This window comes from Vombatus ursinus, unplaced genomic scaffold (assembly GCF_900497805.2).
Source record: "Vombatus ursinus unplaced genomic scaffold, bare-nosed wombat genome assembly UNPS02000582.1, whole genome shotgun sequence".
Classification (NCBI taxonomy): Eukaryota; Metazoa; Chordata; class Mammalia; order Diprotodontia; family Vombatidae; genus Vombatus; species Vombatus ursinus.
Genome location: NW_020940360.1, coordinates 33526353 through 33814710, shown reverse-complemented (window position 1 = coordinate 33814710; position 288358 = coordinate 33526353). Strand labels below are relative to the sequence as shown.

The 288358-nt window shown below is 37.3% G+C and overlaps 2 protein-coding genes, 1 non-coding gene and 1 pseudogene across 5 annotated transcripts in view; 2 read left to right on the top strand and 2 right to left on the bottom strand.

Annotated features, from left to right (window-relative positions):
• CRYBG1 (crystallin beta-gamma domain containing 1) overlaps positions 1–110896 on the bottom strand; it is a 266595-nt gene extending 155699 nt beyond the window's left edge. Inside the window, exons 1-2 of the mRNA XM_027855375.1 lie at positions 110630–110896; positions 10184–10325 (exon numbers count right to left, since the gene is read on the bottom strand). Of these exons, the coding sequence (XP_027711176.1) occupies positions 10184–10325; positions 110630–110805 (318 nt within the window). The 5' untranslated portion in view covers positions 110806–110896. The remainder of the gene's footprint in view (positions 1–10183; positions 10326–110629) is intronic.
• LOC114037135 lies at positions 38864–40422 on the bottom strand (annotated as a pseudogene).
• Positions 110897–136242: 25346 nt separating the features above from the next.
• ATG5 (autophagy related 5) lies at positions 136243–274652 on the top strand. 3 transcript variants are annotated; one of them, XM_027855355.1, is made up of 9 exons: positions 136243–136451; positions 142344–142509; positions 147439–147566; positions 176177–176255; positions 184560–184722; positions 214286–214380; positions 257981–258098; positions 272893–272935; positions 273452–273540. In XM_027855355.1, coding segments are annotated over exons 2-9 (735 nt in total). In that variant the 5' UTR covers positions 136243–136451; positions 142344–142401; the 3' UTR covers positions 273453–273540. The 3 variants fall into 3 exon arrangements, with proteins under 3 accessions (XP_027711156.1, XP_027711147.1, XP_027711164.1); XM_027855346.1 differs by lacking the exon at positions 272893–272935 and having other exon boundaries at positions 136245–136451; positions 273452–274652; XM_027855363.1 differs by lacking the exons at positions 136243–136451; positions 142344–142509; positions 272893–272935 and adding an exon at positions 172339–172494 and having other exon boundaries at positions 147484–147566; positions 273452–274652.
• Positions 274653–283412: 8760 nt separating this feature from the next.
• On the top strand, positions 283413–283519 carry LOC114039283. The gene has a single exon (XR_003568659.1). It is a non-coding gene; the product is annotated as a U6 spliceosomal RNA (small nuclear RNA).
• Positions 283520–288358: the final 4839 nt, after the last annotated feature.

The window sequence follows — 288358 nt, the reverse complement described above, 5'->3', positions numbered from 1 at the left end:
CTGGCACATGAGCTGAAAGGCTAAGGTAAGGAAGGAGTGCCTTTTGGGCACGAGACATACCTACATGAAAGCAGAGAAAGGAGATGGAGTGCCAAATGTGAAGAACAATTAATAGGCCAGTCTGAAACGTTCAATATTGAAGGGGAGCAAGAGAAAATGAGGCTAGAAAGACAGACTGAAGTACACTTTTATATTATTGGGTACTATATGTATATGTCCTATCCTTCTATTAAACTGTAACAAGAGCAGGGACCGTGTCTTACTTAAACTTATAGTATCGGACATGGAATCCAGAAGAACTGAGCTCAAATCCTAGCTCAGATCACATACTTACTAGCTGTGTTACCCTGGGCAAGTAACCTCTCTCAGCCTCAGTTTCTTCATCTGTTAAATGGGAATAATAATAGACCTTACCTCATAGAGTTGTTGTGAGGACAAAATAAGGTAAAATATGTAAAACACTTTAAAATCCTTAAAGTGCTATTTAAATATTAGCTACTATTATTCTGATTATTACTGCCTGGCACATGATAGACATTCAAGAAATCTTTGCTAAATAGTTGAATTAAACAATGTCTCAATCTACCTAAGATGTGTGTTGGGGGTGGAGAGGGTTGTGAGAGAGACAGAAAAACAGAGACAGAGAGATAGAGAGAGGGAGGAGAAGAAGAGAGAGAAGAGAGAGAGAGAGAAGAGGAGAAAAAAATAAGAGACTTTAAATAATTAGATATAAGAACCTGGGTGACACTTCATTAATGAATTAAGACACAGTTGGACAGAAATATTAACTAAGCATATCTAGGACACCAACTTTTCATTTTACAACTTAAGGAACAAGAGATATAAATGACATACACAGTGCAAAGTGGGAAGAAATGAATAAAACTACAAGCCAATATGAACTTGGTAAACTAGGTAAAAAAAATTAGAAAATAAAAACAAAGTAAAAACCTTCCAAGAAAGGAATGATTCACTGAAACAAGTCCTCCAAAATCTGGGAAATTCCTTGAATTGATTGATCAATATCATTAGGACAAAAGAACAAAGGAAAATAGTTCTGTTTTCTGGAACTTTCGACCTATTTTCATCTTGTAGTATTAATTTTAATAACTATCTTCATTTCTGCTTCAACTATTCCCAGGCCACTATCAGATATTACACAGATCGCCATGATGAGGGAAAAAAATGAACATAGTCATACACACTCTTACTTAGTAGAACAACAGGAGTTAGGAATAGTTATCAATTATGTGCTTTAAATTTTAAACTTGAACTTATATCACTATTCCTTTAATAAATTATCCTGGCATTTCAATAATAATATTATAGGTTAGTGGGAGATTCTTAGCTTTTTGTTGTTATTGCTGGTTTTTTGAAGGCAATCTGAATTAAGTGACTTTACAGGGTGATACAGCTAGTGAGTATCTGAGGTACAACTTGAACTCAGGTCCTCCTGATTCCAGGGCTGGTGCTCTATCCAATGGGCCAGCTAGCTGTCCCTTGTTTTTTTGTTTTCGTTTTTGTTTTTTTGTTTATATTCACATCTTACGTCTTAAAAAAGAAAAGAGGATTTCAGAAAAGGAGATGAGTTGGTCATGTTGTGAGAGTGAGGGATAATAGATGAACAGTTTGCCGCTCCATTGTTATCCACTTCCTATCAAGAGCTCCAGAAAAAGGTCTCCACCCGAACTTATTGAAGAATAAAGGATCATAGATTTAGAGGTGTAAATGATCTTAGAAGTCATCTTCAGTTTTACCTCCTTATTTTTCAAATGAGGAAGCTGAGACCCAGCAAGGTGAAGTGACTTTCCTAAGGTTACAGGAAGTTAAGGAATGAAACTGAGATTTGAACCAAGGCATGCTGACTCCAAAAATTCATTATTCTTTCCATTGCACCATATTATAGGGATGGGAGTATGGTGGGGTGAGGAAACTGGGACCAAGGATCTTTATATTAGGAAGTAATGTAATTCCTGTGCTGCTGCTGTTGTCCTCCAGGGAGACCCCATCTCCCATTGCTAAGATCCCTGGAGGAGGAGGAAGCAGCTTGGGACCCAGGATGCTATTTACAAATACTTTGTCATTTACAAAATTCCCCAAGCCTCAAATTCAAGGAAAATAAAATCCTTTCTAGCTCGGGTTAAGTACAGGCCAATGGAGGAATTTCTTTTGGGGTACAGCCCATTATTCCAGGTCTTCACTATCTCAGATCATAGCATAATGGTTTTTCAAAATCATATGAACATGAGTTGCACAGGATGTTTATCACTCATGTCAACAATGGGGAAGGGAATAAATATTTATTAAGCACCATTCTATGTGCCATGGGCAGCTAGGTAATGTAGTGGATAGACTGCCAGGCTTGGAGTCAGGAAGACTTATCTTCCCGAGTTCAAATCTGGCCTCAGATGCTTACTAGGTGTGTGACCCTGGGCAAGTCACTTAACACTGTTTTGCCTCAGTTTCCTCTTCTGTAAAATGAGCTAGAGAAGGAAATGGCAAACCACTCTAGTATTTTTGCCAAGAACACCCCAAATCAGATTTCAAGAGTCAGACATGACTGAAACGACTAAACAACAAGTATGTACCAAGCACAGTGCTAAGTGCTTTATAAATATCACCTCATTTGAACCTCAGAACAACCTGGGAGGGAGGTACTGTTATTATCTTCATTTTACCATTGAAGAAATTGAGACAGACAAACTTAGTTACTTGCCCAAGGTCACACAACTAGGAGTGTCTGAGTTTTGAACTCAGGTCTTCCTGACTCCAGGTCCAGCATTCTATCTACTGTACCATACAGTTGCCTTATAGATCCATTAAAGTAGGAAACCACTAAAATATTTTTATATAAATAGATAATAGAATGACTAAACAATGTAATTACATAAATAACTGATATAGAATGAAAGGCTGGAATATATCATGGAAAATCCATGAACAATGGATGAACTATGAAACTATGAATGAAACACTATGGTTATTCATAGTTGATGATTATCAACTAACATGAGTGAAACGATGAAACTAACATGGTAAAAATGATGAGATTTATATATATTTATTCTGTTGCTTTTTTTTTTAAATTTTGGAGGCAATGGGAGTTAAGTAACTTGGTCAGGGTCACACAGCTAGCCCATAAGTGTCTTGAGTCTGGATTTGAACTCAGGTCCTCTTGATTCTGGGGCCAGTACTCTATCCACCATACCACCTATCTGCCCCTATATATTTTTATTCTGAAAAAAATTAGATGTGGGTTAATGGGGCATAAGATCAAAATGTGTAAAAAAACATTGGCTATGTCACACATTTACTATACTGACTCATGTTATCCTCTGTTTTATGCGTTTAGGTCTTATTTCCATAATGAGATTTTAAACACATTTAGAAAAAGGTCTATATCTTATGCTTCTTTAAATCACAGGTAGGATTAACAATCTAGGCCCACAGTATGTGCTCAATCAAATACCTGTTGAGTTGAATTACACTTGTTGAAATACCCAGGTCATCTGGGAACTGGGAAAGCTCCACCTTGATGATTAAAAAGGAATTGGGCAATGAAAAGCTGTCAAAGGAAATTGTGTTTTAGCAATCACTGAAGATATTCAAGATGAAAGAAGAAACCAGTTTCTTATGTGTGATTTAGGAGATTAGTGACTCACTGAAGATCATTCTGAAATGGTGCCATTAAGAAGCATTTATGAGACACTCAGGACCTTAAAACATAACTTTCTGAAATGAAAACTATATATACACATTTGACAACATGTCATCTCTTATGTTGATGAAGGTGAGTTTTATCTATAATATGCATTATATATTCTTCTATTTTTGTACTGTCATTCCTTCCAGATCAGGAATATAATAACAATGTGAAGCAGAGTTACCCAAACAAGAGGGAAAAAATTCAGAAGCAAAATTATGTTTTGCTTAAGTTATTCAGATAATAACTCAACAATCCACTTCACTTTGCTAGAGTAAACTGGGGTTTAAGACCATCTGAAAATACGATAAACTGTTATGATCTAGAAAGTCACATAAGATCTCTTTCGACAAAAATAACTGATTCACATTTGCGAGGGATATTAAGAAGTAATAAGAAAGGCATTTTACTAGTAATAGTTACTGTTAGTAGCCCTTTTTGGAAAAAAAAATTCTAATTAAAATACAATGTTTAGAATCCATGTTCTAATTTTCTGAAAAGAAATGTTTCATTGAAATTAGGGTATTTCTTCATGTGCTGAAAGCATTTGCATAATAGTATCTTGGAGAAATTCTCTTTCTCTAAGTAGATTAAGCAACAGCAATTTCTTGTGTAGACCATAATAAAATCTATTACAATCAATACTGTTATCCACCCTTTCTTGTACAAGGAAGAGAAATTTACCCAAACTCTCTTTATCATATATGACACCCAGTCTGAACATAATTCATTTCATGTTTCTACTTCCTCATGCATTTCTCACACATTAGATCTTTCTAGGAAAAAAAAATTATGAACTAAATCCTAAATCTCTTAGATAAATAACTTCTTTACTTATTAAAGTTGTGCTATAATTAAATGCAAATATTCAAAAGAAGGAATGCAACTCTAAATGAAATGCAAGGTCAGGTATATTTGTTCCTTTAAGAATTAAATTGTAGTAATTTTCTGTTGTGATTTGTGGTTACAGGCACATTTTTTTCCCTAGTAGATTTAAATATGTGTTTGGGAGTCAATATTAGGCTTGTAATTATAAATCTATGTTTCAGTTTATACAGACAAGTGAAGTAGATGTTTTCTCATTTTAATTGAAGGGTTAAATACATATTGATAGCTTAAGGAATGGTCCCATAGCCTGTTTCATGTACAGTGTGAAGTGAAAAATAAATAAGTAGGCACAAAGAGTAGAATACAAATACTTAATATAGCCAGATTTTTGTTGTTTGGGGAACTAAGAAATCAAATAACCTAGTTTTAACAGACTGAAATTCTTAAACCTAAGATTGAATAAGGCTTACTGGATTTCTATAACCATTAGAGACCTTCATTTGAATTTTTAAGTTTTGTTCTTAATACCTCACTTGTATCCCCAAATTGATTAAAAATTTTGAGAGCTGTGGAATTAATTTTTCTAAAGAGGAAAAACCACAATTTGATATCCAGCCCGGAGCAATGACTGACTGGTCTATCAGGTTTTGTTTCCAGTTGCAAACTTTTTTTTTTTGCAGAGGGGAATGAAATGTGATCATAATTCAAGAGTGCATATAATTAAATTAAACTTTTAATTACTTAATTCTGAAAATCCAAATTTAACACTTGATTTCAGCATATCTGGGAGTGTGCTGTATGTAGTTAACTTTTTGAATTGTTCAGTTTTCAGCACAGGCATTTACACTTTGGAAAATAGCAAATGCTATAAATCAGGTCTTTATTTATTGTTTTGTTCATGGTATAGATTTAAGAAAGTGATGGGGAAAATGTTAATGATGCAGATTAACCTTTAAAAATGTGTTGTGTGGGGGCAACTAGGTGGCACAGCGGATAAAGCACTGGCCCTGAAGTCAGGAGGACCTGAGTTCACACCCAGCCTCAGACCAAACACTTGACACTTACTAGCTGTGTGACCCTGGGCAAGTCACTTAACTTCAATTGCCTAATATATAGATAGATAGATAGATAGATATACATATATATATATAGATAGATAGATATAGATATATCTATACCTATCTATATCTATATTTATATCTATATCTATATATCTCAACTAGCTGCCAATTCCCAAGGAATCTCCCCACCACCCCGCTAGCATGAATCAGTATCTAGATTCAGATTTCTTGTTCTTTCCCTCCAATCCTGATTTCGCTAGATGAAAAAAAAAACACACTGTAAAAATCTACCAGACTTGATTGGTTAGGGTGCCCATTCTCTCTAAGACCCTAGCAGGATGCACACAATTCTAACTGGGCCCCAATCCCAACCAGGGCCAGTAGCTCTGACCTGTTTCCACCATCCTCCCTGGCTGTCTTTCATGTTGTAAATTGTTGTTGTTGTTGTTCAGTCGTTCAGGTGTGTTCCACTCTGTGCCCCTGTGGACCATGGCATGTCAATACTGTCCATGGGGTTTTCTTGGCAGGGATGCTGGAGTGGCTGGCCATTTCCTTGTCCAGTGGATTAAGGCAACCAGAGGTTGGGTGACTTGCCCAGGGTCACATGGCTGGTGGATGTCTGAGGCCAAATTTAAACTGAGGTCTTCCTGACTCTAGGCCAGGTGCTCTGTCCACTGAGTCACCTAGCTGCTTCCAATATATTGTGAATATGTACCCTCAGTGGGCAACTGGATGGCACAGTGGGTGGAGAACTGAACCTGGAATTAGGAAAAATCATCTTCCTGAGTTTGAATCTGACCTCAGATACTTGCTGTCTGAGTGGCTCTGGGCAAGTTCCTTAACCCTGTTTGCCTCAGTTTCCTCATCCATAAAATGAGTTGGAAAAGGAAATGGCAAACTACAACAGAGTCTTTGCCAAGAAAACCCCAAATGGGGTCAGAGAGTCTGAAAAATAAAATGTCCCTTCAATAAAGTTGGCTTCCCTTACTAAAAAAAAAAAATTAATTTGTGTCTACATTATTTTTTGCAGGAGAGGAGAGCCAGCTGTTAAACATTTTCTGGAATGCCCTTAAGTATATCTCATAGGCTTAATTTAATGATTTTTACAGAGAAAGTTAAAGGCATGGGTTAATTTCCAGCATTTGGTTGATCTCATTTAGAAGGTTCACGAAACAGGATCTTAGAATCATATGCTTCAAGTTAGAAAAGATCTTCAACATCGAGTCCAATCAACTTATTTTACAGATGAAGAAACTGAGGCCCATCTCTTCCAAAGCATTACTTTTGTCCTGATGGACATTATTTTAAGTGTTCTAAAGCTTTTTGGGTTTGCTGTAATTTTCTTGGTGACTTTGTACTCTTTTAAATGAAGAAGTAATACAGCTCATTTATCATCTAACCTCCTCAACCAGATAGTTCTTCAGTTATAAATATGCTGCTAAATTCAGGCACAATGAGATTCGACACATTTATTTTTATTGCGAAGTTTCTTCTTTAAACCATTGGATCTTAAAACAAATTGTAACAAAGAAATTATTCTAAGCTCTGCTCGGATTTGGGCAGCTAAACCAGTTGTCACACCAACCAAAAACAAAAGAGTCAGATTCCTTTTCTAGCCTGCAGATAAGTAAACCTCTCTATTCCCCTACATTATCATATACTGAGCTGAGAGTGATATTTCTGCATAATGAAAAATTAATGCAATTAAAACTAATCACTGCTTCTTATCCCATCCCCCATTTGAGGGGAGAGATTTTTTTTTTGTTATGCAACATAATTTCCATGCAACTTATCTGTGCCGCCACATAGATATTACAAATGATAGTAACTACAACATCCAGGAGAATAGAAAACAGTGTATGTGTTTTCCCAGATAATTGGTACATGAATACCAACTATGGGTGTCATGTTACCTACTGTATATTGCTTCCCTGTTAATGCACATTTAATGAAAATATGCATGTAAAAGGAAATTCAGGCAGATGGTACATGCGACTTAATGAGAAAGAGTACCTGAAGGCAAAAAAGATGACAAAACCACCCACTTAGATATATTACTTATTACCCTGAAGCGTTTTGGTATAAATTACCACATTTGTTGCCTAGCACTACTCTAAAATGTTTTTTCAGTAAAGGTGGTGGGGTGGAGAGACTGCATAGCTGTTTGTCTTTCTTTGTACCTTAATAACTCAAATGTACAACTTTACCAACAATGTAAAAATGCAAATTAATATACAATGACTACAAAATATAAGAGGAAATAACTTTTTGAAAGAACTCTGACCAATGTGTGACCAATCGTGACGTCCTGGACTGATACTTCCTGACTCTTGGCAGTTGATGGACTAGAGGTGCAGAATGAGACATAGATTTTCAGACTCTGCCAATGGGCAGATTTGTTTTCTGTGATTGTGCTTATTTGTAAGAAGGCAAGGGCTTCTATAAAAAAGGGGTAGGGGTAGGGATAGGGGCAAGTTAGTAGGTAGTAACAAAGAGGTTCTTTTTTAAAGGAAAGAAAATAGTATCACTAAAACATTTTAAATAAACAGAAAAAACAAGTCAATGTTCAGAAGATACAAATAAACAAGACAATTTTGTTATTGTCAGAAATAAATTCAACATACCACCAGGCCTTATTCTCTATCCTGCCACTGCCTTCTTCTAATGTCTTTTGGGATTTACCACCTATGTACCATATGGGATCTACCATCTATCTACCATTCCTCTATGCCTATCACACCCCTGACACTCATCTGACCACTCAGCATCTGTTGCTCAGCCTGATATCAATAGCAGGAAAAAGATATCCCTCCCAGGTTAAGCTCATCACCTCCAAACTTATCACAGTGCAGCTGTTATTGTTGTTGTTCATCCTTTATTCTGGAAGAGAACCAACGCAGCTACCTCAAGTCTTGACTCAGACCACCTCCCTCAGCCTGCTCTCCCCTCTGATTGGAGGACTGGAGAGTAGAATAACAAACTCCTCCAAATGCCTTCCTTTTTCAAGGGCAGAACTGGACTTTTCAGCTCGTTTCACTCTGCATCTGCAGCTCTGCTTGGTTTTAACTACATAGAACAAGATGCCTCCATGCCAGTACCCTCTTGTCTTCCTCCCCCAATTTCCTGCTTCCTTTCATGTGTGGTCTCCTGCATTGGACCGTAAGCTCCTTGAGATTAAGTATTATCTTTCTTTTTATTAAGTGTATTCCCAATGCTTAGCACTGTGCCTGGCACATAGTACTCATTTAATAAATGTTGACTGGATTAGATTAATGTAACTGAAAACTCTTGCACCTTGGATCTGCCTCTCAACCAAACAGTTTGGAATTCTAGGTCTTTCCATGGGCTCTGCAGAAGAACTTTATTTTACATGTTGCCTCCTTAAGAGCTGGAACCGTATCAATTTTTCTATTTGTATCCCCAGAGCTTAATGCACTCCCTGGTATACAGTAATTATTTAATAAAGCACTTTTCATTTACTTATTCATTTTCTTTTCAAAAAATGTATGTAGCAGTTATTTACAATTCCACATAAATCCTCTTTTGTTTTTGTTTGTATACCAAAATGGTCACATTTGTTGATAATTACATTCATAACAAAAAAGAAAATTCAAAAAAGGCAAATTAAAACAAAGCTGCGGTCATGGTGCTGAGAAGCAATATTTTTGCTCATGCACTGCTTATAGTATGTTCATCTGATTTACTCTTTCTGAAGAGTAATCCAATAACACATAAACAAGAATTACAAATCTGAATATACATTTTGACCTAGTAGCAACACTCTAGGAAACAAACTGTGCAGAAGTAGGTTAGAAGGGGGAAGAAGGGGTATGTGTTCAAAGACAATCATTGCAGCACTAATAGGCTAAAATTGATAATGATGCAAATACCCTACAATAGGAGACTTGTTTAAGTCTTTTTTTAGTCATTTCTGAAACTTCTTTACTCCTTTTGGGGTTTTCTTGGCAAAAATACTGGAGTGGTTTGCCATTTCTTTCTCCAGCTTATTTTGCAGATGAGGAACTGAGGCAAATAGGATTAAGTGACTTGCCCAGGGTCACACAGTTAATAAGTATCTGAGGCCAGATTTGAACTCATGAAGATGGGTCTTTCTGGGCCCAATGCTCTATCCACTGCTCCACCTAACTGCCCATATAATGGGAGAAGAGCTAAGCAAACTTGGTGCATTTTTTACAAGTAATACTATATAGTTATTAAGATGGCAGATATCATGGAATGTTAATATATAGATTTTTTTCATAAAATATTATTAAGTAAAAATTTAAAAAGAACATAAAGTATGTACTGATGGAATATGGGAATATCAAAATGCATACAATAAGAAAGATCAAAAAAAAAAAAAAGAAAGATCAGAAGAGCATTTGGAATGACCTATATCAGGCCTGCACAACATACCACCTGTGGGCTGCTTTGGCGGGCTACAAGTGGCTCACAGGCCATATGTTGTGCAGGCCTGAGCTACACAGTCTAATGTTTACATGGTTCTTTAATTTTCTATAAAATTAAGCTCCTAATAAAAAACAAACAAACAAAATGTTCAGTGCCTCAGCCCAACCACTACATTCTTTACCTTTTTGAGGATTCCAGTCTCTGTGGGTAAAGGGGCCTGTACTTCAGGAGAGATCTGACTGGGATGGAGCTCCCTGCAATGTCTTGTATATTCTGGTATTTCCTGAGAAGCTTCATGGTTTCCAACAGATAGCTCCAAAACACTACAGGGATTAAAAATGGAGTCATTAATAAGATGTGAATCCTTCTATGAGTCAGCTATAGTCTTGAAGCTTACCCTAAGGAGAGTCGAAACAGAGAAGGAAAACTATAGACCAATGTCCCTAAAGAATACTGACAAAAGTTTTTTAAATAAAATTTTAGCAAGGAGACCACCACAACAAAGATTAAATGCTATGATCAGGAATGCAAGGCAGAGTCAATATTAGGAAAATTATAATCTACCATATTAACAAGAAAAACAAAAATTATATGACTATACCAATAGATGCAGAAAAAGCTTTTGACAAGATACAACATCCAATCATATTGGGTTAAAAATACTAGACAGCATTGGAAAAATGGATTTTTCCTCAATATGATAAGCAGTACTATCTAATGGGCAGCTAGGTGGCACTGTGGATAAAGTGCCACGCCTGGACTCAGGAAGACCTGAGTTTAAATTGAGCCTCACACCAAATAAACAAGAAAGAAGTTAAGGAGGTGAGTAGAATTTTAGAAAAGTTAGATATGGTTGGCCTCTAGAGATAACTAAATATGGATAGAAAGGAATATGCCTTTTTTCTCGGTGGTACATGGCACCTACACAAAAACTGACTATGTACTAGGGCATAAAATCCTCACAATCCAATGCAGGAAGGTAGAAATATTAAATGTATCCTTTTCAGATCATGAAGCAACAAAAATTACATGTAATAAAGGGCCATAGAAATATAGACTAAAAATGAATTGGAAACTAAATAATCTAATCCTAAAGAATGAGTGGGTCAAACAACAAATCATTGAAACAATCAATAACTTCATCTAAGAGAATGACAATAATAAGACAACATACCAAAACTTATGGGATGCAGCAAAAGTGGATCTTAGGGGAAGTTTTATATCTCTAAATGCTTATATAAATAAAATAGAGAAAGAAGACATCAATGAATTGGGCATGCCACTAAAAAATTGAGAAAAAGAACAAATTAAAAATCCCCAATTAAACACCAAATTAGAAATTCTGAAAACCAAAGGAGAGATTAATAAAATTGAAACTAAGAAAACTATTGAGCTAATAAAACTAAGAGCTGTTTTTATTTAAAAAAAAATAAAATAGATAAACTTTTGGTTAGCTTAATTAAAAAGAAGAAAACCAAATTACCAGCATCAAAAATGAAAAGGGTGAATTCACTACCAATCAAGAGGAAATCAAAACAATAATTAGGAATTATTTTGCCCAACTGTATGCCAATAAATTTGACAATCTTAGTGAAATGGATGAATATTTACAAAAATATAAATTGCTCAGATTAACAGAAGAGGAAGTAAAATACTTAAATAACCCCATGTCAGAAAAAGAAATTGAACAAGTCATTGATGTACTTCCTAGGGAAAAATCTCCAGGGCCAAATGGATTTACAAGTGAATTCTATCAAACATTTAAAGTACAATTAATTCCAATACTATATAGACTATTTGGGAAAATAGATGAAGAAGGAGTCCTATCAAATTCTTTTTATGATACAAATATGGTGCTGATACCTAAACCAGAAAGAACCAAAACAAAGAAAGAAAATTATAGACCAATTTTCCTAATAAGTATAGATGCAAAAATTTTAAATAAAATATTAGCTAAGAGATTATAGCAACTTATTTTGAGGATAACACACTATGACCAGGTAGGATTTACACCAGGAATGCAGGGCTAGAATATTAGGAAAAGTATCAGCATAATTGACCATATCAACAACAAAACTAACAGAAATAATATGATTATCTCAATAGATGCAAATTGAGCCTCAGATCCTTACCAGATGTGTGACCCTGGGCAAGTCACTTACCCCCTGTTTGCCTCTATTTCTTCATCTATAAAATGAGTTGGAGAAGAAGACTCCAGTATCTTTGCCAAGAAAACTCCAAATAGGGTCATGAAGAGTCAGACACAACTAAAATGACTAAATAACAAAAAGTATCTAATTAAAACCAAGAACCAGCATTATATATAATAAAGAAAAACCAGAGATGTTTCTAATTACATTAGGGGAAAGCAGGGACATCCCTTAACACCATTACTAGGTGGTACTAACTACAGTGATAAGATGAGAAAAATAAATTGAGGGAATAAGTATTGGCAAAGAGGAAATAAAGTTATTTTTGATAGCTAGCAAGTAGCATTTATATAGCACTTTAAGGTTTACAAAGCACATTATAGATGTTAACTTATTTAATTCTCATAAAAATGAAATAGGTGCTATTGTTATTTCCATTTTACAGATGACAAAAGTGAGGTATAAATAGCTTAAATGACTTGCCAAGGGTCAAACTCAGGTCTTCCTTCCTTTAAAGTTCTGTACCTATCCACTGCACCACCTGGCTGCCTATGATATGGTTTACTTAAAAAATTCTAGAGAGTCGATTAAAAAATTAATTGAAACAGTTTAGTTCAGCAAAGTTACAGGATATTAAAAAAAACACAAATCATAAGCAATTCTATATATTAACAAAACTGAGCAAGATCTTTTCAATAGTTAAAATAACCTTAAAAATATAAAATATTTGGAAGTCTACTTGTCAAGACATTTATAGGAGGTATATGAATACAATGCAAACCACTCTTTACACAAATACAGAGCAAAATATTTGGATACATATTAGTTGCTCATGGGTAGGCTGAGCCAATATGACAAAAATAACAATTCTACCTAAATCAATTTATTTATTCAATGCCACATCAATCAAACTACTAAAGGATTACTTTATATTGCTGGAAAAAAATAAAATTTATCTGGGCCTTCAGAGGATATCCAGGACAACAGTCACATTTTACAGGTGATGAAACAGAGGTCCAGAGAGTTTAAACGACCTGCCTAGTTAACGAGTGGGAACCAAGAATGGCAGCATGGTGGAGAGAATGTTGGACTTGGAGTTCGGAAGTCCTGGGTGCACATACCATATCAGACACACCAGCTTGAGAACTCTTGAGTGAGTTTATTGACTTCTTATAGCCTCAGTTTCCTCAATTATAAAGTGAGGATAATAATAGTACTTACTTACTTCATAAGGTCACAGGTGATAATAGCTAACATTTCTATAGTGCTTACTATGTACCAATCACTGTGCTAAGTGCTTCACAATTATTACTCATTTGAGCCTCACAATAACCTTGGGAAGTAGGTGCTATTATTATGCCTATTTTATAGATGAGGAAACTGAGGTAAATAAAGATTAAGTGACTTGCTCAGGATTACAAAGCCTCAAACACTTAGATGCTGGATTTGAATTTAGGTCTTCCTGACTCCAGGCATAGCACTCTATCTACTGTGTAATGTGTAATGGTGATCAAATAAAAGAATGTACGTAAGCACACTGCAAATAATACAATACTATGTAACGTCTGTTATTTGTCTAAAAATATAATTGAATTTCCCCTTGTGCCATGAAATAGAAGGAACAGGAATTTTGTTATTCCCTCTTTCTCAATAGTCGAAGTGGAAGAAGAGAGAGATTATTTGTCTTTACAATATTGTTATATAAATTGTTCTCCTAGTTCTGTTCATCTTACTCTGCATCAGTTCATAGAAATCTTCCCAAGCTTTTCTGAAATTGTCCCCTTCATCATTTCTTGTAAAACAATAGTGTTCCTTTTCATTCTTATACCATAACTCATTTAGCCATTCTCTAATTGATAGACAACCTCTCAGGTTCCAATTCTTTACTACCACAAAAAAAGCTGCTATAAATTGTAGCCCTCTTCTTTTTACTTTTATCATTGGAGTGTATAACCAAAATTGGTATTGCTGGGTCAAAGTGTATGTACTGTTTGGTCATAGCTCCAAATTGCTTTCCACATTGTTTCTGGATCAGTTCTACCAAATGCATTAATGTACCTGTTTTCCCACAGCTTCTACAACATTCGCCATCTTTCTTTTTTGTCAAAATAAGTATTTTCTGTACTTCATAAGATTTTTATGGAGGGAGGCATCTGTGAAAAGGAGGTGTCACTTCTTATTAGATGATTTAAAAGGGTCTGGGGGTGGCGGGAACTTTTCTGAAATTTTTATTGGGGGCTCTGAATTAAAACTGAGTGCACGAGCATATACTTCTATAAAACCAAGACTGCACCAAACTAGAGTATTATAATGGCTAGGAACCATAATGAATTAAGGAGAAAGAACTCTTGTCTCATGGAAATACAAATCTTTTTTAAAAAAAAAGTAATGAAGTTATGCTAGCCAATTAATTATATTTAATTAAAGGTGTTACTACTCTGATTAGCAACATATGCCACTAATTATTTTCCCTACTGTGAGATTAGCAAGCATTACAATCTTTAGAAATAAGATACATTAAGGATAAAGAAAGTGTTTTCCAAGGATCTAGTGCCTAGATTGAGTTGTTTGGGGATATAAATAGTACAGCTAACAACTTAAGGTCAAATCATTACTTGAGAAAGGAAGATCTGAGCTCAGGTAAGTTAGCCAAACAAACCAATTTTCACTAGAGAAAGAATAATTTTGTGGAGCTCAGATCCATTGATTCTCTTTCCTGTCTATTCTAAATTTTCACTCTTTGATTCATGGTCTTTATACTTCTTTATTCCTTTTTTAGTCTCTTTGTGTTCCTCATGAGATTGAACCTTCTAAAGTATCAAGTTGGAATTCCCTCTTCACTTAATTTCCATGTTATTGCCTTGCAGATTCCTGCAGGAGGTAGTGAGGACAGAAATATTGCCCCATGGTAGAAATTTCCCTTTGTTCCTGATTGTAGAATCAAATTCTATCCTCTGTTCTCTTCATGATCATCTTCTTTCCCATTTTACATGGAGGTTCCTCTCTGAGTTCATGCCCTTCCACCCTTCTGGATAGCAGGAACCCCCCCTCCTTCCCCCTCAACCCAAGAAGTTCTAATTCTCCTCATGAGGCAGAACATAGATACATAGGACTCTGTCAGGGGAAGTGGTTTCCTTTGCAAACATTCCTGAAGATAACCATTATAAGGTTTTCATCTCCCACTGTAGAATTTCTCTCTCCCCCAGGAGAGTGTTCTTCAGTGGAACTCCCTCCCACCACTGAGCCAACATCTTCCTTTCTTTCCTCTTGCTTCAATCCTTCCCTTTGCCACCTCACCCATTTTCCTCAAGTCCCTCTTCTTGCTAAGACACCACAGCAGTTATTAACCCTTCATTGTTTACCACTGACTTGATTTGGCACATCAGACATCCCCCTCCATCTTCCACCTGTCCTCTCCCCATTTAGGTCTTCCCATTCTGAAGTTTAGTCCCACAAAATACACTGATTCACAAGTAGGGAGGGGTTTTGAGGTTTAATCCATCATGTTTCAGGACTTCTCCTCCACGGGCACTTCTCTTATTTAAGTTTCACTTTCATATGGTTTAGGAAGAAATCTCTTAATAGTCTCTGTTATTTCTCCCCTCCCCCTTTTTAACCCCATAGGTGCCTTTCCTTTTATAGCTTTTTTACCCTCCTTTTAATAGTCTCTAGAGATGGGGTAATTTATTTCCGTACTTGTGCTTTACTTGGTAGTTGTATTTCATTACCGTTCTTGTTTTTCAGTTGTCTGGGTTGTTTGCAAATCAAATTATCTGCTCACATTTTTTAAAAATAAGAATGCTTCAAATGCCTCTCATATTGAAATCCATCTTTATTTTTTCATTGACGATGAGGCTCTGATTTTTATATTGTTTTTGGGTTGCATCTTGACCTCTTTTGCTTTTCTAAATATATTATTCCATTTTCTTCTTTAAGTTTCTGGGGAGTGTAGAATAATCTTGTATTATTTAAATTTCCTTTCTTTTATATTTGAAGGGCTTGCTCCTGGTTGCTTGCAGAACTTGTTTGTTATTGGAATTATTCAATTTAATTACTATGTTTCTTACACTTTGAAGTTTTAGGTTTTTTTTTTTTTTGGAAGTCAACATCAGAATTCTTTCTATTAGTGCTTCATTTTCTGCATTCAGAAGTTCTGGTATGAATTATTTCTTGCATTATGAGGTTCAGGCTTTTTGATTTATCATGTTCTTCTGGGAGTCATATGATCCTTAAATTATCTCTATGCATCTTGTCTTTAAGATCAATCAGTTTTGTTTAGAGTTTATAGATATTTGTTGAGTACAGAGATCATGTGTTCTTTTAAACTTCATTCTTTTTTGCTTCTCTTCTTCCAGATTGCCCTTTGCTTTGGTGTATTTGTATTCTCTTTTTCATTTCTTTGGAGAGACTTGGCATCATGAATTTTTTTTTCTATTCTATTAATTGTTTCTGCTATGCCATATATTCTGTCATTTGTTCTCTTTTAATTTCTTCTTTCCAAAATTATGGTTTTTATCCTGAGCTATTTAGGAACATCCTGCTGTAGTTCCATACTCTTGTGAGAATCCACAAGATTCTGTTTCAGCAGTGGTTGGTTTGATTTCCTTTGTTTTGCCATAATGTATTTAGAGATGTTCCTGGTAATTTAGATGTTTGGGTAGCCATCTTTTCTTCTGTTTTAAAGTCTTCCCTGATGATTTATCTGCTTAAGTGCTAGGATTTTAATGGAGTGTTTTAGTCTTTTCTCCTTATATTCCCCTATTGCTCCTGTTATGACTCCCTTCCCTTCGATAACATGTTTACCCTGAGGGTTAGCCCTCAAAGATGTCTCAGCTTTCTCTTACAGGGGTGAAATAAATTTTAACCAGTCTCAGTTTTTGTCCCAAGTGACTTCTCTGGGAACAAGACTGACCTCAGATGGATGCCAGTCTCTTATCCTTTGAGCCTGGTATGGCCCTTCACACATCGTGGTTGCCTGCCTTTGTTCCATCATTTCTTTAGTTTCCTGGTTGAACATGGCAGCCCCCGGTCAGTGTGAGGTCCTGGTTTCCTTCTTCTACCTCCCACTCTTCTATAAGTGAGTAGGTAGAGTTGAGGTTTGTTGCTTATTGCCGCAAAATGGGTGATGGCAAGGGCAGGGTATGCTGGCAGAGATTATAGCAGCACCAAGGAAATTGCTGTGTAAATCTCAGAGCAGAGGCCGGTGAGTAGAGTTACATACCCTGTCAGAGCATGACGGATGGGGAGTTGTAGGTGGTACTGAGTGAGCAACATTAGAGATTAATGTTCTTTAATGTTTATTCATGAGGCATAACCTGGATAGTATTCTTGGTGTCCTGGCCTGTGGAGAGAGCTATAATTCTTCTACATCTGGAACATAATTCCTTGAGTACTTAGTAGAAACTGGGAAAATATTTAAGCCTACATCTTATTTCATCACTAATTTTCTCATTCCCCCAGATTGAATGGTCAGCCAGACTCAACTCTTCTAGTACCAGTCTATTAGGATCCCAGAAGGAGGAGACAGCTGCCAACAAAGCCTGTTGTATCAAAAACTAATTGCTAATCCCCAATCCATCCTCCATTCCCTCTCTCTTGTTCAACTTCATTCAAATCCTGTACTGCCACATGTGTTCTCTCAAAACAAAAGCAACAAGTTTCAATGTCACAGTGGCTTTCTGCCCAGAACTTGAAATAATATCAGTATCTTCCACAGTAGGGAGAAGTAAAGCCATTTATATAGACTATAGCTTTCAGAGACTCACAAAACTCGGTCTTTGGAAACGTCTTGCTTCTTACAGAGATATGTTTCCAAAAATCTAATAAAATAACTAGAGGGGAAGGCAAGTTCAAGGTAAGGGTTAAAATCAAAGCATGTTTGTAGGTAACAAGGAAGGAACTAGTAGAAATTGCAGATGAAAGAAAGAAAATAATGGCAGTTAGGTGGCACAATGACTTAAGAGTTAGACAGGGGACTCAGGAAGACCTAAGAGCAAATCCAACCTCAGATACTTACTAGCTGGGAGATCTTGAATAAATCCCTTAACCTCTGTCTGCCTCAGTTTCCTTATCATTAAGCTAGGAATAATAATAGCACCTACCTCCCAGGGTTGTTATAAGGATAAAATCCTAATATTTGTAATGTACTTTGCAAACTTTAAATGGCTATAGATAGCAGAGCAGAGAGAGTGCTGGGCCTGGAGTCAGGAAAACATCTTCCTGAATTCGATATCTGGCCACAGGGGCAACTAGGTGGCACATTAGATAGAGTGCCGGCCCTGGAGTCAGGAGGACCTGAGTTCAAATCCTGAGTTCAAATCTCAGACACATAACACTAGTTGTACGACTCTGGGCAGGTCACTTAACCCCAATTGCTACAAATGAAAAAAAAAAATCAAAATCTGGCCCAAGACACTTATTAACTGTGTGATCCTGAGCAAGTCACTTAACCCTGTTTGCCTCAGTTTTCTCATCTATAGAATGAGCTGAATGAGGAAATGGCAAACCACTCCAGTATTTTTGCCAAGAAAACCTTAAATGGAGTCACCAAGAGTTGAACATGACTGAAACAAATAAATAACAAAAATTGGATGATGATGATGATGATGATGGAAGCTAAGGCAAGCAAGCTTCCCAAAGAAGATATGAGGTCATAGTATTAAGCAGAAAGGTTAGCCTTGGCAACGAGATAGCCTAACTCCTCCTCTCAGAGAAATGTAAAGGAGTAGAAGATGAATATTTTTGAAGTATAATATAGGGGGGATGAGGAAAATTCCTACCAATAGATTAGATTTTTTTTGGTCAAGTAGGAGACCAGTTATCTACTGAGACAGGGGAACTGGGGACTTGAGGGGAATAAAGTTTGGAGAAGTTTCTGTGCGAAGTCTGACAAAGTTGATCAAAAAAGGAATAAAAGGACTACTGTAAGGGTCCAATTGCCTTTAAAGGATATGAATTTGTGGTGGATCTAGTCAGCCTAGTTCTATAACATCCTCCTGAAGCACTCAGTGACTCAGGAATGGGAATGGATTAGGCAGAAAATGGGGGTGACTCATTGCTGGGGATTGGTGGAGCACAAACTGTGCAAGTACAAAGAAGTAAGGTATTTAAAAATGGCAGGCAGGCAGTGCTGTGAAACTGGTTAACTAGAGGATCAAGACTGGGAAAAAATGAAACTCTCTACAAGAATGCCAGAAAATCCTAGTGATCCTTCTTCTTAAATAACATAGGGAACAACCAAAAAGACTTGATATTTGTTAATATCTCCCAATACAATATAGCTAAGCACTGAGTAAAAGCATATGGTGGTATACTATCCTCCAACCCTCTTGTGGTCAACATTTTCACATGGTCACTGATCAGGTGCTTATAATATAGACTTCATATTATTAGTATTTTTTGCCAAAAGTCTCCCAGTAATTATAAAAAGTAAACAAGGTAAGAAAGATGAAAAATAGAAAGAAGAATTTTCATAGAAATTAATTTTGTGTAAATAAAAAACAGAGGAAAAAAACCCTTTTATTCACGATGCTTGGAAATTATGGTCGATGCAGGAAATCTTGATGTTGAGATGTGTTGCCTAAAACAATACAGTGCTAGCCTCTGGATAATCCAAATGGTTTTTGAAAAGTAGCTGCTACACAGGAAAGAAAGAATTATGCTCACATTATACGAAAATTCCCTGAAGAGATTAATCTTTGCTCACACCTGAGCATACAGCAGACTTCTGGGCAGTGGTATCTTCATTTTGTAGAGGCAGAACTGGACAAGTATTTACATTCCATCTAAAGATCAAATGTTAGCAAGCTCCCTAAGCATCAATGAAGATTCATTCATTCAATAATCATTTATCAAGTGCCAACTAAGTATAAGACTAGATGCTAGGAATACAAAGACAAAAGCAAAAATCCCTGACCTCAGGGCAGCTAGGTGGCTGCAGTGGACAGAGCACCAGCCCTGGAGTCAGGGAGACCTGAGTTCAAACATGACCTCAGACACATAACACTTACTAGCTGTGTGACCCTGGGGCAAGTCACTCAACCCCATTGCCTTGCAAAAAAACAAAAACAAAAGAAATCCTTGTCCTCAAGTAGTTTACATTCATTATATTGAAGGGAAACTCAGTATGCACAGATAAGTAAATGTTAGATAAATACATATTAGGTTAACAAATGCTTCTTGACTGACTGTATAGTTTGGGTAAGGAAAGCAACACTGACAATTAAGAGCACAAGGAAAGGACTTATACAGAAGTTGGCACTTGAGTTAAATCTTGAAGAGAGCTCAGAATTCCAATAGGCAGAGGAGAAGAGGGAGTGCACTCTTTACCTATGCAAAGATCTATTCTGTTAATTATCTTTTTGTTTATACTTCATTTCCAAAATTAAATATTGGTCTAAGTCCAAACAAATGAGTTAGTCAGAAGCAGTTACATAGCAAAACCTGAGATAGATTCAAGAGATAGGAAATTAAACACTTATAAAATGTAAACATACTTGTGAGATGTAATAAACCTAGTTTTATTTGTGAATGGCCACTAATGGCCTCCAATCAAGTACAGTCTGTTGAGCTAAAAATAATTATAGCAATAGTTTATTGCTGTGAAACAGCTGAAATCATATGATAATAGTAAAAAATTAAAATAGAGATCCTATACAAGCTCCTCATTTTACAGATAAAGAAACCGAGGCTCAGAGAGGTAGGATGATTTGCCCAGTCACACAGCTAATTAATGACACTGTCCATACTAAAACTCAGGCATAGTAATGTTCTACCATGTAGGAAAAAAAGACTATGCATGCATTTGGTCATCATTTCCTGCATTTCTCTTTAACCCAAATGCATTTCTTGAAAGTTTTACAGCAAGTTACTCTGCCTTATTGGGCTTATAAATAAGTTTTTGTCATTTGGTCATTTTAGTCATGTCCAAATCTTCATGACTCCTTTGGGGTTTTCTTGGCAAAGATACTGGAGTGGTTTGCCATTTTCTTCTCCAGTGCATTAAGGCGAACAGAGTTTAAGTGACTTGGCTAGGGTCACACAACTAGTAAGTGTCTAAGATCAAATTTGAACTGAGGTCTTCCTGACTCCAGGCCCAGTGCTCTATCCATTGCACTTCCTAACTGCCCCTTTATAAATAAGTACTAAATATTTAACAGCTTCATAGTCATACTTCTCTTTACTCTATAAAGCCAAACTTTCCTTCTCCATGGAGATTACCCTCTTAAAAAGATGAAGGAAGCCAGCATTCTTTTCTACTTACTGGTATCAAGGGTGATTTTTTCCCCCCAGGACAATAGGCTATTTTCAAGGTGTAGTAGCTTCAATCCATTTCAAATTTTCCTTTTGCCAATCTCCTTCCCCCACTCTCCCCTTTCTGTGGCAGCTATACATGAAGAATTTTTGTAACAAATATAAAGCTAAATGAATTTAGACAGCTGCTTTTGCCTTTAAGGTAATGTATACGAAAGTGTTTTGACAATTAGAAGTGTTAAAAAAAAATATTGTTAACTGTTGAATATTAATACCATACTACCACCTAGTGTTTATTTGAATACATGTGAAGAAGAAAGGTGAAGAGGAAGAATTCTTTTGGCTATTTTTTTACACCACTTCTTCCCTCTTACACATATGTAGATCAGGGAGAGAAAGATGATTTAAGGATTGCCCTCTTCTGTTTCCCCAAATATAGCCTCCCCTGTGCATACATTTTTCCACCATAAGTGCCTGTCCTTTGGGTGTTAGTAAGTATCATCTCCATAGGCACAGTTTTGCCAAAAAGCCATTCCCACCCACACATATCTTGATGATCTCATACTCCTATCTTTCTTCCTGTAGATGAGGGGATATCAGTAAAGAAGAGAAAAGGGGATAGGATAGAATGCCCAAGTTAGAGAATACTACCTTAGAATTTCAAGGGGGGCAAGGAAAGGGGTGAAAAAAGAACAAAGGAAAAAGTGCACAGCAGAGAACAAAAGAAAACTTACAACGAAGGAAAGAAAAGATGGATAGCTCTCAACACTACATGTAGTATTTATTATACAGGCTTCTTGAAATGAAAATTTATGGCTATATATTTTGAATCCTCTCTTATGTTCTGCTGTGCACATAACATGCTTTTTTCTTTTTTTTTGTATTTGTTTCAATATTTAAATTTATGATATGTTTCTTTTTCTTTTCTCTATTCCATATTTGAGTTCTGGTGTTTGAGTCTAAAATAAAAAAAAAATTTCAAGGGAGCTCTGAAGTCAGTAGTTCAACACATAACCTAATCATAAATCCTGTCTATCACATCATTGACAAATTTTCATTCTTATTCCACTTGAATGTATCTACTAATGGTGAATTCACTACTGGTCAGGATGGTCCTTTCCATTTCTGAATAATGCTAATTAAGCAACTAAGGGGCACAGGAGGTAGTGTACTGGCCTTGCAGTCAGAAAGACTTGAGTTCAAGTCTGACCTCAGATGCTAGCTGTGTGACCCTTAGCATGCCACTTAATTTCTGTCTTCCTCAGTTTCTTCATCTGTAATATAGGGACAACAATGACACCTACATTGCACCTACCTCTCAAGTTATTGTGAGGATAAATAATATTTGCAAAGAGCAAGTCACTTAACCCTGTTTGCCTCAGTTTCCTCATTTGTAAAAAGAGCTGGTGAAGGAAATTGAAAAACACTCCAATATCTTTGCCGAGAAACCCTAAATGGGGTCATGAAGAGTCTGACACCACTGAAATGACTGAATAACAACAGAAAGGGCTTTTCAAAACTGAAAGCACTAAATAAATACTAGCCATTGTTGTTGTTGTTGTTAACTATTACTAGGAAGTATTTTCCTGATGTTGAGCAAAAGTCGGCCTTCCTAAACCTTCTACTCATGAATATTGTGTTCTCTGAGGCCAAGTAGAATGAATCTAATCCTTCTTCCACATGAGAACTCAGAGAATAGAAAAGAGAGATGGGCAGGAGCTGCGGTAGAGGATATATCAGATCAATTTTCATCCACTCAAGTGGTGAAATTAAATGAAAGCTCTCTGTGCAAGGACTCAGACTGTGTTCTACTGGTTCTCGCCCCATCTCCGATTCTGTCAAAGAGACATTTATATTCAGCCTTGATATCTGGGATACTTTGGTTCTCAAGGACAGGTTGTTAAAAGAATAAAATAAAGATTTCTTGGTTCAAGGGACCTTGAAACAAGAAAAACTTGCTCAGAAGTCAGCACAAAGAACTAAAAGACATCTATTGAAGTTGGATATGGTTTTATAAATGCCTTTATAAAGAAAGGCTGTCCTTCAGTGTCACTGAGAGAAAACATGCACAAGGAACAACAACAAAAAAAAAAAAATACTAAAAACCACAGAGGATGGAACATAAAGTTATTTGTTTTTTAATACCATGAGGTTTCTACAGCATCGCCTTATTTTTTCTTTTAAAGAATCATGGAATGATGTGTATTTATGCTTAAGGTCTTTTATTTTTTTAAAGATTTATTAACATTGGGGCAGCTAGGTGATGTAGTAGATAGAGCACTGGCCCTGAAGTCAGAAGGACCTGAGTTCAAATACGGTCTCAGACCAAACACTTGACACTTACTAGCTGTGTGACCCTAGGCAAGTCACTTAACCCCAATTGCCTTAAAAAAATTATTAACATAAATGTTTTCTCTGGTCTGGGCTTTCAAGCATCTTCCCTAAAACGTGAGCTTCTGCCCTGACTCATTGTAATGTGAGGAGTGTTAGCCCAAAGATGCCAGCTGCCCTTATGACACTTGAATCTCCATATCCCAGTCACAGTCATTTGCCTCTCTAGACTCTTACTGAATTTCCAAATACCAAGTCTGGAAAAGCTCCAGTCAAGCACGGCAATTTCTTCTGCTCCTCCTTCATTCATCGATCTATTTATTCAAGGTATTCCTGACTGCCACTAGCTCTTCTTCAAATAGTCTTTCCTCCCAGAATAAGTCCATAACCCAGAAGGGGGTTAGGGGAGCGAAGATGAGAGCTTAGTCAAGAAATTCAAGGTGAGGATAGAGTTCTCTCACACTCAATTTAAGATCCTCAATAGAAAATTCCTAGAACAAAAATACCATGGCCATCCAGGTGGCTAAAGGACTAACTTATAAAACAGTTGAAAATACATAGGTTAGTCCTATGTTGTTGTTCAGTTGTTTTTAGTCATGTTGGACTCTTCATGATCTCCCTTCTGAGGTTTCCTTGGCAAAGATACTGCAGTAGTTTGCCATTTCCATCTCCAGTTCATTTGACAGATGAGAAAATATGGCAAACAGGGTAAAGTGACTTGCCCAGGGTCACACAGCTAGGTGTCAGAGGCCAGATTTGAATTATTATTTTTTTAAGGATGAAAAGTTCATTTTGCTGTTTGCCTAGAAGCAAAGCTGGTAAAAAATTACTGTAAGTGCAAAAATAAACATAATTTAAATCAATGGGAATTCTACTCCATTTTAAAAAAAAACTGAATAAAAATAATATACATAAATAAAAATCCATCAAAAGCACAAAAAAAAGGTATCTGGTACATTTTAAGAGAAAAATCTATGGAAGTTAACATTTGTAGATGACAGTAATGTAACACACAAACTTTTTAAAATTAAAAGATAATCAAGGTTTTCAGCTTTATTCTAAAACTACTTAAGTTTCTCTAAAACATTGCTTGTCTTTTTCTTTAAAACATATTGCTTATCCAGGAAGACATCTTCCTGACTCCAGGTCCAGGCCACCTAGCGCCACTTAACATTAATAGTCATTTAAGAAAAATACATACAGCAAGGAAAATACACAGCAGAAAAATAACACCTCTGCACACATACAAATCACATGTTCTCAAACCACTGATCTATTGGAACAAAATTTGAGACATGATTTTTCAGAAGTGAGAATGGTTTTATACTAATCCACACTCCGTCCTCTGATTATACTAAGAGATCCATTAAATAATTAAGAGATTATATACTATATATTATATATGTACCATATATTATATACTATACTAAGAGATTCATTAAATTAATAATAATAATAATAATAATAATAAATTAATTAAGTTCTTGGGGTCAATTTCTTCACCTGAAAGGATTAGTTTAGGGACAGCTAGGTGGTACATTGGATGGAGCACCAGCCTTGGAGTCAGGAGGACCTGAGTTCAAATCTGACCTAAGACACTTGACACTAGCTGTGTGATCCTGGGCAAGTAACTTAACCCCATTGCCTAGTCAAAAAAAAAAGAATCAGTTTAGGTTACCTGTGTGGTCTCTAACTCTAAAACTGAGCGATTCTAAGAATATATGTTGCCAATCTATGGAAGCAGTTTATGGAAGATGATTTCAGTTGCAGATGTTTTTAACTTCATCTTGTACAGAAAATGGAATAATTCTACTAAAACAAAAAGCAAATAAAAACAATAAATAAAAAACAATATAAATAAAATAAACAATAAATAAAAAAATAAAAAATGTGGTGTAAGAACATGACTACAGGGTTTTAGGAGGTAAGAGTTTCACCTGGACTACAACTATTGGAGAAACCAGCAGAGAGGAATACTAATTCCTGTCTGAGGGGTATCTCCCACTCCCTATGAGCTCTAAAGAGTAGGGATTGTTTTGTATTTGGTTTTTGTTTCAATTTGTTTTGCCTCTTTTTGTATCCCCAGCATTTAGAACAGTGCCTGGCATTATCTTTCTCCCTAAAAACCCTTTCCCCACCTCTCTTCCCTTCCCTTTTACTGTTAAGTGGCAATAAACATCCTCCTGGTCCCTCAAACTCGAAACCCCAGGAATCATCCTGACTCCTCACTGTCTCTTACCCCTCTTATCCAATATGTTGCCAAGGCTTGTCAATTTCACCTTTGTAATGTCTCTCAAATAAACCCCCTTCTCTCTTCTAACCCTACACCACCACTCTGGTGCAGGCCTTCATCACCTCACATCTGCACTATGCAATATCCAACTGGTGGGTTCACCTGCCTCAAGTCTTTCCCCATTCCAATCCATCCTCTTTTTCAGCCACTGAAGTGATTTTCCCTGAAGTTCAGGTCCAACTGTGTCACCCCCCTACTCAATTACCCCCTAGTGGCTGGCTCCCTGTTGCCTCCAGGATCAGATGCAAAATGCTGTTTGGTATTCAAGGCCCATTATAACCAATCCCCCTCCAAACTTTCCCAACTTCTTACATCTTATTCCTTAACACATATTCTTTGATCCACTGATACTGGCCTCCTGACTGTTCCACAAACAAGACACTCCGTCTCTTAGCCCTGGGCATTTTCTCTGACTGTCCCCCCAATGCCTGGAATGCTCTCTCTCCTCTACTCTACCTACTGAACTCCCTGGCTTCCTTTATCTCCCAGCTAAAATCCCACCTTTTATGAAAAGCCTTCCTAAACCCCTCTTAATTTCAGTATCTTTGCTCCATTCATTATTTCCTATTTATTCTGCACATAACCTGCTTTGTATAGATTTGCATGTTGTCTCCCCCATTAGATTGTAAGCTCCTTAAGGCTAAGAATTGTCTTGCCTCTTCTTGTATCCCCAGGGCTTAGCACAGACCGGGGCATGTAGTAGGCACTTAATAATTATCTATCGATTTATTGTCACATAACAGTTACCTAACTGTTAGCTGATAGCTGACCGGCTAGTGAAGCTTGGATTTTGACTCCACAGAATTCTCTCCGAACTATTATTGAATGTCACTTTGGAAATGCTGTCAGGGTTTTATGTCGTCTGACTTTAAGGACAAATAACAGACACGCTTGAAGGACAAGCAAATTACTTAGAAGCTATTGTCAAAGACACAGTCATTTGTGTCTTGTGACACAGAGTCATTGCGCCTAAAACCTTTGTTCTCTGCACCCAAAACTTTGGGCAGCCTTCCTGAGGGATGCATGGAAGGAGTACCATCCACTAGAGCCCCCTCCATCTGCACTGATTGGCCAGTGAGGTATACCTTGCTCTCTCTCATTCTTTCGTCCTTCTTCCCTCCTACTCTTTCTCTCTTTTTGGGGGGGTAGGTGGGGGGCTAAGCAATGCCCAGGGTCACACAGCTAGTAAGTGTCAAGTGTCTGAGGCTGGATTTGAACTTGGGTCCTCCTGATTCCAGGGCCTGCGCTCTATCCACTGCGCCACCTAGCTACCCCCCTGCCCCCACTCTCCTTCAAGGACACCATAAGCTCTATAACCTCTATTTTGTGAGGCTGCCTCCAATATCATCTAAAAGGCTCTTTTCTCCCTGCTCTTTATCTACATGTAGCCCCAGCATGAACCAGAAACTGCTGCCTTCATACATGACCCCACAGCTCAACTTCCCTGCCTTCCTTATTGTGGTAAGATGTTAAAGTCGAAGAGGACCATGGCATCAGGGAGATGATCACATGACTTGCAATTGACTTTGATTTGAGTGAAGGAGAACTGTACTAAGTCACCAGCCTCACTTTCTCCTCCAGAGCCATCTGGGTCCAGTGGCCAGATATGGATCACGACAATTGGAGACAGCCCAGGATGCAGTGGGACACCTTGGCCCTTCTAAGCTAAGGTCTTTCCAATTTCTCACTTTGAGTGAGGCAATGCCCATTAAGTGAATAGGCTTGGAGTCAAGAATGAGTTTAAATCAGGCCACAAACACTTTCTGTGGGACCCTTAGCAAGTCACAATTTCTGTCTGCCTCAGTTTTCTCAACCAAGAAATGGAAATAAATAAAATGGAGATAAATTAATAGTACCTATTTCCCAGAGTGGTTGTGAGGTTCAAATGAAATGATATTTATCAAGTGATTAGCATAGCACCTGTAACATAGTAGGTACTTAATAAATGGGTATTACTTTACCCTTTCCCTTTCCTAGGCTCTATCTCTTTTTCAAGAGATAAGGTACTAGAGTCAACCCAACTGGGAATTCTGGATGGCTTGAACTAACAACCTCCCTTCCCCACCAAGGTACTGAGGGGCAGAGTAAAGCATTCAGCTGTACTTGTAAAGCAGTCATCTGTGGCAAATGGAGATCTGGAGAAAGAAATGAAGTTGGAGGCAGAAGGCAACGGAGCTCCCTACCTTGGTTTCCCATGAAGGGCCTCATGTAGCCTTGAGTTGGGAACACCAATTCCAAGTGCAGCTTTTTAGATAGTGGCTTGAAGAGCTAAAGAGGCACATTTATGTCCAGAAAGAATCAGAGGGCAGATGATTCCAGAGGAGAAATGATGAAGCATGCTACTCACCTCCTGACAGAGAGGTAGGACTCAGAGGAAAGAATAAAATAAATATTTTTTGGATATGGCCAATGTGGGAAGTTGTGGGTGTCCCCAAAGTCTAAATAAAGTTTTAAGCTTTAATAACTTCAGAAATACAAATGTTACAAACTTACAAATAAACTCCTGAAAGATGATTCACATTTTTGAAATATTGATGTTACTTATGAAAATTTAACATAACTACCATCTTGTGATACCATCTGTGACTCTTGTGAGTTCAAATCTGGCCTCAGACACTTGACACTCACAAGCTGTGTGACCCTGGGCAAGTCACTTAACCTCGATTGCCTAGGCAAAAAAAAGAAAAAGAAAAGAAAAGAAAAAGAAAAAAAAAGAACTGGAGGTATAAACCATAATTTTCACAAAAGGGGGTGTGTTCCAGGTTGGTATTAATTGTAACAAAACTGAGAAGTCAAAAGTAAAGTGGTCTGCCTTGGCCATTGTACCCTGAATGTACCCAATCTCATCTGATCTAGGAGTAAGGTGACTGAACTATCCTGACTAGGAAAGTTAGCTTTGGCCTTTAGTGCAGGGAACAGGGTATTCCCCTAAATGAAAGAGGAACCTAAGTCTATGATCTGAAATGAAGTATATGTCAAAGCATGGACCTGGAAAAAATGTCCTCAAGAGAAAGAAAAGTGACTATGCCAGAGCTGGACTGGAACCAGGTTTTCAGTAAAGCACTGAATTCAAGGGGCTGAGGTAAGTAGGGCAACCAGTTTTCAGAATTGAAATTTAGGCCAGAAAGATCCAGGGTCAAGATATAGGGAGTGCCAGCCTTGATATGTCAGTGACTACTTGCCTTTCCTGCCTCTGCCTGAGCTGACCTGCCAGCACGGTCAGTGACAGGGTCTCCCGCCTCCTCCTGACTCAGGCCCCAATCATCAAGATGTGGACTCGTACAGCAAAACCTTCCATTTGCAAATAGCATTGATCTGCCAATCATCCATCCAAATGCCCTGTGCTGGGGCCTAGAAACTCATTCTCCTAATCCAATTGGTCCAATTCCATGAGGAGACACCAGAGATGACATAGAAAAGTTCTACAGAGCTGAATGTCTTAAAAGAGATGACAAACCCCACTCTCCAATATGTGAAATACATAGTCCCTGAAGCTTTAAAAAGGAATACTGGGTCCCTGGAGCCTGAATCCTAACAGCCAAGTTTAAATCTTAGACATTTAATCATGAATTTAAGAAATGAAAGAGATTTTATAAATCATCTAGTCTAATTCTCTCACTTTACAAATGAGAAAACTGAGGCCTAGAGAGGATTTATTTGTAAAAGGTTACTCTGCTGGTAAATATCAGAACTGGGATTTGAACCCAGGTCTCTTGATTCCAAATTCAGTGCCCTTTTCAACCACATCATATGAAATACAATGTTTACTAAAATAGTAATATATTAGTAAAACATACAATGTATAGCATATGACACATAGTAAAACATATTTACTTTTAATAATATATATTAGTGAAATATACAATGTATAGCATGCAATACATAATAAAATATATAATGTTTACTAAAATAGTAATATGTTAGTAAAACATACAATGTATAGCATACAATATACCGTAAAACATACAATGTTTACTAAAATCACTTAATGCTGCAAAAACTAATACAATAAAAAGGTATTAAAATAAATTTTGAATTAAAAATAATCAATTGACATAACAATAAACTGAAGTAGAGAGACCTTTACCGCTTGTGTGACCTTGGGAAAGGTATGTGTCCTCTTTAGGTCTCAATTTTCTTAATTGTTTAGACTAGCTTTTCCTTAGGTCCCTTATTCGATTATGTTAATTCAATCACAGAGTTTCCACACATCCCTAAGATATGTTATGAAAAGTCTTCCCTCTAGTGGCTGCATATAAAATATGTGGATCTGGCCGTGGGTTCATTTTATTTTATCTTTTTTAAAGAGCAATCGAAAACATAGTTCACTGGGTTCTCAGGAGGTCACTACACCACCTCTCTATGCCTCAGTTTCCAACTCTGTAAATTAGGGAGGTTGAACTAGAAGGCCTTTCTAAGAGCTCTTCCAGTTCTGACACAACTCTAAGATCAAATATAGGCCAGGGACCACAGCCACACCCCTCTCCCCAGGCTCCTCAAATTTCAAGATGAGACTCAAGACAAAAGCATGACTTCAAAAAAGTTGCTGTTATACTCCCCATCCTCACAATGACTGAGAAGGTACTTTGTAAGTCACAGAATCTCAGAGTTGGAAGGGGCAGCAGAGCTGAATGCCTAAGGACCAAAAGGGTGAGTATCTCAAATACACCAAGTTCAGGTCAATATGATACGTTAGCCCAAAAAGTACCACTCTGCATCCCTGGTAGTTGTATGCCAACCTCTTCAGTCTGCTGTTGTTTCATGCAAGTCCAGAGCAAAAGACGCTGAAACTGTGCTTCATAACTATGCCTCTTTTTGTAACCCTAGCACTTACCACAATGCCCGGCACATAGTAGGCACTTAATAAATGTTTATTGATTGATTAACGTCAGAGGCAAGATTTGAACATAGGTCTTCCTGACTCCAGGCACATTGCTCTCTCTACTAGCTGCCTGGTTGGTGGGTGGGTTTTGATGAATAGAAAGTGAGCAATAATTAGTAAGGGACAGCCAGATGGTATAGTAGATAGAGTGCTGAGTTTGGAATATGAGCTTCCTGAGTCCAACTCTGGCTTCAGACACTTACTAGCTGTGCGACCCTGGGCAAATCACTTAACCATATTTGCCTCAGTTTCCTCATCTATGAAATGAGCTGAAGAAGTTAAATGGCAAACTCCAGTTGCTTGCTACTCCTTGTACTTCTTTCTCGCAGAGGATGTGACATGCAAGTGAATTGGATTTAAGTGAGGGAGGGTTATGCAAAGTCACCAGCGTCACTTTCACCTTGAGAGCCATCTGGGCCCAGTGGCAAGATATAGATCAGGACATTTGGAGATGACCTTGGATGCAGTGGGAGACCTTGGCCTTTTCAAGCTAAGATCTTTAACAGGTCTCAGTTTGACTGAGGCAATACCTACTCACTGATTAAGGCTTAATAAGAAATGAGGCAAAGAATAGCCTCATTTTTTTTTCTTTAAAGAGGCCATTCTAAACCACTCCAGTATCTTTGCCAGAAAATCCTAAATGGGGTTATGAAAAGACCGACACAACTGAAACAACAACAACAACAACAAATTAATTAGTAAACAATTGCCTGAATCCCATCCCTGTCCTCCTACCTTTACCTGCTCTACATGAGACAGCTTTACAAGAGGCCAGAGACTGAATTATAGAATAAATTGTGAGCTTACATTTTAGATAAGGTCTCTGATGATGAACAGGCCTGTTACCTTATATACAATGAGTCTAAAATCAACATTTTAAATTCACATTTGTCACTAAAGAAAATTTAATTAAAAATCATTTTTAATAAGAAGCAATAAGTGAGGACACATTAGAGACAGACCAAGAACAAAGATTTCTTGACAGAAGTCAACAAAAAAGATAGGAAGTTGAAGATAGAACTATCTTTATCACAATAGGCATCCACTTAAAAATGTTGAAGGTTGCCCCTGAACCAAGTTCACATCAAAACAAAATGGCCAAGAACATTCTAGTCCTAATCTATATTCTGCCCATCTATCATAATCCATCATAATAATTTAAGTCTAGGCATTGTACTAGATAGAGTACTAGGCCTGGAGTTAGAAAGACTTGTTCAAATCTGGCCTCAGACACGTACTAGCTGTGTGACCCTGGGCAAGTCACTGAACCCTGTTTGCCTTAGTTTCCTTATCTCTACAATGAGCAGAAGAAAGAAATGGCAAACCACTCCAGTATCTTTGACAAGAAAACCCCAAATGGGGACTGGACATGACTGAAACAACTTAACCTCAACAAAAATGCGGGGTAGCAGAAAGTGCTGACCATAGTCAGAGGACTTGAATTGCACTCCTGGTTCTGCCACTTACTATCTGTGGCTTTGGGACAGTCACAAGCTCTCTGCACCTCCATTTCCTCCTCTATGAAATAAAGGGGTTGTTCTAAGAGATTTCTAAGGGCCCTTCTGGCCCAGAATGGACATTCCTATGTTTAACAGCCTGTCACTTCTGTGTTTGAAACCTACAGTTGCAAATCAAGTTTAAATTCCAAGCATTTTAGCTTAACAAAGGACTGCCCCAGTACTTATTTCTTTAACTGCATCATTATTATTCCCCAATTCAGCCTCTCTAATCCATTTTCCATTCCTTCACATCACTCATGTCTTTACAGATGTGACCAAACCCCACCTAAAATGGCAGCCCTGGTCTTCTCTACCAGCCTTCATTCAATAATTTGCTCAACAAGCATGTATTAAGCACTTAATATATGCTCTCTTTGAGACAATGAAGAATGTAAATCACTGACCTCAAGGAATTTGCATTCTGTTGGAGGGAAATCACATTCACGGACATAAAATATAAAATATAAGATATAAGGGGCAGCTAGGTGGCGCAGTGGATAGAGCACCGACCCTGAAGTCAGGAGAACCTGAGTTCAAATTCCAACTAAAAACACTTAACACTTACTAGTTGTGTGACCTTGGGCAAGTCACTTAACCCCATTGCCTAGCCAACCCCCCCAAAAAAAAGAAAATACAAAATATAGACCTAGTGATTTTTGTGTGAGGAGGAAACTAGCAACTTGTGGGGTACATGAGGTGGGTGTGGGAAGGGTCAGATAGGTCTAGTGAAAGAAGTGTCATTTGAGTGAACCTTGAAGGACACTAGTGAAGGACACTGAGAGATAGAAATGAGGAGGGAGTAAATTTCAGGCAATGGAGGGAAGATAGAATGTCATGTTTGGACAATAGCAAACAGGTCACTTTGACTGGATACAGAAAGTGTGATAAGCCCGGAAAGATGGGCTAGAACCAGATTTAGAAGGCTTTAAATGTCAAACAGAAGAGTTTGGGTTTTTTTCCTAGAGCCAATTAGGAGCCAATGGAACTCCTCAGCAGGGGAGTGACATGGTCAGAACAGTAAGGAGGAGGGAAAGTGGACAGGAGGAAAAAGAGAGAAAAGGGAGGACAAAGAGAGTGGGAGGGGAAGAAGAGAGATGGGGGGGGAGGGGATAATAAGCCAAGAACTGAAAGGGTAGGAAGAAAGAAAATGTGTCTACTTGAGAAAAGGTTAAATCAGGTTAAATTACTAGAATTGAGAGTAAAAAACAGGGAGAGCAGGGGTGAGCAGGGGGATGGGGAGAGTCATGGGGAGAGCACTAATCCACTGCAGAGGAAGGAATCAGGTGGTAAGAAAAAGTTATTGTTGAATCTGGCAGTTTACCCAGGTAAGCAAGTGTTTGGATGGGGATGGGTAGTATGGAGAATCCTAGGATGTGTAAGTTACTTATATCATAAGAGATACAAGTCCAGGTCTTGGTACCTCAAAGGGGTTTTAGGATAATGGATTTAGAACTGGCAGGGGCCAAAGATCTTATCCAATCCAATTCTCTCATTTTACACATCAGGAGTCCTAAAGATGTAAAATGGCTTGGTCAAATTTGAACCTAGGCCCTTTGTCTCCAGAGCCAAAACTCTTTGCACAAGATCACAGTGTACATGTAAGTGAGAGTATGTGTGTGTGTGTATACAGATATACACATATATACATATACACACATACATATGTATGTGTGCATGTCTATCCACTTCTAACAATATTTTATTTTTTCCAATTATATGTAAACACAAATTTTAACTTTCATTTTTTATAAAATCTGGAGTTCTAAATTTTCTCCCTCTCTCCTCCCTAAGATGGTAAGCAATTTGATATAGGTTATATATGTGTATATATTTACATATATTTTACACATACACATATGTAACCTATACATGTGATTATTCCTATAATATTTTGTGTGTACTTCATTTTCTTAGTGCACTTCCCGTAAACTTACTGAGGGCAAGAACATCTTAGCCTCTAACACTTAAGTATGATGTTTTTACACACAGGGTATAGGGATAGGGATTTGACTCATGAGTTTATCAATATGGAGGACTCCCAGGTGAGGAACCTAACTGCCTGTATCCCTGCAGGCTAGCACCTTCGCTACAACTTAGTCTTAGAGAGTTGCCTAGAGCACTGAGAGGTTAAAGTGACTTTCCCACACTACCAGGATGTGTCAGAGGCAGTGAGGAGGTAGAAAAGAGTACTTGAGGCAGATGGAGCAAGCAGGATGTGAGATGGGAGATAAAATGCCAGATGCAACCAGGCAGAAAAGTGATCAAAGAAGAGTAGGCACTGAAGCCCCCACCTGAGGACTTATCTGTTGGTTTTCACAAAGCACCCTCAATTCCAGAACAACTCTTCCTCTCCCCTTTCTTGTTCTCTTTGTTTATCACCTCTGGACTACCTGATATCCCAGGTATTTCAGAGCCGTGCGCTCCTCCCATTCTCTTGTCCCCTTCCCCCTATTCCATAAAATTGTATTTAAACCATATCTTTGACCTGGCTAACCAACTTTGCCTCCAGCTGGAAGCAGGGGTTGCTCTGCTGCCTGAGGGGAACAGGGCCTGCGGCCTATGCTCTGCCTCCCACATGGAGTAGAGCCCACTGGGGCTTTGCCTCACGGGGAACAGGCCTGCTTGGGCATCACCCCACTAAATGCCTTTCTTTAACTTGGAGACTGTCCGAGTGAATTCTTTCAGGACACTAGGACCCCCACTTCTATTCCTCATCATTTCAGGTAGCACCCCAACAGCAGGATCTGAACCTAGGTCTTCCTGACTCCAGGACCAAAGCTCTATCTTCTCTAATACCACAGTGGTTTGCTTTTCTTTTGATTGTCTGAATCTACACTAAAGTGGAGGTGAGGGTAAGTTGAATAAGAAGTACCCATTTTAAAACTCTTTGTATTGTGGCAAAACAATGGTCTTGGCACATAGAAGGCATAAAATAAAGGCTTCTTAACTAACCTAGGAATCAAGTGGGTTGAATCAAGCTGTTGTTCTTTTGTGGGAGGCAGGATGATGAGTAGTGGTACTAAGCAGTTCTTTAGAAGCCAGGTTTCAGGTGCTGGGACCTGAGTCACTAACCACTAAGCTACTTTGTCCCAAGGAAACATTCTGTGTAACAGGATTTTAGAGTAGGGAGTGTTATCTTGCCAAGTAAAATGGGAATTTGTGAGTCAACAAGCTCCATGTACATAAGCGGTCTTTATTTCTGTTCTCAAGATGGAGGCAGCATCCTCTGTGATTGCTGGCCTGGGAAAACTAGGCACAGTCTAATGGTGTGAGGAAAAAATTACATTTTTAAATAACTCATAGAATAGAAAAAATAGATTAAAAAGAAACAAAGACAACATAATTTGGATGATAGCAGTCTACATATCAAATCACTTCTGAAGAAAATAGGCAGTTGGCAGGATTCAGTATTACCCCTGAGACAGGTACAATGGGTCTCTGCTCTCAAAGCTTACCACCTAATAAGGATAACAATGCTTTTATTCCAATAACTCCAAAACAAAATGGAATAAATGCACAAGATGAAGAAAAAGGTGTCATTAAATTTTGGAGGAAGGACAAGTCATTAATTTTTAACAGCATTGTAAAATACATTGGAATTCTGCATTTGGCATATGACTTTAAAAAAAAGCATCTTCCCAGTTTGGGCAGCTCTCTGTCGTTGAAAACAATAGAAACCAAGGCAACTGAGTTTCACAATCTTTCATCTTTCCTTGTTCTTTAAACAAACGGCCCTCAGGGTTTCCTTTATTTTGTAAGTACTAGAATGGAAGTATTTCTTTTTTCTCTTGCCCGAATTTAGTAGTTTCATGTTATATCAACTTCATTTCAAGTATTAATAAGTTGCACAATTGCATTCACTTGAGATTTGCATAATATCAATTTGAATCAAGAGCAATGAATTTGGAGACAGAGGACCTAAGTTTCCAACTCTATTTGTTACTTGTGTAGCCTAGGTAAAATTACTTTACCCGTCTGGACTTGTTTCTTCATCTTTACAATTAGATGACAACAAATGACCTTAAAGCTCCCTTTACCCCTAAATCTATGCTCTTATCAACTCAGGGGGAAAAAAACCCTTGCTATTTGCCGGCAAATCACAGTTTGCTGAGCATGTGCTGGAGCCAGCTCTAACTAGCTGATCATTATTAAATTTTCATTGTGGGAATTTGCTACAAATCAGGGCTTGATTTATTGTTTTGTTGATTGCCTAGGCTGAAAAAAAGTGTTAATGATGTAGAATGAACTCAAAAGTGTTGTTTCCCCCTCCCCCCCATCAAAGCCCTGTTGTAAAACATAACCAGCATACTTCCATATTGCTCTATAAATACTGCTTGTGCCCAGCAGGAGCTCGGGATATAAAAACATCACAAGACTGGAAAATAATAATCATTAACAATAACAACCAAGTACTTTGCATAACATTATTTATGTAACACTTTGAAGTTTGCAAAGTGCTCTATATCCATTATCTCATTTGAGCCTCATAACACCCTGATCTGCAACCCACCTACTTTCTCTAATTTGTTGCGACTCTTGGCCTCAGCAGGTATAAATCCTCCAAAGGCCTTCCTCTGGATGAGTGCTTCTCAAACTGTGCTGCAGGGAACCCCAAAACACACTTATTTTTATTAATAGTTATTGAAAATAATAATATTAAAGGATTTTACTACAAGCGTTCTAGCAAAGTTTTGTTTTTCCAACCTTTGTGGTTTTCTTGTACAATATTCTATGATCTACCCATACTGGTCTATTTCATACTCCATCTTTTATCTCTGTGCCTTTGTATTAGCTGTCTCGTGGAACATGCTCCTTCCTTACCTTACCCAGGCTTATTGGGATCCATGGTTTCCTTCAAGACTCAGTTTAAGGATCCACTTTGAACATATATTTGTCCAGCTATTAGTGCTCTCTTTCTGTAAAAGAGGCCGCTAGGTGGTGCAGTGGATAGAGTGCCAGCCCTGGAGTTGGGAGGACCTGAGTTCAAATCCAGCCTCAGATATTTACTAGCTAACTGTATGACCCTGGGCAAGGCACTTAATCCTGTTGGCCTCAGTATCCTCACCTGTAAAATGAGCTGGAGAAGGAAATGGTAAACCACTCTAATATCTCTACCAAGAAAACCTCAAATGGGGTCACAAAGAGTAGGATATGACCGAAATGACTCAACAAGAACTCCCAAAACTACTTTGTATTTATCTTTTGTATATTTTTATATAGGTACAAGTTCCCCTCCCCCATTATAGTCAAGCTCCTGGAAATCAGCTTTTGCCTTTTTATTCCTTTGTTAGCTCTCAAGAATTCGGAGAGAGGTCAAAACTTAACACAAAGGATTGAATTATCGTAGGCCAGAAAGAGTCATTTTTAGGCTCCTTTCCAGTGTCAGTGCCATTGAATTGGTGAATACTTACTCTGCATGTGTATGTATATCGAGGAAGTCCTTACCTTCCTGCTTCCAACTGACCACTAGAGAACGTTGGGGCCTACTTGCAGGCACAGGGTAACCCAGGAATGAAATGCAGCAGGGGCCTAGGAAGTTGCATCAGTTAAAAGAAAAGTAAGCTTCCAATTTGAATTCTTCTTGGCTGTGACTCTTCTGTGTGGGGTTAAGTTATACACTCTGTCTCTAGCCTCCCTGATAGGGCGGGAAGAAGGCTGTGCTGATTCTCACCAGTCCTCCCCCTGCACCATCCACATGCCATTCCAACATGGAGCATGGGCTCAATCATGTGATTTTGCACCTATGTCCATGGGTATCTTTTCTGCTTTATGATTCCTTTCCTGAGTAGGTGATCGGACATGGTTCTCAAGGTAGATATGACCAAGGTTGGAGGCAATCTTGTGAATTCAAGAGGTCTAGAAGGCATAGGTCAAACTCATGGCAGAGGAGGTTACTGCACCAGAGAGGATTACTACCATGAAGAGAATTGTCCAAGCCTGGCCATTTTACCAACAAAGACCAAAATTTATTTGAACAGTGCCAAGTTGAGGTAAAAGGTAAAATGCCCAATCAGCCATCTTATAAACCAAATATTCTGTTATTATAGGGTAAGTTACTGAATCTCGTTGTAAGTTTGTTTTGCCACTTGTGAGTGTCATATTTAACATTTCTTTTACACACAGTAATAAATAGCTTGTCTCATGCCCCATTCACATTGTACAAATTGTTCAAATCTAGCCTGGGACACTTACTGGTTATGTGACATGGGATGAGTCACTTAACCTCTACCTCATTTTTTTGTTTCTAAAATGGGGATAATGAAGCACCTGCATTCCACAGTTGTTATGAGGCTAAAATGAGATAATATATGTAAAGTGATTTACAGATCTCAAAGTGTTATAAAATGCTAGGTATCATCATCATCATTATTATTATCAAGAATAACTTTTAGGATGGTCGTAGATGGAAACCGTAAGTAAAATTATTCTTAGGGCATTAGGGTATATGTATTAACTAGCTAAAGAGTGTGAGAATATAGATCCTGGCTTTATGTGGTGCTTTATGTGGTGGAGTTGAGGGATAAGCATTTGCTTCACACCAGCCAACTGGGAAGATGTCCATAGACTCTACATCCACAATGTACTCTGGAACAGGAGCTTGCAAGCCTTCCAGGTGAGGCCACATCAACCTTCCCTTCACACTGATGATAGAGGCCACACAGATTCCTCCGGGTTCCTGGGGTTTACAACTTCAAGCTTCATGTTCTTTGTAAAGCTACGGCTGAACAACGTATTTCTGAAACAGAAATGAGGCGCGGCCTCAGCACCATGCTGTTTCTGATAATCTGCCCTGTTGAAATCCTGGCCAGTAAAACCCTTGGGTGGTGTGAGGTTGACTCCATTTTTAAGGCACCACTATACAGGTAAAATCCCTCAAGAATCTGCATGGCACAGCATTGAGAATTTTTTAGCTTCTGGTCTCAAGTCATCAATAGTCACTTGCAAATAATGATTGTTAAAAACCTTAGTCACTGATGAAGGACAGATATTAAAGGGCTCGCTCATATCCACTGCCTCCAGTTTCATACCAACTGTGAAGAAATGGCTTCATACATCCGCATGATCCTTGAACACTTCCATTGGAAGAGGAAATTTTGCAGTATCATTAAGAGATTTTTCCAGAGCACATTTCCATTCAGATGTTGTCTTCAAAGAATAGATTTCTGAAGGTGGGTCCATTCTGTATTTATTCTCTTGACACCAACTGACTGGTCAAAGTCTGTATTCCAAGTAAAACAACCACTGGTCATAGGATTCAGTCTCCTCCAATCCCACATAGCAAAGGCGTAATCTTCCTCCAACATTTTCAATCACACTAACTATCCAGTACTGAAAGGTGTTCTGAGAATCCTGAAGTTCTATTAAGGAATCAACTGTAATGAGGTCTAGAGGGTTTTTCCCTCGCAGAGGACCTTCCAGTAAATTGGCGGGTGCCGTTCGAGAGCCAGTCAACTCATGTATAAGAAAATCCGTCCAGTCTGTGTACTTCTCTTTGATGGCATCTGGTAGCATCAACAACTTGTTGTTCTGAGTACACCATCCCACTGGATGAAGATCAGCCGTCATCACATCACACCAGAAATCGGCCTTTCGATCCTCTCCGTAGCCACAGTAACGCAGCAGCAGGAGTTGTCCACATGTGGTTATGATGGTAGCCACCCAATAGGTGTTCTTGTTAGCTACTTCTAGCTTCATCCCAGGCTGGAAGCTGCTCTGAAGGCTGATTTCCACATGTTTGAATGATGTATGAGGGGCAGCAACTGCACCTGTTTCTTCCAAATATTCACCCCAATTAAAGTCAGGATCTTCCATGCTGGAACCTTCATCTGAATCACATTCATTGTTACCATTGGCTGGACTGTTACATTTCTCCAATGACAAACGTGAAGTCTCTCGCATGTTGGAATCCAAAGACGCACTGCTCTCCATTCAAGGAAAACTATCATCTGCTCCCTATTTCATTCTGCAGAAAGAGTTTCCTGGATGAAGTTTTGGGTTTTTTTTTCCCAGTCTCTAAAAGGGCAAAGCCCCCCTCAGCTCAGTTGTGAAGAGGCGATCTGTGTGTGTATGTCTTTCTCCCTCTCCCCTTCTCTCTCTCTCTCTCTTTCCCTTTGCTCGCTCACGCTCTCTCTCTCCTCTCCCTCCTGTTCTCTCACTACAGACTCCTTTTTTTTTAGGTTAAGGGAGTCTGTTTAATTTCAAACAAAAATCAGCACTATATAAACAAAAATGAAAATTTACCTCAAAAATCCAAAGCCTATAATGAAATCTGTAGTCGTTCACTAAATTACAAGAAATTTGAATAACAGCAACAAAATGGCACATAAAATGAAGTTTGCCATCTGAGGCAGCTTAAAGCAAGTTAAAAAGTTAGACAAAATGTTACAAAATAACCTTTTCAATAGCCAGTTGCAAATATTTCAAAGCAAATATCTGGGTACAGAACAGGGAATAGGCTCAATCACTGTGGACCCAGCAACAATTCTTCAAAAGTAAATATAAGGGGCATCAAGGTGGCCTTGGAGTCAGGAAGACCTGAGTTCAAATCTGACCTCAGACACTTGATACTTACTAGCTGTATGTCCCTGGGCAAGTTACTTAACCTCAACTGCCTCACCAAAAAAAAAAAGATTAAATATATAAGGGGTGTCTGTAAAATGCTCTAGAGAAACCAGCCCAAAAGTGTACCTACCCCCTCTCTAGGGCCCAGAATGCCCCAGTGACTTCAAGTATCCTAAGAAGAAAGATGTCTCAGGTAAGGAGAAAGCTAAGGCAAACTCAATGACAAAGAGAAGAGCTCCTGCTAGGAACAGATTTTCCAGTCCCCGTGACACAACAGTTGGCAATCTTCTAAATAAAACGCCTCTTCGGCAGTAGTCAGGATATGAGCAGCAGTGACAGACAGAGAAAAACTTCAGTGGCCATCCCCTTACCTAATCTAATAGATACCAATGTACTTACCTCAAATCTCCAGTTCTCAATTTCTTTTTCCTAATTCCTTAGGACTTAGTTTTACATCATCCCCAGGTGTCACCAAATATCTCACCAATATCTCACCAATATCTCAAATATCCTGGAAGTTTTCCTTGGCTAGCTTCCAAGACAATATTTTTTTTGTTTGTTTTTGGGGGGTTTTTTTGAGGTATTTTTTTTGGTTAGGCAATGGGGTTAAGTGACTTGCCCAGGGTCATACAGCTAAGTAAGTGTTATGTGTCTGAGGCTGGATTTGAACTCAGATCCTCTTGACTCCAAGACCAGAGCTCTATCCACTGTGCCACCTAGATAACCCCTGTTTTGTTTAATTTCCAATACTCTCTGTTTCACTTCCAGGCCTCACTTTATTTTCCCTAATTCCTTAGGCCATTCTTGAGGGCCACATGCAGCCTCACCCCTGCCTTAGGCTAATGCATATACTATATGGCAGGGTGAATGTGTGGCTTCAGATTTTTGTGTGTTGGTGTTCAGTCTTGTCTGACTCTCCATGACGAAATACTTCTTGGCAAAAATACTGAAGCAGTTTGCCATTTCCTTCTCCAGCTCATTTTACACATGAGGAAATGAGTCAAACAGGGTTAAGTGACTCGCCCAGGGTCACACAGCTAGTGTCTGAAGACAGATTTGAACTCAGGAAGAGGAGTATTCTTGACTTCAGGCCTGGCACTCCATTCACTGCACCATCTAGTTGCCCATTCTAGAGTCATAGTACCTGGGTTCAAATCCCTCTCGTGACACCTGCTACCTATGTGACCTTGGAAAAATCACTTAACACACTGATTCCTTACCTATAAGAGATGAGGGGGATGGACAAGAGCAGAGGTGTCAAACGATGTTTGCAAAACTCCTGAGTGTGACCTGAACTAGATTAAAATGTAATTGGGAAATGCTTAGCAAAGTAAAAATGCAATGCAACAAAGATAATGTTAATTTGTGGTTTTCTAGGTCAATGAGCAACCTGCAAGGATTCATTTTTACAGTTATCCCTTCCACGATTCAACTTTCCCCATCAGGGTTTGATATACCTCAGGTTGGCATAGGAAATTAGGTGGGAATTTTTGGAGAGTTTTGCAGAAGCTTCGAATGACACTTGAAGGCCAGCAGATAACACAGAAAAAGTTTAGAAGGCCAGAAATGCATAAAATATATACATAGTATTATATAATAGCAACCCAAATTTTATAATAAGGTACTGTAAACATCCCATAAAAGAAAAAGAAAAAATTCAGATTTCTTCTCTGGTATGAAGGGAGGACCAAAAATTTTTATATGAATTTTCTGGAACACAGGGGCACCGCAGCCCTAACTCACTTGAAGTGGAAGGAATGACTGCATTTGAATTTGACACTATTGGATTAGATGCCCTCTGATGTGTCTTCTAGCTCTAAATTCATATATAATTTCAAGCTACTTTATTCTGTTTAAATATATTTGTACTACTTGCTATAAGCTCAATTGTTTTCAGTTGTGTCCAACTCTCTGTGATCTCATTTAGTGTTTTCTTGGCAAAGATAGTGGAGTGGTTTACCATGTCCTTCTACAGTGTGTCCTCATTTTACAGATGAGGAACTGAGGCAAACAGGGTTAAGTGACTTGCCTAGGGTCACACAGCTAGTAAGTGTCTGAGGCCAGATTAGAACTCAGATCTACCTGACTCCAGGCCTGGTAATTCTATCCACTGCACCACCTAGCTGACCCCAAAATATATATATATATATATATTTAACAAAAAATTTAGGCTACCTTTTTGTATAGATATGTCTTCCCTCACCCTACTGGGCCTTAATAAAATGACAAGGCTCTGTTAAAAAAGAGAGAACATAATGGACTTGGAGTTAGATGTGGATTTGAGTATTACCTCCATCAAATACCAGCTCAGTGACCGGTAGGCATGTTATTTTATTTGTCTGAGTCCCCATTTCTTCTTTTTTTTAATTTAATTTTTATCCACTTTGAACTTAAATATGAAAAGACAAAAAAAGAAAGAAAATTCCTGTGTACACAGCATAACATAAAAAGAGGATTCAATATAAAACCATGAATTTCCATTTCACAGTTTACTTTTTTTGAAAAACCATGCACAGTTATGCCTTTCACACTGCAGGGGTTAGAGGTGCAGCACCCCCACCCTCTAGAAAATCCACATAAAAAATTTTGGCCCTCCTTTGGTACTAGAGAAGAAGTCTGAATTTTTTTCTTTTTCTTTTTATGGGGTGTTTATAGTACCTTATTGTAAGATTTGGGTAAGGTATTTGGTTATAGCCTCTGTGTTGTCTACTGGCCTTTGCATGTCATCTGGGGCTCCTCCCCCCAAATTCCTATTTAATTTCTTATGCCTACCCGCAATCTATCAAAACCACGATGGGAAAAGGCCTGATGTAGAAGGAATAACTGTAATAAATACTGCATTTAGTAAAGCTGTCCTGCTTTTCTGTGCTTCCTTGTTTTCTTTTGTTTTCTGCTGTATACTTTTTTTTTTCCCTCTCTCCCTACCCCACTCTAGAGAAGGCCACCATTTGATACATATATGCATATATATGTAAAACCATACTACACATGCTTCTGTTTAACAGTTCTTTCTCTGGATGTGGATAGCCTCTTCCTTCATTGGTCCTTTGGAGATGATTTGAGTACAATACTCAAAATGACTTGGTTGTTCAAAGTTGTTCTTAGAACCATATTGCTGTTACTGTGTACAATGTTCTCTTGCATCTGCTCATTTCACTTTTCGTTATTTCATACTCTATTTCTTTTTGGAATGATAACATTTGTATTCCTTAGTTCGTAGTGTTACCAAAAACCAACAATAATAGCTTTGTATACCTTTAAAGTGTTACAAATGTAAATCATCCCTCTTTGTTTAGACTGTAAACTCGGAGAAGACAAGAGTAAACATTTATATGCCATATCTGGAGAGGTATACAGACAAATATAGTTTGATACAATATCCTACAGTGATGAATAGGCTGGTGTGGTGGTACAAGAACAGAAGTGCAAGTCACAGGGCCTGGTTTCAAATCCTGAGTGTGTCTGTTACTAGCTCTGTGGCACATTTAGCTCAATTCTCTGAGACTCAGCTTCCTTGTCTTTAAAGTAAAAGGTTAGACACTACTCCACAGTGGCCTGATGAAGTATACTACCCACCTCCTGACAGCAGGGTGACAGACTCAAGTTACAACATGAACCAGGAGTTTTCATGTGTGGCAAATGATAATAATAATGGTAGCTAGCATTTATATAGAGGCAGCTAGGAGGCACAGTGGATAGAGTGACAAGACTCTTCTGAGTTCAAATCTGGTTTCAGACACTAGCTGTGTGACCTTGGACAAGTCACTTAACCCTGTTTGCCTCAGTTTCCTCATCTATAAAATGAACTGCAGAAGGAAATGGAAAACCATTCCAGTATCTTTGCCAAGAAAACCCCAAATGGGATCATGAAAAGTCAGACATGACTAAAAAATGACTGAACCTCAGCAGCATTTATTACAGTGTTTTAAGATTTTCAAAGTGTTTTTTTTTATAAACATTATCTTATTTAATCCTGACAGCAACCCTGGAAAGTAGGTGTTATTATTATCTCCATTTCACAGATGGGGAAACTGAGGCAGAAAGACTCGGCCAGGCCCACACAGCCAGCAAGTATTTGAGGCTGGATTTGAACTCAGGTTTTCCTAACTCGAGGTCCAGCACTCTATCCATCGTACCTCCCAGAAAATATGCGAATTTGTTTTGCTTGACTATGCTTATTTGTTTTGAGGATTATTGTTGCTGTTTCTTCATTGGGGATAGCATTTGAAGGAAATGGGGAGCTAGGGATAACAGTACCCCAAAAAAGTATCATTGAAGCATTTTAAAATATGCATAAAAGAAAACAAACACATTCACAAAGAAATAAAGACAAACAGGAAAGTTTTGCAAATAATATGTTGGATTACATAAATACATATATATATGGATATATACATATAATACTTAAAACAAGCTGTAGAAAATAATCTCAGTTTCATATATAATCTTTCTATTCTACTTTATAGGTGAAAATGCCCTTTTCTGAGGGTATTTGTGACATTTATAATACTTTTTTTTAATAAGAGGTTGGACTAATGTACTTCTGAAGTATGTATTTAGATACTGAATACTGAAGTATTTAGAAGTACTTCTAAACCTATGATTCTATGAATAATTTCAGTTTCCATAAAAGCTTTCTAAATTGAGGGCCAATGGGCAGCTAGGTAGCACGTTTAATAAAGCACTGGGCCCTAGAGTCAAGAGGACCTGAGTTCAAATCCAGCCTCAGACACTTGACACTTCCTAGCTGTGTGACCCTAGGCAAGTGACTTAATCCCATTGCCTAGCCAAAAAACCAAAAACAATAAATTGAGGAACAAAAAGCTCCTGACCATGAGAAATTTCCCCAAGATCATAATCATGATCTTGGCAGATAAACTATGGTGAGGTCCCCAACTGTGAATATTGCTATTTCTCTCACCATTTATAAATCCAACTTATCAAACATGTCTGTTGGCTATTCTCCCTTATCCAAGCCAATACTGATTGAGCAATGGATACACAAATTATGGTACATGAATGTAATGGAATATTATTGTGAGTGTGATGAAGATAAAGGAAATGATGCAAAGTAAAGTAAGAAGAGTCAAGAAAACAATATACACAATAATTACAACAATATAAATGAACAAAGAAGAGACAATAGAAGATATGTACTGGAATGAACAATTTCTACCATGTTCCTAGCTGCTGAAGCTTGGCAGCACAGCGGAGAGGGTCCTGAACTTGGAGTTAGGAAGACTTAATATCCTTGGATATTTAATAGCTGTGTGACCTTGGGCAAGTCACTTCTCTGTGCCTCAGTTTCTTTACCTGTAAAAGGGGGAATAATAATAATAATAATAGCACCTGCTTCACAGGGCTGTCATGAAGATCAAATGAGATAACATATATAAAGTGCTTTCCAAACCTTAGAGTGCTTATATAAATGGTAGCTATTATTATTATTTACTTATATATCTGTTAAGTGCTATTTCCCCCATTCTTTTCTTCCTAAAAAGATATCCAAGTCTAATGCATTTTTTAAAGGGGTGGGGGAAGGGGAAACCTGGTCTGTGATTTTACTGGGGCTGGGAACCTCCAGGAAGGAAACACCTTTTAACCATTAAGATCTGTACCTGCTTTGCAGTCTATAGTCTTTGTAGCCTGAGGGCACTCGGAGGTTAATCTAATGCATTTTAAAACTGAGTTGTGGGTTTTTTTTGGTAAATTTCTCCCAAATCTTCTCCCTACTTATAATTTTCCAAAACCAGCAGGAAGCCATGCAAATGATATTAATGAAGGTACAAAGCAGGACACCAAAGATGATTCAATCCTTGAAGAATCTAGGTTATAATTATAATTGAGTGTTTATTTGAATTTTATTCTCAGAAAGCTTCACAAAAAAAATGCATCGACGAGCCAGAAAGCATTTTGCTAATACTGATATGAAATCTTCATTTAGTAATGTCATTATGAGGGTCATCAGCAATAATACACATTAAATATTGTCTCTGCCCACAGATCCTTACAATTTAATCCACACAACAAACAACCAAAAGAAACCTCTCCCAGTCACAGTACGTGGGAGTACAGTACTATGGGTGGTACCAACATCCTGTAGCTTCCACCCATTGATAACAATTGGTTTTAGTGAGGCTTGGGTGGGCCTTACACCAGGTCTTAAACTCTTGTTGGAATTCCTAATTAATCAGGTTGCTACAGTATGTTGGGCTTACATTCCATGCTGGAGAAACAGTGCAAGAGGCACTATTTAATAGGCGAGAACAACAATTTCACAAACAATTTAACTGGAAGAATTTAATACCCAAACATATTAAGGCACAATAAACCACAAAACATAATAGGTATTGTTGGAACATATTACCCCCCCCTCTACTTATACTCATACCTTAAATATGTGTGGATTTCATCCATATGGGTATTTGCTCCTTCCATGAGTTGCTATGTCTGTATAAAATCATTATCAATCTTTTGGTGAGGCCTACTGCTAGGCCTTATTAACAGGTTTTTAGTTTTTTGGTTTTGGTTTTTTTTTTCTTCATTTTTTGTAAGGCCTGCCAAAGCTGTGGTCTGTTGGCATAGCCTTCAAGGTCCCAAAGTTATCTCCATCATTATTATCACCACCACAAAGCATTTATTAAGCACCAGTATATAGCAAGGTATATACCAAGTATATACCAAGCATAATATTAAGTGTTGGAAATACTAAGAAATACTAAGAAATCTGCTTTCAAGGAGCTCACTTCTAATGGAGGAGATAACACGCAAACAACTATGTAAGGAAAAGATACGAAGAGAGTAAATGGTAAACAATCTCAGAGAAAGGCACTAGCAGTAGACAGGATTCAGAAAGGTCTCTTGCAAAAGAAATGTGAGCCGAGTCAGAGAATTCAGAAGACAGAGGCAAGAAGGGATAGCATCCCAGGGATTGGGGATGGCCAGTGAAAAGATACAGAGAGAGGCAGCTAGGTGGCACAGTGAATAGAGCACCAGTCCTGGAGTCAGGAGGACCTGAGTTCAAATTCGATCTCAGACAGTTGACACTTACTAGTTGTGTGACCCTGGGCAAGTCATTTAACCCCCATTGCCTAGCAAAAAAAGACAGGAAAGAAAAGATACAGAGACAGAATGGCATGTGTAAGGACCAGCATGAAAGACCCATGTTGCTGGATCATAGAGTACATGGAAGGGAGTAAAGTGTAAGAAGACTGGAAAGTTAGGAAGGGGACAGTTTGCCAGACAGAAGAGTCTACATCTGATCTTGGAAGTAATAGGGAACCACTTTAGTTTATAACATTTATTGAGGGTGACATGGTCAGACCTACGTTTTAGGAATGTTACTTTAGTAGCTAAATGGAAAGAATGGAGTAGGGAGAGCCTTGAGGCAAGGAGACCAGCTGGAAGGCTACAAAAATAAATGACTAATATGTTGACATCCATTGACCCAGAGATTTCACTAGCAGGCATATATTCCCCAAAGAGGTTATTAATAAGAAGAAAGTGTCCCTATACACCGAAATATTTATAAGCAGCATTTTTTTGTGATAGCAAAGAACTGAGAGGAAGAAAGCAAATATCCATCAATTGGGGAATGGCTAAGCAAATTGAATTACATGCTTGTAATGCAATATTACTGTGATGTGAGAAATGATGAAGAGAAGCATGGAAAGACTTTCATGATCTGGTGCAAAATGATATAAGGAGAGCCAAGAAAACAATATTCCGATGGACTTCAGCAATGTAAGTGGAAATCAACAATCACACACACAAAAAAATGAAAAACAAATGTTGCAAAATTATAAAGAACAAGCATGACCTCAACGAAAAGATTATGAGAAGACATTCCTGCTCTACTCTTTTGAAGAGGTGAGGAGTTGGGAGGTGGGGAGGAGGAGAGGCCCAGGATGTGAGACATAGTATACATTTTCAGATGTTTTTTAATGGACTGTTTAGTTTTGCTGATTTCTCTTGTCTTTTTCATTTAGAAACATTATTTGTTGTAAGAGATGACTCTCTGGAAGGGGAAGAAAAGATTCTAGGGTAAATTCTGGTGATATAAAAAACAAAAGATACCAGTATTTTTTTTTAAAGCCTAGTACCATAGCCCAGGCAAGAGGTGATGAGGGCCTCCATCAAAGATAATGGCTGTGTGAGTAGAGAGAAAAGGACATATAGGAGAGATGTTGTGAGGATAGAAATGACAAGATTTAGTGACATTAGATAGGTAGAATAAGTATGAGTGAGGAGGTGAGGATGACACCAACATTTTGATCTGGGAAAATGGGAGGATAGTGGTTTCCTTAATAGTAACAGGAAGTTGGTAAGAAGGGGACCTTTAAATAAAAGCTCATAAGGCCTGTTTTGGACACGTTGTGTTGTAGATGTCTAAGGAACATCTAGTTCAAGATGCCCATGAGGCCCTATAGGAGAACTTAGATACTTATATACAAAATGAGAGACAAATTCATCCAATAAAGTCCTATGCAGCTGGTTTGACATGTGATCTCCATTTATCCTAGTGAATTTAAAGATTTTTTTTCCTTATCATTACATTTTTGAAGCTTGATAATTATGTGCCATGAAGAAATTAACTCTAAAGTCTCTTCTTGCTGGAATTCATTAGATTTTCTTTCTCTTTGCAGAGTGGAATATTGGTTGCTTTTGACAACTATGGGCAATTTTCTTGCACAATTTTCTAAAGTGGAATAATCAGATTCTTTTCTTCTTTAATGTCTGGGATCTCAAAAATTCTGAGAGGTCCTATCTTTTATCCATATTCTAAGTCCAACATTTTAATTTGCATTGCTTCAATATCTTTTTTCAGAGGAGTTATTTTTCTCTTTCAGTTCCTTCAACTACTTTATCTGCTGCTGCTTTGTGTTTTCATTGTTATAATCCAGCTTTGGTTGTGTCCACTGACAAATTTTCAAATTCGTAACACTGGTAAGTTTTACTATTGTCTCTTCTCAAGATTTTTAAATGGCCTTCTTTTAATTCCTTGTAATTTAAAACAATAACTCTTTCTTGAGTTCTTGGAATGTGTTTTTTATTTGATTATTTCTTAGTTTTTCTTGTGTTATTTTAGATGTAACTTCAGATACTTTTATGTGTTGAGACAATTAGGTAGCATTGTGGATAGAATGCTCGCCTTGGACTCAAGAAGAATTAAGTTCAAATCTGGCCTAAGACACTTACTAGCTGTGTGATTCTGGGCAAGCTACTTAACCTCTGTCTTTCTCAATTTCCCCATTTACAAAATGGAAATAATAACAGCCTACATCCCAGGGTTGTCTTGAGGATAAAATGAAATATGGGTAAAGGGCCTTGCAAATCATAATGCTCTAAATAAATGCTATCTCAATTTTTTTCTGGTGCATCTTCTATTCCAAATAACTTTTTATTGAATAAGATGTTGATATGCTTAGTGTCTTTTTGATAAATTTTCATTATCTTGTAAAAATTTCTAGCAATTTTGCTTCTTTTAAGCATTTCTATTGTTATTTTTGAGAGAAGAGATATCATAAGATCTTGGTTCCTGCTTCAGGCATCCAACTCCAATACTTTTCCTAGCTGATTTTTTTTTTCTTTTAACATGCAGCTCACATTTCAATCACAAGTGTTTTCAAGATCTGGACACTTCAGAAATTGTAGACTATGGGGAGAAAGGAACTGCACTGGAATGAAAGGGGTTGGTGTTCCTTTAGCTACCTATTTAAACAAATGTTTACCAATGCTGCTATTAACCATTTCATTGAATTTTAGGAAAACAAACGAGTTTTAGGATAAGTGGGTTTTAGGATAACAAATAAGAAAAAATAAATTGAAACTATTTCTCAGTAGCCCAAAGTCATATCAACTTGTACTAAAATCAAGATCAGTCATTTTCATAGATATCATTCAAGGAAAACTTGGGAGTGACAATTATGTAGATGGCACTTGATTCCCCATAGGTACCCTTTCACTCAGCATCAGAATACACAGAAAATTAAAGGAGGTATATTTTGACAATGAAATTTAAATTTCAGGGCCTAACTGCCTTTCCCTCTCAAGTGGATACATGAATAAAGGGTGTTCCAGTTACTTTTTCTAAACACTACATAGGACAGTTCTATTTTCATAATTTCCCCCCAAGATGGTTTCAGAAAAACCTGTGAAGATTTGTATGAACTGACACAAAGTGAAGTAAGCAGAACCAGGAGAACAATTTATTCAATAGCAGCATTATTGAAAAAATAATCAATTCTGAAAGACTTAGTTACTCTGATTAACACAATGACCAATCACAGTTCCAAAGGACTCATGATGAAACATGCTATGCACCTCCAGAAAGAGAACTGATGCTCTCAGAAGGCAGATAGAAACATATTTTCTTCTATTTCTTTTTCTTGTTGTTTTTTTTTTCTTGGACTATGGCTAATGTGGAAATTTGTTTTGCAAGTCTATATATATTTGCAATGGTCTTTATTTTTATTGCCTTCTCAATGGGTAGGGGAGGAGAATGAAGGAGGGATAGAATTTGGAACTGAAAATAAAATAAAACTGAATTTTTAAAAAAGACTAGAAAGGTCTAGTTTATCATTTAGAAGTGTGATATTAAAGGGCTATGTAGGTTTTCACTGGAAAAAGTAGTCATTCTAGGTCTTTGTTAACATTTTATTTTTGTTTTCAGTCATGTCTGACTCTTTGTGACCCCATTTGAAGTTTTCTTGACAAAAGAGTGGTTTCCTATTTCCTTCTCCAGTTCATTTTACAGATGAGGAAACTGGGTTTAAGGAAACAGGGTTAAGTGACTTGCCCAAGGTCACACAGCTAGTAAGTGTCTGAGGCCAGATTTGAACTCAGAAAGATGAGTCTTCCTAACTCCAGGCAGGTCTGACACTCTATCTATTGAGACACCTAGCTGCCCCTTGTCAACACTGTAGTCATTTAAATCCTGGGAAGATTTATATGAACTGATGCAAAGTGAGCAGAATCAGAAAGACATTGTATACAGTGACAAGAATATTGTAATGATGATTAAGTGTGAGAGACTTAGCTGTTCTGATCATTTTAATGATCCAAGACAGTTCCTAAGGGCTTATGATGAAAAATGCTCTCCACCTCCAGAGAAACAACTGATGAAGTCTGAGTGCAAACTGAAGCATAACTTTTTTCACTTTCTTTGTTTTTCTTGATTTTTTTGTGTGTGACATGGCTAATATGGAAGTATGTTTTGCATGATTTCACATATATAACTGATATCACATTGCTTGCCTTCTCAACAGGTGGGAGTGAGAGAATTTAGAACTCAAAATTTTGTTAATGAATGAATGTCATAAATAAATATAAATATATAAATAAAAATTATAAGTAAATTTCAAATGAATATATTATATAACTAGAAATAAAAATTATAAATAAATTCTTAAAAGAAAGAAAAAATATTGTAGTCATTTAGAACTTTGTGCATAGTGATATTTATAGGAGGTTATTGACAAGAGTACTGCAGGATAGTCAAGCATAGATAGGTTACAGTTTACATCATTGGACCCCCATCAATGAAATCATAAATCTGCCAAAGTGTAGAGGCATATTGGTATGGAAGTCTATAGCAAGTTATGAGGAAAGGCGAATACTCAAAGCTATGGTTAATGAAAACACTCATTGGCAATGTGGGACAGTGGAAAGAGCTCTGGCTCTGGACTCAGGTGACCTAAGTCAAAATATACCTCTGATGCTTACTGTGACCTTAGGAAGTAAGTCACTTAGTCTCCCTAGACTTCAGTTTCATTTGTAAAATGAAGGCATTGGACTTGGTGGATTCTGAGATCCCTTTCAATTCTACATCTATGGTCTGTTACTCACATATATGGCGCATCACGTACTAAATAACAAACTGGTGCTGGCCTCAGGGTAGACCTGGGTTCCAGTCCTGATTCTGATACCTACTAGTTGAATGATCCTGGGCAAGTCACTTGACTTCTCAATGCTTCAGAGGAACCTCTCCAAGACTAGGAACTACCAATCTACATGGGTAGAAGGTATTTATACATTAAAAGTTCTTGACACTGAAATAATCACAGGATCACACCAAAAATAAGCAAAGTGACAAATATGTGCCTCTTTATTTTATCAAGAGAAAATATAATATATAGATTTTTTTTATATTATTTATGTTGCTAAAAATTGTCTGCGAATTGTGTTTTAAATGAATGAAAGAACCCTAATACTGGAAGGAATAAGTTGATGAATTTTTTAAATTGAAGAATCTTTTTAAAAATATAAATATATTCATTCCTAACTTAGCTGGTTTGCACGTTTCAATTTTTTTTAAATGTTGGGTTTTCCCAAAACCTAGAATAACTGCTTTGTTTTGTCTTTTAGAGCATTTACCAAATCCTGCAAATAACTGGAGTAGTTCAGTGGGGGCAAAAGCTTGCTTGGATGTATCTGTGTCTCACATGTCTCTCCTGAATAATATGGATACAAATATAAAACGATCAGTTCTACACAAAAGTTTCTCAGCAGCAGCCCCTTCATAAGACTCTGCTAGAGAAAGTCCCAAGAAAGACAAACAAAGGATTTGAATGGGGACATATAGTCAGATGGCAACAAAATGTTATTGGTCATAAAGATCCCCAGTTCATAAAAATATTCAGTTCATAAAAATATTCAACTCTAATATTTTGCCTGGAGAGCTAGAGCTGAACTGAACCTCATAGTCTGACCAGAGGATGTTTAAGGACATGACCTGTTTTGTTTTAAACCTATCTTCCCATTGTTAATAACCTTTTATTTTAAAACTATGGAAAACTAAATAAGAGAGGTGGCAGATGCATGGCCAGGATTTTCCATTGGACCTTGCTCTAGCTCACTTGTACTTTTTAGGAGGCCATATAGAAAAGATTTTAAAAATAGGTTTAATCCTCTTCTAGTCTGTAGGTGATATTACATTTTTAATCCAGTCTACCACTTAGCCCAACCTGTGACTCAAGGATAACTCAGTTTTTTAGGACATAAGGAAATAGTAGTAGCACTGAATTACCAAATGGAACCCTGTAACCTCTAGTAATTTGCTGAGGTGATTCATGGGAGTTAATTTATTTCCTGAGTATGTGTCACGAAGTCCAGTAATACTACCTTATGAGTGTTTACAAAGCACACGTATGAAAACCTTAGAGAGAAAAAGTCACATGCTTTTAATTTCAGTTACCATTATTTATAGTATCACTATGACAAAAGGAAGCCAATGAAGGGAGAAAACGAGGAAGAAGGCCAATGTCAAAGAAGAAGCAATAAAACATGCACTCTTGATTCCTGAAAACGCTAAGTGATATCTTGACCCTACTGCCATCCAAAGAAAGTTTGTTTTCAGATGCAGGCACTTAAATAACACTCAACATACTCACCAAACCAGCAAATAATACATACATGCAATGGAAAGTAAGCTTCAGAGCTTTGAAAATTTAATTAAAAATCAATAATAAAACAGCTCATCCACATACAAGAAAGTATTTGAGTAGAACAGAAAGAGAGATGATTTTTTAAAATAGCCATTGCTCTTTCAGAGCATTGAGACTGGACCTGTGAATTTCATTGGTTGTGTCCCCTTTGAGGAGATTCCTTTTACCAATGTAAGTTGACACCTTCTCTGCAACTTAGTTTTTAGAGTGTTTCTTGGGGCTTTTGGTGGTTAAACAATTTGTCCAGGACCTCACGATCTGTGTCAGAGGTAGGACTTAAAACCAGATCTTCCTGACTCTGAGACCAGTTCCCTATCCATTGAACCATTCTGCTATTTCAGACTTCTATAAAATATACTTTGCAGTTGAAGGCACTGTTAGTAGAGTAAATTGAGAGTTAAACTACAAAGCCAGCTTGCAAGAGCTATGAAACGCTACAAACCAAATTCAAAAGGAGGGATCAGATTACTTAAGAAATGTTAACAGTGAATTCAGGTAACTGGGAGAAATGGGTGTGGAGATAAAATAAGATTAAAAAACTAATGCTTCAAGCAGTTCTCTTCTAGCTCTAAATCCTATGAATGTCCTCATTGTTGTTAGTGTTTTTTTTTTTAAAGAATGGCTCTAGGGGCAGCTAGGTGGCACAGTGGATAGAACAGTGACTCTGGAGTCAGGAGGACCTGAGTTCAAATCTGATTTCAGACACTTGATACTTAACTAGCTGTGTGACTCTGGGCACTTAATCCCAACTGCCTCACCAAAAAAAAAAAAAAAAAAGAATGGCTCTAGATGGTTTAAATTATTGCATTTTTATGGTCCCATCCTAATGTCACCCTGAGAGCACTTTAGTTACAAAAGCCCACCAATAATCAGAATGGTAACACACGATTTTTTTTCTTCTTCCTTTCATTGCCAAACTTAGGTTTTCTACCCCCTAAATCCATGTCCCCACCTCCCATTCACAATAGAATCCCAAGAATCTTGCCAAAAACTCTATAATTTCTCCCCCAATGACCATCTTAATTGCAAAATTTGAGGGGCTTTCTTAGTCCTTATTCTTCAAGATCTCTCAATATTTAGCACTGTAGACCACATCTTCTTCCTTGAGACTCTATTCCCCTTTTGCCTTCATGTCATTACTGTATTCTAGTCCTTTACCTACCCATCCTGTTAATCCTTATGTACTTCATCATTGTCTGCTGTGGGATAATCATTTTAATTTTTCAGATATCCTATTTCTTGACTCACTATTGCTAGTTAATTATCAGCATTAAGAAGATGGGCCTTTGTAGTCATTAAAAAAACTTCTCAATTTCTTGAAGACAATTTAGCCTTCCTACTCTCTCCTTGTCCTATTTAATTCTGAGCCCAATTCTGCTTGTTCATTTATACTGTCTGTCTCAGGCATACATATTAATAGACAAACTCTACTAGTAATTCATCCAACTACAGACAGCAATATGGGCCACAGTTAGGCCAAATTCTTTTGAGTAGTTACAGATCTCTTCCAGGAGGTTCAGCAGTATTCTAGGACTTGATGCAACCAGCAAAAGGCCATCTACAAACAGAGCCTCTCATCATCTACAAGGAAACCCTTACACTTGGATCCTGGGCTGGATCCTCTCTATCACAGTGGGGAAAATTCTACGTAGGCACAGTATATTTCATTGGAACCCATGGGAAGTTTATTTTTTTCTAAAGGTGACTGTTCATTGAATATATCATCATAAAGGACATTATCTTTATTTATAAATTCAAAGAAACTTCAATTTAGCTCAATTTAATTTTTAAATTGGTTATTAAACTTTACTTAAAAAATACAAACTTAGCAAAAGTTCCTTTTAATCATACCCTTTTTCTTCCCCCCAAATATAAAACAACATTTTTAGCCTTATCTTGACTTTAAAAAAAAAAGCATCATTTTAACTAAACTCTTCTGTCTCTAGCCCTATACTTTTCCATGAAGAGTTGATGGTGAAATTTAAGGACTGATGACCTGAGGAGCATCCTTTTAAAATTTAAACTTCTTTGCCTTCCTTGCCAGAATGTACCAGGGACCCCCGACCAGACACCTGTAGAATGAAACAAAAGGCCAGAAGAGTCGAAGGGGGAAAACAAGTTCATCAGTTGGAGTACCCAAGGCAGGAGTAGAAGGAAAAGGGTGGGGTTTCCTGAAGGGCAGGAAAGAAAAGGGAAGGAAATGGGCTTTGCCAAGCAGAAGTCTCATTGAAGCAGACAAAAATAGTACCTCTGAAAGAATACAGAAGAGGGTCAGAAAGCACAGAGGGACATAAACTGCAAGGTTAATAAGACATCAGAGTACCCCTTTCTTCATCCTATACCTGATCTTCTTGGAAATAGTCAAGGGAAAGTGATTAAAAACCAGAGGAAGGAAGTAGCTGCAATGGCAACATCTACAGCAAGGAAGGACGAGGAGGGTGAGGACAAACATTGGGAAAGTCAGTTTCTTGGTAAGTTCCAGACCCCAGGGGGCTCCTGTGGGGTAAGAGGGTTCTAGACATATTAGGGTATGCCAGTAATCACCTAGTATACTCATAAAACACTTACGGTGAACACTTTTGTTGAAGATAATGTTTCCCTGTTTTATGTCCCACCAAATATTTATGATCACACTTTTTTTTTTTACATATTTCAAGGAATCTTGGATAATTGTGATATGTGGATTAGAAATATCTTATTAGAAAATATAACTAACTATAAATACCTGAAGGATCTTCATATGGAAGAGGGATGAGGTTTATCTTGCTTGGATCCAGAAGGAACAGGGAAAAGAAATTTCATGGAAGCAGATTTTAATTTAACATAAGGAAAAACTTTGTAATAATGAAAGCTACCTTCAAATGCCCGTTATCTTTGGATATCTTCAGTGTCTAGAAGACCATTTAATGGAGATGTTTTTGAAGAGACTCATACCCCATATAAGGGTTGGTCTACATGACCTTTGAGTTCTCTTCTATTTCTATCATTCTATGCGACTTAACATTGAGTAACACTGAGCTAGGAGAAATGTTAAACCCAGAGATTAATATTCTCAAGGAGTAAGGAGTTTCCAGTGAATAAACCTTGATGATCTGCTAGAAATAAATGATGGCCTTTCATTGACCCCCAGCAATTAGTCCTAGCTCAAACATAGTACTGTACTACTTCCTTGCCCACAGTATCAAACTTGAACTCTGTGTTCCTTAATCACTCCCTCCTTTAACAAAGATTAGACAGCCCAAAAGCTCAGGATTACAGAAAGATTATCTCAGTGACAATGAACCAAAACCAAGATCCAGAAGAGTGTCCAAACCAGAAATGCCTTTTATAGCCAGTCTGAAATGGAATGTCACTAGTGGAAACTTTATAACCCCAAATTCTGAATTCTCTCCAAGCCTGTCATTGTTCATAAATATAAAATAAAACTGATCAGACACTCGGAAAAGTATTACAGATATAAAACATTATATCACATAATATAAACAATATTACTAATGACCTCAGCAATTTCATACATTCATTTAACAAACATTTACTAAGCTCTTACTGTGTTGTTGTAATCCTAGGCACATACTTAATGTAATCAATCAAGTGTCAGGGCTTGAAGAGTGGGTGTTACTATAAAGTCGTGTTTTTCTGGCAGAACAGGGTGCCAGTGAGTTCATATTTTGTGCATTTGGTCAAGAGGAACATGTCCTTTGAGTCAACTTTCTTACTCTCTTTCTGCTCTTTTGCATCAAGTCAGACTTTAAAGATTTTTCCCTCCCAAGTCTGGAGATAAAGTTATCAGTAAAGCATTTCTATCCTTCTTAAAATATCAGAAAGGACATAATTTTCTTCAGGGACTTTTCTATCCCTAGTTTTGCTGGTGGAGGAAGGGTAACAACCATTTTAGTAAGTACCTTACTATGTCCCAGGATCTTTGTAAAAATTATCTTATTTGATCCTCACAACAACTCTGGAAAGTAGGTACTAATATTTCTTCCATTTTCCAATTGAAAAAATGAAGGAAGAAAAAATAGAGGTTAAACGTCTCACCCAGGGTCACACAAGTAGCAAGTGTTTGAGGCTAGATTTGAACTCAGATCTTCTTTACTCCCCACTCCTTGTTGTGGCAGAGAGGCTTGTGTAGCTCAATGAAACTATGAACTATGCCATGCAAGGTTAGCTAAGATGAACAGGTCATTGTAGACAGTTCAGGCAAAAAGGTGATCCATTGGAAAAGGAAATGACAAATTGCTTCAATATCTTTGCCAAGAAAACTCCATGGAAGGTATTAAAATTCTTTAAAACATATGACACCAGAAGATGAGCTCCTCAGGTTGAAAGGTGTCCAACACACAACCACAAATATCTCCAGAAAGAATGAAGCAGATGGGCCGAAGCTGAAAGAAGGCTTAGCTGTGGATGTATCTGGTGTTGAAAGTAAAGGTCAATACTGCAAAGATCAATACTATATAGGAATCTGGAATGTAAGTTCTTTGGACCCAAGGTAAGCTGGATATGACTGAAGAGAAGATGGGAAGTTTAAACCTCAACATCTTGGCTGTCAGTGAACTTAAATGGACAAGAATACATGAATTTAATTCAGGTGAACATTTCATATATTACTGTGGGCAAGAATCCCTCAGAAGAAATGGAGTAGCCCTCAAAGTCAATAAAAGTGTGAGAAAAGCAGTACTGGGCATAATCTCAAAAATGACAGAATGATATCTGTTCAAATTCAAGGCAAACCATTCAATATGACAGTAATACAAGTCTATGCTCCAACCACTGATGCTGCAAACACCAAAGTTACTCAATTCAATGAAGACCTACAACATCTTCTAGAAATAAATCAAAACAAGATATCACATTCATCACAGGGGATTAGAATGCTAAAGTAGGAAACTAAAAGATAATTAGAATAACAGGCAAGTTTGGTCTTGGGGCATAAAATGAAGCAAGACAGAGACTAATAGAGTTTTATCAAAATAACTTGCTGGTTGTAGCAAACACTCTTTTTCAACAACCCAAAAGGCAATTCTATACGTGGACATCACCAGACAGTCAATGTCAAAATCAGATTGATTATACACTTTGCAACCAAAGGTGGAGAAGTTCTATATACTCAGTTACAACAAGACTAGAGTCTGTGGCTCAGATAAGTTTCTTATTGCAAAATTTAGAATTAAATTGAATAAAGTAGGGAAAACCATCAGACCATACAGGTATGACTTAAATTACATCCCTTATGAATATGAAATATAAGTGATGAATAGATTTAAGGGATTAGATCTGGTAGAGTGCCTGAAGAACTATGGAGAGAGGTTTGCAATATTGCATAGGAGGAAGTAACAAAAAACATCCCAAAGAAAAAGAGCAAGAAAGAAAAAATGGCTGTCTGATGAGGCTTTACAAATAGCTGAGGAAAGAAGGAAAGTGAAAAGGGAAGGAGAAAGGGAAAGATATGTCTAAACTGAATGCAGAATTCCAAAGAATAGCAAAGAGAAATAAGGTTTTCTTAAACGAGCAATGTAAAAAAATAGAAGAAAACAATAGGATAGGAAAGAAGAAAACTCTTCAAGAAAATCAGAGCTATCAAGGGAAGTTTTTATGCAAAAATGGGTATGATAAAAGAAAAAAATGGTAGGGACTTAACAGAAGTAGTAAGATTAAGAAGAGGTGGCAAGAATATACAGGAGAACTATACAAAAAAGGTCTTAACATCACTAATAACCAAAATGGTATGGTTATTGATCTAAAGCCAGACACGCTGGAGAACGAAGTCAAGTGGGCCTTAGGAAGCATTCCCAACATTAAGGCTCATGGAGGTGATGAAATTATAGCTGAACTATTTAAAATCCTAAAAGATGATGCTGTTAAAGTGTTGCATTCAATATACCACCAAATTTGGAAAACTCAACAGTGGCCACTAGATTGGAAAAAATCAGTTTAGGTTCTAATTGTAAAGAAGGGAAATGCCAAAGAATGTTCAAATTAACAAATAATTATACTCATTTAATACACCAGCAAGGTTATACTTAAGATTCTATAAGCCAGACTTCAGCAATATGTGAACTAGGAACTATCACAAATGCAAGTTGGGTTTCAAAGAGGCAGAGGAACTAGAGACCAAATTGCCAACATTCACTGGATTATGGGGAAAGCAAATGAGTTCCAGAAAAATGACTACTTCTGCTTCATTGAATTCACTAAAGCCTTTGACTATGGGGATTACAACAATGTGGCAAGTTCTCAAAGAGATGGGACTACCAGATCATCTTGTCTCTTGAGGAACTTGTATTCATGTCAAAAAGCAACAGTTAGAATCGAACATGGAACAACTGACTGGTTTAAGATTGGAAAAGAAGCACAACAAGGCTATATATTGTCACCTTATATAACTTATATACAGAGTACATCATGAAAAATGCCAAGCTGAATGAATCAAAAGCCATAATTAAGGCTACCAGGAGAAATATCAACAATTTCAAATATGCAGCTGATACCACTCTGATGGCAAAAAGCGAAGAAGAATTAAGAAGTTTCTTGAAGAGAGTGAAAGAGGAAAGTGTAAAAGTTGGCTTGAAGCAAAATCCTAAAAAAAAACTAAGATCATGGCAATTGGTCCCATCATTTCCTGGCAAAGAGAAGGAGAAGAAATACAAGAAGTGTCAAATTTTATATTCTTGGGTTCAAAAATCACTGCAAACAACAACTATAGCCATAAAATTAAATGACCCTTGCTTCTTGGAAGGAAAACTATGGCAAATCTGGACAGCATACTGAAAAGCAAAGCTATCATCTTGCTGACAAAGGTCCAGTTAGTCAAAACTGTGGGTTTTCCAGCAGTGAGTGATGTATGGTTCTGAGAGTTGGATTATAAGGAAAACTAAGCACTCCAGAATCGATATTTTCGAATTGTGTTACTGGAGACTTTTGAGAGTCCCTTGGATAGCAAGGAGATCAAATCAGTCAATACTTAAAAAAATTAATTTAGACTATTCATTGGAAAGACAAATACTGAAGCTGAAGCTTAAATACTCTGGCCACATAATGAGAAGACAGGAGTCATTGGAAAAGACCTTGATGTGGGAAAGATTGAAGGCAAAAGGAGAAGGGGATAGCAGAGGATGAGATAGACAGCATCATGGAAGCCACAAACATGAGCTTGCACAGACTTCAGGAGATAGTAGAAAATAAAAGGGTCCATGGGATCACAAAGTGTTAGACAAGACTGAATGACTAAACAACAAATTCCTTACTTCAGGCCCAGAGCTCTATCCACTATATCACCTAGCTGCCACCTTAGCGGTGGTATTTAGAACCTAGATGTACATGCTAATGATAACAGCACAGAAATTCCCTAGGAGTTTAATAGAGAAAAGTCATGAAGTTCTCTTTGGTTACAGCAGGTAATTGAGTAAATCTGATTAAGAATTTATTCTTGTACACCATCTCAATTCCACAAAGTTAAAACTCCTTTTCTTCACTTTCTGCATGAGGGCTTTCCTTATCTCAAAGGCTAGTGTCTTCCCCTTAAAATTATCTTGTATTTGATATATGCTTTGTATACACTTAGGCAACTATGTGTTATCTCCGTGTTAATGTAAGCTTTTTGAGAGCATGGCAATGCTTTTTGTTTTGGTTTTGGGCACTTGATTTTTGCTTTTGTCTCCCCATAGACTAGCACAACGTTAGCACATGGTACATACTTAATACTCGACTGATTAACTACCTTTCAAAATTTGTTTAGTTCCTTTCTTTTTCCTTTTGATACCTATTTTCCAATTAACTGGATTTATACTATGTGCCTATGCTTAATTTTCTGGGCACTAACTCAGTCTTGTATAAGATACAGAAATTAGCTCTGAGAAGTTCAAAATGCTTTGAGAAAAGATTTCTTGAAAATATAGCCTGTAGATCCAACCCTAGTAGAAAACAGTGAATTTTCAAAGACAGTGAATTTTATATAACCTTTGATACAGCAATATTAGTACTAGGATCCTAGGAAGAAAAAGACCGAAAGGTAGGTTCCATATATACCAAAATATTTATAGCACTTTTTGGGAGTAACAAAGAAATGGAAACAAAAAGACTGCCTATCAATTGTGAAATATAGCACAAGAAGTTACAGCATATGGCTGAAATGGAATATTATCATACCATAAGAAATGATAAATATAAAGAATTCAGGGAATCTTGTGAAGACTTGTATGAACTGATACAGATTGAGGTAAGTAGAGCCAGGAGAACAGAGAACATAACACAATAACGTAAAGAATGACAATGGTTGAGGACATCAGAACTCTGATCATGGCAGTGAACAATTGTGACTTCAAAAAACTGATAATAAAGTATGCCTCTCTCTTCAGGCAAAAGGTAGGAGAGTATAGGTATGGAGTGCTGCATACATTGCCAGACATTCAATTATTTGTTGTGCTTAATTGAACTTTGTCAAAAGGAAGAGTTCTTTTGCGAAAGGGTTGGTAAAAGAGCAACTTGGAAATGAAAGTGATGTTTTTTTTAAAAAAATAATCAATAATGCATTAGGAAAATTGTAACTTCTACCAGTTTTGCATTTTATGCCTAGGACACTGGTACTGTCAGAGTATCAGTTAATCCATTTGATTATGCCTAGGACTTTTCTTTAGAAAGATTAAGTATGCATCAAGTTTTTCCAATGCAGCATTTGTTTATTTAACTTAAAGTTCTTAAGCAGCAATTAAATGGCTCAGTTCACATGAATGCACTATACTATGAGAAACTACAATTTCAAGTTTGGAAAGTGCATAACTTTCAAAAAGAATAACTCAGGCTTTTATTTGGAAACATTTTTTAAAATCACTTTAATTCAATTCTGTAACACAGGGCATATCCCTTCATAATAGATGGAAAACAAGGTGTTGTGATGCCAGTGCCACAGACCTTGGCATGCATGAAAAGGAAGGAAGTAAACAAAGAAGGGAGAGGGGGGCTATTGGTGGGTAGAGAGAAAGGGAGAAAAGAAAAAAAAATATCTTTCAAGGAGACAGCTCCAAACACAGAAATTAATTTTCATGGAAGAAAATGACCACAGATTATGAGATAACCTCTTATAAGAACAAAATGGAATTTGGAGTTCAAAAGTGGAAAGTTTTACAATAACCCCAATTATCTCTGTTAATGGGACAGAATGTATAATACAGACAAATACAGTCACACAGCAAACATTTACTGAGTATTCACAGGAACAGAATATTGTGGGGAGGGAAAGGAAGAAATAAAAAGCCTAGTCTCTGCCCTCCACAAGCTAATGATGGTTTTAAAATACAGAAGACAAACCCAAAGATAGAAAATGTAGGAGCATATTTAAAAAAAAAAAAACCAAGCACCAAGAAAACACAGCATAAACTCAGTAAGAGATTCAATTCAAATCAACCAACATTTATAAAGTGACTCCAATAGGCAAGGCACTGTGTTAGGCTTCAGAGACATAATGAGCTTACATTTTCCTGGAGTTACATCAACTTGAACAGAAATAAGCAAAAACAAGGTAATTAAAGTAAAAGGTTCATTCACAACTGGAGAGGAAACTCCAGGGAAAGCTTTACCAAAGATGTGGTACCTGAAACAAGCCTTTAAGAAAGGGGACGGGGCAACTAGGTGGAGCAGTGGATAGAGCACCGGCCTTGAAGTCAGGAGGACCTGAGTTCAAATTTGGCCTCACACCAAACACTTGACACTTACTAGCTGCATGACCCTGGGCAAGTCACTTAACCCCAATTGCCTAAAAAAAAAAAAAAAAGAGAGAGAGAGAATGATTGTGACAATAAGAGATAAGGAGATAAACATTGCTAGCTAGCACGGAGCCAGAAGAAGTACATAGGGTCAGGAGATGGCATACCAAATTGAGGGAAAAACTGGGAGTCCAGTTGGGTTGGAACATAGTCCAGAGGCAACAGAGATCCAGGGGGCGGATGATTCTGAAGCGTATAGGACGTGGAGCAACATTGTCCAATCTTTGCCTTATGAAGAGTACTTAGACTGCTATGCGGAAGATGGACTGGAAAGAGGAGAAACTGAATGAGGAAAGACAAAGGTACCATGGAAATATGACTAATGGAATAATGTATGTTAGGTGGTGAGAAGGTTTCCATGGAGCTAAGTTTTGTAGAAAGGAAGACTCATAGATTGGAAATTATTCCCAAACCTCATAGTAGCCACCTTTACCTCCAAACCTGTCCCTCATACATTATGCAATATGTTTCCCTTTTCTTTTTTTCAATTAAATTTCCGATACAAGTATTAATAATCAATAAAATGGCCAAAAAGCAGGAAGTGGGGGTAGGAGGAAAAAAGAGCAGCAGGACACTTACAACCTACCAACTATATACTTTTGTCTCCAAAAGATTACATCAGAATATTAAAGCTGGAAGGGATCTTATCATCCAACCACCTTATTTTACAGAAGGAAAACAATTCAGACCCAGAGAGATTAAGTGACTTGATCAATGTCACACAGCTAAGCTAGAGGTCCCCTTTAGTCTAGAACCCAGGTTTCTTCACTCTTCGTGCAATTATCTTTCTGATACATCATGTTGCCTCCTACACCCCCACTCCCATCTCTATCAGTGCTTTATTTTTTAGAAAAAGGTACTGTAATTTATTCTCACATCTCTTAGTAAATTCTACTGGCACATTCTAAAGAATCTAAAAGAAATGTTGTGAATAACCAGAAGTTGATTATAATAACTCTCCTTTGTTCAATATTTTGTGTGGCCTAAATATTTAAGTGAATTTGAAATCTTTCAAAGGAACACGGATTTCACTTCATAAATTATAACACTTTAGTAATAACAGCTGTTTAAAGAAATCTAGTCTGACATCAAGGAAAGTAAAATGTAGGTTCTGTTCACTCACATGGGATACATAAAAACACTAAAAAAAATTTCCCACACACTAAACTGGGTATTCAAAAACTTGAAAAGCAAAGTGGGTGTCCATCATTGGAAAGTGACTGAATAAATTGTGGCATTTTGACATAATGGAATACTCTGTCCTAAGACTGACAAATAAGAGACAAAATGACAAAATATGGAGAAACCTGATACAGAAAGATCTGTATCAACTGATGCTAAATAAGGTATATAGAACCAGAAGAAAAATATATACAGTTATTACAATAATGTAAATGAAAACAAGCAAGGCAGCTGAAATCTGATTAATTACAATGAGCAAAACTGGTCCCAAACAACAGATGATAGTAACACATATTTCTCTTGGGAAAGATGGAGGAACAACAATTAGGCTAGTAGGGCTACACCAGAGTGTACAGAGGGGAGTGATGTGAAAGAAGACTGGAAAGGTAGGAAGAACCAGGTTGTGAAGAGCTTTAAATGTCAAACAAAGGAGTTTATATTTGAAATTATAGGGAACAATTAAACTTCACTGAGCATGGGGGTGGGGATGATCTGGCCAGATCTACTCTTTAAGAAAATCACTTTGCCAGTTGGGTAGGGAGAAACTTGAAGCAGGGAGCCCAATTAGAAGGCTATTGCAATAGTCCAGGCAAGAGGTGAGGAGGCTCAGAATTGGTAGGGTGGCTATATGAGTGAAGAGAAGGGGACACACATGAAAGATGTGAAGGTTGAAATGACAAGAGTTGGCTACTGATCAGATACAAGGGATGCATGAGAATTAGAAGTTGAGGATGACACAAAAGTTGTTAATCTAGGCAACTGGTAGTGCCCTTGACAGTAACAGGGAAGTCTGAAAGAGAGGTGGGTTTAGAGAATGTTGTTTTTGAGACGCCTATGGGACATCCAGTTTGAAATGTACAATAAAGAGTAAGTGATGTCTCTCTCATTAGAATGTAAGTTCTTTGAAGGCAAGATGTGTCTTTTTCCCATTTTCTTATCCCCAGAGCTTAGCAGAGTGCCTGTCACAGTAAGCACTTTATAAATGTTTGGTGACTTTATTTGGGATTGGAGCTTGTGGAGTGATAAATCTGGGAATCATGAGAGTTGATGGGACTGCCAAGGAGAGGATGCTTTGGGGGATGTTAGTTACCAAGACATGGATAAAGACTCAGCAAAGACAGTTGAGAAGGATTACTTATCAATTGGGGAATGGCTCTTATTTTTATAAATTTGACCCAATTTCCTATATATTTGAGAAATGAAGCCTTTATCAGAGAAACTTGCTGTAAAAATATTTGGTATTACTTTGTTATCTATGTTACCTTTTAGCAAAATGTAGTTTCCCTGATTTTCACTTTCAATTAGATCTAATTTTGTTTTTGCTTTGTCTGAGATCATGATTGCCACACCTGCCCTCTTTGTTTCAGCTGAAGCATAATAGATTGTGCTCCCAATATTCCTTTCAATTCTGTGTGTCTTTCTGTCTCAAGTGTGTTTCTTATATACAACACACTGTTGGGTTCTGGTTGCCAATCCATTTTGCTGTAGGCTTCCTTTCTATGAGTCAGCTCATCCCATTCACAGTCACGATCACTAACTGTGCATTTCCCTTCATCTTGTTTTCCTGTTTATCCTTCACTCTCTCTTTTTATCCTCTCCTTCCTCAAAAGTCTGTCTTACTTCCAACCGCTGCCTCCCCCAATCCACCTCCCCCCTTATCATCTATCCCATATCTCTTATCTCCTTCCCCTCCTATCTCCCTATAGAGTAAGATAGATGTCTACACCCGAGCGTGTATGTATATTCTTTCCTCTTTGAACCAATTCCAATGAGAGCGAAGTTCAGGCATTACCTCCCCTCTCCATCTTCCCTTCATTACATTTACCATCTGACCCCCTTACCATCTCTGGATTGAGAGCTCCCAAAGCTCTGCTGTTGCTGTTGTGGATACCTCCAAGGTCCACACTCAATCATGGATAACTTTGCAAAGGGCAGTTTCAGTGAACCAATGAGGCTAAACAACAAAAAACATCTCAGCTCAATGGTTTTGACTTTGACAAAGTTCTTTTTTCACAATTCTGCAAGGTAAGTATTACTAAATATTATTATTCCCATTCTACAAATAAAGGAACGGAAGATGGGAGAGGTGAGGTAGTTTGCCAATAGTCACATGATTAGTAAATATGTCAGGTAGAATTTGAAACCAAATATCCTGACTCCAAGTTCAGTTCTCCTTCCATTAGAGCATGCTGTGGGATTTATTCCTTTAAGCTCCAAAACTTTGGGGTCAGATTGTTGGGGTCAAGTGGAAATCTTTCTTAGTATATTTTTATTGGTTTTCTTAAGTGGAGTTCTTAATGATTCAGAACCATTTATTACATGTACCAATTATTATACAGTGTTATCTTCTCCATATATACCTCTGTTGAGGTATGTAAAGCTATTCATACATTAACTGCTCCTAGACTACTGTACTTTTTACATTTGTGTGTCTATTTTTTAATAATTATTCTGTCTCTTCCCTTGCCAATAGCATGCCACTTGCCACTTCTCATTGTAGCCAGTGTGCCTGACTGAGGTTTTTCCTGTTTTAAAATTTACAAGTTCTGACTTGTTATGGACTTAGAAACAAGATAATCAAGCTCATTAGAATTTATTATAAAGTAAAAGAGAGAAAGGGAAAAGTATTTATTGTTGTTGAATTGTTTTGGTTGGGGTTTTCTTAACAAAGATACTGGAGTGGTTTGCCGTTTCCTTCTCCAGCTCTTTTTATACATGAGGAAACTGAGGCAAACAGGGTTAAGTGATTTGCCCAGAGTCACACAGTTAGGAAGTGTTTGAGATCAGATTTGAATTCAGGAAGATGTATTCCTGACTCTAGGCCTAGCACTCTATCCACTGAGCCACCTAGTTGCCTCTACTATGCTAAGCATCTACTACATTCCAAAAATTGAGCTAAACACTTCATAGATACTATTTCATTTGGTTCTCAAAACAACCCTAGGGAGGTAGGTTCTATTATTACCCCATTTTACAGTTGAGGAAACTGAGGCAAACAGAGGTTAAATGACTTACCCAGGGTCACACAGCTATTAAATGTCTGAGGCTGATTTTGTACTCGGGTCTTTTTGTCTCCAGGCCCAGTCCAGCCTCTGAGTAAACCAGGTTCTAAAAGACAGTCTGAGGACATCTCCTAGAAATAAAGTTTGCGAGCTTCAGGGTGTGAACCCTGATATCTATTTCAGCTACTCAGAGGCACCTCTCCTCCCTCCTTTTTTGTTTTTTCTTCTTACTTCTTCAAGTCTTCACCTCTGTTAAAGATCGATAAGGTTGCTAGATAAGTGACATCTACATAGGTCTCACCAGATGTAGCATTGCCTAAACCAGGGCTTTTTAAACTTTTTCCACTGGCAACCCCTTTTGGATTGGTTGGTGCTGTGTGGCCTGAGGGCGTGCACAGTGCAAAGTGCGAATGCTTTGTGTTCAGAACCAAGGTTGCAGTGAAGTTGCATGACACAACATGGGCAAGTGTTGCCAGAAACATCTTGGATTCATTACACGTTTCATTTTTAATTAATTTTTGGTCGTTGTGCATTTAGAAACCTTTTTCCGTTGCCAAATTTTTTGCGACCTCATATGGAGTCACGACCGTTTAAGAAGTGCTGGCCTAAATGCTCAGATTCTTAAAAATCTAGCCCAATGATCAAATCCTTATGATCTAGCCAATAGCTCACTAAGGTTCAGATTCCTTAAGAGTCTGGCCAATATGGTGGATGTTCTAATAAACCTTGTCTTTGTCTGGAAAAACAAAAAAGTGCTAGCCTAAACTACCAATGTGTAAAATTGAAGGTGACAGGGATAACTTAAATAATACTCTCCAAGAGGCAATGTGATACAGCAAAAAGCATTGAACCTGAAGTCAGACAAGCTGGGTTTTGGGGAGTAAAGGCAAAGACTTGCCTGAGCCCTCCCAAACTTCCCTGCAAACAACTTTTTAAATGCCTCAAAATGAATTCTGGAGCAGCAGAACCAACAAAAGGATGAGGTGACATAATTTTCCAGCCCAAGACAACTTAGAAGGTTGATAGGAGAGATTGGTCTCACTGGGGTGAGAGTGGAGCACAGTCCAGTGCAGGCCTGACATTGGCAAGCAAGCCAGAAGCAGGCCTTGGTGGCAAATGAATCAACAGCTTGGCTTCTGGAGCTCTCAGCCCAGAGATGGTAAAGAGGTTGAACAACTGGCCAGAAGAAGATTACAGGGAACCCTTTTTTGGCATTGGGTACAATATTCTGTTGCATTGCCATACACGGTTATGAGTCGCAGTGCCAGGGTGAGAAGGAGTACTAGCACATTAGAATCTGCAACCACAGGGAAGTGGGGACCCTGGTCACAGTTCCAGGACAGAAAAGAGTCCTTGTGGCTGCTCACGGTCCAGAGCACAGTGACCACATCTCTCCTTAGATCATACCCCCTTGGAAGAACTAAAAACTTATAGAACCCCAGAACTAGCTCTGAAAACAGCTGCACAAAAACCTGAAGCTTGGGACAGTGGGCTCTCTACCTCAGAAGCAGAGTACAACTTTAACATGAAGTTAAAAGTCCAGAAATAGGCTGGGAAAATGAGCAAACTGCAACAAAAGAACCTGACCATAGAAAGTTATTACGGTGACAAAGAAGACCAAAACACAAATGCAGAAGAAGACAGCAAAGTTATTTCAGTTGTGTCCACCTCTTTGTGACCTCAATTGGGGTTTTCTTGGCAAAGATACTGAAATGGTTTGCCATTTCCTCCTCCAGTTCATTTTACAGATGAGGAAACTGAGGCAAATGGGGTTAAGCAACTTGGGTCACACAGCTAGAAAGTGTTTGAGGCCAGATTTAAATTTGAGTCTTCCTGACTGACGCCAGGCCCATTGCTTTATGCACTGAGCCACCTAGCTGTCCTACAGATATGTGTGATACCCAACTACAATTGGTGAAAGCCATATGCCTCCAGCTGTAGTAATAGCAATCAACATAATAATAGCTCACATTTACATAGTGCCTTAAAGTTTGCAAAGTATTTTATAAACATTATCTCATTTGATTCTTTCCAAGCCACCCTGTGAGCTAGGTATGATTTATACCCATTTTGCAGATGAGGAAATTGAGGAAGAAAAGGTTGAGTGATTTGCCCAGGGTCACAAAGCCAGTATCTGAGATCACATTGGAACTCAGGTCTTCTTGACTCCAGATCCAGTGCTGTATCCACCGAGCCACTGAATAAAATGTCACATCGAAGGGCAGCTAGGTGGCACACTGGATAGAGCACCCGCCCTGAAGTCAGGAGGACCTGAGTTCAAATTCAGCCTGAGACACTGGACACTTCCTAGGTGCATGACCCTGGGCAAGTCACTTAACCCCATTGCCTAGCAAAAAAAGAAAAAAAACAAACAAACAATAGAATGTCATATTGAAAATAGACCAGATAGAACTCTGTAACAGGTTTTTCATCTAAAACTAAGGTGCACAAAAACAGAAGAATAAAGATAGCAATTGGGTGTGTTTCTACCATAAAAGATTTCAGTCACTTTGTTTTTTTATATGGCCAATGACCTAGTATATTTGTCTTGCATTTGGCTCTGTTGGTAATTAGAAAAAGCACTGGATTAGGAATTACTAGATTTGGCTTCCAATTATGCATCTGCAACTTATCAGCTTTGTGATGTTGAGCAAGTTATCTTTCTCTCTGAGCCTCTGTTTCTTTACCTGCAAAACAGAAATAATAAAACCTGCCCTATCTACCTTGGTTATTCAAGGCAACTTGCACCACCTGCTGCAGTGGATAAAGCACTAGACCTGGAGTCACAAACTCCTGAGTTCAAATCTGACCTTAACCACTTAGTAGCTGTGTGACCCTGACCAAGTCACTTAACCTTCTTGGCCTCGGTTTCCTCATTTGTAAAATGAGCTGGAGAAGGAAATGACAAACCACTCCATTATCTTTGCCAAGAAAACCCCAAATGGAGTCACAAAAGAGTTGGACATAAATGAAAACAACTGAATGACTACAACAATCTCATCTGCAAAATGGGGTTAATAATAGAACCTTCTTTTTTTATTATTATTATTTTTAGGCAATTGGGGTTAAATGACTTGCCCAGAGTCACATAGCTAGTGAGTATTATGTGTCTGAGGCCAGATTTGAACTCAGGTCCTCCTGACTTCAGGGCCAGTGCTCTATCCACTGTGCCACCTAGTTGCCCCTAGAACTTACCCTCTAAAGGAAGCCTTTCCTAATCCCTCTTAATTCTAGTGTCTTCCTTTTGTTGATAATTTCCTACTTATCCTATATTAAGTTTACTTATATGCAGTTATTTGCATGTTCTCTCCCCTATGAGATTGTGAACTCCAAGGCAGGAACTGTCTTTTGCTTTTCTTTGTATCCCCAGCATTTAGAATAGTGCGTGGCACAAAGGAGATGCTTAATAAAGGGTTTGTTTTCTTCTTTTTCTGGTCAGCTTTTTCTTTCACAACATGACTAATATGGAAATATGTTTTCTATGACTACACATGTATAACATTTATCAAATTGCTTGCCTTCTCAAATGGGTGGAGAGTAGGAAGTGAGGCACAGAACTTGGAACTCAAAAAAAATTATTTTATCAATGATAAAAAATGTTTTCACATGTAATTGGAAAAAAAAAAAGAAAATGTAAAAGAAAAAAAAAAAGACCTGGGTTTTAATCTTGGTTCTGCTGTTTAATCGGGCATCAAAGTGACACAGTGGATAGAGGGCCGGGCCTGGAGTCAGGAAGACTTATCTTCATGAGTTCAAATCAGGCCTCAGACACTTACTAGCTGTGTGACCCTGGACAAGTCACTTAACCCTACTGGTCTTAGTTTCCTCATTTGTAAAATGAGCTGGAGAAGGAAATGGCAAACCATTCCAGTATCTTTGCCAAGAAAACCCCAAATGGGATCACAAACAGTAGGACATGACTGAACAACTGCTATTTAAACTGACTGAACAATTTTCTTAGTCCCTCACAATGGCGGTTTCCTCATATGTAAAATGAGAATAAGAATATTTGCCCTACCTGCCACACAGGCCTGCTATGAGGTTAAAATAAAATGAAGCATAGTTTATAAACTGTAAAGCAATATGTAAATATGAGTTGTGATTTTTAAAAAAGAAATTAAATGGCACCCTAAAAATGCAAGAAGAATGAGAAAGACAGACCTGAAAATAATATTTAATACCAAAAATGCAGGGGATTTAAAATGTATTTGGAAAGGAAAATGTGGGAACAAATTTTTAAAAGGAAATATAACTCTCTCTCTCCTTATAACTACATAATAAAAACAGGACAGATAAAGGTGAAATACGTTCCAGACAGTGTTTGAACATTCCTAAGATGCAGAGCGATTGCAGAGAAAGGAAGCTGAGTACATAGGCCTTTCCCCTTTTTGTCTTTCACTCAAACCCATGAATTGGCATCAAAGGTAGATCTGGGACCTAAGAATTGATATAGTACATAACCCAAGGGTGAGATCACAATATTCTGATTACCTGATAAGGCTGCAGGTTGTAGCACATTTATGCCAATTAAAACATGCACTACATATAAAATAACCCAGGGTAATTTGACATCATGCAAATAAATTTCATCTATACAAAGACCAACTAAACCCCTATCACTGAACAGTCACACTAAAAAGGTGACTCAGTTCTCATTAGGAATAAGTTTGTGTTTATCTCATTAGCAAAGAGTCTATACTTAGGTTCCTTTTCTCCTGACACACACACACACACAAAATCCAATAATAGAATAACAATTATCAGCTTATATTTGATAGCTCTTCATAGTTTCCTAAGCAATTTAATAAGCATGACCTCATTTCTACCCGTAATTTCCTTGTAAATAATTAGTGATAACAATAATAATAATAACCAGCATTTATATAGCACTTTGAGGTTTACAAAAAGCTTCCCAAATGATATCTCATTTTATCCTCAACTCTGGGAAGTAGTCAATCAGTCAATAAGTGTGGAATGCTTGATGTCATCCAAGTTACTGTGCATATCCAAAAATTTAACCAAAATTATTTGGTGGAGGGGAAAATAGATTGGTCGGTTAGGTTGAAGTTTTTTTGCTCCAGATCTATGATTTCATAGATTCTTGCTCCCCATGAAGAAACTTTCTCTACCAGTGTTGATCAATAACTTACATCATCATCTGAAGTCTCATTAAAACCACTATCTCCAGAAGTGGAGCCAATATGGTAGAGCAGGAAGAAGTACAAAGAGCTGCCTTCCGCTTCTCCCCCTGCCCCAAATCCTCCAAATAGATCTAGGAAATGCACAAGACCAGTGGTGGAGAACCAGCAGTCTTGAGGCCACATGTGGCCCTCTAGGTCCTTGAATGTGTCCTTTTTACTGAGTCCAAGTTTTACAGAACAAATCCTTTTTATTAAGGAGTCAAATGATGTCTAGGTACTTTTTTCTTGGTCATAGTGGTCAGATAGTCAAATGATCCTAAAATTTTTTTCTCCTTGATCTGTTTTCCAGGTCAGTTGTTTTTATTATAAGATATCTTCATTTTCTTCTATTTTTCTTTTTTGTCTTTTGACTTTGACCTCAACAAATGCAAGGAGGTGGGTGAAGGTAAGACAAAATGGAGGAGCTGTCTAGTAGCCTTGGTTTGGTTGGAATATACTAATAGAATATATTCATATATATTATAAAAACATACATAGCAGACTTATAATACACATCTTTCATGATACATCTTGGATTTTTATGTAAAGGGAAAATGCTACTATATAAAATAAAATTAAAAGTTAGAACCAACTAAAATAATACAGAAACCTAGCAGCAAAATTCTTGCTATTTGTAGATGGGGGGGGGTGAAATCACAAGCTCTAACAGGATCTCAGAGAAAAACAATTCAGCCATACTTGTCAGTAGGGCTCTTTTCAATAGACTGAGCAGGGGAAGCTGCAGCAACATTAATACCCACTGTCAGTCCCCAGCTCAAAGTCTTCCATCAGGCAACCACTGATGCTGTTCCTTGTTTCTCTTGCAGCTCAATCACAGACTCCCATAGGTTCCCACTTGCCTTAGACTCACTCTGCTCTTTTACAGAGCTATTTCAAAGCTCCCACCACCATGATAATACCTTTTCCTCTCCCCCAAAAGATCACTGTAGTCCTTGTCTGCTCAAAGAATATCAAGACCACAACTCCTGGGATTCCCAGCAAGAACTCAAATCTCTACTCCATCCAGAGCAGCCCATGTGAGCCATGGTTACAATAGTAAAACTGTTATTGTCCCTATTTTATTGACAAGGAAACTCTGAAAACACCATATCCCCAACCAATGGAACTTTTGTTCTCACAGATATCTGGTCAGAGCGTAACTCTTTTGCACAGTTCAAGTGCCAAATGACTCACATGAAATACCTGTTCTTGAAAAACCACAGACTTCACACAAACAACCCCCTTGAATTTGTTTATCCAAGGAATATTCTTTTAAAAATAAGATTAATCAAAACAGAAAATATAAAAATACTTTCTTAAAAAGGATCCTCAGAAATTTTTGTCCCAATAAAAGAGGAAAGATGAGCCATCAAAATGATTTTCAAAACTATTATAACATAAGTTATAACTAAAGGGAAAAGAAAAAAAAAACAAACACTTCACCTAAGCACACTACGCAGAACAGTGGACAAATGAACAAACAATGCAGATATTCATCTGAAGTTATTATGTATTCATAAGAGTATAAAAAAAATCAAATCATTATAAAAATAATAACTAGACAGTTAATGATACATATGTTGCCCAAATGATTCTTATTTCTGTCCTAAGAAATTCTACAATGATGATGATGATAATAATAATAATAATTATAGCTAATATTTTTATGGTACTTACTATATGCCACATTGGGATAGGAGAAAAGATTTATCTTCCCTTAAAATAAACATGGTTTTATCCCACCAGCCAAGTGGCACAGTGGATACAGCACTAGACTTGGAATCAGGAAGACTCATCTTCCTGAGTTCAAATCTAGCCTCAGACACTTACTAGCTGTGTGACTCTGGGCAAGTCACTTAACCCTGTCTGCTTCAGTTTCCCTATCTGTAAAACAAACTGAAGAAGGAAATGGAAAACTACTCTAGTATCTTTGCCAGGAAAACCTCAAAAGGGGTCACAAAGAGGGGGACACAACAACAACAAATTGACTAAAGTGAGCTCTGTCTTTCTTTCAGCGAGGTGACTGGACGTTTTAAGTTTACTTAATGATGACTTTTGAAGAAGTTGACTAGTTTTTAACAAAGCTTGGTAACCTAATACATTAAATTCAATCTGTGGTTCAGACTGCCATATTGAAAGAGTACCAAATGGACATATCTGCTATAAAAATGGTTATAGAAAAGATACAGTGAAAAGAGGCTTGGAGTCAGAGGACCAAGGTTCAAATCCTGGCTTTGCCACTGACTATGAGGCCTTGGCCAAGTACTTAACCTCTCTGGGCTTCCAGTTTCCTCACCTGTAAAATGACGGAGTTGGATGACATAGGCTCTGAGGTTCTTTCAGCTATAAATCTATGTTCCTTCTCTGACATGGCTGTCTTAGACAGAAAAAAGTGGCTTAAGAGTTAGCTGGCATATTACATATAACATTTGAACTAAATCCAAATCACCCTCCAACTTAAGTTGACTCGACACTTGATTCCCCGAGTACCAGTTACTTCTTTTGTAACCAAATGACAGCCCTTTTAGGTACAGGAAAGGAGAGAAGGCAGTTCCCCTCTGGCCTCACCCTGGTTCCACACTACCTTATAAAAGTCTCTCATATTGTAATTAAGGTTATAGTTCACATAGCAACAAGTGTAGGAAATGAATAGTCATTTAAAAGTAATTTAAAAGAATTAAATTAAAAGAATTTTGTTTCAAACAAACAAGAAAAGGAAATTATTATTGTGCAATACTGGTCTTCCACTTTCTATTCCCACCCTTATCACCCTAGTTCCGGCCATGTTTATTTCTCACCTGGGGTGTGGGGTGTCTAGGGAAGACTAGCACCTCTGGTGTGAGGATTTGCCAAGCCCTTTTCAGGGCTGCTCAACCACTCACCCACCTTTGGTGTCCACTTGATTCCCCCAACTCTCACCCCAACTCCAAGAAGTTATAGCATATGCAGTGGCCATATTCCAGTAAATGGAGGCTAAACCAGGTTAGACCTCAAACCTGTTGGATGTCTACCCCAACCCCGTGCAGACTTTTCCAGGAAGAATGGGTGGATGAGTACAATTTGTTCCAAAAGTCACAAAGGCAGCTGAAGCAAGTACTGTGGAGCCCTTAGAACTCGATCAGGCATCAAAGATGCCAAGGTCACCCACATTGCACTCATCTTGACTTCTGTCCTGCCACTTGACTTCAACAACTCAGGGAGTGAGGCTGGTGACTTTGTGCAACTCTGCCTCACTTCAAAACGATTCACGCACAAGACATCATCCATGATATTGGTCCTCTTCAAAAACAAAGGACAAAGAACACAAGTCTCCTAGAACAATGCAATAACTTCCTGATGAATCTTCCCACTTTCATTTCATCTCTAGAGCTAATGCATCCTCCACACTACCACCAAATTAATTTTCCTGAAGCAGGGCTCTCATAAAGCATTGGGTCTGGAGTCAGGAAGGTTTCATTGGAAATGAGGCCTATTTTCTCTATCCACTACTACATGCTGATTGTCTTTACCTACAGAATACATTAATACATTTCTTGGCATGGCATTCAAGGCCTTCCATAAATTTGCTTTCCAGAATTATTTTGGGTTATTCTTCTCCATACTACCTTATACCCTATTTTCTAGACAGACTAAACCAGTCATTGTCATGCCTAAAACACATCTTGTATTTTTCCACCTTTATGACTTTACTTACCATACCTTCATCTTCTTCTCCCTCCCCACTGGCTGAAATGATATCCATCCTTTAAATCTAGTTGCAATGACAACACCTACATGAACTTTTTCCTACTCAGCCTAAACAGAAGTTCTCTTCCTTCTAATTTCTATTTTCCCCCTTGCTTGCATTATTCGTCATTCCACTTATCACCTTATTTTTGTCTGCCCCACAAGACTGTCATCTTTACATTACTTATAGTAAACACTCAATAACTTTCATAGCAATAGACAGCGAGGAAATGAATCAATCTGTTTTAAAATTTTATTGCATTTTTATCCAAGAATACTGTTCAGAATGGAATGTTGCTTGTCTAAATGTCTTTGCATCTACTGTCTCCCTGCCCCCATTCCTGCCCCACCTCTTTCCAATGCCTAGAATGCACTGCATGGATTCCTTCAAGGCTCAGTGTCACTGTCACCTCCTCCTACTTGAGGTCCTGATCTGTACCCCTCCCCCAGATGCCTTGGACCTTCCCCCACCCCAGAACTTCTACAGGTACATATTGTCTTCCCCCAATGGAATGTAAGCTCCTTGAGGACAGGGAACATTTTCTCTTTGTCTTTGTATTCCCAGTGCCTAAAAAAGCGATTGTCACATAGCAGGTACATTAATAAATGTTTTCAGAATGAAAACTAAATGCTTTCCAGCTTCTAAATGCCTGTCTTGTAGACAGCTTTCAGGTCCTTCTTACCACTCCAATCTTCTCTTCTCCAGGACAAACAATCCTAGTGCCTTCAACCTAGCCTCAAATGGTATAGACTAGAGTCCCTTCACCATGCTGGTGCCTTCCCCTGGATACCCTAGACAGTTAATGTTTTTCCTAAAATGTCATTCCCAGATCAGAACACAATGTTTCAAATATGGTCTGACCAAGGTCAAATACGGTGAGACTGTTACTCTCCGATATCTGGAAGCTATTGCTGCCTTCAGTTTTGTCTCTGTATTCCTAGCTCAGTACCTGGCATATGGCAAGTACTTGTTTAACAGATGTTTATTGATTTATTGATTGATACAAAGAATCACTGAGCACTTCAAATTCCATTTGTGTACTATGGTGCAAATATCTCTATGCAACCCTTTTGTTTTAACTTTGGGATCAACATAAAATAAAGAACAAAATATTACAAGAATAAGAAACAAGAAACAACTTACACTTCTAGATGAGAAGACACATATTTTCCACTGCACAATCTATATTGTCAAGGCTAATTATGGAAAAGATAAATTTTTAAAGATCAGTTTAACCTAGAGGGAAGACAAGCATTCCTGTAAAACTTTAGGTATTAATTAAACACATATTTTGACTTTAATTTGTCAGTTTGTTTCATAACCTTAGGCAAATTGCTTAAGCCTCTCTGAACTCAAATTTATAATCTAAAAAATGAGGGTATAAGCCTAGCTGATTTTTAAGGATCCTTCCAACTTTAAAATTCTCTGACGCCATGAAATATATTGCCTCAAAGTCCAGATGCTTCTAAATCACATTGGTAAAAGACTAGAAGTTAGTTTGATTCTCTATATCATTTGATGGCTTTCACCAAAAACCTGTTCTAATTCCTCAGCAGCATAAAAGCAGAGGTATGCTGGTAAATGTTTAACAGCCAGCTGGGGGAGGGGAGGAAGAAAGGGATGTACACACGGCACACTTTTAAGTTTAATATGCATTATTAACATTGATCTCCATCACTTTTTAAGTCTAAACAACCAACAAAACAAAAAAAATCAAACTTTGATTCATAGCATTTGCAAATTTCCAAGGTATAAATGCTCACATAAAAAATTTAAGAATCAGTTTTTGGGAGCTGGTAAGAGCTGGCTCCAGCATAACCCTGCATGAAGATGTAATAGGATCTTGTGAAGGCTGACCTGTAGAGGACAAATATGGCAGTCTTTCCAAGTTGGGAAGACTCCAAGTAAAGGCCAGTAATGTCTGTTATTCAAAGACCACCCTAAACTTCCAAAGATAGTTGCAAGGTATTGAATTTTTCCATTGTGTGGTCACCTCCAGTCATCCTGATCTACATCTTGCCACCGGACCCAGATGCCTCCAGAGGAGAAAGTGAGGTTGATGACCTTACACAGCCCTCCCTCACTTATATCCAACCCACTTACAAGTCATGGAATCATCTTCCTGATGCCATAGTCCTTTTTGAGAATGAAGGACAAGCAACAACAACAACAACAACAATTCTTCCATCACAGCAACTCTCAAAGTCCATCTGTTAAATTGTAAGTGGTTTACGGTTTATGGTACAAACGCCACTCAAATCATAGATCCTAGAAGGACTGAAATACCATCTGACGAAGGAATTTACATCTTTCAAATTTTCTTTTTTTGAACCTCAATGTTTTGTTTCTCTCCACTGACTGTTCAAGCTTTTACAAAATGAGTCATCTTCCCAATGTGGTTTGGTAAAGAAATTATATCATCAGCTTTTGCAACACAAAGGTAACATATCTGCTGCTCCCTTGAAAGGCGGGTGTGTCTAAATAGCTCATCTGGGACTCGAATCTTCCACCACAGTGAGTGCATGGGTACGGGCAGCGTGCCTTCTTTCAATGCCCACTGCCCTTGGCCTGCAGGGCCAATTGCTCCAGAGAGCCCGCCCTTCCCTAAATGCTGCCTGTCAACATGACTGAAGGCAGCTGGGAAGCCTATGTGACTGGCAAGAAATGATTCAGTGCTTAAAGCCACGTATCTGTATAGAATTTCCATTTCCTTTTATATGTATATTTCCCTGACTACCTTTATTTAGTTCACCCTGAAGCACCAGTTTTTAGCACTGGATTGTGGGACTGCCTCAGCATAGCTGATTTGTTCTGTTTTTTTTTTTTATGTATTTTTAAAGATTAAGCATTGCTTTTTATTTTTACACTCTGCTATTTTCCTTCAACATTTGACTCTCCTCTGTGCCATTGAATCCTTCCTTGTAACACAGAAAGAAAAAAATGTAGCTAAGCCAACTGGCATAGTAATTGAATGTGACAGTATGTACCACATTCTATGTCTGGACCTCCACATATCTTTACTGAGAGAGGAAGCATATTTCACATCAGTTCTTTGGGACTGATATTGTTCTTAAAATTCAGAAGTTAAACTGCCATTTAGATTGCTAAAAATCATTCTGTATATTGTTCCCTTGGTTCTACCTTCTTTTTTTAACTGTATGACTTGATGTAAGTTTTACCAGGCTTCTCTGAATTCCCAAATTCATAATTTCTTATGATGAAGTTATATTCCATTACATTCACTTACCACAATTGACACAATCATTTCCTAATCAATGGACATCCATTTTGCTTCCAATTTTTTGCTACCAAAAGGGTGCCACTATGAATTTTTTGTTGTCCACAGGACTTTTATCTTGTTTTTTTTTAAAGGTGTTATTTTCTTCATTTTTGGGGGGGTCTCCTTTAGCAAGCTGTTGACTTATTTTCCATGATTTTCTTGCCTCACTCTCATTTTGCTTCCCAGTTTTTCCTCTCCTTCTCTTACTTGCTTCTCAAAATCCTTTTTGAGCTCTTCCATGGCCTGGGACTGATTCATATTTTTCTTGGAGGCTTTGGATCTAGGAGCTTTGACTTTGTTGTCTTCATCTGGTTGTATGTTTTGATCTTTTTTGTCACCAAAGAAAGATTCTATGGTCTGACTTTTTTTATTTTTGTGCAGTTTGTTCGTGATCCCAGCCAATTACTTGACTTTTAAACTCTTTGTTAAGGTAGGGGTCTGCTTCCAGTGAGGAGAATGTACTGTCCCAAGCTTTGGGGGTTTTGTGCAACTGTTTTCGGAGATACTTCTAGGGACCTGTAAATTTTCCATTCTTTTAAGGTGGTATGATCAAGGGTGAAGTGTTTACTCCTTTCCTGGCCTGTGTTTTGGTCTGTGAGTGACCACAAGCACTCTTTTCTGCCTTGGAACTGTGAGGAAGATTCCCTTTCCACTGCTGCCACAAGCTTCACCACACCAGCACTCTTCCTTACCCCAGGATCACCACCCAGAACTGTGACCCAGATCCAAGCACGGGCAAAGCAACAGATTCCTGCCTCAGCACTGGCAAAGAGATCCCTGCAATCCCCTTTTGATCAGCCACTCAATTTTCCCTCTGTCTGTGGGCCAAGAACTCTGGAAGCAACTGCTGCCCCAAGGCTGCGCTGGGACTGGGGCTGGCACTTAGCTTCTCTCTCACCATGGTCATGGACCTTTCCTACTAAAATTCTAAGTTGTCTTTGGCGTTTGTGGGTTGAGAAGTCTGGAAACCACCATAACTACCCATGATTCAGTCCCCTGAGACCTGCTCCAGGTTCACCGAGGCCTGGTCTTTGCATGCACGCCCACACCGAACCGCGTTCTTCTTCCAGCCCGGCAATAGATCCTTCCAATCAACCATCCAGGTTGTCTTGGGCTGGAAATTTGTTTCACTCTGTCTTTTTGTGGGTTCTGCTGCTCTAGAATTTATTTAGAGTCATTTTTTACAGGTATTTGTAGGGTTTGGGGAGAGCTCAAGCAACTCACTGCTTTTACTCAGCCATTTTGGCTCCACTCCTCCCTTTATCTTGTTGTTGATATCTTTGGGGTATATACCCAGAAACAGAATCACTAGTGGAAAGGTATATACTGTTTAGTGAGGGGTTTTTTTTTGTTATTGTTTTGTTTTTTTAGTATACTTCTAAATTGTTCTTCCAGAACAGTTGGATCAATTCATGTCTTCAACAGCTGTGTCTTTCTTTCAACAGACCCACTAACATTTGTGCTTTTTGTCTTTTGATATCTTTGCAGATTTGACAGATTTAAGGTAAAACCTTTATGTTGCTTTAGTTTACATTTCCTCTGTTATTAATGATTCTGGGTATTTTTCATATGATTATTGGTCATATGCATTTCTTCTAAAAATTATTCTTTCATATCCAAAGCTGACTTTCATTGAGTACGATGTTAATACTGAAGGAATGACATACATCTTGGTGTTATATACAGCATTTTCCTATTTTTATTTTATAAGTGTAGCATTTCATTAGCATGTTTAGCACAGTGCCCAACATATAGCAGGCGCTTCATAAATGTTTATTGACTGAGTGACATATATTGAATATCCTCCATATATGAATACGGCACCTACTGGAGAATAAAACCTTACATCTTTACATTCAGCAGCACATCTTTTTTCTTAAGTCTGAGGTCAAGTAATACATCTATGACTACTAGAAACCAACTCTCCATCCTCTCTCCAAAATGCAAAGTTTTCTAAGACATCTTCTATTCTGAGTTCTGTGCATTTGACACCTCCTTTAAAGCCCTATTCTGATATCTTATCTTGGTGGGGAGTTAACCTTGGGTTCCCAAAGGTTATATCAAAAGACATAAAGACATCCTTACACGCTAAAAAAAAAAAAAAGAAAGAAAAGAAAAGAAAAAGACCTCCAATACAATTGATTAGATGTGTATCCTATCCATGTACCAGATTCAATAAATTTGGTGAGACTAAAAGCTTGACCACCAAGTAATTCAACAAATTAACATTAAAAAAAATTAAGCACTCACTATGCAGGTAACTACAAAGTTCAGGTAATAAATGGTTCCCTCATGGAGCTTATAGTTTAGTAGGTGAGAAGGGCAAAAAAACAGACTATAGTCAATACGTGATTGTGAAACAGACATCACCACCTGGATGTCCTTTTGACATTTTAAGCTCCACATTTCTAAAACGGGAATCATTTCTACCCAAACCCATCCCTTCTTTGAACTACCCTTTTTCTGTTCCTTCCACTCACCATGTTTCTCAGTCTCAGAGTCGCCCTTGACTCTTCCCTCCCACTCCCCACATATCCAATTAGTTGCCAACTCTGGTTGATTCTACCCCGACATCTCTTGCATCAGTCCTCTTTTCTCCACTCATACAACCTTTGCTCTAGGTCTGGCCCTCTTCCCCTATCCTTGGATCATTGCAGTAGTCTTCTAATTAGTCCAACTGAGGTGCCTGCTTCCAGTGTTTCCCTTTACTGATCTATCCTCTACACAGCTGCCAAATTTATAGTCCCAAAAACAATACTACTGCCTACTCAGAAATTCAAAGTTCCCTATTGTCTCTAGAATAAAATACAAATTCTAAACTTGGCATTTCAAGCTGTTCAAAATCAATCAAGAAATAGACATCTTTAATTAAGGATCGATTATGTGCCAAGCACTGTGCTATTACACTACAGAAGCCAAGCAATCCCTGCCCTCAAACAGCTTATATTCTATTGGAGAAAAGGTGGGCAATGTATCAAGGTCAGAGATAAGTAAATAAAGGATATATCCAAACAAACACAGTCTCATTTGGTGGGTGCATTAACTACTTGAGGGAATCAGGAATGGCTTCCATAAGAAGGTGGCACTTGAGCCGGGTATTGATGATAGCTAGGGGTTTTAAGAGGCAGAAGTTAGGAGGTAGTACATTTAGGACAGAAACCTATTGCCCAAGGCTCCTAAAGAACTTTGAGTTCACAGAAACTGAGTTTGATACTGAGGGGCTAACCCCAAACTAGGCCATTATCTCTATTTATTTAGATCATAACTAATTTTTCCATTTTATTACATATCATTATTATATATTACCACGTAGCCCTTTACCCATTCACTTGGTGTCTCCTCATACTGACCTTTCAGCTATTGACACACCATTTCATCTCTCCCCTGTGTACCTTTGCAAAGGCTATCCCCTATGTCTGGAATATACTTCCTTCTCACCTTTACCTCTTAGGATTCTTAGCTTCTTTGGAAGGACAGTTCAGGTACCATTTACTATCTGAGGCCTTTACTGATTTCAACCTTCCCCAGTTTTTCATGCTCTTTACTTCTTGAAATTACATTGTATTTCCTCCATTTTTTGGTATTTATTTATCTGTGTAAATATGGAATCCTACTCAATAGAATGTAAACTCCTTCAGCGTAGTGACTGATTCATTTTGGTCTGTCTCTCTATTATCTGGTACAGAGCCTTAAAGATAATAGGCATGAAATAAATTTGAATTAAACAAATAAGAGAGATGCAAGCAAAGTGATGTTCAAGGGAGGAAACACAATTAACAAACAGGAAATCAGGGAAGACTTTCTAGAGGAGGTAGCGTTTCAGTTAGGATTTAAAAGATGGGTGGGAATTCAAGGGCTAGGGGACAAAAAGCTCCAGACATAGGCAACTAAGATGGCACACCTTGGAGTCAGGAAGACCTTAGTTCAAATTCAGCTTCCAATAGTTACCAGATGTGTGACCCTGGAAAAGTAACTTAAACCTCTGCTTCAGTTTCCTTAACTGCAAAATGGAGGTGATAATAATAGTACTTACGATAGGGCTGTAGTGAGAATCAAAGGAGATAATAGTTCTAAAGCACTTAGCACAATGCCTGGCATATAGTGAGTGCTGCATGAATGTTAGCTATTATTATTATTAGGCAATAGCACAATTGAAAAGTAGACCTTTTTATAGTGTCCAAGGTATCAAGAGCTGGCCCAGGTCCAGAGGTGTGAAACACATGGTCTCTCAATGGTCCATGCAATAACTGTATTAACTTTGTTTCAAGACTATAATATAATACCTCAGAGACATGGGGAAAAGACAGTCTATTCTTGATTAAATGGAAAGGAGCAGCAGCAACCATGGGAAAAAGGGGTAATTGGAGAATAGCTCTTTATTATTGCAGGCAGCAAGGCCTATTCTAATACATATTAATGACATTAGAATGAAGGTAAGTTACAAAAAAAAAAAAAAGTGGGAGAATGAAGATCGTGATGCCTGAGCAGCATTTGGCACAAAAACAAGAGAAGAATTGATGCATGCATTAGGCCATAAGCATGGGGCTTAAAGAAAATAAAATCCCATGTCTAGAAGAGAAGTTGAAACTCAGGCTAGACATGCAGCACTTGTTCCTCATGACTTTTTGGCCAACCCATGTAAAGTTTAATAAACTTCTGAGATAATCCCGCCTGGCGATAAGACAGAAGGGTGGGTCCAAGATGCAACAGTATCCAGTTTGGCCAGGGTTGAGAGGAGCTGGAGGGGAGAAGTATGAGATAAGGCGAGAAGGTCAACTGGTGCCATATTGTAGAAGGCTTCCAGTGCCTGGCCAAATAAATTGAACTTTATTCAGTAGGCAACAGGGAACCACTAGAAGATTTTGAGTTGGGAAGTGATGTGATCAGAACTACATAGAAGGAAGATAAAGTCTGCCAGCAGTGGGGGGAAATGGTTTGGAAATGGGATGAATCGGTAGCCAGGAATCCTACATGAAGGTTTTGCAAAAGTCAAAATAGGTACTAATTAGGGTTTTACTGGAGTGGTGACTCTGAGATAAAAAAAAAAAGAGGAGAGATTAGACAGGAGATAATAAGCAGACAGAATCAATTGGTATGAGACCAATCTCACTGGTATGAGAAATTAATCTGAGGGAAGAGTCAAAGATAACATGAAAATAATGAGCACAGGAGACTGGGTGAATGGCAGTGCTGCCGACAGAAACAGTGAAAACAGAAGGAGAACGGAAAAAAATCATAAATTCAGTTTTTGACATGTTGAATTTGTGGTTCCAGTGGGACCTGCAGGCAGATTGTCTTATAGGCAATTAGAGAGATTGGTCTGGAATTTTCGAGTGAAAGTTGGGACTGGATGTGCAGATCTGGGAATTACGCACAAAGAGACAAGGTGAAGTCATGGGAATGGATGGGACTGCCTAGGGGAAATATGATTGATTTTTTTTTTTTTGGCCATAGGAACTCATTAAGTATGAAGTGTTTGTGGTCTGTGCTAGGTAGATGAAATCATGGCTCTTTCAAAGTTTCAGAGTAAAATGCATCAGTGAATGTTTTTAGACTGTGAACAAAATTTGTGTGGCATAACTTTAACTCAATTTTTTTTTTCAGAATACAGCTTCCCTAAAGGTATGATTGACTAATAAAGTGCTTTTTCACTATAGTGATGGTAATTTTTATAGACATTTACAGTTACAAAGTTCTCTATACATATGGTGGAGGTGGGGGGAAATGATCAGGGGAGTGACTTGATCAATTTTATAAGTTCCCTATTTATTTTTATCTCCCCAATAATCTGGCACCCTTTATCTGGGATCAGGAAAGCACCAGTCTACAGATACTGGTGGTGGTAGAAGGAAGAGAGAGACAGAGCCAGAGAGAGACAAAGAGAGACAATGTGAGAGATAGAGACAGAGACTATACACATTTATTAAACATTTACATATGCCAAGCACTGTATTAAGGGCTAGGAATACAAATCAAAGCAAACAAGACTGTCCATGCCCTGAAGAAGTTTATGTTCTAGTAAGGGAAAAGAACCCATAAGCTCCCATAATAGAAAGCAGGGGGAGAAGGGAGAGTACATAAAGAACTCTTGATCTCTTTTCAGTAACTAGGTCTACCTTAAATATACTTGGGTGGCAGGAGAACAGAATCTGGTCTTAGGAACCACCAATCTGTGCCTGACTCTAAAAGGGACAGACCATTCTAGTGCTTTTCCGTCCTCTTTCTGTCCTCTTCAACTTCTATTTTGGTAGACTGACCACAGTACAGTGAAGAAGGCCTGGGGCTGGGAGGGAGGATAACCCATGTCTGTGCATGCTAGCTTTGTGAACTTTTCCTTTCAGTGTTCAGGCAATGTAGATATAACTGTGGTCCCGGGTCCCCTGATGCCTGAGAGCTCACCACCTGGGTATGATACTGTGAGGCCTATCCAATAGATAGTTTTTTTTTCTGTTAAAGTTATATCCCCACCTCAAGAATTTCCTCAAGTGAAATCTTTAACATGTAGGCATAGCTCATATCTAGGTTTCCCCAAATATTGGCAAAAGGGATTCCTGGGTCCCCTATAAGCACTTGTCAATGCATTTCAGGTAGGGCAGGCTTTATTTCATCTCGAAAAAAATGCAGAAGATACAAAGAATTCACAAGAGCCCAGAGAGCAACCATACAAAACACTCAAATAGCCCAAAAGCTCCTCTTGGGAGAGAATTGACCTTAGGGTGGCTATTGGAATAAACTTTAGACTTTCCTATGAGTCCCTCTTTCTCATAGGGTCCTAGACAGTTCCTTTAAGACTCATAGAACCATCATATGGTTTAGAAGCCCCCCAGAAGATAAACATACTTTGGGGAGTTGCTAAATGTAATCCCCTTCCCATTGGACCTATGCTGTCTGAATAACTCACTGTAAAATTGGAGGACGGTAAGGCTTGGAGTTATTCTTCCCTGCCTTTACCTCTAATGTTGTGGCTTTGCTGTCCAGATGGAGGAAACATAAGGTTTTGCAAAAGTCTCCCTTTAAGGAGGGAAGAATGAATGTCTCAGGGCAGAGGCAAATGGGGATCATGGTGCTTACACTTGGTGTCAGAAGAAAGATCCGGAGACTGAGCTTTCCTGGTCTATGCCATGGCAGCAGCAGGGACACTGATAGAATGACAGGAAAAACAAACAAACAAACAGATGTGTGCATTGCCTATTTGACATTTAGAGCCTCTCTCCTTCTTTCCCCCTACTACTATTGCCTTCTCTCTCAGATTCTTTCATCTTTTGTTGTTGTTGTTTAGTCATTTTCAGTTATGTCCAACTCTGTATGATCCCTTTTGGGGTTTTCTTGGCAAAGATACCAAAGTGGTTTGCCGTTTCTTTCTTCCATCTGTTCTGTATATATTGTGCACATGTATAGTTACTTACATGTTGCCTTCCCCAACAGAATGTGAGCTCCTTGAGGGCAAGGACCACATTTCTGCTTTTGTTTCTGTCACCAGTAATGATTAGCACAATGCCTAAAAAATTAGTACTTAATAAATTTTTGTTGACTGATCCTCAAGAAGAGTGATTTCCTGGGCAGTGCCACTATTGTGGATTGATTCATAGAGAATCCCCAAATCTGAGCGGTCAAAAGGTTCAGATTATTGGGATAAGATTTTCCACACATCATCTATCCTTAGAGAAAAAAGATTGCCCTCATGTTTCCTCCATCTGGACAGCAAAGCCACAACATTAGAGGTAAAGGCAGGGAAGAATAACTCCAAGCCTTACCATCCTCCAATTTTACAGTGAGTTATTCAGACAGCATAGGTCCAATGGGAAGGGGATTACATTTAGCAACTCCCCAAAGTATGTTTATCTTCTGGGGGGCTTCTAAACCATATGATGGTTCTATGAGTCTTAAAGGAACTGTCTAGGACCCTATGAGAAAGAGGGACTCATAGGAAAGTCTAAAGTTTATTCCAATAGCCACCCTAAGGTCAATTCTCTCCCAAGAGGAGCTTTTGGGCTATTTGAGTGTTTTGTATGGTTGCTCTCTGGGCTCTTGTGAATTCTTTGTATCTTCTGCATTTTTTTCGAGATGAAATAAAGCCTGCCCTACCTGAAATGCATTGACAAGTGCTTATAGGGGACCCAGGAATCCCTTTTGCCAATATTTGGGGAAACCTAGATATGAGCTATGCCTACATGTTAAAGATTTCACTTGAGGAAATTCTTGAGGTGGGGATATAACTTTAACAGAAAAAAAAACTATCTATTGGATAGGCCTCACAGTATCATACCCAGGTGGTGAGCTCTCAGGCATCAGGGGACCCGGGACCACAGTTATATCTACATTGCCTGAACACTGAAAGGAAAAGTTCATGAAGCTAACATGACAGGTAGTAGAGGTATTTATTACCCTGTATAGTTATTACTATTCTATATGTGATTCTCAAATCTAACTATCCTGCCCCAAACTTTCTGTTGACTGCCAATCTGTCAAGGCATCTCTAGATGCCTTTCAGATATTTCAAACTGGATATGCAGTAAACATCTTAAAGTCAATGTATCCAAAATAGAATTCATTATCTTTCCCTTTCCTCCTTTACATTTTCTACAACACCATCCTTCCAATACCTCAGGCCCACAGCCTACGTTTCATTTCTAGTTCTTCACTGTGTAAAATCATTCTCTAACACTGAGTCATTCTGAAGTGACCCCCATGTTTTAACCTTGCTTTGACTTTGGCTACATGCAGGGGAGAGCAGTCCTGCAGAAGAAAACAACTAATCCTATGTCTTTAGCACTAATCCCATCTCCTCATAATGAGTACCTGGCAATTAGCAACTGGGGTTAAGTGACTTGCCCAGGGTCATACAGCTAGTAAGTGTCGAGTGTTTGGTCTGAGGCTGGATTTGAACTCAGGTCCTCCTGATTTCAGGGCCGGTGCTCTATCCACTGCACCACCTAGCTGCCCCTGAATTCATTTAATTCTCATTGTAAAGTAGTTAGGAAGAAATAAGATTGTTTTTTAAAATAGTGTAAGGGATAAGCATGTCCTATTCACGTTTCTAAGATGCCTTTTTTCCCCATAGTCCTCTTCTCCTTTCCCTATTTCTACCGCTGGCCTTTCTTCAGATATTAATAATGACCTTGGCAGGAATATACACACATTTTCTGTTTGAAACAAGGTACCAAAAAAAAAAAAGTCTAGACACTGAAGAATGATGGAAAGTACCTCTAATGAGAAGCATTATGATCCAATATTTCAGAGTAAAAATTTGAAAAATTGAGATAAGATTCTAAAGTTACACAGGGAAGTAAAACATGGATCAGAAAGAGAAACATTAAAAATGATGAAAAGCACACAATTACACTTTTTCTTCTGTCACAGAATATCAGAATTGGAAGGGACATTAGAGGTCATTTAATCCATTCTCTACTTGAACAGGTATCATTTCTTTAACGTTCCTAATAAAGGGCTATCCAGACTCTTATTGAAGGTGTACAGTGTAGGAGAATCCATTACCTCTTGAAGCAACTCGTTTCACTTTTGGACAGCTCTAATGGTTAGGAAATTGTTCCACATATCAGACTGAAAATCTATCTCTCCTCTTCCACCCCCTCCCTCTGGAGTCAAGTGGAACAAATCTAATCTCTCATCCCACTCTCCCTCTTTCCAACTCTTTTTCTGAGTACTCACTGTCATGGCATTGCCCTGGAAAGAATGTGTTAATGGACTGCTCTATCATTCAACCTACTATCTTTATGACTTTGGAGTCCATAATCTCCCTTGCCAGCCCACCACTCCCCTATATGTGATGTGTTCCCCACTAAAACATAAGCTCCTTAACATCAGGAACTATCATGGTTGTTTTTAAACTTCTTTACTTCTTTAATTTTTTTTTTACTATGATGATTTTGTATTTGTATCCCTGACACTTAGCACACAACTTGGCACATAGTAAATACTCAATAAATGTTTTTCATTCTTCTCTACAACAACCTTTAAACACTTAAAAACAGTGATCATGTCTCAGTTAAGTCTTTTTTCTCTAGATTAAACATCTCCAGTTCTTTCAACTGATCCTGGTATAGGCTGGCCTTGAGACTCCTCACCATTTTAGTAATCTCCCCTGGAGGCTCTCCAGCTTGTCAATACATTTCTTAAAATATGGCACCTTAGAGTCAACACAATATTCCAAATGTGGTCTGACCAGGGTCAGTTGGATTATCAACTTCTTTTCAAATACCATTGCCTGAAACAAAAACAAAAACAAAAACAAAAAGGGGCAGCTAGGTGGTACAGTGGATAGAGCACCGGCCCTGGAGTTAGGAGGACCTGAGTTGAGATCCACTCTCAGACCAGATACTTGACACTTATTAGCTGTGTGACCAGGGGCAAGTCACTTAACCCCAATTGTCTTGCAAAAAAAACAAAAAAAAAACCAGATACCATTGCCTCTATTAATGCTGTCTAGGGATGGGTTAGTGCATTTTTTCCCCCATCATGTCACAATGTTAACTCATACTGAGCTTTCTATTCATTTAATTAACAAGATTTTTTTTCACACAAACTTCTGTTTTGCCACGCTTTCCCTATTCTTTATGTATGTTTTGGATTTTTTTAAAATCCAATCACAGGTATTTATGTCTTTCTCCATTAAATTTTACTTTATTATATTTAATCCATTACCATACCTGAGATCTCTCTGGATCCTGATTCAATTGTCTTATGTGTTAGCTATTCCTCCCAGCTTTATGATAACTGCAAATTCAATAAACATGCCATCTACATTTTTATTCAAGTCATTGATAAAAGTATTGAACAGAATGGGGCCAAGAGCTTTAGATCCTTAGAGCATTCCACTAGAGACCGCCCCTTCCTACCAGGTTGAATAGATCCATTAATCAGTATTCTTTGAGTTCGGTTCTGAACCTTCCTCCCTATTATTATCTAGCATCCATCTTTCCATCTTGTCCACAAGGATATCATGAGAAATTATGCCATATGGTTTGCAAAAGTATGGATATATGATATATATGGCAATAGGCTGATCTATAGTTTAATAAACTGCTTTTTAAAAAACTATTAAAAAAAAGGAAGTGTGGTTAGTCTATAGAATTTTTTACATCTTAAGGCTCCAAGGACATGCAGGGTCAGCTCTTGATGAAGCCATGCTAACTCTTAAGAATCATCACTGTCTTTTCTAAATGTTCACATACCATCCCTTGAATAACACATATCATATAGCCGAAGCTTCTCTAGTCCAGCTCTCTCAGGGCCTCTGATCTGAGGTTTGTCACCTCCTAGGGAAGATACACTTCTCCATTTGACAGTTCTTCCTGAATCAGAGCTGGGTTCCCTCAGTGAGGAATACCACCCTAACTTATGTTGACCATCCAGTTGCATTTCCCAGATTCCTGTCAGGTCTAATGCAAAATGAGTGCCTGGGGACAAATTTCCTGAAGTAGTCTATAGATCCTGCTAACTTTTTCATTTTCAATTGAGTTACTCAAAACCTCAGAATCCCTACTAAGTAGTAGGAAGCTTCAGTTATGCATGAAAGGGCCTCACCCTTACATTTCACTGTCTCTATCTTTGCTCATTAAAACCTTCAATTTTTCTGAAGTCAAACCCTTACATTTGAAGCTGTCCAAAAAAAAAAAAACCCACTAAAAAACCCACAAAAACCATTGTTGGTAAGCAAATCTTGTCACCTCCTTTAACTTTTAATTTTAACTTTCTACCGCAAGTTGTTTAAACAAAGCACAGATACCCTACACCTTCCTTCGAAATTCTCTGTTTGAGGACACTAAAAAGTAATTTTCCTAAGGTATTAATTCTCCATGAAGGAAAGTGTCTTATACATCTCTTTACCCCCTGTAATACAAATATCCATATTTTAGCATATTAATAATTACATATCCACATTTTAGCAAATCAAATGGCATAATTTCTTATGAATCCTTGTGGACAAGATGGAAAGATTGAGTCTAGCTAACACATAATAGATAAAAAGAAGGAAAGTTCAGAACTGAACCCAAAGAGTAATGATTAATGGATCGATTCAACCTAGGAGGAAGGGGTGGTCTCTGCTGGAATGCTCCAAGAATATGGGGTCCTTGGCCCCATTTTGTTCAACATTTTTATCAATGACTTGAATAAAAATATAGATGACATTTTTATATTACATGTTGTGACAAACATTTAATGAATGATCAAACGAAAGAATGAACAGACCAAATCAATGGAATGCCAACAATATGCACATTCCCTTAAGCAAAAAAAAAAGGTAATAACAGAAAGTTATACTATACCTCCCTAGAGAGATACTTTGGTCATATTGAATTTTAAAAATTATTAATCTATCAAATCAAACTCACCGGGACAATGGCTGCTAAGCCAATTTGGTTTCAAATCAAAGAAGCAAACCTGCTGCTGAAAGTACTTTCATTATTCCTGATTTTTTAAAATTAGTGATAATTATGTGTACCAAAAATTCTGGAGTCAGCTGAGCTAAACAGGCAATATAATTTTAAGATTCAGAAAAGGACATCAAGCTATGTTTCAGGTAAGAAGCAATAATAACAACTCTAGCTTGTTTACTTTTTAAAAGTATTTAGGTATGAATACAAATGCTAAATATTATAGCAGGCATTTAAAAAATATACTATAATGCCAAATATCAGTTTATTTATAAGAATATAAATCAACTTGACAAATACCTTTGGGTACTTGTAATACTGTTAGCATTCTTATCTATTATCAATTCTTCAGATAAAATGATTCCTGTGATAGCTAGTTAATATGCTCCATGATCTTCTCACTGGTTCTGTTAAATGTACTCTAGGGATAGAGACTGCGTCAATGATTTTTGATGATTCTGGGAGCTCCCCTCTGCCAATGCAGGTCAGTAACTTCTCTGCCAACTATATTCTTAGAGAGGTGCATAGAGCACTAACTGAGAGTTTAAGTGACTTTCCAGGGCCACCCAGTCAGTCTGGATCAGAGCCCCAGGCTATCCTCAGCTCCGACATTGCCTCTCTAGTCACTATAAGCTGCCTTTTGCTATTGAATGTAACAGTCTTAAAAACTTAAGGAATACTTTAGGATCTGTGATTTCCCAGGCTTAGAGAACTCATTCTGACATAGATTGCAACCTGTCTGTGACTTATTAGGTAAGTCATAAGTAGTTCTCTCAGGTATGTAGAAGTTAAAAAGACTGATCCAGGGTCACCCTGAGAGATCCAGTGGCAGGACTTGAATCCAGGTCTTTCTGATTCTAACACTCTAGCTACTATGCTAAGCTGCCTGTCCTTCAATACATAATCTCTCTAAAAAATGAAAATAAATAGCAATTCTTAGAGGAAAAAGTACAGGAAAACATTCTAATTATTTAAGAGGTAAGGATAAGACAGTGAAACTTGTTCATACTCATTCTTTGATGCCAAATTCTTCTTGGCCCATTTTTTAAAGCTATTCACATTCTATCAGCAAGCATTAAGCAGCTACTATGTGCCAAACACTGTCCTAGGCACTAGGGATATGAAGATAAATTTTAAAAGTTCCTGACCTCAAGGGGCTTCCATCTTATCATGGGAGACAAAATATACAAATATCTAGACAAAAAAATTAATAATTAATACAAAATAATATACGTGGCGCAGTGGATGGAGTGCTAGACCACGAGTCAGGAAGACCTAAGTTCAAATCTGGCCTCAGACACTCACTGGCTGTGTCACCCTGGGCAAGTCACTTAACCCTGTTGGCCTCAGTTTCCTCATCTGTGAAATGAGCTGGAGAAGGAAATGGCAAACCACTCCAGTATCTTTGCCAAGAAAATCCCAAAAAGGGTCACAAAGAGTCAGACGTGACTGAAAAACGACTAAATAACAGCCAGATAGAGGGAGGGGAAGATACTAGCAACTAAAGAGGACCAGAAAGTCCTAATGTAGGAGATGATATTTGACCTGACCTTTGAAAGAAACTCATAGAGCAGAAGAGGGAAGGAGAGAGAAAGAGGGGGAGACAGAAAGAGAAAAAAGAAAGAGACAGAGAGAGGAAATGAGAATATTTGGGAACCTGAACCACACTGATGTTATAATCTTTCTTCTCCCAAGTTTTTATACGAAATTGAAAAATTCCCCAAAACTTTCATGTAAGCTTTCATTACAGTTGTTTGTAAATCACCGTCAGGAGAGAAAGGGTGGGGAAACCAATAATATTTACCTAGCCTTTATTTAGAAAGGAAAATCTAGCACTACAAGTTTTATGAACACTTTAGCTATTGATTCATTGTTGTTGTTCAGTCATGTCTGACTCTTTATGACCCCATTTGGAGTTTTCTCAGCAAAGATATTGGAGCAGTTTGCCATTTCCTCCCTTCAGCTCATTTTACAGATGAGGTAACTGAGGCAAACAAGGTTAAGTGACTTGCTTAGGGTCATACAGCTAGTAAAAATGTCTGAGGCCAGAATTGAACTCAGATCTTTCTGACTCTAGGCCTGATGCTCTATCCACCATGCCACCTAGCTGCCCTACTGGGCACCAGTTCCACTTAATCTCTGTACAGAGGAGTGCCTTCAGCTCCACTGGAGCAGAAACCATGGCTTGGTGGCTTTCCACAGTCCATCAGTCTCTCACTTCTGAAACTTTTCTACACCAAACAGCTTGAAGGTAACCAAATAAAGGGGGAAACTCCCTTCCTTCTCCCTTCACTTTTAACCTGCCCAGTACTTTTAGGCAGTTATATCCTGTCAGCACATGGAGATACATACACACTTCCCCTTAGATAGCTTTATCTACAGCTCAGCGCCTCTCAGCCCCTGAGCAACCAAAGGCCAGTAACCCGGTGGGTAATATCACTCCTTCCACCCAAATACTACTCAGTTGGTGGATCCCAGGTCTATCATCTGTGGAAAAAGAAAACATTCTTCCTTACATTTGTGGAACTCCCTCTAATGGTGGAGGAAGTGTGAACTGGTTGTCATTGCTTTTTGTTTATCTGTTATATGCCACAAAAATACAAATACTCTCTTTGCTTTGTTAAATTTCTAGCCACTTCTTCTAACGCAACTCTTGATGGTACTTCTCTTTAAAAATAAGAAATGTATATGGAAGACAATCTTTCATCCTATATTGAAAAAGGAAGATGGTGCAGAAATGTCTGAAGAGTTTCCCAGGGAGAAGGAAGAAGGCACACAACACACCCTGCAATGCATTTTACAACTGTCAGCTACATCTGGGACTGGCTGCTACTGGTAGGACAGGATTGGAAAGTTTTAACAAATGAAAACCAAGTAATATGCAGCAATATGATTAAGTTCCGACAGTGGACTAAGTGTCTGTCAAGGCTTCTCATTCTTAGTGTACAATTTTTCATCCTAGCATTGGGATCAGCTTAATCACCAAGTGGTAAAAGTCAAGACTGTTAGAGAATGCCAGACGTTCAGACATACTTTGCTTTTCCTTTGAAACTCATCCAAAATCCCATAGCTTGTCCAAACAGGTTCTACTGACATACAGGACCATTACAAATGTAGTTTTGATCCACCAAGAATGCTCTACTCCAGGTTTTTTGATTAGTAAGTAAATCAATCTCCCCCTCCTTCCTTCCACCAAACAGAACTGTTTGGAACATTCACCAGGGGAAGTGAACAGGCTTGGTAGCCTGTTCACAAAACCAGTTTCCCCTTTCCCTGTTTGACACAGTTTTTTTGTTGCTCAGTCATTTTTCAGTCACATCCAACTCTTCACGACCCCATCTGGTGTTTTCTTGGCAAAGGTATTGGAGTAGTTTGCCTTTCCTTTTCCAGCTCATTTTATAGATGAGGAAACTGAGGCAAACAGGGTTAAAGTAACTTGTACGGGGTCACACACTAGTAAGTGTCTCAGGCTAGATTTGAGGGTGAGTCTTCCTGATTCCAAGCCCAGTACTCTATCCACTGTACCACCGAGCTGCCCCTCAACAGACAGTAACAAATACCTAAGTCCTAAGAGTCAAACAAGAGGTGACAACATAGTTCAGTGGAAAGAATGCTTGACTTGGAGCCAAAAGAACGGAATTAAAATTCTGGCCATGTCAATTACTACCCGTGTGATCCTGAGGAAGTAACAACATTTCTGGGCATAATAATAACAAGTAGCACTTACACAGCATTTTAAGGCTGGCAAAACACCACCCACTATATTCTCTCATTTGATCATCATGACAACCCTGTAAGGTAGGTGATATTATTATCCCCATTTTACAGATGAAGAAACTAAGGCTAGTAACTTTCTCAGAATCACACAGCTAGTGATATTCTGAAACAAGATTTAAACTCAGGTCTTTCTGACTCCAACTCTATTATCTAAGCTGCTCCTTCAGTTTTCTCATCTATTGAAATTGGGAGTTGAACTAAATGATTTCCCAAGTCTTTTCCAGCTATAGATCTAAAAAGATATGATATGAATAAATGAACCCGGTGCAGCTAGGTATGGAATTCAATGCTCCAGGTGAATGCTTTCACCTTCTTCCCCTGCTTTCAGGAAGGACTGTTAAAAAAAAAAAAAAAGCCAGTTCTTAAAGTTGGCACATCATCAAGTTGATAGTTAATCCAGGTAAGTGTCAGTGGTTCATATAAAAGTACTTGTAAGTACTCCAAAGTGAAATAGCCATCAACTTTTTTGATAGCTCTTGGAACAGCAAATACAAAAAAAAAAAAAAGAAAGAAAGAAAAAGAAAAGAAAAGAAAAAGAGAAAAGAAAATCCAGCTGAGCTTTCATGGGATATTTATGAATAAAACATCATTATAAATAATGTTAAATGACACACTATAAATAAAATATACTGTCACAATAGTATAATTAACTCAAGTCCCCAAAGGAAGATTCTTGTAGAGAAACAATATGGTGTACATACTCTACAATGACAAATGGTGTTTTTATCATTGTCTAGTATGGGTCACCCAAGTTTAATTTTTTCGAAAATCTGAAAACAAGTCATTCTCAGCCCTCTCTGAGAGGACACATCATTTATTATAACAGTAATTCTAAAATTTCCCACTATGTCAGTAACTGGATCAGTTCATCAGAAGGACTAACACGGGATCAGATGGTCCCAGGGCCACTGGGTCTGAGGGATTAGGAAGGCAGGCAAAGTAGCAAGCAAACCCAGAGGAAAAGCAGTTTAAAGTAGTGGCCAGGGAATCTATGGGGCAACACTATGAAACAGGGCCAAAGGGTAAAGGCAGCAAGGTTTGCAGAGTCCTGTGACTGTAGTAGCCCCAAAACGATCTTTGCTCATAAATGCTGTGACATCTGTTAAGAGATCTATTGCCTTCTATGTCAGCAAAGCTCAGGCCTACGTACTTATTCTTGCCTTAGCTGGCCAACTGATAGGAATTAAAAGGTTTCTCAATTTCCTCATACTATATGCTCTCACCGTCTATGTTAGATGGTAAGGCTTTGCCCTCTGAGCTGAACTGAGGAATCTGCAGGCAACTACTAACTCTCTAGGGCAGGAGTTCTTAAACTAAATAGATTTCAGGTCTGTGAACCTGGATGGGGAAAATAAAATCTTTATTTTCCCCAACCTCTAAATGAAATGTAGCATTTCTTCCAATCATGAATGGAGGCAAGAAACCACCATAGTATTAAGCTTCACCAGACTGGGGCCCACGACACAAAAAGGATTAAGAATCCCTGTTCCTATGCTTAGTCCCATGTCTCCTCTTCACCAATGTGGTTAATCTTGGTGGATGGGGTAGAGGCTGTGACTCCAGGGATCCTCCCACAAATCTTTTTATCTTATATTGTGTTAATGTGTTTATGGTTCTATGAATCTGTATTTATTCTCCACTAAAATTCTCAGTGCATTTCCAGATACTACTAAAACAAGATCAACTGTTAAAAACCTGATGGCTAGATTGCTGGGCTTGGAGTAAAAAAGACCTGAGTTCAAATCCAGCCTCAGACACTTTCTGTGTGACCCTGGACAAGTCACTTGACCTCTGTTTGCTCTGGTTTCCTCATCTATAAAATGATGGTAATAATAGCACCTATCTGTCAGGGTTGTTGTGAGGATCAAATGTAATAACAATTGTAAAGTGCTTAGTATAGTGCCTGTCACTTAATAAGCACTATATAAATGTTAGCTATCATTATTATTATATTAAATTTCCTACATAATTTCCTTCCCCTGGTTATTTGTGTATGAAAGTTCTAGAGTTGAACTAGGTCTTGGGTATATAAGAACCACCCCATCCATATACCGATGACTTCAGGAACACAGGGACTTGGTATCATATCGGTGATATCAACTTTGCCAGGCAAGATGTCAGGAGCTACTTAAAAATATAATGAGAAGACACCCCACTCTATCTCTTCAAAATGGTGAGAGGTCAACAAGTATGGTACATTGCAGACATTTTCAGACTTTTGCCAGGTATTGATCAATTTTGCCAATTCTCTCTCTCACTCTTTCTTGGTCTTTACAAAATATTATTTGTTATATAGGCTAGCTTTCTAAGGGAGGAAGGGATACTGGGGAAATTCTTGGTGATGAAAAAAAGAGAGTAAAAAAGTCACTTTAAAAAATACATTATATATGTGATTAAAATTTCCTCTACCTACCTATTTTGGCACAAGGACGTGCCTGGCAGCATCTTGTCCCAAACTGACAAGAATGGAGCAATGCAACCAGATAACATGCAAAGAGTTACCTAACTCATTCTATGCCTTAGGTACTTAATGAGCATTGGTTGAAATGCACACTTTTTTTCTGTGCAGCTTCCCTGCAAAACTCTTATAAGAATTGATGCTATTTCTGGCATTATAGTCCCACTTCCTAATAAATAAGCCCGAACTTCAAATGTTTAGCCTGAAATGTAATGACAACAATGCAGTCAGAAGCTATCCATGTGTGTTTTGCCCAACCTGGCAGCAACTTCTTTAGTCAGTCATTGAATCGTCACCTATCATCAGGTAAAGACAAAATGCAATTGTTAGCAGCCTGTTTCACTTCTTGTATCTGGCTTCATTATGTCCTGTTTCCATTTGTAGGATCACAGATTTAAAGTTGGATGGGACCTTATAGGCTATGTAGTTCAATCCCCTAAACTCTAGAACTTTCACTTACAAATGACCAGGGGAAGGAAATTATGTAGGACATTTAATAATAATGATAATAATAGCTAACATTTATATAGTGCTTACTAAGTGCCCATTTTCAGATGAAGAAACTGAATCCCAGAAAGGTTATGTAACTAGTGGAATAAAAGGATTTGACTCCCAAGTCCCCTGACCTCAGATCCAGCCCACTCTTCATTGCACCCCACTGAATCTGTCAACACAAATTTATTAACGACTTTCTGTGTGCCAGGCACTGTGCTAAGCACTGGGGATACAAAGAAAGGTACAACAACCATAAAACAATAGAAAATTAATGTTGCAAAATTACAAACTAGCTTGGTTCCAAAGAAGAGATATGAAACCCCCCACCCCAACTCCTTTGCAGAGGTAAGAGTGGGAAGGTCCAAGGATGTGGACTATTGCACGTGTTCTCAGATTTTTTCCAATGCGCTTATCAGTTTTGTTGATGTCCCTTTCCTCTTAAAAAATCTTTATTATAATGGATGGGAAGGGGGAGGAATATGGAGGGAATTTAAATGATATAAAAACAAAAGACATGCAAAAATTGTATTTAAAAATTACTTAAAGTCCATGATATTATCTCCCAAAAAAAGGTTTTAAAAAATCACCATGGCAGTCCAATGGATGGACTGGATTAGAGAGAAACTTGAGGCAGGAAGACAAATTATAAAACTATTGCAGTAGTTCAAGTAAGAGGTCACGTGGACCTAAATAATAATGGTGGCTCTGTGAGTGGAAAGAAGAGGATGTATGACAGGTGTTGTGAAAGTAGAGATGACAGAATTTGACAATGGATTAGATATATGGGGCAAATGAAAGTGAGGAGTTGAGGATGACACCGAGATTGTGGACCTGGGTGACCAGGAGTGTGGTGGTGCCCTTGACAGTAATAGGGAAGTTTGGAAGAAGAGAGGATTTGGGAGGAAAGATAATGAATTCTGTTTTGGACAAGTTGAGTTTGAGATGCTTACAGGATATCCAGTTCAAGATGACCAAAAGGCAGTTGGAGACTGGTAATTATCACAGGAGACAGACTATGGCTGGCTATATAGATCTGGGCATCATGTGAATAGAGATGATAATTGTACCCCCCAGAACTGATGAGATTTCACCAAGTGAAATAGTAGACCACAGAGCAAAAGGAGAAAAGAACAAGGACATGTCCCAAAAACCTAGAGAGAAGCTTTCATCCAGGAGGAGTAGATAACCCACACTGTCAAATGCTGAAGAGAGGTCAAGAAAGATAAGGACTGTTAAATGGACATTAGATTAGGCAATTAAGAAAACATTGATAACTTTGGAAAGGGCAGTTTCAGTTGAATTGATGATGGTGAAAACTAGATTACAGAGGATTTAAAAGCAAGCCAGATGAAAGTACACAGAGGCATCAAGTGTAGCTGTCTTTCCCAAGTAGTTTAGTTAAGAATGGGGAAGAGAGATATAGGACAAGAAGAAGAAATGGTAGGATCTAGTGTCATTTTTAAGGAAAGAGGAGGCATGGGAGTCTTTAGAGGCAGCAGGGAAACAGCCAGTAGACAGGGAGATATTTAAGATGACAGAGAGCAGGGATGGTGATAGAGGAGGCAATCTGCTGGAGAAGAGAGGAGTGCATGGGATTGAGGGTGCAGGGAGTTGCCCTTGGCAAAGAAGAAGACAAATTCTTCATCTCAGACCAGAGTAAAGAACAAGATAGTGGGAGATATCTGAATGAATTGAGTTGAAAGGAAGGGAATAAAAGGGAGTTCTTATTGAATGACCTCAATTTTTTGAGTGAATTATGAAATGAAGTCCTCAACTGAAAGGGGAGGGGATGTTGCGGAAATCTTGAAGAGAGAAGATATAGTTTGGAACACTCAATGTGAAAGTGAAATAACAAACTGATTAGGGAGGAATAGACTGCCTTGCTGCAGTGAAGGCTGAGTTAAGGTTAGATGATATAAATGTTTAATGGAGCCAGTCAGCATAGCTTCATGATTTCTTCTAGATCCATTCAACAACAAGTGAATGGGAGAGAATAAGGGAATAAGAGAATAAACATTTACAAATCATCTACTAGTGCTAGGCCCTATGCTAAGTACTTTTACAAATATTATCTCATTTGATCCTCACAACAACCCTGTGAGGTAGGCACTATTAATATTCTCATCTTGCAGTTGAGGTAAACTGAGGCAAACAGAGATTGTGATTTGCCCAAGGTCACACATTCAGAAAATGTCTGAGGCCAGCTTTGAACTCAGGTCTTCTTGACTCCAGGACTGGTACATTATTCACTGTGCCACTAGCTGTCTGGTGATCTAATGAGAGAGGATAGTTGATTCACCAAGAGGTCAGGATAAGAGAGGAGAGCATATCTAGTGCAGTGATGATGACTTTGGAGAGAACAAAGAAGTAGAAGAAAAGAATGGGAAAAGAACAGGGTTATTGGTCAAAAGGCATAGAGAAAAAGAAAATGATAGATTATTATTAGATAAAGGAATTTTGGAGCTCACAGAAGTGGCAAGAGGGCAAGGTCAAGGCTATAGTGCAGAGGAGAAGTAGGTCATTAAAGGTGAACCGTTTGCAGAAATGGGGAGTTGTATGTTGAAGTCTCCTAGGACAAAGGCAAGAGTTGGGACCAGGAACTAAAATTATTGAAGGAGAAGGTCCTGAAAGTTGGTAGAAAACTTCCAGCATGGCTCAGATTCTTACAATCTAGCCAATAGCTCACAGATGCTCAGATTCCTTAAGAGTCTGGCTAATATGGCAGATCTTTAATAAAACTTGCCTAAAAAAATAAAACTTCCAGCAGGATATGAATTGAGTGATAAATTATGATACTGTGAACCTCAAAGGGGAAGAGGTTGCTTAGTGGCAGCAATAGAGTCTGGAAGTGGTGAGGAGGAACACAAAGTACTCTGACTGCCCTACCTATCTAGTGGCTCCTTCTCTCCTCCCTACAAACATACCCAGGTGAGCCTTTACTTGATCCTACTATCCCTTCAATCTATTATCCTATACTATACTCTTTCCTTTTATTACCGAGCTCCAGAAATCTGGCCATCCTCTCTGCTCACACTTCTCCTCTCGATTCTCAATTCCGTGCAATTTGGTTTTCAACCTTATCTTTTGATTGAAAACTGCTCTCCAAAGTCACCAATGTTCTCTTAATTGCTAAGTCCTCTTTTCTGTCCTCATTCTTCTTGACCTCTCTGTACCAAATGATCCCACCAATGATTCTCTCCTCCTGGATGTTTTCTGTCTGGGTTTTTGTGACATGTCTTTCTCCTGGTTCTGCTACTACTTGCCATTTCTTCCTGGTCTTCTTTGTTTCATCGTTATCCATGTCCCTCTTCCAGTTAGCATATACCCCAAGTTTATATCCTGAGCCCTCTTCCCTTTATACACCCTCTCTCAATGACCTCAGCAGCTGCCATCAATTCAATTAGGCTGTAGAATTACTCCCAGATGTATATTGTCAACCCAAGCCTCTCTCAATCCTAGCTGCAGTCATGCACTGCCAACCACTGGCCATTTCCCTGATGTCCTATAAGCATCTCACGCGTAACCTGTCAAAAATACAGCTCATATCTTTTCCACAAAACTCACTCTTCCTTCTAACTTCTCTGTTTCTATCAAAAGTCACTAGTAACCCAGGTTTGCATTCTCAGAACTGCCTTTGATTCCTCTTCACCCTCCTAGCCCTAATTAGTTGTCTGGTTTTGTTAATTCTACCTCCACAATATCTCTTGCATCTGCCCACCCCCTCCACTCCATTTTGCGTTCTTAACACCTCTACCCTGGACAATTACAACGGCCTCCTAATTGGCTGCCCTGCACACAGTGACCGAGACAAACTCCAGGGGCTCATTACTGCCTTTAGAAAACAATACAAACTCCGTTGGGTGATCAAAACCCTTCACAATCCGACTCCGGTCTACCTTACCTCTTCTCTAAGGTGCTGGCAGATCTATTGATTATCATTACATTTTAAAATCTGCTCTAGAATCTATCTAACCCACCCCCGCAGAACTTACGTCTTTTCTTAGTTCTAGGGTTTTCCTTCTGGTGTTTTTGTTTTATTTTTATTCTTACCAAGAACAGAGCACCAGGAATGTATTGCTAGCCTTCACATTCTCTACCAGCCCAGTCAAATTGGCCTACTTCTGTTCCTCTTACGAAGCATTCCACCTCCTCCTTATCTCCACCCCCTTGAATAGGCTGTTGCCCATGCCTGGAATACACCACCTTTTTCCCTTCACATCATAACCATAGAATGCCTAACTCCCTTCAAAATACAGCTCAAACATCACCTCCTAACAAGAGGCTTTTCCTAACCTTTCCCAGCTCTTAGTGCCTCTCCCAGTTAATGTGTGAGTTAGTGTGTGTGTGTATACACACACACACATAGGTAGATTATATATAGATATATGTATCTCTGTATCTCTCTCTCTATCTCTATACATATATATGTCTTGTATTTACTTTTCAGTTTATGTGTTGCTCCCCCAAATGGAATGTAAGCTCCCGAAGGGGCTATATCATAACTGTCTATATTTCGTGTCCAGTGAAATGTCAGGCACACAGTTGGTGCTTAATAAATGCTTGTTGATTGCAAATGGGATTTGTATCAGGGGAAGGAGCATTTCTTTTACTTCAACCACAAAGTAAAAGAGCCATCTCCAGCCATGAAATGCAGAAAGGCAGAGTTAAGGTGGTTTTCATAATCTCCTAAGAAAACTACCACTTTCAGAAAGATGAAATCTGTTTTGATGCCTTAAGTTAGCCCAAAAAGATTTTTTTTATACAAATGGGCCGAGTCATTGTTCCTAGTTCTGCCTTCTGAGTACCCTAAAAACAAACACAATCCTTCTTCCACAGGACCGTCTTTCAAACATTTAAGGAAATTATTACTCCCACAGCCTCTCTCAACCAAGTCTTCTCTTCCTCAGGCTAAACACCTCCAGTCCTTTCAAACGATTCCTGAAGGATATTACCTCATGTTTCCTAACCATCCTGGTTGTCCTCCTCCGGATGTGCTCTGGCTTATCCTTGTTTTTTCCTAAAGCAAAATATCCAGAATTGAGCACAACACTCTAGACAGAGTGTGACTAGGTCAGAAAATGTTAACATAACCCCTTTGTTCTGAATCCTGTTCCTCTCATACATAATACAGACCAAGATTAAGGTCCATGTACACTAAGCATCTGAAGTAAACACAAAATGTACGGCAAATTCCAAACATTCAAACTCGACTTCATTTTGAAAACTAGTTCAAGACAAAAAAGATACTGAATTTATGTTCTAACCTTCTCCAAGTCAAATCTAGGACTCATTTTCACAGAGAGAAGTACAGAAATGAATCCATTGGATTGGTTAAGAAATTGTGGAAGAAAATAAAGATAGGAGACATTTGAGAAGGGCTACCTTGCTACTATACTTACTAGCAATATGACCCTGGGCAAATCACTTAACTTTGTTGGCCTCAGTTTCCTCATCTGTAAAATGAGCTGGAGAAGGAAATGGCAAACTGCTCCAGTATCTTTGCCAAGAAAACCCCAAATGGGGTCATGGAGAGTTGAACACAACTAAAATGACCAAACGACAGCCTAACTTTGACAACATAACTACTTTACTAAATCAGATCAGTTATCTACACAACCTAGTATTCTAGTCTAACAGAGGCACCAAAGGAAGTTTTGAGGGGAAACATGTTAATTATCCTACCTCATTGTAAAGGTTAGGGATGTGTCCTAAGCATCCCTGACTGTGCCTAAATAATCAGCTATGAACCTACCAGAGATTAATTTATTTAAATTTTTCTTGAAGAGCTTTATTTATATTTTCAGCCTATAAAACTAATATGGAAGACTCTTCCGTTTAATTTTAATCACTCTGACACAACGTGAGATCATTATTATTTTAAAATCATCCTATATATAATGTCACATTTATAACCTAATCTATATGCCTCAGAATTAAAAATGACAAATTATAACACCAGTCCTGGGGTAATTCATCAAAAACAGCTAGGTAGGAACCAAGTAGCTTAATGATTTAACAAGTATATGAAGATATTTAAAGCACAGGTAACAAAAAAAAAAGATTCTCCCATAATTTTAAATCTCCACCTAAACACCTGAGTAGGTAAGCTCTTGGAACTTCAATGATTAAGTCTGTGTTTTATTCCATAGGCAATCTATGTAATACTTTTATGTCACTGAATGCCTAAGGACAGCCCTTTCTTTCACAGCCTAACATTAACTTCAAGATACTGAAGTTGGAACCAATTCAGGTTACAGCTTGTTTCTGGCCTTCTGAAGTCCTCTGTGTCTTTCACTAGGATTAAAAAGATGTTTATTCATTACCAACTCTTTACAAAAACCAAAATAAGCAAAAGTTAATCAAATTTTGATTACTATGTAATTTATACATAGCAAACAATTCTGTATTTACTAGATTGAAAGGGAGTTTAAATAAAACAAATATAAAAATAAACTCTACGCCAAATGAGAACATGATTCATTCAATACAATTTCTGAGCTCGTTGTTAAGTTGTTTCAGTTGTGTCTGACTCCCTGTGACCCCATTTAGGGTTTTCTTGGCAAAGATACTGGAGTGGTTTGTCATTTCCTTCTCTAGCTCATTTTACAGATGAGGAACTGAGGCAAACAGGGTTAAGTGACTTGCCCAGGGCCATACAGCTAGTTAGTGTCTCAGGCTAGATTTGAACTCACGAATCTTCCTGATTCCAAGCCCAGTGCTCTATTCACTTTGCCACTTAGCTGTCCAATTTCTGAGCACCAAGCAAAAAAACAAAAGGGGGGTGGGGTTGGGGCTAGATGATACAGTGTGAAGTGGGACAAATCAGTACTGGGAAGTATTATGATACTAAACCAAATGGTGTCCTCAAGAGAGCCTCAGAGTTAGGAAGACCCAGCCTAGGCAAGTCACTTAACTACTCAGTGTCCACAGAAGTTATAGTCTCTAAAACTATAAAGTGCAGAAATTACTGTTTCTTCATTAGTAGATGGAGCTTACTCATTGGAATTTCCTACTGTGGACCTATAGGTCTGGACAAGCCATAAATAGTTTAATTGATGTATTTTCTTTTTCTGGAAAAAGAAAAAATGCACAGATGATTCATTATTCCTCATAACATCCTAATAAGGTATATTGGGGATGTTATTTTTCTACTATCTTAAGAAAGGCCCATAGAGAACCAGAAAAGCTGAATGGTGTCTCACAGTCGCTATGATAAAATCCAGGTGAAGCTGAAATCTAAACCAACGTATCTTGATTGCCATTCCATTGAAGATGCTCCGGAACTCTGTCCCACTTTTAGCCTGATTGAAACTAGGTCTACAGATTTTCAGGATCATATAAGGCTTACCATGTAAATTCAGCTTTTTCCACTCAAGAGAATCCTTCCCTTATGTGGAGAATTTTATTGGACTTAATTCAGTTTAATTATGATCATTTTAATCAGCATCATCAACCTTTAGATTATGAATCTATTTCTAATTAATATTTGAAAGTATACTTCCTTGGCTGGGACAAAGGAAAGGTTTCTTCCTTTATATTTCATATGATAACCATATGTAAATATACCAGGCAGAAAATAGTTATGGATTTTCAAAGGGAGCTTGTTTGGACATATTTATGAATGACAGAGCAGTGAACAGCTAGCAAAAGAAGCTAGGTTACCTGAGATCTTGTCAGTAGGAAGGACAAACATGCCCTCCTGCTGCAAATCCCTTGGGGCCACCTCTTGGCAACGGCTCAATTTGACCTGGTGCAGAGATGCCCCTGTTCTTATGAAGAACAGCACAACAATATGTACCATGTAGTCATTCTGAAAGACACTTTGGAGAGATGAACTTCAGAAAAAGGGATGATGCGTTTCAATCTCTTTACGAAATGAGGCAGCCTCTGATCACGGATGGAACACTGTTTGGGCTTGAGGTTTGCCACTTATTAGCTGGTTGACCTGGAACAAATCACTTAATTTGCTATCTTTGTTGGTAAAGGCAGTTCTCAAGCTGATGAGGGCATCGATCCTTCATCAATTCAATCTGACAAGCGCTTATTAAGTACCAACTACACACCAGGTACTGCGCTAGGTGGTGCAGATGGACAGCATCTGTGATTTCACTGGTACAGGAAAATCCCTCTACCAATACAGATCTGCACCTGCTCTGAAACTTACAGCATTCAAACAGGGGTTCTTAACCTGGGCTCCATGAACTTTAAAAAAAATTTTGATAACTATATTTCAACATAATTGGCTTCCTTCATAATCCTCTTTATTTCATGCATTTAAAAGAATTACTCTGAGGTCTCTAGGATTCACCAGTCTGGCACAGGGGTTCATAACACAAAGTTAAGAACCAGCCTTAGAGGGCTTGCCTGGTACACTTCATTGTTGAGCCTAGGGATCACAGAGCTAGTATGTACAAAAGCAAGTCTTAAACTAGGGTCTTCCTGAATCTGAAACTAGCTCTCTATCCACAACCTCATGCTACCTCCCTAACAGTGCTCTGGATAGGGGCAGCTAGGTGGTCCAGTGGATAGAACACTGGCCCTGGATTCAGGAGGACCTGAGTTCAAATCTGGCCTTAGACACGTAACACTTACTAACTGTGTGACCCTGGGCGAGTCACTTAACCCTAACTGCTTCACCAAAAAAAAAAAAAAAAATAGTGTTCTGGATACCAAGATAAAAACAACAAAAGGCAATTCCTACCCTCAAGTAACTTACATTCTCTCATTCACATATCAAATAAAAGAAAGAACAACTTCAGGCTTTAAAAATACCCTGCCAAGTCCTACCACTTTGGAGACAGATTCAACCCTTTAGAATTTTTATTTCAATTAACTTGAAAAATTTTTAATGAATTTTTGTTGATTTTTTTATATCACTATAATTTCCTCCAGTATCCCTACCCCTCCCAAAGAGCTACTTCATATAACAAATCATTTTTGAACTTTAAAATTATCATTAAATGGTGACCTTTCTCTATGGTACAGAACATGTCTTTTCTCTCTCCATTTGTCCCTCCTCCTCCCTTTTAAAAAATCATCATACGTAATACAAGGCTACTACAGAGAAATAAGTGCTGCTGGTTGCCTAACTTTCCTAGTACGGAAGCAGAGACCACAAATGAGTGGATTTATATTCTCCCAAGGTTTTACAGTCCTAAAATGCTAGTCCAAGGTAAATAAACACAACCAGGCAACTCAAGGGAAGAACACTGTCTACCACTGACCATTTACTGCTAAATGTATCTTAGCAGATATCTTTAGAGAAATATGTAAGCTTAGCAGAAAAAAAGGTCTACTGTAAAAAAAAAAAAGATGATCTAACTGGAAAAACATCAGTAAGACAGACCAATAAATTCAGTTTCAGAAATACTCTGCATAAAGTTCATCATAGTTCAGAGGAAAAAAATAAAATAGTTTGAAAATCATGAGAAGGCTGAAGGCCAAAAGGTAAGAAGTAAAGATTCAAAACATAAAATGTTTCAGCAAATTAATTTGAAAACTATTAATGTCAGGCAAATTGGTATAAGATGTGATCATATTCAAAATTTCATAACATCTACTCACAGAAATATAACACTTACTGAACTATACATCATTATTAAACAGTGCAATTTATTACAAATGTCAGCCCATAATTATGCACAATAAGCCTCTGGATAGCTGAAAAGATTCTCCCTCCCAATCGATTCCTACTGTGAAAGAAAAAAACATTATATTGTTTCATATATTCTTCCTAGAAATGTGAAAACAGTTGTAAGTATAAATGCAAACGTTGCATAAACACAATTTGCTCTTCAGCTAAGTTTGTTTATAACCATTATATACACTCTTTCAGGTAGTTTCCCCCTTCCTAGGCTATTAACATTTCTCTCATATTTGAGAGTTCACCTTGTGTCACCCCTGTGACACAACCCAGTTTTCATTTTCTCCAGTCAGATATGATGCTTTCTAAAGGTTGAAGGAACCCATTGAGACTCCTAGGGGAGAAGTAGGGAGCATAGGAGTCTGGTGGTATTCTTTTGGATAGTGGCAATAGGATTTATTTCCTCTCTCAACAAGGACACTGTTGATTGTCCCTTCTTACAGATTCCTTCTTACAGACACAGCAAATCTACGTTAGATTTATTTTTGCTCAACATATACATCAGAACTGTAAATATAAATGAACTATGCTATTGAGAACCCAGGGGTGGGTGTTCAGTCCATGAGAATGGGATCACCACAAAAATAAAACTCAAACTGGTTTTTAGTGCTGGCTCTGCCACTGATAAACCAAACAACTTCGGACAACTTACTTCGCCCCTCTGTGCCTCAGTTTCTCCACCCATGTAATGGGCATGATAAACCCAGCCACTACCACCTCACTAGAATCTCGTGAGGATAAAGGAGATAGAGTAGCTGGAAATGTGTTTTGAGCTCTTCAGGAGAAAGGTGCTATTATCTAAGGTATTATAGAATTCCAAGGTACAGTAGCTATTAGCATGATTAATTATACCTGCCCGACCCTTCACTTACTATTCTTTCTATGGGCTGTTTGACAGGTCAAGATTTTAATCTATTCCATCAAATTCCTCTCCCTGTGCAGTCAAAACGAAGCGAGACCATCAATGGGGAACAAGATGCGAGGGCGCGCGCACACACACACACACACACACACAAGTTCGACGCGCAGGGACTGGTTCACCCTTCACTGCTGGAAGCTGTGAAAATTACTGTAAAGCAAGAATAAACCGCTCCAGAGCTTTTCTCCTTCCCGGTCCTTCGGCTCAGCACCCGCGGTGGAAGGAGCCATTCAAAATCCAGGTGTTTCGCATCTATTTTGCCACTGCGGCTCGAGAAGAATAAATCAAGAGACAAAAGGACCCTCCAAAGCCAGTAGGGTGGTTGGGCGACTGGTACCCATCCAGGGTCAGAAAGTAAGGGAGCAGGGGCCTCTCGGGGCAGGATGGGGCTTACCTGGGGGCAGTTGTCCCAGGTTCCTGCGAGACGGCCGGAGGAGGAGGATGGGGAACGAAGACCGCATAGTCCGCAGGGTGCTGGTGCTTCTTCTTGATCCGCCAGATGTTAAAAGTGGTGTGTTTTTTAGGCGCCCTGGTGGGGCTGACGTCCCGCTGTCCTCCTTGCTCCGACATCTCAGTACCCTGCTTCTCCTACCGCGGCTCAGGCGCTGCAGTCTCAGCCCTTCTGCTCCTGGGGAGGAACCTGCGGTGGTTCCAGCTCCGCGGCCTCTCCCCGCTCCAGAACTGACCCCGCCCCCTTCTCCCTCCGGGGAGCCGCAGGTAGGGGGTTAGCGGAGGTGGACAGAGCCGAGCATGTGCACCACAGCGGCTGGAGCCCTCCTTGGGGCCCGGGAGGCGGAGCGGGGACAGTCAGGACGCAGCGCCCCCTCTCCGTGATGTCCGCGCAGGGCGAGCCCTGAATCCTCAGGTAGCACCCACCTGCGCTCAGTTTCAAACCTCCAGGTGTGGAACAGATGAGAGCCAGCGACGCCTGCTGGAGGATCTCCTAGGTGCCCTAGGAGAAGCTGCTGCCTTCATTCACAGCCCCGTGGTTGGCCTGAAGACAGAACCCGTGGCCAGTTTAGACAGCTCCTCACGTGCGGGAACCCCAGGTCCCCTCCCTAAGGACTCGTTGGCACATTGGGTAGTATATGCCAGGCGGGGTGAGAGCCATACCACTGACTTGGCCGTCCCTTGTCCAGAGAAGTAAGGGAGAGGTGCAGCCTGGTACCTACCGTGTCCCAGGTGTAATTACCAAGGATGATTTTGTCATTTGGGTAATAACATGTGTTGGGGTGGCTTCCTGCCCTAGATAGTTGCCAAGTCTCCCCTCCCCCCCCAACAAGAAGTCTAAATAATTAATTTTAACTTTGTATGTCATAAAGCACCATAAGGTGGAAAATGAGAAAATTGACGACACTCCTAAGCTTCTAGAGGATTTAATTTACAACTAACAATGCTTATGATGAATTAAACGCCAGTCTCACAGGGCACTAGAAACTGAGCTCAAGGATTACCCTCTAATTCTTTTGAAGAACATAAGTACTTAAACCTTGCAATCAAGTCACCATCATTTTCTTTTATTGTTAATGATTTTCTGTTCATAACCTTGGTATATACCAAGTACAGGATGCATTAAATATTTAATTAAAAGAACATTAGTAATTATCTTGTGAAGCAGCCCCTCTAAAAAGTCGAAAACTGGGGCAGCTGGGTGGCAAAATGGATAGAGCACCGGCCCTGGATTCAATAGGACCCGAGTTCAAATCCAGCCTCAGATGCATAACACTCACTAGCTGTGTGACCCTGGGCAAGTCACTTAATCCCACTGCCTAGCCAAAAAAAATAAAAAGTCAAAAACTACACACCTTTTTGCAAATTCCTTGCTGTGGAGTCACATGTTAATGATTTTTTTTGCCTTCAGTTTTCTGATTATTTTAGTCACATTTTGTTCTACATTTCACTACAAATGTAATCTAATGTAAATGATCTGCTATATTATGTGATTTCTCAATTACTACTGAGTTCCCTGTAGTAGATTAAAGATTTCTTCTTTGGATTCAGTCTTATTGTCTTATATACATCTTTTATTTCAGGAATCCCTTCCAGCTTTAACTTTCTATCATTCTGTATTTCTAGAATGCCTCTGAAATGCTGTCAGATTTATTCTGTGCTCTGAAAAGAAGACCACAGTTCAAAAGACTGTGAAATTTAGGGTGCGGTATTCAAGGTAGCTTCATCACTGAATCTTTTCTGGAGAAAATGTGTAACAATTTTTATCTTGGATTAGAAATTTAAAATCCCATTTCCTTCAGTTTCTTCCCCGAGGTACAAGGTGGATGCTAGTACAGTACTAGTACAGTAATAGAGATGTCATAGTAAAAATCTTATTCTCTGGGTTCTCAGATGAAGTTAAAAAGAGCAATTGGTTTATGTCTTTAAGTTTCTAATTTGCTTTAATTATAATTAAAACAACTCAAAACCAATATGCAAATTAAAAAGATAATCCACACCTTAGGGAGTATTATAAAATTTATAAAATAATTTTGAAAATCACTCCTTCCTGGAACTTACCATAATCGTGAAATTTTGTATCTGAAAATGTTTTCCTTCATATTCTACATTTAGAAGCATATGTTTGCAAGTCTACCAGGAAAATCTAAATTAATAAATAATTAAATAATGACAAACCATTAACATTACTACAGAATACCCAGAGAGGGAACTTAACAAGGGATTATGCTTTAGGACTTTGTGTCCCCCGCCCCAATCCCAGTTTGTAAAAATAATGCTAATAATAACAACAATAACCATAATATTAACAAACCTCTCAAAACCCAACACACTGTGCTTGGGGTGGGAGTCAGGGGAAGCAATGGCAAAGTAAGGGAATGCCAATGAATTGGAAATTGAGGAGATGTCCATCAATTGGGGAATGGTTGAACAAGTTGTGGTAGATGCATGTAATGGAATACTATTGTACTACAAGAAATGATGAGCAGGCAGATTTCAGAAAAACCTGGAAATACTTATATGAACTGATGCTGAGTAAAATGAGCAGAACCAGAAGAACATTGTACACATGAACAGCCACACTGTGCAATTCAGCAATGCAAGGATTTAAGACAATTCCAAAAGACTCACGATGGAAAATGCTATCCACATCCAGAGAAAGAAATATAGAGTCTGAATGCAGACAGAAGCACGCTATTTCTCTCCTTTTCTTTTGTTACTGTGTTTTATTTCTTCTTTTTCGTAGTTCCTCCCATTAGTTCTAATTCTTCCATACATCATAACTAATGGGAAAATATGCTTAATATGAAAGTATAAGTAGAGCCTGTATCAGATTGCACGCTGTCTTGGGGAGGGACGAGAAGAAGAGGGAGAAAATTTAAAACTCAAAATCTTACGGAAGTGAATGTTGAAAATTAAAAATAAATAATTTTTTTTAAAGTAAGGGAATGTCAGCCAAGCTGTTGTACATTAAGGATTCTGTGTGTTCTGGGACTGTTGGAGAAGCTGTGAAAGCTTTGTAAGAACCCTTAATCATTTACCAACTGGCCTTTGTCGGTGTCTCTCATTGACACCTGGCCAGCACAATAAAACAGCTTCTATGAACCTAAAAAATGGAAGTGGCAGAGTACAGGGTGGCCCTAGGAGGTACCATTATGATAGTCAACTCAACATCTTTCATAGAGGAAAAACTATTTTTTATTTGCCTGAAAGCAGTGAAATTACCAAAAGTAAGGAGAGGTATAACTGGGTTTGGATTAACAACCTATTATCTCCTATGTCAATTAGATCAGTTTCAAGATTTACCAGCCAACTATGATTGACTATTTGAAGTGCCCTATGTTATATTCAAATATGTTCTCACAATGATTTAAGATTTAACATTTCTTCATTGTTTTAAGGATCAATGATTACACTGATGTGCGCTTCCACCAGAGTACAATTGTGTTATATCTTAATAGATGGATATATCTTATATCTTAAGTCTATTAAGGAGGACTCTGGCAAGAATCCTGTTAGCTTAACTAACTAAGAGAAAGACCCCTCACTGATTGTCATAGGACAATTTATTTCCTTTTCCTTTATAGAGATGGACAATGAAGGTATCTTTGAATTCCCCGGGGATAACCTCCTCTTGCATAGAACCTGGAAAATTTCAGTCAGTATGAGCAGTAGACATCACTGCCTTGTAAATCTCAGCTGGAATAGAATCAGCAACAAATGCTTTGCCACACAAGAGTTGCTGAATGGTATTCAAAACCTTTTCTTTAGTTGGAAGTTTGGCTAGAATGAGACTAACTTCAACCTGAGGTATGTGGTCAGTGGATTCAGCATTGGTTGATGAAGGTCTGTTGAGAACACTATGGAAGTGTTCAGCCCATCTCTCCAGGATCATGTCCTTATCACTAATCAATGTGGCTCCATCAGCACTGAGTAATTGAGATGCACCATAAGTCTCTGGCCCCATAAAAAGCCTTCAGGGCATAATAAAAGTGCTTTGGATTGTTATTATCAGCATGAAACTGAATTTCACCTGCCTCCTTACTAAGCCAAGAATCTTGCATTTCTCTAAATTTTACTTGTGCTTTACTTTTGATGGAATTAAATGTTGCCTTCTTAGAGATAGAGTAACTATCCTGGGGATAAACCCTGTTGAGTTCTTGTTTTTTGTTTAGCAGTTTCTGAATTTCCCCATTATTTTCATCAAACCAATCTTGAAGTTTCTACTGTTCTGATTCAGATAAATAAATGCAGTGCTGTACACCAGATCTCTGAAAGCTGCCCACTCCTTTTCTGCTCTACTGCTGACAGCCATGTGTTGGCTCAGCTTTCCTACCAAGTTAGCAACAAACTGTTCATGCAAGAAGAAGCACTCTAACTCTTGACATTGTCTTCTGGTAGTCATCTTACCTTGGGGACAAACATGTTTAGTTTGGAGCAGATAAGTCTATGATCAGTCTAACATTCTGTGCCACACATTGCCTTTTCACTCCCATATCTGTCTCTTCTTCTTATAATGACAGTGTATTAAATGCCAATGTTTGCTATGAGGGGACATCCATTAAGTTTTACTGTGTTTAGGTAAACAGAAGACTGTGTTGGTGATGAGAAGGTCATGAGACATATAAGCCTTCAATAGTAAGTGACTGTTGCTAATGCTGATTCCAAGTCCATTCCTCCCAAAAATTTTCTGCCATGTCTGATAGTCTGTGCCTACTCTGGCATTAAAGTCACCCAGAATTATAAGCTTGTCTTCTTCCAGCACATTGATGATGAAGGTCTCCAGGTTTTCATAAAATTTTTCTTTGATCTCACCAGGATTCATCATGGTGGAGCATACACACTGATGATGATGGCATGGTGCTTTCCTGCAAGTGGCAATTCAATTGTCATGAGTCAATCATTCACACCTTTTGGGAGGCTTACCAGTTGGTTGACTAGATTAGTTTTGATTGCAAAACCTATGCCAGCTTCATGGTGTTCCCTGTCATCGGAGCCACTCCAGAAAAATGTGTATCCAGTTCTGACTTTGCTAATCTGGCCTTCATCTGCCAGCCTTCTTTCACTCAGGGCTGCTATTTGGATGCAATACCTGCAGGGTTCACAACTCACAACAAGAGCTATTCATCTTTCAAGTCTACTGAATTTCACATTGTCCATAAACATGCACACATTCTGTACTGGTGGTTAGTGGCATCATCTTTGCAAAAGTTTTGAACATATTTTTGTGTTTTGTCTGTAGGGTAGGATCCCTGCCTGCCATGGTAAGCAGGTCAGGGTTGGGTAATGCAGAAAATTTTTAGAGCACCTTGTCTAGCCCCTTCCTCACAGCAGGAGGTGAGCAGTGCAGTCCTTAAAAGGCTGCTCAGACACCCAGGGGGCAGGGCTGCCAAATCCAACTGCTGCTTGCGAAGACAACCCTATGCATGGCCTGGGCCACCTATGTATAGGGTTGTGACTACAACTCCCAGTATATTCACACCTTCTACTTCATCACTTGTCCATTGCCACAGGACTTCAAGGTAGGTAAAAATGATTATGAATGACGTCTTTTGACTTGTGCATAAATTGGATTTAAATGAGGCAGAGTTGTTCGAAGTTGTTGACCTCATTCTCTCTTCCAGAGTCATCAGAGTCCAATGGCAAGACACAAATCAAGACAACTGACTAATGGCTCGGTATGCAATGTATAACCTTGGTTTCTTTGATGTCTAACCAAGCTTTAAGCGCTCCACAGTGCCTACTTCCACGGCCTGCATGGCCTGTTGGAACAAATTGTTCACATCTACCTATTCCCACAAGAGAAGTCTTCACGTGCTTGGGGTAGACACCCCCCTAACTCATAGACAGGTTGAGGCCTGTCAGTTACCCACAACCTGGTTTATCCCATCTGCAGAAATGGTTTACCAGGGTGTGGCGGTTGCTGAATATGCTACAGCTTCTTGGAGCCATAGGTGAGAGTTGAGTGGACAGGTAGACACCAAAGGTTGAAAAAAGCCTTGAAAAGGGTTTGGCAGTCCTCATACCAGAGGTGCTAGCCTTCTCTGAACACCTCATACATCCCAATTAGGTAAAATTATTTATCTAAATTTTTTTTACTCTATAAAACTTTATTTTGAGTTACAATAGTGCATTTACTCTTCTAAAATAGTTGGTTATTTTTGCAAGTATTTATTATTTCTTCCTCCTAGTGTTTGCCTCATTGAATGGTAAAAATAATAAAAAAATAAAATTCTCATAACAAATATTCATAGTCTAGCCAAATTAATTGCCACATTGGCCACCCAAAATTATGTGTATCACTCTGATAAAGATTTTTGTTATTCAGTCGTTTTCAGTTGTGTCTGATTCTTCATGACCCTATTTTGGTTTTTGGGGGTTTTTTCTGGCAAAGGTACTAGAGCGGTTTGCCATTTCCTTCTCCAGGTCATTTTCAGAAGAGGAAACTGAAGCAAACTAGGTTAAGTGATTTGCCCAGGATCACACAGCTAAGACAGAGAGTGTAGTTAAGCTGCCATCTCTGCCTTCATTATGAAGCTTACATTCTAGTTGTAAGAGAAGACACTAATCCAAATAACTATGATACACAATCCAAAGTATTATGAGGAGGAGGAAGGTCATTAGGATTTCCCAGAGGTTGAGGGAAGGCTTCCGGGAGGAGGTAAGGACAAAAGGAAATTGCACAAGGAAAAGGGGAGGAGGGAAGACATTCCAAACATAACAGCAGCATGAGGAAAACCGTGAAGGTATAGGAGTGTTGGGCTTGTTCAAGGCAGTGTGTATTTTGCTTGGAGTGTGAAATTCAATTAACCTCATCAGAACAGCCATTCCTGGAAAAGAGTCAGTCAGTTGCCTCATGTCTCCTCCAGTAATGATTTCCTCTGACTTCCCAATCCAAAACACTCCTGCATAGCCGCCACACTGTATGTGTTGTCCTCCCCTTTCAGAAAGCAAACTCCTCCATGGCAGGGATCATCTTGTTTACTTATATTTGTATCCTCAGTGCTTGACCCAAAGGGAGTGCTGAAATACATGCTTTTTCATTCACTCATTCATATTTATTTATTTGGCTCAGATCTATGATTTCATCTGTGTGGGGAACTTCCTCCAGTGATGGAGAACAGCAAGTCATATGTAATTTATAAGTCAGAGAGTTGACTGCAGGTACTGGGAGGTTATGACTTGCCCATAGTCATAGAGCTAATGTTATGAATGCATGGCAGGTCTTGAGCCCAGCTTTTCCTGACTTCAAGGCTGATTCCCTACCTACTATGTTACACTGCTTCTCATAGAAATGTTTTTTTTTCCTTTTTTTAAGGTGGAGGGAGGTGATATGAAATAAGATTGAAAAAGTATTAGACTGTGCTAGATGTGGAAGGCCTTGAATGCCAAGTAAAGAAATACAAATTAACTCAATATGCATTAGGGAGCTACTGACAATTGTTAAGGAGAGGAGTGGCATGACCAGATACATAAAGCATAACAATCAACACACAGCCCTCCTAACTAGGCGACAGTGGCAGAAATTTTACGTATGCCCTATAACTATTCTGGAGATACCATTAGTGCAAAATTCTTGCATCACTCCAGGAACTTTTCACAGCAAGAAGGAAATACTGTGACTTGGAGAATACTTTTTGCTTTCTAGAACTAAAAGGATAGTCATAGATGTGGCAGGTCCTTTAAGCAAGGGAATGGCTATGCTGTTTTTGTATTAGTTCAATGATAGAGCTCTAGGTATATAACACTTAATAAATACTTGCTGAGTGGAGTAGTTACCTAATAAATTGGTGATTGGGCTCTGTCCCTCTTGATTTAATGATATCCAGGTAACTGATGCTTTCTACAGCGGAAAGGTACAAAACGACTTTCTAAGAACTGACTTTCCTCAAAGTACACAGAGAATTCTTGCCCTAGTCTTCAATGAACTCCCAAGAGCCATGCATTAAGATTGCAGGATCACAACATCAATAAATACACCTCTGCAAAACAGAAGAATGAACTTTTTCACAAACAGGATTCTCCCTACAATTTTAGAGCATAGATTCATCAATCATTACAGATAGAATAGTTAACAGTTAAACTCTAATCCAACCACATTATTTTAGAGTTAAGGACACTGAAGTCCAGGGAAGACCTAACCACAGGTCTATATTATTAAACCTTTATTTGTCTGGAATGATTTGTCTAGAATAGCTGCCTTGAATGCAAAAACACAGGGCTGGGGCTAGGGAGGGGCTGTAGAATTGATTAATTTTTAATAAATGCACCAATTTTTAACACTTGAAAATTCCTATTCTCCAGGGCAAAATATTTATTTTGATAGGTCAAGTTGCATGTATTACAACAAAGATTCCAGTAAACAACAACAACAACGCACATGCAAAATGCATGGGAGAAAAAAATTTTTTTTTAATGAAAAACAATGCAGGGGGAGAGTGATACAACCAATGAAGTGTTATCATTTCAAGTTCTCACTCTGGAAGGCAAAATATTTCTTTTAAGCAGGTGGCCATTCATTCGGGCATTCAAAGAGCATTTTTAAAGTGCCCACTATGTGACAGACACTGTTAGGCACTAGGGATACAAAGACGATGGGGCAGCGAGGTGGTACAGTGGATAGAGCACTGGGCTTGGTATCAGAAAGACTCATCTTTGTGAGTTCAAATCCAGTCTCAGACACTTACTAGCTACGACCCTGTGCAAGTCACTTATACTTGTTTGCCTCAGTTTCCTCATCTGTAAAATGAACTGGAGAAGGAAATGGCAAACCACTCCAGTATCTTTGCCAAAAAAACCCCAAATGGGGTCACAAAGAGTCGGACGTGACTAAACAACAACAAATAATGGAGTCTCTACTATTAAGCAGTTTACACAGAGAAAACAACACGTGCACAGAAAGTAAGTAATGCGTGTGTGTACAAAATAAAAATGAAGTCATTTTGGTAGGGGGTGAACACCAATAATCGGGATACAAAGGATAAGGAAAAACTTCATGTAGGAAGTAGCACCTGAGCTAAGCTGTGAAGGGAGCATGTGATTCCAAAAAGTGAAAATAAGGAGGAAGACCGTTCCAGACATGAGGTACCTGGAAAAGCACAGAGGTGGGACATGATGAAACATCATATCCAGGACATACCATGTAGGCTAGTTTGGCTAGACTATCAGTTGGTACTTCTGAAAGAAAGTCAGTAGGCTGAGCCCTGGCCAGGATTAACACTTCCAAAAATGAAGAGGAAGGGAAGTGGTATTTTATGTAGTAATTTAATTTCTTTTTGGAGGAGATCAGGGTTAAATGACTTGCCCAGGGTCACACAGCTAGTAAGTATCTGAGACTATATTTGAACTCAGGTTTTCTTTATTCCAGAGCCAGGGTCCTATCCACTGTACCACCTAGCTGCCCCTAGTAATTTACCTCTTACAAAATGTTTTATGCAGACAAGCTGGCCTGGTTGAAGCGGAATGGTGGTCTGTGAGAAGTAGAGGAAGTGGCATGTGCCAGACAGGCTAAACCACTGCCACCAAGATCCTGGGTCAGTCAGCCAGTCAGTAGATAAGCATTTATTAAATGCCTACTATGTGCCAGGCACTGTGCTAAGCACTGAGATACAAAGAAAGATAGTACTCACCCTCAGGGAGCTCACAATCTAAAGGGGGAGAGACAAAATGAAAACCATGTACGAACAATATATATTTTTTTCAGTTCAGTCATTTTTCATTTGTGAATGGCTCTTCATGACCCTATTTGGGGTTTTCTTGGCAAAGATACTGGAGTGATTTGGCATTTCCTTCTCCAGCTCATTTTACAAACGATGAACTGAAGCCAACAGGGTTAAGTGATTTGCCCAGGGTCACACAGCTAGTAGGTATCTGAGGCCAGATTTGAACTTAGAAAGATGAAACCTGGCATTCTATACACTGTGCCACCTAGCTGCCCCGACATCTATTATACATGTATATACATATATATGTGTGTGTGAGAGAGTGGGTGTATATATACATATATATATCATATACATACAGGATAAATTGGAGATAATCAACAGAGGTAAGGCACTAACATTAAAGGGGTTCAGCAATAATAGGGCTGGTTCTGCTATACCTGGGGTGATTTAAAGGTACTACTAAGTCAAGTCAGTGAAATAAGTAAATTGGCCTTTACAGACCTTGGGTACAAAATGGACAGGAAAGTTGCTGATAAAATTATGATGTGGGCTCACTGGTTATTAGGAGACAAGTCAAGAAGCATGACTATGCACATAAAACATGAGGAGTGAGACAAAAGGGTAAGGAACAGCACCAGTAGGGCAGCCTGTAAGTTAGTGATCTGTCTCACTCCCAAAATGTAAACGTGAATTTGTCACATAACAGGTGTGGGAATCCCTCCTTCTGTGCTGGGAAAGGGAGGTAGAACATACAGGGGTTCTCAACCTAGGATCTGTTAACTTATTATATTTTAATATTTGGTTTCCTCTGTAATCCTGTGTAGTTAATTTTATGCATTTAAAAACATTATTCTGAGAAAGGGTCCATAGGCTTCACTGGACTGCCAAAGGGGTCCATGATACAAAAAAGGTTAAGAATTCCTGATTTAGAGTATGCTACTGCTTATATGGTACTGATAAGAAAAAAAAAACTCAACAGAATTACAGAATCTGAAAAGAAATGAGGAGAAAACTAACCACATATTTTCATCAAGCTAGTTAACATAAAAAATAGAAAATAGTTGCCATGTAGGAAGAATATAGAAAGACACCCAAAAAAAAACATTCACAGAAGACAAAACCCAATTAAGGAGCCAGTAATTAAACCAACAACCTTAGATGTCTATCCACAAATGTCCAATCAATCATTTAATCAACAAGAATTTGTTAAATGCTTACTATGATCCAGGCACTGTGAAAAGATAAAGCAAAAATATTTCCTGCCTTCAAGGAGCTTACATTCTAATGCACATTCTAATTTACCATAGGTAAATCAGTACCTGCAAGATAAATGCAGAGAAGATGGAAGGCAGCCTTGGGCGGGGGGGGGGGGGGACCATTCAAGGCATGGGAGTCAAGAAGTGCAAAAGCATAGAGACAAGAGATTGAGTGTTGTGTGTGAGAAGCGGCAAGTAGGCCAGAGTTGGAGCTAGAGTGACAAGCATCCACTTACTTATCAACACATTGCATCCCCTAATACAATGAAGGGCAAGGACCATCTTACATTTTTGTATGCATACAGCCATAACATAATTTCTGGTACATAGTAGGTGCTTAATAAATGCTTATTGATTCATTTATTTTGAAAAGCTTTAGATGTGAGACTGGAGATTTTGTATTTTATTCTAGAAGCAGTAGTGAGTGCTACATTTTTGAGTAGAGAGGAGACATGGTAAGATTTCTGTTTTTAGGAAAATCAATTTGGTAATTGGAGAACAGATTGAAAGGAAAGAAGACTGGAAGCCAGGAGACCAATTAGGAGACTTCTGCAATAGTCCAAACAAGACATAACAAGGACTTGAATGAACAAGGCTAGTGGCCACATGAGTGGAAAGAGGGTGGACAAAATCAATGCAGAAAGAATAAGAAGAGAAAAATCTTTACATCAAACATTACTGATTATAAAGTCTGATATATGCTGCATACTTGTTATTGATACAAATATACAACCATTCTCCAACAGATGAGTGTTCAAAGATTATGAACAATTTTATGGAGAAAGAATATCTATCAAGGACCATATGAAAGATTGCTCTAGAGCACTATTAATAACAGAAATACAGATTTGCAAATCTCTAATGTTTCACCTCATGCCTAGAAAATGGGCAAATATGACAAAAGAAAAAGAGGAACTAGTTCATGCTAAAGAGACTATGGGAAGACAGGTACAATAGAATACTATAGATGGAGCTTTCTGCATTGGTTCAACTGTTTTGAAAAATTATCTGGAATAAAAAAGCCAGAAAAGTGATGAAACTGTTGTTACCCTTTGATCCATCAATATACTGGGCATATACCCTAAAGAGGTTAAAGACAGAAGCAAAGGTCTAATATATACCCAAATAGTCATCACATCATTTGTTATAGCAAAGAACTGGAAAAGAAAGTAAGTGTTCACAAACTGAGGAATGGCTGAACAAACTGTGATATATTAATGTAATAGAATAGTATTGTGCAACAAGAAATGAGAAATATGGGAAATTCAAAGAAACATGGAAAGGTTTGTGTGAACTTATGCCATGAGGAATAAGCAGAAGCAGAACATCTACAATAATATCAGTGAAAATATCACAAAAAGGAAACCAAACTAAGCAATTGTAATAATATATCTTGATCTAAGAGAATAGATAATGAAAAATTCCTCCCTTCTCTCAGCTAAGAGTCAGGGAATAACAGGGACAAAATGCTGTCATTGTTGTGGTCATTGTGTCAGTTACTTTGGCTTAACAGTTTTGTTTTGTTTTGTTTTTTTCTCACAAAGGAAGGTTCAATTCCAATCATATCCAGAAGTGACATAGATGTGAAAACAAAAAATCGACAAGACTTATTTTTTTTAAAATGATGTGAGATATGTTATGGGAGTTGAATTGACAATATGAATTTTCAACTAATTGGATATGGGAGCTAAGGAACAGAGAAGAGTTAAGAATAATTCTGAGGTTATGAACTTGGGCACCTTCGAAGGATGTTAACCTCAACAGAACTAGTGAAGTTTAAAGGGATAGATTGGGAAAAGGGGAATGTAATGAGTGTTGTTTTGGACACACCCTAAGTTGGGGCTGTCCGAGAGAGATTCAATAATATCGATTGGAGCTTAAGAGAGAAATTAGAGTTAGATATGCACATTTGGGCATCATCTGCATGGAGATGATAACTGAGTTCATGGGAGATGATTAAATTACCAAGGGAGAGAGTATGGAGAAAGAAGAGAAGTGGGCACATAACAGACAGGAAATTGATAAAGATCTTAGCAAAGTTGACTGAGGAGTGGTTAGACAGATAAGAGGACAACCTGGGAAAACTAGTGCCATCGAAGCCAAGGAAGGAGAAACTACCCAGGAGCAGAGAGGGGGTGGTCAAAAATGTCAAAAGCTACAGAGAGCTTAAAGAAGCTCTGAGAAAACAAGAAGAAGAAGAACATTAATTTAGCAGCCAAGAGATTATGGGTATCCTGGGAAAGAAGTGTCAGGTGACTGATGGAGTCAGAAGCAGAGACTGAGATCAAACCACTTCAGGGATTAAGAAATGGTGCTCATGGAGACTGGAGGCTAATCACTAATTATTAACGTCCTAAATAAGTATCCTGTGTTCCTTGGAAGCTTTAGGCTGTTTGTAGGAATATTGTCTAATATTGCTAGAGGTGAGTTAAAAATAGTTGAGTTAAGATGATTTTTTTCACAGATGTGGAAGGGAGAGGAGGGCATGAAACACGGAGATGAGTCCTTATTGAGATAACCTAAGACAGAAACCCAGTGACTGCCGAGAATAGAAAAGTCTAGATCTTCACTTGACACTCTGGTTACATGTTATACTTTGAATTTAGATAACTGAAAAACTAGATCACAGTATAGTGCTACAACTGCATTTCTTGAATATTCATATCGTTATCTATACAACCTCCTTTTATTTCCATACTTACATTTATACCTTTTTATTAACTACACTAGATATGCTGTCACTTTGTGTTGGATTTGTAAAACAATGAGTAATTAAATATGTGGATTGAAAACTACTCTCTCAAGAACTTGACTGAATAAAAGGAATTCCGGATTTGGAGTCAATGGAGGACCTTGATTCAAACCTTGGCTCAGCCACTTAGTACTTCTGAGACTTTGGGCAAGACTTTCAACTTACCTTTCTGTCCTTAGATTCTACATTTGTAAAACGAGGAGGTTTTATTTAGATGTCCTCTAAGGTCCCTTTGGGATTAAAATCTGTGATCCTGTGGTTTTAGCAATGATGCTAAAGAAGATGCATTGTCATCTGTCTAGGAACCACTGGGCCTTACTCTCTGCCCCACAGCTGAATTCTCTGACATATGTTTCCTCCCCCACTGGACCTGGAGCCTTTTGATAGTTGAGAGCAGGGGTGGGGAACCTGTGGCCTCAAGGCCACATATGGCCCTCTAGATCCTCAAGTGTGGTCCTTTGACTCAATCTAAACTTCACAGAACAAATCCCCTTAATAAAAGGATTTGTTCTGTGAAACTTGGACTCAGTCAAAAGGCTGCACGCAAGGACCTAGAAGGCCACGTGTGATCTTGCTTTTCTATTTGTATCCTACAGCATCTTGCACATAGTAAGCACTTAGTAAACGATTTTCCATTCATTCATTTTTTTCATTCATTCACTCAGGTATTTAATGATCTCATTTTTATTACTTGGAACAACATTTCAGTCTACTATTGATTATTCTCTTTCCCTGAAAGGGATAATTCAAGCTTGATCTAAATAACTAGATTGGACCAACACCCATCCCCGAATTTATTAAAATATTCAAAATTTTTAGATGATGTGCTGTACTTAAACTATGAGAAGTGACATTTACATGCCACATAGCTTAAGCATAGACTACCCATTATAAATGCAAAATAGTGATAAATAAGTATACGAGATATAATTTTCTTGCTGGCTGGTAAGCCAAGGTAAATGAAATCTAAGAGAAGATTTAATTGCTATGTGAAGAAATGAGAATGCCAATCTCTTTAGATGCCAGGCTAATTAGGTTGTGTAACTTACACACAGCGTAAACATAAGCAATATTCTGTGTGTTGATACCTCCTCTCTATGTTGCACAAATTCTTTTAAGAGTGATCATTTAATGTACCACAACAGTAATACAGTAAATGGTGCCTTAGGAAGACAGCTTCAAAAGCCTAACTTATTACCTGGTGGTAATTTATTTATGCATGGAAGAATTTAGTTTATTGTTATGCTTTTTGTATTTAGAACATTCCAATGTTCAAGGTCATGGCTACACTGCCTGTTCTGACAGACTCTTTTTGATTGATTAGAGCAGTCAGTTCAGTTCAGAGTCTGGTTTAAATGAGGGTATCTCTCCCTCTCTCCTCCCCCAATGTATTGACCTTTGTTATAGATGTTTTATAGGCATTATCTAAAGGATAACTGAGATCCAATCAATAAAATCAGATCTTGGACTGAATATCATTATTGGAAATACAGACAATTCTTCTTTTATGTAAATTTGCATTGAACATTACACAAATTCATCTTTATGTAAAAATAATTCTGAAAGAAACCCAAATTCCAAAAAAAACTGTTAACTTTACTGTGCAGTACTATGTGCTCTTTTTCTCTTTCTGCTCTCCCTAGCCCCTCCCAGAAAACAAACAAAAACCCACAAAAAACAACCCTCAAAATGAAAGCAGAATGATCCACTCACACCCAGAGTGCTGGTCTGTTATACTCGGGTACTATGGGTACTATGTGTCTGCCTCAGGTCTGCCTGCTGCCTGTCCTCTCCTGTCTATGTCCATGCCCATCCCTCAAATGTATGCTCCCAATGTGTCCTTCCTCTCAGTTCTGGCCAGGCTCCCCCACGCTCAAACCGCCCCCTCCCCACACTGGCCCTGGAACCCTCGTGTCCTGCCTCCTACTCTCACTTCACTGTCCCCCACCCCAACATGTCCTTGATGGTCCACTGATATAAAATGAGAACTGTTTGTAGTACTTTGGATATAGATACGGTAAATATCAGCAACTTATTGGATCGTAGATTTAGAACAGGAAGGGACCTCAGAAGCCCATTTCTCTCTTTTTACTTATAAAGAAACAGAAACCTAAGGAGGTGAAATGTCTCCTCTAAGATCAGAGGCTGTAATCATCAGGTGTGGGATTTGAACTCAGGTCCTCTGACTCTAGGGCCAATGCTTTTTCCAATATACTGCATTTACTGCTGTAGTGGCCAATAGATGGGACTTCAGTGGCATTGTAATTGATTAAAAAATTAAACAACTTCCCCAGTAAGTGGTGATTCAACTTAAAGACTTCCAGTAAGGAACTTACTCCTTCTCCTCCTTCTCCCCTACCCCTGAGTCTCACCCCTCCAGCCCCCACCCCCCCAACCTCACAAGCCCAGCTTATTCCACTTTCAGACAGCTCTCATTATTATCAAGGTTCTCTTTATATCAAAACTAGATCTCCCTCCCTGAAGCTTCTGGGCATTGCTCCTAGTTCTGGCACTAAACGGAATAAGTGTAATAAACAATAACAAAATTGGATTGAACTGGTTAGAATATATTAGTACTCAGCTTCTACCCAAAATATGGGCCTAATCTAAGTTGTTCATATATAATTGAATGTTTTTTTGGTTGAGAATGTATCTTGACAAAGTTAATATTTTAAAATTGGGCCCAATGTAAAGTGTCTGAGGCTGGATTTGAACTCAGGTCTCCCCAACTCCAAGTGCAGTGTTGTATCTCCTTTGCTGCTGTTGTTCAGTCATGTCTGACCTTTTGGTTTTCTCAACAAAGATCCTAGAGTGGTTTGCCATTTCCTTCTCCAGCTCATTTTACAGATGAGGAAACTGAGGCAAACAGGTTAAGTGACTTGCCCAAGTCACACAGCTAGTAAGTATCTGAGGCCAGATTTGAACTCAGGAAGATGAGTCTTTCTGACTCCAGGCCCAGCACTCTATCCATTGTGCTATCTAGTAGCCTAGATCTGAGGGCTGTATAGAAATCTCCAAATATCCAAACCTTCTAAATGCTCCATGATTCATGCCCTATACTTTTCTATAGAAAAAAAAAAAAGTATATCCATTAACTATAATGACAAACAAGGCCATGAATAAAAGTTAAGAAAATGTCCCTGGTTCCCATTATTGTAGAGGTGGGGAACTATGAGTGTTGAATATATTATCATGGCATATATTGTCAGACATTGTTGGTAAATTAGTTGGTTTTTCGGACTTGGCCTTTCTTGCTTTTTTTCATCTTTGTTATAAAAAAAGGTTCACTGGGGACAGTAAGAGAGAGGAATATGGAATCACATGATTATAGGATCATAGACTTTAACTGGAAGGGACTTTTGATGTCATCTAGTTCTAAATCTCATTTGGAAAAGAAACTGAGACCTAGTGAGTTTAAGTCCCATCATGCCAGAACCCTATGTCCTCTGACTCTAAATCCAGAACTCTTTATATATTAAAAAAAAAATATATATATATATACACATACACACATATATATTAAAGATACAAACACATACATATACACACACATTAAAATTATATATAGTATAGATACACACATACATATATACATATATATTATACATATATACATGTACATATACACACACATACAGGATATTAACATTTAATATATATATTAAATATTAACATTTTATATATATTTTTATATATTATAGACACACATACACACACACACACATATAAAAGGCATAAACATATAAGTATTACAAGAAGGAAATACATCCAAGTTATTTTGCTGCGGTAGTAAAAGTCATAATTATCCTATCCCACAGGTGTCCCAAAAGTCTTCGTGCAGGTTTAAGCTCTTAAGGCTCAAGCTGTTATGCTTTTAAAGCTTAAAACTGCAGGAAGGCTTTTGGGACACCGTGTATTTTTCTGTTACGTGTATGTTATTCCTTCATTTCACTCTTCAACCAAAATAACAATTTGCTCACATGTATTCCAAGTATGTCCTAATATTTTTTCTCCCACTGATGACATTGAATTTTTGTATATTCTGAAAAGGTGGTTAAAAGCAAATCTATCTTTTTTCCACAGCAACTTACTGAAATGATAAATGTATCATTCTCACAGAATAAGTATATTTTCAAAAGGAGGCATTTATTATAGGAGATGGATGAATATTTTGTTACTAAATAGTGTAATTCTGCCTGGCTTTTTGTTGACTAAATCAAAGGATGGAGGCACAGGACAAAAGAACCCAGGATTTTGAACGATTCCTCGTTTTTTCATAGTTGTCTGCCTGCTGTCTCCCCCATTTGATGAACTTCTTGAGAGCAGGGACTGCCTTTTCTCTTTCTTTGTGCATCCAGCATTTAACACAGTGCCTGGCACATAGTAAGCACTTAATAAATGTTTTGACTGACTTGCACTGTGGATTATTGAGGTCCTCACTTTAGCTCAATCTAATTCCTTGTAGTAAACTATATGGTTTCTATCTCTCCCTAGCTTCTGACACTCCCACTCCTGCTATTCTGGGCTTTTCAGATAAACCTGCAAGTGGTGAATTACACCTGCATTCATTTTCTCCTAGATTTTAATCTGATACTTTATTTGTAAAGCAGACAAGACTATATTCTCCTGACCTAATTTCTCCTTCCTGGACACCTACTACCTGAGCTTCTGTGACCCATCACCTCCTACTCTATGTCCCTCTCCACTTTGAATGGCTCTCTTTTTCAACTATGGGCCTATTTCCAAAACCAAGTTGCCATCTTATTCTTTTGTACTAGGGCACAATCTTTGCAGTGTCTGTCTTCCTACCCTTTGGCTTTCTCATTGGTTCTGTTTAATTTGGCAACTAGGTGGCCCAGAGGATAGAATGGGAGTCAGGAAAACCTGAGTTCAAATCTAGGTTCAGTCCTTTGACCCAGCAATACCACTTCTAGGTTTATATCCCAAAGAGACTGTAAAAACGGGAATAGGACCCACATGTACAAAAATATTTATATCAGCTCTTTTTATGGTGGCAAAGAATTGGAAATTAAGGGGATGCCCAAGCTGAACAAGTTGTGGTATATGAATGTAATGGAATACTATTATGCTATAATAAATGATGAGCAGGCAGACTTCAGAAAATCCTGGAAAGACTTATTTGAATTGATGCTGAGTGAAGTGAGCAGAACCAGGAGAACACTGTACACAGTAACAGCCACATTGTGCAATAACTGACTTTGACAGACTTAGCTCTTCTCAGCAATTCAAGGATGTAAGACAACTCCAAAAGACTCACGATGGAAAAAGACAAAGAACTACGGACTCTGAATGCAGATCGAAGCATACTATTTGCTCTCCTTTTCTTTTGTTGTTCTATTTTGTTTCTTCTTTCCTTTGGTTCCTCTCATTAGTTTTAATTCTTCTTTACATCATGACTAATGTGAAAATATGATTAACATGAATGTATAAGTAGAGCCTACATTAGATTCCATGCTGTCTTGGGGAGGGGAGAGGAGGAGGCGGGGGAGAAAATTTAAAACTCAAAATCTTATGGAAGTGAATGCTGAAAACTAAAAATAAATAAATTAATTTTAAAAAATCTAGCTTCAGACACTTACTAGCAGTGAAACCCTACGCAAGCCACTTAAGCTGTCTGCCTCAGTTGCCTCATCCCTAGAGGAGGGACAATAATAACCTACCTCCCAGGGTTATTCTGAGGATAAAATGAAATAATATTTGTAAGATACTATATAAATGCTAGCTGTCTTGTTGTTGTCGCTGTTGTCATTGTCATTATTATTAAATGAAGATCCTTGGGAGGTAGTGAGACCTCATTGAAAGTCTTCAAAAAGAGCCTGGATGACCCAGTCATAAAAGGTATTATAGAAGGCATTCTCTGTGAGGTCCAGGTCAATTCAAGTTCTGAGAGTCCATGATTCTGTGTCCTTCAGAAAGCCTATATTTCTAGTCTTCTAAGTCTTTGTAGGTTAGTTTTGTTGACCTGTTTTTTTCCCTCTTTTTTTCTTCTTTATTATTAGGGATGGCTCTGAGGGGAGCGAGGAGGAATGGATACATTGGGAAATGTATTTTATGTAAGTAAAAGTTATCAATAGAATGTATTTAAAAACAAACAACAAAAAAGAAATGTTATTACTAGAAACAGAATTTAGATATGAAGACTAAGTGGCTATCCAGGTCCTTGGGTGTGGCCTTTTGACTGAATCCAAGTTTTATAGAACAAATCCTTTTATTAAGGAGAATTGTTCTGTGAAGTTTGGATTCAGTCAAAGGGCCGCACTTGAGAACCTAGAGGGCTACATGTGGCCTCGAGGCCGCAGGTTCCCCATCCCCTGGATACACTTCACTTTGGAAAGATTGCTTTTGTTTTTTAAATAGTTACACAATTTTAAGTCAAAAAAGAGAGGGGACTGAATGTGATAACTACAATTCATTTTAAATCTTTGTCTGATATTGTTCTCCAGCTAAAATTGTCTACATCAGTCACTGGACTTTTGAAAATTTTATTACTTTATCTTTCTTCTAAAAACATGTATTTATTTCTCAAATAAAAGTCAATTAAAATTAAATGATATGAGGTTTTTTTCTTTCCTTTTTTTTCTTCAAAATTTCACAATACCGTTAAGATAATTAAGGAATTATTATGTTGGGAATTACTGGTCTTTATATTTTATTATTGCTGGCTATGTTAATCAGTGCTGTCACAGAGGACTTTCCAGTAGATGAACAGTGACATCTAGTGGCAGCTAAGTATAATTACAAAGATTTACTTTCTCTACTGCAGCAGAATACTTTGAATTAGGGAATCCTGTGTTTTAAAGTGGAAAGAATTTAAGGGTTTATCAAGCCCAGTCAAATCCTTCATTCTACCGATGAAGATGTTCAAGCTCTAAAAGGCCAAGTGATTTTGCAAGGTCTAGAATTTAGGTCTCCTAGCCCTTATCCCAGTGATGTTTACTCTTCTCTAACATTTAAAACCGGGGCTTTAGAAATATTATTAAAAAGAAAATTTCCTCACAAACCTCCAAATGGTACATTTCTCAGATTCTTTTCTGTGCATACAAATAGAAAATTATCTCAAAGTTTATGAGATGCTACCAAATGTTATATCCTATTTTAAAGTTATGAATATGAATTATTCATAAATATGAATCGAACCATGTGCTGAGCTTTACCAAATCACTGCCCACTAACTCATTTTCAAAAGAAATACTGATCTCCTAAGATATATGTGGCCATTCAAATTAGTGTTTTCTCACATACTGATCTTCACTGTAAAAACTAGGTTTATTGCTTGTCATTTTCCATTTGTTTTCCAGATGACTGTATTTTGTTTGAAAGGACCATCTTAGACTTCTACGAAAAACTTCAACAGCTGTAAGAGAGAAGAAAGCTTACAGTGTTGGAAATTAGCCTCAATAAAAGAGAATGGATGAAAAAGGAATATTGCACACAAGGGACCTTACCCACTTTGAAGACTGAGAAAAGAATGGAAAATACATACTTGGGTCATCGTTGATAATGCTAGCATAACCACATTGACAAAGAATTAGCAAGAAGAAACAAAGCTTCCTAAAAGAACTTCAGCTGCATTTATTCAATGTTAGCAAGCAGGTGCCCATGAAGATTAGGGCAGAAATTATTAAACATAAGGTATTCCTAAAATGGTATCTGCACAATAAGGTCAATCCATGACAGAACAGAAAGCACAAAACCTTATGGCCACCTAGCATACAACTGAAAGAATAATGTGAAAACCTCTCTGGGGGACCAGATGACAAATTAGGCAAGGAACATGTATTAGATACAGCTTGTCATGTAAGAAGACCTCGGAAGGTCATGGAACCAAGATGATAGATGACAGAAGGATGCCATTGGACTATAAAAATCCAATTATGAATTTTGTCTTAAAACTTGGTAGAATGAGCCAATGGTCCAGAAACATGGAAAAAGATGAAAACAGTAAGGACAGTACTATTCTGCTGTCCAGTAGATCTGTACTTGTATTATCAGGGAGTACAGGCTATTGGACTCCCTGGACATGAGTCAGGGAGCCCTGGATTCGAATCCCTCTAAGACACTTAATTATTGTGTGACTCAGGGTAAATCACTTAACCTTTCTGCTTTGTGGTTTCCTTATCTGTAAAATGAAGACCTACCTCAAAGAGTTATTGAAAGGACCAAATAGCATAATGTATATAAAGTGCTTTGCAAATCTTAGAGTGCTATATAAATGTCAGCTATGATGATGATCAATGATTGATTTGAACATAAATAGAAATTTATTGTGTTTACTATATGCAATGCACTAATGCAAAGCACCATTTAGCAGAGCAAGGATAAGGCAACACAAAAATCTGAAAATGGCTCTCAGTATGTTACTGTCCACCTGAAGCTTTGAGCCTTTCAAATAGGAAAGGCGACATGACTCAGCACAAAGTACATACCTACCTGTGTATTACAGAGAACAGAATTTTCTGGCACACACATTTTTGGGGTAGTAAAGAACTGAAACAAAGTAGAAGCCCATTGACTAGAAAATGGCTAAACAAATTGTGGTACATGAATATAATAGAACATTACCATACTGTTAAGAAATAACAAATATGAAGAATTCAGAAAAACATGGAGATATGCATGTGAAAGTAAATGAAAGTATGCTGAGTGAGGTATGCTGAGTGAAGTAAAGCAAGCTAAGAAAATAATATGCACAATGATCATAACAACATAAACATGAAAATAACAATAAACCTGTATCTAGAGAAGGATTGAGAAAATGCACCTCCTTTCCTTCCATGCAGCTGTGGGGAACGTTGTATTTACTGCCAGACTCAGTTGATGTGCTAGTTAGTTTTACTGATCTGCTTTTTTCCCTTTCTTTTTTTAATCCTTTGTTCTAAAGGCTGGCACTAAAGCCTTTGACTGTGTGCATCACAACAAAATGAGGTAGGTTCTCGAAGAGATAAGAGTACCAGATCATCTTATTTGTCTCCTGAGGAACCTGTATGTAGGTCAAGAAGCAACAGTTAGAACCGGACATGTAATAACTGGTTTAAGATTGGGAAAGGAGTATGACAAGGCTATCTATTGTCACTTCTATTTATTTAACTTACATGCAGAGTCCATCATGAGAAATGCCAGGTTGGATGAAGCAAAAGCTGGAATTAAGGTTGCCAGTAGAAATATCAACAATCTCAGATACATAGATGATACCGCTATGACGGCAGAAAGTGAAGAATTAAGAAGCCTCTTGATGAGGGGAAAGAGGAGAGTGCAAAAGCTGGCTCTAAGCTTAACACTAAAAAAACTAAGACCATGGCATCTTGTCCCACCACTTCCTGGCAAATAGAGAAAAAATGGAAGCAGTGTCAGATTTGGGTACCTTCCCCTCTCCCACCCTTCTGCTTTCAGCTCCCTTTTTATATGTTGTCTTCCCCAAGTAGAATATGAGCTGAGGGTAGGAACTGTCTTATTTCCTGGTTGTATCTGTATTTCCAGTGTCTAGTATGGTGCCTGGCATATCATAAGTACTTAATAAATGCCTGTTGACAACAAATTATATAAAAATTTAATTGAAAATAAAAAGATTTGCAAAGCAATTTATATATATGCTATGTCATTTCATCTTCACAACAACCCTTTGTAGTAGCTATTATTTTTCCCATTTTACAGATGAGAAAATTGAGGCTGAGAGAGGTTAAATGACTTTCTGAAGGTCATATAGCAAGTAAGTGTGAGGCAGGGTTAGAACCCATATCCTCCGGTCTCCAAGTCCAGCACTCCGTACACCACGCCTACATCTAGCTACAAGAGCTAGGGAGTCAGAATCAGTGCTTGTATTAATGCTTGTTTCTTCTTTGATATGGCAATCAAATGCACTTGAAAGATAACCTAAAGAAGTTCTCTTATGAGTCACAAAAACTTGGGATCAACTTGCGCCTCTGACATATACTGGCTGTATGACCAAGGGTGAGTCACTTAACATCTCAGACTAATTTACAGAGTGTGGCCAACTCTTGACTGGTGAGAATTTCTGGAGTTCCCCATTCCAGTTCAGTATCCCCAGGTAGTGCTGGGGATACTTGATGCCTCATAGGATCAAATGAAATAACGTATGCCAAGCTACTACTATGTTAAAGTAGAATGCATGCTCCTTGAAGGCAGGGACTATTATTTTTTTTTTCAGCCTCTGTATATATGCATGTTGGGGGGCAGTGTGGACAAGGCCTTGGACTTAGGAAGACCTAGGTCCAGGTTCCACCTCTGACACTAGCAGTGGGAAACGGGGCAAATCCCATCTCTGACAGATACTGGCTGTGTGACCACGGGCATGTCACTTAATACCTCAATTCTCCAGAAAACTACAGAGACTGTAATTTACAGACATTTAACCTGTCAGGGCTTTAGGCCTCTTTCTAACACTAGAAAGTACTAACAAGCTTTGGTAGAGAGTTCCCCAATCTGGGAGCTCATCCTATGGATCAAATTCAACTCAGTAAACATTGACTAAACGCCTACTATATGCCAGACATTGTGGATATAAAAAGAGGCAAAAGACTGTCTCTGCCTTCAGGGAGCTTACAATCTAATGGGATAGACAACATGCAAACAAACATATTAAAACCAATTCAATTCAATAAACATTTATTAAGTTCCTATCATGTGACAGGCACTTGTGCTAAGGCTGGAATACAAAAGAAGGCAAGAGACAGTCCCTGCCCTGGAAAAGTTTAAAACTGAACGCAAACAAATACACAAACCACAAGCCTCCTTATTCATACAGGGTGGCCTCCAAATCTTAAGTGTGGTTTTAAGCTATAAAAGCTTAAATAGCTTAAATTTGTACTTTTGTACCTTAAAACAACAGTAACACTTGGGGGCCTCCCTGTGCATACATATGTGTATGTATATGTATATGTGTATATATGCCTCATCTCTTCAAATAGATCCTTATATATAGTTCATATGTATGTATTCGTGTATATGTGTATATATTGTTTGTGTGCATGTGATGTTTACATATGTATCTGTGTACGTATATACATACCTACTAGAGGTCTAGCCTCTTTAAATACATCATTCATATGTATATATATGCCTAACCTCCTCAAATAGATCCTTATATATAGTTCATATTATACATGTGTATATGTATATATAATTCATAATTTACATGCATTATATGTGTATATACTATATAGTTCAGTTTGTATATGTATATGTATGTATGCATGGGTATGTATAATATATGCATATATACACACCTAACTTCCTTAAATATATATGTAACTCATATATAGCTTATATATATAATAGCATATATATATATGTATATATGGTGGTAGGCAATGTCTTCCTGAGTTCAAATTTGGCCTCAGACACTTACTAGCTGTGTGACCCTGGGCAAGTCATTTAACCCCGTTTGCCTCAGTTTCCTCATCTCTACAATGAGCTGGAGAAGGAAATGGCAAACCACTCCAGTCTTTTCGCCAAAGAAAACTCCAAAAGGGGTCACAAAGGGTCGGGTTGACTGAACAATGTGTATGTATGTGTGTGTGTGTGTGTATATACACATATATATGCATATTTGTATATGTGGGCTATCCAGCTCATTCGGGACTTCCCTTTTTTTCTCGGCCCACCTGGGAATTTCCTAACTTTCAGCCCCCAGGCATGGGTCCTAAGGCATGAGGACACAGGGGGTGGGCGGGACCACGCGGCTGTCCACTTGCCATCCGCGGGCGGGATCAGGTGGCCCAGGGCGTGGCTCGCCGGCTCCGGGGTTCCGACTGCGCTCCATCTCCCCCGGACCGTCCGCTCTCTGCTCTGAGCCCCGCCCCCCTCCGGCGTGCGAACCGCCCGGCAGGCCACGTGGTCCATTACGTCATCTCCCAGTGCCGCCGAGGACTGGAGCTGCAGTGGGGGCCTGACGGTCCGGACTGTCGCTTTGCCGGTGTGAACCTCAGAGTTTCCGGGAGGGCCCTAATACGGAAGTGGCCCCCGTTGTGGGGGTCCCCCCCCACTTCCCCCTTTCCTCCCCCCTGCTCCTGTGTCCTTCGCGGCTGCGCGAGCCCTCACCGGGCAGGGTCTCAGGTAACTGTCCCTCTTCTCTGCTCCTTCTGTTCCCCCCTCCCCACCCCCATCGTGGGGTTTCCTCTTCCGACCTGACCCAAGTCGTTCCCTGCCGGGGGGAGGGGGCGGGGCGTAGGGAAGGGAAGCGGTGCCCCCGCCCTCCTCCCCGCCGTGAGGAGCGCGGAAATAGAGGCGAGGGGGGAGTGTTGGGGGGGGAGCGGGAGGTGGGGAGACTGTGAGGCGCCGGGAGGGGACTTGGCCTGGGCGCCCTGGCTGGGAGCTGTGGCCGGAGGGCGGGGGTGGTGGTGGAGGTGCGGAACCCGTCTGGGGCCCTGTAGGCTGCATAGAGGTGGGGCTGCCCCAGAGGCTGAGGTGAGGTTGGTTGTAGGACACCCTCCTAGAGGGTGTGGCAGAGGCAGGTGAATTCTCTGCCTCTTCTGCTTTTGTAATTTTGTAGCTGGTGGATAAGCCCCCAGCCCTTCTTGCCCCAGAGCCCTGGATACCCTACGTAATGCACATAGAACAGCTCCTTAAACCCTCCACGTTCTGGTCTCGGTCCCGTCACACCTCGTGGGGGGGCACTTCCTGGATTTTTCTCTGTTTTCATTAGTGGTCCTAGAGATACTGGATCGTCCCTGCGTACTGAGGACCATTGGGAAGACTAGATGTTTTTTGGTTTTTTCCCGGGGCCATGAGAATACTCTGAAGGACCAAATCAGAGCACTTTTCCCACCAAATAACTCCCAGAAGTGTGAGCGATCTTCAGGTTTACAGAATTTTAGAATTGGAAGGGACTTTAGCTAGGCCATTCTAGTCCAGCCCATACCAGAAAAAAAGTATCCCCATCCAACACATCTGACAAATGGTCTGTCCAACTTTTTCTCTTTTCTTTGAGGAACTGTTATGAGGGAAAACCCACCCAGGGCCATTCCACTTTTGCATGGCTCTATTTAGGATAATAGGTTTAGAGCTTCAGGGGAAAACCATGTGCTACATTGTATCTATGCATAGCATTAATAAATGACAAAATATAGAGTTTTTGGTACTTTCTATGGGAGGAAAAAGTCCTTTAAAATTAAGTCAGCTAGCATATATTAAGGGCCTATTATGTGCTGGGCACTGTGCTAAGTGTTGGGGTTACAAAGAAAGGCAAGAAACAGTCCTTGTTTTTAAGGAGTTGACAGTTTTATAGTGGAAACAACATGCAAATTGCATACATAGAAGATCAATTGGGGGTACTTTCAGAGGACAAGCATTAAGATTAAGGACTATGGAGTTATCTTGTGAAAGATGGGATTTTACAGATAAGGAAACTGAAGGCAAATAGGTTAAATGACTTGCCTAGGACCACTCTTCCTTTATTTTGGACTTAAAAGAAGCCAGAGAAGCTAGGAGACAGAGATGAGGGAGAGCTTTCTAGGCTTGGGGGACAGTTAGTGAAAACATGGAATTGGGAGATGGAATATCTTGGAGAAACACCTAGGAGGCCACTGTCACCAGACTGAAGAGTCTGTGGAGGACATCAAAGTGTAAGAAGACTGGAATGGTAGGAAAGGCAACTCTTGAAGGGTTTTAAAAACCAAACAAATGATTTTATATTCTGGCTTGTAGATGATAGGGAGACATGGTTACACCAAACTTTAGTTTTTTGGCTAGGCAATGGGGTTAAGTGACTTGCCCAGGTTCGCACAGCTAGTAAGTGTCAAGTGTCTGAGGCCAGATTCAGGTCCTCCTGACTCCAGGACTGGTGCTCTATCCCCTTCATGCCTAGCTGGTGCTTGGGCAGGGACCTGTTGTCCAATCTATGAGCTCCAGAGTGAATTGGGTTTAAGGCTTGGTCTTTGACAAAGAAATCTAGCCCTTAACTCCAGAGAAGAGAAGGAGGGAGAGAAGAGGAGGAAGAGGAGGGGATGAAGAGCTGAATTGCCCAACTGAAACTGGCCAACTAGGTCCTTATTCAGGCAGCTTGGACTACTCACAGGTTGTGTTTGTCCTTCATTCTCGAAGAGGAGAATGGTGGTACTCAACAGTAATACGGAGTTAGGAAGAGGAAAGAGGGCTTGGGGAGAAAGATACTGAGTTAAATTTTGGATGTGTCTAAGATGATCGTAGACACACTTTGATATGTGAGATTAGAGGTTGGGAGAGAGGTTGAGTTTGAGAAGTAAATCTGAGAGTCATCTGGATAGAGATGAAAATTGAATCCAGGAGCTGATGAGCTCATCAAATGAAATAGTATAGAGGGAGAAAAGGGGGCCTAGGAAAGAACCTTGAAGGCCACCTATGGTTAGTGGAGGTGACCTGGATGAAGATCCAGGAAAGCAAACAGTGATCATACAGGTGGGAAGAGAACTGGGAGCTGTATAGTCATGAAAACTTAGAAGGTGATATCAAGGAGAAGAGGTCTGCAGAGAGGTCAGAAAGGATAAGAACTGAAAAAAGGCCATTAGATTTGGCAGTAGAGATATCATTAGTAACTTTGCAGAGAAAAGTTTCAGTTGAATGATAAAGTGAGAAGCTAGACCACAAAGAGTTAAGAAGAGAATGAGAGGAATGGAAATGGAGGTATTGATTGTAGATTGCCTTCTCATGGAGTTTAACTAGCTGGATGAACTGATGGATCAAGTGAAGGTTTTTGGAGAGTGGGGGAGACATGGGCGTGTTTATAAACGTAGAATGGAATAGGATCACTTGTTCACATTGAGGGATTAGTGTTGGCAATGAGGACCATCCTTCATGTGAGACAGGTGAAGGAGATGGTGCCATGAGACATTTGAGTGAAGTGAAATAAGGGGCAGGGGAGAAGAGGGATCTTTCAACAGATGGTCTCGCCCCGCACCCCAGTGAAATACAACTCAGATAAAGCATTTATCCAGCACTCTCTGTGTGCTAGGTGTTGGGAATACAATACAAGCAAAAAAAAAAAAAAGCCCTTACTCTCAAGGAACTTACATTCTGACAGCAAAGACAAGAAATAAATGGGAGCTGGAGGCATGAGGGTGGTACCTGTGGTGGAGGTAAGGTGAGAAAGTCTGGAGAGAGTCAAAAGCTTAGAAGTGAGAAGTGAGCATAGATGGTCTGGTACTTCCTTACAGGGTAATTTCAGGCAGAAACACACCAATCAAAGGAAGGGATCATAAGGACTTATGTACATCCAGGCATGAACAGGCTTCTGGGGTACATTAGAGCTCAGGAAGAAGATAGGGCTGGATGTGTAATTTGGGAGTTATCTGCATAGAAACAAGAATTGAGCATATGGGAGCTTATAAGATCATTGAGAGAGTTTAAAGAAAGTCACCAAGAAGTCTAGGATTCTCTGGCTCAGAGTAGCCCTATGATATGGTTCACTCAAAGTTAGGCAGAATATAAGTGTGATCTGACAAAAGCAGGAGGCTGAGAAAGGTCAGTCAGATAGGAGGAGAACCAATAGACAGCATTATTGGGAAAGCCATGGAGATCAAAACTAAAATAATGTGTGATTAGCAGTGCCAGGTTATAGAGAGGTCAGGAAGGGTGAGGCAGCTAGGTGGTGAGGTAATTCAAGTACAACCTTAGACAGTTAACTAGCTCTGTGACCCCCCTGGACAAGTCACTTAACTTCTGTCTGCCTCAGTTTCCTCCTCTGTAAAATGGGAATAACAACAGCACCTTACCACCCAGGGTTGTTGTGAGGATCAAGTGAAATAGTATTTGTAAAGTGCTGGAACATAATAGGCACTTAGAAATGCTTGTTCCATTTCCTTCCCCTGAAAAAAGACCATTGGATTTAGCAGTTATAAGAGGGCATTAATTTAAAAGAAAAGAGGTCAATGGAAACCTTGGAGATACTATTGGTTACCTGGTCTAAGTACTACCACTACTTCAGTTGTGTTCCATGGCTTGTAGGAGCAAGTGCTGTCCCCCAGTCACTGGTGCCTCTGCCAATCTTCTGAACTTGTGCAAGTGGTGGAGCCTAGAATATGCTAGTGAACATAGCTCAAACCACTCTTGTGAGGAGGAATGAATGTTTCAGTAAGTTCAGGCCCTCATTTTCCCTCCTTTTACCTTGATAATAAACTGTCTTTTCTTATACTTTTACCACCACTAACTTCTTTTAGTAGTGAGTAGGCATAAATCAATAGCTCATTTGATCTTAGTGATAAGTTGAGATTTGTTGAGATTTAGTTCAGTTTTGCATCTTAGCACTTGTATAGTTAACTTAAAACTGTAAGATAACCCAATTCTCTCATCTTTCTCTGTTCCTAAGGTAATGTAAAATAAATTATTTCAAATTTTCCTCAATTGCTGTTAATATTTTTCCTATGTCCCTTTTAACTAGAGTACCAAAGTTTTTAAGAGAAAAAACACTGATTATAAACATCCCCATTCTAAAATGAAGATAGATGACATCTATAGTTTTACAATGAACTGTGTATGAAATAATCTAGAATCTAGGTTTCCTTAAACCTAGGTACACTGTTCTTTTCATTAAACATTCTTGTTTGCACATCTTTATAAAGTCAAGGAACCATATATCACAGCAGAAATAGTCAAAACATGCAGTATAAGAGTTAAGTTTAAAATTTAAATACTACATTGCATTCGGCAAATCTTAGTTGCCTTGATGTTTTTTCTATAACTGCCTTTGAATTCTTTCTTTGTTAAAAGAAAAAAGTCTTACCTCTACAAGGTAGTTTATCCAAGCAGTTTATCAAGGTATACAGGTTAGTAGTTAGTATAGTAGGTGACAGAACCCAGATGGTCTCATTCCCTATCCAGGACTCTTTCCACGGCACAGATTTTTAGAGGGAATAAAATCTAGCACCCTGAATAAGACAAAAGTTGATTTTACTTTTTAAATACACCTTTTTGAGTTTGATTTTTGGCTGCTGGTATTTCCCCAGTGTCCCTAAAACGAAGTGTTCAGAATATGGAAAGGTAATTGGATTTTTTTTAATGTGTTCCCATCATTAAGTGATTATTCTCAGCTTATATATGAAGTAATTGAGAAGTTTGTGATGTCTGAGATTAGACCAACAATGGGGTTTATAGTTTGGTGCTTGATAATACTATATCAAATTCCCTGTCTCCCACTGACCTTGGAGTGTGTCTTCTTAAGATCTTCTTCCCTTTGACACTTTTCCCGATTAGATTTGATATGTTTCCTTTTCTATTTGATTAGCTAAATTAATCAACACTTTTTTTTTCCTGAGTGATTACCCTTGTTCAGACACTGCAGCATACTAGGCAATATAAGATGTATTTCCTTTTGCCAAGGAAAGAAGAAAAGGCGTAAGTGCAGAAAGTGTTACAAATGAGGTGTGATTGATTATAACGTGACTTTTAAAAATTAAAGATACCAGAAATTTCGTGTGTGTGTGTGTGTGTGTGTGTGTGTGTATATATATAAAATTCAGTTGGTGTTGTTTCCTTGAAAGTAGTTACCTTAAACTTGTCAACCAATAGCAAACTATACAACTGGAAGGAAGGCTAAGAGACTGGATTCTTATTTCACTTTTGCTATGGTTTATTTGACTCGTGTAAATATGTTATGGATTACCGATAGTGTTGTAGATCATAGATTTAGAACTGGAAAGACCCTTACTCCAACATCATCATGAAGAAACTGAGGCCCAGTTAAGCGACTTTTGTAGCGCACCAGTGGGTTATTTACCCTTTTTATCTCTTTAAATAAATAATAACAAATTCAGCAATGAAAATTTCCTGTGCTCTTTTTTCACCTTTGTTTAAAAGTATGTTGATGTCCTTAGATTTTAAAAGATAAAGAAGTTATTAATTAATAATTAATTAGTTAATTTAGAAGTTATTCTATGCATTAATATTCTTTCTGTGAACTTTTTTTTTTTACAACTTGGTGTTTTTATATATCTTTGTAGAGATTTGACTCATTTACCCTCTGTACTTTGTTTTCAGTGTATCTTTGGTCAAAGAAAAACTTTAGTCTATATGTGCTGCCTTGTCCACTGGAAGAATGACAGATGACAAAGATGTGCTTCGAGATGTGTGGTTTGGACGAATACCAACTTGTTTTACACTCTATCAGGATGAGATAACCGAAAGAGAAGCGGAACCTTACTATGTAAGTTTGTTAGTGGTACTGTCACCAAATATATATATATATATATATATACACACACACACACACACACATATATATTCATACACACACACACATACATACCACATATATTGTATCTGAATTTTAGGCATAACTACCAGAAATACTTTTTATTAATTTAAGATTCTCAATTAATCATTTTCTAGCTTAGAAAAAGAAATATCCAAACTGGGATAGTCTCTGCCTCTCCTCTTTACCTCCCCCTCCCTGCCTTCCAGTGCTCCTAGACAGCTCTGTCCAGCCCAAGACAATTTAAGGTAACATTTAGTAGGAAAATTGAATGAAGAAAAAACTTTATATAAAAATAAAATTTTGGATTAACATGACAGAACAAAAATCTCTAACAGTAGTCAATTTTTAACTGGAACTATTCAGTTGCTTCCTTGACCCTCTAGGATTGAAAAGGTTTCCTACTAGTCATCAGTATCTTCTTAAAAATAAGTTTTTATTGATGTCTTCTTTTTTTTTGCATAAGCCTAATTTCCTTCATTGTCCCTCTCCTTCCCCCTACCAGAAAACCATCCCATATAACAAATAGAAGAAAAAGTATATTCCTTTCCCATTCCCCCTCCCCTTCTGTCTCCATTCCCTTCCCCAATCATTTACTAGTGTACCTGTTTTCCCACAATTCCTCCAAAATTGACTGTTGCCACATTTTGTCATCTCTGTCAGTTTTCAGGATATGAGGTGAAACCTTAGGTTTGTTTTGATTTTCATTTCTCTTATTAGTAATTTGGGACATTCTTTCATGTGGTTGTTAATAGTTTGCAGTTCTTTTGGGAACTGTCCATATCTTTTCATCATTTATCTATTGGGGAGTGGCTTTTGCATATAATATATATGCATATATATCTGCTGATTGTTTATATAGCACACATATATGCTAATTGTTTATGTATCTTGGATACCACACCCTTATCTGAGAAATTGGGTACAAAGAATCTTCCCCTTTGACTGCTTCCCTTCTTAAGTGCATTAATTTTGTTTTTGCAGAAGTCTCATGGTAATCAGTTATCTGTTTTATCTTTTGCAATTGCCTTTATACTTTGTTTGATTAAGAAAACTTCTCCTCCCCATGGGTATGAAACGTCTATGCCCAATTTCTTTCTTAAAGAAACCAATAGCAAAAATTTTGAATTATGACTAAATTGAAATTAGTTTTATTGTTTTTATTTAGGTAAGTTTTTGGGTTCCCAGACTTTTTTTAGGTTACTTATTTTTCTAAGTTATTATTGACTATAGAGGACTGTTACCCTTTGCCATTGGGAATATCGTGTTCCAAACTCTTTGCTCCTTTATCATAGTGGATGTTAAATCGTGTATGATCCTAACTATGGCTCCTTGGTACTTGAATTCTTTCTTCCTGGCTGCTTATGCTATTTTTTCTTTAGAAGCTCTGGATTTTGGTTATAATGTTCCTGAGAGTTTCCATTTGGGGGATTTCAGGCAGTGACTTGTAGATCCGATCCTTTCTATTTTCATTTGATTCTAAGAAATCTGGGGAGTTTTCTTTTAAGATATCTTGAAATGCGACATCTAGGCTGATAGCTTTCGGGAAGTCTAATGATTGTTAATATTTTTTTTCTCCTAGATATTTTTCCAGGTCAGTTGTTTTTACTATGAGATGCTTTTATTCAAATTTTTTTTTTTAGTCAGTTGACTTTGTCTTAATATTTCTTGTTGTTTCATGGAGTCGTTGGCTTCTATTTGGTCCGTTCTGATTTTCAGGGAATTTGTTGCTTGGGCAAAGCTGTTAATTACCTTTCTTATTCTTTCATCTGTAGCTCTCATTTCTTTTCTGTTTTTTCCCTCTAGCACTCTTATTTATTTTATAAAAACATTTTTTGGCTCCTTAAAAAAAAGAAAAAAACTCCTGCTTTATCTCATCCAGGAATTCTAGTTGAATCTGTGCCCAAGTTTTTTTTTTTTTTCCTTTGAGGTTTTGCTTGTAGATGTTTTTGAGTCATTCTCTTCTGGATTTGTGTCTTAAGCATCCCTTTCACCATAATTATGATGGGATTCTTTTTTAAATTGTTCTTTAGTCCAGCCTCCTTCCTGACTTTATGTTAGAGTTGGGTCCTGTGTATTTCTGGAGGAATAGATTGGACCTGTAGTTTTCTTGGGGTGTTGAGTGTTATGTTATTCCAGGCTCTAAGGTACAGCTCAGGTCGGGAACCTGCAATGTTTCAGTGCTTCCACAGTATTCTGATCCAGGGCAGAGTCTGATGGTTGTTGTCCCTTGGTCTGAACTCTTCAAGTTCTTGACCTGGGCTTTGGTCTGAGCAACAGTAAACTGCACCTGTACTTAGCCACTATCAGCCATCTGGGAACTGGGAAGTGGACTCCAGCCAACCTTTTTTAGGGTTATGTTTATTCCTCATCACACATTCTATGTAGTCTAGCCTAACTAGTCTCCTTGTCTCAATATCCCATCTTCCCTCTTTATACCTTTGCAGAAACTATTCTCTACACCAGGAGTGTACTCCTATACTTCTGTACTTCTCTGTCTTTTAGAATCCCTAGTTACTCTCAAAGCTCAGCTTAAGTCCCACCTCCTACATGAGGCCTTTCCTGATGGTACCCACTTTCTTGACTTCTGATGGTACCACTAATTCCCCCTACTTAACTAAGTGAATTAGTGTTACAATCAACAGAAAAGAGGAATTTGGGAGGAGGGGTAGGTTTTATTGGAAAGGTAATCGATTCACCTTTTTACATTTTTAGTTTGAGATTCTAGTAGGTCATCCAAGTGATAGGCAGTTGAAGTGTGAGAGTGGATATCATGGCAGAGATCAGGGTTGTATATGCAGATTTAGACAGGATTACATGGATTTGGGAGTCACACAGAATTTGAGAATTGGAAGGGACCTTAATGTCCTTCAAGGGCAAAAGCAAACACGAAAGGAATCTCTGCCCTAACATAACTGACAGGTGTTCATCCACTACATCACCTACACTGAAGCTGTGAAGCTGCAGAAATGAATGAGATGACCAAGGAAGGGGCAGGTTTGGTGTGATAGGATCTTTGAGTATATCCACATTTATGGGGATGGAGAAAGAAGATAAATCAGTGGAAAAATAAAACATATTCTAGAGTTTTAAACACTTTACAATGCTATAAATAGTTTCTCCCCAACATTAGTTTCCCAAATGAGATAATATTTCCAAAGATTATAGTCTCTTTTCCTCCTTCCTGGCAGAAATACTGAAGGGAATTTGTTTTGCTTGACTATAACTTTTTGTTAGTTTTCTTTTTTGGGGGGCGGGGGAGTGCGAAAGTATGATAGACAAAATAAATGCTTGAAAATATTTAATTAAGAACATCAGAAACAAAACCAAAAAGAAACCTGTGGGCTATAATGTAGGCTCGACTTGGGAAAATGGACCACTTGTCAAAGGCAGGCGTATTATCTAATGAGATGTGTGGTTTCATGGTAAAGAATTAACAGTTTGTCAAACTCCTGTGAACTCAATGTCAAATCATGTAAATCCAGTGATTGCAGCAAAAGGACACATTGCATAGTAATATTAAAAACTAGTAACATAAGCATAATAAAAAATAGTAACTGAGCATAGTAAAAGAGATGTTAAAAATAATAAATGTATTTCTGAAAAATGAGAAAAGGGAAGGGAGCCAACTCAGTACCCTCTTTCACATTATCTTCACTAAAGTTCTTACCTCATGCAGCAGCCCAAAATACTCATATCAAGGATCTTCCCTAACATATACCAGTGGGCCCCACTACAGGTTAGACTTGAAGAGTTTCTTAATAAGAATAGAATCATCAGTGACTAGTAGTTACTTACGGCAAACTGTAAATGGAATGCTGTGTAGCCTAAGAGGGTAACAAAACCTTCATCTGTGACTTTAATTGTCTTTGTTTCCCTGATCTAGTTATCACCAAACTCTGCCCGTCCTTTCTCAGTTTTCACTAAGGTGATTGAGTTGGTAATAGCATTTACATTTGTTGCCTAGACTGTTTTAGTAGTCTTTCTGCCTTGTGTATCTTTGTCTTCGAATCTGCTGTGCACACAACTGCTAGAATAATTTTTAAAAATATTGTTTTCATGATGTTGTTTCTCAAATGAACCCATAACTATTGCTTATGCACAGTGTATTAGTTTACAATCTCTAGGCCTGGCTTTTAGGTCTTTACTAGCTTCTGCCTACTTCTCCATTCCTTAGTCTTTTCTTTTTTTGGTAATAATTTTACATGCTCAGTTGTACTTTAATTCAAAGACATGCATCATATCTTATCTCTTTGTATCCTCCCTCTGACGTCTGTACCTAACATGGAGTGGACATTTGATAAATGTTGTTGACATTGCATCATGATAACTTCATGATTAACATAAGAACAGTATTATTTCCACTTAGTTTAGTTTATTTAACTGAACTGAACCATCTTAAATTTTAGTGCCTCTTGGTAGAAGACCCTCTTCTGTTTGAAATCACTTGATGTTGACTAAATTACATACTAATCTTGTTTGGGGGGAAATAATTTTGAGAAATGTTACTGGTTCAGATCAGTGTACCTGGTATCACGTAATAAAAGCTTAATGATTACTTGTTGATTGATTGAACTTCTGGTTTTTATGTTAATAAGTTGAAGCTTCCTGCTTCTCCCTGCATCGTGTTGCACAGGTATTTTCTGTAGATAATTTCCATAGTGTAATTGTTTAAAGTACAATTTTATTCATTATGTATTAACTCAGAAATCTTAAAATGTTTAATATAATAGTTTTTTATTATCTGCAAATAACAATTGTAGGTTTATTTAAAATTATATGAAGAAATAAAGTGAAATGATTTTTTTTGTAACTCAGACCTATTTAATGCTTTTGAAAAAACTAAGTAAATAAAATACAGTTCTAAAATTTTTATTTCAGTTGCTTTTACCAAGAGTAAGTTACTTGACGTTGGTTACTGACAAAGTGAAAAAGCACTTTCAGAAGGTTATGAGACAAGAAGACATTAGTGAGATATGGTTTGAATATGAAGGCACACCACTGAAATGGTGAGTGAATTTCTTTGAATTACTTTATGTATCCTTTATTTTTATAAAATACAGTGCAGTAGAGAAAATTGTAATCACAGCAACTTCCTTCAAAGATTGTTGCTAATCTGCCTTACATATTTAAAAATAAGCCATCTTAGCATTATTAGTAATTTTAAGTGGAAAAAATCCGCTTTCTATTGGAGTGTGTAGTTAAATAGGCAGAAAGTTTTAAGAAATAATTTTGATTGGGAAATATATTTTTATTTGTATGAGTGTCAGTGTGGTATACTGGATAGAGAGGTGATCTTGTCAGGAAGACATAGATTCAGGTCTTGCCTCTGAAGTATACTGACAAATCCCTTTATTTCTGAGTCCCAGGCTACTTTGTAAGAAACAGAAGTTGTCAATATACATTGGTAGAAGAAGTTCCTTACATAGAGCTTCCTAAACCAAAGAAATCACAGGTGCACATCCTCAAACCCCAAATCTATATTTATATGACACCTATAGTGGTAATATTTGCCAATAGTTTTTCTGTAGGTCTGTGCTAAATTCCATTATAGTAAATAACATTAGGAGGAAGAGTCATATTTGATTTTATAATTTTCAGTTCTACTTTTATATTGATCAGATCCAAAATAAAATTTATCTTGACCATACAGTGATGAAAGATAAAACTGCCCTGAAGAAGGCATTTTTTGGATTGATAACCACAATTAGCTTACTGTTATGTTTTAAAGAATGCCTGTTTTGGATTCTGTTTTTAATATAAAATTTACTTGTTTCTTCCAAATATAATAACAATTTGGTTAAAAAAAAAGCGCATTCTTAGTCAAAATCCATATCTTCACTGACACTTGATAACGTAAGTCTGTGATATTCTATCCATAGAGAATTATGTATTTCAAAGATTTTCTTTAGTAAGATATTAGAATTTTTTTTTTGTTAGTTGATATATGAAAGAAGTATTGTGGTGCAATGCAAAGAACATTGCACTTACAGAAAATGAAGATTTATGGGAGAGGTGAAGGTCCAGCTTCTGTTCCTGGGATAAATCACATAGTAGTTCCTTCTTTGGTGGCAACAATTAATCTTTCTTGCCTTCCCTGAACTAACAGAGTTGTATACATCTTCTTAAATCTTACAGCACATAGAATAGTGATGTTTACTGTCCCAGTTTACTTTGTAGTTCACTGTATTCTGCTGGAAAGGGAATGAGTACCTGGCATTAGTGAGTTTGCCCAACTTTTCCAAATCTGCCCCATTCTCTCAGAGAATATGAAATATAAGACTCTCAGATCACAAGGCAAGTGCCCTTCTTTCTGAGACCCGTTTGAATTGCATTTTAAAAATCAAAATTCATTTATACACATAAGAAAGAGTATAAGATAAATATAAGGAGAACCAGTAGAGTGCAGTGTCATAGAAATAGAGGGAGGAAAGACAGTCAAGAAGAATGGGGAGTCATCTGTGTCAAACCTGCAGAGAAATCAAGGACAAGAAGAGCTAACCAAAGGTAATTCATTTGGGCAGTTTGAAAGTCATTGGTAACCTTCAAAAGGTTAGAACAGAATCTAAATTGGAAGGAGTCAAGGAATGAATGGGTGGTGAGGAAGTGAAGGCAATAAATGTAGGTAAGGGTTTTTATAATTTTGATGTTTGTAGAAGGAATGGTTGGATACTATTTTGAACAGAACAGTAGAAAGGTTGAAAGGAGTTTTTATTTTAAAAGATAAAGGAGATTTGAACCTGTTTGTAGGAAGGAGAATAATGTTGGTTAAGAAGGGATTGAAAATGTTTAAGAGTGGGTGGATGATTGATAGAGCTGAGTAGGCAAGTGGGGCTTGTGATCAAGAATCCAGGAGGAGGAGTTCACTTTGGTAAGCAAAAAGATGACTTTTCCTTGGACACTGGAAATGAATAAGAGAATATGGGTAAATTCATGATGTGACCAGAAAAGTGATGAATGAGTTTCCATGTTGGAAAATACTGCCAAGACACACATAGAAACTATATGAGTACCACTACCAAACATTCTTTACACAAAGGAAAACAAATCTAAATAATTGGAGAAATATTAATTGCTCATTGATAGGCAAGCCAACATAATAATTGTAAATGTAGAAATCTATTTACTTATTCAGTGTCATACCAATCAGACTACCAAAGGATTACTTTGTATAACTAGAAAAATTCATAACAATTCATCTGGAGGAACAAAAGGTCAAGAATGTCAATTAATGAAAAAGTGGGAAAGAAAGGGACCTAGAAGTGCCAAGTCTCAAACTGTAAAACAAAGCAGCGATCAAAAACAGTTTGGTACTTGTTAAGACATAGAGGTTGATCAGTGATATAGATTTAAGTACACAACGTACAGAAGCAAATAAGCACAGTAGCCTAGTGTTTGATAAACCCAGGCATCCCAGCTTTGGGGACAATAACTCACTATTTAACAAAACTCTTGGGAAACTGGAAAGCAGTTTGGCAGAAACTAGGTAAAGAAAAACATTTCACACTGTATACCAAGATAAATGTGAGAGTAGAATAATAATGTTTGAGAATAATAGAATAAGAATAAGAGCCATTCCTCAGTTGATAAATGGTCAAAGCATATGAACAGGCAGTTTTCAGAGGAAAAAATCCAAGAGTATCAATAACCATGTGAAAAAAGGCTCTAAATAACTAATAATTAGAGAAATGCAAATGAAAAACTTTGAGGTTCCATTTCACACCCATTAGATTGACAAAGTTGATGAAAAAGGAAAAAGAGAAATGCTGAGGAGCTGTGGAAAAGCAGGCACATTAATACATTGTTGGTGGTGCTGTGAACTGGTCCAGCCATTCTTGAAAGCAGTTTGGAACTCCCCCAAAAACTAACAAAATGTGTATACCCTTTGACCCAGTGATAACCTGTTACTAGGTCTATAACCTAAAGAGATCAAAGAAGGAGGGAGAGGACCCATATGTGCAAAAATGTTTAAAGCAGCTCTTTTTGTGGTGGCAAAGACCTGAAAACAGGACTGTCCATAAATTGGGAAATGGCTGAGCAAGTTGTGCTATATGAATGTGATGGAATACTGTCATGCTATAAGAAATGATGAAGGGAAGAATTTTAGAGAAACTTGGGAAGACTTGTGTAAAGTGATTCAGAAACAAAGTAAACAGAACCAGGGAAATAATTTAGATGATAACAGTAATATTTCAAAGACAAACAACTCTGAAGGACTTGAGAACTCTGATGAACATAGTGATCAACTGCAGTTTCAGGACTCATGCTGAAGCATGCTGCCCAGCTCCCTGTAGAGAGCTGGTGGATTCAGTGCTTATTGAGACATGTTTTCTTGGACATGGCCAATGCAGAAATTTGGTTGGCTTGACTTTACTTGTTTATAATAGGGTTTTGTTTTTCTTGCTTTCTCAGTGGGAGAGGGCAGGAAGTGAGAGGGAGAGAACTTGAATCTTACTCTAAAAATAACATAAATTTTTTTAGAGAGAAAATACATTGGTAATGTACTTAGGGAATAGCAATGCCAACCATAATGTGATGGACCTTAAGCTATCAGAGCCCAGGAATAAACTTTACTGAAAATATTGGCCCTCGTGTTGCTTTTGTAATCTTATAAAACCCAATAGTAATTGACATCTTTAAGAATGGTATTGACAACAAAAACAAACCTGAGCTTACTTTTGTATCAAAGTGGTTTATTTATGTCTGAAGTGTGCAGTTTGGTTGTTGTACCTCAAGAAAGATATGAAGAAGTTGAAGAAAGTTAATCTAACTAATAATGATAAAATGAGGTGTAGGCATAGAGCTACTGCTCAGTGACAATAGAAGACTGGGAAATTGAAGGTTGAGAAAAGATAGGATATGTACAATAAGCCTAGAAAGTGAAATTGAAACCAGATTGTGACAATCTTAAAATGCCAAACTGAGGAATTTGTAATTTATCCTAGAAGCAATAGGGAGCCACTGAAAGTTCTTGAGCAGGGGAATGGCATGGTCAGACTTCTTTAGGAAGAATTTTTGGACAGTTATTTGGAGAATGAATTAGAGGAAAGAAGAGTTTAATTAAAAGGCTACCATAATGGTCTGAGTGAGAAGAGTTTATGAGGATGTGAAATAGAGTGGTAGATGTCTAAATGGAAAAAAGGGGATGGATATGAGAGGTGTTATGGAGATAAAATTGAAAAGAAGTGGCAACTGAGTGGCTTTGTGGGATAAAGGACAAGGAAGGGTCAAGGATGATTCAGACATTGACCTGGATGACTTGAAGGATAGCTATTCTCATAACAGAAAAAAGGAAGGTTGAAAGAGGTCTGGGATTATTGGAAGGTGAGGGGACAGGAGGAGAGAAAAAGTGTGTGGAGGTAAGTTTTGCTTTGCACGTGTTGATTCTAAGATTCCTGTGAGTTGCCAATGGATTGGAGCTTCAGACAATGGTTGAGACCAGATACGTAAATCTGGGAGTTATCTCATAGAGATTAATTGAGTCTGTGGGAGGTGAGAGATCCCTAAGAAATAAAAGAGAAGTGGACCCAGAGCTTTGCCTTGGATACTGCCCATAGTTAGGGCCTGGGATATAGATGTTGATCTAGCAACAGAGGCTGAGAAGAAGCCACCAGACTGACAGGAATAGAACTATAAAAGAATAGCGTCAAGAAAGCTGGGAGAAGAGAGGGAATTCAGGTGAAGGGAGGTGGTCACAGTGTTTTAGACTGCAGAAAGAATGATTCAGGCTGTGTAACCATGGATCTCAAAGTAGCCCAGAAAACTCTAAGACTTCATTGAGAGAGACAGACAGAGACATAGAGAGAGACCAAAATAAAGAGAAAGATACTATTTGTGAATTTTTTTTTTTTTGCGAGTATTTATAGCTTGAGATATTGTTGTTCAGTCTTTTTCAGTCATGTCTAACTTTTCTTGACCCCATTTGGGGTTTTCTTGGCAAAGATACTGGAGTGGTTTGCCACTTGCCTCTCCAGCTCATTTGACAGATGAGGAAACTGAGGTAAACAGGGTTAAGTGATTTGCCCAGGGTCACATAGCTAGTCAGTGTCTGAGGCCAGATTTGAACTCGGGAAGATGAGTCTTCCTGACTCCAGGGTTGGCACTCTATCCACTGTGCCACCTAGCTGCTCCAGCTTGAGATAAGTTTGGGACAAATAAAAGGAAGCTAGTGTTAGGCTTAATAAGTACTTTTTGTTTTGTACTATATTACACAAAAGCTAGTAATTTTCTGGAATTAATTCAAGATGTGGTAAAGGCTATAGTTTGCAAAAGATTTACATACATTATATATCTACAAACCATGAATTTGTTATTAAAGGAAATGGATTTTTGCCACATTCTTAACCTTGAGGTTGATATCAGGGAAGATATATTGCCTTTGGTGTGTTAGAGACAGAATACTTTACTTGAATTTGACCTAGAATGACTGTCCTTATGTCTTTGATTACAAACATCGTAGATGAATTAAGTTTTTGGTGGAAGTACTTGGCTTTCAAGTACAGAGATTGAAGAAGAGGAGGTAGAAAAAAAATACTAGTGGCAGTTTATTCCTTGAAAATATGACATTGGGCACAACATTAGTAGCTAGGTCTAGAATTGTTCATCAGTGATACAGAGACCAGTGTTTTGCTGGATATATCTGTCTACTTTTTCTGTGCTTTTTTTTTTTTCCTCTGATGAATTAGTTTAGGAGGAAAGAGAATCAATAGAAGTATAAGGTGAAAATATAAGAGTAAAGGGAAATAAGGGTGGGAAAAAAGTGAAGGCTGAAGGATTTATATAATAGAAAGTTGTATGTAACAACATATGTATATACACACACATAATAGTTGTATAAGATATTTTAAATAATCTTGATGTGTGGATCTGCTGATAGACTATATGTTTCAATAAGGACCAGTTGAACTAAATTCAGAGAGGCTCATTTTCTTCTTGATTGTAAGGTGATTAATTTTTCAGCCACTTGAAAAAGTCATATATTAAGATGTTACACAATTTTAGTCTGCATTAATGGAAGGAATATTTTCGCCGGTGAAATCATTGATCTTTAAAATAATGAAGAAATGCTAAATCTTAAATCATTGTACAAACATATATGGATATAACATGGAGCACTCCAAAGAGTCAATCATAGTTGGCTGGTAAATCTTGAAACTGACCTAATTGACATTGGGGATAATAGGTTGCCAGTCCACACCCAGTTATCTTATGTCAGCAAATACCCCTTCTTACTTTTGGTGATTTCACTGCTTGCAGGTAAATAAAAAGTAGTTTTTCCCCTATGAAAGATGTTGGAGACCCCTGTTATAATAATAGCTTTCATATTTATGGAGCACTTTTCTTGCAACCACCTTGTGAAATTAGTAGTACAGTACCTCAGTGGAATTCCAAGTCTTATGTTTTTCTACTATACCATGCTGCCTCTTATATAACATATTAAGTCAATTTCTATATTAACTGACTGCTAAACCAGAATTTTATTTCAAGTGACTGCTCTCTTTTCTCTCTAAGAAATGTAGTATTTATTTACATCCAGTAATAACTGATTTATTTAGTAAAGTTTGCAAAGTATTTAACAAATATCCATCTCTTTCTGATGGCTTGTCTCCTCCTGGATGTGTAATAGTTGGTCTCATATCTGCCATGTATCACAGGAAAATGACTTTGGTTGGAAGCTATAGTTCTTCCATGTATCCATTACTGTTTAACTCCCTTTTAAAATTATCTCTAAAAATCTTTTTAGTAAGCTAATTATGAAAGTGATTAGGTTTTTAAAAGATAAGCATATCTAATATCTCTATTTTATCCCTGGTTAGCCATGAAGAGGACAGTAGTTATCATTTTATATGTAAACATCTTTTTCAAAGTTTACCATTTCCTTACAGCAAAAAAAAAATCAAGTTTGATAGACTTCAAGCATTTTTTCCTTTAGATTTTTTTTCCCTTCCAACTGCTAGTGATTTAAATTTAATTTAGTTAAATTTTGCAAAGGACCACCCTTCATCTCAGAGTTTAGGAACTTAGCTAGGAATTTCCCCTCAGATCAGGGCTCAACAAATCCCTCTTAATCCAAGGAATGATTAACTGTTTGGGCACATGACACCCACTTCTCTTTCTCCTCTGGAAAAGGAAGTAGGCTGTCTCATGACAATCACAGGAAGGTCTCTCTCTTAGTTATTGCCAGCAAGATTTTTGCCAGAGTCCTCCTTAATAGTCTAATTCCCCATCTGGAAGATGGTGATCTACCTGAGAGCCAGTGTGGCTTCAGAAAGGGCTGAGGAACAGTCGATATGGTGTTTGCTGCTCAACAACTCCAGGAGAAATGCCAGGAGTAGAACAGAGGTCTATACATAATATTTGTGGATCTGACCAAGGCCTTTGATACTGTCAGTTGTGAAGGCTTGTGGAAGATCATGGCAAAATCTGGTTGCTCAGAGATGTTCATCAGTATGTCATTTCCATGATGGCATGTTTGCACAGGTTCTGGATAATGAATAATTCTCTCTTGCTTTCCCAGTCACCAGTGCAGTGAAGTACGGCTGTGTGCTTGCTCCCATGCTTTTCAGCATGATGTTTTCAGAGATATTGTCAGATGCTTTCAACAAGGACAAAAATGGCATCAAGATCAGCTACCACACTGATATGCAGTTATTTAATTTGAAAATGCTATGAGCCAATACTAAAGTGGAGGAAGAGTTAGTGTGTGACTTTTTGTTTGCAGATGGTTGTGCACTCAGTGCAGCCACTGAGGCTGAGATGTGACAGTTTGGATCAATTCTTTGCTGCTTGTGCTAATTTTGGCCTGACACCAAAAAAAACCTGAGGTTCTCCACCAGCCAGCACCGCACCATTCATTTGTGGAGTCATCAGTTACAGCAGATAGAGATACTTTGAGTGCTGTGAATAAGTTCACTTACCTTGGCAGTATACTTTCTAGGCCTGTACACATACATGATGAGGTTGATGGACACATTGCCAGAGCTAGCTCAGTGTTTGGGAGGCTCTGAAGGAAAGTGTGGGAGAGAAGAGGTAATAGACTGACTACCAAGCTGAAGGTCTACAGAACTGTTGTGTTGACCTCATTGTTGTATGCCTCTGAAACCTGGACAGTATACTAGCACCATGTTAGGAAACTGAATTGATTCCATTTGAATTGTCTTTGGAAGATATTGAAGATCACTGGACAAGATAAGGTATGGGAAACTGAGGACCTTTCTTGAGCTGAACTGCCAGGCAATCAAACTCTACTGCAGAGAGTACAACTCATGAGCTGGCCATGTTGTTTGAATGCCAAATGAACATTTGCCTAAAAGACTACTTTATGGAGAACTCACACAAGGCAAGTGCTCGTACGGAGGTCAGAAGAAGTGATACAAGGACCCTATCAAGGTCTCTCTGAGGAACTTGGAATCAGTTGTGAGACATGGGACCCACTGGCACAAGACCACCCAGCATGGCGTGCCAGCATTAAAGAAGGCACTGTGCTCTCTGAGCAAAGCAGAATCGCAGCAGCTCAAAAGAAATGGGAGATGCACAAATTTAGAGACATCTCCACTCCAAATGTTCATACGGACTATTTGTGCCTGACCTGAGGTAGAGACTTCCAAGCTCATATTGGTCTGATCAGCCACAGTCAGACACTCTCCACCTTGACCCCAATATAGTGATGTCATTTTGGTTCTCTTTACAAGTGAAGGACAACAGGGATAGCTAGGTGGCGAAGTAGGTAGAGCTCTGGCCTTGGAGTCAGGAGGACCTGAGTTCAAATGTGGTCTCAGATACTTGACACTTAGTAGCTCTGTGATCCTGGGCAAGTCGTTTAACCCCATTGCCTCACCAAAAAGCAAAAAAAGAATGAAGGACAACAACCAACCAACTTGAGAGGTTTCCTTTTAAAAGAGAAGCTTGCTAAATCTAAAAATTAAAAAAAAATTTTTTTAACCTGAAAAACTTTTAGGTTTAACATTTTAATGCAGGGTGGGAGGGATTATTCAGCCAAGTAGTCAGCATTAGGGTTTAAGTATCCATATAAAGGAAGTTTCCCGCCCCCCCCCCAAAAAAATGAGAATGGCAGGGGTATTAAGGGAATGGAGAGGGGTGAAGGTAAGTAACTGAGAAGTATGGACAGTTGATTCTTTGCCATCTTTTAGTTCAGCACTAATTGACTGTAGGTTTGTGAACTTCAGTTAGGAAAGGAACTAGTTTTGGGAATAGAGTAGTCTTTCTGGGGAAAAGAGATTCCCTGTTCCTCTCCCATTCCCCCTCCCTCTTTATTCATGTAGGTCTGCTTTTATGTGAAAACATTTTCAAACTGAGGTAATTAATAATCTGATTAACACTAATATTCATCTAAGGATGGTGAAAAATACAAATCCATCATTTATGGGAGAGTACTTAAAAGATCATTTTTAATTAATTTGGGTTTTCAGTTTCAAAATCATTTTTGACAAAGTATGCATGTTCTATTTAAAGAAAATTTCTGTCCCCAACTTTTCTCTTTATCATCTCCATCTTGGTCTATTTTCTTTATCCCTTCTCTTTCCTTATTAACTCTTTTTCTTGACAAAGCCCTTTAGAAGGAGAAAACTCTCAACCCCTTAAAAAGTAAAAATATTTAAAACTTAGGGGTATAAATTCTAGGCATTTTGCATTTTAGGTATGACATCAGTGGCATATTGGTTTTTTTTACTCAGTCTTTGTTAATCTCTACCCTAAGATGTTGATCAATAAATACATATTTCTAATTCACAAAATATCTTTTTTGTAATTTAAACTTACATAGAATCTTGTAGTATAGTACCATAAACACAGTGAATATTTGGTACTTTTTTCATTCTTTCTGACCCTGGAAGGCAGTTACAGGGAAGCAGATTTTGGTTTTTTGGGCAGAAAAACTTCAAAAGTTTGAGACTGCCTACAAAGAGAACCCCAGGGCTTATTCCTAGAGGGGTGGGAGAATGTATAAGAGCTCAAGTAAGCTCCCTGGGATTAGAAATTTTTAATTTATGGATGTCTCTATAAATGCCTCTCTAGATGCCATCCATAGGTGCCTTTACACTCTACTTATTCACTACTTCAGTGATCACTGTTTAAGATTATAGGAAAATTGCTGTTCTGTTAATAAGTTGTTTTGGGGGGAGTTGGGGTTGGTGGTTGGCTTTTCTGTTTGCTTTGATTTGACTTTTTTTAATTGGTTAACCAGCAGAGGGTGCTCCAGTATTACATTTTATTAGGTTATATTCCTAGGTTAGGAATGACATTCCCATTCATTGAGTTTAAAGTTAATTTTTTTTAATTGTGTATGTCATTTATTCATGTTTACTTCAGAAAAGTCATCCTTAGTAAAAATAACCTGACAAAGAAGTACTGGGTATTTTAGATCTTAAAGCAAAAATTTCATAAAGGACCCCTTTATTGTTATTTAAAAATAAATGCTTCTAACAGAGAACAGACTTTTCATCTTATTCCATTCACCACGATGGAATGATTGGGAAATATTTTTCCTTATGTCAGGAAGACATCTCAGATTGAGTTTAAAGTTGAAATGAAAAATCTTTAACTGCTTACAAATGATGACAATAATAATATCATTTACATAGCACTTTGAAATGTACAAAGCCCTTTAAAATATCTCATTTTATCCTTACAACACTAGAAGGTAGGTGCTATTATTTATCTTTATTTTACAGATGAGGAAACTGAGGCAGAGACCTGAGTGACTTGTTCATAGCCACACAGCTAGTGTCTGAGGCCAGTTTTTAAACTCAAATCTTCTTGACTCCAAGTCCCTTGTACCACCTAAACCTCTGGTAGCATGTAAAAATGGACAAAAGTTAAATTTTGATTAGTTTTGCTGGGTTGCTTTTTTCCCACCTCTTTTATTCTAAGGATGGCTGTCTTGGGTAGGGAGAGTAAAATGATATATTTCAAAATGAGAGTGTTGTAAAACATTTTTTTTATAAACTAATGTATTTTTAAGATTAGTTCCAACAGTAACAAAAATATTTTGACTGAAAATAATTTCTTAGTATTTGAGCTGGCAGGACAATTTATTTTAATAATCAAACATGTACATTGCTTAAAACTACATCTCTGAAAAGTCAGGTGTACAAAACAAATATATTTGGATGTGATTATTCAATTTCTAAAATAGATTTCTCTGAAGAACCCTGTGAAATAGTGAGAGCCAGTCTTGTGTTCGTTTTCTATCTTTTCATCATTTATATTCTTTTATATATGTACTTTAGGCTAAATTTGGGTTACATAGGCTACATAGTTAGGTTATATTTACATAGTTCTTTAATGCATTATTTCCAAAAGTCTGTTGTGGCATAAACCCTAATAAAATACTTAGGGTAAATGGCTTTAATTGGCTCTGGATTTATTGCACTTCTCATTGCTGAATGAGAGTCAGCAGTTAAAATAATACATTTTGTTACGTGTGGATAGTGATTTTCTCCCCAGAAAAATGTGTATTGAGTATCTGATTTATGTAGGCAGTGTGTTAGACAGTGGGGATATATCAAGGCATATAATTCAGTTAAATTCAGCAATTAAACACTGTGCTGGGCCCTAGGGTAGATAAGATGTGAAGTTTAGATAAGCACATTCCTGCTCTTATGAAATGTGCCCTCTAGTAGGTATGAGATACTGTGAGTTGAGAGAAAGGTATGGATATGAGAGATATTACAGTGACAGAATTGACAAAATATGCAAGTAATTGGATATTGGAGTATATAACGGCAGGATGAAAAGGCAAGGATGATTCCAAGGTGATGAACCTGGTACACTGAATGGATTATTGTTCCCCTGGTAGTGTTGAAACTACAAAGAATGGGTTTAAGGGAGAGAGAATGATTTTGGGGGGGTGTGGTGTGGTGGGGTATTGAATGTGGAATGCATCTGGAAGATGGCCAGCAAGCTTTTGCATCTGTTTGGCAGTTCAGGGTAGGAGTTAGAGAGAGAGCTATATATTTGTAATAAATTCCACACATTACTTTTAGTCATTAAATCAGTAAATGTTTATTAGGTGCCTACTGTGTGCCTGGCATTGTGCTAAGCACTAGGAATACAAAAAGAGGCAATAACAATGTAAGAGGTAGAGACAGTTCTTGCCCTCAAGGAGCTACAATCTAATGGGGAAACAACAAAACAATTATGTACAAACAGGCCATACTCAATATAAATAGGAAATAATCAAAAAAGGGAAGGCACTAGAGTTAAGAAGGGTTGGATAGAAGATGGGATTTTAGTTGGGATTTAAAGGCAAGCTGGCAAGCTCATTGTTGGATATGAGGAGGGAGAGCGTTCTAGGCCTGGGGGCCAGACAGAGAAAATAACTGGAACTGAGAGATTGTTTATGGAACAACAAGGTCAGTTCCCTGGATTGAAGAGTGCATGGCAGGGAGGTAGGTATAACATGGTAGGAGAGGACTAGGGTATGAAGGGCTTTGAACAGCAGAGGATTTTATATTTGCTTCTGGAGGTGATAGGAAACCATTAGAATTTGTGTGTGGGGTGAGTGGGGTGACATGGTTGGAATTGTACTTTACGAAAATCTCTTTGGATTGGAGTGGGGAGAGACTAGAGACGGGTCCACTCACCAGCAAGCTATTGCAGTAGTCCACATGTGAGGCGATAAGGGCCTGTACCAGATTGGTAGAAGTGTCAAAGGAGAGAAAGGTACATATTCAAGAGTTACTGCAAAGGTGAAATTGACAGACCTTGGCAACAGATTGTATATGGGGGATGAGAGATAATGTGGATTCTAGGATGACACCTAGGTTGCAAGTCTGGGGGACTAAGTGGATGGTAGGAGAAAGATAATCAGTTTTGTTTTGGGCATGTTGAATCTAAGATATCTACTGCCATACAGCTCAAGATGTCTGAGAGGCAGTTGGAGATGCAAAACTGGAGATCAGCAGAGAGATTAGGGCAGGATAGGTAGATTTCAGAAAGGTAATTAAATCCATGGGCACTGATGAGATCACCTACATGATAGATAGATAGATACATACATACATAGATACATAGACAGATAGGCAGGCAGGCAGATGTGGAGGTTAGAGCAGGATAGATAGATTTGTGAATCATCAGCATAGAGATTGTAATTAAATCCATGGGAGCTGATGAGATCATCAAGTGAAATAGTGTAGACTCAAGCAAAGGTTCCCAAAGTGGGCAGTACCACCTGGGGGGGTAAAGGGGGGTGCTAGAACAATCCAGGTGGGACTCGGGTTGTTATTGAGGGGGCATTGAATAAAAATAAGGGTGTGGTGGAAGCATAAGGAAAGAAGATAAGAAAGTTTTGAAAAACCATTCGTATATGTTTCATCTGTTGTGTAACAGAATTAAAGTCGTAGTGATTACATTATTTTCCAAATAAACACACAAAATGCAAGTTATAACCCCATCAGTGGTCAAGTCCTCCAACTGTTCTTAACAACCAAATGTTGGCAGGTTGGCGTGTCATGCATTGTCGGGAAGTCCAGCATGCATTGCCAGGAATATGCGAGTGTAATGACTTGTTTACAATCCGATAAGGTGACATATTGCATCATCAACATTTCAATGCGGGGTGGGGGGGGACCCACAAATTTACAATAAATTATTAAATTTAAGATGTCATTTTTAAAAATTACATTTTTTTTTGAAATGATGCAAATTTAAAAAAAAAAAACTGTTAAAGGGTTAAAGAAAGTAGATTGCCAGGGTGGCGCTGAATAATTTTTGTTTTTGTTTTTGTTTTGGGAAAGAGTGCAGTAGTCAAATAAGTTTGGGAACCTCTGGTATGGAGGGAGGAGAGATGCCTGTAGTTAAAGGAAGTGATCTGGATGAGGAACCAGAGAAGGAGACAGAGAAGGAACAGTCATCTAGGTAGGAGGACCAAGAGAGAGTGGCACCCTGAAAACCTGTACAGAAGAGATTACGAAGGAGAAGAGGATGACCAACAGTGTCAAAAATTGCAGAGAAGTCAAGGGGAATGAGGACTGAGAAAAGGCTTTTGGGTTTGGCAATTAAGAGAGCATTGGTGACTTTAGAAATAGCAGTTTCAGTGGAACGATGAGGTTGGAAGATGAATTTTAAGGCGTTAAGAAGATAGTGAGAGAAAGTGGAGGCATTTGTCAACAGCCTTGTCGAGGAGTTTAGCCACAAAGGGAAGAAGAGATGTAGGACAATAGTTAGGCCTGGAAGCATCAAATAGGGGTTTTTGAAGATGAAGAAGACATGGACCTGTTTGTGGCAATGGTGAAGGGTCCAGTAGACAGGAGAGATTGAGAATGAGTGACAGAGTGGGGATAACAGAAGAGGCGTCTGTTGGAGGAGATGGGATGGAATGGAATCATTTGTGCGGGTGGAAGGAGTTAGCCTTGGTCAGGAGTAAGACCACCTCTTCATGTGAGATGAGTGAAGGAGGAAATAGTGGTAGAAGGCATATGAGTGAAGGGAAATGAGGAAGAGAGGAGAAGCAGAAGCTCACAGTGAGTGGCCTCAGTTTTTTTTCTGTAGAATATGAGTCAAAGTTCCTAACCAAAATAGTGAGGGAAGGGGAGAGCCATGGGAGGTTTGAGGAGGAATGGAAAGGTTTGGAAGAGCTGCTGTGGAGAGTTGGTGATTTGATTAGACAAGTAGAGTAGGATTGTCTAGCACCAGTAAGTAGTGGACAGAACAGCTGTATGATTTTCTCCACCTTTCTTGATTAGCAAGTGTGTAGGAGCAGCCCGGAGTCAGAAAAACTCCTCTTCATGAGTTCAAATCCAGTGCCAGACATTTACTAGCTGTGTGACCCTGGGTAAGTCGCTTAATTCTGTTTGCCTCCATTTCCTCATCTGTAAAATGAGCTGGAGAAGGAAATGGCAATGCGTTCCAGTATCTGCCAAGAAAACCCCAAATGGGGTCACGAAGAGTCGAACATGACTGAAAAAAAACACTAAACAACAGGAGCAAAGGCAGTGAATGATCGAAGTGATGTAGGGCTGAGGCTTGGCACTGCCCTGCTTATACATGCTTCTTTCTGTTCTCTTCTGTGCATTTTTAAAAGTGTTATAGTGTCCCTATTTTGTTTGGTATCACTATTATTATCTCCCTGGCTTCCCCCCCTCTACACCTACCCTCATTTCTCTCTTCAGACCCCCCCAAAATTGAACCAATCCATATTCCAGGGCCTCGGTTTTTCTTATTTAACTTCCTCAATATCCTTTGAAGACATTAAATGTCTTGAAGGGACACATTTCTTTTCCCTTTATTTTAGCTTTACATAATCATGTTAGCTCCTTCCAGTCCTTGAAATAAATTTACCTTTCTAGATTTCTCTGGACTCTTGTGTTTGTATTCCTAAGTTCTTACTCAACTCTGCTCATTTTATCAGAATTGCTTAAAAGTCTATTGCATTAAAGGTCCTTTTCCCTCCCTGTAGAATTATATTCAGCTTTTCAGGGTTAGTTATTCTTGGTGTTAAGCTTGTGTTATTTGCCTTTTGGGAAAACAAGATCTCCTGTTTTTAGTAAAAGCTACAGGTCTTGGGTGATCCCAGCTGTAGTTCTTGGTACTCAAATTCCTTCCTAGATGCTTGCAATATTTTTTCTTTGATGTACGAGCACTGGATTTTGGTTATAGCATTCCTGGGACTTTCGCTGTGGGAGTTCATTTCAGGAGGTGATGAGTGAGTTTTTTTCGGTCTTTATTTTTCTATCTGATGACACAGTGCATAGAGCACTGGATCTGGAGTGAGGAAGACCTGAGTTCAAATCCAGCCTCAGACACTGTGTGACCTGGTACAAATCACTTAAATTCTGTTTGCCTCAATTTCTTTTTTTTTTTTTTAGCCAAAGACAAGGTTTATTAGAACATTGTCATATTGGGCAGACTCTAAAGGAATCTGAACATTAGTAAGCTATTGGCTAGATTATAAGAATCTGAGCATCTTAATGGAGACAGTATGGATCTTATATACAGAAAGCCTGTGGGTCGCACCTCAGAGTGGCCAGTAAGCTGGGGTGAACAGAACTCCTGGGACCTGGACCTCATGGCCAAGGGAAGATGCAGCCTACCTAGGATTCAGGGTGGGAAATGACTGGGGGCCATAGGGAGGAAAGACAATGGAGGAGAGATTGGGTGTAGCCACAGTGAAAGGCCAGTTGATGGGATTATAGCCTCAGGCGAACACCAGAGATTTGGCCAAGTGGGAGAGTCCAGGGTTTTTCCTTTCTGGGGCCCAGATCCCAACCCCATCATCCCCCCCTCAAACAAATGGGACCCAAATTCTTTTGGAGTAAGGGGCGAAGGTCTCAGCTTCTGAAACTGCTTCCTGCTGGCAAGGGCCATAGATCTGTCTCTGCCTCAAGGGGATCCCAAAGAGGAAGTTAACTGGAACTGAGCACAGGCTGCATCCAGGCGGTCTTGGGGGGACATTGGCTGGTACTCCTGTTTGCTACCAACTGTAGGTGAATGGCCCATAGTCTGGAAGACATAAATCTGACAGAAAAAACTGCAGGGCCCAGATATAAAGTAGGCACTAGATTTAGGGCCCAGCTTTGAGAGGATAAAACATCCTTAGCTCTGTTTGGATTCAGATAATTCAGTTTTCCAACCATGCAGTATCAAATCCACCTCATAGCCAGACTCAGGAATAGCCAGGTGGGTAACATTCCCTTTCAAAGGAACATAATGGGGAAAGTGAGCCAGGAGGATCCCATCTTACACTGAGGCTAAAATTGTCCTCTAGCTTTTCCCAATGCTGACTTCCCACCAGTATCACCTTCTCTGAGTAGCTTGTGACGTCTCTCAGACGGTGGATTATTGATTATTGATGGATTATGACCCAAAAGACAACTCAAAATAAAATCCTACGAGCTTTTACTTCAAACAGCAAGTTTTACTAATCACAGCTTAGGAAAACCTTTTTCAGGATTTACATCTCAAACTTAAATTTATCCTAATGTAAAAAGCCATTCATTAGAGATTTCTATACACTTGCAAATTCTCAGCAAGCCATACATAACCCAAACAAGTTTTTTGGCTAGTTTACACATTAAAACAATAACCAACAATAGCCAAATTATTTTAGTGTAACCAAATTATGAAAAGTTGCTTGACATAACTGATACAGAAAGTTCGCCAGTTTGAAACTTGCAACAAACCCATTACCAATCAGGTGACTTCACTTTTGTTAAATGCACTTCCAAATTACTTTACACAAAGAATCAACATCTCATCCTTAACAATTAAAACTACAAATTTAAAAGAGTATGCTTGCCCAAGTTCAGAGGCCAGCTTCTTTACCTTGAACAGGATGTGCTGAACCTGGGTGATGCTTCCAGGCAAAGGTTGCCCCAGAGGCCAAGATCGTTGCCAGTGGGGCCCATGTGGTAGCTGCTGCCCCTCCCCCCTCCTTCCTTTTCCCCAGGTTGGGGAGGGTGAAATCAAAAGTGAGGGGTAAAGGGTGAAACTCTCTTCTCCTGTGAGAAGGGTTAACAGATACCCTCCTGACTCAAAAGAAGGGAGTAGGAGAAAAGAGTGACCAGGGTTGTAAGGAGGAGTTCTAAACTCCTTAATTAAAAATCACAAAACCTCCAGAATCTGCCAAGATATTTTTGGCTGTTCTAACTTTCCCCTGTAACCTCCATGAAGCAGAATTCAGGGGTATAGAGGGAAGGGAATAAGTAAGCCTCAGGGAATCAAAAAGCAACTGTAGTTTTTCCCCAATTCTCTAGCACCGAGAGAACTGACAGAATTGGGCATACACTTCTAGACAGGGCGTCTGTCCTTGTCCTCTATGCTGCGGAAGGTATACCCAGGTCCATGGCCTTGAACCGACCCAGTGGACTGAGAGCCAGAGAGCATCAGGCCAAGTGCAAGACAGCCTCGTAACTGCCTGAAAAAGCACCTCCAAGTCTTGGTGCTTGAAGAGCGACCCCAACTGCAGAGCAAGAAATGGAGGGAGAGGAGGCTTACATACCTTACAGTGTTGGCTAGAGAAGAACTTGGGGTTAGGCAGTTTCCCCGTACGGGCCACCAAAATGATGCGGTTTAGGGGTTCAGGGATTCTGGGACCCCAAAATCACAACACACGGGTCCTACCCGAAAGAATTTGACCCAAGCCTTCTTTCAACCAAAGACAAGGTTTATCAGAACATCCATCATATTGGACAGACTCTTAAGGAGTCTGAACATTAGTAAGCTATTGGCTAGATTATAAGAATCTGACCAGTAACTAGATTTTAAGAATCCGAGCAGTGGCTAGATTATAAGAATCTAAGCAGTGGCTAGATTTTAGGAATCTGAGCAGTGGCTAGATTTTAGAGATCAGAGCAGTGGCTAGATTATAAGAATCTAAGCAGTGGCTAAATTTTAGGAATCTGAGCCGTGGCTAGATTATAAGAATCCCAGCTGCCTCATTTTCTTTATCTGTAAAATGGAGATAATAATAGCTGTTGTGAGGAACAGATAAGGTAATTATAAAGTGCTTAGTAGGGTACCTGTCACATAGTGAACCTTATATAAATGGGAGGGAGAGGAGGAGATGATGATGATGATGATGATGATGGCGGTGGCAGCTGTCATGTATGATTTCTTGAAGTGAAGTACCCAGGCTATATAATAAATTTATCAAATTTTTTTAAATTATGCTTTTCGGGGAGTCCAGTTATTCTTAAATTCTCTTTGACCTATTTTCCAGGTCAATTGTTTTTGGTATCAAATGTCTTAAATTTACTAATTCTTCAGTCTTTTGAATTTATAATATTTTTCCCCTCTTACAGAGTTATTGGTTTCTCTTTGGTCCATCATAAGTTTCAGGGATTCCATTTCTTGGATAACTTAGGCCAGTTTTCCTTTCTAAGCTATTTAGTCCCAGAGCTTTTATTTTAGTTTTTAATCTCTTGGTTCATTTCTTCTGAGTATTCATATAGTCCTCGTAGAAAATCTGTTGTTTTTCTTTTTGAGTCTTTATTTGTTACGGGGTTAGCTTACAATAATCTTTGATACTGGATGGAGTCTTCTTTGATTTATTCATTTCTCCAGCTTTAGTTTCTGAATTGAAGCTTTGTGCTACAACCAGGCTCTACCTGAAGCTGCACTTTTGAGTGGAGTGGTTGACTCTGTGTGGTTTCTCCTTGTATTCCGTGGGCTCTTGACCTTATCCTATCCTTCCAAGACTCAGCGACCCTTTCTCTACCCCTCCCCCACATTTTTGAGAGTCAAAAGGTCTTCAGGGTTCTTGCTCAGGCATTTCAGGACAGAGTACTAAGGGCCTCAGAGCCCCTGGTCCTGGGCTATCCTGGCATGAACTCTGCTTACAGCTCCCTCAGGCTGCTAAGTCCCTAGCTTGAGGTTTTCTGACCACCATTGGGCTTTCTCAGGGGAGCCCTCCGCTCCTGCTTTATCTGGATTCACAACCTTGTAGGCTGCAAATGTCCCGTCTCTGGTTGTACTGGCCCTCACTTTGCTGGAGGAGTCCTACTTGGACTAATGATTTTCTGTGTAGTTCTGGGGTGGACAATGTCATGATAGTTTTTAATTCAATTGCTTGATCATTATTCAGTCTAGTTTGAACTTTCGGGTTTTGCTCGAATATGTATGTTGGAGCTACCTGTCCTATTTCCTGTTCAGAGATAACTCTTCTTGGTGGGAAAAATTGAGCTGAGTTTTGAAATGAGAAGGGATGCTGAGTGGAAGATTTGAGGAGGGGGAGCATTATAGGCACAAGGACAGGACCTTGTGCAGAGGCACAGAGACTGAGAGACTATCAATCAGTAAATATTTATCAAGCCCTTTCTATATGCCAAGCACTCTGCTGAGAACTGGGAATACAAAGAAAAAAGACAATCCTTTCCCCTCAAGGAGCTCACAGGTTAGTAAGGAAGACAATATGCAAGCAACTGTACAAATGAGACATATACAGGGGCAGTAGAAGTTAAGTAACAGAAAGAAGAAGGTCACTAACAAGGGGATTGGGAAAGGCTTCTTATCAAGATATATACATACATATACATATATATATGTGTGTGTGTGTGTGTGTATGTTTTAGATTGAGAGATTGTTTTGAGAATTGAACCTGCAAAAATCTGTGAAAAAAAAATCACTAGTAATGCTTCTGAAATTAAAGAAAGAAGGTAAAAATGGACCTGATAAACCTTAAAGATAGTTGACTAGCTAAGTATTTAAAAATATGAAGATTGTGTCAGTCTGTTGTTAGACCATCTTTTAATGTGGGGAAATGGATATAATTAAGAATATTACTGCATCTAACTTCAGAAAATCTACGTTGGAATCTTAATTCTTCTACTTAATAGCTTCAAATTCCTTGCTGCCTGTTTTGCCTCATCTGTAAATAAGAGGATTCACATTTAATTCTAAATCTTGTGAGCTTATGATCTTTCAGGTCCAATACTTGTACTTCTCCTTTCTCTTAAAAAGGCATTTGTATCTGTTTTGTTAATGTTTCCCAATTACATGTAAAACATTTTTAGCACGCATTTTATAAAATTTTGAGTTCCAAATTCTCTCCCTCCCTCCTCCTTGAGAAGGCAAGCAATTTGATATCGATGATACATGTGAAGTTATGCAAAACATATTTCCGTATTAGCCATGTTGCAAAAGAAAACAGACCAAAAAATTAGAGGAAAATAAAGTTTAAGAAGTATGCTTCAATCTGCATTCAGAGTTCATCAGCTCTCTCCCTGGAGGTAGATAGCATTTTTTGTCACGGGTCCCTTGAATTTGTCCTGGATCATTGTCTTTATCAGAGTAACTAATCACAATTGATCATACTTACGATATTGCTGTTACTGTGTATGCTGTTTTCCTGATTTTTCTCACTTCACTTTGCATTAATTCCTATAATTCTTCCCAGATTTTTCAGAAATCATCTTGCTTGTCATTTCTTATAGCACAATAATATTCCATTACAATCATATACCACAAATTGTTCAGCCATTCCTCCATTGATGGGCATCCCTTTGATTTCCAATTCTTAGCCACCACAAAAAGAGCTGTTAGTACAAATAGGTGCTTTACCCTTTTTTAAAATTTCTTTGGAATGTAGACCTAATAGTGGTATTGCTGGGTCAAAAAGGTATGTACAGTTTTATAGCTCTTTGGGTGTAGTTCCAAATTATTCTCTGGAATGATTGGACTAGTTTACAACTTTACTACCGATGCATTAGTGTCCCTTTTGTACTTCTCTTGAGTCTTGTATTTGGAAGTCAGATTTTCAATTCAGCACCAGTCTTTTCATCAGGAATGCTTGAAAATCCTTTATTTTGTTAAATATCCATGTTTTCCCTTGAAGAATTATATTCAGTTTTATTGGATAGGTGATTCTTGGATATAATCATAGCTCTTTTTGCCTTTCTAGATTATCATATTCTAAATCTTCCACTTCTTTAACCTGGTAGCTGCTAAATCTTGTGTGGTCCTGACTATAGCTCCACAGTATTTGAATGGTTTCTTTCTGGCTGCTTGAAGTGTTTGGGAGCTCTGGAATTTGACTGTAGTATTCACGGGAGTTTTCTTTTTGGAATCTTTTTCAGGCGATGATCAATGGATTCTTTCCATTTCTACTTTACCCTCTGGCTCTAGAATATTGGGATAGTTTTCCTTAATAATGAATTGAAATATGATATGTAGGCTTTTTCTTTGATCATGATTTTCAGGTAGTTTAATAATTCTTAAATTCTCTCTCCTTGATCTATTTTCTGGGTCAATTGTTTTTTCTAATGTGATATTTCATATTTTCTTCTATTTTTTTTCATTATTTTGGCTTTATTTTATTGTTTCTTAATGTCTCATGGAATCATTAGCTTCCATTTGCCCAAATCTAATTTTTAAGGAATTATTTTCTTCAGTGAGCTTTTGTAACTCTATTTGGCCAATTCTATTTTTTAAGATGTTATTTTCTTTAGTATTTTTGTGCATCTTTTACCAAGCTGTTAATTGTCTTTTTATAATTTTCTTTCTTTTCTTTCATTTCTTTAATTTATTTTTCCTCTACCACTCTTTGATTCTGAAAATCATTTTTTAGGTCTTCCAGGAATTCTTGATGGGCTTATTTCCAATTCACATTTTTCTTTTAGGCTTTGCTTGTGGCTAGTTTGACTTCATTGTCTTCTTCTGACTTTGTATTTTGATAGTTCCTGTTACCATTGAATGGTAATGTCTAAATGTCCAGAATTTGGTGGTTCCAGAGTAGCAGTGTAATGGTCAATAGGATGTTTTGCATTACTTACCTTTATAAGGATATGGAAAGGTTTTTTGGTAATATTATTGAGGAATTCATGATAATGATGACTTCATGAACATTCTCTCTAGAAGAGGCATCTAAGATAGCAAATTGGAAATCCCCTAAAAAGGAATTGTGAGATAGTAGAAAGGGCAATGGATTTAGAGTCAGAGTAACGATTGAAAGGTAGAGAAAGTCTTCAGTAAGCACTTACTTTGTGCCAGACACTGTGCTAAGCTCTAGGAATATAAATACAAGCAGAAAGACAGTCTCTGACCTCAAGGAACTTATATTCAAATAGGTGACACATATAACAGCTGAAAAGGAGGGTAGAGAGAGGTACAGAAATAATATGGAAAATCATGGACTGAGCTGGCTTTGAAGTGTGTGTGACTTGGCTTGGATGCTTCCTCAAATTAAAGTTCTAGGAGCAGCTAGGTGGCGCAGTGGATAGAGCTCCAGCCTTGGACTCAAGTGGACCCTGAATTCCAATCCGGCCTCAGACACTTGACACTTACCAGCTATGTGACCCTGGGCAAGTCACTTAACCCTGATTGCCTCACCAAAAAAGCACAAAAAAAAAAAAAATTTAGGTTCTAGGGAGGAGCTTACCAAATGAATTCATCTGGGGTTGAATCTGACCTCTGCTGCTTATTACCTGTGTGATGTTGATCCAGTCACTTAATTTTTCTCGTCTGTAAAGTGAGAGGTTGGGTTAGATTAGAAATATTTAACCTGGTATCTGTGAACTTTTTTTAAAATTGATTTATTTTTAGTTTTCAACATTCACTTCCATAAGCTTTGAGTTGTAAATTTTCTCCCCGTCTCCTCTTTTCTCCTCCCCAAGACAACATGCAATGTGATAGAGGCTCTACTTATACATTCTTATTAAACATATTTTTACATTAGTCATGTTGTAAAGAAAAATTTGAATGAATGGGAGGAACCATGAGAAAGAAGAAACAAAACAAAAAAGAGAGAGCAAATAGTATGCTTCAATCTGTAGTCAGACTCCATGGTTCTTTCTCTGGATGTGGATAGCATTTTCCATCATGAGTCTTTTGAAGGTGTCTTAGATGCTTATATTGCTGAGAAGGGTTAAGTCTATCAAAGTCAGTCATCACACTATGTGGCTGTTACTGTGTACAATGTTCTCCTGGTTCTGCTCATTTCACTCAGCATCAGTTCAAACAAGTCTTTCCAGGTTTTTCTGAAGTCTGCTTGTTCATCATTTCTTATAGCACAATAGTATTCCATTACACTTATCTACCACAACTTGTGCAGCCATTCCCCAGTTGGTGGGCATTCCCTCAATTTCCAATTCTTGGCCACCACAAAAAAAGCTGCTATAAATAGTTTTGTATTTGGGTCCTTTTCCCATTTTTATGATCCCTTTAGGATACAGCCCTAGAAGTGGGTCAGAGGGTATGCACGTTTTTATAGCCCTTTGGGCATAGTTCCAAATTGCTCTCCAAAATGGTTGGATCATTTCACAACTCCACCAACAATGCATTAATGTTCCAATTTTACCACATCTTCTCCAGCATTTATAATTTTCCTGTTTTGTCATGTTAGCCAATCTGATAGGTGTGATGTAGTACGTTAGAGTTGTTTTGGTTTGCATTTCTCTAATCAATAGTGATTTAGAGCATTTTTTTCATATGACTATAGATAGCTTTAATTTCTTCCTCTGAAAACTGCCTATTCATATCCTTTGACCACTTATAATTGGGGAATGACTTATATTCTTATAAATTTGATTGAATTCTGTCTATATTTTTGATTTAGTTTTCTATACATTTTTGTGAACTTAAAATATTTTGATAACTGTATTTTAATATAATTTGTTTTCTTTTTGAGCTTGCATATTTTATTTTGTTTATTTAAAGACGTTATTTTGAGAAGAGGCCCATAGGCTTCACCAGCCAGAAGGGTCCATGACACAAAAAAGTTAGGAACCCCTGAGCTGGATGATATTTAAGGTTCCTTCTTGACCTAAATTCTTTTTTTTTCTTTTTTGCAATCAGGTTGTGTATAGGCTTAGCAATGGACTATATATCTTTCATTGGAACTCATCTAGAGTAGTTCTTAGAAAGACTCAGAACCTTGGCTGTTAGATGGTGACTTTTAGCCATAGTAGCACATGAAAATCAAACTACTAAGGCATAGAAGGGTTGCAGTTTAAGTAATGTGAAAGGGAGTGCCAATACCTATAAAACTTCAAATTTTTAAAGTGTCATAGTCATTCTTGTTACTGAGCTTTTTAAAAAATGTTCTTAAATAATTAGTCACTAAAATATTGAATAAATGAGTGAATGAAAGAGCATTTATGCTTACTTTGTGCCAGATGCTGCTCTAATGGCTGGGTAACAAATACAAAATAAGAGACAGGAACTTTCTATATGCTTCTATACTAATAGTGGGAGACAATGTAGATAAGGACGTGATGCCCAGTAAGGATCATTTTGGCCCAGGAGTCACAGGGATTATGGATAGAGCCATAAGGCAATCACTTGACGTGGTTTTTTCCAGAAGCAATGGTAGTATTGATTTCATTACAGTTCTGGAGCATGAGGTAGAGTACAGTTCCCAGAGCACTGGGAGGAGTACCTTTGTGATGTCATGGAAGGAAGATGTCTGTGAAGCATGATGATTGGTTGGCTGGGGCTGGCCTAGACATGATGAACTATCAACAATCAGGACATCATGGCCCCAAGGTAAGGGCGGGAAAGTTTGTTTGGGAGTGTTGTGGAGGGTATAGTAGGGGTAGCAGGCAGAAAGATTGATTTAAACTACATTTTTTAAAGCTACATGGATACTTTGAAACCATCTTTAGTTTACATTTAAATATGAATTTTCCACATCTATGTATAGATGCATCATGACGTTGTGGTTAGAGAGCTAGCCTGGAAGTCTAGAAGACATGGTTTCAAGTGTTTTCTCTGATCCCTAAAGCAGTGTTTCCCTGGGTATGTTACTTAATCTCTTGTTGCTCTAGGCCAGGGGTGGGAAACCTGTGGCCTCGAGGCCACATGTGGCCCTCTAGGTCCTCAGGTGCGGCCCTTTGACTGAATCCAATCCTTTCATTAAAGGGATTTGTTCTGTGAAGTTTAGATTCAGTCAAAAGGCCGCACTTGAGGACCTAGAGGGCCACATGTGGCCTCGAGGCCACAGTTTCCCCACCTCTGCTGTAGGCAATGCTCTTAGACTAGTTGAAGAGAAGGTACTTTGGTAGAGGGAGTTTCCTCACTCAGAGCTCTCTATAAGGCGTGAAATAGATCTCCCTGTCAACCTCTTCATCCTTATTCCCTTCTTCATCCCCATCCAAATCTTGTCCATGTCCTATCCATATGTTATTTTCTTCATTCATTGCTAGTTCACAAAATTTTCACATAGAGCTCTTATTGCATATATTTGAAACTTGTCCAATACCTGTGTCTTTAAATTTAGTTTAATAATTGAAAATCAATAGTTTCTTGACTTCTTAATATTTGACTGGTATTCTGATCTAGATTTTGAAGATTTTTGTTTTAAAATGTGTTTTCAGAGAGCTTAGTAATAAACATTTATTTTAATTCAAGTTATGTAATTTAGTCTGATGTTAGACTTTTAAAAAACATTTTTACTGATGGTATGACAAAGATTTTGTAATAGTGTATATATTATCATTACTGAGCATTCATGGAATCACATTTTAACTGGTATAATTAATTTGACATAATACATTCTTTTTGTCTTTGTGTGAATTCAGAGCAAAACAGATATATATCACGCACCCACATATATCTGTACTTGAGAATTTATTGTCTACCTGGTCATAGTAGTACATCTGTAATCCCTGCTTGGTCTGGGGAATGGGATGAACTCAGTTGGTGAATTGTTTTGAGCTCCGACAAGTCTGAGCTGCAGTAGGACTAAAACCAATTGAGTATATTTATTAAGTTAGGCATCAATATGGGGAGCTGTTGGGTGCAGGTTGCTACCAAACTAAGCTGCCTAACAAGGGTTGAATAGCCCAGGTCTGAAACAGAGCAAGTCAAAGCTTCTGTTCTGTTGTCAGTTGTGTGATCAGGCTTTGAGAAGCTGCTACACTTCCAGCCTGCGTGAGGTAGGGAGACCCACTGTCCAAAAAACAAAGTTCATTGTACAAAAGCTGATTCTGGTTCTGATAGGGAAAGGGCAAATTAAGGGACTGTGGAATTTAGAAGTTAACTATTATTGAGTAGGGTTTAATTTTTTTAAAAAAGTAGTATCTACAATTAATTTTGAAGTATGTCCACCAAAGTCTTTCAGTACTTCATTATGATTTGGAGATGACTCTGAGGTTCTCAAAGGCCATGCCAAGTAGAAATCAAAGTTGGGGGGGTGGAGGGGTTCCTGCTAAGTTTTCAGATTTGGACCTGGTGATATATTGTATGGCCCCAATCAGACGACCAGTGTAGCTGAGCTCCTAAAGGCTCAATACTAGGTTAACTGGCCATAGTAATTTTTTTTTTTTTTTTTTTTGCTTTGACAGTAGGGGTCAAGTGACTTGCCCAGGGTCACACAGTTAGTGAGTGTCAAGCATCTGAGGGCAGATTTGAACTCAGGTCCTCCTGACTCCAAGGCTGAAGCTCTGTCCACTGCGCCACCTAGCTGCTCCCATAGTAACTTTCAAAGATTGTCTGCCAAGTTATAGAGGAGTTTTTGATCTGCTTTGTTTGAGGGAATCTCCAAGCTGATGATACAATAAAATAACTAGGAACTGTCATATTGAATGAATGGATGAAAAGGTATTAGTGGGCCCTTAAAAATATCATGTATTAAGTGCCTAGTATGTACCAGATACTGTGGGAATACAAATACCATGAATGAGATGATCTCTGCTTGCAAGGGACTCTGATGTGGCTATGTTGAATTTGAGCTGTTCTGTCACTCAAAACTGATGACTCCTTCCCTTTTCCTTCCCAGTTAACCCAGTTAAGATACTTAGTAAAGTTTCCAAGTATTTATTTTAATAGTAATATATGCTTTGATATGTGTATGGTAATCACATTTGGGTACGTAAATCTTTGAAAATATCTCTTCGTGACAGATGAATATTTAAAGCATTTAAATTTTGTTGAACTACTGATAGGTACAGAATCAAGTATAGAACTATAGTTGTACTTTGAGGAAAGCCATCAATGAAAATACATTTTCACTTTCTATTTCAGAGGCAGTTTGATTTACCATTTTATGGTTGGAGAATCACAGGGCTTTATTGACCTGGTCATAGTATTGATAGAAATTGTTTGGCAGGAGTTGATTCCTTAAGGGAATGTACAGTTTCTAGGTCACAGTAAAGAAGTAATTCCACTACTCCAGAATAGTGATCTAGAAGTGAGAAGTGGAGAATATTTAGAGGATGAATAAGTAAAATTAAAAAACAGGCAGTGGGATACATTAATTTTCTGCATTTCCTGTTGCCTTCCCCTTCCCCACCCCTCATACTGCCCATTTTCTTCTCTGCCATCTTATTAAATCTTTAGTGGAAATGGTTCTTAATTACACAACCTTTGATAATTGATTTTTGTATCAACAAAATTTTATCAGGTAACTTTTGCCTGATTGTATAGAAAAGAAATGAAATATAAGCAGTATTAACTGTCTTTGAATCCTGATCTTTCCTAAAAGAATGAAATAACATCTAACTTAGCCTTTAATTTCTCAAGAAGTATTAGAATAATTCCCTTCAAAATACCATGCCTCTAAGAGAAAAGCTACCCATGTAATAATACAATAAACACTCACTTTATTCCCCCTTTTTTGAGGGAGTATTAATTCATTCAGGTTTTTTGAATTAATTAGTTCCACTGCGCTTTTGTATTTCTTAGGGCTTGAAAATGACTGGTTTTCTACATTGAAATCTATAAGACTTGCTTTATTAAACTTTGGTTCTAATCAAATTTATTAGCTTTTAATTTCAATTATTACATATTTAAATGAGGTTTGATTTGCTAAAACTCAGTAGTGATACTAACATTCGTCACTAATTTAGAGTCAGATGTTATTAAAATTGTATTTTGTAAACACAGGATGACAATTGTATACTATAATGTTATAGTAATTGTAGCATATTTAATAAAGATACACATAGAGTTCAAACAGCTTGATGAAAGATCTCTTTAGTATGATCTGTTCTTTATGCATACCAAGGCTTCAGAGGGGAATCAGTGGAAGAAGAAAAACCACCTGATGACTGAAAATTGTACTGTGTTACCCGGGCATGTAAACTAAATAAAATTTTGTCTTCATGTGATTTATGACTGGATTTCCCTAAATTTTTGGTGTACAATCATGTGCTGGAAATTTATTTTTATTTGTTGCTGTAACTGTAAATATTCACTTTTACCTTAAAATGTCTTCTTTCACTTTTAGGCATTATCCAATTGGTTTGCTGTTTGATCTTCTTGCATCAAATACAGCTCTTCCTTGGAACATCACAGTACATTTTAAGGTACAGTTTAAATAGCATTTTCCATTTCTGATTCTAGATAAGTGATGAGTATTAGGAATGGAATTAAAAAGTAAAATTATTAATTATTCATCTTTCTGGCATTATTTGGTGGGACTTGCTACTCTTTTCTGAAGATCTGGCAAAGATGTTTAAAGATTTATTATGCCTTAGTAGTGCCATTAAGGAAGATATTTATGTTTCAAAGTATTCCTTTTTGAGTTAATTTCAGTTAATTTTAATTTGAGTTAATTTCAAGTACAGTGTCATCAAATTCTAACCAATACTGCTTTGATTCATCCACCTCGGGGAAAGGAAAGCCAGGAGAGGGTGAATCAAAACGTATTCTCTGAAAACAGTTTTGAAAAATGTTTTCCTCCTGGAACTTAAAAAAATATGAGTCAGTTTTGGGTGCCACCATTTTTCTCCTAACATTCATTATGGCTGTAGAAAGCATTTTTTCTAGAGGAGCTACAGCTCTTACTTGCCCATTCAAGGGGCAGTCTATGCTCATTCTGTTCCTTTCTTCATTTCCCCCCTTCATTTCCCAGTAAAATCCTGTATGTAAGTGAATGGAGCTATTCTGTTGTTCTCCCAGGAAAGAACTGTCAGCTAATGTGCAGAGGAGCATGTGGTTAGGCAGCAGTCTGGTGGGTAAGTTTAGGAAGTGGTTGGAAGAGGATAGTGTTAAGACATTTCATATTCATGAATATTTTAATAATTTTCAAGAGGCTAAGTATTTTGTGGTATAAGTTTTTTATGTATTCTGGAAAGTCAGTGATATAAAAAACTCAGTTAGCTAAATGAAGCTTTCAGTCTGGTAGAGTTCAGTCATTAGGGGACAGTGCTGTAATTATCATCTTAAGGAAAATCAGACATTTTGATACCAGGTTAGACTTTGATCTAGAGAGGGCCTACACTGCATGAGTATTGAAACTGAATCCTGTTACACCCTTAAGAAAGTCATAAAGGAACTTTCAGGTCTGCATTTGGGCCACTAACACAGCAGAGGTGTTCATGCCCTGTTGGTGACTTTTGTAGCCTAGAGAAAATTTCGTTTTTATTAAGCCAAGATCTTAAGAACATAGACATTAATTTAAAAAACAACAATTTTTGGCTTTGACATTCTTACTGTATTGGATGAAAGGACTTAAAGGTAATTTGAGAAGCAAAATTATATGCTCTTTATTGTTTAGCAGAATATAGAATGTCATGACTGCCTGCTGATATCTTCTGCTGCTACTGTATAGAGAAAATAATACTACTATATAGTCTTACCCATTAGTTTTTTTCTCCACTCTGACCTGTGTTTATGTGTAGTTGATTATACTCTTTGTGCCCACATAGCCAACACAAGAATTGAACATTAGATTTGGCCTATTATATGCCTCTCTCTCCCACCAAAAACAAAACCAAACTAAAATTTTTTGTTTCAAGTGACCAAAAGCCCTTGGTTTTCACAGGATAGCTGGGGTCAGAAAGAGGAGTTGCCTATCACCCATTGCAGAAAATTGGAGGTTTTTACATTATAATGTTGTCCCAGAAGAAAACCCAATTAGGAGAGGAGGGAAAAGCCAGCTCTAGCAACTACTCTAATGACTTCATTCCAAGGGGTCAGGGTAGGTAGGCCCCAAAAATGAGCCTTGGGAAAGCAGGGTAGAGGAGGAGGCTGCAGCTGGTGGGGGCCAGGGCTCCAGTCTTCCTCATCCATTCCTTTGAAGATAACACTCAAAATTGTAGTAAACTGAAATGAAGATTTTAGGAACTCTGTTATTAATTTCCACGTATCAGTTCCTGTCTTATATCACAGTACTTGTGTATTCTTGGGTGTGATGGCCATCCATATTGATGAGTTCTTTATAAGGCTTAAGCCAATTAAAATATAGCTTGAAAAATTCTTTCAAGCCATCTTCCTTTTTGGGGAAGACATATTCATAGAGTAAGCAACCTTTTTACTGTAATGATTTTCAGAGATTCTCTGAAGATGTGCAACTTGATATTTAGGTTTAATAAAATAAAAATAAAATTATGCATTTAAATGTATAATAACTAGCTTGTATAAAAAGCAATTTTTCGGTTAAAATGCTCAACTAAATAACAATAGCCACAATTTCCCTTTCCTTCTGACTCTAGAGAAATCACTTTAGGATTTATTTCCCCAACCTTAACATTAAATTTAGAATTATGATGAAGCCTAGATCCCCTTTAAATTTATTCAGGTCAGTAGTTCTCTGACGCCTAGTAGTGCCATCTTGTTTGTGTCCTGAATCCTACTTCTACCTTCTAGATAGCCGTGGAACACTTTGTTACAGTATCCAAGCCTGAATTGTGGTGAGCACAAAGGCTCCACTGAGTAGTTAGGTATATGACTCCAAGGTCAAGATTAAAACATAAGTTTCCCACCATTTGGTCTACCCCTATCTCATATAGACCTCTGTCCTCCAAAGCTTTGTGGGGCTCAACATAGCCCAGCTTGACTGCCACTTGTCATTTTACATTGGAAATATCTTTAACCCAGGGATTTTTATAATTAGCCCCCACAGAGGATGTTCTCCAGTGATTGATCTACCTTAACAATACTTACCTGTCCATTGAATAAGAAAAGCATTATAAAGAGAAGAAGAGGATGCTTAGTGGATAAGAATTCTGAGAGAAACTGGAGGAGGTGGCATAGGTAAAGAGATTCTCTGGGGCAAGAAAGGCCCTCTCAAACACTGAGAATGGAAAGAAGGAAAAGGGATAGAATAAGACAGCTGTTGAGGTATAAAAGAGAAACATGGAATCAGTTATCTTGGGTGTTTATTTTTTATGTATTTTTGTATTCACTTAACCTGTGTCTGTGTCCTCTCTTCCAACCTTCCCTTCTTCCCCCAAGTCTGGGACTTGCAGAGATTTTGAGAATATATGATAATATATATGTTTATGTATATACATACATACACACATACACACACACACACACACACACATATATTTTCTCTTTGAGAATAAGATAGTGACAGCATGGAGCAGTGGAAAGATTGCATCTGGAGTCAGAAAATCTGGATTCCAATCTCAGCCCAGCTCTTACTCACTTGGGTGAGTAGTTGGGTAAGATACCCAGTTTCCTATGGAAAGCCATGGGCGCCAGGAGGATCTTAGTGTAATCATGAAAGCTGCTTTTGGAACTTCAAACTTCTAGTGTTCATTTTCCAGTATGAAGGTAGAATGTATTACACTTATAATGAGTTCATTATAAAATATAAAATAAAATAAAAGCAGAAAAAACTTAGCTTCAAGTAAAAGAAATTGATGGCTAGTATGAGTTCTCAAGTGTATTTTCCAATTTTTAGGAGGCCCCAATGAGTGAATGAATGTGTGTGTGTGTGTACACATATGTACACAAATATAATATTTCATGGGTAAAGATATTATCTAGTGAATTCTATAATACAGAGAACTTTTAGTATTGTGAACTTCAGAACTGATTAGGATTTTAGTGAAGGATAGTAAGGGAATTAATACAGGTGAATCAGGAAATTAATATCTTTCAATTGAAGTCCATGGTATGGTTTAATTAAAAAATAACTTGCCATCTCTCTCAGTGCATCATTGTGGGAATTGGTAAGGCATTTAAGCTCTCTGAACCTACGTTCTCATCTGGATTAAAATTTTTCATTCATTAATTTTGTCATAAAACATTAACACATGTTATCGACAGTTCATTCTCTTACGTGCTTGGAAAGATTCCGAGTTATTTTTTTTTTAAGTGAGGCAGTCGGGGTTAAGTGTCTTGCCCAAGGTCACACAGCTAGCACGTGTCAAGTGTTTGGCCTGAGGCTGGATTTGAACTCAGTCCTTCTGACTTCAGGGCTGGTGCTGTATCCACTGCGCCACCTAGCTGCCCCCGAGTTATTTTTTTGGTTTGTTTTAAACATTAATGGTTTCCAAAGTGTTTAAAAAGCCCCCATTAACAAAGTACATTCCCTTATGCCTAAAGTGTTATAAAACTGTGCATACCTTTGGTCTTGCAATATCACTGCTAGTTCTGTTATCTCAAAGAGATTTTTTTAAAAAGAGAAAAGAACATTTTTTAAAAAAATTTTATTTATTTTTTTTTTAGGCAATTGGGGTTAAGTGACTTGCCCAGGGTCACACAGCTAGTAAGTGTCAAGTGTTTGATCTGAGGCTGGATTTGAACTCAGGTCCTCCTGACTTCAGGGCTGGTGCTCTATCCACTGCGCCATCTAGCTGCCCCTAAAAGAACATTTATACAAAAATATTTATAGAAGCTCTTTTTGTGGTGGCCAAGAATTGGAAATCAAAGGAATGCTCATCATTTGGGGAATGACTGAACAAGTTGTGGTAGATGATTGTAATGTAATATTATTGTGCTATAAGAAATGACAAGCAGGATGATTTCAGAAAAAACTGGAAAGTCTTACATGAACTGATATAAAGTGAAGTGAACAGAACCAGGAAAACGTCGTATACAGTAACAGGCATATTGTACAAAAAAGGATTGTGAATGACTTAGCTATTCTCAGCAATACAGTGATCCAAGTCAATCCCAAAGGACTCATGGTGAAAAAGGTTATCTGTCTCCAGAGAAAGAACTGATACTTGAATACAGACTGAAGCATATAATTTTTCTCTCCCTTTGAGTCTTCTTGCTCAAAATGACTAATATGAACATGTTTTACATGATTGCACACGTGTAACCCATATCAGATTGCTTACTGTTCCCAGGAGAGGGGAGGGGAATGGAGAGAGGGATAGAATTTGGAAATCAAAACTTAAAAAAAAAAGCAACAAATTTTAAAAATTGTTTTTATGTATAATTGGGGGAAAATAGAATATTATTTTTTTAAAAAGTACATTCCCCTTATTAATAGGAAAGATGTCTTTTAACTTTGGCATTATGGTACTAATATAATCAGTTGCATTTGATCAGAGTTTATATGTACATTATTACAGTCATTATGTACGATAGTCTTTTTGCTGTGTTTTATCACTTTATATAAGATTTACCATATTTCTCTGAATTTTTTTATATTTGTCATTTCTTGTGGTACAGAAATCCATATCTAATTTGTTAAACTATTCCTGAGTGAATGGACACATTTTTCCACCAGATTTTTATGATCACAAATAATGTTTCTATGAAAATTTTTGTGCATATAGATCTTTTCTGGCTGTCTATAACCTCCTTGGGACATAACATAATTATAGAAATGGAATCTTTGGATCAAAGAACTATTTAGTGAATTTGCATTGCATAATGAAAAGTCTCTCCAACAATTAATTTTCCCCTCTTTTAGCCTCTTTACTAGCTTGATGACTAGAAGTCTCTCATGCACATTTTAAAATCATGATAGATTCCTTGACAAGTAACAACCACAAAGGAATTGCACCTTTGTGTGTTGCTTAGCACAGTGTCTGGCATACAGTAGATGTTTAGTAAGTGCTTATTGCCTTCCCTTGCTTATTCCTTGAGTAGAATCCTTAAAATGGAAACTCAGAAGACAAGAGAAACATACAAAAGTATATATATATTTGTGATCAATCATAAGGAACTATGTGAGGATGAATTGTTTACATGTTAATAGGGGAAAAATAATAAGTGTCCTCTCAAGCCATGCCTTTAAGGATCATAGAGAAAATTAAGCAGAGGGTGAAGGGTGGTTTTGTTCTATTTTGATGATTTTAAGAGAAGGAAAGGGAAGATTAAGGAACTATACCCCAGAGAAAAGGAAGAAGGGTAGGGAACTTATCTCACATAATAAGGGTATATGAAGTGAAGAGTATATGAGCATGGAGGAAGTATGAGAGGAATGCATGTTCTGTGAATCTCAACCTTTGTTTGAATTGGACCGAAGAAGTGGAACACATGTAGAAACACACACAGAGTAAACTAAATCAGCATGGTGCGGAGTGGGGCCTGTGGCCTCGAAGCCACATGTGGCCTTCTAAGTCCTCAAGTGAGGCCCTTTGAATCAGAACTTCACAGAACAGATTTGGATTCAAAGGGCCTCACTTGAGCACCTAGAGGGCCACATGTGACTTAAGGCTGCAGTTTCCCTACCCCTGCTGTCTAAACTATTAAACTCAACAGGGAAATAGGAGGGGATAGGGAGGGGTATAAAGGGTTTAAGTGGCATGGCAGGAGCATTGAAGGAATAGTCATAATCAAAACAAACTACAATTTTTAATTTAGATTTTTTGGAGCTTTTGGTATTCAATGGTTTGTAGCCAAAGTCCATTACTGAAAGCATATTGGTGTTAAAAGATGAGTTTTTGTTTCAGGGAGAAGCATAGAGTTTTTGAAACCACTGTACAATTCCTTAAATGTAGTATAGACCTTTCTTTTTCTCCCATTCCATTTGGGTCCCAGCTCATTCTTTGTCTAAGATAGAGATTTTGCTAATTCAATGGGGCTATCCATCTGATTGAATATCATAATCTAGCTCAGGGGTGGGGAACCTGCAGCCTCAAGGTCCCGTATTCCCCACCTCTATCTAGCTGGTAGTTATTCTTTATTTTTTTTTTTAACTTTTTATCTCCCAAGCTTAGCACAGTGCTTTATACATAAGAGGCATTTAATAACTTAAATGCTTGTTGACTCTTAAGACTTCATTTTTAACATTCTGTATAAGACTGGCAAGCACCTTTGATGAGCATGCATCTCCCTAAAATTCATTGCTTGTTATTAATTTTCAAAGACCTAATTCAGCAAAGTTAACTCTTGTGTCTTTCAGGGAATCTTGAATGCCCTTAAAATATGCATGGGAGATAACTTGTTGGAGAAAAGTGTTTAAAGGCTATATTTTCTTTACTGAATCAAACTTTTTATGGTCAATAAATAATGGGATCTTGTATTCTCTGCCCCTTTAGTCCATTGTATAACTTTAAAGATATGGTCAGCTGTAGAATATGCACATGTAGAAATTATCATTTAATATTGTGTTTGATCTCTCTAGTCAGTTGTCAAGCTTTTATTAAGCATTTACTCTGCGCCAGGCACTGGGCTGAGTTCTGATGATACAAAGAAAGGCAAAAACAGTCCTTCACCTCTAGAAGCTTAAGTTCTAAAGGGGGAGACAACATGCAAATAACTAAATACATAGAAGATAGAAGACAGATTGGGTAGAAGCAACTTTGAGAAGGGAAGGGCATTAGCTGAGGGGATTGAAGGCAATTGGGCCTGCATCCTGCATGAGATAGTCTTTAAGCTAGAAGGAGGTCAAGGAACAAGAGGCAGACATGATAGAGCAGAGCATTCAAAGAGTAGGGGACAGCCAGGGCAGAGTCTTAGAGATGGGTTGGAGTGTCATGTTCAAGGAAGGTCCATGTTGCTGGATTGTAGAGTGTAGAGAGGAATAAAGTTTAAGAAAACTGAAAAGGTAGGAAGGAGTCAGGTTACAAAAAAGGCAAAACAGGAGTTTTTATTTACTATTGAAGGTAATAGGGAGCCAGTGGAGCTCATTGAGTAAGGGAGCACATGGTTCAACCTAGACTTTAGAAAAATAACCTGACTGGAAGACAGATTGGAGTAGGGAGAGAATTGAGGAAGGGAATCAGTAAGAAGACTATTGCGGTAGTTGAGGCAAGAGTTAAGATAACAAGCTTGATCTAGGGTTGTGGCTATTTGAGTGGAGAAAATAGGATGTACAAAAGATGTTATGAAGGTAGAAATAATTAGCTTCTAAACTCTGAGTTTGGCAGGGACTTACCTTATGGAAATGTTATTGTCTTTGTACGTGGTAGGTGCTTAATAAATGTCTGTTGATTTGGTTTTTATTTCTATTTTGTTATACATTGTTATATAACAACATGAAGCCTCAAATGATACAGATTATTTTGGCATGTTGGCAGGTAGCTTAAAAAATATTTAGAGTTGGATTGAAATAGTCCCTGTATTGAACTGGTAAAAATGGTTTGTAACAAGCACTTTGCAAGGAAGAAAAAAACAACTATAGAAAATTCTTCGTATTTAAAATTGCAACATGCTTTTTTCCATTATAACATGGTATTTTTCTGGATATTGGGAACTCAAGGGAATTCTGTAGCAATTATTGTTATGGTAGAGGAAAGCTTGTTTGTTTTTCTAAAGCTTATATAGAATGTTTAGTTATTGCTATGTCAATCTCTAATTAAAAATTGAAGAAATGTAAACTCTTATTTAAATTTAAGCCAAGTCAGGGAAAAAGGAGGGAAGAAGGAAGGTTAATTTTGTTGATGTGGGGATAAAATTACAGTTTTTATGTGGTTATTTCACTTATCTTGTATTGCCCATGTTGTGATTTTCTTTTTTTCCTTATGTGATAGAGTTTTCCAGAGAAAGATCTTCTGCATTGTCCATCTAAAGATACAATTGAAGCCCATTTTATGTCTTGTATGAAAGAAGCTGATGCTTTAAAGCATAAAAGTCAAGTCATCAATGAAATGCAGAAAAAGGATCATAAACAACTCTGGATGGGATTACAAAATGGTAAATATAGCACTATTCTCTTTGAAACCCTTCAGAAATGATTTCACTTTTTTTCACATGATTAAATTTATTTTAATTCAGAAGATAAAACATAAATAAATACCCAAACCAGAAGCAAAAGCAAAGTATGTCCTGTCCCGTCCCGTCGTCTTCCCCCTCCCCCCGCCCCAAGACAATTAAGCAGAATAAGAACAGAAAAGAGCAGGACGTGCAACTATGTAGTTTTACAGTTTACCATTTGTTAAAAGAAAGGAAGTCTGTGGGCTTTAACAAGCTAGTTCATTGTTCATTTTATTTGACATGAATTTTGTTGCCATTCAGTGCTGTACGAATTTCATAGCTGTAGTCAGTGTTATTTTGTATCTGTTTTCTTTACTCCACATCAGTGGCTCACACTCTCATAGAAATACAAACCACACTTAGAAATCCCTGTGGATCACGTAGTGACTTAGAAAATCGTTCATTGATCTATCTTTGTTCTATTGTATTTTTATTTATTTTGTTAAGTATTTTTTAATTACATTTTAATCTGGTTTGGGCAGGCCTCAAAATATTTGACACTTCTTTTCTGTATCATTTCTTATGACTCTTTTCATGTTTATTTGAATTATTTGTATTTGTTCTAATGGTGCAATGGTTTATGTACCATCATTTATTCAGATGTTCTTTGGTCCTCAGGTACAAGTTTTGCATCCAACACTTTGCCGTTATAGAGGGGATTTCTGTGTGTGTTTTTGTAAAGGAAAGGCTTTCTCACTGTCATTCTCCTTGGGTATAAGCCTAATAATGTGATTGCTAGGTCAGAGGGCTTGAAATTTTTATAACTTAACTTGTAAGATTCCATGTTGTTTTCCAAAATAATTCTGTCATTTCACGACTTCAATAGAAGTGACTAATGTGTCCCCTTCCCCACTAAGGCCAGTAAGCATTCCCCCCGTCCCCCATCTTTTTTTTTACCTCCTTGCCAATTTGATAAATATTTCTCTGGTTGTAGCATTTTTTCCCCATCCACGTTTATGAAAGACATAATTTTGTATTCTTCTCTCCTTTCATCATGTGTCTTGTTATAGTTAGATTATTCATCAATTTGGAACTTACTCTGGTATATGATATAAGATACTTGTATAAACTCATTTTCTGCCAAACTGAAATCTAGTATTCCCTGCAGATTTTGGTGAATAATGAGTTCCTTCCCTAGTAATTTGTGTTCTTAGGTTTATCAGATACTATAGTGTTGTATCCATTTGCTTCAAACTCTTACTTATATTTTCTACTCATCTACTTTGCTTTTTTAAAAAAAAATTATTACTAGATATAATTTGAGATCTGGTAATATTATTACCCCTTCTTTCTTACCTTTTTTTAAAAAAAAAATTATTTCCCTTGATGTTTTTGTTCTTTATTAATTTTGTTGTTACTTTGTTTCATCAGATTGGTATGTGAAATATAGAAATAAATTTGGATTATTTTTTCATTGAATCAGCCTAGCTTAGGCATGAACATTAAATATTGCTTCAATTCTAGATCTCCATGTGTTTTTCAGATCTCTCCTTCTTATTGCTACCCTCTCCCAATAGAGCAGCACCAAACAAAACCCTCACAAGTATACATAAGCCCATTATAAAAACAGCTTCCCATATTGACCATGTCTGTATGTGTGTTTCTCATTCTGAGTTTTAAGTCCATCACTGCTCTGGCAGGAAGTAGGTGGTGTGCTTCACTTTTATTTTTCTGGATTCATAATTTATCGTTGCATTGATCAGAATTCTAAAGTGTTTTGAAGTTGTTTTTCTCTATAATGTCATTGTGGAAATTCTCTTAGTTTTGCTCATCTGACTCTGTTTCAGATCATAGATGTCTTTGCAGTTTCCTCTGAGATTGTCTATTTTGTCCTTTCTTATGGCACAGTGATATCCCATTATATTCATATATCATAATTTACTTAGCTGTTCCCCAGTAAGTGGGCACCTCCTTAGTTTCCAGTGTTTGGCTGCTATGAAAAAAGCTGCCATAATTACATGATGTGCCAGGTCTGTCTGTTCAATTTTAAGCTCTAATGCCTAATAAGCTATTTATCGTTTTCCTTTTTTCATACTTGCCAATCTGATCTCACTTTATATTTATAAAAATTGTTTTCTAGTTGTATTTATGTAAATCTAATGTATATCTTGCTAGGTTAACTTCAGATATTTAATGCATTTGTCATTTGAAATGGCAATTCTATTTCTATTGAGTTCTTCTAGTTTTTACTGGTACTGTATAGAAATGTTTAATGACTAATAAAGTGTGAACAATAATTAATTGAAAAGAAATATGTTGTTCATTTGTTGAATATTAAGAGAACGGTGCTTTTCAGTTTTTTCCTCCATAAATACTACCTGCAGTGTTGACAACTAATACAAATCAGAGATTAGAACATTTTGGCAAAAAATATACATGTATATATGTGTGTACATGTATGTATGTATGTATGTAAAAGTCTTCAGTGGCCTCCCATTGCTTACTGAATTGTTGGTGTTTGTTCATTGTGCTTGAAGAAGGCCAAAATGACATCTTATTGAGGTCAGTTTACACTATGTCCAGCTGTGGCTGATGAGACCAATACAAGCTCAGTAGTCTGTATGAACATTTGGGATGGAGATGCCTCTAAATTTGTGTTTCTTTTGAGCGATTGCAGTTCTGTTTTGCTTATAGAGCACAGAGCCTTCTTTGATGAGGGCATGCCATGCTAGACAGTCCTGTGCCAGCTTCTCCTATATCTCATAATTGAAACCAAAGTTTTTTAGCGAGACCTTGATAAAGCATAAGCAGCTGACTGATACAATATGTAGTTATATGGCATTCAATGCTCAGCCAAACCACTACTCTTGTCTACCATCTATCTCCTTCTGCTTTCTCTAGTCTTTGTGCCTTTTTTTTATGCTTCCCTCACACCTCCATGCCCAATGCTACTTCTTCTATGGAGCCTTACCTGATCTTCTACTGCTACTTTCACAAGAAAGTGTTCTCCATCAAATTTCTTATTTTGTCTACCTCTCTCCTTTGCCCTTATTTTACTTATGTGGTCTTCTTGTCTAAATTATAAGTTTCCTTAGGTCAGGGACTAAGTAAAATACTTTTATATCCATCATGACACTAGGCATATAGCCTTTTGCCTATCTCTGGTGTTAAAGGAAGATTTTAGGATACTTGTGAATGAAGAAAAATTTCTTGAGAATAATATTAGATAGCTTAGATAAAAACATGGAACTTGGAATAGGAGAAGGGAAAAATGAAAACTAACTCATTTGGCTGTGGGGTAGAATTATTGGGAGAACCATTATAAATATGTAGACTAGTAAATAAAAAGTGTTGAAATTGAGTTTGGATATCATAGATCTGACATAAAGGGCAAGAACATCTAAAAGAGTGTTTTGAAGAGGAATAGTTAAAATTAGGAAAGACGTTTTGGATTAACTTTCAGTAGGTAGAGGTTGTACAATTTCTGTATAGAGAATATTGACAGTATTGTAGCTGTGAGACAGCCTGAGCCAAGACCTCAGATTTTGTTACCACTATTAAGAGATAAAGATAGCAGGAAACAGCATGCAAACAACTATGTACAAACAAGTTACATGCAGGATAAAGTAGAGATAATGTAGTAGAGAGACCTAACATTAAGGGGGACTAAGAAAAGCTTCTTCTAGAAGGAGAGACTTCAATGAGCCTTGAAGGAAACCAAGGAATTCTTTATTTGGATTTATATTTGCAAATCGGCTTTTGGTTATTAAGAAAGTTTTTGCTTAAAAAGAAAAAAAACAGTAATTTACATTACATGAAAAAGTCAAAGGTTATCTCTAACTTTTGCTTAGCTATAGTTGAAAATTTGTCATAATTGTGACACAGCAGATGGTACAGTTCTTTTGTTAAGAAAGGCACCTGTCTGTAGAACATAACAACTAAATGAAAAGTTTAAACATTTTTGAATACTTTCAAATGCTAATTTTAATTTCCCAGACCTCTTGTGAAAGAGAAATAAGTAAAGCTTATGAAACTAAGAAAACTCTTTTAAGACATCCTGAGCCTTTCAGTGTGTTTTTATAGGTTTTCATTTTAGATCTAACGATTTTTAACCTCCCTGTGAAACATAGTTGATGACCACAAAAAAGAAAAGAAAGTACCATTTGTATTAGCAACAAGACAGTTATCACTACATCTGCAGGTTGGTTTTTCTATGAAACTTCAAGCAATTTTCTTAAAATCCTTCTTACTTTTTCAGAAGCTATATCTTTAAATTTTATTAGAGAATTTCTTTCAAATTCCATTAGCCAAATGTAAAACTCATGCATTTTTATCTTGCTTCTATACGTGCAAAATTTCAGATTCAAACAAAAGATGATAGGGAATTAAAGCAGGTTTTTTAATTAAGCCAAGATTTAATTGAGCTACAGAATCAAAAGGACATATAACCTTTCAGTTGTCACTGAAGGTTTTTGGATAATTTTGATTTTTTTTTCCTAATGGGCAAATCAATCCGTAGTAGTTTGGCAGTTTGCCATTTTCATTCAAAATAAGAGATAATTTCTAGAATATGTGATTAACCAGAAATGATTCAGAAATTATATTTGTTTGCTATTTGTTAAGAAACTTGTTTTTACAGTTGTGGAAGATATAAATATTATGGCTCCTGTTTTCATGAGACTTCACATTTTGAAGAGATGGGAGTAGATACTTAAATTGCTAGGTTATGTTTGAGATGACTGTAGGTAAAGTGCTGGGAATAGATGTAAAGTTCATTGGTCTAAATTTTAAGTATCCCCATTTTTCTTTTTGAAAAATCAGGATTCAGTATAGTGCAGGTAACATTTATTAAGCACCTACTTTTGGAAGGTCCTGTACTACACAGGCCCCAGAGATCAGAAAACAAATAGTTCTTGTGCTTAAGCATTTTCATTCTTTTGGAGGGTTTTTGCAGGTGCAAAGATAAATAAATATAAAGTAAATACCAAGCCAGGCCTTTATGTGGATTTATTTTTGCAAATGCAGATCTGTTTATTAGGAATGTTGTTGCTAAAAATTGAAAGAAAAAAAAAAGCCAGTAACTTATTACAACTTCATAAGGGCATAAACACTGACACTGGAATGATCAGCAAAAGCCTCATCTAGGAAGTGGCTTCCATGTTATGCTTTGAAGGAAGTTAGGGATTCTTAGAGGCAGAAGTGAGGAGAGAATACATTTGAGATATAGGGGGCAACCTGTTCAATCAGAGACAGAAAATGGAATGACATGTATGGGGAATAGGTAGCAGGCCAGTTGGACTATAATAGGGAATTTAAGGGAATAATATTAGACTGAAATGGTATGTTGGAGCCTAATTGTAGAGTTCTAGAGAAATGATTTTGCATTTTGTTTTAGAGTCCTAGAGAGCCACTGAAGATTTATTATTATCTATCATCAGACCTGTCTTTTAAAAATATTAGTTTAGCACCTGGTAAATAGGAAAGAGGAGATACTGGAAGCTGGGAGACCAATTAAGAGGCTACTGAAATGGTCAGGGAGAGGTAATGAGGACCTGAAGTAGGATACAGTCTATGTGAGTGGAGTTAGAGAACACGTGAGAAATGTTGTGGAGGTGGACTTGACAAGACTTTTAGGTTAAGTGATCACTTACCAAGGTAAGACATTGTATGGGTGTTGAGAAATGAAGGTGTCAAAGGTGATCCCAGTGATGCTTACAGAAATAGGGATATTTGAAGAGGGTTTTTAAAAAATTTATTAAATATTTTATTTTTCCCCAGTTACATGCAAAAACAACTTTTAACATTTGTTTTTAAAAGTCTGAGTTCCAAATTCTCTCCTTTCCTCCCACCCCACCCCCCAATTGAGAAGGCAAGCAGTTCAACATAGGTTATATATGTGTAGTCATACAAAGCATTTCCATAATAGTCATGTTGTGAAAGAAAACATAGACCCCCTCCCAAAAAAAGCTTCAAGAAAAATGAAGAAAGTAAAAAACACGTTTCAATCTGCATTCTCTGGGGATGGATAGCATTTTTTTTTTTTATCATAAATCTTTCAGAGTTGTCCTGGATCATTGTATTGCTGAAAAGTCATTCTTACATCTTACTTTTTTTTTTTTTTTTTTTGCTTTTTGGTAAGGCATTCGAGGTTAAGTGACTTGTCCAAGGTCACACAGCTAGTAAGTGTCAAGTATCTGAGACTGGATTTGAACTCAGGTCCTCCTGACTCCAGGGCTGACGTTCTATCCACTGTGCCACCCAGCTGCCCCCTACATCTTACAATATTGCTGTTACTTTGTACATAGTACATTTCACTTTGCATCAGCTCATATAAGTCTTTCCAGGTTTTTCTGAGAGCATCCTGCTCATCATTTCTTGTAGCACAATAGTATTCCATCACAATCATATGCCACAATTTGTTCAGCCATTTCCCAGTTGATGGACATCCCCTCAATTTCCATTTCTTTGCCACCAAAAAAGAGCTGTTGTGAATATTTTTGTACATATATGTCCTTTCCCTTTTTGCTTTTTTTATCTCTTTGGGGATATAGACCTAGTATTGCTAGGTCAAAAGGTATGCCTCTTTAATGCCCTTTGGGCATAGTTCCAAATTACTCTACAGAATCGTTGAATCAGTTCACAACTCCACCAACAGTACGTTTTCTTCTTTTTAAAAATCAAATTCACCATTGGTGTATCTGTTTTATTGTTTTTTCCCCCATAAAACCAGCTTCAAGTTTTATTTTTTTAATTTTCAGTTTTATTAATTGCTCTTTGATATTTAGGATTACTAATTTGATGTTTAATTGGAGATTTTTAATGTTTTCTTTTTCTAGTTTTTTTTTTTTATTTATGTGCCTAATTCATTGATATACCCTTTCTCTCATTTATTGATGTATGCATTTGGGATAAAAAATTTTCCCTAAGTACTCCTTTGCCTTCATGGCACAAATTTGGTGTGTTATCTCATTTTTGTCATTATCTTTAATGAAATTATTGATTAGTTCTATGATTTGTTCTTTAACCTACTCATTCTTTAGGATTAGGTTATTTAATTTCCAATTAATTTTTAACCTATGCTTCAAAGGCCATTTATTGAATATAATTTTTATTACATTATTGATTTCCACATCCACTTAAATGTTTGACCTACCTAACTATCCACACTGCAAAAAAAATAGTGTATGAAGAATGCTTTTTCCCAAGATTATGATAATTAAAAAAAAAACAAACCTGTAAAGTTTGTCCACTCCCCTTGTTTCTGGCCATCTTCTTCATAGCCTGACCAACTGATTTGTTGCCTACACCAGAGACCATGTCTCAAAACTTTTGCCATGGGGCCCTTCTGTTCTCATTGATCTACCTTTCCTTCATCAAATGAGATAATATTTTTAAAGTGCTTAACACATTGCCTGGCACCTAGTAGTCTCTTAATAAATGCTTGTTCCCTTCCTTCTCCCTCCACTTACTATTACAGGAAGGCCTTTGCTATCTCATATATCATTGCCTACTCTTCCGCCATCTCTTTACCTTCTTCTCCTCCTGCTCCCTAACCTCTAATTCTGTAATTCTGCCATTTGTTCCTGAATGGGATGATGTTTGTCATTCTACTTCTCTATGGCCTCACTCACTATTCCTTTAATTTTCTGGATCAAAATGGCCCTTGTTGATGATTATTTTCCTAAGTGTGTTGTCTGTCCTTATTAGAACATAAGCTCTTTGAGGGTAGGTATTGTCTTTACTTTTATATTTTTATCTAAAGCATTTGGTAGGTACATAACACATGCTTTTTCAGTCATTCCTTTGATGTACATATGTACATGTACTTTGTAAATAGGAGCCTAGAACTAAAAAAGAAAGGCAGCATAGGGAATAACAATTCTCTTTAAGGACCCCAAGTTTCTCTCAGAATCAGAGGACCCATTTTTTTTTTTGTATCAATATTTTTTGAGTGATGTGGTGTAGTTGTGAAATACTACAGTCTTTGAAGAATCACAGTTGAAAACTACCTAATGGACAATGGACTGATGAAATTGAACAGGCTGCCAAACAAAGAATTATGCAGTATAAATCCTCTAAAAAGTGTCATGAAATACACGGATGGTCATGTGGTGACAGTGAGAAATAACTAATGGACAATCCACATGCTTCACTGATGTCCTTGTACTGATGTGGGGATTTGGGGGAGACTTCTGTGAGCAAATTGGATAGAACCTCTGAAAGACTTGTGGCATGTACAAGAGTAACACAGGGTAATCAAAAAATGGGTGAGTTTTGATCTGCATCATTAAAGGGAGTACCTACATCAGTGATATAGAGTCATTTGACTCTTCACGTGTTGTGCTACTAAATTCCTGACCAAGGTTTAGAGAAAATAAAGCAGCCTTCTGCTTCAACCTTTAAACATTAAAGACTCATGCAACTATACTATCATGAGAATTTGGGATTGGAGGATGATGGAGAGAAGAGGACATAGAGCAGTGAACTTCCCTCTTGTGCTTTAAAACTATGATCCTGTGAAAGATCATTGTAATTTTGGTCCAACATCCAGTTAAGCATAAATATACTATAATCTCATGAGTTGGTAGAGGGGGTGTGTGGGTGTGTGTGTGTGTGTGTGTGTGTGTGTGTGTGTGTGTGTGCGCGCGCGTGCGCGCGCTGCCCGATCTTAAGTATTGAGACGGTGGAGGAAGTATTTGGTTTGTAAGATAAAGGATATGAGATTAATGATCGACTTAATAGCCCAGTACCTATTGGGAGAACTTTCATAAACATTTACTTTATCCAATTACAAAATATTATTATGTCCCACTGGGTCAGGAGAATAAAATAAGCATATATAGGTGAGCTATTGGCAACTTTCTTTGTATTTACCAATCGTTATACTCTTGAGCCAATTAGATGTTTGCTCATTAATGTGCCTGCAGTAATTTTTAAAGGAATTTGAGTTAAGTTCATTCTGAAGCCATGTGGTATGTACAAAAATCCACACACTTATGAGAAAGTTACTTAAAATAAATTTGTACTTGAAGTACATCTTAATTTTGCTGTGGAACAAGTAATCATTTTATTATAAAGACTTAAAATTGACATATTTATATGCAGTTTCTTAATGAACAAATTTATATAAGTATAAAAATTAGAATATAATCCAGTATGAAAAGGTGAGGCACTTGGTATTTAGTAAAAAGCTATAAAGATAATTTGCTCATCAAATAGGGAAGGAAGATTTAAAGGAGTAAATTAATTTCACAATAATTTGGATTGTAGCCATTTATGCTGCTTTAGGTGGACTTGGCAGTGGGTATTGTTGACATTAAAACTTGATGAAAACATTTGTATATTTATTTCACAATTCACTGCAGATTATTTTATTAACACAGACTTTTTGGGAAAAGACCATTAATAACAGAAGGTTGATTTGCTTCTTAGTGATGAGGGTTGCATTTTTTCAGTTGGCATTTATATGTCTATCCAAATGAAGATTGGTGCTTTCTATTTGCTCAGTTGGCACTTAATGTTTGTTGAATGAATGAATATCCCACTGATTCATTCAGTGAAATTCTTATTTTACAAAACCACTTTAATGGAGTACTTTACAATTTTATTCCCCCTCTTGAGAAGTGTAGCTTGAAAATGAATTGTGTTGAATCATCTGAAGAGAAAGATCACTTTTTATTTTACTTTTTTGTTTTTAAGAAAGCAAACTTGTTCCATTTATTTTCATTGAAGAAGTGAAAGAACTGTTCTATCTACTCATAATTTTTTTTGATTATACAGACATATGAACATAATAAATTCAGTTCAATTTAAAAGCTATCCTTTTTTTTCTATATTTCTCTCAAAACTTCCTTCTGTTCTCTTCTGTCAGTTTTTAAAGAAATGCTCTAATGGTCCTATTTGCTTTCCTTTTTTTTTAACCCATGGTTTTTGGTATCACTAACACTCTGGTTTTTAGTATCTTTAAATTCACCCTTACTCATTAAAATAACAAAAAAAAAACAACCCAAAATACCCTTCCTAGAAACAAATCAACATAGTTAAGCAAAACAAATCCTCACATTAGCTGTGTCTGAAAATGTGTGTTTCATTCTATGCCTCTAATTCAATACAGAAAAGCTGATAATTTATCTGGGTTAATTTTGTATTTAGCTACTTTGCTGAAGTTAATTGTTTCAGTTAAATTTTAGTTGCATCTTTGGGTTCTCTAGGCAGATCATTATATCATCAACAAATGGTAGTTTTCTCTTTGTCTATACTTATTCCCTCAATTTAATTTTCTTGTCTTGGTATAGGTAGCATTTTTAGTTCCATGTCAAATAATGATGATAATGGACAAACGTGCTTTATCTCTCATCTTATTGAAAAGGTCTCTGATTTTTTGCTATTGTATATGATACTGATAACTTGGTTTTAAATAGATACCATTTACAATATTAAGGAAAGATTCATTTATTCTGATACTTTCTAGTGTTTCTTAATAGAAGTAGGTGTTGTATTTTGTTAAAAGCTTTTTCTGCATCTGTTGACATCATATAAATTGCATTGTTTTTGTTATTGATGTGGTCCGTTATATTTATGATAGTTTTCCTAAAAGTAAACCAACCCTTCATGCATAGTATAAATCTTATCTAGTCATGGTGTATACGCTTTAAAATGTGTTGCTGTAGCCTCTTTGCTAACATTTTATTCATTATATTTGCTTCAATAGTTGTTAGGGATATAGGCCTATGGTTTTCTTTTTCCCTTTTTTTTTTTTAGCTCTTCCTTCTTTAGGTATCAAGATCATATTTATATTATAGAGTTGTTCTTTTAGTGTTTGATAGAATTTGCTTGTAAATACATCTACTCCTGGGTTTTTTTCTTTAGGGATTCATTTATGGCTGGTTCAGTTTCTTTTTATGAGATAGCTAACTTTTTAAAAAATTCTACTTAGTTCCTTCTGCTTTATTTATCTTTTTTGATAGATTTGTCTAGATCTGTAAGGAATACGTGATAGTCCCCGACTATGATAATTTTGCTGTGTATTTGTCTAATTCAATTAATTTTTCCTTTACACACTTAGATACTATGCCTTTTGGTATATAATGCCTTTAAGCAGTCATATAGTTTGCTTTTAACCATGTCTGTTTTTACTGTTGCCTCTTCTGAGAAAATGATTGCTGCTCCTGCTTTTTTTTTTCCAGTTCACGTGAAGCAAATTAAATTCTGTTTTGCTTCCTTATTTAAAAATTATGTCAGTCTTTGTTTTGGATTTGTTTGGATTCTACTTTTTAATCTATTGCATTAACTTTTTTCCATTTTATGGATGGGTTCATCCCTTTTTTGTTCATGATTATCATTGTTAATCATATTTTCTTAACCTTTATCCTCTCCTTTGCTCCATCTATACTTTTTATATCTTGTATGTAGTTATTTGCATCTTGCCTTCATTAGAATGTGAGCTTCCTGAGGACAAGAATTGTATTTTTGCTTTTTGTTGGTATCCCCGGTGCTTAGCATAGTGCCTGGAGTTTGTTATACGTTAAATGAATTAAATGAATATGTTAAATGTTTGTTGACTGCGTTATTGCTATGTAACTTCAATCCCTTATTACTTTTTGCCCAAACTGTTATATTAGTCTCCTAACTAGTGTCCTTTGTCTCTGAGCTTTCTCCCCTCCAATCCATCACATACACCACTGCCTTGCTCACGAGGCTTCAGTGACTCCTCATTGCTTAGTGTATTATGTTCACACTCTTTAGATTGGCAAGCATGACCTTCCTCAGTCTGGTAGCAACCTGCTTTTTTTAGCCTTTTCACACATTTTTCAGTCTTCACCTGCCCTATGTTTTAGGCATACCAGTCTGATTTTCTTAGAAAATGTCATGCATTTTTAGTTTTTTGGTATCTTTACCTCTCATATAGAAACGAGAATTTATCAGACACAAGGAATGAAAAAATTCCTTGTGTCTGATAAATTCTCATTTCTATACTTTCATCATTTGAACTGCATATCCTTGAAGACCCAGCTTAGATGCCACCTCTGTCTTTTTTTCCATTACCAGACTGACCTCAGGAAAAAAGTGAACTCTTACTGAACTTCAAACTTCTCTCACTTTTACGCTGTATATTGCGTTTATTTGTATGCTTTTAAATAAATCGTTTGAAGAGTAAAAGTATGTTTTATTCATCTTTTTAATTCCTTAAACTACTGGTTGTGTAGCAGTTGAGAACATTTAAGCAAAACAAATTAACACAGTGATCAGCTCTGAAAATTTGCCTTGTTTATTATATTTTAAGACTATAAAAATAGATATCAGAATAGTTGGGTTATATTCGATAGACGGTGTTCTAGTAGAAAGAATATGGGCTTAGACATCAGAAAACCAAGTTTCTCTATGTAAAACAGGTTATGTATTATCCCCCACTTAGAGAGAGCCATCCCTCATAACGGATTTTTTAGAGGGCGGGAGAAAAAACCCAGTTCAGCAAAATTAACACATTTTTAAAAATGATGTTATATGAAGTGTTCCACGTTCGTAGGCCACCAACTCCGCCATGGAACAGAAGTATGCAGTGGGACACATCTCTCCTGTTCTCCATTCTGCAGGCCAAATCTGGAGACTAAGTTCCTACCCCCTGCTATGTGATGAAGAAGTCGTGTGCTCATGGAAGTCAGTCGTTAGGCGTTATGCTAGGTCATGACACGAAGATAAAAAGGTAGCCTCTGTACTCAAAGAGTGGACACAGAACAAATGCAAAATGATTTTGACAGAGAGAGCACTGTCAGCTGGGGAGCGTAGGAAAGATCCATGCGAAAGATAGGGCATGAACGGAGTTTCGGAGCAAGTAAGGGATTCTGAGAGACAGAAGGGAGGAGGGGAGAGCGTTCTACAGATGGTGTCACCCAGTTCAGCAGCGCAGAGCAGAGCCATGTGTGACAAATCAAAAGAAGACCAATTTGACTGGAACGCAGTTTTTGTCGTTCAGTTGTATCCAACTCTTCATGAGCCCATTTGGGGTTTTCTTGGCAGAGATGCTGGAGTGGTCTTTTCCAGCTGTTTTTACTGACAAGAAAACCGAGGCAAACAGGGTTAAGGGCCTTGCCGAGGATCCCACAGCTATTGTGTTTCTGAGGCCAGATTTCAACTCAGGAAGATGTCTTCATGACTTCAGCCCCGTGATCCACTGTACCACCTAGCTGGAACAGAGTGCATGTATAAAACTGGAAAAGTAGATGGGACCTTTTGGGTAAAAACTCTGAAGTGAGAAGCAGAGGATTTCATATTTAATTCTAGAGTTAACATTGGGGGTAGTGGAGTTTATTGAGTAGGTGAGTGGTGAAATGAAGTAGGTGAGTGAACTCAAAAAAAATCACTTTGGTAGCAGTGCAGAGGATGGATCGGAGAGAGGGATGCCTTGAAGCACAGAGACCAGTTAAGAGTCTGTTGCAATAGTGCAAGTGAAAAATGGTGAGGGCCTAAGTGGCTACATGAATAAAGAGAAGGGTACAGATACATTAAGTGATTTGGCATCTGCTTGAATATATGTGGTGAGGGAAAGTGAGGTGTTGATAATAATGCCACGGTTGCAAACCAAGGAGACTGGAAAGATGGTAGTGTCCTTAAAAGAAATTGGGAAATTTGGAAGGGGGAGGTAGATTTGATGAGAAAGATGATGAGGTCAGTTTTGGACACTTAAGTTTTGTTTGTTTGTTTTTTGGTGAGGCAGTGGGGGTTAAGTGACTTGCCCAGGGTCACACAGCTAATAAATGTCGAGTGTCTGAGGTCAGATTTGAACTCAGGTCCTCCTGATTCCCAGGCCGGAGCTCTATCCATTGTGCCACCTAGCTGCCCCTTGGACACTTAAGTTTGAGGTGGTTACAGGACATCCATTTTGGAATATCTAAGAAGTAGTTTGAAGATAATGTGACTAGAACTGAGGAGAGAGTTAAGGGCTGGCTGTATAAATCTGGGAATCATTTGCATAGAAAAGATAATTAAACCAATGAGAGTCAGCTAGTCCATCAAATGAGAAAACCTAGAAAGGGAAGAGGGCCCAGAACAGAGCCTCTGGGTACACCCATAGTTGATAGCATGATCGATGAAGAACTAGCAATTCAATGTATATATTGAATTTACTATATGTAAAACACTGTGCCAGATCTTTTTTTGTGGGTAAAAAATGAGGAACTTACAAACTTGCCCTTAGGAAATTAATGCAACAAATAAGAGTAACAATGGACAATTATACATTACTTTAAAGTTGCAAAGCACTTTTCATATATATTAGCTCACTTGAGCCTCAGTAACTATAAGGTAGGTATTACATTTATTATTCCCATTTTACAGATGCAGAAACTGAGATTCATAAGTGATTTACCAACATTACATAGATAATAAGTGTCAGAGCCAGGAATTCAAGTATAGTATAAAGCAGAGATGAGACAAAATATTATGAAGGTTCATTGGAAGATAATCAGGACCTTTTTTTTTTTTATCGTAGTTCTTGAACAAAAGCAAACAGTGATTATAGTAATGAAAATTTCACATTACTTATTACATGCAGTGTCACTACTTTAGAAGCTATAGAAGGAAGATATGCCTGTTTTATCCATTATTTTATTTTACAATTATATATAACATATAACATTTATTTTTACTTTTTATGAGAATTCGAGTGTTCAAAAGTTTACCTAAAAGTTCTTTGGAGGGTGATCAAAGGTAGCCTTCAGAAATAAGTATGAAATAAAGCCCTGCAGCCTAAAATCTTGTGTTCAGACTAATTCTGATCATCATGTTCAAAGAAGCTTTCTCTTGAAGAATACTTTTGGTAATGGTATTTTGTGTATGTGTGTATATATGGGGTGTGTGTGTGTATGTGTGTGTGTGTGTGTGTGTGTAGAGAGAGAGAGAGACAGACACAGAGAGAGAGACAGACAGAGGTGGGGTAGGGGGAGAAAAGAGGAACTCCTATATTCTTCACTAGATCTCACTTTGGCTCACCCATGAAACTTTGGGCAAGTCACTTAATTTCTCTGGACCAGGATTTAAAACAGTACCAACTAGCACATTGTAGGTGTTTTAATAAAGTTTCAACGACTAGTTGATCTCAGTTTGCCCATCTGTAAAATAAATAGGTTGAACTAAATGGCCCCTGAAGGCCCTGCCAGCTTTATTTCTGTGATCCCAGGATCCTGTGACATACTCAGTAATGTAGTCTTCAAAACTTGTGAAACATTATGAAAAAGTTTCTCATGTGTTTATTGCACTTCAGTTCTTGAATTTAGTCTCCAGACTCATTGACCAATATCTGTTATTTCTTTGGCTTAAACATTTTAGAATGTACATTTTAGAATGGTAAGTGTTTGTTTCTGTGCATAAAACTTAGATACTGATTAGCACCTGTTTTTTCCCATATATAGGTAATAAGCATGTTGTAGGTAATCTATTGTAGGTAATAAGCATGTTTTTTTTACTTTAAGCAATTTTTTACATTAAGAAATGCACAAATTGTGTGGAATTTATTATCTATTGGATATTTAGTGACACTTCTGAACTAAGCACTGATTCTCCTGGACTTAGATTACTTTAATCTTCCTAAATATTTGTGGACTGGACTCAATAGTTTCAGAGTTCCTTTCCAACCTCATAATTATATAACTTCTAAGCACCTATTAAAATGGTCTGTTGTGACCTGTTTACAATTCACCTTTATTCATGTAACCCAGATTGTTTGGCCATTTCACAATTGATGGGTAGCTGCTTTGTCTCCCATTCTTTGCTACTGTAAAAAGTACTGCTATAAATATTTTGGTATACATGAGGCCTTTTTATCATGTATCTCCTTAAGGCATATGCTTTGTAGCCTTTTCCAACCCTTCTTAATTCTAGTGCCTTTCCTCTTAATTATTTCCTTTTTATTCTGTAACTTATTTGTACATGTTTGTTTGCTTGTCTCCCCCATAAGATTGTAAACTCCTAGAGATCAGATATTGTCTTTTGCCTCTTTTTTTATCCCCAAGCACAGTGTCTAGCATTTAGTAGGCACTTAATAAATATTTATTGATTGAGTAGTAACATTTCTTGATTAATGGGTATTGACTTTTTAGTCACTTCTCTCCATAATTTCATATTGCTTTACAGAGTAGTTACATTAATTCACAGCTCCACCATCAGTGCATTACTGTGTCTGACTTTCTCTTCCTACATTGACTATTTGTTCACCCTTTGTCGTTTTTACCAATTTTTGGCTGATGAAGTGAAACCTCAGAGTTGTTTTGATTTGCATTGGTGTGCATTTCTCCTGTTTATTTGGAGCAATCTTTCATATGGTTATTACCATTTTGTAATTCTTTTGAAAGCTATTTGTTCATATCCTTTGATCACTTATCTATTGGTGAATGACTATTGGTCTTATATATTTGTGATAATTGTCTATATATCCTGGTTCTCTTATCAGTGATATTTGATTCAAATTTTTTTTCCAAGTTATCTATTTCCCTTCTTATCTTAGTTATATTAATTTTGTTTTTGAAAAAAACTTTTCGGTTTTGTGTAATCAAAATTTTGTTTTATTTTTTATAATCTTCTCTATCCTTTATTTGGTTAAGAATTCACAGTTTAGTTATATCTGTGTAAGATACCTGACCTGGTTCTCTCTTAACTTCTCAATAGTATGATATGACCTTTAATATTTAGGTCATATATCCATTTAGAGTTTATGGTGGTATAGGATATAAGATGTTGGTCAAATTTCTGCCAACCTGTTTTCCAGTTTTCCTCGCAATTCTTGTAAAGTAAGGACAGTCTAGGTAATTTTTGTTTGCGAAATTTATTGTATAGTGGGTAATAAAGTAATTTACTTTTTATTCTTCCTTATCAAAACTTTTCCATTGATCTACTTTTCTATTTTTTTAATCAGTACCAAAGAGAATTTTGATAATTAGTGCTTTGTGATATTGTTTGACATCCAGAAGTACTATTTCCTATTCATTCCTACCTTTTTTTTTGTTTGTTTCCCTTGATGATCTAGATTTTTTGGTTCCTCCAAATTTTGTTACTATTTTGCATCTTTAAAATATCCCCATGGTAATTTGGTTGGCATAGCACTAAATCTGTAAAATTAATTTAAGTAGTATTTCCATTTTTGTTATGTGGGTACCACTGAGCGATGAGCATTGGGATCTTTATTTCGTTAAGGAACATTTTGTGATTATATCTATATAGGTATCAAGGATGTTTTGGTAAACTGATTCCCAGAGAAAAAATCTGAAAAATCAAAATGTGTGCATTTTATAATTATTTTGAATGGAACTTCCCTTCCTGTTATTCCCTTATGAATTTTACTATATAATTTTTTTTTGTTGGGGGGATGCTTATTTTCTGTCTTTTTACTTTACTGAAACCGTTGTTTAACTTCTTTGATAACTCACTAGGATCTTCTGAATAAACCATTATGTCATTAGTAAGTAGATAGAATTCTGTCTCTTTTTCTCTTTTCTTTATGCTATTGATTTCTTTCACTTGTCTTATTGCTACTGCTAACATTTCTGGAACTATGTCAAGTAACAGGGAAGGAAGAATCCTTGTTTTACTTCTGTTTTTATTGGGAAAGTTTCTACTATATCTCCATTACATATAATACTAGCTTATGTGTGTGTGGTTTGTTTTTTTTTTAATTCTAGTTTTTGATTTTGGATAGACACATTCTGCTATATTTTTTGAAAGATCTGATGCCTACATTTGAAATTTTTTAGTTTATGTGTATATTGTACTTTGTCAAAGGTTTATTTCTATGTTGATAGATCATATTTGTGGATTTTTTAAAAACTGTTTTGTTTCTAAATTGTTTTTGTTTTCCTAATGGTGAATCATCCTTACATCCATGCTATCAATCCAGCTTGAGCATAGAACATTTTTTTGTGTGTGGATAAATTACTGTAGTCTTTTTACCAGGATTTTACCCTCCTTGGAATAAAAAGATTCTTGTTGGTTTCTGCCCAGACTGTCCAGATGCCTTACTTTCTACTTAGGTATCTCTGTCCAGCTGCTGTACTGTCTTTCCCCTGAAGCATATGTATTTCCCATTCTTCTCTGTCTGTTATTAGTACCACTATTCTCCTAGGCAGTGCGGTAGATAAAGCATTGAGCATGGAGTAAAGAAGCTCTGAGTTCAAATTTGGCCTCAGATATTTACTAGCTTGTGACACCCTGGGCAAAGTCACCTAACCTCTGTTTGCCTTTATTTCTTAACCTGTAAAATGAGGATAAAAATAGCTCCTAGTTTGCAGGATTGTTAGGATCAAATGAGATGATATTTGCAAAGTGCCTATCATAGTGCCTGGCACACAGTAGGCACTGTATAAATGTTTTTTTCCCTTCCCTAGGCATCCAAACCTGAAATTCTGGAATTATTTTTTATTTCAGTACCCTCATCCAAGATTTTTGATCAGGAGAATGACCTGTGAGAATAGTCCTGTGATAGAATAAAATCAGGAGAATAGTCCTGTGCCTTAGGTAGATTATTTTGGCATCTGCATAAAAGATGACAACAAACAAAGACAAGAAACTATTACTGTATGTCAGGTTAAAGATGATAAGTGCCTGAATGAGACTAGAGACTATGTAAGAGAAGTGGACTATGGGATATAGTTTGTGGAGGTAGAATCACTAAGACTTGGAAGTTGATTAGATATGCAAGGGGAGGGACAAGAATCATGCATGACTCTAAGGTTGTAAACCAGGGTGACTACAAGGTTAATGGTATCCTCAACAGAAATAAAGACATGTAGAAAATATGAGAGCAGTTAAAGGCAAAGATAATGAGTTTTATTTTACATCGTCTTTCAGGTTTGCTTTTTGACTTGGAGATAAAGAAAATGGGCTGTGGGATTTGGGGATTGGAATATTGGGCATGTCAGAAGGCCAGAGATGTAGAAGGAGGTGCTGTGGGATTTTAGAATAATAATGAAGATTGTATTAAAGTAACTGATCATAGATTCCAGACTTGGTAAGGATGTCTAGCATATCTAGGATAGGGCTAATGGGAGTGAAATGGGAGGTCATCGATGAGTGAGCAGAATGATTGGAGACTATAAAGAAGAGTTGGGGGGGAGGGAAGTAGGAGAGAGAGAATTGAGAAGAAAATAAGTCTTGGTCTGGCAATTAACATCAGGTTTGAAATATAGTGCACAAGTTGGATGGACCTTGTGTGTTATGATGAAATCTAGGGTGTGACTGATGGTTTGTGACTGATGTGGAGAAGATATGGATGTTAGTAGAAGTTAGGGTGGTTAGAAGGATGTGAAGTCACACTGTATTGTATGTTATCAAGATGTTGAAATCTAAAGAACTATAGAATTTGGAGGAGAAATAATAAAAATTTCAAATTTATGTGCATTCACAATTTTTACTGCTGGTTTTTAAGAAATCCTAATCCATTTTTCTGTAGTTTTCTTTTTGTAAATCATGTATTACTTAGTAGCATTACATGGTACTTAAAGTATAAATAATTGCCATTAAAACAAAGTAAATTCATTTCATAGAGTGACAAAGAATTTAAAATTTTAAAGATTATCAGACAGACCAGTTTTTTTTAACCTTAATATCTTAAAGTGCATCTCAAAAGAATTGCTGTCCTCCAATATAGCTTTGTAGAAAGCTCTATAAGCAATGATAAATTGCTCAGGTGTGAACTGTAACCATCTTTTCCAGCTTCTCTCACCACTCAGCTGTCTAAGAATTAGATCTTAATTGTACAGTGTTTACATTACCGTGATATTATTTTGATTATCATGCTATTTCTCCATGCACTCACTGAAGGACCATGACTTAATGGATGTGTTGAGGCTCACTCAGTTTCTTTCTGTGGTTGATGTTAAATATTATCAGCTCACACTTTTGAAAATGCCAGGGGAATCTAGATTTGTAAAACTTGTTTTGGCCTATAGTATTGAGGAAATTTATAACAACACAAATAAAATTAATATTTCCATAGACAAAGTGGAACAGAAAAAGATAATTATACTTTCAACTGCAAATCTTTATTATGTGTAGCTTGGCTTTTCCTTATAAATTTATATGCTTGATGTTAGCCTTGAGAGGTCAAGAAGTGAATACTAAATTCTCATTTAGCTTTCAGAGTTGTTCTCCGTGTTCTGCTTTTGATTTTCTGCTATTCTTATCCTAGCATTCTTAAACATGCTTCAATGATTCTCTTTTCTTTTTCTTTCTTTTATAACCTCTTGCTACCTTTTCACTCCTTCCTACTTCCTCATCACTAAGATTAGGGCCGGGAGTAGCAACCCCCAACTCTCCATTATGCTTAGTCAAGCAAAACAAATCCATACATCAGCCCTTTCCAAAAATCGGTTTCATTCTGTACCTTGAGTCCATTACCTCTTAGTCACGAGGTAGGTTGAATGCTTTATCATCTGTCCTCTGGAATAATGGTTAATAATTGAATTGATCAGAATTTCTTTTCAGTGTTGTTTTGTTGTATAAGTTATTTCCCTAGTTCTTTTCGCTCTGCATCAATTCATACAAGTCTTCCCATTCATAATTTCTTATAGCATAGCAGTTTTCATTGCATTCGTATATCATAATTTATCATTCCCCAATTGATTAGCTCACCTTTAGTTTCCAGTTCTTTGCCACCACAAAAAGAGCCACAGTTAGTGTTTTTCTACATGGAGAACCTTTCTTCTTTCTGTGATCTCTTTGGAGCTATTGACCTATTAGTGTTATTTCTAGATCAAAGGGTGTGTACAATTTAATGATTCTGAAAGCATATTTCCAAATTATTTTCTTCTATTTTGTGAAGGGGCCTGGTCAGTTTTTATTTCCCTCCTGGCCCTGTTCCTGGCTTCTAGATTTCCAAACCAGCCCTCACTCAGGGTACCTTCATCCTTTTTTCATTATTTCCCTTGAGATTCTTAACTTTTTGTTCTTCCAGATGAAGTTTGCTATTTTTTTTTCCTGGCTGTATAAGGTAATCCTTTGGTAATTTGATTGGCATGGTGCTGGAAAAAACAAACAAACTTAATTTAGATAGTATTGTGATTTCTATAGTATTATAATGGCCAAAATTTATTTTGAATGGATAGAAATTTTATTTTGAACTTGACAAACTAAGTAGGAATTTTGGCAGCTCCACAAACCATGCATTGGTGTACTTGTCCATTATTCCCCTCCTGGCTTGATTCCTAGCTCCAGAACTTCCAAACCATGTTACTCATCCTGAAACTTCCCTCAGTGACTGGAGACTTCTCACCCTGGAATATACAGCCACACCTGCAGCCTTCTCAGTATGGTTCATCCTTCTGCAAGACTGACCTCTTCTCATTTCTGAGCTCTTCCTGAAGCTTCCATTTTGTGAAGGGCCTGGTCAGTTTTCATTCCCCTCCTTGCCCTGTTCCTGGCTTCTAGATTTCCAAACCAGCCCTCACTTAGGGTACCTTTATCTTTTTTCATTATTTCCCTTGAGGTTCTTAACTTTTTGTTTCTCCAGATGAATTTTGTTTTTTTTTTTTTTTCCTAACTCTATAAGGTAATACTTTGGTAGTTATTGGTGTGGTCCTAAAAAAGCAACTTAATTTAGGTAGTATTGTAATTTCTGTTATATTATAATGGTCTACCCATGAGACATTAATATTTCTTCAGTTATTTAGGTGACTAAATAAATTTCAAAGTCATTTCTGACATTATGATCCTTTGAAAATTAGCAACCTCAGGTGAAAGGTATTTTTTTAACACATTTCTATCTTCAGACAGCTTGACCAATTTTTGATTAGTCAGTCCCTAAATATTTTCCATTTGGAAAATAAATCAGACTATTGATTATCAGATTACAAGTACCCTTCTTACCCCTGTGTCTTTAGGAATCCCTGTCTTTTCTTCAAGGCTGACCTTAACTGACACTTTGTTAGTGCTCTCTCCCTCTTCAAGTTATGTTTTGTTTATTTATTCATATACATGGCAGAGTAGAGGTAGGGAAGGGCATGCTTGCAGAATGGAAGCTTCTTGAGGGCAGGGCACTGATTTTTTGTTGTTGTTGTTGATGATGTTGTTGTTGCAGTGTTTCTGTGGGCTCCTAGTACAGTGACTTGTACAAGTATTCATTTAGTTGAATTGAATGTGAAAAGGTATTTGGATAATTAGACCGCATCCTTTCTACTGCACCTCTTAACATAACTTAACTTGGCAAACAGTACTCTTGGATTTCTTTTAGGTTGAAAGGAAAGGAATACAATGTTATTTAAGATCCTTTGGGTTTTTTTTGTTGTTTTTTTTTGTTTGTTTTTTAATGAATACATGTAGCAGACTAGCAGAATGTTGGCTTTAGTTTTTTTAAGAAATGCTGTTATAAAATGTTAGAATCTGTTTTTTATTATTACTGACCCAATTTCAAAATTAACTTGAAAAAACTTCTGAATTTTAAGAGTACAGTAATTGAGTCTTGTGTTTAAAAAAAAAAAGCACATGGTTGGGATTGCCTCTTGGAACCTATTAAAGATGTTGAAACTTGCATGTTGAGGTTTAGTGGCTGCTGAGGTTGAAATTAAGATATAAAGTTTGTTTTGTCCCCAAAACCTTGGTAAGTTTGCATTTTCTCTCATTTTTACTACAGCAGTTTTACTTAACTGATACAGATGTTTTGGGCTAGTGGATAGAAGTTTTATTTTGAATGGAAAGAAATTTTATTTTGAACTTGACAAACTAAATGTAGGCAATGAGTGTAAAGATACAGGTCGTCGGTCCAGTTAGCCTGGAAAAGGCAAGGAAGATATAATAACTGTTTTTAAAATAAATCTTATTGATTTTTTTTTTTGTCCTTTATATCATTATAGTTTTTCCCCTGGTTTTTTTCCCCTTTCCCCTCCCGGAGAGCAATCCCATATAACAAATAGTATTTTTTTTTTTTTAAATGAAAGAAAGAAGGGCAGGAGGTAAGGTGTGGGAAAGGACTGGGAGCCAAACACTGCACATCATACCAGCATCTCGATGTGGTAATAAATTTGGATTGAATGAAACTCAAAGGAAGGAGCTATTGAGTGATGGTGGTAGAGGTAGAGTTTGAAAGTAGCAGTGAGGTTCAAGGAGTATTTCAGTTCACCAACCATGACACAGTGGGTTGAGGGGAATGAGTGGCAGTAGAACTAATATTTGAAAGAGTAGCCAGGAATGCAATGTCATCAGGAGGGATTTATGTATCAGTAAAAGCCAGAAGATAGACGAAGTGAGAAAGGAAAATGTTTAAAATGAAAGCAAGTTTGTTCATTATGGATCAGGCAATCCAGACAGCACAGTAGAAGAATGAGTGAATATGGAGTAGGACATTGAGGGTTAGAATTGAGAGCAATGAGAGTAAGGGAGCAGACAGTTGAGGATGTGGATGGGGAATGAGATTTGTACAATGATGGTGGCAGTTCACAGTCTCTAGGATAGGAAGAGTATGAAGGAGTGGGGATATACACACGCTTGACTGAATGAGTCTAAGCCAAGTGTCATGGCTGGAGAGAAGTTCATTGAAGGAGGCATGTGAGTATACTGTTCATGGACCTTCTTTGAGATCCAGCATTATAGCAGGTGTGCATGTGTCCCACTAGATCTTCTTTGTCTCACAGAAAGCAGGAGTAGGTGAAGCTAGGGTTCAGCTCTCAGAATGTCTGCATTCTACCAGGGTGGCAATACAGCATGTATGTAAATAAGTTTAGGCTTGATTTGTTCTTTTCACATTAACAGAGGAGACTTCCCTGAGAAGCAGTACTTGAAGCTAAGAGATCCAAGAGTCAGAGGAAGGATTGTATTTCAGACATGGGTGACTGTGCAGAGGCGTGGAGATAGGTGATGGCATGATCTTCTAAAGTCCTTTCCTTCCATTGTGAGAAAAAAGCTTGTGGTTTGTGTCTGACAGTTATTTGAAAATCTTCAACTCCATTCATTTTGGCATCATGGAAGTTGGTATAAGTAGCTCTCAGTTATTGCCTGTGGAGGTCAGCTCAACTCATTCCTATATTATAACATTCATTGAAGATTAGATATATTCATCTTTACTTCTAGGAGCATTGTTTAATATGATCATATTGCATACAGTACATGACTCATTTTATTAAAATGTTATAAAATAACTTGTTTTGAGCCATAGTTATTAAGCCTTTGTAGTAAAATAAAGTCTTGAAAATTATCACTTGTCCAAGAGATTAATTCCTTTTTAGAAGCAAAAAATATGTCTTTTGTCTATTTTCTGGGTGCATTCTAGGAAGAGGCATTCTAGAATAACAAAAGCTTGGGCTACATATTTTTTTATTTGTAAAACATTAAGAAAGAAGAGATTGAAGGAATTTTTATAGCGATTGTGATATGCAAAAGTCCCACTCCCATTTCTTTATCCATTGTGGTTTCTTAGTAGCATGTATATTTCTGTAGAATTGAGTGTTCTTTGAAAGCCTCAAGTAAAGATGCAATGTAATGAAAACATTTATTGCTTATTGCTGTAGCTTTTCTGTAAAATAAAATTTAATGTTGGGCTCTTGTGGTTTGCTTTGTAGTCTTCCTACTTGAACCTTAAAATTAAATGGAATGGGGAAAATTAAGTGAAATTCACCATTGTTACTTAATACCTGCTCAGAAGTTTTAAAAGGGAAGAAGTTTTAAACTGTTGGCTAAAATGAGGTCTGTTAATTATCTTTTCATATGCGCTGTCTTTTGTGTCGCTGTCTCCATCACGTGGCTGACTGACAGTTGACCTAATTTCATTTCTAAAGTCTTTTTTTTTTTTTTTTTTTACTGGCAGTAAAAAACTTTCCTTCTGTAAATTCCTATTCCAGTGCCTCATTGTGGTCTGGTGGTAGCTCTGAATTCTTGAAGGCTACGCCAGCAGAGACTCCTGCTTTGGCAGATCCTTGAAACTTGAAAAGACTTCACATATAGAACCAGCAAACAACTGTTGTTTGTAGACCAGTAGGTTGGCAATATAGCATTGTGTTACTACTGCTTTTTAAAGTTTTATTCCTAATACTTGATAAAACAAGTCACTAATTGTCATGATATACAGTATAGCCATGAATAAGATAAACTTTTGCCATTTCTTAATTCTGAAACACATTTTCCAGCATAATTTATGCTATTCTTCCATATTCCCATCTTTGCATCAAAGTCTTCAAGTATCATTGTGTCTTTTAACTTGAGTGATCTTGTCATAGCACCGTGCCTGGCACATATTAAGTACTTAATAAATGCTTTTTGACTTGAATGTTTGTAGAATTTCTCTTCCTGTTTATCCTCTGCCACAGACATCTGTACAAATGCTACTTCACTTATTGCCATAGTAGTTCTTTAATTATGTTCATCTTAAGTACCTTAAGACAAGATGATCAAGTATTCCATAAAATTATGTTTGTTGTTGCCTTTGAAATTGCTCTTCCTGCAACTTCTTGTGTTGTTTGGTTTCATTTATAGCACAGGTCAATATCCATATGACTCCAGTAACTTGTCAAATAATTGATCAAGGATTAAGCTTTACCATGAATGAAATTAGTGCTTATATGTGGTATAAGTACCGTTTTTCTTTGTATCCTTTACTCTTTCTTGTCACTTTGTCACTATCCTTACAGTAGTAGAAAGAAATACAACCAAGAGTCTTTTAGTACTTTTCTTTATTTTATCAATTTCAGTGATTAAACATTTCATCATTATTTACCAACCTGCTGGTGGCAGGACATTATATACTTAGCTGTGCTAGTCCTAGATAAAATAGACACATTCTGGTGCTAAGATCTTACTTTAGGCCTTTGTATTTGGTAGAACCAAATATGCTCATACTTGTATTCTGCAGACTTCCCTTTTTACCTCCTCCTGCCACTGTATTTGGAGGACTATTATGCAAGCTTTTGTGTCCTGAAGTTACACATTTTTTAAAAAAATTTATTCGTTTTGAAATTTAATACAAAAAATCATGAAAAAAGAACATTTCCATGTACACAGCACACATAAGAGAATTCAATATAAAGCTATGAATTTCCATTTCACAGTTTACTTTTTTGAGAAACTATGCTATAAATACCGTAAATCACTTTCAAAGTTGCCCTGCTTTTCTGTGCTTCCTTCTAAGTTTTCTTTTGTTGTCTGCTTTGTGTTTTTTTTCTCCTCCCTCTCCAGCCCACACTAGAGAAGGCTACCATTAGACACAGATATATATGTGTATATGTGTACATATGTGTGAATGTGTGTAATACCATACTAATACATACTAATGTTTAACAGTTCTTTCTCTCAATGTGATAGCATCTTTCTTCATAGGTCCTTTGTAGTTGATTTGAGTATTTATAATACTCAAAATGACTTAGTCATTCAAAGTTGTTCCTAGAACAATATTGCAGTTACAGTGTACAATGTGTCTTAGTTAATTTTCATTATTTCATGCAAGTCTTTCCATGTTTTTCTAAAATCAACCAGCTCATCATTTCTTATAGCTCATTAGTATTCTATCACAATCACATACCACAACTTGTTTACCCATTCCCCAATTGACAGGCATCCTCAATTTCCAGTTCTTTGCTACCACAAAGAGAGCTGTTATAAATATTTTAGAACATATAAGTTCTTTTCCTTTTTCCCTGATCCCCTTGGGAAACAGACCTAATAGTGGTGTTGCTGGGTCAAACACAGTTTTGTAACTCTTTAGGTATAATTTCAGATCGCTTTCCAAAATGGTTGGTTCATTTTGTAGTTCCACCAACAGTAAAGTAGTGTCCCAATTTTTCTACATCCCCTCCAACATTTGTTGCTTTCCCCTTTTATCATTTTAGCTGATATGATAGCCATAAAATGATATCTCAAAGTTGTTTTAATTTGCATTTCTCTAATCAATAGTAATTGAGAATTTTTTTCATATGACTATAGATAGCTTTGATTTCTTTGTCTAAAAACTGCTTGTTCATATCCTTTGACCATTTATCAATTGGGAAATGACTCATATTCTTATAGATTTGACAAAGTTCCTATATATTTGAGATGTGATACCTGTATCTAAGAAACTGTCTATAAAATTTTTCTCCCAAATTTCCTTCTAATTGTGGCTACATTGGTTTTAGTTGTACAAAACCTTTTTAATTTAATGTAATCAAGTTACCCATTTTACATCTCATAGTGTTCTCTAACTCTGGTTTATTCATAATTTGTTCTCCTATCCATAAGTCCAATAGGTAATATGTTCCATGTTCTTCTAATATTCTTACACTATTTCCCTTTACATCTAAGTCATGTATCCATTTTGACCTTAAATTGGTTAAGTGGTGTAAGATACTGATCTATACCCAGTTTCTGCCAGTCTGCTTTTCACCTTTCCCAACCATTTTTTTTTTAACCAAATAATGAATTCTTGTCCCAAAAGCTTAAATCTTTATATTTGTTAAACATAAGGTTACTATGAGCATTTGCCTTACCAAATTAGTTTGAAGTCTGGAACTGCTAAACCTTCTTCCTTTCCATTTTTTTTCATTAATTCCTTTGATATTCTTGACTTTTTGTTCTTCCAAATGAATTTTGTTATTATTTTTTCTAGCTCAGTAAAATAACTTTTTGGTAATTTAATTGGGATGGCATTGAATAAATAAAGTAAAATTGTCATTTTTATTATATTGACTATAACTCCCCATGAACAGTTAATATTTCTCTTAACTATTTAAATTAATTAAGTTGATATTGTTTGTATAAAACATGTTTTATACTTATGTTCATGTAGCTTCTGAGTTTGTTTTGGTAGGTACACTCCCGGCCATTTTATACTGTCTACAGTTATTTGAAATGGGGTATCTCTTACTAGCTCTTCTTGCAGAGTTTTGTTGGTGATATATGGAATGCTGATTATTTTCATGGGTTTATTTTATATCCTGCTGCTTTGCTAAAATTATTGTTTTTACTAACTTTTTAGCATTTCCTAAGTATATCATCATATTGTCAGCAAAAAGAGATAGTTTTATTCTCATTGTCCATTATGATTTCTTCAATTTCTTTTTCTTCTCTTACTGCTATTGCTAGCATTTATGATATAATATTGAATAATATTGGTGACAATGGGCATTCTTGTTTCACTCTTGATCTTATTAAGAAGACATCTGAAGCTTATCCCCATTATAAATAATTCTTGATGGTGATTTTTGATGATCCTTCTTATCATTTTAAGGAAAAATCCCTTTATAACTATGCTTTCAAGTGTTTTTAATAGGAATGAGTGTTGTATTTTATCAGAAGCTTTTTCTGCATCTATTGTTATAATTACATGATTTTTGTTACCTTTGTTGTTGATTTTATCAATTATGTTAATAGTTTTCTTTGCGTTAAATCATCCCTGCATTCCAGGCATAGATCCTACTTGGTCACAATGTGTAATCATTGTAATATATTGTCATAGTCTCCTAGCTTGTATTTTATCTAGGATTTTTGAAGCCAAATTCATTCATGAAATTGGCTTATAATTTGCTCTTCCTGATTTAGATATCAATATCATATTTGTTTCATAAAAGGAATTTGATAGGACTCCTTCTTTGCCTATTATTCCAATAATTTATTTAATATTAGAACTGGTTCATTTTTAAACGTTTGGTGGAATTCACTTATAAATTCCTCTGCTCCTGTTGCTTTTTTCTAGGAAGCTTATTTATCAGTTTCAATTTATTCAATTTCTTTTTCTAAAATAGGATTATTTAGATGTTCTATTTCCTCTTTCTGTTAATATAGGCAGTTTATATTTTTGTAAGTATTCTTCTGTTTCGCTCAGATTTAATTTATTGGTATATAAGTGAACAAAATAACTCCTTATGATTGCTTTGATTTTTATCTTCATTAGTGGTATTATTCATCCTTTTCATTTTTAATACTAATGATTTGGTTTTCTTCTCTTTTTTTAATCCTATTAATCAATGATTTATCTGTTTTGTTGGTTTTTTTCATAAAACCAAATCCTAATTTATTAATTCAGTGGTTTTCTTTCACTCGATTTTATTAATTTCACCTTTAATTTTTTAAGATTTCTAATTTGGTATTTGATTGATAATTTTTAATTTGTTCTTTTTCTAGTCTTTTAATTGCATACCCAATTCAATGGTCTGCTCTTTCTCTATTTTATTGATATAATCATTTAGAGATGTAAATTTTCCTGATGTTATAAATTTCAATCCATAAAATGACAGATAGCACAGGTTATACTTTCACAGTCCTTGAGCACATTAATATACTAAACTGGTAGTAAGTATTCATTAAAATTTATCCATTAATTTTAATCTTCATCTCTGCACATGGTAGTTTTTCTTTAATATGCTTTGGTTGTAGGAATCCTCTTTTATTTAAAGATATCTAAGCAAATAAAAAACATAACCCCCCAGTTATTTTGTGACAGAACAGTATCTCTTGAGATTACTTGTATATGCTTTATCACTATGGAGAAATAAACAGAGTGATAAGATAGAAATATTTACCTTTTAGAACACTTTAAGGTAACTTTTACAACATTTGCCTTTTCATCTTTTTTGCCACATTCTATTTTTTTCCACTTCTAATACTAAATAATTTATTATTACAGATAAATTTGACCAGTTTTGGGCCATTAATCGGAAACTCATGGAATATCCTGCAGAAGATAATGGATTTCGATACATACCTTTTAGAATATATCAGGTAGGAAATTATTTTTAACAAATAGCCATTTATGATCTTTGCATCTAGTACATTTTTGTGCGTACCATAACATTGGTAATGAAGTAATATTGAGGTATTATTAATGTTCTCTGGTTGTATGGCTTGTGGCTACAACTAAGGTAGAGAAAATGCTGATATAATTGACCAAAGTTTCTGATTACCTAATGGGCAAATCATTGGTGGTTTAGAGTATGTGAAACAGCAGTTGGTCCTTATGCCTTCCTTTATGGCAGGTTTTCATAGTACCTCAAAGCATTAAGAAACTCAGAAACTCATCTACTCAGTATCAGGCATTTATTCAATTCCTGGGTTGTTTTTTGTTTTTGTTTTTTACTGCTACTGTAAAAAGTGAAACTATGAATATTTTGGCATAAATGAGGTCTTATTAATATTAAATTAGTTTAATGGATCTATAATCACATCAGAGTATGAATCAATCACATGGGTGATTCTTTCTTTGTTGGGGTAGGGTGAGGAATCTTTTTAACAGGGCTAATTGCAACCCATTCATTCCTACTTTCCCATCTTATGTGTCTCTTGTCCATGTTTTCCCATAAGTTTACCAGTGGGAATTCACTCATCTCACCAAGGACCTTGTTCATTTTCTTTTAACATCACAAGGGTGCCAGTGGAGCACAACAGCCATCCAGTGGTTTGTGGTATGTTATAGCCTGACCACATCCATCGTCAGTCTATTGCCCTTTGGATGATTTTCAATTTCATTTCTTCAGAATCTGTAGTGCTGTATACTGCATTGGATAGAGTATCAGGCCTGGAGTCAGGAAGATTACTCTTCTTGAGTTCAAATCCAGCTTCAGACACTTACTAGTTCTGTGATCCTGGGCAGGTTACTTAACTCTGTTTGCCTTAGTTTCCTCATCTGTAAAATGAGCTGGAGAAGGAAATAGCAAGCCAGTGCAGTATCTTTGCCAAGAAAATCCCAAATTGGGCCACAAAGAGTCAGATACTACTGAGAAATGACTGAACATCAACAATGTACAACACACACAAAGAACATTGGTATTAAATAGATGGACCTTTGTTTCCAAGAGAAGCTTGGGGTCCTGAATAGAACTTTATAATTCCCAAAGGTGATTAATAACACAATTTATCCCAAAGGTGATCAGTAGATCAATTTAATAGTCCATTCTATAGTTTTGCTAGGAATTGAAGTCTGTATCACTCATTTATAGATTCCAGGTGCCATTTTCCTTTATTTTTTAAAATGAGCATATTTGCCCTTCTCTAATTTTTTGTATCTTTCTTATGCTTTCTCAGCTTTCAAAAATCACTGATAGTGCTACCGCAAGCACCAGTTCTTTCAGTATCCTAGAATATAGTTCATCTAGGCAAGATGAACTGAATTGGTCAAGGACAGTCCCTAGCTGCTCTTTTTCTGTCAGTTCACTTTTCTTGGACATCAACTCTCCATTAGGCATTTTTGTTTTATCCTTTCTAGTCCAAAGATTATTCTCCCCAGGAGAGTGAATAAAAGCAAAATTAAGAGTTGAATAGTTTTGTCTTTTCTGTTATCACCATCCCAAAGGAAGTCAGCAAGCATTTATTAAGTACTTCCTTTGTGCTCAGCATTGTGCTGAGGGCTATCCCAAGCAGGATTCCTGTTCCATCTTGGATCCACCTCTTTCCAGTAATATAGCAAAAAGAGAATAAAAACGAAAACCTTTTTTTAACCTTCAGAAGCTTCATTCTGAAGTTTAGCACTTCCAACATGCTTTAAGGATATCCATTATCTATTCTTGCTGCCATCTTTTGAAAGTGTTTAAATATTAATTTAAAAATATAAGTTGGATGATAGTTTCTTTGTGCAATGACATTGCCGTTTTCTTCCTCATGAAATTATTTTTCTTTGTGCCTTCATAATTTTACTTTTAAGAATTTGCCATTGTTCCTAAGCTTACCTCCCCTGTTCAGAGGATCTGAGCTTTACTTTCATTGAGTCCTTTAAAAATCTGCTCTCCCAGAGGGAGAAAAGTAGAAATCATTTTTAGAAATGGAAGATAACGGTGTCAGAAATTAAGTTGGTGCTTCCTAAATTGAGAAACATGCCAATTTTTTAGATTCTTGTGTATATATTGACTTATGTACTAGGAACAATAGAAATACATGGAGAATTATGGTCATATTTATTAGGTTTTCCCCAGCCCATTCCCAGACTTGTGGCATTGATAAGGAAGTAGTAGGCAGCCAGATAGTCAGCACTTTTCTTCAAAAGCAAACTACAGTAATGGATTGTGTTTTAGAAAAATACTAAACTAACATCACTCTTTACATATATTCTAGCTGAAGTATACAACCACCACCATCACCACCCCCATTTAAATGATGTAAGTGAAAAAATTCACAAAGTTCAACTCCAGTGCCCAGTTGTGATTGTGTGATGATGACTCAGGTACAGAGATGTCCTGTAAACAGTGGGAGCTTGGAGTTTGAAGGTCAGGAGGGAGTTCACTCTCATTCCTTAAATCCTTAAATTCAGTTAACATCTTTTCAATTCTATCTCTGTAAACATCTCTTTAATCCATTCCATTTTTTCTAGTCACACTACAGCCACCCTAGTCTAGGACCTCATGACCTCTCAAACAGAATGTGACACTAGTTTCCTAATTGGTCTCACTGCATCCTGTGTCTTCTCTATGCAATACATTTTCCACATCGCTGCCCACAGTTCAAGTCTAACCATGTTACTCTCCTGATCAAGAAATTCCAGTGGTTCCCTCTTCCCTTTGGGATTGAATATAAACATCATTTAAAGCCCTTGATATTCTGATTTTACTTTATCTTTCCAGGCTCTCATTACACATTAGCCCCATTTAACCACTTAGGCAGTTAGGAGTAGTGTGGGTAGACATATTCAAAGCCAGCCTCAAACTCTTACTTCTAGCTGTGTGGCTCTGGGCAAGTAGTCAATCTGTCTACCTTAGTTTCCTCAATTATACAATATAATAATTGCACCTACCTCACTGAGTTTTTATGAGAATCAAATGAGATAATATTTGTAAGGCATTTAGTATCACAGTTCCTGGAACATTGTAGGTGCTTAATAAATGCTTATTTATGCCTTCTCCTTCCCGTCCTCACTTGGCTCTCTAGCCAAACTGAGCTGTGGTGATTAGGTCATATGAGACATTCTGTCTTCTATCTCTGAGTCTTTTCACCGACAAGCCACCATGCCTAGATTGCTCTTCATCTTCCTTTCTACCTCTTAGAAATCCTGGCTTCTTCCAAGGCTCAGCTCAGTTACCACCATTTCAAGAAGCTTTTCCTTTTCCTTATTAGTGCCTTACTTCTATCTCCATGTATGTATTGTGTAAGTATTCTTAATTTACTTAGCTGTGACTATAATGTGTGTCTCACCCCACCCTAGTAGAGTATCAACTCTTTTGAGAGCAGGGAGCCCTGATCCCCATCTCAATGCCTTAATAAATATTTGATTGATTAGAGATTGAGATTTCAGAATCATCTGCATAGAGACAATAAACATTAAGGGCAAGATGTTTCTGATATAAAGACAAAAAAATCTCTGTCATCAAAAGACTTACCTTCTATTAGAGGTGAGGCTGTAATACTGTACATACACAAGTGAATGTGTTGAGGTTTAGGGGTTTAGGAGTGCCCAAAAGAAGTAGATCCAGGCCTTCTTTCAGCCAAAGACAAGGTTTATTAGAACATCTGTCATATTGTTTAGACTCTTAAGGAATCTGAACATTAGTGAACTATTGGCTAGATTATAAGAATCTGAGCATCTTAATGGAGACAAGATGGACCTTATATACAGAAAGACTATAGGAGGAATCTAGGAGTGGCCAAGTAGTCTATGAGGTAATAGAACTCCAGGGACCTGGACCACTGGGCAAGGGAGAATGGAGCTTAGATAGGATTAAGGATGGGAAGTGGCTTGGGGCCATGGGGAGGTAAGACAAGGGAGGGCTAGGCTAGGTTAAGGCTAACAATTGGGAGATTGGGTTTAACCACAATGAAAGGCCAGTTGATGGAATTATAGCCTGAGATTTGGCCATGTGGGAAAGTCTAGGGTTTTTCCTTTTTGGGATCTAGATTCCATCCTCATCAAATATATATACTTTAGTATATATTAGCAGCTATTTGTTGGCAGGATCAGGAAAGGCCTCTGTAGGAGGTGGCACCTGAGCTGTGATTATATGAGAGTGAGGTGAGTTTTACATACACCCTTACAGGCCTGGATGACTTGTGTCAGTGCACAGAGGGGAAAGATGGCATGTTTTGTATATAGGTATATATAGAATATTTTGTATATAGAACAGGTGTGTGTTTGTGGCGGGTAGGGTAGAGAACAATTTGAGCAGAATGGAAAGGGTATGAACGGGAGTAATATAAAATAAGATAGGAAAGGCAGGAGGGAACCAGCCTGTAAAAGATTCAGTGGCAGGCTGAGCATTTTATATTTTTACTTAAAGATTATGGGAAACCATTGAAGATTTTTGGGCAGGTGGAGTGGGGTCACGTGTGTGACGTGGTCATATGAGTTTTAGGAATATTATTTTGACAGAATGTATTATGGAGGGCTGAGATTGAAGGCAAGGAGGTCAATTAGGAAGCATCACCATAATCCGAGTTAGAGGTGATGAAAGTAAATGTGTTTAAATGAAGAGAAAGGAACAGATCTGAGAGATTTTGTGGAGCTACAATCCACAAGGCTTGCAAACTAATTAGATTTGAGGGTTAAGGAAGAAAAAAGAATAATCATTGGGGGACTCAGGTACTGAAAGGACAGGGATCCCATAAGCAGAAATGAGGAAGTTTGGAACTGTGGAAGAGAATGTGATTGCTAAGAAAGTGAATGAAAGAAAAGTGAGCTGTAGTAGGTTATAGTGCATAGCACTCATTTTGAAATCAGAGAATCTTTGTTCAAGTCCCCAGTCTGTTATTTAGTAGCTGTTTGAGTTGAGCCAAGTCACTTAACCTCTTTGAACCTTATTTTCCTGATCTGTAAAATGAGGGATGGAATTGGATGATTTACATGCCCATCTTTCTTTCCTGAATCCTTCTATTCACCTGAAAGATCAGTAAGAACCAAAAAAGTAGTTAGAGAAGCATAAGGAGGATCAGTGACGTCTCAGAAACCAAAGGAGAAGAGGAAATCCAGAAAGAAGTGGTAGTCAGCAGTGCCAAATCCTTCAGAGATCAAGGAGCATGAGAAAGCAATTGAATCTGATCACTCCAGAGTGTTGAGAAAGCAGTTTCACTAGCATAGTAGAGTCAGAAAATGGATTGCAAAAGAACTGAGTGATGGTTAAAAACTAGAAGCATGGGTATAGACAGCTTTTTAGAAAAGTTTGACAGTTAAAAGGTTATAAAGAAGTGAAAGAGTAGCTGGATACAGTATAATGGTCAAGGGAAAGACCTTTGACCTTTAAAAAAAAGAGAGATTATAGGTAGATAGAAGCCAGTGGAGAAGACAGATTGACAGTGCTGGAAAGAAAGATCATTGCCAGAGCAAGGAAGAAGCAGGAAAAGACAGGATCAGTGGAGTTAGAAAGATTATCCAAGAACGGATGATACTTTTTCCTTTGAAGCAAGAGGGAAGAAGCCAAAAATGGGTGTTGATGTTAAGTTTTCAGAAGTGGAGTTTAGAAGAGCATCTGTCAAATATCCTGTTTATAAACGTGGTCCCTTTCTACCTTTCCAGCTTTGCTATATATTACTGCCCTTCACATATTCTTTTGTTGCTTTTTACTGTGGCTGCCTCCCCGTTATAGAACACTATTCCTCTCTTATCTCCTCCTCTTAAAATCCTCAGTTTTCTTTCAAAACCCAGCTAAAACTCTACCTCCTACATGAATACTTTCCTGATTCCTCCCAGCTGTGCCTGTGTCTTCTCTCCACTTCCCCAATTTAATTTGTATTTATTTTGCATGTACATATGTGTGCATAAAGCTTTTTGAGGGCAGGGACTTGATTTTTGACTTTGTATCCCCAGTGCTTGGTACATGGTACACTCTTACTAAATATTTGATTATCATTTTATCTTCTCAATCCAGTAGTTGGTTAAATTGTTGTTGTTGTTTGTTGTTCCTTCTTGAAGGGGACCTTGGCATCAGGAAGGTGATACTATGAATTGGATTTAAGTGAGGGAGGGCTGTGCAGGGTCACCAGCCTCACTTTCTCCTCCGAAGCCATCTGAGTCCAGTGGCAGGAATAAATCAGGATGACTGGAGATGTCCCTGGATGCAGTAGAAGCCTTTTTAAGGTCTTTCTCAGGTCTCAGTTTGACTGAGGCAAGCCCCTTTAGGGATTATGGCTAGGTAAGAAATGAGACAAAGAATAGCCTCTTTTACCTAGTCAAAAAAAAAAAATCAATCTAGGAGGGGAAGATTCTCAGGGTTTTTGGCCAAAACAGGAGCAATTGCTATTTACATTTCCTCTGAGCCATTCTGGGCCCAAACAATGATCACTAAGTGGCTGGGATCTATTGTTGGCCAATCAATGAGAGCCAGAGTGATTTGGGATTAAGGCTTGGTCTTTGGGAAAGAAATCTAACCAGTAAACCCCAAGATATCTTGGGAGGTTTCAATAATCAAAATTTGCATTCCTTCAGGCAAAGCATCCACAGGTAAGAGTACATTAGCCCCGTGTGGACAGAGGGAGCAGAAGGAAGAAAGAAGAGGGGAGGGGAGAAGAGAGGAGAGGAGTCTGTGACAATAAAAAGAATTGCTAAAAACAGGGAAGGCACAGCTGAGTTTATGTGAATTTATAATTTAAAATCAATTTGAATTCTTGATAGTTTTTTTTCTCATTTAAATAATGTTTAGACTATCTGAGACTTGTCATCTCTTGCTCAAACTTAAACTGGAGTTTAGAGATTCTAAAGAAGCACGGAATCAGTGTTGGAAGACACCTCCTAATCCAAGTAGTCCAGAACCCGTAAGAGAACAGGAACTCCCTTCTGCAACATTATCTCTGCCTGAAGATGTCCAATGAAGGGGAACTCATTAGATAGCCCATTCTGCTTCAGGCAATTCTAATCATCAGGAAGCTTTTCTTTAAGTCAACTTTAAATCTTGTATGTCTGCAATTTTAGTCCACTCTCCTTTGAAGATAAGCAGAATAGAATTAATCTTGCCTGTTTAAGACTGCCCTTGAAAAACTGCTATCTCAACACCCCAAACACAGTCTTTACTTCCTCAACTTAAACTCCCTCAGAAATCATGAAGACGTGATTGCTAGCCCCTTCATGTACTGTTTTCCTTCCTGTAGTAGGCTCTAGCTTGTCAGTGCTTTCCTAAAATGTGGCACCCAGAACCAATTATAATACTTCAGACTTGTTTGTCCTTCATTTTCGAAGTGGACCAGTGACATCATGGGGGTGTCTTGACTTGCCCATGAATTGGATTTAAGTGAGGCAGAAAGCCAGCCTCACTCTCTCTTCCAGAGTCATCAAAATCCAGTGACAAGACAAAAGTAAGGGCAACTGATGATGGCTTGGGATGTGGTAGATGACCTTGGCATCTTCCATGTCTGACTAACTTCTAAGTGTTCCATAGCACCTGCTTCAGCTGGCTTTATGGCTGCTGGAACAAATTGTTCTCATTTGCCCGTTCTGCTGGGAGACATCATCACTTACTTGGAGTAGACATCCATCTAACTCATCAAGGGGTTTGAGACCTGTCAGTTACCCTAAACCTGGCTCGACCTGTCTGCGGAAACAGTTTACCAGGGTGTTGCCACTGGAGCCACATGTGAGAGTTGGGTGAAGGTGGACACCGAAGGTGGATGAACAGCCCTGAAAAGGGCTCAGTAAACCTTGCCAGAGGTGCAAAAGAGTGAAGGATCTAGAGTTAGAAGACCTGAGTACAAATCTGGCCTCAGACACTTACTAGCTATGTGACCCTGGACAAATCACTTACTATTTCAGATGCATTCAGATGAAAGGAAAGTATAGCAAGGCTGTCAGCTCGCTTGTTCTGAATATTATACCTATGTTGATGCAGCCTAAGATTATGTTCACTTCTTTTTGCCTGCATCACAGTTTACTCATAGAAGTGAATGAAGCTCACAGATCATTTTCACTTGAAGTCTCTCCATCACTTTTCTAGGATATCCAGGATTCTTTAGCTCTCTCACTTAGCCTTTACAAACACCTTCCTTAAAGAGGCCCTATTCATATCTGTTTCTAATCCTTTGAAGGCTTACCTTTCCTCATATCCATACATTGTCTCATTATTCCACATGCTTATCTAGAGGTCATTTGTTTCTTCTCTGCTTGTTCTCTGATGTTCCCATTCTCTAAGCACCAGACATCTATGAACCAGCCACAAGCTAACAACTTGGGACCATAGGATCATACCTTTAGAGCTGGAAGAGGCCTCAAAGGCATTTTCTAATTGAGGAAACTCAGTGTCATGTCTTCGCAACTTGTCCATTTACACTGCTTGTCTTTTCTAACCTCTGCTAATACTGATTTTTGAGCTTTTAATAAGTCTTAGTTTTTCCCAAAGGGAACTTAATTCCTACATATATAGTATTATGTTGGTGCTGACATGTCCCTCTGCACCATGGATTTGTCCCACAAATGTGACTATATGTGAAACAATTAATTAGGTAGGATGCACCCTTTTTATATTACCTTAATAATGAAAGATCCACATGACGTGGTTTACTCTTTTGCTGATCATCCATGGATGTTAACCAACTAATGAACTGAAAGAGTTTATATTCTCACAGGTTCAGTGATTTGAACATTTGCAAATCACAGTACTCACACATATGAACAATCCTAGCTTTTTAGAAGGTTCTGAAAAAAGTTATTTCATCATGTTAATATTTGATGTGTGGCCTAAGTAGCATATTTCTTCTATTAGATTTTGTACCTCCTTCCCCATTTGGCCAATTGTATTTTTTAGGGACTTGTTTTCTACAGTAAATTTTTGTCCTTCCTTTTCCAAACTCTTGCATACCTCTCATTTCTTTTCCCATTTTTTTTTCTACCTCTCTCATTTGACTTTTAAAATCCTTCTTGAGCTCTTCTAAGAAGGCTTTTTGGGCTTCAGACCAGTTCATATTCCCTTTTGAGGTTCTAGATGTGGATTTGTTGACAGTGTTGTCCTCTTCAGAATTTCTGCCTTGATCTTTACTCTTATAATAAGAATCTACCATACGTTTCTTTTTGCTCATGGTGTTTGCTTATTTCCTGGTCTTTAAAGAGATTGAGCTCTCCTGCTGGGGAGCAGAAGGCACTGACCCAAGCTTCTTCTGTTGGGAGCCTAGGGCCTGGTCACTGGCTTTGTGTGCTGGGGCCTCCAATGTTGGCAGTTGGAGGCTGTAGGGTTCTGGCAGCTTACCTGGTGTTGGGCAGAAATCAGCAATACTGGAACACCAGGAGTAGGATTGGGTAGTGAGGCCCCTGGAGATTTCCTGCTCACTGGGCCTTTCCTTCCTTTCGATTTCTTCAGCTCCTTTCAGGTGGATGTTGCAGGATGTTTATCCACCTGGGGCTCCTTGGAGCACTGCTTCCCTTAGTTTTGCTGAGGCACCTGGTGGTTTTCAAAGCTGATTTCCACAGGTTCCCCTACCTTCACTGAGGCACTCGGGGGTCCTGGTGTTGGTGTTTGCCTGCTCCACCACCTGGGTTTCAGGATTTCCTCCTGGTATGCTGAGGTGGAGCTTTCCGCCAGCTTGCTGGGAGGTCTCCCATTCAGTACTGCTCCCCTTCCCCCAGGGCACGAAGAGCCTTTCCCGTTAATCCCTCAAGCTACCTGGGCTACTGGATTGCTGCACCCCATATTTCTTTAGGTTCAGCTGTTGCAGGGTTTATCCTGGGGCAATATTTTCTGGGCTTTCAGAAGTTAATAAGGGAGGGTAAGAGCGACTTACTTATGCCATCTTGGCTCCCCCATATTTCTCAATCTTCTATTATACTAACAAACTTTAAAATAATGTTACTTTTTTGACAAGCCAAGTTTAGTTTTTCATGATAACGATGATTATTAATTGCTCAGCAAATTTGCTTTTTTGGGGTCTTGCCAAATTTGAATAGGCAAAGTCTTAGCAAGTTAATTAAAAAAAAACAAAACCCTAAACAGTTGGCTAGTTTAAATATTAGGATGTAAAACAAAGCATTTCTTTTTTTGTAGAAGATAGTGAGATGTTTGGAAGATGATTTTTATAGACGTGGAGTGTGCTCTGCTTTGTAGTAAAGGTGTCTGTTTTCATCTGTTCAAATTTTAGAAACCCTTTCCTAAGAGGGAATATAATTTTCCTTTAGTCTCATAAAAAAGTCATAAAACTGGATCTTAATTTGATTCTCTCCTTTTCCAACTAAACATATATCTTTGAAGATTTCTAGTTACCACACCCAAAGATTTCATAAAATGGGCATGTGTAGTTGAACATTCTGATAATTAAAATCTTAACACAAGACTTTTTTAGACTATTTGAAAGACAGGTATGAATCTTCACAGCAGAAAGTGTTTCTTTTTCTAAATAGTTTTTAATGTTTAGATTTAATGGACATACATTTCCTGTCATAGTGAAACTATTAGATTGAGAACGGAAATCACAGTTATTTCATGATTTTTATCAGAAATACAAGCAGCTGGTATATGCCACATGTATTCGTACACAAAGTAGGCAGTTCATTGCTTGCATTTTCTTTTGGTTTGATGACTAATTTATTTTCTTTTTTAGAGCAGACTCAAAAAATGCTTCCAAAGTAAAAAATCAGTGAAGCAGATAAAGAGAATAAGTGAAACATTCTTCTAAGATATAGGTTTTAGAGATTGGTATTTGTGAGGAAGTTGTAAGTGTATTAGTCTACAAAATATTTTTTTAAATAAAATATCTTCTTAGATATTAAATAAAATATATTTGCGGTTTCAACATCGTAGCCAAAAAAGTTCAGTGGTGCAAAGCAATATACATTTATAATTTGTTTCATTTATGAATCCATACACAGTCAGCCGTATATATGTATACACATGCATGTACATTTTGTGTTGGCAGATAATTAGGAATTAATGACTTTAGGCATTATTTTGTTGAGGGCATAGTAATATTTTCATATAATTATCCCCTTAAGAATAACATTTAGGAATAATATGCTAGATGGGAGGATAAAGAAGACATAATGGAAGGTACCTTATTAGGGCTGCCAGCTTTGATCTAGAAGTTTAAAAAAAACGATAGGTTTTTAAGTGTATCAGAGTATAATGCACACTTGTTAAGGTTGAAAATTTTTTTGTTGGTTTTTAAAATTGGTTCAGGGTTACTGTCAGAAGTAATAACAAAAAAATAACATTTATATCACACTTTCCCTGTAACAGTTATAAGCTAAATGCTTAGAGCATATAGCAGTATTCTTATTTTACTTGGGAAGAAACTGATGAGCAGTGACCGAATCATGATAAGTACTTTCTACATAGTACCAAGTAACAAATAGCAAAGCTGGATTCAGACCCAGACTCTGTGACCCAAAATTCATTATTCCCACTGCTAAAACATTGAAATGTAATATGGTGGCATTTTAAAGCCAAGCATGAAATCCTTTTGGAATTTTAAGTAGATATGTTTAGATTTTAACATTATTTCTTACATTTAAAGAGTCTAGTATGGAGTAAAAATACTCAATTCTTAAACTGTCTTTTCTTTGGTTCCAGATACCAAGACACAGGAGACCATTTATTTTGATCTAGAGATAACTAGGAGCAACAAGTTGTTATTGGTCTTGTGCCTGTAACTATATGCAGAATTTTACATTATTAAGAAGTTTATGAGGGCAGCTAGGTGGTGAAGTGGATAGATCACTGGTCCTGGGGTCAGGAGGACCTGAGTTCAAATTCTGCCTCAGACACGTATTATCTGTGTGACCCTGGGCAAATCACTTACCCCCAATTGCCTCCTCTCCATTCCCCCTACTCCCCCCCAAAAAAAGAAGTATATGAATAACGTACTTAGCTAAAATTATAGCCAGATGGTTAAATAAAGGTAATCTGTTTCTCTTTTTTTTTAAATGAAGTAAAAGGATATGATCCTTCCAAAAACTTTTTTTTAATTAAAAAAATTATTAATCCATGATATGCCATTAGAACAACACATAAGAAATGGAGATGTGGAAAGACTTTTTATTAAAAAAACAAATTTTTTTTTACCACTACTTGTGCCATATCTTTGTCTATTAAGAGTAAGGAAAATATTAAAACAAAAATGCCCTTATCTTCATATTAACTCAGAAACTAAGAAGGACTAATTCTATTTTTTATAAATAATGAAAAGAAATTCATCTAAGATAATATATTAATCTAACTAGAGTTATCATCTTTATTTTAAAGAAAATAATAAGGAATTAGCATTCAATATTTAGTTTTTGTGAGCCCTTTGTTCAATTTAATTGAATTTGAATTATCCTTCAAATGATAAATTGGTGTCGAAAGTAAAATTAGTGTTAAAAATCAAGCATCTTTTGATAAAGAAAAATAAACAGGACTGTGTAATGAGAAAATAAAATGTCATTTTTTAATCTGAAATAATACTGACTTTTACAGTGTCAAAGTTTGATTTCCCTCAACTTCTCAATCCCTGGTTTTTGTTTTTTTATCTGCCAGGGACATATAATTGATTCCAGGCTAAAATGAGTGGGCATTTTCTCCCCTAAATCAAAAGTTTTGATAAATCCTTTCGTATTAGGAGACAGTATGGTATAAGGACAAGAAAGAGCACAGGCTCAGAAGTCAAAGGACCTAAGTTCAGATACTATCTGATGCTTACATGTGTCTTAGCCAAATCTCTTGACTTTTCTGGGCCTCAGTTTCCTTATCTTAAAAATGAAAGCATTAGCTTCTGAAGCTCCTTTCAGTTCTACAGCTATGATCATATGAACATGCCTTCAACTTTTGGTTTTGAGAATTATTGTATTTAATTTTTTTCAAATGCTTTTCATATCTAGAAAGTATTGATGAACTCTGAGTGCAGTTTGTAGCATTTTTTTTACTTTATTTTTCTTTGCTTTTTTTTTCAACGTGAGTAATTTAGAAATATGTTTTGCATGACTTCAGATGTACAATTGATATCATATTGCTTGTATTATCAATTTAGGCAAGACTGGAAGGAGGGAAAGGATTTGAACTCACAATTTTAAATGAATTTTAAAATAAAATATATAAAAATAAAAAGTATAGACATTTTTAAAAATTTAAAATTTTCAGGTTTTAATTCAGTATTTATTATGTGCTTACTGTGTATAAGGTCCAACTCTAGGGATACAAAACCAAAATGAAATAACCTCTGCCTTCACAGAGATTACATGCAACTGGGAAGATATAACATGTTCACCAATTTTTAAAAATACAAGGAAATTTGAGGAGAAAAAGAGCATTAACAATTGGGGCAATCTGAGAAAACTGATAAAGATGGCTCTTGAGTTAAAAGCCTTGAAGAAAATAAAAGATCTTAAATACATGGTTTGGTTTGGTTTTTTAGTTTTTTAATATAACCTATATATTTTTTCTTTTTGGTTTTTACATTTTACATTATTAAGTAATCGGGGTTAAGTGACTTGCCCAGGGTCACACAGCTAGTAAGTGTCAAGGGTCTGAGATAAGATTTGAACTCAGGTCCTCCTGACTCCAAGGCCGGAGCTCTATCTACTAAGCCACCTAGCTGCCCCTGAAAATAACAAATCTTAAGAGGTGGAAGTATTCCAGGTAAAGAGAACAGCTGGTGTAAAGGTATACAGAGGAGAGATGAATACTTGTCTAATAGTGATGTTAATAGACATAATCACTTCTACCTCTTAGAATCCCAACTTCCTTTTGAAAATTGCTCATGAGGCTTTTCTATTTCCCTTTCTTCACCCCAGTGTTCCTCCTTCTTGTGATTCCTTTGTATTTTTTGTATTAATCAATAAGCATTTGTTGAGCACTTTCTAGCTGTGTGACCCTGTTTAACCTCTATTTCCCTCAGTTTCCTCATTTGTAAAATGGGGATAAAAATAGCACACAACTCCCATAGTTGTTTTGAGGATCCAAATAATAATTATAAAGCATGTAGCATAGTGCTTGACATGTAGTAAGCACTTTATACATGTTAGCTATCATCATCATTATTACATAAAAAGCAAATAGCAGATAATTGAAGGATCATGGAAGGCTTCATATAGAAGATGGCATTGATTAGTGATTTTTCAGTTGTGTCTGACTCTTCATGACCCCATTTGGGATTTTCTTGGCAGAGATGCTGGAGTGGTTTGCCATTTCCTTCCCCAGTTCATTTTACAGATGAGGAAATCGAGGCAAACAGGGTTAAATGTCTTACCCACAGTCACACAACTAATAAGTGTCTGAGGCCAGATTTGAACTCAGGAAGATGAGTCTTCTTGACTGTAGGCCCACCACTGTGGCCCAGAAGGTGATGGCTTGAACTTAATTATTATTTGAATTTGAATCTAAGAGGCAGGGATTAGAACCTAGGGATTCTAAGAGTCAGATTTTATTATCTATCTTTATATGTGTTGTAGCCTTACCTTCCACTCCCCCCACATACACAGAAATAGATTGTAAGATCCTGAAGAGCAGGAATTATTCCTATTTTGTAGTTATCTCTGGTGCTAAGTACAATGATTTGCATGTTTGTTTAATTGAATGTCATTATATATTTCATATAGATCTACTGTGAATTTTTCTCTTCATCTTAATTTTGTAACCGTTCGTTTATTTAGATCCTGGTTTTTAGCGTGCTGTAGCATCATTATAAATAAACACACTCTTGAATTGTCTTTCCAGTAACGGTCATGTTGCTTTGAATAGTGGGTACAACATATTTGTCAAACTGCTGACCTCCCATTTGTGGATAGATGTCTTTTTTGTCTTTGCAACAACAGCTTTTGCCTAGAGAAGGTAACTAAGAGGTTTAGGAATTTGCCTTAGCACCTAGATCTAACAAACTAAGTTAACTGCTACAGGTGGAATAGTATTTGGAATTACTTAGAGCCACAAATTATAATAAGATGTTGAAATTCCATTATTCTCAGTGGATCCAATACCTGGATTCCTTAGGAAAGAATAAAATTTTCATTTTGATATTGATATTCTTAATGCAGCACTTTGGAAACTACTCTCTACTTAGACCATTGAAAAGAAATAGGCAAATTGGAACCTGTAGAGGGCAGCCCAACACAGGAAGTTCCGATTATACTTATTGCACTTTTAGTTTTTTCCTTTAATTCCTTTTAGTATGAAATAACTGATTGCATATATTTTAAAATGAGTTTTATTGATATCTTTTGTTTTTCCATCACCTAAATTTTCTCCAAATCCTTCCCCCTCCCGGGGAGCCATCTCATATAACAAAGAATAGTTTTGAAAAGAAAGAGGAAGAGAAAAGCAATCACTAAAACCAGTCTACACTGAAAAAGTATATAAACATGATTACATATGTTTAAAAAAATAAGTTCAGATATTGATTACAAACTTGTGATAGAAAATTCCTGTGTAAGAAAATTTTATAGGGTATAGTAAAAACAATTTGTTTATTCAAATGATTTTAGATTACATTCAAATTGTTGGTGAAAGAAATCTAATTTTAAGCATTTATTTGCTTCCATTTATCTTTGACAAAATTTTTAGATATTTGTTGGCAAATATCTTTTTTTTTAAACATTAGAATAAAAGTTTAATGTATTACAATATGAGTTGAGGTTAATAACTTTATTGTTCCAAGTGGCCAATAGTCAATGTAAAAAAAGAAATCAAAATTTCTTATGGCCTTTTTGTAATTTAGACAATGATACCCTTAAGTGAACATTTTCAGGATAAGAAATATCATTGATCACTATGTAAACTAAGCGAAAGTGTCAGTATTTTTTGAAAGGTCTTTATTTCTGCTTCCTTTCCATTTTCTATTTGGGAACTAATTATTCAATGTATAAATTGCTCTGGTCTCTTGTTGCTTCTTTTATTCTCTCTTGCTTGATTTTGTTACAGCCTTCTTTTAATAACTTTTTTTTTCATGTCATGGATCCCCTTGGCTATCTGGTGAAGTCTTTAGGCCCTTCTCAGAATGATGGTTTTTATGGCTTACATTCATAATTGAAAGAAATGCTAAATTTCAGTTAGAGGTTAGTGAAAATAAAAATGTAAATTTTTTTCCCATTCAAGTTTATGGACCCCATGAAATCTATGCATGGTGGTTGTCCATGAATCCAAGGTTAAGGTCCCTTAGGTATTTAGTTTTCAAGCAGGAAAAAAAGAGTTTAGGGGGAAAATGGTTAAAACGGAAGGATTTGAATAATTTGGCATTTGTGCTATTCTCTATTAACTGTAATAAAAGCTAGCTATAAATGAAGACGTTGAAATAAGAGAAATGCCAACTATTTTTATAATATTGATCTGTTTGAAAAAAATTTCGAAGTTGCCAATTTAAAATCAGAAATGAATAATAGATTCACTAAAATAAATTCCATTTCTTTTATTATAATTGAAATTAAATGTAACAAATTCTGAATATTTACTGAGTAGGGGCATGTTAGAATTCTTTTTTAATTGCTTCATAGTCATTAGGTTGTTCTTTTCCTTTTTCCTTTTATAAGGAAATCACTGAGTGTGCCATCATTCAAAAATTATCATTGGTCCTATAGTCTTTTGTTGGCAGCTGAGTTGTGTAACAAATTTCAATAACTTCTTAAGCTATTTGCTCCAGTGCTTAAGAACTTATGTTTCTGAGTATTTTTCTCTTCACTTAAATTATTTTCGTATAACATACCAAGATAGAGCATCCATCTGTCTGTTTGGGACACAATTGGTAGACTATGAGATAGGTTCCTTCTTTTGGGTAAATTTGAGAATTTGTTTTTGTCTAATACTTCATACTTTTAAACAAACTATTTATTAGTAGTTTCAAGTCTGTTATTATAAAGGAAAATTGGTAATGTAATATTAGAAATAAAACTGATTTATTAAAAATCAGAAAAAATAACAAAAGTCAAGAAATGCAAATGCAAATATGTTCCTCTTAATTCTTTCGCTGAGACAAGTTATTAGGAATTCCATAACCTTGTACTTAGTAGCTTTCATGAAATATATTTTGTCAGCCTCAATTTTGACTTTTCTATTGCCTAAATGTGATGTATTTGCTCTGTTTGACATTTGGTTAATAAATGTTGAAGCATATCATCTCATTAAAATCATCATTACGTGACAACCATGTACGAGGCATTCTGTGAAACTCATGGGAAACAAATGCAAAAGCAAAAAAGTCCCTGCCCTCTGGGAGTTTACATTCTATTGAGCAGGATCAACATATATCACTTAATTTTTTTTTCAATTTTGTATGTCAGATTCTAAGTCTCAGTATATAAACTTTTAATAGAAAGCAAATTCTAATATGTATTTTTAAAAACTTTATCAAATTGAAGTGTCTTTGCTTTGGCAGTAGAGAGATGTGAAAGGTCATACTTAGTTAAGGTAGTCAGAGCAAAGATACTCCATGAAAGCAGGACGTAGTTGCTAGTATTAATCACAGTTTGTATTTGGCCAGCTCATGAGGTATGTTGGCACCATTTCATTTAGGCAAGAGTACCTTAAACAGAATGTACAATTTTCTTTCAAAAGGCCAGTTTGTAAAGGATAGTCATTATAAAGAAAGAGTCATTGATGGTTCATCTGAGGCATTGGCAGGCTTGTTCAAAATAATAGGTCTGATTAAATATTAAATAGGTCTTTATTAAATGTAGCAATATTGGGTCATTTTGACTGGTATCAATAGCACAATTTTCATTTAATGAGTTCTGAAAGAGGCCATGCCTCCTTTAGGATCATATCCTTTTTTATTCAAATCACCTGTCTTTCTATTTCATGTATGCTTGTGCTCTCTTTGTCTACTTAGAGAATCCGCCCCAGAGGTTCACAGGAACTATTTGTGCCCAAACTGTCAGACACACTAAAACTTGGTGATGTCACCTTGGTCCTCTTCGAAAAAGAAGGACAACAAATTCTCTCTTTGTCTTCCTACATCCCCATAGATACATTTGTATGTAAATGCAGTTATGTACACAGTATTAAGTAAATTAAAACTCAATTGGTTGTGTACTGATTTTATGAGGATTAAAACAATCTTGGATTTCCCAAATTATTTTGTGTTAGATGTGTCACTGGGTTCATTTGTATAAAATTTTTTTCGCAGTAATCTGAATTAAACTTTATTTCAATCTCTGCGTTTGTTACCCACATTTATACCTTTTATACTGACAACATAGCATGGACAGTGAAGCAGTTATTTTCTTTAAAAAGATTTTCATGGGGCAGCTAGGTGGCGCAGTGGATAGCGCACCGGCCCTGGAGTCAGGAGGACGTGAGTTCAAATACGGCCTCAGCCACATGATAGTTACTAGCTGTGTGACCCTGGGCAAGTCACTTAACCCCGATTGCCTCACCAGGAAAAAAAAAAAAGGTTTTCATAGAAGATACAATGCTTGACAAAAGAAATTGAATCGCATCTTTTTGATTTGTTACTAAAAGTCACTAGCTCATAAAAGTGTTGCTTATTCTCTAGAACAATTTTTTTTCCCCACACAGCTACTGAAGTAATTTTCCTAAAGTAAGGGTCCCACCATTATTACTTCCTTTTCAGTAAACTCCAGTGAATCCCATTTACCTTCACAGTCAAATGTTTGACGTTTAAATCTATAACCTGACCCTTTCCTATCATTGTTGCTTTATTACGCATTGCTCCCTTCACACATAATCAATGATCCAGTCAAACTAGGCTTCTTACTGTTCCTCAGATACAGCAGTGCATCTCCCATCTCCATGTATTTGCACCAGCTGTCCCCCATGCCTAGATGTACATTCTCACTACTTCTGCCTCTGAAAATAACTAGTTTTCTTTAAGGCTCAGATCAAACAATACCTTTTGCATGAAGCTTTTCCTTAACCCACCTCCCCCCTTCAATTGCTACTGCTTTCCCCTCCCCCCAGTTGTATCCATTTTTAAAATATACCTTTATGTATGTACATTTTACATACAGTCTCTTGTCTAGATTGAAAGTCACTCCACGATAAGGACTGTTACATATTGATACTTCCTGAATTAGGATTCAGGAATACCTGGGTTCAAAGACCACTTCAGATACTTGGTGACCCTGGGCAAATAATTTAAACTCTCCATGCCTTTTAAATAGCATTGGTAACCTAGTTCTAATACTGCAGTTGCTTTAATTTGTGTTGCATGGTTTGTATGAACAAATGCTATGCCCTAGTCACTAGTGTCCCTGCCAATCTATCACATAATAATTGCTTAATAAATTGCTTGTTCCCTTTTGTATAGCTCACTTCTTAGGACCAAAAATTACCATGTGTTTTTGAATTGTAGTTCTTAGGTCTTTTGCCTGTTTAGACACACCAATAATATATGGGAAAACTAAAGATTTATAGGATTATAGATTTAGAGATGGAAGGGACCTTAGAGGCCATCTCGTACAAGCCCTTCATTTTGCAGTTTACTTGAGATGGTTCTGATGTACCCCTCAGGGATATGTAGCATTTATATTCTTTTGTTAAACATAGGTGCTTATTTGAAAGATGCATCATATAAAACCATGCAAAGCAGTTTTCAAAAGGAGCCATGTATCAAAGTATCATGTGAAGTTTGCCATCTATGTTATTCAGTGTTTGTTTAGTGTCAACAACTTTCATTTATTTTTAATATTCCAATTTAAAATTGTACTTGATGTGCCCTTCCTTTGCTTTCTTACTAATAAACCATTATTTTATTACCTTGGGGCTTTTCATCAAGAAAATTGCACCTTGAGAAATCTTATATATGACAAACTATTTAACAAGGAGATTCTTTTAACTTTGAATTTGGAGCACATATGTGTATATATACACATATGTACATTGTGTTTACATATATACACATGTATATATGCACAAATATCTTTTGTAATTCAAATATGATCCTAAATAATGCTATTTTATATAGAAATTCTAAATTCTATTATGAATTACTATAACTTGGCTGATTATCATTCTTGAGACCAGGTTTATCATCTTTTAAGAGCTGCTAAAATTTGGTTTCTAAAAGAGCTTTAAAATAAATGCAGTGATTATAGCTAGAAGCCACATCGTATCCTCTTCTGCCAGGGTGGGATGGATCGAATTCTTTGAAGCAAAAATGCCTCTTGTTCCACCCCCTCACCACAATCTCTTTTCCGTTTCTCATATGGCTAAACTGCATTGTCACTTAAAGTACACAAGACCTAATGTTTGATGTAGTGAATCCTCTTAGAAGCCTATTTAAAAATTACTGCTTCAGCCTTCAAAATTGTAACATGTTTATAAAACTTTTTTAAAACTCCTATTATGGAGAAGAAACCTATAATTTTACTATTGGATCAAGTTGGTGGTATTGAATTACTTACTCTTCTCATGAAATTGAGACCTCTTGACTAGAAGAATATCTCAAATTGACTCCCCGGTTTTTGAACAAGTTGTATCCAAGAAATAATTTGTTTTTTCAGATCTTAAAATGTATCATCTCAGAGGAATAGTGTCATGTATGGCAGTTATGTCTCCCCAAAATAGCTTACAAAAACGCTTACCTTTGAACCTAATTTATAACATTGTTCTATGTGAAAAAATATTCAGAGTTCTGTTCATTTTACTGGGAGCATACCTTCTACTATAGCAGTCCCCACCTATGTGTGCAGGGATTCCTGCTTTACTCTATTTCCTCCTACTTTGGGCCACAACGGCATGAAAGGTATCCCTCATTCTGTAGGAAGGGAAGGAAAGGATGTTAGGCATACTCTATAAACAGTAAGGAGGGAAATTTTGTTATCTAGAGTGGACGTAAGAATTTAAATAGAGCAATTTAATTATCTGTAGTTACAATAAAGCTAAAGAAATTTCTACATTTGGTTTGATTCTCAAAAGATTGCTTGTTTATCTGAATAATATAGATTAGAAAGGTTCCTATGATCCTTTTTTCTTCTGTTTTTTGTCTTCTCTTTAGAAGTCTTTTTGGAATCCTTAATCTAGATATTCTTCAAATAGAATAACTTTTAAAATTTTCATTTCCATAGATCATTCAGGAGGGGAAAAAATAATTCAAATGTGAATTAAATGTTCTTCATTTGATGAGACCTCCCTGAGATTTCACTTTTTCATTTGTTAAATTAATCAAATTATTCAAATTAATCAAACTATTCAAAGAAATAGATACCCACTGACAACCTCGAAGTTCCTTGACATCATTGTTGCTTGTTGAGCCACTGTTTGAAAATTCATAGGAACGGGGAAACCCTGATTCGTAATCAGGAGAACAGAATTTTGCTATAGTTATGATCTTATAGTAATCATTTACCTTTTTTTTTGCACTTTCATTTTTTTTTCTATGAAGAAGCAAATGAGGGAGAAAGATGGAAGAAAAAAGACATGTATACTTTACATACTGACTTTATGGAAAAGAGGGTCTTAGGATAAGAATAAAATGATAGTTCTAAAAGTGTTTTTGAAGTCTTCAGAAGAATGGTGATTTATGCACTGTGTTGTTTTTACATTTTTTGACTGTGTATTATTTTTAGTCAAATTGAGCACAAGCAGTTTCTAACAGTCACTTCTGAATTTGGACATTCCAGAAACACAAATGATCGAATATGTGGAAGGGGGTGGGAGAGGTGCAAAATGAATATTTTTCAAGATCAGTCTTAAAACTTTCACGTGAGGTCTTTCTTGACCATTGTAGTAACAGTTTTCATATTTATATAAATGCAGTATAAGCAGTTACATTTCTTACAAGGCAGCTTGTAAATACTACTAGATTGTTCCCAGTTGCAGAAGAGATAGAGGGAGTATTTGCCATTTCTTCCTGTAACATCTCATTCAACAAAAAGAGGTGAAGAAAACAGAATTATTGCCTACATAGTATTAGGAAAATTTTTCTTAACTATGTGACCAAGATATATTTGACATTATTGTCTAGACAAAGTTGTAATAAACATTACTATTTAAAAATATAAAACCCAAACTTCAGACCAGATGTATAAATGCAGTTTTAATGGGTGCCTTCATTTAACCATAGTGTCAATTAAGACACTAGTGGTCTGTAGATCAAGTATCCCTAGCTATGGTAATGACAACATTTTGCCAAATAACAGCCTGGACAAATAAGATTCTCCTGTGAGTACCCCCATATGTGTCTCTTTTGGCTTTTCAAAATGTTAATTATACTTTTTTAGATATGTAAGGAATTTCTTATGGCCTTTAGATAATCTACATAGATCTCTAGGAAGTACTTATTTTCATTTCTGCCAGTCTCCTGTATGAAGTACTTTTTCTTATTAAGAAACAGATTTTTCATCCTCAGAAAGAGCCAGTTATTGTGAAGGACTGAAAAGCGTTCATTTAGAAATATTGTGCTCCTTTTTATCCAGAAAAAGTATGCATTTATATATATTCTTAAGATTAATTTAATAGAAGACTTCTTAGACTTCTCTTGAAAAACATGCAATGAAAAATTTGACATATATGAATTTATCTCAAAGTCGTAAATGCATATGACAACCTGAAGCCCATGTATCATAGCTAATGTCTAGCAGTATATCCTATGTAAACCCTTATTTTCTGTTTCTTTGTGCCTGTTATAAAGATGACCCCAGATTCAGTTCCGAAGACTGGTGTCTCAAAGACTTTTTATTAAAGAGGCTGAAGTGCGTCCTTTCGATTCTCACAAGAAGTGGGCTCACCTCCTTTGAAGGGGAGAGTGGGCCCAGTACAGAAGCCAGAGCAAGTTTTATAGTTAGTAATTGGATAACTCCTCCTTTCTGGATCAGAATTGGTCCTAATCCTTCTGGGTTATAATCTTCCTTATTCACCCCACCCTTAACATACATTATGTGCCCAGAATTGTGTTGTCACCCACCGAGAGAGAAGTTAGCCTGTCTCTGCTGATTTCTTATCTACTTAACTCTTTTATTTCTCATAATTCCTCCCTCTTTTTTTTTTAAAGTAAAGATTTAGTAAAGTCCTTAACATGACTTTGCATTCTCCATCACTGGGGAAAGTCTCATTGATACGTAAGGTATCATCATCCTTATATTGCCAGAGCCTGCCCTCTGAACTCCCATTGTGGGTCTTACTGGAACAATCTTTAGTGAAGGATGTCTCTATCAATTGTTATACCAGTCCCCTAGTGCATGGAACTATACAACATCCTACAGCAATTAATACTCCTGAATGGATACAGCCATTCCTTTCCATTTGCCAAACCGGGATTCTAACCATCCCTTTAATCGGTTATCTATCCCAGAGTTCTCTGCCAACTCCTCAGCTAAAGTAGTTAAACCTTGCAGTGCCTTAGTGATGGTTCTATCTGGGGCTGTACTGCTGAGCAACATTTCATTAAGGGATTTTGGGGACTTAAAACAGGATGGGAGAAGGAAGGGAGGAATTGGCCAACGCATTGACAAATTACAAAGGGGGCAGTCCCCTTTTTAAGTACAGATATGGAGACCCAAAAGTAATGATAAATTGTCCATTTAAAGCTTCAGAAGTCTCTTCTCATACAGCTGTCTGACTTTTTGAATGAGCCTCATTCCTATTGGATCCTATACTTCCTAGAGAGTAGAAAACTTAATATATTCTGAGAAGTGAGTTGGTTTAGTCTGAGTTTGTTGTTTTGTTTTTTTTTAAATAAGTGTCTAATACCACTACATTTGAGACATTACTTTCTACAACCAACTTTCTTGGTAACCAAATTACTTTTTTATCTATGAAGATGTGGTATGGGGTGACCTCATCAAAATGTATCTGATCAGGAGGACAGAGTATAGTGAGAGGCCTGGACTCCTGTGATTTTTTTTATGTCCATAGGTGAACAGAAAGCTGCATGAAAGGAGATGAGAGCCAGTAATTTCCCAGGAATAGCTTGGTTGCCTTTTAGGAAAAATTTACACAGATAAATCAGCATAACTAGAGGCTAGATCAGAAAACACAGAGGTGGTATCTGTTCTGAGATCCTTGAAGAAATCTAACAGTTCTTCAATGTTAGAGATCTCTGGTGAGTACATGGCAGGCATAGGGAATAGAATCTGTTCAGAGACACAAAAATAGATAGAACACTGAAGCCATGCAACACCAGAGTTGGCCAGTTGAATTGAAGTGCCGTGTGTGTGTGATATGTGTACTATGAAAGCAACCTGGAAAGGTTGGCTAGAACAAGACAGTGAGGAGATTTGAAATACCAAACTGACAAGTTTGTTTTGAATCCAAGAAGCAACAGAGAATTACTAAACCTCAAAGACAGAGGAGTGACACGGTATTCAGGAGGGACTATTTTGTCAGCTTAATCACTCAGCAGACTTTTTTTTGAAGCCCTACTATGTGCCAAGTGACTGGGATATAAAGGCAAAAATGAAACAGACGAACTCTCTCGGAGCTTACATTCTCTGGGAGGAATCAACATGTAAATATGTATGTATATACAGTATGTATACACAGACAAAATACAAAGTTGTTGATGGAGGAAGGGCATTAGGCTCAGAGGTTCATAGTTTTAGAACTGGGAAGGACTTTAGAAGCCATTAGGCCAACTTCTCATTTTATAGAGCTTAGAAAGGTCAAGTCCCCTCCTGGCTCTACTTTTGACTTTCCACACTTCTACACCGTGCTTCAGGTGCCTGTCACCCTAGAACATCCATCTTCCTTTGAACTTTCTTCCATCATGCTAGCCCCCTTCTCCCATTGGTAAGTTCTTCATGGTGGGCTTCCAGCTAACCTTCGTTCTCCCCAGCTCTGCTTCTGACTATGTGGGTCTCACCATCATGCCCCTTTACGAGTACCTTCCCTCCTGCCCCATACTTCTCAGCTCTTTTTGTATATTGTCTTCCCCATTTAGATTGTAAGCTTCTCGGAGGGAGGAACTGTCTTTCTTTTTGCTTGTACATGTATCCCGTGTCAGAAGAATGATTGGAACTCGGGTTTCCCTGACTATAAGCTTAACACTTTGACCGCTACTACCAGCTTATCACTTTAATCTACAAGTTTGCTTCATACTGGTAGTAGTAGGGGATCAAAAAATGCCCTTAGAATAGAAATTTTTAACCTTTTTGTTCCTTTCATTGGCAGGCAGTCTGAAGTCGATGGACTTCTCAGAAGAAGTCTTTAAATACACAAAACAAAATACATATGAGATTACAGCTGTTGAATTGAAAACCAATTATTCTGAAAAAGTTACCAAAATACCTTAATAAATTAATGAACCCCAGCTTAAGAACCCTTCGTGAAGAAGGTGATGCTTCTAGTGAGTCTGAAAGGAAGTAAAGGAATTCCCTGAGGTGGAGGTGAGAATGGAAGTGCATTTCAAGAATGAGAGACAGCCGTACAAAGGCACTGAGATAGATAAGACATGAGGTGGCACTTGTGTGGGAACAGCAAAGAGGCTGGCTGGGCTAGAGTGTGAGAAGGGGAATGATGTATAATGAAGTCAGAAGGGTAAGTTGAGACCATGTTAAGAAGAGCTTTAAAAACCAAGCAGAAGAATTTAATCCTAGAAGTTATGGGGGAGCTTCTTAGAGGAGTGATATGGTCAGATCTTTGCTTAAGGAAAGCCCTTTGGCAGCTGGGTATATTGCAGTAGGGAAAAACGAGAGTCAAGGAGAACAATTAGGACTCTTGTCAGTAAGCCAAGCAAGAGGTGATGAGGAACTGAGCTAAGATGGTAGCTGTGAATAGTGAGAAAGGGGATGAATGTAAGAAATAGAAGTAGAATTGGAAACATTTGGGAATTGATTAGATATGTGGTGAGAGGGAGAATGAAGAATTGAAACTAATGCCAAGGAACCTGGGGAAACAGGACATGGTGGTGTCCTCACGAAAAATAGATAGAGCTGTGTGACCCTGGGCAAGTCACTTAACCCCAGTTGCCTAAAAGCAAAAATAAAAAAAACCAAACAAACGAAAAATAGGGACAGCTAGATGGCACAGTGGACAGAGCACTGGCCCTGTCACACTAGCTGTGTGACCCTGGGCAAGTCACTTAATCCCGATTGCCTCACCAAAAAGCAAAAAAAAAAAAAAAAAAAAAAAGGAAGCTTCAAACAGGTAAATTACAAAGGTGGGAGGGAAAATTTTCTCTCTTGGATATGTTAATATCTACAGTATATCCAGTTTGAAATATCCAGTAGACAGTTGGTGAAATGGGACTGGAGCTTAGGAGAGAGACTGAGGCTGATTCTGCAGACTTGGGAGCCATCTTCATAGAAGCACTAATTAAGTCCATGAGACGATGAGGTCACCAAATGAGAGTGTGGAGACATAAGAGGGCTCAGAATAGAGTCTTAGGAAGGCACTTCATTTACCGAGAGTGATTTGAATGATGGACTAGTAAAGGAGACTGAGTGGTCAGACAGTAACCTCCTAGTGTCAAGAAATCCACAGCATGTTAATAAGTAGCTCTCCTTTGGAGACTTTTGGAAGGACTGAGATAAGAGGTAGGATAAAAGTTGGAGGGAGTACCTATAATATTTGTAAAGTGCTTAGCGTAGTTCCTGGTGCATAGTAGGTTCTATATAAATGCTATCATCATCATCGTTGTCGTCATTATTATTAATCTACTAGGTACCAGTCACTATGCTGGATACTGAAGATTCCAAGAAAGAATAAAGGTAATTTGGAAGTAGAAGACAGCAGCTGGAGCCATCATTGAAGGCCTCGTGTAGAAGAAAGTGGTGCTTAAGCTCAGTTTTCAAGGAAACAAGTGATTTGAAGAGGTTGTGGTGAGGAGGAAATACATTCCAGGCATGGGGCAGTCATAGCAAAGGCACTGAGATAGGAGATGGATCATAGTGTGTCAGGAACACAGAGAAGGCCAGTTTGGCTGGACCATAGAATACATGAAGAATTATGCATAAAAAAAGGCTGGTTAAGATAGGTTGGGGCCAAGTTGGGAAGGACTTTAAAAATCAAACAGAAGTTTACATTTGATCCTAGAGGGAATAGGGAGCCACTGAAGTTTATTTGAGTAAGAGGTGACAAAGCCACACCTGCACTTGAGGAAAAATACCTTTGCCTGATAGGTAGAAGATGAATTGGAGAGGGGACAGCCTGGAAGCAGGGATACCAAGGCAGTTGCAGTAGTCTAAACAATAGATGGAAAGTGCCTGAATTAGTGGTAACCATGTGATGGGAGAGGAAAGATGTGAAAGATGTTAGGAAAGTGGGACAGTGAGATTTGAGAACTGATTGGAATATGTGGAGTAAGGAAGAGTGAAGAGTCAAGGATAATGCAGAGGTTATGATCTTTAGTGACTTTGTAAGATGGCAATGCCCTAAAAAGAAAGGCCATCATTTGGAGGATGGCTGAACAAGATTATGGTATATGAATAATAGAATATTAGTTTGCTGTAAGAAATTGTAAAAATGATAATTTCAGGGAAACCTGGTAAGACTTGTATGAACTGATGAAGTTTGTACTCATCAGAAGTATGAGAACAGTTTTTATAATGACAAGATCATTGAAAAGAAAAATAACTATGAAAAACTTAAGACCTGTCATCAATGTAGTGGACAGCACAGCACTCATAGTCTTCTTTGCTGAATCTTATATCCAGCACGCCAGCTAACCACGGGTATCCGCTAGGGCTCTGTCCCAAGTCCTCTTCTCTTGCCCCTCCGCACCATTTCATTTGGATTCAGCTATCATTTCTGTGCTGATGATTCTCAGATCTACTTTTCTAGTCATAACCTTTCTGCCAACCTCCAGTCTCACATCTCTAGCTGCCTATTAGATTTTGAACTGGATGTCTTATGGTCACTTTAAACTCAGTATATCCAAAACCAAACTCATTATCTTTCCTCTTCAACTTTACCCCTTTTTAAACTTTCCTATTACTGTCAAGGGTACCACCATCCTCCCAGTGTCCCAGGCTCTCAATCTGGGTCATCCTTAAATTCACTATCTCTCACCCCGTCTCCCCTACATCCCCCATATACAGTCTGTTGTCAAGGCTTGTTTTCGTCCTTTCACTCCTCTGATAGTGCCACCACCTTGGTGCAGGCCCTCATCCTCTCACACCTGGACTATTGAAATAGCATGCTGGTTAATCTGCCTGCCCCATCCCAGTCCATCCTGCATTCATCTACCAAAGTGATTTTCCTAAAGTATGAATCTGACCGTGCCACCTCTTCTTACTCAGTAAACTCCCAGGATTAAATATAAAATCCTCTGCTTGTCCTTCATGATGTAGTGCCTCCCCCCTCCTGTATTCTCATACCTTACAGCCCCACACTTAATTTTCAATAATTTTTAAACATTGCCTTCTTTGCCATCATTCACACAAGACACTCCATCTCTCAGCTCCAGGCATTTTCACATGCTGTCCCCCAGGCCTGGAATGCTCTCCTTTTTCATCTTTGCCCCTTGGCTTCCTTCAGATCCCAGCTAAAATTCCACCTTCTATAGGAAGCCTTTCCCAACCCCTCTTTGATTCTAGTCTCTCCTTTCTGTTGATTACTTACTATTTGTCCTATGTATAGCTTATTTGTACGTAGTTATTTGCAACTTGTCTCCTCCGTTAGAGTGTGAGCTCTTTCAGGGCAAGGACTGTCTTTTGCCTCTTTTGTATCCCCAACCCTTAGCATAGGGTCTGGCATGGAGTAGGAACTTAATAAATGCTTATTAAAGACCAAATGTGTGTATTTGTTTTGCCTGACTATGCTTAATCTATGCTTATTTATTGTAAGAATTTTGTTTTTCTGTTTTTATTGGATTGGAAGCTAGAGCTAGCAATAGCGCTACCAAAAGAAAAGAAGCAAAAGAGGGTCACAAGAAGACAAAAGGAAGCTCAGAGGGGATATAAAGTAGCAAATTGGATTTATTGTATTAAATATATAAATTTATATATTATTAAAAACAATCTGTACATAACAGATTTTAGGTTTCCTATATATCTTTTATCTGTTCTATTTTGTGTATAGAAATGTTTCCCTTTTTGTGTTCCTTAAATTCAGGGGAAAAAATTTTTTTGAAGAAATACACCATAAACTCCTGTTGATAGAGGATTCCAGCAACTAAGGAAAGCTTATCATATAACCGAGATTTTCCTGCACTGTAGTTTTTGGTCAAAACATTAGATTTTTTAAAAAATAATAATAAATTTATTCACTTATTTTTAGTTTTCAGCATTCACTTTCATAAGAGTTGGAGGTCCAAATTTTCTCCTCATCTCTTCCCCCTACCTCCAGACAGCATGTAAATTGATATAAGCTCAACATATACATTCATATTAAACCTATTTCCCCATTAGTCATGTTGTAAAGAAGAATTAGAACCAATGGGAGAAACCTCGAGAAAGAAGAAACAAACAAAAAAAGAAAAAAAGAGAGAGCAAATAGTATGTTTTGATATGCATTCAGATTCCACAGTTTTTTTTCTGGATGTGGACAGCATTTTCCATCATCAGTCCTTTGGAGTTGTCTTGGATCCTTGCATTGCTAAGAGATGAGTCTATCAAAGTTAGTCATCACACAGTGGGGCTGTTACTGTGTACAATGGTCTCTTGGTTCTACTTACTTTACTTAGCATCAGTTTATGTAAGTCTTTCCAGGTTTTTCTGAAATCCGCTTGCTCATCATTTCTTATAGCACAGTAGTATTCCATTACATACATATACCACAATTTATTCAGGCATTCCCCAGCTGATGGGCGTCCTCTCAATTTCCAGTTTTTTGCCACCACAAAAAGTGCTGCTATAAATATTTTTGTACATATGGGTCCTTTTCCTGTTTTTATGATCTCTTTGGGATACAGACCTAATAGTGGTATTGCTGAATCAAAGGATGTGCACAGTTTGGTTGCCCTTTGGTTGGACATAGTTTCAAATTGCATTCCAGAATGGTTGGATCAGTTCCCAACTCCACCAACAATGCATTAGTATTCCAATTTTCCCACATCTTCTCCAACATTTATCATTTTCCTGTTTTGTCATGTTAGCCAATATGATAGGTGTGATGTGGTACCTCAGAGTTGTTTTGATTTGCATTTCTCTAATCAATAGTGATTTAGAGCATTTTTTCATGTGACTATAGATAGCTTTAATTTCTTCCTCAGAAAACTGCTGGTTCATATCCTTTGACCATTTATCAATTTGACTCAGTTCTCTATATATTTTAGAAATGAGGCGTTTATCAGAGACACTGGCTGTAAAAATTCTTTCCCAGTTTTCTGCTTCCCTCCTAATCTTGGATGCATTGGCTTTGTGCAAAAAATTTTCAATTTAATGTAATCAAAATTATCTATTTTGCATTTCATAATGTTCTCTATCTCTTGTTTGGTCATAAATTCTTCTGTTCTCCATAATTCCAGCAGGTAAACTATTCCTTGCTCTCTCAGTTTGCTTATAGTATCAGTCTTTATATCTAAATTGTGTACCCATTTTGACTTTATTTTGGTCTATGGTATAAAATGTTGCTCTGTGCCTAGTTTCTGCCATACTCTTTTCCAGTTTTCCCAGCAATTTTTGTCAGATAGTGAGTTCTTATACCAGAAGGTGGAGTCTTTGGGTTTATCAAACAGTAGATTACTATAGTCACTGACTACTGTGTCTTGTGTGCCTAACCTATTCCACTGATACACCACTCTGTTTCTTAGCCAGTAGCGAGTAGTTTTGATGATTGCTGTTTTATAATACAATTTATGATCTGGTATGGCTTAGCACCTTCCCTTGCATTTCTTTTCATTAATCCCCTTGATATTCTGGACCTTTTGTTCTTCCAGATGAATTTTGTTATTATTTTTTCTAGCTCTATAATTTTTTTGGTAGTTTGATTGGTATGTCACTGAATAAGTAAATTAATTTAGGTGGAATTGTCCCTCTTTTTTTGGCTTTTTTTTCCCCCTCTTTTTGGTGAGGCAGTTGGGGTTAAGTAACTTGTCTAGGGTCACACAGCTAGTAAGTACCAAGTGTAGTGAGGCCAGATTTGAACTCAGGTCCTCCTGACTCCAAGGCTGGAGCTCTATCCGCTGCACCACCTAGCCACCCCAGAATTGTCATTTTTATTTTATTAGCTCAGCTTATCCATGAGTAATTGATGTTTTTCCAATTATTTAGATCTGACTTTATTTATGTGAAAAGTATTTTGTAATTGTACTCATATAGTTCCTGGGTTTGTTTTGGCAGATAGACTCCCAAATATTTTATAATGTCTGCAGTAACTTTAAATGGAATTTCTCTTTCTATCTCTTGCTGTTGGGCTTTGTTAGTAATATATAGAAATGCCAGTGATTTATATGGGTTTATTTTATATCCTGCAACTTTGCTAAAGTTGAAACATTAGATTTTTATTGATAACTTGTTTTTACATCACCTGATATAAGTCTATCACTGGACCCCTTTCCAGAGAGCAATGCTTTATAATAAGGATTTTTTTTTTTAAAAGAAGAGAAAAAAAATTCACCAAAGCCACCCAGTGAAAATATCTGTCATTGTATGCAGTTTCCTCACCCTACAGCCCCCTTCCACCTCAGTCTCTATAAAAGAGGCAAGGGGTATCTTCTGATTTGTTTTGGGATCAACCTTATCCTTTATACTTTTGCAGCATTCGATTTCAGTTGTTTTGTGATGGTTCTTTTCATTTACAGTGTCATAGTCATCCTGTGTATTGTTTCCCTGGCTTTGTGTAGTTTTCATCACTTCATAGGAATCATATCAACAGCATAGTAATATTCCTTCCATTGTAGTTATGAGAAAGGAACTGCTTCCTCCTCAGACTTCACACAGCATTTTATTTTAGAAGCATCTAGTGGATTTATCTTGCAGTATTGTATATTGAAGTTATTTGTGTTTGTGTCTTATTCTCTTATTAAACTATTAAGTTCCATGAAAGCAGACCTTGTATTATCTAAACTTTGTAGCTCACTCAGTGATCTCTACCAAGCAGACACTTGATAAATGTTTGCCAGATTGAAGCTAATATTAAAGATTTATTTAAAAATAAACACATAACAGTTTCTGTGGTTATGTTATAATGTAAACCCATATTTAGCATTTTAAGCCCTTTATTAAAAAAAATCTAACATTTATGCAGCGCTTACAAATGGTAGGTGGCACTGTGCAAAGAGCTTTACATTTATTATCTCATTTGAGCCTCATAACAACCCTAGGAGGTAGGTGCTATTATTATTCCCATTTTACAGATGAGGAAACTGAGGCATGCAGAGGTTAAGTGTCTTGCCCAAAGTCACACAGTTAATTAAGTGTCTGAGACTAGATTTGAACTCAAGTCTTGTTCACTCCAAGCTCAGCTCTATCTACCATACCATCTTAGCTGCCTCCCATAACCTGAACCTGGCCTACCTTTCCAACCTTCTCATAGTTCAGCCAAGCTCACTTTCTTACTGTTCCTCCCTGTACTCTTATCTCCTGTCTCTGTGCATTTCCACTGGCTCTTTGCCAGACCTTTGGAACCACACTTGTGTGTTTATAGAACAAGTAGAAATGATTCTAAAGAAAACGAAGATGGGGAAAACAGCTAGATTAGATCAACTATGTAGAGAGATACATGCCTAAAGCAACACAATTGTGAGGGTATTGTGGTATGGAATCATAAAGGAAAGGAAAATAACTTAGTGGGTGGAGGGGGGAAACCTAGACCTTGTTAGTTACCAAAAAGAAGACAACTGAGAGAATGTTGGTAACTAGTAACCCTTGTTGCCTACTCTTCTGTCTATACAAAGACTTTGTGAGCTAATTACTTAACTCAAAGGCTTCTTCATTGAGGACATTGGATACTTCAGCAAGTGATATTCAAGTTGACCACATTCTGGCTATCTGAACAAGTGAATGAAAAAACATTTATTAAATGTTTACTATGTGCCAAACACTGTGCCAAGTAGTGGGGAATACAGATGAAAAGGTGAGGCAGTTCCTGCTCTCAAGGAGTTTTTTTCTTTAATGGAGAAAAACAGTATATCAAATAAAGGAGGTTTTCCCCATTTTTGTACAATGAATTTAAACACCAAATACATTGAGCATTTTCATATCCATTGTAGAATATAACTTTCAAAGCTGCCTTGCTTGTCTGTGTTTCCTTCTGGCCTTCTTTCTACCCTCTTCTCTTTACAGAGAGTGGCTCCATTGCAGGGTCCTGGCCCTCTCATTTTCCCCTGCCCTAATGGAAGAGAAAAACAAGATCTTTATGAAATTATGTAGTTTTTCTGTCTCTTTTAATCATATCTTTTTTTTTCATTGCCCTGTCTCAAGATTATGACTGCCATATGTTTTCTTTTCTGAGTTCTACTGAAGTATAATAGATATTGCTCCAGCCTCCTACTTCAATTCTACATAAGGGTAGATGGCACTGTAGATAGAGTGCTGTGCCTGGAGTTAGGAGACTCAACTTACAGAATTCAAATGTGGCCTTAGACATTTACTGGTTGTGTGACCCTGGGCAAGTCACGTAATCCTATTTACCTCAATTTCCTCATCTGTAAAATGGACTGGAGAAGGAAATGGCAAACCGCTCCAGTATCTTTGCCCAGAAAACCCCAAATGGAGTCATAGTCAAATATGACTGACACACTGAACAACAACAGAAGAGGGTCAGCTAGGGGGCACAGTGGATAGAGCACTGGCCCTGGAGGAGCTAAATTCAAGTCTAGCCTCAGACACTTGACACTTACTAGCTGTGTGACCCAAGAAAACCCCAAATGGGGTCATTAAGAGTTGGACATGACTGAAATGACTGAACAACAACCTCTCCCTGAGTTCATACTCCCTCCCTCTTATTTTATCCTTCTCCCTTCCAAGTCCTACTGTTTCCTTGTGGAGTTAAATATATTCCTGCACCAGAGACCAGAGAGAAAGTGTGTGTGTTCTATCCTCCTTTGTCTGGTTCAGATGAAAGTGAGTTTCAAGTGACGTTTGCTTTCTTCACCCCTTCCTGCCTGTTTGTATAGTCATTTACTTGTGCACCTCAATTAAATAAGATACAATTCTCCCCCAAACACCTCTTTTTTCCTTTTCCCTTTCTTTTTTATTTCTTCTGTTTAGATATTAAAACCTAACAAAACCTCTCCTAGGCCCTCTGTCTTATTTAATTCTGTGGCCGCTGATGACATTAGTGTCCGAAGGGGACAGTGGGCACTTGTTTCTTCTCCCCCCTATTAAAATATTAACACTTTATCCATGTATAGTCAGTTAATCCATCAATCAACAAGTATTTATTATTTGTCCACCATCAGCTAGGCACTGTACTTGGCACTGGGTATACAAATTTAAAGAATGAAGCAATCCCTACTTGGAATGAGTTTATATTCTAGAGGGGTAAACAAGTACATATAAAAAATATATATACAGCACAAATATACATTTAATAATTACAAATACACACACACACACACACACACACACACACCAGAAGATGATATCTGAACTGTATGTTAAAGGAAAAGAGGGACTTTGTGAAGCAAAGGTAAGGAGGAAGTAAATTCCAAGCATGTGGGATAGTGAGTGCGAGGGCCCAGAGACAAGAGATAGAGTGTTGTGCTTAAGAAACACAGAGAAAGCCAGTTTGGCTGCATTGCTAAGTGTAGGAAGGAGAGTAATATTCAGTGAGGCTGGAAAGATAGGTTCAGAACAGGTTATGTAGGGCTTTAAAAGCTAAACAGAAATGAGTTTATATTGTATCTAAGAGCAATAGAAAACCACTGAACTTGGCTGAGTACAGGAGTCACATAGTTGTATCTGTGCTTACGGAAAATTGCTTTGGCAATAGTGTATAGGGTAGCTGGAGTTGGAAGGGAAATGAGAGGGGAAGACCAATTAGAAAGTTTTTGGCAATAATCTAGACAAGGAATGATAATTTTTGTTGTTGATGATGATGGTGATTTGTTTCAGTCATGTCTGACTCCTTGTGACCCTGTTTGGAGTTTTCTTAACAGAGAAACTGGAGTGGTTTAACCGAGGCAAACAGGATTAAGTGACTTTCCCAGGGTCACACAACTAGTGTCTGCGGCTAGATTTGAACTCATGAAGATGAGTCCAGGCTCAGCACTCTATCCACTGCACCACCTAGCTGTCCCAAGAAATGATGATGCCTTGAAATGGTAGTTATATGAATGGAGAGAAGGGGTCAGATGCAAAAGATGTTGTGAAGGTAGAAATGGCAAGATTTGGCAAACTGGATATCTGAGGTAAAGGAGAATGAGCAGTAAAGGATAATGCCAAGATTATGAACCTAAGACACTGTGAGGATGGTGGTGCCTCTGATAGGAATAGATATATTTTCAAGAGAGGAGAAAGAATTTAATAAATGAGTTTAGTTTTTGACATGTTGAGTTTAAGAAGTCTCCAGGATGTTTAGTTTAAAATGTTCAATAAGCAACTTATAAGAACTTTCCAGATATCTCTCTATTCTCCATCAGCAGCTCTTCATGGTTTCAGCTCCAGAAAACATGCCTCTACTACCCACTAATGGCATCTCTCCCCCCCCCCCCCCCCCCGCTTTTCAGCTTCTATTTGTATGTTGTCTTTCTCCATTCAATTGTAAGTTCCTTGAGAACAGGGACTCTCTTACCTTTTTCTTATTTGTATCCCTAATGCTTAATACAGTGCCTAGTACATAGGAGGTGCTTAATAAATATTTGTTGAATTGAACTGAAGCTTAGGTGAGATGTTAGGGCTGGATATGTAGATCTGGGAATTGTCTGCATAGAGGTTAAACCCATGAGAGCTAATGAAGTTACCAAGAAAAGGAGTATTGAGGGAGGAGAAAAAATTCTTAGGGAATACCCGCAGAATGTGAGTAATGAGCCAGCAAAAGAGACTGAATGATCAGACAGGTAGGAAGTGAACCAGGAGACAATTACTATAACAAAAATCAAGAGAGGAAAAAATATCTAGGAGGAAAGAATGGTCAACAGACAGATGCAATAGATTGGTTAAGGATGAGGACAGAGAAAGGGCCATCACTTTTGGCAGTTAACTTTGGAAAGATCACCTTTAGTTGAATGATAAAGTCAGAAACCAGATTACAAAGGGTTGAGAAGTGAAGGAAATACGGAGACAGTTGTTCCCCCCCTCCCCAGGAGTTTGGCTAAGAAAGGGAGGAAAGGAATAGGACTGGTAGGCTCTAGTGAAAAAGATGGGGAAGCCTTGTGTGTGTTTTAAGGCAGTAGGGATAGGAGTCAGTAGATAAGAGAATGGAAATTTGAAAAAGAAGGGGAATTATTGAGGATATGATCTCCTGGAGAAAACAGGAGAAGATGGGTCAAGTACTCATATAGAGAGGTTGTCCTTAGCATGAACAAGGGATACCTCTTTGTCAGAGAGTGGGGAATGATGTCAAAGGATTTTGAGATGAAGAAAAAGGGAGAAGAGGGAACTCATGTTGAGTGGCCTCATTTTTTTTTTATCCAGTAAAGTTAAGAGGCATGGTCCTCAGTTCAGGTGCAGCACAGCGCCAGAGGAAGTGTGGACCTGAGGAAGAAAGACTTGGAAAACCTTCTTTGGGGGAATGAGATACGGAATCAAGGAGGAATAAAAGGACTACCTTGCTGCAGTGGAAATCCAGTTGAGGCCAGATAATTTGATTTCTAATGGACCCAGCATACTACATTGTGAGACTTCCTTCAGCTTCATTCAGTACTTTGTGAATAGGAGTGGGGGAGGCCAGCGATGGGCAGATATAAGGCTAAGGCTTGGCAACAGAAAAGCCAGTAAGAAAGGAGGCCAGAGATTAAAGAGCAGAGGACAGTGTAATCCCTTCCAATTATTCAGACCTTGTTGTATTTCTCCTAACTACTGTGTTTGCGTTTCACAATTTCTACTCAGTTCTTGTGTTTTTAGCAAGAATTCTTCAGAGTTCTCTTACTTCATTAAAGGTACACTTTCCTCCTCGTAGGAGTATAGCTATTTTGGCCACCTAAGTTATTCTTGGTTACAAACCTGTATATTTCTTGTCTTTTGTAGTCTTGAATTTCAGTACTCATTTCCTTTTATGATATAGCTACCAAATCTTTTGTAATCCTGGAGACTCTGACTCCTCTGTTTGCTTGGAGTATTTTTTTTCTTCAACTGTTTTCTATTTAGCTCTTTCTCTGTCTTTATCTATTCTGTTGTTGTTATTGAGGCTTTCAGGTAGAACAGTAATTCTTAGATATTTTTTCACTTCTTGACTTGTTTTCCAAGTCGATTGTTTTTTATGTGACTGAACTTCTGTTTTCTTCTTTTTTTCCCCCAATCTTTTTTTGACTATATTTTAATATTTTTGTCTCATTGAGTCATTAATTTGTTTGATCATTCTAATTTTCAAAGCATTATATTATTGTATGTTTTGCATATTGTGTATATATAGTATATACTAAGTTATTTATTCTCCTTGTAAGCCTTTCCACTGGAGCTCTCATTTTATTTATAATTTTTAAGTTATTTCTTTATTTCTTCTAGCAGTTCTGGACAGTGATTCTTAAATTTGTGACCAAGTTGTATTTTGCTTTGGCACGCTTTGCTTGTAGAGATGGAGTTATCCTCTTCTTTTGAATTTATGTTTTCAGTGTCTCTGTGCCTTTAGAACAGGCCTGTGCAACATAATGGCCCACAGGCTACTTGCGGCCCGCCAAAGGATTGCAGTCTGCTATCACATGATGCACGGCAACCAATTGTTGTCAGTCTGTCTCAGCCACAAGCAGCCTGCTTTATGACAGAGTAAGCTTTTCCAGAAAGAAAGAAAAATCAAAATTTTTCTAACGTGGTTCTTTTTTTTCTTTACTTTTTTGTGACTAAAAGTTTAGCCATACTAAATGATCATATTTTTTTGATGAATAAGGCTATTTTTAGACTATATTGATTCACATACATCTTTCTTTTTAAAAAAAATTGGATATATAGTTAAAGAGGTTTGAAAATTTAGCTATCATTTATTTTATAGAATGATGATCACTTTGAGAAAGCTAAAGCAATGTAAATGTTACCCACAGATGGTTCTGAGGGATTATAAATTTGTGGTAAGGTCTGAACTCATTTTAAGGAAATGTTGAGTGATTGCTTATAACTTTTAAGACATTTTAATTATTCTAAGTACTTTGTTCATTTATGTTCTATAGCTTATGATTTTGGTTATTAGTAAGACTCAAATATGAAAGACAGAAATTTTACATTTTTCTACAACCCAATTTCTCCACACATGGAAATTATAAGGTGGTTTTGGTGTGGGCTGAACATATAGGATAATTTTAAGTAGTTTATGTCTAATGAGAGTACAAGAAGAATATTTAGGAAGTTGAAGTAGTAGTCTTTAGATGTAAAGATTGGAAACACAATGATATTAAAAACAAGCATTTGAAAATGAAAGAAAAAACATATATAACCCACAGAGTGTGGTTTATCATCTGGGAAATGTCTGGGTAATTGAACTATAAAATTCACGTAGTATTTGATTTAACCTTCATAAAGTACTTACTGAGAATAAATATGTAAGTAACATCATGACCACAATTGAAAGATTTTTTTTTAATTTCAGTGTTCAAGAAGTTTTATTTCTTAAAAAATTTATGAAGCTAGCTTTGTATCAAAAAGGTACAAATGTTTTGGTAGCTTAAGTCACCTATTATTGCCACTAATGAACATAATCATATTTGCTCTAGATTGCCCTAAAATAATATACTTTGCCCTGATAATAAATATAAAACACAAAGTTCTGAATTTCATAGTACTAAATTTCTTTAATGTCCAGATAAATGAACAAAGGTCATCAGGGTCCTGGGCACTGAGAGGAACCAGGTAAATACTGAAAAAAATCAGACTATATGCAAATAAGGTAGTTTTTATTTCTCTTTTTAAAAAACAATGAAACAATGTGCTTTATATTTGTTGGCTTCTTTTTATGATGAGTACGTATTGACTTATCAAAGTTACATTTTTTTAAACCAAGTTGAAAATAAACTGTTTGCGCTATGCTTATAAATCTGGTAAAAACAAGAGAATGCCCATATATACAAATGGAAGGCCTTGAAGGGAAATAAATAGCTTAACACAAACCAAAGAGAGGAGGAAGAGGGAAGATAAGAAGAATTCCAGGCATCAGTCGTAGTACAGAGTCAAAAGAAGATAGGATAAAAGCAGAGAACAGAGAATAATCCAGTACTTCTACAGCAGGGGTGCTTGATGTTTTTGGGTGTCATGGCCCCTTTTGGCAGTCAAGCAAAGCTTTACCCTGTATCAGTTCAAACAAATTTCCCCAATTTCTCTAAAACCATTCCCTCTATCATTTCTCAAAGCTCAATAGTATTCCGTTGCATTAATTCCCCAGTTGATGGGCTCCTCCTTAGTTTCCATTTCTTTGCTAACTCCAATCTGTATCTTACTGCTGGACCCAAATGGCTCCAGAGGAGAAAGTGAAGCTTGCACAGCCATCCCCCACTTAAATCCAATTCACTTGCGTGTCATGGCGTCATCTCCCTGATATCATGATCCTGTTTGAGAAAGAAGGACAAACAACAACCTCTGTGAGTAGGAAGTAGTAGCTTGCCCCACTGGGGACCCAACTGGAACTGGCCAGTTGGGCAAACACAGCTTCTTCTTTCTTTTTTTCTTTCTTTCCTCCCTTCCTTCTTTCCTTCTTCCTCCCCTTCCCTCCCCTCTGTCTACATACAGTATCATACATACCTTTACCTGTATCATACCCTATAACTACCCAAGGAATGTAAATTTTGATAGCTGAAACCTCAAAGTATCTTGGGGTTTATAGGCCAGATTTCTTTCTTAAGGACCATGCCTTAAACCCAAATCACTCTGGCTCTCATTGACTGGCCAACAATAGGAGGTCAATCCCCATTTGGTCATTGTTTGGTCCCTAATTGGCTCAGAGGAGTGTAAATAGCAATTGTTTCTGTTTTGGTCAGAAACCCTGGGAGTCTTCCCTTCACAGATTCATTTTTTTTTTTAAACTAGGTAAAAGAGGCCATTCTCTGCCTCATTTCTTACCTAGCCTTAATCACTGAATGGGTGTTGCCTCAGTCAAACTGAGGCCAAAGTCTCCCATTGCATCCAGGGCCATCTTCAGGCATCCTGATTTATATATTGCCACTGGACCCAGATGGCTTCAGAGTAGAAAATGAGGCTGGTGATTCTGCACAGCCCTCCCTCACTTAAATCCAGTTCACTTGCATGTCATGACATTACCTTCCTGATGTTGTGGTCTTCTTTGAGAACAAAGGACAAACAGCAACAACTCTGTCAATGTACTGAACAGCTACAGCTCCAAAAGACCAATGATGAAGTAAGCTACCCAGTTAATGCTAGTGCCTTTTCTCTAAGATATTTGTATTTATCCTTTATCTTGTTTGTGCATAATAATTTACATGTTGTCTCCTCCATTAATACTGTGAGCTCCTTGTATCCTCACTGCCTGGCATATAACAGGCACTTAATAAATGCTACTTGACTTGACTTTGACACATAGTCCAAAAGATACATGTAGTTTTAAGACATGGTAAATGTGTGGATTTGTTTTGACTATGATTATTTTTACAAAGATTGTTTTTTCTTTTATTTTTTTTTAATTGGGGCATGATAGAGATAGCTAGTAATTGTATTGCCAGAAAGAAAAAAGGGTAATTGAAGCATTTTATAAAATACACAGAAGTTGAGAGAGAAATGTATACTTTAAAAAAAAATGCATAGAGATTTACAGTTTCACATAAAATCCTTTTTCTGTCCTCCTTTGTATATGGAAATATTACACCCCCCCCCTTTTGGTGTTCATTAACTTCAGAATAAAAAAAAAATCCAAATTATGTCTAATGTTCCCTTAGGAAATCAGTATTTCTGTGTTTTGTTTAACTTTAACCAACTGTGTTAGAGTGTCCAGCTAGCTAATATTAGAAACAAAGCTTTTCCCAATATTACTTCAGCTTTTATTCTTCCATTTTGGTGGATATCAAAATTCCTAAGAGTAAGTGCTTGTTTCTAGAAATAAACTGATGTTGACAACCATTGCATGATTGTAAGCATATAAAAGAATGTAAGCTTTAATATTTAATGACTTGTCCAAAAGCCAAAAAATAGTCAGGACTTTATTGAATATTTGCAAACACCATCCAAAGGGAATTTGTCTTTTGCTTGTTTCATAAACTCTTAGATGAACCAATATTATCTTTGACCAAGAAAAAAAAAGGAGCTAATATATAGTTTCACTGATGAACACAGAAAAATAACAACAATGCCATGCTATTTGTTTTACTCTTGAAATATTTGTTAAATGATTAATACAAATGTTTGTAAAAGTAACATCTACTTTTTTAAAGATAGTCATTCATAGGGCAGCGAGGTGGTGCAGTGGATAGAGCACCAGCCCTGAAGTCAGGAGGACCTGAGTTCAAATTCAGCCTCAGACCAAACACTTGACACTTACTAGCTGTCTGACCCTGGGCAAGTCACTTAACCCCAATTGCTTAAGGAAAAAGAGAGAAAGATAGTCATTCATTTTGTAACTAATCATATAGTATATTTCACCTGATAAAGTGATTTTCATAAGAGGTTCAGATGATTTTTGTCATGGCAAGTAAATGCTGTTTCTTGGAAGTCACTGAAATATTTTGTGTATTAACAGATGTCTAAATATGTTTTGTAGCTAGAATCGTTTAATAGTATTGTGGATCCTGTGATATGTGTTGCTGTATGATATCCTTTTGATAGCTTTTCTTTTGTCATGCTGTGGTTTAATTCACTTTTAAAAGTCTTATTATTAATTACAAAGCAGTGTTTACACATTTCATTTTTATGTTAAACTTCTTGGATTTTTGCCAACTTATTTAGTCAGAAGAGCATGGAAACAGGAGAACTGGCTTTTAAAGTATTTCTAGAAAGTATCCAGCCTTTTTCTCTGCAAAGCCCCAGCATAGACTTCATGGGGGCTAGTTGACTAAAAGACAAAGGACTAGTTTTGCCTTGTGAAATCGCTTTGGAATTAATAGCTTTTTAGAAGCACCTCAGTTCACAGCTGATGTAAAAGTCCTAGTTACCAGGTTATATCTCCCAGGCAGTAGATTTTTCTGCCTTTAAACTTCTTGTTTGTTGTTATAACTTGTAATGAATATCTTCTTAGGATACTAGGAGGAACTAATGTGACAAGCATATAGAGCTTTGCAAAACTTAAAGTGCTATAAATGCCCATTTTTATTATTAATGACAATAATAACAAGTATTATGAGGTGATTTAAGAAGTCCTAGAACAGGGAGCTCTTTGTATAAGACATTAAGCAGCAAATATTAGTGGGACTTGAGCAATTTTGTGCATTTTTATTTTTTTAAAAAAGCTTCAGTTATAAGAAATAATGGTTTTGGTGCCATTTTATTTGAGGAAGTATTTTTCCCATTTGTATTGTTCAGATGTAACATATTAATATTATCATTATTATTAGAATTTCTTTTCATTAACAACACTAAGGCAAAATGGTTTTTTATGATATTTGCAAACCTTGGCCAGAGTTAGGAACTGATAGGCAAAGAGGAATCAAGCAGTACAAGAGAGTAGTGGTAACTGTTCTTCTCAAGAGGGCAAAATGTTTTACTTTTTACCCAACCAGATTTTCCTTTTCCTGGTTAGCATGTCATTATACTTAACTGTACTTTCATATCTCTTGGAACCATAAGAGAAAATAGTTAGTTTTACCTGAGTCTCCAATTCTCTGCAAAATATTTCCTTTACTGCATTTGCCTCAAAATAGAATGCATTTGGCTTTATAAAATTGTAGTTTCTGTTGTTTCAGCATTTATACCTCCCTCTCCATTTTCTGATATTAATAACCCACATATTTGCCTGAATACCAGCCTCCTGATCCTTCTCCTAACCTCTTTAGGCTTACCCACCCCCAAACTCTGCTGCCCACCACTGGCAAGTTGATCTTCCTAAAATGTTTTCATGATGTCATTCTCCATTGCCACTACAGCAATGAGCCTTACAGACTTGGCACAAAAACTGAGAATGGGTAGTTGGAGTCACTAAATATTTATGAATGAATATTTATGATGTGCCTACCAAATATATGATCTTGAGCTGGAAAGATTTACTACAGATTTTATAGAAGCTGCCTAGATGAGTTGTTTTATGGGGGTTTTACATTGAGTTAAAAGATGATAGTTCTACATGTACGGATTAGAAAAATAGTTTTTCTCTCATACTACTTTCTAAGGAAGTAAACTGTAGTGAAATGATGGAAAGGACTCTTTTAAAAGTAGTCTTAAGCAGTTGAGTATTTCAGATTAAGTCATTTCCTGCTTTTTCAGGCTTTGTACCATCTTTGTTTATATTCATCCTTTGTGGGCTTGAGTAAGAAGTGTAATATTTTTAAACAATGTAGCAGTTTTTAGAAGAAAACTTTTTGTTTGTAGAGCTTATTTAAAATAATGTTTTAAATTAATTTAATAAAATGGTAAGCATATGGCTTTAGCAAGTAATCTCAATGTAAGTTATAAGACAATGTCTCTATTATCCATTATATTACCATAATTTGTCTTGTGATCAACAGAGATATAATTCCTTGGGGTTTTTTAAAAATCTTATGTATTTTCCCTTTCTGTTGTTCTCTTTTTCTATAGGCAACGACTGAGCGACCTTTCATTCAGAAGTTATTTCGACCAGTTGCTGCAGATGGACAATTGCATACACTAGGAGATCTCTTAAAAGAAGTTTGTCCTTCTGCAATTACTACTGAAGGTAAAGTATGATCGTCATTATTAAGCATTGGCTTTTACAAAGAGATACTCTGCTGTCACTTCAAAAATATTTTCCCTATTTTCATTACTTAGTGGGAAATACCCTTCCAAACAGAAGCATCCACTCTTTCATCTAATTCATATTTAGTAAACTTTTTCACTAGATCTTTAAAACAACAAAAATAAACTTTACATTTATTTTGGACCAGTTTAACAAAACTAGATGTGCTATTTAAAAAATTTTTTCCCAGCTGTGATTTTCAAAGTCTTATTTTGCTAATTTAACAATATAACATGATTTATAAACTAAATTAAACAGATATGAGTGTGATCAGTTGTCTCCTTGTTCATTTGAACTTTATTATTTTCACATATCTATTAAGGTCAAATTGTACAGCTTTTAATAGTGTTGTGGAAAAATAAGCATCTTTAGAGTTGGCATATAAATTTCATTGCAAAGACTGAAACTGTAAATAGCAACTCAAGTTTATGTATAACTTTATCTTAACAATAAGGTATGCAGAAACTAATTTCTCTGTAGTTTTTCTTTATCTTTTCTTTGTTTTTAGTAATTGACAAGTAGCCAAGTATAATAACCTCAAATTAAGGATCCTCGAGAATATGGACTGTTTGATATTTTTGCTTCTATCCCCAGCATCTAAGCATAGCACTTAGTACATATTAGATGTTTAATAAATGCTGTAGAATTGAAATGAAGGTTTATCTTGTCTTGAAATCAATGTAATCACAATTTCTCTGCCTGTAATATATTAATTAATCTTTGTCTTCTTGTATTCATATTTCTTTATTTATATTTGTTCTTAACTTTTCAGCTTTCCCTCACTTTCTGGAATAAGGAAGGATATATATAGAATTTTTTTAAAACATCTTCACACCCAGTGAATTTGCTAGTGGTCCATATGCATATTTCAGTATGATGAGCAGCTTAGTCTTTTTTTTTTTCCAGAACAATTGAACCTATAATTCTAGGAGATTTCAGGATTTCAAACATGAGTTTTAAACCACTTATTTTAAAACCTTATTCAGAGCTTAAGTATGAGGTGCATATCAGTCAAAAACATCAGATCACTTTCTTAGCCTCAGTTGGCATTTGAATATCAAATGATGAATATAAAATTTGCCTTTTACTTTCATACTTGATTATTTCTCAGTCTCTCAATATAAATAGAAATTACATGGTAATTTTTACATGTTTAGCAAGGAATTGACATATTTAATAGGAAAATTGTGTAGATTAATTTTTTTTTCATCACAGGTGAAGAAAAAAATGTCACTGATACAGACAGTAATCCTTAGGTGAGATTTGAGGCAATGTATTTAAATGACAAGGAAAAGAAAACTAAGTCTTGAGATTAGTGAGTCTTGAACCAGAGAGAGTACAGTTGGGTGTTTCTGTTTTCTTTTATCAGCTCTATTACATATTGAGTGGCTCAAAACTCTGACCCCTACAATATCAGAGAGAGAGAGAGAGAGAGATGCCTATGTTTTATGTATATACATGCATGTAGAAACTGGTAGAGAAGGAAAACCTATATTTAATTGCTACTTAAAATATCACTTTAATGGATATTCTCAAGAAGCAGTTGTTTTTCTCTACTTGTGTAACTGTGTGGCATATATATAATATAATTACTTAGACTCTTATTTTTCCATTTATTAGGAAATTACTTATCAATAGTTTTATGTTGAATGTGTTTCGTACTTATGGCTACATCATCCTCTTTGCCTCAATAATCTGTGAAACACATGGCATTTGTTTGAAACTGACAAGGGGTGCCATTTGAACCCACAAAAAATGCTGATGCCACAGAACCAGTGGCAGAAAGGAACAGGAGTTAGGGAGTTATATCAGAAAGATCCTTGCCTACTCATCCTAAATTATTGAAACTTTTGATCACCATGTCATTATTCTGGGACTCTTTATGTTGAGCTTTCCTATAGTGTTGGAATCATCAATATTTTGTTTGTTTTATTACATTACAAAAAATATAAACTAAAAACTTTATTATGTTTTCTTAATTATTAGTGACTGAATTTATAATTTGTTTCATTATATTTTTTAAATGTACATTAAATCCTTATTGTTATTCATGAAATGTTTGCATCAGCTATCTTACCATACTGATCCTGTTGCAGTATTCTTATGGTTAATTTTTGCTCATTTTTTAACTTTGTTTCTCTGGCTATAGAAATATTGGTTGGGAAATCTCTGGTAACCTGTTAGTGGAGCCTGACTAACGTTGATTACTATCTGTTTCTTTTTACTATGGTTTCTTTCTGTTAGCTTTCTGCCAGGGTATTGATGATTTTATAATATGGACAAAAAGCTTTTTTTGGTAATATGATGCTCGGTTATATTTAAGTATTATATAAATCACTCTGAACACGTGACCTTTTATTATTGATTTGTGTACTTTATTTTCATCTTTTTAGGGTATGTTGAAGGAACTTTGAAAAAAGCCCTGTGCTTTTCATCAGTTGTCTTTTTTTTTTTTTTAAGTCAAAATTTGAGCTAAATTCTTGCATTATTTTATATTTCCAAGATATCAGAATTTGTATAATTTCCTTTCAGAAACATCATTGACTTTAGTTTACTTAGTTAATAAGGTTCCATAATGCCTAAGGAGTGAAAACAACAGTAAAACTCATAAACCTCAAGAAAAATGCCCTATTTTCATATTTTTCATGTACTGTATTTTTAAGAAACTCTCACCACCAGCTAGTGCTTTTATTAGTGTACAGCTCCTGTTCAGGTGCCAACAAACACACCTGCATGACAAGGTGCCAATCATTTGGTAAAGAGCTTCTTTCCTTCTTTATCTTCTTGTACTGTTTGTAAACAGCTACTTGATCTCGTTGCTCTTTCATGGTTCTTGAATTTCATCTAGGAAAGATTATAGCTTATTGCAACTTTACCCAGTTTGTTTAGCTTATTAAAATAGTAACAAACCTCTGTATTCTGTAAACTACATCCTTCGTTCTTGCCATTGAAGTTCATTTTCACCTCATAGCTACCATTTTGGGGAGAGGCCATATCTCCTATAAAATCTTCATGGATTTAGAAAAAGAGAAGGATAGAGGTGAATGTCATGGTGCATTTCACATATTTCATGGAATTTTAGAGCTAGAAATACTATTGCAACCCTCTCATTTTACAGATGAGGAAGTGGTGGCCAAAATTAAAACATAGGTCTCCTATTCTTGGTTCAGTGATTTTTCTGCTATAGCATCCTTTCTTCTCCCCTCCCTACCCACACCATTCTGTTTCTTTGGACATTCTAAAATACTTGTTTTAGTTTAAAAATAACTGTTATTCTTTACAAACTAGCTTTTATGTAATGCTTAATTCTATGGCTTAAAAATACTTAGTAAATGTACACAAAAGATATTATTAGACAGACGATAACACAGTCTCTGACATCTTAGAGCATCCTATGATATCTCTGGCATTTTGCAACCTCTGTTTTTCATATTGTAAGTGGTAGTGTATGTAGCTTTTTCTACTACTACTTTTGTTTGAATTTACTCAGATGGTGGGTATGAAAGTTATCCATGCAAAAGAAAAGCAGCCCTTCTTAGTGTAGATGCCACCAGGCAAAAGACTCCTTCAGTCTCCTTTTACACACTTAACCTACTGCATGTAGCCATTCCTGGAGAACAGCCACAGTGCGACTCCTCTGTTGTGCTCTGTTGGCTACTCCCATCTTAATCTACCACTCCTTTTTTTTGCCCAGGTAGGGAAATTCCAGAGGTAATGGGTGGGTACCTTTTAATGTTTTTTTTCCTCTTTCTCTTTCTTAACTATTAAATAGCTATCTTGGAGAGCTTTACCCTGAAGGGTGGTAAATAGCTACATCTTTCAGGGGTATGGTAATGTATTTCACACTTTGTAGAAAACTACAGTTTCTTTCTGTCTTTTTAGAATAATCTGCTTCCACCTTGTTGGTCTAACCTGGATTGTTACTCTTTCTTTTTTCTACTTTATTGTGCAAAGTGATTTTCCTTTCAAGATCTATGAGAAAGATCTAAAACACTGACACAATACACTCTTTGGTTCAGTACACCCAGGGTGTTGGCAAATGGTAAGCATTCTGGCACACCTGGATGCCTCTTCAGCTGAAAGGGAAAGGCTTGAAGATTGGGTGTGAGTGACCTGACTGTTGTCACATGATAAAAAGAGAAAGTGCTTCGTGAAAGTCATGTGGTACCATTGTCTTTTATTTCCTATAGCAAATGATTCAGTTAGAAAGGAATTTTATGTGAAAGTAGGATGTACTAAGATTTAAGGAGACCTACTGTAGGTCACTGTTCTTGTAGAGTAGCCATGACGAGCTGTTTTGTATGTTTTTCTTTTTGTATCTTATAAGTGGTTGTGGGAGCTGGTTAAATTATAGGTAATAGGAAATAATGCCAAGGTGAACTTAGGTAAATTACCTTTGTGGTTTCAGCAGAAGTTAGCATGACCCAGAAAGCCACGTGTCTGTACCATATCAAGAGCAAAGTATTCCTTTCCTTATTATTTTCCAATGAATATAACATTCTATTGATTTGAGTTCATAGAAGAATCTGTGAGCCCTACTCTGTTACAAATTGCAGAATCCATTAAAAATATTATTCAAGAAATCAGCTGACCATTCAGCTTGTTTAATAATCAAGAACTCTCCATCACCTACTTTTTAATTCTATTTTCACTTGAGATTACACTGAAATGGAGTTATATAATACTGTATGCAGAGGAGACATACATTCTGTGGCAAATGAGCGAGATTTTTTAGATTACTCCCTCATATATGCTTCAGTTGATACTTTATGCCTCACAGATATGACATGGTTTTGAAGGGTCTTTACCAACTACCATTTGATTATGTATTTCCATTTGATTATACAGAATCACACAACTTGTATCATTTTTTAAAATCTTATACATACAAAACAGAATTCACTCTGCTTTAATATAAGTTTAACAGATTGTTAGTTAAGTCACAAGTTGTTGTATAGAATTAAAGAAAGATTGGAAACTTGATTGATGCTTTGTGAGTTAGACCTGGATCCAGTAGCAATCTCATATAATCATCACTGTGGCACTCCTTATACAGCAATCAACATTGCAGTTTGCGAATATAATGTGCGTTACATATTCGTGATGTTCCTGTGATTTATGCTCAGTCAGTTGTCATTTATTGCTGAATTTTCTCCTGTGGTTTGAGTTTTTTTCTAAATTAAAATTTTTTTTTCTATTTTAAAGTTTACAAAAAGCTAGATATTGAAAATTGTGATTAAGATCTACTAGGCCATAGGTTATTCATCTTTGTAGCCTGAATCCTAGCCCCAGCCAATGGCACAGTGGTGAAAATCTTTTAAGTATCTTTTAATTTAAATCTTTTAATTTAATTTTATTTTGTATCCCTCTGCCATCACTGTCAAGGGCTTTATCAGGAGTAGGTTTTGTAGGTATGGAAAACAGCCAAGAATACTTCCATCATCTCAGTAAGTTTAAAAACCATTGACCTAGATTATTTATTCTCAAATATTTTCTTCCTAGAAATTCTTGCTACGCACTGTGATTTTGAGCAAGCCCCATAATTTCCTCTGTGCCTGTTTCCTCTTCTGTAAAATGAGGATATTTCCTTTCCTACCGCATTGGATGATTGTAAGGATCAGATGAAAGATTGTTTTTGAAAGTATAAAGTGCAAAGTGGTATTATTCTTTTCCAAAAGAATGTGCAACTCAAGGTGTAACAGGAGCTGCATAAGACTTAACTTCACCTTTCCAAAAACTAACAGCTGGGGGTTATGTTCTCTGTGTTAAGGATGTTACTGAAAGTATAGCTTTGGGTAATTATGGAACTAGCTAAGACCATCCTCACTATTGGGAATTGGAACTCTAGAAGAACTTAATATCTCCTGGCCCACTAGCCACCTACTTGCTGGCCTTGTATTTTAGCATCTAAACTATTCTTAATTTGATGTAATTGCTCCATTGAACTATGAAACCATACCCTTAAAATAGAAACAAAAAATATTTTAATGGTTGTAAAAAAAAGAAGAAGAGGAAATATAGGCTGCTAGGTGACAGTGACAGATCACTGGACGTAGAGTCAAGAAGACCAGAGTTCAAATCCAGCCTTATATACTTATTAGCTACGTGACCCTGGAGAAGTCTCTTAACTTCTGCCTTCCTCAGTTTCCTCATCTGTAAAATGGAAATAATAATAGCACCTACCACCCCGCCTCGGGGTTGTTGTGAGGATCAAATGAAATGTGTGTAAAATGCTTAACAATCCCTTTGTTTTGTTTTTTTTGTTTTTGTTTTTTTTTTTTTTGGTTAGGCAATGGGGTTAAGTAACTTGCCCAGGGTCACACAGCTAGTAAGTGTTATGTTTCTGAGGCTGGCTTTGAACTTAGGTCCTCCTGAATCCACGGTCAGTGCTGTATCCACTGTGCCACCTAGCTGCCCTGACACTTGACAATCCTTAAAGCACTATATAATTGCTTGATGATGATGTTGTTGTTGTTGTTGTTGTTGTGATGGTTATTATTATTTCAGAATGGTTTGAATAATCAAGTTTGAACACAGTCTTTCAGATCATCTTAGTTTGAGGATATTTAAAATTGGTCATTATTGCTTTTGCAAATTTGGGGTCTTGGCTTGGTATCAGAACAGATCTTTGAAAATAAAAACTCCTAAGTTTATGCCTCATCTACCTTGCTTTCATTCAATCTTCATTTCTTTTCCTTGCTGTAAAATAGGTACATAATTGACTGTGGTAATCTTTATAACATATATTCCCATGATGTTTTAATCCAAAGACATTACCTTTTCTAAAAGCACACATAGAGGAATGATAAAGGTGATTTCTTCAATTGTTCTGTATTAGTAAATATAGCTAGATTGTTTGGAGGGATCACAGAACTCCTATAACAGGATAACTGACTTTCCATCTTGTCTCTTTTACAGAAGCGTGTTCTTTGCACAAGTAATAGTTCACTTATAGTATTAGAAAACAATTGTCTTTAACCAAAGTACCAAATAAATGATTATATAATATGTAAGTCATAATATTTAAAATCACACTAAAGTTTTCCCTCTGCTGTCTATGAAGAAATGTGTGCTGTTTATCATACAAATTAGTCATATAAACAGTATTATCAAAGGGAGGTTGAACATTCTTATAGCACACTTTTTCATGTAATAATCATAGACTTAGGGGTAAGGTTATGGTCATATAATCAGTCCAATGCCCTCATTTTCCAATTGAGAAACTGAGGTTTAGAGAAACTAGGAAAATAAGCCTAAGATTATGTAAGTATTGACAGAGGCAGGATTTGATCCCAAATCCTCTGGGATCCTCAAGTTCAGTGTTCTTTCCAGTGAAGCAGACCCTGCTAAGTCTTCAGCCTCATAACACTTTGCTAGATGTTCAATTATATACATACTTAAACTTTCTTGCAAAATAGTTTATAATTCAGTTGTTAAAATCTAGTTAAAGGGTTTATTTCATCAAGGGATCTGAATTTTTGAGGTTTTACTGCATTTCACTTTCGTAAGTTTTCCATTTTATTATCTTTAAGAATTTGCTTCGAGTATTAAGACAAAAATAGAAACAAAAACACGTACAAGAAAGAACTTTTAAAACCTTCCTATTAAGTTGTAGTTAACTTTTACCACACTTTGCAGTTTCATTATCAGAAGGCTTTTAATCATGTTTTTTAAAATACATTATAGCATAAAGTTTCTGAACTTAATACATTTTTCTTTCAAAGACTGTACAATGCTGAATATAAATACTTTTTAATTTAGTATATTCATCCTGAAAACAGATGTGTTTGTAGATGATTTTTAAAATGGATTAAAAAGTGGCATAGACTTTTTTAAAATCCTGTTGAAAATGTTAACAGTAGGCTTCTAGAAAAATAACAGGGAGTATAATGGGGAAAATTTTGTAAGAACACACTCCATGCATGAAAAGTGATAGCAAGTGTATGTTATCTATAATGCTATGTGTTCATTAAGATGTATACTGCCTTGTGAATATAGATCCGGAAGAAGTTGATGTAAGTATTTTAGAATGGGTTTATATTTCTCTGATAAACAGCACTCTCCTTCTGTTTGTGATCACAGGATGAAAGCTCTGTTAGCTTGTGTATGTACATTTTTACTGCTACATCATGTAGCGTGCTCTTAAGATTGAGATCTCATTCATTCCCCAGGAAGCATTTCTGTCTAAGATTAATTGCCCTTTTAAAATCAGTGTTTGATGTATTCCTTTGGCTATATCCTGACTTAGTTTAACCCTCCTTGACCTGACCTCACTGACTATTACCCACTGTGACTGAGGCAGAAACCCTTCAGTGTGATGTATGCACACACTACAAACTTAAGCCTGTGGGTTTTCACATCGATGGATTCAATTAGTTGGAGTTTTACTGACAAACATACAGTCGAGGTTAAAGAATTTGTCAGATGCTGAAACAAACTGTCCAGACTTAAGTTAATCAAATAATTCATCTGCATTTATTGTTTTGTCTATCGATTTAAACACTTGCTCTGGAATGTGAAATGATGTCTTATAAATGGTATTGAACATCCCCAAATGACAAGTTCCATAGCTCCTCATTACATTAGAGCATAAAAACAAAGAGATGCAAAGGGAACCATATTGGTTGTGGCCATTTCATGTTTCAGATTTCCTTTCTTCTGTATTCACTTAGTCTAGATTTTAAACTTTTACTTCAGTCGTACTCTGGTTTCATGACAAATTTGGAATTTTTCCTTTAACCATTTTTTTGTTTTCCTTAAAATAAACAATCTGAGGTCAACGTATTTATTCTACTTTCACTTCTTAATAGTAAGGGGGCGGCTGCTGGCGCAGTAGATAGAGTGCTGGGCCTGGAGTCAGGAAGACTTCTCATCCTGAGTTCAAATCTGGCCTCAGACACTTAACTAGCTGTGTGACCCTGGGCAAGTCACTTAACCCTGTTTGCCTCAGTTCCTTATCTGCAAAATGAGCTGGAGAAGGAAATGGCAAACCACTCTAGTATCTCTGCCCAAAAAAACCCCAAAAGGGGTCACAAAAAGTCAGACACAATTGAAAAACAACTGAACAACAACAAAAAAATGTAAGCATCCACCGGAAACCCCAGCTATCCATCTCATAGTCATTTGGCCAGTATTGCTTGTAGAAAACTAGGATTTAAGTGAAAAATATAATGGCTATATATGTAGCTCCTGAAGAAGAGGGGAAAATAATCCTGTACCTTCAAAGGTAGAAATTCCTCAAATGCACATTTATCATATAAGAATTCTCTCTCTCTCTCTTTAAAAAAGAAACTGTTTAAGAACATTGGAGGGCTAATTTCCTAATTGTGATTTTTTCTTCTTTAGACTATCTAGTCATGAGTTCAGTTGAACACAATACTTAAACAGCATGTCAAACTGTATGATGAGATTTTTATTATAATTCAAAGTTAGCAAAGGCATTTTTCCCACCATTGTATGTTACAGTGGCCTGTATAACAATTGATTATGTGTTTACCTCTTAGTAAAAATGTTGTTCATTAGTCATTCAGAACACGTTAATGGGAGGCCCAATTCTCATAGTTCTTTGCGCTTGGTTTACAAGCATTCTAGATAACTAAATGCATAGTTTTTATGTTTATGTAGAATAACTGAGTACATTATCTTTTCTTTTAAAATCATACCACTCATTATCTTCTCTTTCATCCATCTTAGTTGGGAAATTAAGCTGAATAGAAATTTATTTCTATTCAAACATAAGATCAATTTAAAGGAACTTTAGTGATCATGAAGTTCAATTCCTTAGTTTTACAGATGAGGAAGCTAAGTCTCAGAGAGATTCTGACTTCCCTTATGATATGGCAGAAATAGTACTAGAATCTATTTCTTCATTCCCAACCCAGTGTTTTTTCCACCATCTTGTGCTACCTTCTACTTTTTTCTCCTTTGTGTATAATTTGCTTTTATTTAATGTTACATATTATTAACATTCAATAAGAGTAAATGATTTTACATGTGTAAACTATTTTCCTATTCTAATAATATAACTAAAGCTTATTGCATTTTTCTTAAAATTAAAGATGCCTTTCTCTCCCAGCTCCTTAGAATGTTATGCATCCAGAACTCTAACTCTGTCATCTTTTTTTAATGGAGGTATGAGCAATGATGATAAATAAATCATAGGTCCAAACCAAAAACTTGCCAGTTATAACAGCTATTCAGATTGTCTTATATGTAAACTTCATTCATCTGTAATTTCGGTTTATTTTCCATCACTTTAACTTAGAATAAAGGAAAAACCCCTAACTTTATTGCTGTTCATTTTACATTTTTAAAGGCAAAATATCATAATTCATGGAGATCCTGGCCTTTTTTTTTTTTTAAGCAAACTTTTCACATGATTTGCTGCCTAAATAATGACATAAATTCAGTTTCTTTTCTATTTTAATAAATATAAAATGTCTCTGGCCTTCATTTTCTTTTTTCTTATTAAAAAAGCTGAAGTATTTATGAATGACTGTGCTTGGTGTTGTGAAGTATATTAGGGTAGTAGCAGTTTCAGGTTCATACTGAAATGAAGAACAGTGAGCTGAAACTCGTATCAGGCCCGTTCGCTCAATTACTGTCTCAAGCATTGGTCTACTTAAACATTAAATTGGCTTTTAAAATAAAAGTAAACTGAGTGGGTGAGATATGAAGTAACATTTTTATCCTGAGTCATTTGTTTTATACTGACATTTTTCTCATCCCTAAGTAGTAAATTCTAGATTCTCACTTTGAAACACAAAGAAACATTTACCAAAAATCCAACTTAGTTTTATAATATCATCTAGTGTTTCACAAAAACTCTACTAAATGTCTCCCAATTCTTTTTTTAACTGTTCTAAAATTGACCAGTCATGCACTGTTGTTGTTTATGGCATTTAGATTTTAAAAAACAATAGCTTATGTGCTTTCTGGCATGTCCTATGACATGCTTAATTCCTCTCACCCTCCTTTTGAATTTTGTAACCAAAATATTCACTCAGTTTAGAAACCCTCTGAGGAGACATTCATCTTAGCAGGTTTTTCTTTGGATAACTCAATTCTGTCAAAGACCAGAGATTAGATATCACAGGCTTGCCCTCTTCCCCACCAATAGTTTTCCAAAATACAGATTTTAAAACAATTAGCTAAAGAACATAAGCTAGTAATTGCCAGGGACCTGAAGTTCATTTTATGATGTGAGAAATTTTTTTGGCAAAGCACTTCTTTCTGAGTATATAAACTAAGTAATTGATATTATTTGGTTTTTTTCTGGCATTCTGTGGAAGATTGGCTTTTAGTCACTAAACTAGGGAGCCAGTGCTGACTGGCCTCCATTTAAATCTTTCATAATTTTTTCCCACCCAGTCTATTAGATTTACACTGCTCTTGAGTCTGATAATGAACTCTAATTGCCTCTGATGGTACAGCTTGTGATAGCCATCTGTCCTAGATGAAAATGACCTATCAGAGGGGTGATAGTTTGTCTTTCAGACACAGCTTATGAGTGGATTGTATGATAGCCAATATTCTGCTTTCTTTTCTAAAGGATACTTTAACCAAAAAGTGTTAACTTCTAAGGGTTCAAATAGTAACCCTCTATACCGTGCATCAGACAGGGAGTCCTTAAAGGTGACTCTGGCTTGAAGAAAAATTTTGTTGATAAGGAACTCTTAGACCACTACTACTTCCCCTTTTGACTGAGTTATTGATAAGGAGTGATTCTGAGAATATGAAATATTTCTAAGAAATTCAGTATAATGAGAGAGGAGAACTGAGGTGGAAGTGCTTTAAAGCAGTATAAGAAAGACTCACTAAAGTAAAACCATGGCAATGTAGAACTCTCTTGGAATTAGTCACAGGATTGTAGAAGGTCAGAGCTGAAAGTGGCTTCAGACATCTTGTCTGTCTTAACCCTTACTTCTCTTTCACCTCCTCCCTTTCACCCCTACTTCGGTAGACAATGTTTTGCAAAGAAGCAGCTCATGGAGGTTGAATGACTTGACCATTACAACACACTTAGTAAGTAATGGAGTTAGACTCCTTGAACATGGGGCTTCGAGGCTCACCCCATTTTTACTACACCACTCTGCTGCTTAGACATTTTGGATCTTGAAGTATTTGCTGATTTAAATATTAAAAATACCTTTTTATTTTAAATTATTTGGATAGAAACCTCTTACTTACCACCTTGTGACCTTAAGCAAATCATTTGACTTCCCTGGACCTAAGTTCCCTTCTCTTTAAAAAAAAAAAAAAAAATTTAATGATGAAATTGGACTAAATGGTTTCCGAAGCCATTTCTAGCTCTAGATCTTATCCTGGGATCTTAAGATGTGTTATTTGCTTCCCTGTCTTGTTAAAGCGTAGACCAAATACAACTTCACTCTTTCTTGATGACTATTGGTTTTCATTATGAGTACCATTCATCATGCTATGCTTTGATATAGACAATGTTCCAATAACAATATGAAGAGTTTCCCCTATACAGTGGCACTACAGACTGTTGTGCTTTTTTGAATTCTTTCCCTTTTTATCATTTTTTCCCCTCTTTCTTCATCTTGCCATCAAGTTGCCAGCTGTTATTTCTGTTCTTTTTATGATGTCTGCCTGTTACAATTTCTCTTCCCATCCCTGTTACTACTTCTGATCCGTTGTGGACTTGAAAACTAGGTAACAGCATTTGACAGAATTGTGTTTATAATAGATATTAAATAAGATCTAAGTGTGAGCAAAGATCTAAGGAGGCTTGCCTTCAACTAAAGGCAATGTGGTGCAGTCGTTGAAGTGCAGGACTTGAAATCAGGAAGGACTGGGTTGGAATCCTACCTCTTACCCTCTCTGTATAGATATGAGCAAGTTCCTTAACCTCTTTAAACTTTGGTTTCTCCAACTCTAAATGGGAGTAATACCTACCTTACGGAGTAGTTTTGAGGCTCAAATAAGCTTCATATATAACATAAAGTGATTTTTAAAATTATGTAAATCTCAGATTTTTCTGTCTCTTGAGGTAGCTCCCTACCAAACTATCTTTCTCCCTTGAGAGAAACATGTACTTTCTAAAAACTACTTTGGATGAGCAAGTGCTTTTTTCATTTGCTTCCTGTTTCTCTGCTGAGTTTTTGTCTTTTGGTTGATTTTTTTTTTTTAAGATTGTGGAGTTATTATTGTAATGGAAAGGAACACTTTAGGATGTGTTTTGATAAATAATAGCTTTATCTTTTTTAAGATCTCATAGGCCCATAGACTGTTTGAGCTGGAAAGAGCCTTGGAGATGATCTCATCCAACCTTCCTATAATATAAAGAGAAAAAGGAGGCCCTGAGGTGGGACATGATTTGTGTCCAGCATCACAGAGGAGTAGTAAGTGGCAGAACAAAGATTCAAACCAGGGTCTTCTAAATCTAAGTTCAGAGCTCTTTCCATTATACCATGCTCTACTCACTCATATTGCTGATATAGTTTAGAAATATTAAGAGGAACTTCTTATTCCTATACATGTCCTTTCAACATAGGAAGTCATTCCACTTTAGTTCACCCCCAAATACCACCCATCTCATGTAAGTTTATAATATTTTGTGCTTCTTTCATTTTAAGAGAATTCCTTATTCCTGAAGTAATTTTATAAATTGACATTTCATCACACTTGTAGTGTTATGGGAAATATGAAGGTCTGTCTTGATTATTTACCCACCTCCACCATCACCTCCCCCTACCTACACCCCTCCCCCCTCCTGCTACTCTCCCCTCCCCAAATTCCCATGGGTGTGTTATATAAGTTGGAAGGGGCTTTAGAATAGAGGGCATCCCAATGCATCTGCTTTAATGGTTTCCATTTCTGGGCAATTGTCTTCTTATATCCACCACCTCATTTGATCCTCTTATGAGAATTCAAAGCCATTTCAGGATAAGGAAGATGTTGTCCATATTGTCCATGCTCCTTCATGTAAATAGTTGAGTGAATTCTCCCTTCCCTCAATCACATCCCCTTCTTGAATGTCTAAGGGACTGGCTTTTTTTGATCCTAAAAGAAAAGATGATTCAGGAATAGAATCAAGGTGACCAGTTAAGGGGTTGATATCTCTTGAGTTCTGTTCCATTTTTGTGGTCAATCTCAAACCATTGGAACAATGTTTCCTAATGAGTTAATTTGGCATAGTGGAAAGCACATTGGATTTGGAGCCAAAAGACCTGGGTTCATGACGTAGATCTACCACTTACTAATAATGTTAACATGGACAGATCACTTAAGCCACACTTACCTGGTCTACAAATAGAGATAATAGTTATATTACCTACTTACCTGACAGGATTGTTATAAGAAAACATTTTATAAACTGTCAAAGTACAATATAAAATTTGAGTAGCTATTATTTGTCTTAAGAGAAAGCACCAAATTTTTAAAATTATATTATCTATGATCTATGCCCATATTTTTATCCATACCTATCTGTGATACTTAATTTCAGTGAATAGATATATTTATATATTCTTTGAACACCTTTTATGGATTGAGCACTACTAAATGAATAGGGAATCCACAAGAAGTTTATAGTTTCAAAGGGGTGTTGACATGTATATAGATAAATATATGTAACAAAAAAGCACCGTGGCATACAAAACCAAAAAGCATCAATGAAACTTTATTTTAGAAAACAAACTACACACACCTATATGCATATATTTCCCATTAATAATCAGAATTCATTTTAACCCTCAAGTTTCTGTTTTAGGTAAGAAGCACTGCTGCATTTCAACTTTCTCCATGTCCACATGGTAAAGTATACTGAGTGCACAGGGGAGAACTAGAAGTGGGCGTCAAAAACATAAAACCATCATGTGTCAAGACTCCCAAACAGTAGAAATCACTGACTCAGACACTTAGTTCTAGATATCGCTTATTTTAATATTTATAGTAGCAGGTGTTTTTAGGTGTAACTGACACAAATTAGGTCGATGAATGTAATGGTCTATTTTCTTCTCTATAGTTTCATTAACGTCAGTCTTCAGTGAGCCTAGTAATTAAGAAAGAACTAATACTTTCACATACAATAACAGAATTTTTAATCAGGATTCATTTTAACCCTCAAGTTTCTGTTTTAAGTAGTATAAGCACTACACCATTTCAACTTTCTCCACGTCCACATTTCCTGCCCTATAGACACGTCATGTTGAAAGATGTAAAAATCCATTTGATTCACTGTTTTCAGAAAGCATTCAATTGTGTTTATGGGTAAACATTTTGACCCTCCTAATTTTTTGTTTATTGTTGGATTTCTTTCTTGGAATTAGATGGGATAAAGAAGAATCAAATTATGATTCATGGAATTGAACCAATGTTGGAGACACCTTTGCAGTGGCTCAGTGAACATCTCAGCTACCCTGATAATTTTCTTCATATTAGTATCATACCCCAACCAACAGATTGAAGGAGAGCCTCTATTCACCTAAAAAAGAATGAGCATCACCCTTAAACTGGATCAACCAGAGCATGTCAACCTTTTCCTTAAGTCAGGTTTGGTGGAGGCAACCTGACCAGAAAAACCTCCTTGCTGCAATGCAAGCCAGACAGGAAAAAAAGATCCCATGGCCAGATAAGGGCAGTTAGGCTGGCCTTACTCTGCATCACCACTGCTTTCCTCCACTGCCGTCATTAAACCTCAGCTGCAACATGAAAGACTTTACAGGACCACTGCAAGTTTTCTGTTTTCTTGTTAAATATAATGAAGCTGAAACTCAGCCTAAGAAGCAGATGGAAATATGTGCCACTTGAATTGTATTTCTGATTAACAAATAAACAAGGGTATTTCCTAATGTGACCATCTTTGAACTTTAGATAGAGGGAGTGGAAACATTGGTTTAATTTTCAAGAGAATTAGACTTAAGAAAGTAAAAAAGAAATTCTGTTATCAATAACTTGCAGTAATTTTTTGTAAAAGATCAGATTACAGTAAACCCATCTTTCCTTAATGAGAATTTCCTATGTTTACAGTATGTATTGGTATGCAAACGATCTTTTAACTTTGATAATGAGCAGTGAGATTTTTAAATAAAACCTCTAAACATGTTTTGTCATTTAATAACATGTACGATTTTGTCGCTTTCAAATATTTTCTGACTTGTATATAGCAGATCACTGTTTATACTGTATGTGTTACCATTCAGACAGGTCTTCAATGGCATGGTGATAGGCTGGGACAACTTGTCGGTTAGAGAATTTCTTGCTCCCAGTTTTTATATCTTTATGTGAAAATATTTTCTTTATTTGATAACACCATACACCAGTGTTAAAGTTTATCATTGCTATTTTATTTATCCCCTTAGACTGAGTCCGTCACATTTTGGTATGATCAACAGATGCATTGGATACTTTGGCCTACTGGAAAGCTCATTCTTTTCCAGGCTATTTACCCTGTCTCTGACTGTAATGTTTTTAATGTGGTCCCCTGGCAGTCAGCTTGTAAAGTTTAAACATGACATATCCTTCCTTGCAGTAGCTTTTCCTTTACTTTACCAGATATATTCAGAGATTACTGGCATTCTCCTTCAACGTTTTTGTGCATTACAGTTTCTTGTGGACTTTCCTTGCTGTGTTCACTATGTCAACTCATCTGAGTTTGCTAGAACTTAGCATTGCGGCAGGAATGGTATTAAATTCCATGACAAAGTGGAAATATTTCCCATTTTCTAAATTTATCAGTGTTGATTGAAAAGTCCACTAGCACTCATTGCTCCTTTTTCTTCTTCCTTTTTCATGTCTTCACAGTAGCAGCTGTCTAATCAATAGCAAAATCAGTCAAAGAAAAGGGGAAAAATTGTACTTTGTTGAACAGATATAGTGAGGATCCAAAAGCAGAAACAGTGGTGCCATAATAACCAGAGCAAAACAGCAAATAGATAATAATTAGCTGATGTAAATTAAGAAGGAAATGATGTTAGAGTAAGGGTAGAGAAGAATAACATTACCCAACTTACTTAAGAATGAAAGGATGAAAAGCCTAAAAAACATCATTGATTTGTCTTTATCACAAAAGAAGAGGTTAGTCCAAAGATGATCACTCACATTAGATGTGTTTATCCTTCCCAGTTTGGGAGTTTACCCCAAAATGACAGACTGAGCTTCATGAGCAGAAGGGTCAAAATGCGTGGACTATTTCTAAACCACAGTGAGGAAAGAAAATACTTTGCAGAAAGTGGTGGTGTCATTCTCCACTGATGAGACCAATTTAAGATCTCAGACAGTGGGCTCATGTGAGCTTAAAAAAAAAAAGCCTTACTCTAAGATTTGAAAGTAAGTTTTACCAAGCCTTTTCCCTTTAAAAAAATTTTTTTTTTGGTTTATTATACCAGCAATCTAAATGTGTTGTTCTCTTCTGTAGTCCTGTAATCCTTTATAAGCCCAAGTCTCTGTTGCCCAGTGGTGGAACAAAAGACAGAAATTAGTGCTTGACTTAAATATCTATTTTTGTTTCTTTTTATTTGACTATTTAAATTTTATGGTTTATTAAAAAATCAAATAAAGCTGGAGTCTGTCTTTATTGTCTAGAAGTTAAACTGAACATTGCCTAAAGCACATCAGCTATTGGGGGAGGGAGAGAGGGAACCACCTCATTTTTACAGACTGCCTATCATAAAATAAAATATTCACAGAAAAATAAGAAAGACATGAGAGAGAAATCATAAAACTGTAATTACATAAAAGAATTGTGAAAGGCTACAAATCTCAACATGTTTATTTTATAATAGATTTTTTTCCCCTCCCTTGGCTCCAGAGTCAAAGAAAAAAATACTTTGCACTGTTTTTCTCTAGATTATTTTTATTAAATTATGTACCTACTCACTGTACAAAAGAAAATGCATTTCTAGAAAGGTGACATTGTTGAATGGGAAATGCACTAAATTGTTGCTCATTTCTCATGGTTTTTAGAAAGATATAAGCTAAAAGTAATAACATGTTCAGAGGTGGGTAAACCAGGGTGGTAAGCAAAGCTCAGGATGTTGAACTTAGAAAAAATCCTTAGGGGTCACATCAAAGAGAAGACCTTCTCTGAAATCTGAAGACTCTCTTCAGATATTTGAAAGGCTGTCGTGTGAAAGAGGGGCATTAGACTTCATCCACGTGGCCCCAGAGGGCAGAATAGAGAAGTAATGGGTAGAAATTGCAAAGGGGTAGATTTGGGACTCAGTGTGGAGTAGAACCTCTGAATAATTTCTGTCCAAAACTGGAATGGAGTGTGGTGGATGCCCCATCACCGAGGGCTTTCAAGCAAAATCCAGATACCCACTTGGGGATTTTGCAAAAGGAATTTCTGTTTGGGTACAGGTTATACTGACTGACCTTTGAGTTCCCATCCAATTCTACAGCTCAGTGATTTTGATGTGTCTAAAAACTTTACCTAAAGAGCAAAAGCTACCCTAATTCAGCCCAGTTAGCTCCTTTGTTTTTGTGCTTCAGTGTATTCTACCGATTCCTAAGTAGTGTCTACAAGTCAGTCCACTGACATGTTTATCAACTGAATCGAAGATAAGGCCCACTAATGAAGTAGATCGATGTTGGGATTAATTTTATGATATATAATACTAGTGCACTGAAAACTACAGTAGAATTGATCATTTTTCAATGAAACATATTGTAGTCGTTGCATGATGCTAACTTTTAATGGTTAATCTCCTTGTGGCACATTTATATTTTATGTGCTTCTTGAGGTAACTTTTCCTTCCTTTCAGTGTTTAGGTGTTTGGTTTATGTGGGTCATGCCAGAGACTGACAGTCTCACTTTTTATTTCTTGAGCTAGTGATATTTTTGTCTGAGGTAAATTGGTTTTCCTGTCAGCTATGCCAACATATTAGAAACAAGTACCTGTTGCAAACTGTGAAATGAAAAAAATTGAAGCACAAAGATACTTAGGTAAGTTTTGGTCTACTCAGAGGTTTTATGATTGAGACAAAGATGAATTTTCATACTTGTTTAACTTTTGAAACTTCTCAAAAGTTTAAATATTTTTCTAAATTCATGCATCTTTTGGACTACTTTTTTTTTTGATGATTTCATGCATTTTTAGAACTAATAAGTATACGGCATTTTTTTTTTTCAGGCAGTTGAGGTTAAGTGACTTGCCCAGAGTCACACAGCTTATGTCTGAGATCAGATTTGAATTCAGATCCTCCTGACTCCAGGGCTGGTGCTCTATCCACTATGCTACCTAGCTGCCCCAAGTATACAGCATTTTAAACAAGAGTCTTTCTCAGCTGCATTGACATTGCAACAGATGAATGGTTGACATGATGATTAACTTAAACTATAAACAATTTTGAGTTTCCAAAAGTGTAAAAGACCTTACAAGGAGGCCCTTCTCTATTATCTCCAAAATGTGCCCCCCCAATATGTTCCAAAAAGCAAATCATACTATATTTCTAAGATAAACTAATAAGAAATATAGGAGGTACGGTATGGATAAGGATTCATATGCTAGATTTCAGATTAGAGCCAGAATTGTATATTTGGGTAGGTAAACCAGAGGCTGCTGATATTTATAGATCAGAGGATGGGTCTAAAAGACTGGTAAACAAATCCAGAAGGAGGGGAGATTTTGGAATGGGGAAATGAATATCAAAAGCAATCTTTATTACAATCAATTAGCTTCGCGTTGCAGCCTCCTTTTTCAAAAGGAAACAGAGCATCAATGGTAAAGTTAGTTTTTGTTTGGAAAAGATCATGACAGATCTGAGGGGGAAGGGTAAAGGGGAGGTGGGGGTGGAAAGCAATACAGCAAAGTATTTTGGGGAACAGATTAGCGTAATACCCAGCTGATGGTCACTTACTCAAATCATGCTTCAATTCCTCACCATTACACCATGGATATTTGCTAAAGTCTGCATTCATTTCAGTTGTAACCCCAACCACAGCTTCTACCTTTTGTTTCAACAGCAATACTAATTTTAAAAACCCCATAAAATCAATCTTACTTGACATGAGTAGCTTGGGCCATATATTGTATCTGACCTTTTCATAGATGAGTAATCTGTGTCTGAATATTGCCTCTCAGACTTTATTTCTGAGCAGTACAAAGTGTTTTTAGTTAGAGAATCTTGTTTAGAATGGTAAGCAAGATTATATAAAGTTTATAGTAAGGCTTTACCAAACTCTTTCAAGGGAATGTTTCACTTTTTCTATTATATTTAAATTGAGGAAAAAAAAAACATTTAAATTGAGAAGAGTATACTTTTAACTTTTAGTTTTTTCACCTTTTGTTGTTAACTGCCTGATAACAGTGCCATGTTATTGACTAATTCTATCAAACCTTACTTTAAGTGATTCAGTGGAAGAAGATATTTACCTGCTTTATACACATCCTTGAAAGATATTAATGTCCCAAGTTTGAAAAGTGTACAGTCATGGAGAATTGGAAGAAACCATAGAAGCCCAACATCCACCATCACCATCCACCCAGTGCAAGAATCCTTTCTTCGATACCCTTACCAGGCAGTCATCCAACCTCTGCTCAGTGCCAAGTGCCAAGGAAGGGCATGCTCATTGTTTGAATGTTCATTATGTTGAGTCAAAATCTATCACCCCATAACTTCTGTTCATTAATCCTAATTCTTTTACCTGAAGCAATATATAATTGACATCCCTTTTCCACATGGCAATATTTCAAATGTTTAAAGGCATCTATCATAGCCTTGCTATGTATTTTCTTTCTGGCCAGACATTTTCAGTCCATCCAGCTATATTCCTCATAATGTAATTTTCAGATCCTTCATGATTCCATTGGTCTGTTATTACTTCTTTGATTCCCAAATCTAAAGCTATGCTACAACCCTCCCTAGCATTTCCAGCATCCTTTGGCATATGGGTCTATCTTTATAGCAGGTCAAGTTCATTATGGCCAAAGGTGGACTCATCACTTTTCCCCATTCCTCCCTCCCCTCCACCCTCACCAAAAAAAAAACAAAAACACCTTGTATTTTTGCCTAACTTTTCTAGTTCTGTTGATGGCATGCCCATCCTTCAGACACACAGGCTTAAAACTTTGGGGTCTTCAATCAGTTGTCAGGTTCTGTTGATTCTACCCTGGCAATATCAGTGGATGTGCCCATTACCACTGCAGCCACTAAAGACAGTCCTCCCTTGAACTTTTGTAATCAGTAACCCCCATCAGGGCTTCTTATACCCAGTTACTGCTCTTCGGTCCATCCCTCACACTACTGTCAAAATGTTTTCCTAGTGCACCTGTGTTTATCCTGTCGCTCCTCAGAAACCTGCAATCAAATTTGCCTATCAAATCAAGTCTATTTCTCATATTCTGGTTATATTTCTGATGAAGTTCCTTTCTGGCATTCTAGACCTTCCACAATCCAACCTAAACTTACCTTAACCAACACAACCCATTTTCCTTCACATATTCTATATTCCAGCCAACCTAGTCTACTCAGTATGCCTCATTCTATCTTTCCTTTTACCATTTCCATCCATTTGCTTATGCTACCCTGCATGTCTGAAATGAACTTACTTACCCTAACTCTTCTTATTAAAATCTATTTCTTCAGGGCCCAACTCAGATGCCACCTCATCCATGAAGCCCTTGCCAATTATTCCTTCACACACCTGTCCCCTAGCTGCCCCAAATCTCTTTTCTCAGATTTCTTCTGGTGATTTATCTAGTCCTCTCATTCAATTGTCATCTTCTGCCTTGTATCATATTACTGCTATACATGCCTAATTCCCTTAGTTTGTGAGTGCCTTAGAATATGGACTATGTTTTACCTAATTTGCATATCTTTAGCCCATAGCAAAGGGCCATAGGCACTTGATAAACGTTTGTTGAGGGCCAGGTAGGTGGTGCAGTAGATAGAGCACTGGCACTGGAGTCAGGAGGACCTGAGTTCAAATTTTGCCTCAGACACTTGGCACTTACTAGCTGTGTGACCCTGGGCAAGTCATTTAACCCCCATTGCCTAGCAAAAAAAAAAAAGATGTTGAACTGAATTTTTTTGAAACCTCAAGTACTCAGAATAATATTACAGATGTCTATCTAGAGGGCAGAAGGATAAGTGGGACACTTATGATACACTGGGACTATAGTCTGTGGTCTCAAATACTATAATTCTATTAATACAGGCTAAGATTACAACAGATTTTCCGGTAGCCTTTTTTTTTCTTTTAAATAAGGTAATAACTTTAATAGACAACAACATCAGAGAGGAGACTTTACTCTAGGTCAACAAGTTAAGTAGCAGAGTCCAGATTCAAACCAAGGTCCTTTGACTCCAGGAAGGAAGGAAACAAGTGCTTATTATGTGCCAGGCACTGTGCTAAGAATTTTTAAAATATCTCATTTATTTAATCATTAAAATTATATCATTTAATCTTCATGACAACCCTAGGATATAGGTGCTATAATTACCCCTATTTTATAGATGAAGAGACTGAGGCTAACAGAGATTAAGTGACTTACCCAGGGTCACACAGCTAGTAGTAAGGCTGAATCTGAACTAAGATATTCCCAATTCTAGGCCCAGCACTCTAGGCACTGTACCACCCAGCTGCCTCTGAATTTCTAATTCCACTGTATTATGCTACTTCCTGTTGTGAGAGTTCTCTTTAAGGACTGATAACATACAGTAACATAGTCCTATCCTAGAGGCAGTTAACAATCAAACATATAAACGGCCACAGACAATGACTGGAGTTCCAAATGGTATAGCTTTGGGTAGCACACTGGTATGTGGGAATATACCATGGGAAATATTTCTAATTTATCCAGAATGCCATGTGCTCCCTGAACCTTTCCCCTCTTCCCAACACACATTTTCTTTGTTGCTAGGATGCTAAATGCTGGAATCCACCATGAAAGGATAATCACAAAGAAAAGCCTTTACATGTAGTTTAGATGCCAGTGTACCTACATTGTCAACTTGTACTCAAACTGAACACATAAATCAGTAAGAATTTATTAAGTGCTACTGTGCTAAAAAAAAAAAAAAAAAAAAAAAAGGGAATACATAGAAAGGCAAAAGACTGTCCCTGTCTTCAGGGAGCTTACAGTCAAATGGGGGACACAACATGTAAACAATAATGTATATACCCTCCTTCCTAACCTTCCCATTCACACATATTCAATAAACCACATCTAATCCTCTACATTTTATGTGGGTCCTGGATAAAATTTATTACCTAGTTAGCAAGCTTTTTTCTGAGTCTTAAATTATAGGACAGCTCAACCCTTTCAGCTTTAAAAAGTTGTTCATTCTTGCTCTGTCCAATATTTCCTCTCCTTTCACCATAATGTTTTTGGTGTTATCAAGTAATATTGAAAACACTTCTTAATCTGATGTATTGGAATAATCATGTGCCACAGTGAAACTAAGATTCGGAATGACACCGTAGCCACGTAATGGAGAATATGTCAAATGTCCCTAAAGAACATTGCTGTGACGTGGAGGCAACCCAAAAGAGGTGAAGAAGAATCAGGTCAAAGGAAGAAGCCATAAGCCAAGACCTAGCAGGAATAGGGTCAGTACTTAAGGAGTCATCAGAAAGTATGGGAGCATGAACACAGATCCAACTCAGAGGCCTTTGATTCACCATTTCAGCTGGGGTCTGCCCCACCCATAAAAATAACCTTTAGGAAGCCATGACAAAGCAAACTGTTGAATGGTACTCTCAACCTTTGCTTGTGACCGATACTTGACACATACAACATCAGTAGTCAATAATCAGCAGGTGAAACAGTGGTTAGAGTGCTGAACTTGGAGTCAGGAAGACCTGAGTTCAAATGCAGACTTAGACACCAGTTGTGTGTCCCTAGGTAAGTCATTTAACTTCTTTCTGCCTCAGTTTCCTCATCTGTATAATGGGAATAATAATAATACTCACCTTCCAAGACTGTTGTGTGAATCAAATGAGGTATTTATAAAGCCCTTTACAAACATTAAAACTCTGGCTAAATGGTAGCTATTATTAGCATAAATTAGAATATACAGCATTCACTCAGTGAATATTAAGTGCCTACTACTGCAAGGCTGGCAGGTAACTAATAACACAAGTCCATGATTCCTGGGCAGGTCACTTCTCAATGCCCCCAGGCAAGTATTGCAGAACAGTTGGGTCTGTCTTGGTAGATGAAGCTTCTTCACTGAGAGTTCCTCATACCAATGAAATCATGGGTTTGGACCAAAAACAACAAACAAAACCCCACGAACTGAGAGAACATCAGGTAGAGTAATTAGAAAGAGAGATACGACATTGGTTTAAGACATGTTAAGATTGAGGTGCTGGCAGAAAATTCAGGTGAAAATGCCACATCTTCAGCGGAAAGAGCTGGATATGGGCTAGGAGATCATCTTGTTTCAATGCTCTCATTTTACTGCTGAGTAAACTGAGGATCAGGCAAAGTGACTTACCCAAGTTCACAGAGGTACTAAGTGCCATTTTCTGATTTGAAGAAACTGAATTTTTAAATTACATTTTTAGATATCCACAAATAGAAAATAGGGCCAGAGCCGGATGTGTCTCTGCCAATACACAAATCTTTGACGAACTACTGATCAATTACACATTTAATCAATTGCATTAAAGCTTGTTGATCTAAAGAGCAACAGAATTGGTCATTGGGTTTATGGGACTGGAACTCAAGAGACAGGTTAGGGCTGCCTAGATGTTGAGAGTTGAAGCTGTAGGAGTGAGTGAGATCACTAAAGAAATGTAGAGAACTAAAGACAGCCACTTAGGGGGTGTTCACATTTGGAGAGAAAAAGGAAGGAACCAACAGGAAAGGCAGAGGCCACACTAAGTGAGAAGAAAGGGAATGGTTAACAATATCACGGTGCTACAGAGAAGTCACAACCAGGGCTAAGGAAAAACTTGGACTTGAAAAGTAGGAAAAGGGTTTTTCATTTTGTTTTGTTTTTCGTTGAGTGATGGGGTGGAAACCATATTGTTGTGGAGGTAAGGAATAAGTAGCTGGTGAGGAGCGGAAATAGGAAGTGTAGAATATTCTTTCAAGAATATCAGCAGCAAAAGGCTTATCAGGATTCAGGGAAGGTTTTTTTGGTTGTTGGTGTTGTTTTTAATTGCTGAAGAACAAGAAGACTTGCGGATGTTTGGAGGCACAGGAGAAAAGAGTGGGTGAAGAAGAAGAGATTGAAGATACAAAAGAGAAAGGAGGATATTTAATACCTACGTGATGCTGAGCAAGTCATTTCATTGTCTAAGCCTCAGCTTTCTCCTCTGGAAAATAAGGGGGTACAGTGCTTGCTTCAGCAGCACATATACTAAAATTGGAACGATAGAGAGAAGATTAGCATGGCCCCTGTGCAAGGATGACATGCAAATTCATGAAGCCTTCCATATTTTTGGGCAGATTAGGGGAAGAGATATTCAGAATGCATGCTATCTTGGTGTGGGGGGAGGAACGAGATGGGGAGAAAATTTGGAACTCAAAATCTTGTGGAAATGAATGTTGAAAACTAAAAATAAATTTAAGAAATAAAATAAAAATAAAAATAAGGGGGTACAGATAAATGAGGTCTGCACTCTCTTCCAGCTCTAAATTCTTTGGACTAGTGTCATGGTTTGTTGTAGATCAATCTCCTATATTTAGTGTCCTCAGTGATAAAGAAATTGTGTTTATTTTGTTCACAAAGAGTAGCACAGTCATCTGGATATTACTCTGCCTTCCATTCTAATTCACCAGAAGGTTTTTATGGCCGCTGCATTGAAACGTAGGGTTTGGCCTTGACCTTGAAATGAGATTTGTTGGAGAAAAGATTCTTAACACTATTACCAGGTATTTGAAGTTAGAGAATTAACTAGAAAAATATTGTTTCACAGGTGCACTAATTCTAAATGACCCACTGTTTAAAAGTGTGCATCATAAATCTTAACCCATTTCAGTGCTAAATGAAAGCGTCCATTACCTTATCAGAAGACATTGGATTTCTGGATTATGTCCCTGGATATTTGAAAATAGGGCCAAGTAGGATGTTTCCCTGCCACTATGCACATCTATGATGAACTTCCAATCAATTACATATTTAATCAAATTCATTAAAGCTTGTTGATGTAGAGAGCAACAAAGAGATCTGTAAAATATTTCCTTACAAATTGGTCCATCATGTTAAATCTGCTTGGAATCAGTTTTGCGATTAGATTTACATTACATCTTTCCTCCAGAAAGCCAGAATATATATTATTCTATGCACTTTTTTCCCTGCCTCTGTCTACGAAACTCTACAGGCAGAAATGGCACACCTATGAACAAATGACAGAAACCTTCCATTGCTTCTGGAAGGAGTTGCCAACTCATTTGATTGTCTGTGTTGAGTTGCTGTGACAGTTTTATGGTGAAGCCAATTTGAGGATAATTAATTCTTGTATATAAGGTCTCAAAAAATAAATCAAAAGCAAAGCCTCTTATACATAAAAGCAGGATTAAGTCTCCCAGAGGAATATATTTCAGTCGTATTTACCACATTCAAGCTTTCCTTCTTGAACTTTTTTTTTTCCAGAAAGTTAAACTCAAGTAAATTGGTTTAGCATCTGGAAACAGGAAGGAAAAAGCAGAGGCTAGAAAGGGAATTCACCAGACACCTTAATAGTGTCTTTAGACTTCAGGAGATAATTGCATATTAAGAATGTTCTGTGTACCTCAGCTCCTTCATTTGATAGTCCTCAATACCCACAAAGTTCTTGCTACCTTACGGGGCCATTACATGTTAAGTGAACAAGAACCAAGAGAGGGCACTGCCTCTGCCTTTAAGGGCTGATAGTCTAAAAACAGATGCCTCACCTAGTTAAATCAGTCAACCAATAAACAGGTATTGAGCACCTACTATGTGCTAGGAGCTGAGGAATACTAGCTCACATGGAGCTTATACTCTGATGGGGAAGACAAGCACATATAAAAGTATATACAAAAATATAAGGAGAACAAATGTAAATACAAATTACAAGGCACTTGGGGGGAGAGAATAGGCATTTATGTAGTGCCCACTATGTACTGGGTACTTTTTCTTTTTTTCCTACAAATATGTCATTTGGTCCTCACAATAATTCTGTGAGGTAGGTGCTATTATTACTCCCATTTTATAGTTAAGGACACTGAGGCAAACAGGTTAAGTGACTCACAGCTAGTGTCTGACACCAGATTTGAACTCACATCTTCCTGGTTCTGGGCCCAGTGTGCTCTATCCACTGTGCCACCAGCTGCCTCCAGGAACTAAATTTGGTTTCAGCTGCAGGTCGCGATGGAGAAGTCCCATGGTCCTTAGGGTACAGCAACAAAGCATATTGCTTTTTTTTTAACGTTACCATTCCCAGAGCTCTTGAGTTCAGGGTCCTGGGCTGTTACCATTAGAGTCCAAGGGGAAATGGTGGGTGGTGGTCAAGGTGGTAGTGGTGGTGATTGTGGTTTGACTAGCCTGGCACATGCTGCTGCTTCCTGTCTCTCCCTCAGGAGAGGGGTTGCCTGCCCTGTATTTGGCAATTGATTGACCATTAATGGGGATGGCTCTCTCCTTCTCCACAGTTGTTTTCCTGAGAGGGCTAATCTGGAAACAAGAATGGTGGGGGAGGCATACTGCCACTCCCAGCATCCCTATACCTGTATGCCTGTTGGTTGAAGTTGGCCAGCAGCTCTCATTGGTGGTGATGAAGAAGGCACGCCCCCTCTCCAAAAATGATTTCTACTCTCAATGATGGCTGTCAGGCCTGAGCTGGAAAAAGATCTGGTAGCTTGGGGTGCACTGCTCTTTTCAAGGCTCATAGGCTGTCCCTATTAGGGTCTGAAGGAAGATAGATGTCTTATAAAAGCAAGAATTGGGGAGGAGAGAATGATATGAGCCAGATACTGAATTCTTTAACAAAGGAAGTTGACCCAGAAAACAGTAGACAACAGCCTCCATGATTTGGATTGGGTGGAAAATTTTGATTGAGTAGACTTCAAAGTTAGAAGATCTACTAGCTGCACCAACAAACAGGGGCCAAATCCATGCATAGAGAATGGCCTATTTGTAGATAAGTTTCCTGAATTCTAAATCAACTATTCAGACCTAACTCAATATAGAAAAAATACACAGGGCCACTCAACCAAAATGTCCAATTACTTTAAGAAAAGTGCTTTAGCGACACCATTAGTGTAGAGTTGTGCAATATAAATATAATACATATTATAAATATAATACATTATATTATATATAATGTAATATAATATATTATGATATAATAATATATACAATATTACAATATTACAGGAGTATAGTACATTACTTGTACAATATAAAATGAAATTATACAATATTACAATATTATGCAATAAGTACAATGTTATACTAAGCTGAAAGACATCCAAAGATAACTTGTGAGAAACTCAGCTTTTAAGAGCTTGTTTCTTATGTCTTGGGCTGGGGTTTGTTTGGCCTGGTTTTCTGAGGTCAGAGACAATCTTCTTAGTGCTTTTCATAGGATCATAGGATATAGAGCTGGATATGGGCTTAGAGATCATCTTGCTTCAATGATTTCATTTTACAAGTAAGGAAACTGAGGCTCAGGTAAAGTAACTTGCCCAAGTTCACGCAATGCCATTTCCTTATTTGAAGAAATTGAATTTTCAGTTTATGTTTCTGGATATCCAAAAACAGAAAATAAGACCAGAGCAAGATGTCTTTCTGCCAATAGGAACATCTCACCTACTGATCAATTACATATTTAACGAATTGCATGAAAGCTTGTTGATCTAGAGAGCAACAAAGTAGAATTAGTCTGTCATGCTGAATCTGCTTGGGACCAGTTTTGTAATTAGATTTATATGATATCTTTCCAAAGCCAGAGTAAATATTATTCTATTTACTTTTCCTGTATCTGACAGCATTCTCAAGGCACTTGGGAGGGTGGCTTCTGCTTATAGAAGAGGACTCAGGGAGGTGGCATAGGACTTCCACGCAGTCCCTCAGACTCTCCCACTTTTCATGGGTCTTATCAGAATGCCTTCTCCACTTGAGGGCATGACAGACTCTATGCCTTTTGTCTATGAAAGTTGAATCCAGCTATTCTCTCTCGGCTGAAATGGGGTTATCACCTTTGAGGAACAGCTTGAACTGTCTAGCCTGGCACGTAGCTAGACAGAAATCTAAGCAAGTACCTAACACATTGCTGCTCGCTTCACAGAGCAGAGCACAAAGGTCTGTTGAAAGCAGCAGATGTTAAGTAGGAATAAGGGGAAGAGAATACATATGTATATAATGCCTACTTTGTAGTAGGTACTGTGCTTTATACAAATATTATCTTGTCCGATCCCCCAAACAATCCTTTGAGGTAGGTACCATTATTATCTACATTTTTAAGAAACAGAGGCAGACAGTGACCTCAGAGGTCATCTAGTTGAACCCACCTCATTTTATAGATGAAAAAACTGAGGAAAAGTGAATGTATGAAACAGAAAATTGAGATAGAGTGAAAACTAGATTTCTCATACTCTAAAATCAGAGAAAGAGAAAGATTAAATTTTGCATTTGTTAAAGCACTTACTGTCAGGGGACCTGGGTTCAAATCTTGCCTCTTCCATGTACTACCTGTGTGACCTTGGACAAATCTCTTAACTTTTGGGCCTTGCCTCATCTGTAAAATGAAGGCATTGAATGAATTGACTTCTAGATGCCTTCCAACACTAAATCTGGGATCCTCTGAATAAGAGGAAGAGGAAAAGAGAAGGGAAAGGGGTAACTTTATTATATTTTTTAAGCTGTATCATGAAGGTCAACCTTTGTTTCCATCCAATTATCTCTCACTTTGTAAAGTCCATTGGAAGGCAATCATGATTTGAGGTAGGAAATATTGTATTTTTGTAATGACCCATAAAGTTTACTATTTTTTTTTTTAAAGACTGGGTGTCTCCCTATTTCACCTAGGCTAGAAGTTCAGAGGCCATTCGTGGGCCCTGTCTTACTACTGATCAGCATCGATGTGCTCCACTTTTGACCTAGGCTGATCTGTCCGTCTTGAGGCAACCTAGTGGCTCTGGATCCCAGGGGTGGCTCACAGGCTTACAGTATCAATGCCAACTTAGTGCACATCCCAGATAAGCTTAGCCCACTGCAGCTCAGAATTCCTGAGCTCAAGAGATTTGCCAACCTCAGCCTCCCTGGTAGATGAGATTACAGGTGTGAACCAACTTCATTTTATACTTCTAAAGGTAGTT

Bases quoted from the DNA above. Each gene is read 5' to 3' on its own strand.
- ATG5 (XM_027855346.1), top strand. From the start codon at position 142,402: ATGACAGATGACAAAGATGTGCTTCGAGATGTGTGGTTTGGACGAATA. The intron at 142,510-147,438 runs GTAAGTTTGTTA...TTTTTATTTCAG, and splicing joins GAGAAGCGGAACCTTACTAT to TTGCTTTTACCAAGAGTAAG. The intron at 184,723-214,285 runs GTAAATATAGCA...TTATTATTACAG, and splicing joins CTGGATGGGATTACAAAATG to ATAAATTTGACCAGTTTTGG.